The sequence below is a fragment of the Lactuca virosa genome, chromosome 7 (assembly GCF_052849685.1).
Source record: "Lactuca virosa cultivar CGN04683 chromosome 7, Lactuca_virosa_CGN04683_v6, whole genome shotgun sequence".
Lineage (NCBI taxonomy): Eukaryota > Viridiplantae > Streptophyta > Magnoliopsida > Asterales > Asteraceae > Lactuca > Lactuca virosa.
Window position 1 is genome coordinate 62,248,773 of NC_136432.1, and position 288,358 is coordinate 62,537,130.

The window sequence follows — 288,358 nt, forward strand, 5'->3', positions numbered from 1 at the left end:
ATGCCACGTTAGTTGGCAACCGAAGGATCAAGTAAGTGGTCAACGTTGAAATAAATTGGAAAATTTAATTTCATAATTACAACAAACAAAACACACAATAAAAAAAACATAACGACTTCTCACAATGAATAGTCACAAAATAATCCAAACTAATGGGAGAAACATGTTGTCAATGTTAATGAGGATGGAATGAGTGACAATGCAGATGTTGAGGATTTTGAAATTAATGAAGTTTTTCGTAACGTTCCAATTTTGTAGAATACATTTTTCATTTTTAAATTTGAATAAATACACATTTTCATAAAGATATGTTCAAGGAAAAACCCTTTGCTTGTAAATTTGAATAAATACATATTTTCATCGTGGAATCTCAAATCATTAAACTGATGATGAGTGTGTACAGTCACACTTTCTCCTTTGCACGAACTAATAAAGTACCTAAAACACATTTAACCCACAACTGTAAGAAAAAACTTAGTGAGTTCTCCAAAATACCCCACACAACAATACACATGCAATGCATGCCCATATGAGCCTTAAGTCTGACTGGACCGCCTTGTAAGGCCTACAATACACCTGAACCGCTCTCCTTGGGCCTACAGTCTAATTGGACTGCCTCACAATGCCTACAGTACACCTGGACCACCCAGGGAGCTTGGCGTATAACACAAAGCAGGACCACTTCAACCCAACCACAACATGTCGACATATGCAAACAAACAACAATAACCAGCAAAAACAGGTAATCATAACAAATCTACCAATCTAACAGACCACTACAACATATCAGCATCTTACACTCAAATGATACATACTGCAATACAAAGTATACTGAGAAAACTCACCTAAAGCAGCAAGACATATAATTAAACCACTGAAATGGCTCTCTACATACCTACATCATATTAATAATTCTTACATAGCTCATACTCAACTAGTACTTGGTTTATATACCCAAACCTTACTTAATATATTGTCTTTCCGTTCATCAAATCATCCCATGCGACCACATATTTAACTTAAAATACGTAGTCTAATTATCGTCGTTCTTCTGTTTATATTATTATTTGGTCAAATATTATTTATCTCCTAAAAATATACATTGCCCAATAAGCCTAAATTTTTTGTCTCAAGATACTACCAATATCATATACTAATTATCGAAAATCCATTAAATCACTACTATTAATAAAAGGAATTTTAATTAGTTAAATGGCCCAACAATTGTTATTTCACATAATTCAAGTTCAATAGTCCATTAATAATAGTTATGGCTAAGCTTTACTTGCACTTAAGGTCTATTGTAGTTTGGTCCATAAAAATCAACATCTTTAACACTACAATTGACCTAACATAATGAGCACAAACACTAGTTAAATCCATAAGTTTTAAGACTAAATGAAATACAAACCCACACTAATAATGAAGAGTCAACTAAGTCAAGGAGTACCTCACCCCTCCCCATTCGTACATCAGCTTCAACTTGGCCAACGACCCTTCATTTCCGACGCACTTTCTGACTCGGACGACGCCCAACTCCTGCGAGCTTTCTTCCTACCGATGCCCCCCCCCCCTTTGTCTTACAACTCCTTGTGGAGACACCGGAGGTTGAACGGGCTCTCCATTGCCACCAAAATCTCAATCTCGAATCTGAAAAATGGTGGTTGCATAACCTTTTGAACAAAGTTGAGTATATAAGGCACTCGAGTACGCTGGAAATGATGGCATCAACTCGAAACCACCACCTCAACTGAAGCTCTAGAAAAACATTCATAAAACCTCTAATCTAACATCTTAGATGTTATCTCTATCGATCTAGCCTCACATGAATATGTTGGAAAAATAATTGGTGAATTGAAACTAATCACCAAAGTTGAGGTTGAATGGTGTATAATCGAAAATTGAAGTTCAATTTTTGGTTACAACTCGTAATTAAGAACGATATTAAATATAATGTCGGTTACGAATTGTGTTTTAATGACAATTTAATTGTTTGTTGGTTATGGTTTGTAGTATAAATACAACCATTCCTCAACCATTTGAGAAACACCAAGAATGCAACCAAAATCTCTTCTTCTCCATTTTTTGTCTTATTCATTTTCTTGTTATATCGGAGGTAAAATCTAGGCCAACTGAGGGTTTGAGTGGTCTAGAAAAACAACTTCAAATTGTTGTATCCTGGGAAACAAACACCTGGTAGCGGGTGAATTTGTTTTAAGGACAATGTGTTAACCACATGCCTTAGTTTTTCTGTTTTCTTGTTTGTTTTCGTACATTATCATAATATTATTCCTACAATCTTAAAACAAATTCGTTTGTACGAAACGAACATGATTTATAGAATCTGATAACAATTTTTTTTTAAACAAACAGGAAAAATTTTGTATAACTTTATCTCCGTTTAAAAAAAATCTTGCTTCTATTATTGAAAAACAAATTTTATTTATTTTCTCCCTGTTGTTACGTATTTCTATAGTTAACACAAGGAAGAGAAAACTTTGTGTCACTGTGTTGATTAAATTAATGGGCCAATTTAAACCATTTCTTTGTAAAATATTTTATTGATTCACGATTTTTGTCACTGTGGTGATAAACAAAAGAATTCACATTTTGTGTGATGTTTTAACGAAAAAAAATTGTATCATTTATTTTAACAATTTCAAGTATTTTGAAATTTTCAGTTATAACAATGTTATAAAATGTACAACTATAACAGTTTTACATATTTTTGTTTTTATTTAACTGCAAGCTTAAGCGCTCTATTATAAACATCTTTTACTATCCAGAAAAAAACTTTGCATTTCTAAATAAACAATAATTTCCGTAGCTTTTGCCGAAAAGAAACAACAATTTTAGCAGTTTTGTTGATAACCATCTTTTTCTTGCTGAAAAGTATGAATTTAATCTGTTTTGTTGGGAAAACTGCTTCTATTTATCTGGAAAACAACATCAGTTTTGCTGAAAACAATAATTTTAGCAGTTTTGTTGAAAAACAATTTCTGGAACAATTTTCAGAATGTTAGTATCAGTTTTCGTGATGTTTTATAATTTGTTTTGTGAAAAGTTTGATTTATGTCCATGTAAAAGGCATATATAATTGTTTGGAAATTACAAATTTTAAACACTTAGATTTGTTGCAATTATAGAAATAACAACACCAAGTGTGACTATGATTTCCAAAAATCATATTGATAGATGCAAACTCCAATGAATGACAGAGTGATATGGGTGCTACACATCATGTCGGCTCAAAGACGAAGTTATGTTATCAACTAATTATCTTTTAAATTAGGTACCCCAAAAGAAACGAATACAACACCATCCAAGTTATGGTCGGGTATAAAATCATCTTACAAATATATTCAAATGTGGGGGTGTCTTGCAAAGGTTGTTATACCTAACCCCCAAGGTTGTTATACCTAACCCCCAAGGTTGTAAGGATTGGACATTAGATTGTTGGTTGCGTCTTTATTGGTTATATACAAAACAATAATGCTTATTATTTTCTTGTACACGAATCAAAATAAAGGCATAATAATGGAATAATAAATGCATCATACTTTGAAAATGTGTTTCCATGTATTGATAAATAAAAGACAAGTGCTGCAAAACAATGTGAAGATGATTTATGCATGTATATGGTTGAAAGAGAGCCTTAAACTTTAAAAAAAATGAAAAGAGACAATTAAAAGTGAACTGGATTCTATCTTGCCAAATCACACATGAGAGCTAGTGGGTATACCTCTAGTATGTAAACCACTAGAATATAAATGAATTTTCAAGATGAAAATGAAAGCAAATAGATCCAAAGAATACGAAAATCGGTTAGAACATAATGCTATATGATTTCAATAGAAATATGCGTCGATTTCTTGTTTGGAAATTTAAAATTAAATGATACTTTTATACTCCAAGAAGCTATTTCCATTAAATCCATTAATATTGGTCGGAATTTAAAGGTTTTGATTAATATTAAGATATTCAACATGAAGTTGAAAGTACTCTGAATGGAAATATGAGTATTCTAAATTTGGAATCATATGATCGTTTCTTAGAAGATCATATTGGATTAAGTTGTAAAAACTTATAATGGTTCTATTAAGTTGAGAAATCACCGTGGTTTAGTGGATTTCCAAATGAGAAGTAAGAGCTGATGGCATATTTAAAATATATGTTTGGATTACAAACATAAGAATGTCTTGATTAATTTCATTTGTATGCTCTTATAATTATATGTGGTTCTAACTTCTCAAAATTTGGAAGCATATCATTATGATATGAAACTAAAACTTCTAAACATAAATTAAGAAGTATAAATCTACATGGAACTGCCACACATTTATCTTACCTGATGGAAAGCAACAAAATGTGTGAGTAGTAAAGTCATTATATGATTTAAGCAAGCTTTGGAACAACGGGTATCAAAAGTTTGAATATGTTATTCAACATCAGTGGATGTGATGAAATAGATCCATATAAATGGCACTTTAAAGTGCTATTCTATTTTATGAGATAGTATGATCCTTGAGATAGGATGCCTAAAGAATTTAACATGTAGATGGTTAAAGCAAGAAATTGCATGGAAAAATACGATATTTGCAAGAAAACTCATGTATAACATATTCATAATTACATATGACCAATGTTATTGTGAATTCACATATACATGTAGTACATATGTTTATCGTATTATGTTGACACAATTATACATGTTCAATAGTGGTAACTATGGTGTAGTAATAACCATATTGATAATGGTCAACATTTGTTGGAAAATATAGGCGAACAAATTTCCAAGCTTATCCAAGGTTGGACAATGAACTAAAGGCCTTGTAAGTTCTTGGGAGACGTCCCACGATGAGCCAATAACCCCTATATATGTACATGATGATGTAAATAATGGTGAGTCTAGACATATTTGTCAAATACATAACACCATTCAACAACGACTCTCAAGATGAATTATCTTTAATGACTACATAAAGTCAAAAAAAGATTATGGATCCATTAACAAAATGCTTGGAATGAGAGGTCGTTATGAGGAATGAGACTAAAACCCATAAATCAATAAGTTATTGCGAAGGAAAACCCAACCTAGTTGAGTGGAGATCCCAAGATCTAAGTTCAATAGGACAACCTACCTGCATATAACATTTGTGAATCATTGTGGGGGTCAACCCCAACCCATTCCTAAAACAAACAGTGATGTAGGTTAAGCTTATAGTCATGGATGATAAATTGGAAATCATTACACATTATCTTTTAATGATTATTACAGAATCACCTATGTGAGAGAGAAGTAGGGTTGCTTCAAAAGGAATTGTATCGACACATTCCTAAGAGCTCTTATAGATTCAGGCAAGTGTCCATGACCATAACTGACACATCAATGAGAACCTAACTAGTTCAGGGAGAATCATGTGAGACACATAATGATTATTTACACAAACGGCAGAACAGTTCAAGGACATCGAGTTTACTGGTCAGCTAGTAAAATAAATATGTATTTTAAAGGAAGGTTCAAGGGTAACACATACATACCCTGTTCATGATTCAACTGCTGATTTTATCTAAGTAGCTTGAAAATGTTTGATCAAGTTCAATTCATGTGGGGGATTGCTGGAAAATCTAATTGGTGAATTGAAACTAATCACCAAAGTTGAGGGGTTGAATGGTGTATAATCAAAAATTGATGTTCAATTTTCGGTTACAACTCTTAATTAAGAACGATATTAAATATAATGTCGGTTACGAATTGTGTTTTAATGACAATTTAATTGTTTGTTGGTTATGGTTTGTAGTATAAATACAACCATTCCTCAACCATTTGAGACACACCAAGAATGCAACCAAAATCTCTTCTTCTCCATTTTTTGTCTTCTTCATTTTCTTGTTATATCGAAGGTAAAATCTAGGCCTATTGAGGGTTTGAGTGGTCTAGAAGAACCACTTCAAACTATTGTATCCTGGGAAACAAACATTTGATAGCGGGTGAATTTGTTTTAAGGAAAATGTGTTAAACACATGCCTCAGTTTTTCTGTTTTCTTATTTGTTTTCGTACATTACCATAATATTATTCCTACAGGATAAACATTGATGACATTCCTCACGCCCTCGGTCTCTCTTTCTTTCTCCAGTCGCACAAAATGTATATATATACTCCCAAAATTCTTTATGCTAGGGTTTGGTTCCTGTGACATCCTCTAATTTAAGAAACCAAAAACAACTTTTTCTTTACGCTTTAAAAATCATTTTATCATTTGCGGAAAATCCCAATATATAAAAATTTGTTGAGAACAAGATTGTCTCAAATAAAATCCTAAGTATGTTATAATCAATAGAGATACATAAGTTTCAGCGTAAAGACCTAATGGTCCTAAACAACATTGCAAGCTTTATCTTAATCACTCAGCATCCTAATCAAGTTCAAGTAGATTAAGTCTTAATACTTGTTATGCATACAAACTGAGTGGTTCAGGTTAGGAAAGCTGGTGAGATACATAGGGATTTCAATCCTACAATGTTGTAATATATATTTCTTAATCCTACAAAACCACCGTTACCAAAAAATATATAGATATATCTCTGACTTGGATATCTATAAAAACTCAAACCTATATTCACCCCAATCAATCCTCATAAATCCAAGACCATGATTATCAGGAAGGCAAAACGTTTCAAAGAAAGGTTTTGACTGCACATCTAGGGGCTTCCTTGGCTGGTGAATGTCATAAAGGCACTCAAGCCATCAGAGTACAAATGGTATCTCAGTTCATCTATGTCTGTGGGTTATGAACCTACACTAGCAACGTAATTCACAAGACCGTCTAGAATGATCAAATGTTGTCATCTTACTTTGGGAGATGACCAGACACACCATTACAGTTGCCTGATCTGGACCTCTGGTCATCCAAAAAGGAATACTATTTGTACTCTGGTACGTATTTGGTATCATCGACACCTGAAATTTTCACGGAATAGAACTCTACAATTCGTTCCTAACTTACACACATTATCCGGATAAGACTACCCGATGTCAAACTTAATTGACATAGGCATCCATAATGAGTCTTATCTCTTTAACGGGAAAAACTACTAGGCTTCCAATATCGACTCTATTTAGGCAACACTATCCTAATTCAGTGTATATATTTAATACATAGTATTTATATATTAATATATTTTTATCCTTTTTCTCTAGTAATACTTCTATTATTCTTATCATATATATATATATATATATATATATATATATATATATATATATATATATATATATATATATATATATATATAACCATATCTGGTTTGGATATCGTATAATATTAAATACATTTCTAACACATATTCCAGGTAATAAGCATATTGCTCACATATAAACTTTTTAACAGATATTTAATACTTGTAATAAAATCATGTTCATGAAATGGACTATGCACTCACTTGACTTAGGTGGATGACAGGTGATTTGGGCAGAGCTTTACCTAACACCTTAGCTTTTCTTTTGACGTGACGTAAGTATGGTTAATGCTGAGTCTTTGTCTAAGGATCCTGGTGACTAATGATAGTCTAGATTCCGTAATACCAATGTCTACGTCAAGGTCTATCAGGTAAGGAATAACCAAGTAGGATTATATTGGAGGTAGGGTCCGTTTGGTATACAAAGTATACTGTTTGGAAATCCCACTTTAAACACCTCACTAACTCCAGCCTAAACATCATTCTCGTAAGTTGATCAATCTGTATAATGACTTGGAATCACTGATAAATCTTATTTATAGGTTCATAATAATGACTATGAACATAAATATAAGTTACACTTGAAATAAAATAAGTGCAACTCAACTTATCGGAATTTTAGTGAAAACCGGGAAATTTCGTGGGCAGAACTCCGAAACCCAAAGCACTATTTCACTGGGCTCTCTAGCGCTCCTGAGCCTTGATAAAGTAGTCGGGAACTAGGAAGTATAGGGGCTAGGTGTGTAAAAATATTTACATAGGAATTGAGGAGGAATGAGTGAGGAATTAGGCTGGAAAACACAAATATATATACGAGTAGATAGGGGTGCGCCTCACCCTACACACAGGCACGTCACACCTGGTGCTGACGTGTCTAGTGTTGGTTGATGCCACGTGTCATCTCCGTCTTGGTCCATGTTGCCTTGTTGATGTCGCCTCCAGTAATGTCACGTGTCACATTTTCATGGAGCCATGTGTCATGCCCTCGTTGTGACATGTTGATTGGTCTCATGAAAGATTCGGGCTCCCAATATTGCCACGTGGCACCTTCAGGTGGTGCCACGTCATCACTCTACCAAGTATTTTTCGCAAACTTTGAAAAATCACAACTTTCACATACGAGCTCCGTTTTCGACGTTCTTTATATTCCCAAAATCCTCTCGAAGAGCTCTAGAACTTTCCTTTAGATTCCAAAAGCTAATTCTGAATCTATCAAAAATTCATATTTTTATAGAGGCTAGGTTGTTAAAATCGTTGCAAAAATCATAATTCCTTCGTACGGACTCCGTTCTCGACTGTCTTTATGTTGACGGGTTCATATTTACGCGATGTTATAATCTCGTTTACATTGTTTTGGCTAACATTCAACCTATTTGAATTTCGATTTCAGTGTCGTGCACTGTTGTATTGAAATTTCGAAAAATCAAACTTCCTCATATGAAGTCAGATTTGGACGTTCTCTATATGTACACTCTCGGTTTTACGATTATTATGACTTCCGTTTAGAATACTTAGGCTAATAAACAATTAATCTAAAATTTAGTTTTTACGATATGCATAACAATGTCGGTTTAATCACAAAACTTTGAAGAACATAACTTTTTCATACGAATTCGGATTTCATATATCTTTATATGTATGGAATCCTTGTCACATATACTATAACGTTGGTTAAGACTATTTATCTTAAATAACCTTCTATCTAAATGCCATTTTATTGCTTGTTATATCTTGATTGTCTAGCCCGAATCCGCGGGCGTTTGTAACACCTGTAAAATTCAAGCCAATTTAAAACTTTTTAAACAATTCAAAACCCATTAGTCATTACAAAATGTTTTCAAAATAGTTTAATATCAGAGTATCCCATAAACATAGTCATAAAAAGTGAGGAGCTGTACGATCATGCCTTCGCCTTGCCGCGATCCCCTGATGTACCTGAAACAATAAACTGAAACTGTAAGCCCGAAAGTTTAGTGAGTTACCTCCAAAATACCGATACACATACAGTCCAATAACATATGAACAAACTAACATATCATAACAAACTGAACAACATGTAATGGGTCCCCAGCTTTACAGACTGGATTACCCCCGAGCCCACATTATGAGTCTCCCTTTAGCCCGTAACTAGAATGCTCCCGAGCTGACAATACGAGTCTCCCTTTAGCCCGTAATCATAACCAATTGAACAACATGTAATGGGTCCCCAACTTTACAAACTGGATTATCCCCGAGCCCACAGTACGAGTCTCCCTTTAGCCCGTAACTGGAATGCTCCTAAGGTCTGTTGGCTACCGCACGGAGCAATACAACCTCAACCCATACCACGTAACATATAACATACAACATAACCACTGAGCATGCAATAAGCATATAACATCACAGGTAGTCCTACAGGTCTACCTAACTGGCATAACCACTAGCATGCAACACTAACCCATACTCAACATCTAACATTGCTACGATAACATATCCAATGGGCCGGCATTGGTGCCTTAGACCCCTTAGTATAGTGAGGATAACTCACCTGGCATTGCTGAAGTCCCGCAGATAAAACTCCAGCTGCTGGTTGACAGATTCCCGAACTGTCAACATCAAACAATACCCAATTAATAAGTGGGTTCCAAGCCCAAGGTCCAACTCACACTACAAAAGCCCAAAAGTCAAATCATGGGCCAAAGCCCAACATATGGCCCAACTTTCCAAATTGGGCCCAAGTCCTCACACGGGCGTTATCCTAAAGCCCATCTAATTACTTTGGTCCATTAACTTGTTCTTGGATGGTCCACCAATTGTCCAATCGCCAAAGCCCAATAGGAAGGCCCAATTCAAGGCCCGAGTGAGATTAGGGCTTTCACATGAAATGATGATTAGGGTTAAGTGTTTCTTACTTAACCCCTTAAGGACTTAATCCACTAAGTCCATTATTGCTAAGTTAGTTTGCCAATGATTATTAATTATTAATTTAGATTTAATAATTAATTCTCGTATGTGTCCCAAACAATTTCCACAATTAAGGTTTTATGCCCTTAGGGTTTTCCAAACCCTAATTAGGGTTTTACAACCCTATACTAGCCTATTAGTCCATTGGTTGGGCTTTTAGGTCACATTGGGCCTTATTAGCCCATTAGGGTTCCTTTGGGCCCACTAGGGCTTCTTTGGGCCCATTAGGGTTCCTTGATTCCACATTGTCCAAACATCCCCCAAACGAGGTCCATACGCAATCAAAGCACACCGCCACCCGACACGGCGGCCGGTGGCGGCAGGAGGCGGCAACCACCACCTCACGGTGGTGGTTTAGATTTTTCTTTCATTATTCCACTTTGGTTACAAATTACAATAATACCCTCTCAACACACACACCACCACTAATAACACATACTAAGTACACACACACAGCTGCACCGTGGCGGCAGGTGGTGGTAAATGGCGGCAGCCACCATGGCTGGCGGCCATGGTGGTTCCCATACAATTTCCGACCTATAGAAAAAACGCACACAAACACATTTACACGACTTGTGCTGTGAAATAACCCAAGCCACCCACCTGGCGGCGATGGTAGTACAAGAAGTCCGACAGCAGTGGCGGTTGATGGGTCCTAACAGCCGCAAAGAAGAAAGTGGACGGAGCCACATCAGCGGCGCAACGCCAAAACAGAGACGGAGAAGGGAAAGAAAAGCACGGCAGGGAGGTGGCGGTGGCGGAATGCTTGAACTTGTCCGGCAGCAAACATGGGGGGATTCTGGTGGTCGCTATCGCCGGTGGCCAACAGCTCTCGGGGATCAAAACGTCTAGCAGCCACGCTGTGGCGGTACCCGGTGGTTACGGTGGTCGAATGGCGATGGAACGGTGGTAGCACCCGACGGACGATCTTCCGGCTTCAATAGAGATGGCAGCGGTGTTATTTGGTCCGGCGACCCACGGAACCAACGTCACGGAAGGCTACTCGTCGTTGTCGTGGTTGCACCGTCGGTTGGCTTGGACGCGGCGGCCGGACATAGCAGCCATGGATGCGACGGCTGGAGAATGGAGGAAGGGAGAGGTGGCGGCTGGAGCTTAGAGCATCTAGGGTTAGGGTTTAGAGGGATAGACGGGTTATATACCTGGTTCCTTAGGCTTTATCCCATAATAGCAAAAATGGTCCTTCCTTGTATTATTCTTTTCAAAACAAATCCGTAATTTACCAATTAAACCCCACCTTTTGAAAACCTTTCCAAATCAAGTCCAAGATGTTACCAATCAGCCCCTCCTCTACAAAATCTTCTCATCTTAGGTCCAGAACTTACTCTTTAGTCCCTGCTTCCATAAATCCTTACAGATCAAATCCCAAAATTACACTTTAACCCTCGGAAATCAAAATTGTATCATTTGGCCCTCCGAAACCAACACCCCACTAATTATTATTTAAATTTTGAGCTCTAATAATATAAATAATAATAATACTTACTTCCCGGGGTTCCTGATTTATTATTAACTACTCTTTTTAAAAATGGGATGTTACAACTCTCCCCCACTTAAATTTGATTTCGTCCTCGAAATCGTTTCTTATCATCCTTTACACGCTAACAACTTGAATTACTTGGCCACAACCCCGCGCATAACCCTAGCCTTTCCAAGGCAACCGCAACCAACCCTTGCAGGGTTCTAAAACCTGAAAATGAACGAATCCCTTGCAATATAATCACATTTACTCAATCCGAATCTTTAGTCTCGAGGTGGTCCGTCTCCTTGACACATTGCCCACTCTGAATCATTGTCAATTTCACTGCACTTTACTCCTAATTGACTACTCAACTTCTGATAACCTGAGGTTCTCACCAGAAAGCATACCTATAATTCACACACTGCTTCCTATATCTCTCTTCTTGTCAAGAGATTAGGTACTCCTTCAAGAGAAACTCGCTTCGATAATCAATTCCCAGGGGTATAATGAACAACGGGATATAAACTGGAAGATGAACCCATTTTGGATCAACACGACAATGTTTCCTTTGGTTCCTGAACCACATATATATAATAACCGGCTCGTAAGCACGAACACTCATACCTGGTTTAATCAGCCTTGGGCTGGAATACCAGGCATGCCTACGACGGGTCCAGTCATCCTCGGGATGGAATACCCTCGTATCCTGCGCATGTTTGGCCCAATCAACCCTTGGGTTGGAATACCAACACGCCATGTCCAATAAATCATAGGGTCCGATCATCCTCGGGATGGAATACCCTAGATCTGAATACCACTATATACGAAACTCGGGTCTAACTCGCAACTTGAAGTTCAGGGACCTACCCTTGTATTTCGTACTAAATCTTTTGATTCCTCGCAGCCGATTACGGCTTGCTCGAACCTCAACAATGTGTCCATTCCAAAAGCGCTCCAACAGATGAATGAACTACTAAGATCACTAGGCCCACAGCCTATGACTGGAATACCCCCACGAGGTCCTCAGCATAGGTCTGGATTGCCTCTGAGCCCACAGCATGAGTCTGGTATGCCCCACCTAGCCCTCATCTCATGACTGGAATGCTCCTGATAAACGATCAACATTATCCAAAAGAAAAGGCCTAACCAACATCCTTTACAACACCAACCTACACCATAATGCTGAAATCCTACTATGCACGATCCACCTATAGAAAAAGTTGCTTACCCAAGCAAAACCCTGCAACCTTGGTTGCACACGACCCTAGAATAGCATGATAACCGAACTCTGAATCCAATTGCGAACTACATCCCAAACCTGATCAAGCACGAAAGTCGAACCAAATCTATTGTCACCTTGTATACCCGCCGTTACACATGAAGAATCACTACCATGTACATAATTGGGAATCCCTAACTCCACATTCACTCACCACAAAGCCCATATTGGATCGAGACTGACCCGATTCTACTAATACCAGAGCTAGTCCAAGAAAACTTCCACAATCATTCCCAAGGTTACCGGAAATCTGAGTCCGATAAGAATCAAAAGTCTATTCCACTACTGAGGGGAAACATACCCCAAAGACTTAGGAGATGCAAGCACACTGTATAAGTAAATTGTTGACGCGTTCCTAGCCTCTCAACTGTCGCCTCTTGAATTTCCTTCGGAGAATTTCCTGCTTTCTGGGAGGTTAACCGATTAACGCCTGTCCGACCCTTCTTGAAACCGCAATCTGAACAACAACAGACCAAACTTTCAATGGCTGACGCTCAACCTGAAAATTCCCAATTCTGCTATCAAGCACCGAGATGACACGATTCACATGCTGGGGAGTTTTACCAAACTCCCAACTCACACAAACCTCAAACCAATCAGCCACTTGGGTTGTCTTCCTTTCTGAAAACGATGCGAAACTTATCCCACTTTCAAAACCGGTCCTGCTTCTGCATTCCGGGATGATTCTCCCCCACTTAGATGCAACTAAGTCTTCACAGTACATGAAAATTTGAGAAGTTTCCAATCCCTCTCGCTTTCCAATGATCGATCTGATGACAACCAGACCCTTCCAACTAGTACTCCTTTACTAGCCAACCCCATATGATCGCACGCTTCTAATAACTAGATGAACACTTTCTGAATCCCAGGGACACCAACAGTCCCTAATGCTCTAATGATCCCACACTCAAATCTTGAAGTCCAAAAGACAAATACTCCAACTAATACTTCAGCAACGAGCTACTTCCTTTGGCGCTTTCATTCGCCGATCAATAACGGTTACTAAAACCACTTAATCCTGACAATGCTGAATAACCATCTTGGGGACCTTGTCCGCAGACATCCCATATAATACCCTTCTTCCCAAAGTGCTCCAACAGATCCCCCGCTCTCGACTCTAGAACTCATATCATTCAGGGCCTTGTACCCTAACTCACTCACCAGCTCAATCATCCACAGTGGAACTGCAGTAGCTGAAACAACCTTTGCCCTAAACCAGGCTACAACCACTCCCAAGACATAGTCTACCATCCCAAAAGTGCAATAGATGGTACAATCAATCCTTACCGCCCGATACAAGAGGACCAAGGTGAACTGGACCTCCAAAATACTTATGCCACATCGACCCACCCGCACTTACTGATGGGTTTTGAGCATTCTAACACTTCCTAAGTGTACATGCAACCCTAATAACCTTGGATCTATGTTTGTCTAATAATCATGCAAAGTTGAATTCCAAGGTTATATTCCTATCTAGCATACATGGGGAACATTTTTAACTTGAATGAAAGATAGAATAACTTACCTTGTTGTTGATTATGAATTCCAAGGTCATACCTACTTCCGACATATGACCGACTGTGGAGGTTCGAATAATAGGATATACCAAACATAATTATTCTGGAAGTCAAAACATGCAAAAGAAATATAGTAAACGATCGACAAGAGATAGCAACACTTTACTCATAAATAAAACACCTTTTATTCATCATCTAATGTCAATTACACTTTACAAATTTCAATGTTATCTAACTACTAAATCTAATATCATCCTTCAGCTCTATGCTCCGAGCATGCTGGAGATGCTTAACCCGAGTCAGTCCCTTCGTGAGGGGATCTGCTGGATTCTCATCTGATGATACCCTCTTTGCCACGAGGAGTCCTTCTTCTATTCGATGTCTGATGAAATGGTATTTTCTGTCGATGTGTCTGGATCTCCCGTGATCCCTTGGTTCCTTGGCTAAGGCAACTGCACTTTCACTATCACAGAAAATTTCCATTGGCTCTTTAATAGTTGGTACAACTCCAAGGTCTCCAATGAAGTTCTTCAGCCATATCGCCTCCTTTGCTGCCTCGCTAGCTGCTATATACTCTGATTCGCAAGTTGAATCAGCCACTGTCTCTTGCTTGGAACTCTTCCAAGAAATTGCTCCTCCATTTAAGGTAAAGACCCAGCCTGAGTGAGAGCGGAAATTATCCCTATCAGTCTGAAAGCTAGCATCACTATACCCTACAACTCTCAAGTCTTCACTCCCACCGAGGGTAAGGACCCAGTCCTTAGTCCTCCGTAGGTACTTGAGGATATTCTTTACCGCAGTCCAGTGTGCCTTGCCAGGGTTCCCCTGATACCTGCTAACCATGCTCAACGAAAAGGCTACATCAGGTCGAGTACACGTCATAGCATACATGATCGATCCTACAGCCGAAGCATAAGGTATTCGACTCATTTATGCTATCTCAGCCTCAGTACTAGGGCTTTGTGTCTTACTCAATCTGGCATTACTCTGGATGGGTAACTCTCCTTTCTTGGAGTCCTGCATGCCGAATCTCTTCAACACCTTATCCAAGTAGGTACTCTGACTAAGTCCAATTAGTCTTTTACTCCGGTCTCTCAAGATCCTTATCCCTAGAATATAGGCAGCTTCTCCTAGGTCCTTCATAGAGAAACACTTCCCAAGTCAGGACTTAACTTCCTGCAGAGTTGGGATGTCATTTCCTATGAGTAGTATGTCATCCACATACAATACCAAAAAACTAACTATACTCCCACTAGCCTTGACATATACACAAGATTTATCTTCACTCCTAGAAAAGCCAAATTCTTTGACTTTCTCATCAAAGCAAAGATTCCATCTGCGAGGTGCTTGCTTTAACCCATAAATGGATTTCTCAAGCTTACACACTCTATTAGGGTACTCTGTGTTGACAAAACCCTCTGGCTGACTCATGTAAACATCCTCAGCCAACTTTCCATTAAGGAAAGCGGTTTTGACATCCATTTGCCATATTTCATAGTCATGAAATGCGGCTATGGCTAACAGAACCCTAATAGACTTAATCTTGGCCATTGGAGAAAAGGTCTCATCATAATCAACTCCCGGAGTTTGTGAGAAACCCTTTGCAACCAGTCGTGCCTTATATACCATCCATGTCGTTCTTCTTCTTGAAGATCCATTTGCACCCTATAGTCTTACGACCTGGTACATTCTCAACCAAGTTCCAAACTTGATTGTCATACATGGACTGTATCTCGCTGTCCATTGCCTCTTTCCACTTGGCTGACTCAGGGCCTGCCATGGCTTCCGCGTAACTGTTAGGTTCATCCAGACCTATCAGCGTCTCATCACTGATAAGTGTATCACCTTCCGCAGTAATATGGAATCCATAGTAATGCTCAGGTGCATTCCTAACCCTTGTGGAACGCCTCAGAGGTACAGACTTGTCAATTGGCTCAACAGAAGTTTCCTCCTCAAGTTGAGTGCTAGGGTTTGAAGTTCCTTCTGATGGGTTTTGCGCATTCTAACACTCCTAAGTGTACATGCAACCCTAAATACCTTGGATCTATGTTTTCTCTATTATACATGCAATTATGAACTTTCCAAGGTATTACCCTATCTAGCATACAATACTTGATACTTGGGTAATCAAATGGATAGAATACATACCTTTGTTTGATGTAGCTTGTCTCCATGAAGCTTGAGTGCCTAGTGCCCCAAGTGTGACACCTCAAATGGTTAACACAACACCAAATGCACATGGAATGACTTGAGAGAAATGGAACACTCCTTGAAATCGTCTAGCCCTCATATTCACACATTAGTGCACGATTTCTTGAGCCATGGGATTCTTTTATATGGTGGCTATTAGGGTTACACCATGTAACTCATAACTTTACCCATTCCTTATGATCCATGGATTTTAACCTCCATGGAGTATCCATGGGTCACCCCATGGACTTAGTCCAACATAAGGAATCTTGGATCACAAGCCCACATATATAAGAATGAATGATTTACACAATCAACCCATATATTTAATTAGTCTCCTTTTGATCACTTAATTAATTGCAAATTAATTCTTGATCAATACTAATTAAATAACCTTATTAATATATTAGAACTTATAATATATTAACCAACCTTAAGTGTTATTTCTCTCATTATAGTCTATCCAAATGCATGATGCCATGCAACCCAAATGGACCATGCCGGGTCGGGTCAAGTCTTACCAATTATATTTATGGACTTAGACATTAATCCAACAGTCTCCCACTTGGATAAGTCTAAAACTATTATTGCGTATGACTTCAGGAACCGATCAGCAATCGTAGCTCTCAAAAGCTTCTGTCGAACTCTGACCTTGTCGATGAACTCCGACCTTTGTCAATGACTTGTCCATTAGATAAGGGATCATATATTCCTCCATTCTAGATATCATATGGACTGAGACATGGATTATCAATCATTCTCTCTGTCCATTTGTTGTTTCCTGATTTCCGATTCATGATGACTGACTGATTGAACAAATCAAATCAGTCCTGGCTTGGCCAAGCACTCACATGTATCATCTTTAAATCATCGAGGGGCCCACAGATATCGCTTTTATCCCGAAGGTAAAAAGAATGGATAAACTTCGACTCATATGGCTTGTTCTACTACTTGTTGAATCATACACAAAGGCACGTTTTATAACATCGAGTTACCAAATGCGTTTTCGTGCAATCAATGTATAACCAACTCATAGTAACAACTCATATCTCTAGGTTTGAAGAATATAAGATATTATCGTCTCATGATCACTCGTGATAAAATCCATGAAGTGATTCAAATGAGCGCGGGTTGAATCCAATACTCAGAACTTATGAGCACTCATGAGTGTTGTAGCACCACTTTATCCACCAACTTGGACCTCTACAAACCAACCCATGACTGTCTTGATTCATATCTACTTCCAACATATGACCGACTGTGGATGGTTTGAATAACTTAATCATTCAGGAAGAGCGACTTAGTTATCCTGGAAGTCAAAACATGTAAAGTGAAACACAAGAATAAATGAATCAAATATGGTATCAAACCCTATGAATATAAATAAACACTTTTATTTATCACCATACTGATTACTCATTATTCATTGTTTCGGTTTTATCAACTTTATACTTGAATTAAAAACACTAGTTGTCCCATGCTCCAAGCATGTACACTATGTTTTTCTTAAACAATAGCTTTGCCATACACCAAGTATGCACTCTATGTTTGTCTATGATCATTACTTTGTGAAATAAACCAATTGAACATAATTTCAATGATTCTAATTTCACACTCCCAAATCCTTATCGAAAAATGTGAGAATTTCAAATTCCTATCATTTATCGAAATCTGTTTAGATTTTAAACTTATATGCACTGACCCTCCTGTAATGAATATATACAAAGTCACAAAGACTTGTCAAAAGTCATTATAAGGTATTCCAATGGAGATCAACTCCATGGAAACTAAGTCTCATATTCAAAGTACATTGCTTTGGACATGCTTCTTGCATTAAGTTTTCTAATCTTACACAGATAACTTCCACCTATGGAGACAACTCCATATTCTCATTTTGACTATCACTTCTGAATAAGAGATGCCTCTTTTCAGAATATGTCAATATGGTCCTTCCAAAATTAGCACTATACTTCCAACTGTCCCTGAGCAACCAATCTTTGGTAAACCTCAGATTGTCCTCGACAATTGCTTAATCATTTTAGTCATATCCAATTATAGACCTTTTCCCTTCTTAATGCCTCTGGGCATTTGGAAAAATTTAGAAATGACAAATATTATAGCACATGCAATCGATCCTGTACCCAAAGCAAATGGTACACGATTCATGATGTCTCACATAAAGACATGATTCTAGACCAGTCTTTTGCTACAATATTTTTATTTGCCATGTTTTCAAAATTTGACTATGAAGAGGGATGCCGTAATCATAATCGAATTTTGAGAACGCAATATATAGAATTTCCTTAAGTTGAACCAATCCAACATGAAATTCATATATATATTCTTGACTAAAGATGATTAAGGTCTCAATCTAAGCCTTTAGAACTGAAATGAAGTATATCCTCTCCCTTAATTATAGCAAAACAACTTTTTCAATCCCTGCAGCCTCACGAATTGGAACTTTTGTTTTCTATAATTAACATTGCTAACTTGCAACACTAACAATAATTATCATGCTCCCACTAACATGATGATTATTAGCATAACACTTATGCTTCCACTAGCTTTGACATGTACTCAGAAATCAGCTGGACTTCTAGAAATCAATACTTTATTGACTTCCTTACCAAAGTTCAGATTTCTGATACGAGATGCTTTGATAAAACTTTATCAAAATCATACACCTTTCCTTAGATAGCATGCATGTGTGTCTAAACAATTTCAGAACTATGAAAAGGGATGCCGTAATCATAGTCTCAATTGTTTAGACCTTTTGCTATCTGCTTCAAATCTACTTGGTGGAAGTGTTTCCTCACCATCATTTTCATGAATCGGAGAGAAACCTTATGACCCTTAGATTTTGTGGTGTATGTGTTCTTATCCATGTGAATCGTCAAAACCATAGTCACAAGACAAGGATAATGACAAATCTAAACTCATATGGACTGAACTTATGCAATCTTAACTTCTTGCCACCTGGCAGTACAAGGCCTACCATTGCTTCCAAGTTGTTATGCAACCAATTGAGAACTTTCAGAACTCCTATGCAAAGCCAACTTTAACTGGAATGGGCACAGAATATGTCAACATGATAGGTTATAAACCTCAAGTCATGTGCTAGTGAAGAACCTCAGGTTTTATTCTTGATTAGTTCTTGAAATTCTTTTTAGGATCTTTAAGACGCCCACTGTCCTCTTGACATATAAGACTATCTTGCCAAATATTCAAGAGATAGTGCGGATTCTTTATCAAGACAAACACTTCACATAATTGGCCTTAGTTGGTCTTTGTTTAATCCAAAACATCACAACTTACCAACTTTAAATGTACAAGAGTAGGACACTTTTACTCTTACATTTGACAAGTGTTATAAACCTTTCTTTAAGATATGCCACTCAACTTATAGTCTTGGAGTATGACTCTAAGACTTGTTTTGAAACAAAGTATGACTCATCTCCTTGATTTAACCATTTCAACAATTCATGTCTCCTCTTCTTAGTCATATGAATGCACTAAGATGTCCTTAGAAGACCAATTGTGATGTGGTTCTTAAATCATTAATATGATCACAAAACATGATACTAAAGTACTCTCCCATCTTTCAGATTTGAGAAAACTTTTATCTTTCTGCCTAATTTGATTCTTCTCATTCGTTCGGCCATACATTGAGACTTTTCCAATGTTTCAGAATTATACTTAAACTTGTAAGTATAACCATATTTACTAAACTTTAGTAAATCAAATAGTCTTAACGAGCTTTGTGGTGGACATGACCAGTGCACAAGAATGTGTACTCGATCCCTTTAGTCCTTCACTTGACTCACACATCCATGTGAACAAGTAATTAGTCTTGATTTTCCAATGCTTGAAAGTTCTCATTCATCATACTATTCAACTTGCATGATTCCAAGTTTCGGTCCAATTGAAACTTGGGCGATGAGGAACTTTCCTGATTTGGTAAATTTAGACACTACCACAAATGAAAGAATCAAATCCATTTTCCAATATTGCTGTCAGTGGAATCATATAAGTAACAATTTTCCACAAATTCCATTGTAAGGATACTTCAAATAAATAAAATTAAACAATTTTCTTTTATTTTAAAACTTTGCGGAAAAACTTATCCTTACAATCCACATGGAAAATTGTTGTTATCTATTCCTTGCTCAAAATTCTGATGCGATCGAAATCCACCTTCGCGATCAGAATCAACATATACTTCCTTTAAGATTTCTCTCTGTTGTTTGATTCTTAAAACATCAACATGTGACCCAGTCACATCATGTAATGAGGATCTCAGAATAGAACTTAACAGAGTTAGATAATGGGCTCTACCTGATGTAGAGTCAAACTTATTGACTTTAACATCCTTAGGTAAATTTGGCAGCTTTGCAATCAACGCCCCTTCCTTTGGCAAAATAAACATATGGACCCTTTGGTAATGGGACTATCTCAGACTTAGCCTTTCTCTTTACCATTTGGACAACCGGGTTGACTATGGCCAATCCCTTTCCATTGGGAAGAGAATGCTTTTTCTGGATTTCCAGTGTCACCATTGTTACTGTCCATAAAGTTTTTGGGAAGTTGATCTTCTAATCAAATTTGCTTTACTATCGTTCCAAATCATTGCTGATTCAGCAGCACCAAGCAAATAGATATGATCATTAAGGTTCATGTCATAGTCTGTTTCATAGTAGTCCCAAAGGAACTCACTATGTGACTTAGAAAGTGATTGAACATCCAACTTTCTCAAGACTTTGACACCCAACTCTCCCGGCTTGTCAATATGTGACTTCATCTCTAAGATGTGATCACACATAGACCTTGCTTGCCATTAGGGCTTGAGTGACCTTGAACTTGTGGGTTAGGGAGAATAATTGGAGGAGGTGGAGGAAGTAAAGTTCCAAGAGATTTGGGAAGATCATAGATGTCTGAACTAGACATCTTTTGGGAGATATTCAAGATAGTTGATCTAAAGTCCTTAATATAACACTCAATATGAAATATTAAGGCTAGGATCCAACAACCTATTTATAACTGGAAGAGGGATGCCGTAATCCGAGTTATAAAATAGTTGAAGGTAGGTAAATGACGATTTACCAATTTCCACCATGAAAAACGAAATAATGTAATTAGGTTTTTAATTGGATTTGAAACTCCTAGATCTTTTGAGATTCATTGAACTTTTCAATGGCATGTTTCAATCTCGAGTGTGCCCTTCAGGTTTTGTGACTGGGATGCCGAGGATCACAAAACAAGGTGTGAAGTAACCATGCAAATATACTTGGTACCCTTAATATTTACCCCTCAATCGATGTGCCGGTTAACCACACGAGCTCCACCGATACTATGATAAATATTAAGTTACCCTTTGCCTACTTTGTTAAATCCAGGTTAGTGTGCCGGTTAACCACACACGCTCCACTAACGGTTTCAACAAAGTGCAAAGTGTAATTTCATGGATTAGCACCTTATTCACATTTTCCTAAGTAACTAAGATTGGGAATTTATAAAAAGTTTAGTTACTTAGTATTTATCATTATACTTATAATGAAGGGAGAATTATAGTCCTTGTCCTACCCGTTCGGCTAACGACCCTCCACCAGTCAAGGAAGCGGTGGGTGAGAGTGGACACCCATTAAACTGTCATTTTATAGGCAGTAACCTTATACCCCCCTTATAGACCGGCTTCGTGAATGAGGCCTACTAACGGTAAGACTGACTTGCTCTTATACATATATTTATTATTAACTTATAATACTATAAAGTATAAGGGTTGAATTTTAACTTTTAAAATTCTAAGGGCTAACTTGGAATTAAAGTATCCATGGGGAAAACTTTACAAATTCCAAAACTTGAGGGCAAGTTTTTGAAAATATTCAAAACTAATTAATTCCATAACTTATGTGTTTAAAGTAGTTTTAATTAAAAAAAAACTCTTCAAGTTCCATAACTTGAGGACAAGTTATGGAAGACTTTAAACTAATAAAAGAATGTAACTTTTCTTTATTTTTGTAACTTATGGAACTAATTAAGGTTACACATTTTATCATTTAATTAAGTGACTCTTGAACCTCCATAACTTGAGGACAAGTTATGGAGTCATAAAACCATTTAATGAGGACAAGACTCTTCATTTTTGTAACCATTGCCAACTTTTTATGAGTTTTATGAAACTTAAATGTGACCTTTCATATAACTTGAGGACAAGTTACAAAAACACATTTTAGAATCAACTCTTAGATTAAAATGGATTGAAAACACATAATCAATTAACTTTTCTATTAATCTAATAAACTCATATGAACAAAGATAATTCACATCAATTTTTTTTTCAAGTAATTAGCATAACTTTTAAACTAATACAATTCGATTTTTCAGCTAATTTTGCAAGTATAACAAGAAAACAAGCCTTGGCTCTGATACCACTGATGGGTTTTGCGCATTCTAACACTCCTAAGTGTACATGCAACCCTAAATACCTTGGATCTATGTTTTCTCTATTATACATGCAATTATGAACTTTCCAAGGTATTACCCTATCTAGCATACAATACTTGATACTTGGGTAATCAAATGGATAGAATACATACCTTTGTTTGATGTAGCTTGTCTGCATTAAGCTTGAGTGCCTAGTGCCCCAAGTGTGACACCTCAAATGGTTAACACAACACCAAATGCACATGGAATGACTTGAGAGAAATGGAACACTCCTTGAAATCGTCTAGCCCTCATATTCACACATTAGTGCACGATTTCTTGAGCCATGGGATTCTTTTATATGGTGGCTATTAGGGTTACACCATGTAACTCATAACTTTACCCATTCCTTATGATCCATGGATTTTAACCTCCATGGAGTATCCATGGGTCACCCCATGGACTTAGTCCAACATAAGGAATCTTGGATCACAAGCCCACATATATAAGAATGAATGATTTACACAATCAACCCATATATTTAATTAGTCTCCTTTTGATCACTTAATTAATTCCAAATTAATTCTTGATCAATACTAATTAAATAACCTTATTAATATATTAGAACTTATAATATATTAACCAACCTTAAGTGTTATTTCTCTCATTATAGTCTATCCAAATGCATGATGCCATGCAACCCAAATGGACCATGCCGGGTCGGGTCAAGTCTTACCAATTATAGTTATGGACTTAGACATTAATCCAACACCTTCACCACTTGACTCTTGAATTTCTTCAAGGTCAACTTGCCTCCCACTGTCTCCTTGGCTTATGAACTCTCTCTCTCGAAAGAAAGCCCTCCTAGCTACAAAGATCACATTCTCACTAGGTCTGTAGAAGAGGTAACCAAAGGATTTTTGTGGGTAACCGATGAAAATACACCTCTCACTTCGAGGTTCGAGCTTATCATGAGTCTCGCGTCTCACGAAAGCCTCGCAACCTTAAATCTTAATGTGGTCTAGTTTGGGTACTTTACCAGTCCACATCTGATGAGGAGTTTTGGCAACTTTCTTTGTGGGAACTAGATTAAGGATATGGGGGGCAGTCTCTAAGGAATACCCCCAAAATGAGATTGGTAGCGAAGCTCGACTCATCATGGAACGAACCATATCCAACAAGGTTCGATTACGCCTCTCAGCTACACCATTCAACTGCGGTGTCCTGGGAGGTGTCAATTGTGAGACAATCCCACATTCCCTAAGATAGTCGAGGAACTCTGAACTAAGATACTCACCACCTCGATCGGATCGAAGCATCTTAATGTTCCTGCCCAATTGATTCTCGACTTCCTGTTTAAACTCTTTAAACCTCTCAAAAGTCTCTGACTTATGCTTGATTAAGTAGACATATCCATATCTACTGTAATCATCAGTAAAAGTCAAATAATAACGATTAGCATCCCTTGTGGCATGTTTGAAGGGCCCACACACATCCGTGTGTATAAGATCCAACAAACCTTCACCCCTCTCACAAGAACCTGTGAAGGGTGACTTTGTTATTTTTCCAAGTAAGCATGATTCGCAACTATCATCTGACTTTAGGTCAAATGACTCCAATACTCCATCCTTTTGGAGTTGGCCTATGCGTTTCTTGCTTATATGTCCAAGACGACAATGCCATAATGATGCTTTATCCAAGTTATTATCATTAACAGAATCAATACACAATACATTATTTCCTAAGTTATCAACCACAGATACAGTTTCATACACACCATCACAAGGTAATGCTTTAAAATAAAGAACATTATTAAAGAAAGCATTTATCGAACCAACTTCATTATCAAATGAAAAGGTGAAACCTTGTTTATACAATGCATGAAAGGAAATAATATTTCTTGCCATTTCTGGCGAATAACAACATTTATTCAAATCTAAACTAAACCCACTACTTAGCGATAAAGTATAAACTCCAATCTTAGTGACAGGTAAAGCTTTCCTATTCCCCATGATTAAGTTTATTCTTCCATGCTCCACATTCTCACTTCTTCTTAGTCCCTGCAAATCAGAACAGATATGAATACCACAACCGGTATCAAGGACCCAAGAGTTAGAATGGGGTGAGTTATTAGATAAGATAGTGTAAATACCTACATGGTTGGGTTTAACTTTCCCATCCTTCACATCTTGCTGGTACTTTGGGCAGTTCCGCTTCCAATGTGACTTTTCATGGCAATAGAAGCATTCAGCCTCTTTAGGGTCAGAAGAAGGAGTGACAAAACCTTTCTTGGTTCCACTTGAAGAAGAGCCATCAAGGGTCCTAGCCTTGGTAACCTTCGAAGAGCTCTTCCTCTTCTTCCCTCTACCTTTCCCGATTGCCAAAACCGGGGCGGAGTTTGGAGTAGGAGTGTTAACAACCGACTTACCCTTAAGACCTGTTTCTGCGGTCTTGAGGAGTCCCTGAAGTTTGCTGAGTGTGACCTCTTCCTTATTCATGTGATATGTCATGCGGAATTGATCATAGCACGATGGTAAGGAGTGCAAAATGATATCTATTGCAAGCTCCTCAGGGAAGTTCACAATAAGCTTCAGCAACCGATCCACATACCTTTGCATTTTCTGCATGTGGCTCGTGACGGATTCCCCGTCCTTCATCATGGTTGTTATGATAGAGCATATGATTTCATACCTCTCTTGTCGTGCACTTTGATGGTATTTTTCCATCAGATCTTGGTGCATTTCAAAAGGGTAGAAGTCCTCATAGGACTTTTGGAGTTCCGCTGTCATGGTGGCCAACATGATGCATGCCACTTTTGTAGCATCCCTTTCATGTGCCCGGAAGTCAGCGATCTCCTGGGGATTTGCAGTGGTCTCATCAATCTCCTTAAGCTCCTTGTCAAGGACATATTCTTTGTCCTCGTAGCGGGTAATCATCCTGATGTTTCTGATCCATTCATTGAAGTTGGATCCACCAAAAGTGACTTTCCCACACAAGTTCATAAGGGTAAAGGAGCCATTAGGATTAGAGCCAGAAGCAGCATTGTTTGAAGACATCTGAAAGAAGAGAACAAGATTAGTTTAGATATTAAGAGAGTCCTTAATAAAACAGCCAAATGTAATATTAAGGCTAGGATCCAATCACAATATATTATAACTTAGAAGAGGTATGCCATAATCCAAGATATAACATATTTGAAAGGTAGGTGAATGACGATTCACCAATTTCCACCATGAAAAACGAAATATAAATATTAGGTTTTTAATTGGTTCTTAGAACTTCCTAGATTCTTTTGAGATTCAATGAACTTTTCAAAGGCATCTTTCAATCTCGAGTGTGCCCTCCAAGTTTTGTGACTGGGATACCGAGGATCACAAAACGAGGTGTGAAGTAACCATGCAAATCACTTGGTACCCTCAAGGTTTATCACTCAATCGATGTGCTGGTAAACCACACACGCTCCACCGATGCTATGGTAAACCTTAAGTCACCCTTTACCTACCTTGTTAAGTCCAAGTTAGTGTGCCGGTTAACCACACACGCTCCACCAACGACTTAAACAAAGTGTAAAGTGTAATTTCATGGATTAGCACCTTATTCACATTTTCCTAAAGTAACTAAGATTGGGAATTTAATAAAAGCATTTAGTTACTTTATAATATTCATCATACTTTTAATGAGAATTTATAAGTCCTTGTCCTACCCGTTCGGCTAACGACCCTCCACCGATCAAGGAAGCGGTGGGTGAGAGTGGACACCCATTAAGTTGCCATTTTATAGGCAACAACCTTATACCCCCCTTATAGACCGGCTTCGTGAATGAGGCGTACTAGCGGTAAGACGACTTGACGTTATACATACATATATATATATATATATATATATATATATATATATATATATATATATATATATATATATATATATATATATATTAGTAACTTATAATATTATAAAGTATAAGGGTTGAATTTTAACTTTTAAAATTCTAAGGGTTGGAACTAAAGTTTTAATCAAGACTTTACATGTTCCAAAACTTGAGGGCAAGTTTTGTAAACTTCCAAAACTTTTCATTTCTTATAACTTATGAATTAATTGAGTAATAAAAATGAAGACTCTTCATTTTTATAACTCTTGTGTTCTTTTAATGGCTTTAATAAAAGTGAGACTTTTGGTTTTCCATAACTTGAGGACAAGTTATGGACTCCATTAAAACACATTATGATCATGAATTAAACTACCATGAAGGTTACAAACAATTCCTAGGATCATCTAATCTTCATAAGTTCAAGAACATGAATATGAACATTTTCAAGAATCAAAAATTACACTTAAAAAAAAAACTTGTAATTTTAATAATTGCCATTGTAAATGGATTAGCATAAACATTACACCATCTAAAACAAGCTTTAAAACATCAAAACAGTTTAGGGTAATGTTTCTAGTCCATTTCCAGCAACAAATGTGCAAACTTTCATACGAGCAGAAAACAGAAAAACGATTTTTTTTTTCAAGCTGTTTGCACACAAAAAAAAAAACAACAAACAAACCTAGGCTCTGATACCACTGATGGGTTTTGAGCATTCTAACACTTCCTAAGTGTACATGCAACCCTAATAACCTTGGATCTATGTTTGTCTAATAATCATGCAAAGTTGAATTCCAAGGTTATATTCCTATCTAGCATACATGGGGAACATTTTTAACTTGAATGAAAGATAGAATAACTTACCTTGTTGTTGATTATGATCCTTGAAACCTTGTGAGCCTAGCACCCCAAGTGTGACGCCTCAAATGCTTCACACAACACCAAATGCAAAGGAGTAAACTTTGAGAGAATCTTACACTTGCAAAATCGGCTCTAGCCCTCTTGTTTCTTAGTGTAGCCTATTTTGGTGGAGAATGGGTTTCTTATATAGTGTTGACACATCTAGGGTTACACCATGTAAATCCTAATGTGTCATGACTCTTTATTTCCATGACCCATGGGTTTGTAACTCCCATGGAGCATCCATGGAGCATCCTATGGGTGCAACCCAACTTGATAATCCATGGAGCCTCTTAGCCCACTATATAAGATATGGAAGATTTACATAATCTACCCATATATTTAATTAGTTATCTTTTGATCACTTAATTAATTCTAAATTAATTCTTGATCAAACTAATTAAATAATATTATTAATATATTAGAACTTATAATATATTAATAAACCATAAGTGTTATTTCTCTCATTTTAGTTTATCCAATTGCATGGTGCCATGCAACCCAAATGGACCATGCCGGGTCGGGTCAAGTACATACCAGAAATAGTTATGGACTTAGACACCTTATCCAACACTTACCAGCGTTGAACTACTGTTGCCAAATTTCGGCGACCAACTGACCCCGAGCTAGAATACAACCTGATCCTGGGGTCACAAGCCTGCTCAATCCTTCGAGCTCGTAAACTGAAAGGGTACATTCCTTTCCCTAGAAAACAACATTCCAATCCTATCAATTAACCATTCTAATTCCAGCTGCATAACTCCAACTGAACATAATCATTACTCTTTTCTAGAGTCCCCGCGACTCACATTTCGTCCTCGAGCAAAACCCCTGAAGCCTCAATCTAGAACGCATGTGCTAGACTCTCCCGCTTAACCCGCAGAATGTAACAAGTATAGAACATCTCCCTGATCCCAGATAATTGCAGCCCTCTGCTCATCAGAATATGTCCCAGTAACAAGTCCCGGTACTGGAAAGCTCGACCAATTCCTACCCCTGTCGTCGTTACAGCTGTTAAAGCTGCTGCGGCAGCCGTCTCAGCAATGGCTGTGTAGCGCTCGTCGAAATACTCAACCATGGCGGTCTTAATAGACCCTAACATCTCTGGTAACTGTCCCCAAACAAACTCGATCACCTCCTCCTGGATGATCTCACTGACACGGTTCTTTGACAATGCTAACCTATCCTGGCTGCCAGCTCCCGATCCTAACCTGGATCCGGTCTCAAGCCGTCTCGTAACCACCATTCTGGTAAGACACCAGAAAGATCTTTGATAATCCATATAATGACAGGGGACCAACTCCCAACTACACCCCAGGGGTTGTGACTTCCTTGATACGTGTATGGGTCCTGTGCTTTCAGTAGTATTGGCCCCTACTACCTTCCACACCTACCCATATTTGTCTCAAGTATCACCACAACACCCTGACAATATACGTAAACATAGCGAGCGCTCAATCCTCACTCCTAGAGGAAGGCTAACTGTCTCACAACTGACCTACCGGTCTCACACAACCCACTCATCCATGAAACTTCCACCAACCCTGCAACACTAGTGTATGCTAGCCATACATAACGCTGGACCCTACAGACTTTCGAATATCCAATCCTACCCTAAGCTCCCAATCAAACAAGAACAGAACATAAGGCCAAATCAAACATTCTCAGGCTATAAGATCTTAATTATGTATAACCATGATGCATACACTAAGCAACTACAGTAATGATGTCAATCTCATAAAAGGAACCCTAGGCTAGCAAGCATCATGTAATCAGGCAATTCTATCATGCAATTCCTGAAGATACCTAGCCTAGTACTAACATGATGTTCTAACATCTCACATAATCAAATAACTTGTATGGTATTTTGGGGTCTACTTACTGGCTCCGGCTGATCGTACACCCTGCATCCTCCTTTACTTATTTTGAAAATCATTTTAAAACTATTTTGAAAATCCCTTCCTTAATTTGAGACTGTATTCACACGAGTGTTCCTCCAATTCACTCAAACCAAGGCTCTGATACCAACTTGTAACACCCGTAAAATTCAAGCCAATTTAAAACTTTTTAAACAATTCAAAACCCATTAGTCATTACAAAATGTTTTCAAAATAGTTTAATATCAGAGTATCCCAGAAACATAGTCATAAAAAGTGAGGAGCTGTACGATCATGCCTTCGCCTTGCCGCGATCCCCTGATGTACCTGAAACAATAAACTGAAACTGTAAGCCCGAAAGCTTAGTGAGTTACCCCCCAAAATACTGATAAACATACAGTCCAATAACATATGAACAAACTAACATATCATAACAAACTGAACAACATGTAATGGGTCCCCAGCTTTACAGACTGGATTACCCCCGAGCCCACAGTATGAGTCTCCCTTTAGCCCGTAACTGGAATGCTCCCGAGCTCACAATACGAGTCTCCCTTTAGCCCGTAATCATAACCAACTGAACAACATGTAATGGGTCCCCAGCTTTACAAACTAGATTACCCCCGATCCCACAATACGAGTCTCCCTTTAGCCCGTAACTGGAATGCTCCCGAGCCCACAGTACGAGTCTCCCTTTAGCCCGTAACTGGAATGCTCCCGAGCCCACAATACGAGTCTCCCTTTAGCCCGTAACTGGAATGCTCCTAAGGTCTGTTGGCTACCGCACGGAGCAGTACAACCTCAACCCATCCCACGTAACATATAACATACAACATAACCACTGAGCATACAATAAGCATATAACATCACAGGTAGTCCTACAGGTCTACCTAACTGGCATAACCACTAGCATGCAACACTAACTCATACTCAACATCTAACATTGCTAGGATAACATATCCAATGGGCCGGCCTTGGTACCTTAGACCCCTTAGTATAGTGAGGATAACTCACCTGGCATTGCTGAAGTCCCGCAGATAAAACTCCAGCTGCTGGTTGACAGATTCCCGAACTGTCAACATCAAACAATACCCAATTAATAATTGGGTTCCAAGCCCAAGGTCCAACTCACACTACAAAAGCCCGAAAGTCAAATCATGGGCCAAAGCCCAACATATGGCCCAACTTTCCAAATTGGGCCCAAGTCCTCACATGGGCCTTATCCTAAAGCCCATCTAATTACTTTGGTCTATTAACTTGTTCTTGGATTGCCCACCAATAGTCCAATCGCCAAAGCCCAATAAGAAGGCCCAATTCAAGGCCCGAGTGAGATTAGGGATTTCACATGAAATGATGATTAGGGTTAAGTGTTTCTTACTTAACCCCTTAAGGACTTAATCCATTAAGTCCATTATTGCTAAGTTAGTTTGCCAATGATTATTAATTATTATTTTAGATTTAATAATTAATTCTCGTATGTGTCCCAAACAATTTCCACAATTAAGGTTTTATGCCCTTAGGGTTTTCCAAACCCTAATTAGGGTTTTACAACCCTATACTAGCCCATTAGTCCATTGGTTGGGCTTTTAGGTCACATTGGGCCTTATTAGCCCATTAGGGTTCCTGTGGGCCCACTAGGGCTTCTTTGGGCCCATTAGGGTTCCTTGATTCCACATTGTCCAAACATCCCCCAAACGAGGTCTATACACAATCAAAGCACACCGCCACCCGACACGGCGGCGGGTGGCGGCAGGAGACGGCGGCCGGTGGCGGCAGGAGGCAGCAACCACCACCTCACGGTGGTGGTTTAGATTTTCTTTCATTATTCCACTTTGGTTACAAATTACAATAATACCCTCTCAACACACACACCACCACTAATAACACATACTTAGTACACACACAGCCACACCGTGGCGGCAGGTGGTGGTAAATGGCGGCAGCCACCATGGCTGGTGGCCATGGTGGTTCCCATACAATTTCCGACCTACAGAAAACACGCACACAAACACATTTACACGACTTCTGCTGTGAAATAACCCAAGACACCCACCTGGCGGCGATGGTAGCACAAGGAGTCCGGCAGCAGCGGCGGTTGATGGGTCCTAACAGCCGCAAAGAAGAAAGTGGACGGAGCCACAGCTGCGGCGCAACGCCGGAACAGAGACGGAGAAGGGAAAGAAAAGCACGGCAGGGAGGTGGTGGCGGCGGAATGCTTGAACTTGTCCGACAACAAACATGGGGGGATTCTGGTGGTCGCTATCGCCGGTGGCCAACAGCTCTCGGGGATCAAAACGTCTAGCAGCCACGCTGTGGCGGTACCCGATGGTTACGGTGGTCGAATGGCGATGGAACAGTGGTAGCACCCGACGGACGATCTTCCGGCTTCAATAGAGATGGCAGCGGTGTTATTTGGTCCGGCGACCCACGGAACCAACGTCACGGAAGGCTACTCGTCGCTGTCGTGGTTGCACCGTCGGTTGGCTTGGACGCGGCGGCCGGACATAGCAGCCATGGATGCGACGGCTGGAGAATGGAGGAAGGGAGAGGTGGCGGCTGGAGCTTAGAGCATCTAGGGTTAGGGTTTAGAGGGATAGACGGGTTATATACCTGGTTCCTTAGGCTTTATCCCATAATAGCAAAAATGGTCCTTCCTTGTATTATTCTTTTCAAAACAAATCCGTAATTTACCAATTAAACCCCACCTTTTGAAAACCTTTCCAAATCAAGTCCAAGATGTTACCAATCAGCCCCTCCTCTACAAAATCTTCTAATCTTAGGTCCAGAACTTACTCTTTAGTCCCTGCTTCCATAAATCCTTACAGATCAAATCCAAAAATTACACTTTAACCCTCGGAAATCAAAATTATATCATTTGGCCCTCCGAAACCAACACCCCACTAATTATTATTTAAAATTTCCCGGGGTTCCTGATTTATTATTAACTACTCTCTTTAAAAATGGGATCTTACAGTGTCAATTATCCCCCCTTAGGATGATGACGTCCCTGAATCATCAGCAAAACCGGGTTGGATGATGACTTGCAAGTCACTTTTCCATCCTGTGGTATAACCATAATTCATATGCCTTCCTCATCAGGTTCTTAGACTTCTTGACTACAGGCGGTGCTCAAACTTGCACTTACTCTTCATTCTCTTTTGGTCATAACCTTTATTGGAGACTCCTGCTCCTTCTAGAACAGACTTAACTCAAGGTAAGGTCTTCACTCCGACTATCATAACAAATCGAATGGTCATGCTCTAATGACCTTACATCGTATGATACAATGGCTATACTTAGGTCTCTATGAGTTAGTCTCTAGCACGGAAGATACCTTCCTTCATGTTCTATTGTGGTACAACCACATCATTGTAGGTAGTAATTCTAGCTACTGGCTACTTAGACTTAACGACGGCTGCAACACTTCTCTCGATCACTTCGATTATATTTTCCTTCAATCTTTTAACTAAAGTCAGACACTACATTGATCATGGTTCTTTAAAACCGAGTAACTTGCTTTGCAGATTTGTCCTCTTCGGACTCAATTTTGATATGACCACTAGGTTCAGAATAACATTTATCTTCATAGTCATCAACGAAACAAAGGTAATGACGGAACAAACAAAACGAACTCAATTAGTGCCTTAGTAACCTTATGCCTTTCCCCGGTCCAAGTGCGAGCCCTGTGCTTCTGGTAGTATAGGCCTTTATTACATTTCGCACCTACTCATTCTTACTCCAAGAATTATCTCGCAGTCCCCAAGTCACTACACAAGAAAAGTTACATAGCAAATTTCCACGGTGGGTAGTATAACATAATTAGGGATTTTAGAAGTTATGAAAATGATTACATTAATTTTCGAAGTTCACCATACTACCATGCCTCTTATATCATGCTACATAACCTAATACTATTTATATAGGATGACTGCTTCATATCTTGATTTTGGAGAAGCGACTTCATTCTCTTGTTTTACTCAGGCGTCATCTGCTTCATCGCTCTCTGCTTCCAGGATCATCTGGAATGCTCTCGCCTTTGGTTTTGGTTGCACGTTTTGTTGGATAAGGTGTCTAAGTCCATAACTATTTCTGGTATGTACTTGACCCGACCCGGCATGGTCCATTTGGGTTGCATGACATCATGCATTTGGATAGACTAAATGAGAGAAATAACACTTGTGATTTATTAATATATTATAAGTTCTAATATATTAATAGTATTATTTAATTAGTATTGATCAAGAATTAATCTAGAATTAATTAAGTGATCAAAAGGAGACTAATTAAATATATGGGTTGATTGTGTAAATCATCCATACGTGTATAGTGGGCTAGATGCTCCATGAATTATCTAGTTGGACTAAGGTCCATAGGATGCTCCATGAATGCTCCATGGGAGTTACCAACCCATGGGTCATGGAAATGAAGAGCCATTTTACATTAGGGTTTACATGGTGTAACCCTAATGCAACATACTATATAAGCATACTTAGAGCAACCAAAATCGGCTACACTATAGAGACAAGAGGGCAAGCCGAATTAGAAGTGTTCTACATTCTCTCAAAGTTTATTCCAAGAGCATTTGGTGTTGTGTGAAACATTTGAGGCATCACACTTGGGGTGCTAGGCTCTCAAGGTTTTCAAGGAATCAAATCAACTACAAGGTATGTAATTCTATCCATCTTTTATGTTTAAAGTTCCCCATGTATGCTAGATAGGATTATGAACCTTGGAAAAAGTATTTTGCATGTATTTTTAGACAAACATAGATCCAAGGTTTTCTAGGGTTGCATCTACACTTAGGAGTGTTAGAATGCTCAAAACCCATCAGTGGTATCAGAGCCTAGGCTTGTTTGTTTGATACTTGATGCAAAATTGTGAAAAAAAACTTGTTTTTATGCATTCTGCAGCATGAACTCGCCGAGTCCATGGGGGGACTCGACGAGTCCATGACCAAACTCATCCTACTCGTCGAGTAGGTTCTTGCACTCGACGAGTAGGAGCCCCTGAGTGCATTTTTTCGAGTTCTGCTGCTGGAAATGGACTAGAAACATTACCCTAAACTGTTTTGGTGTTTTAAAACTTGTTTTAGATTGTGTAATGGTTGTTCTAATCCATTTTCAATGGTTAATATCAAAATTAGATGATTATATGTGTTCATATGTTCTTGAAATTTTGATATGTTGATTCATGTTCTTATGAGTTCTTGATAGATCATAGGAATGACTTGTTTAATGCTTAATTCATGATCTTTATGTGTTTTAATGGAGTCCATAACTTGTCCTTACGTTATGGATAACCAAAAGTCACTTTGTATTAATTCCATTAAAAGAACACATAAGTTACAAAAATGAAGAGCCTTCATTTTAATAACTCATAAGTTATGAATTGAAAGGTTTTGTAAAGTTACAAAACTTGCCCTCAAGTTTTGAAACATGTAAAGTCATCCAATAAACTTTAGTTCCAACCCCTAGAATTTTAAAAGTTAAAATTCAACCCTTATACTCTATAATATTATAAGTTTAATAATATATATATATATATATATATATATATATATATATATGTATAAGATCAAGTCGTTTTACCATTACTAGGCCTCATTCACGAAGCCGGTCTATAAGGGGGGTATAAGGTTGTTTCCTATAAAATGGCAGCTTAATGGGTGTCCACTCTCACCCACCGCTTCCTTGACTGGTGGAGGGTCGTTAGCCGAACGGGTAGGACAATGACTTAAAATTCTCATTAAAAGTATAATGATTATTATAAAGTAACTAAATGTTTTATAAATTCCCAATCTTAGTTACTTTAGGAAAATGTGAATAAGGTGCTAACCCATGAAATTACACCTTGCACTTTGATTAAGTCGTTAGTGGAGCTGTGTGGTTAACCGGCACACTAACTTGGACTTAACAAGGTAGGCAAAGGGTGACTTAAGGTTTTTCATAGGTCGGTGGAGCACGTGTGGTTAACCGGCACATCGATTAAGTGAAAAACATTAAGGGTACCAAGTAATTTGTATGGTTACTTCACACATTGTTTTGTGATCCTCGGTATCCCAGTCACAAAACATGAAGGGCACACTCGAGATTGAAACATGCCATTGAAAAGTTCAATGAATCTCAAAAGAATCTAGGAGTTTCTAAGAACCAAATAAAACCTAATACTTATATATTTCATTTTTCATGGTGGAAATTGGTGAATCGTCATTCACCTACCTTTCAAATATGTTATAGCTTGGATTACGGCATCCCTCTTCTAAGTTATAATATATTGTGATTGGATCCTAGCCTTAATATTATATTTGAGTGTTTTATTAAGGACTATGTTTATATCTAAACTAAACTTGTATTTTCTTCTTTTCAGATGTCTTCCAACAATGCTGCTTCTGGCTCAAACCTTACCGGCTCCTTCTCTCTCATGAAACTTTATGGGAGAGTCATCTTTGATGGATCCAACTTTACAGATTGGATCAGGAACATCAGGATGGTCACTCGTTATGAGAACAAAGAATATGTTCTCGACAAGGAGCTTAAGGTACCCGAGCCGACTGCTACTCCTGAGGAGTTTACTGAATATGAGGCACATGAAAGAGATGCTACCAAAGTGGCATGCATCATGATGGCCAATATGACAGCTGAGCTCCAAAAGTCCTATGAGGACTACTATCCTTTTGAGATGCACCAGGATTTGATGGACCGCTACCATCAGAGTGCTCGTCAAGAGCGATATGAAATCATCTCCTCCATGATAACAACCCAAATGAAAGATGGTGAACCCATCACGAGCCACATGCAGAAAATGCAAAGGTATGTGGACCGTTTGATGAAGCTGAATGTGAACTTCCCAGAGGAGTTAGCAATAGATATCATTTTGCACTCCTTACCATCGTGTTATGATCAATTCCGCATGACATACCACATGAACAAGGAAGAAGTCACCCTCAGCAAACTTCAAGGACTCCTAAAGACCGCAGAATCAGGTCTTAAAGGTAAGTCGGTTGTTACCACTCCTACTCCTACTCCAAACTCCGCACCTGTCCTGGCAATCGGGAAAGGTAGAGGGAAGAAGAGGAAGAACCCTTCAAAGGGTACCAAGGGTAAGACCCTTGATGGCTCCTCTTCAAGCGGAACCAAGAAAGGTTTCGTCACTCCTTCTTCTGATCCAAAAGAGGCTGAATGCTTCTATTGCCATGAAAAGGCACACTGGAAGCGGAACTTCCCAAAGTACCAACAAGATTTGAAGGATGGGAAAGTGAAACCCAACCATGCGGGTATTTACACTATATCTAATAACTCACCCTATTCTAACTCTTGGGTCCTTGATACCGGCCATGGTATTCATATTTGTTCTGATTTGCAGGGACTAAGAAGAAGTGAGAATGTGGAGCATGGAAAGATAAACTTGATCATGGGGAATAGGAAAGTTTCACCTGTCACCAAGATTGGAGTTTATACTTTGTTGCTAAGTAGTGGGTTTACTTTAGATTTGAATAAATGTTGTTATTTGCCTGAAATGGCAAGAAATGTTATTTCCTTTCATGCTTTGTACAAACAAGGGTTTACCTTTTCTTTTGATATTGAAGTTGGTGGAATAAATGCTTTCTTTAATAATGTGTTTTTATTTTAAAGCATTACCTTGTGATGGTGTGTATGAAGCTGTGTCTGTTGTAGATAATTTAGGAAATAATGTGTTGTGTATTAATTCTACTAATGATAATAACTTGGATAAAGCATCATTATGGCATTGTCGTCTTGGACATGTAAGCAAGAAATGCATAGGCCAACTCCAAAAGGATGGAGTCTTGGAGTCATTTGACCTAAAGTCAGATGATAGTTGTGAATCATGCTTACTTAGAAAAATGACAAAGTCACCCTTCATAGGTTCCTGTGCTATGGGTGAAGGTTTGTTGGATCTAGTGCACACGGATGTGTGTGGACCCTTCAAAACTGCCACAAGGGATGCTAATCGTTATTGTGTGACTTTTACGGATGATTATAGTAGATATGGATATGTCTACTTAATCAAGCATAAGTCAGAGACTTTCGAAAGGTTTAAAGAGTTTAAACAGGAAGTCGAGAATCAATTGGGCAGGAACATTAAGATGCTTCGATCCGATCGTGGTGGTGAGTATCTTAGTGCAGAGTTCCTCGACTATCTTAGGGAATGTGGGATTGTCTCACAATTGACACCTCCCAGGACACCACAGTTGAATGGCGTAGCTGAGAGGCGTAATCGAACCTTGTTGGACATGGTTCGTTCCATGATGAGTCGAGCTTCGCTACCAATCTCATTCTGGGGGTATGCCTTAGAGACTGCAGCCTATATCCTTAATCTGGTCCCTACAAAGAAGGTTGCCAAAACACCTCACGAGATGTGGACTGGAAAAGTTCCTAATCTAGCCCACATCAAGATTTGGGGTTGCGAAGCTTTCGTGAGACGTGACACTCACGATAAGCTCAAACCTCGAAGCGAGAGGTGTATTTTCATCGGCTACCCACAGAAATCCTTTGGTTACCTCTTCTACAGACCTAGTGAGAATGTGGTCTTTGTAGCAAGGAGGGCTGTCTTTCGAGAGAGAGAGTTCATAAGCTAAGGAAACAGTGGGAGGCAAATTGACCTTGAAGAAATTGAAGAGTCAAGCGGTGAAGGAACCTCAAAACCTAGCAATCAACTTGAGGAGGAAACTCCTGTTGATCCAATTGACGAGTCTGTACCTCTGAGGCGTTCCACAAGGGTTATGAATGCACCTAAGCACTACTATGGTTTCCATATTACTGCGGAAGGTGAGACACTTATCAGTGATGAGACACTGGTAAGTCTGGATGAACCTAACAACTATGCGGAAGCAATGGCAGGCCCCGAGTCTGCTAAATGGAAAGAGGCAATGGACAGCGAGATACAGTCCATGTATGACAATCAGGTTTGGGACTTGGTTGACAATGTACCAGGTCGTAAGACAGTTAGGTGCAAATGGATCTTCAAGAAGAAGACTGACATGGATGGTAATGTACACACTTATAAGGCGCGACTGGTTGCAAAGGGCTTTTCTCAAACTCCGGGAGTTGATTATGATGAAACCTTTTCACCAGTAGCCAAGATTATGTCTATTAGGGTATTGTTAGCCATTGCTGCATTTCATGACTATGAAATATGGCAAATGGATGTCAAAACCGCTTTCCTTAATGGAAAGTTGGCTGAGGATGTTTACATGTGTCAGCCTGAGGGTTTTGTCAGTACAGAGAACCCTAATAGAGTGTGTAAGCTTGAGAAATCCATCTACGGATTGAAACAAGCACCTCATAGATGGAATCTTTGCTTCGATGAGAAAGTCAAAGAGTTTGGATTTTCGAGGAGTGAAGATGAATCTTGTGTATATGTCAAGGATAGTGGGAGTATAGTCAGCTTTTTGGTACTGTATGTGGATGACATACTACTCATAGGAAATGACATCCCAACCTTGCAGGAAGTGAAGTCCTGGCTTGGGAAGTGTTTTGCTATGAAGGACCTTGGAGAAGCTGCCTATATCCTAGGGATAAGGATTCTGAGAGACCGGAGTAAAAGACTAATTGGACTTAGTCAGAGTACATACTTGGATAAAGTGCTGAAGAGGTTCAGCATGCAAGATTACAAGAAAGGAGAGTTACCCATCCAAAGTAACGCTAGATTGAGTAAGACTCAGAGCCCGAGTACCGAGGTTGAGATAGCAAAAATGAGTCGAGTACCTTATGTTTCAGCTGTAGGCTCGATCATGTATGCTATGACGTGTACTCGTCCTGATGTAGCCTTTGCTTTGAGCATGGTTAGAAGGTATCAGGGGAACCCTGGTAAGGCTCACTGGACTGCGATAAAGAACATTCTCAAGTACCTGTGGAGGACTAAGGACTGGGTCCTTACCCTTGGTGGGAGTGATGACTTGAGAGTTGTAGGGTATAGTGATGCTAGCTTCCAGACTGATAGGGATAATTTCCGCTCTCAGTCGGGCTGGGTCTTTACCTTAAACGGAGGAGCAATTTCTTGGAAAAGTTCCAAGCAGGAGACAGTGGCTGATTCAACTTGCGAATCAGAGTATATAGCGGCAAGCGAGGCAGCAAAGGAGGCGATATGGCTAAAGAACTTCATTGGAGACCTTGGAGTTGTTCCAGCTATAAAGGAGTCCATAGAGGTTTTCTGTGATAGTGAAAGTGCAGTTGCCTTAGAGAAGGAACCAAGGGATCATGCGAGATCCAGACACATTGACAGAAAATACCATTTCATCAGACATCGAATAGAAGAAGGACTCCTCGTGGCAAAGAGGGTATCATCGGATGAGAACCCGGCAGATCCCCTCACGAAGGGATTGGGCAGGGTTAAGCATCTCCAGCATGCAAGGAGCATAGGGCTGAAGGATGATATTAGTTTTAGTAGTTAGGTATAATTTTTGAAATTTGTAAAGTGTAATTGACATTTGATGATGAATAAAAGTTGTGTTTATTTATGAGTAAAGTGTTGCTATCTTTTGTCAATCGCTTACTATTATTTCTTTTGCATGTTTTGACTTCCAGAATATTTATGTTGTGTTCTACATATTATTCAAATTATCCACAGTCGGTCATATGTTGGAAGTAGATATGAATTAAGACTGTCATGAGTTGGTTGTAGAGGTCTAAGATGTTGGACATGGCCTCAACACTCATGAGTGCTCATAAGTTCTGAGTATTGGATTCAACCCACGCTCGCTGGTATCACTTCATGGGATTTATCTCGAGTGATCGCGAGACGGTAATATCATATAAGTCTTAAAACCTAGAGATATGTCTTGTTGCCTATGAGTTGGTTATGCATTGATCGTACGAAACCGCATTGGTAACTCGATGTTATAAAACGTACCTTTGTGTGTGATTTAACAAGTAGTAGAACAAGCATATGAGTCGAAGTTTATCTGTTCCTTCTTGGATTAGAAGCGATATCTGGGCCCCTCGATGATCTTGTTTTGACCTATGTACCGGGCCCGGTCAGAACTAAATTGATGTGTTCAACTAAGTTCTATGTCAAAAAAATCGGAAATCGGGAAACAAACTGCTGGACAATAAGCAAGACATTGATCCATGCATTTGTCCGGCTGATATCTAGAACATAGGATTATATGATCACTTATCTTAAATGGTGTATCATCATCTTCTCAGTTCCGAGAGACCTTGAAAAGAGCTACGATTGTTGATCGGTTCCTGAAGTCACACTTGTAGTTATAGTTATTAGACTTATCCAAGTGGGAGACTATTGGATAAGGTGTCTAAGTCCATAACTATTTCTGGTATGTACTTGACCCGACCCGGCATGGTCCATTTGGGTTGCATGGCATCATGCATTTGAATAGACTAAATGAGAGAAATAACACTTGTGGTTTATTAATATATTATAAGTTCTAATATATTAATAGTATTATTTAATTAGTATTGATCAAGAATTAATCTAGAATTAATTAAGTGATCAAAAGGAGACTAATTAAATATATGGGTTGATTGTGTAAATCATCCATACTGTATAGTGGGCTAGATGCTCCATGGATTATCTAGTTGGACTAAGGTCCAGAGGATGCTCCATGGGAGTTACAAACCCATGGATCATGGAAATCAAGAGCCATTTTACATTAGGGTTTACATGGTGTAACCCTAATGCAAAATACTATATAAGCATACTTAGAGCAACCAAAATCGGCTACACTATAGAGACAAGAGGGAAAGCCGAATTAGAAGTGTTCTACATTCTCTCAAAGTTTATTCCAAGAGCATTTGGTGTTGTGAAACATTTGAGGCATCACACTTGGGGTGCTAGGCTCTCAAGGTTTTCAAGGAATCAAATCAACTACAAGGTATGTAATTCTAGCCATCTTTTATGTTTAAAGTTTCCCATGTATGCTAGATAGGATTATGAACCTTAGAAAAATTATTTTGCATGTATTTTTAGATAAACATAGATCCAAGGTTTTCTAGGGTTGCATGGACACTTAGGAGTGTTAGAATGCTCAAAACCCATCACGTTTGGCTTTGCATCTCCTTCCCCCTTTGGGTAGTCTTGTTTGAATATTCCTTTTTCACCACACTTAAAACAGACTTGTTTCTTGGTTGTGCATTCATTAGCATAGTGAACAGTCTTCCCACACTTGAAGCAGGTCACTCCTTCAATGTGTTTCCCAAAGTGTTTCCTTCTGCACTTGTCGCACCACTTTGCCTCGTTATCTCCCTCAGGATTCTTGTATTTAGGGTTAGACTTCGAGAATCTACCTTTCTTATTGGATTTCGAGAATCCTTCATTCTTCCTATTCCTTCCGATTTTAGCATGGTCGACGGCTTTCCCCTTGATTATATCTTCAAGATATTTGGAAACCCAGATGGTTGCTTCCAAAGTAGTTGCTAATTTCACCATTGGACCAAAATCCGCTGGTAATCCATTAGCAAATCTTTTTATATTGGAGTGTTCAGTAGGAACCAGGTAAGGAACTAATTCTATCTTCCCAGTAAAAGCTACAACGTACTCACTGAAACTCATCTCTCCTTTCTTTAGGATCTGGAATTCGTTACTTATCTCCAGAAGGTCTCTCTCCAAGCAGTATTCTCTTTTCAACTGCACAAGGCATTCCTCCCATGATGTTACACCCTCCCCAGTTGATGGAGGAACATGTCGAGTGGTGACAATACGTAGATTTACCAAATCACAGAGTGTCAATCATAACTTACCTTAACTAAACAAGAATCTACTAGTCTTCATGCCGACAATCCTTTCCTGACTTGATTTCTACTCCATCCTAGGAACACATGCGATTTTTCAAAACATCAACTTGATGTTGGTGAGTTCACATGTTTTGAGTTAAAAGTATAATAAACTCTTTTGAAAACATTTTAGAAATATTTACCTTTCTAGATTCCTAGTTTCCTATGTCTTATTATATCACCTCTTTATCTGCTAACCATATCTTATTGACTTTTAAGATGCCTTATTAATCCTAACTTACTATCTTTATAGGATATCTAACGATCCTATCTTATTTTCTTTTTGGATATTTTATTAATCCTCATTTACTATCTTTGTAGGATCACTAACAACCCTAACATATTTTATCTACCATTCTAAGGCGTCCCTAATGGTAGTCAGATCTCTAACGTTTTTGTAAAATGTATTACCATGAGCCCCCATAATCAGTGTTGTTTGACTAATAATTTGCCCCGCCACGACGCTTCATTGGACGTCGAATAGTGAATAATAAGAAAGTTATCCTGTCGGGACTGTAGCTAGCAATCACAGGTGGGGGTGTTAATCCCTGTACAGATCTATACATATCTTTCTAGCTCTCACAAGATTAACGATTATAGGTACGGGGAATGCCCAATTTAATCAAGGCATTTGGATGAATATTATCAACTCACTAATGCATTAACCTTAGGTATTCTTTTATCTTTTATCCTTCCTACGGATTTCCTATAACTATCACAATATAAATCATTTATCTTATATTTGACAATTATAACTTTTGATCTCATAATTATTTTGTATATATATATATATATATATATATATATATATATATATATATATATATATATATATATATATATATATCCTAATTATGGTTATTTGAAAACAGGATATTTGGGCAGATTAACAATTAGGTACGGTGCATATCCCTACATTTGACTAACATAACTTCTAGGTACTATGTTATCCTAGGGATTTGGATATTATAACATCTAGGTATTATCTCTTCCTAGACTATCGGGTATCATAACTCTTAGGCATAATATCATAACTACATTATCCTAATGCTTAAAGCTTTTTAAAATGATTTGATATTTATAGATATAAATATATTTTGATAAAACCATTTGATAAGCATGTATTCCCCCCCACCCCCGGTAAAACATTTCAAATAGTGAAATAGGGGTCGTGAACTCACTCTAGTATCGTATTCTGAAGCATCCAATCCATTGCACCCGAAGCTTCGTGCCATTTGGAGGACTTCCAAAACAGCTTGAGAGGTATAGAGAGGGTTTTAGGAGAGTGTTTGGGATGAGAAAATTAGAAAGTGAACACCTCTATTTATAGTGGTTGTGCGTGCGGTGTACTTCATGCGTGACGTGCACTCGCTTTGTTGCTACATCCAGAGCTTTCCACGTGTCTCACTTTTGATGGTCCACGTCTCCCTAATCTTCGAAAAATCTGGGTGTCAGGTGTGTGCGACGGGCAAGACACGCACTTGGCGTGCACCCTTAAATCTTTTATAAAATTCATATTTTCCTTATATGAATCTTGTTTCTTAGCCTCTTTATATATTTGTGTAGCTCTCTACTAGTACTACATCTTTCCTTAAGGTCGCGTTGCCAAATTTTGACTTTCATTTTTAACCCATATTTTATATTTTTCTAAAAATCGTATCTCCTTCATATGAACTCCATTTTTGACCTTTTTCCTTTCAAAGTCCTTATCTCCCAGAGTACTACAAATTTCCTTTTAGTGACGTTAGCCGAAACTCAACCGCTTTCTCTATGCTATTTTGACGTTAGTAGCGTTATTAACGCGGTTGGTTTTTATCTTTTATAAAATCATAACTCCTCCAATTGGGGTCAGATTTTTTGAACGCTTATATCCTTGGAATCACTTTATTGTGTACTTTCCAAATATACTAACCGTCATAAAAATGATATAATTTTTTGGTCGCTCAAATTTGACCCTATTATTATCATTTAACTGATCATATTTTCCTACAATATGAAAAGATCTATCCTTCTCATCGGTTGATGTTAATCTCTAGTGACAATTGGTGATGGGAAATTCCCAATTGTTACACATGACATCTTCCTTGCTTCTCCTTTTGGCATTGTATTAGCCAACTGTTTCGACCAGCTCAATACTCTGGTATTTATTTGTCTAGCTGCAAAGATTGTTTTTCATTTGTTGCTACAGTTGTAGCTTTCAAACACCACTTCCATTTCATAGATCCAATCCATAACTATTGCTGGAATTGGTTCTCCAAAAAGATTTGGTGGTTGGGATGCCATGTAGTCCTCATACTTGCATCCATTCTTGTGAACCTGCTATTCGATGTTGTTTCTACAAACCCTATGTGGTTCAGTTTTATTTATAACTTTACTATATCTTCCTTCTTCGGGATGAACTTCATTTCAACACTCGTTCAACAGTCGGTGTCGTGACTTTTTTCTTACCCCCTTGGAGCAGTTTTCTGGCTTTCTCCATATGCTCAGCTAGCATTGCTTACACTCCTACCATTGTGATAGGTTCGGGTGTAGGTGCGACGACCGGTACACGACCAATCACATGCTCAAGCTATTGGTTTTCGTTATTATTTATCCGCCTGCTACGAGTTCTTACCATGACGTTATGTACACCAGAACAATCGTTTAGGGTACCACAATCGCGAGTATATTATGATAGAGAAGGCTTTAGTTATGTTTAGACGCATAATCCTCCTTTTCACTCTGAAAACTTACATGTCAGTTCTAATACATTAATTTCTACGTTTAGAATCCTAGACACATAAGGTTTCCAGATCAAGGTTGGCAAAAAACCTTAGACCCTTTCTAATAGTGGCAATCTAGATAGGTAACCTATGACATGCTATAAACCATTTGGCATATATTATCAGATTAGGTATCTTTCCTAAAGTAAGCTAGTGCTTTACATAGAAAGTAAGGTATTTAATCTAAGTTATGCTATATGATAATTCTTATATAGCACATAATTTTATTTAAGGCTTGTACCTTAAAGTATTCTAGTGCTTGTGTCTTTATTATTAGTTTAGGTATACTAACTAAAATATTCTAGACACAACTCTCACCATCATCACTTAAGCTCTAAGTTCAAGTCTAGAAATCCTCACAATTCCTAGTTCTCTTAAACTAATGCTCTGATGCCAACTGTGATATCCTCTAATTTTCAGAACCAAAAAGAATTTTTTCTTAACTGTAAGTCCCAAATCTGCTTGTGTATCAATCAGATCCGCTTGATGGTGCGGAATCCCAATCAAGCAGATGATGCTAGATCAAAATGAAGAAGAAGGAGAAGAATAATAATATGAATCCCAATGTATTGATGAATAGAATGATGCTCCTTTACATGAGATTCACACACACTAACACACACTTAAGCTCCTTTCTCTCTCTCTCTCCTCTCTCTCTTAGCCGTGAACTCTCTCCCCTTATGACCTCACCACTAACACTTATATATATGGCACATGGGCCGTGAATGGGTGTTTACGGCCGTGAACCAGTTCACGGCCGTAAACACCCATCATGGCCGTAAACACAACTGCAAAAACATATTACATGAACAAAAACTATTAACGCCTAGAAAAGTAAAGTATAAACCATATTTTTGACCCAACAATCTCCCCCTTGGTTTATAGCTTTCTTTTCTAACTGACCCAACAAACTCCCCCTAAAAAGGTAGCTGGTTTTTCTTGTTAATCTTCATTGGGAGCTTGGCTTCAACATTAATCTTCAAATTCTTCACAACTTCAAGATGAACTTGATGAATCTTCAATGAATGACTTCATCTTGAGCAGTTGGGCTTTTCTTCAAAATTTGACTCTGAACGCACATTGGGTGAGGAGGCTTCTTGTAGAGATTCTTGAAAGATAGCGCTTTCAGCTTGAGAATCTTCAGAGAGAATATCAGAGAGATCTAATCTTCTGGATCACTTCAGCAGGTACATGAATAGCAGCAAATTGATTGAGGTGGCTTCAATGCAATCTGTCACATAATCTTCAAGAACAGCTTCACCTTGCTTCTGGGGTTGAAAGATCTGAATGTTGAAAGAATAGTCTTCATTTCTTGTTCCTTCGAATGGGAATTCTTCGATGATCACAGATGAAGCCTTGGCTCAGAAAATCTCGATACAGTCTCCATGAGTCTCATCTACATCTGAATTCACTTTTCAAGACAAAACAAAACTAAAAGAAAATGTAGCACACAATATTTTTGGATTTTTATATTTTCTGAAAAATAAAATAGAATCAAAAATATTTTTGGATATTTGATTTTTTTTAACAAGAAATAAAACAGAAATAACACTATTTTTGGATTTTTAGTTTTATGATTTTTGTTTGATTATTGATTTTTTTTAATTCTCCCCCTAAATTTGTGCATAGAGAAAAACTATGAACAAATTTAACAAAAACAAAAATATTTGGGATCAAAGTTGTGAGACAGTCTTAACTTTGTTTATCAGTACCTTCACCTTCATGAATAGATCTGGTCAATTGCCGGTATTGTGGTCCACTTAAACACAAATGATATCGACAATTTTTTTTCAAATATACCATTTAGCTGACGACGACCACGGGTATTTTTGTCCACTTAAATTAAGCAGCGAGATCTGCAGACAACCTCTAAATGGTTCAATTTTAGTTGCACTAGAACGTGTTCCCCACTTCCCGATATACCCTGATTATCAAGAACTTCCAAAGAACTCCTTACTTTAGGTGAATAGACAATTATTAAGGAGGAAGTCAGATTTAGAAATAGGTGCATATGTTGTGTCCCAGGTCGGATCTCTTTGAATCACGCAGAGGGGACACCATATGACTAACAGACATAGAGGGATTGAGAGGTAGAATGTTGCATATGCTGTGTCCCAGGTCGGATCTTCCGATCATGCATAGGGAACAACATATGACTAACAGATAGAAAGAATTTCATAGATAAGGAGGTGCGTAGAATTACAGTTGCATATGTTGCAATCCAGGTCGGATCTCTTCCAATAACGCAGAGGAAGCAACATATGACTGACAGATAGAAAGCAAGAAAATAATTTGCTACATACCTACTTTATCATAACCCCCCAGTTGCCCTATCAGAACCAGAATTAAGGACATAAGTCTGTACATCAAGGAAAAGTTGAACCACTGTTCTAGATGCGTATTAATTTAATGTATCCCGTGGGTTCCCGTGTTTATCTCACTGCTCAATCTACCCGAGTGTCGTATGGTTAGTCCAAACAATCCTATCTAAATCCACACTGTCAAATCCTTCGTGCCTACCAGCACATTGAACATAGAGTCTAGACAATTCAGATTCAGTACCTTACACTGGTTTAGACTGCCCGTTATCACTTTATAGATATCACTTCCCAAACAATACCTACAAACTATAAGAAAATACAAAATTGTCTTCAGAACGAATCAGTTTAAGATAAACTCAGGAGTATAGAGAAGAAAAATCAAACTGTAAGTCACCGATTGAATTTGCATCCAGAAGGTCTGAGAACAACATGCATAATCTCATAACAGATCCGAAAATTCTTCATATCGTTAAGCACAAACCCCATGTGTGATCCTTTCCTTTCTTCCCTTCCCGCAAAGGACACATACTCTCAAACAATGTTCTGAGTGTTGTACAGTTGATAGATGCCTCCTATCATGTGCCTGGAACAGCCACTATCAACAAACCGAAGTCTGATGATATGCCTCCATAGCTGCTCCGACACAGAGAGGGATCAGTTGGTCTTTGGAACCCAGTCCATTTTGAAACTGGGTTGACCTTTGTCATCTTTGCAAGGTACTCTCTCCCATGACATGTCCTGCTTATCACAAACAGAAGATGTAGAAATATTAGAATCATTAGAAGACTTGGGAGATTGAACCTTTGGTTCCCATCTATAATTGGGTTTAACCCATTTCTGGTTCGATCCGATGGGTGCCTTGTCACTTGCTTTTGAACTTGAGGTCTGCTGTCGAGATGACTTTGACGTAGCCGGTTTTGGTTTCGTTGGAGCATTTCTTGAAATTGGCTTCTTGGTCGGCATTCCCTTCTTGTTGTTGGGAGTTGATTTCTTGTCCTTGGGAGTTGAACTCTTGCCCTTCGTGGCATTCCAGTTGCCATTGTCTGAACGTGACCGTGAGGGGTTTCTTTTGGAAAATCTCCCTTTTGGCGCGTTCTGCCACCCTTGTGCATAGTAGGGAACGTATGCGTGATTTGGACAGTTTCGGGCAATGTGTCCAGGTGTTCCACAATGAAAACATGTCTTTTTCTTTACTGGGAAGTTATTTCTTCCTGCCCCTGGTGGCGTGTCCTTGCCTCGTTTCTTATTGTTTCCACAAGCACACTTGCAGCAAGTCGTCGGTTTCGCTTGTTTTGGTGGCTTGTATTTCTCAACAACAGGTTTGTTAGGAGTAACAGACTTAGAAGCAACAGATTCAGAGTTCAAGGAGACATTGGTTGGCCTGCACATGAAGTAGATGCATCAGTATTCTTCACCTCAACACCCTTAGTTGGCCCTGATTGTTCAGTCTTAACTGAAGCTGAAGCAGGGGGTTGGCCATACTGAAGGTGTGCTTTATTTGCTATTTCTTCTTGAGTCAAAGGGGTGAAAGTGTAAGTATGATTGAAAAGAGGAGGAACACTTTCATATCCCATACCCTTTTGTTGGTTATCTTTAAATTTTAAACAATTGTGAATCATGGACACAACTACCTCACTTGATACATCAAATTTCTTAAAGTTGAATTCAACATCATTATATTTTGCTTTAAATGCATCAAGTTCGGCAGTCACAGCATCAAAATCTTTCTTAAGATATCTATAATGGACACACTTGTCACTGTACTCTGCCTGTAATTTCCTAAAGTCCTTATTCTTGGCCTCTAGTTGTTCTTTCAATGGTTTCTGGCCATTCCTAAGTTGGTACCCCTCATATTTAAATTCCTCATTTTCTCTTTTTAATAAATCGATTTGTTCATGAAGAAACTTAATAGTAGTTTCACAAGATGGAGTACATGAATTGTCATTGACCGGGAGGGATGCGTAACTCATTTTTATCAAAAATGCCCTTTGACTAAAAACTCAAAAGTTAAATTTAAAAAATAAAACTTAAAAGTCAAACTGAAAAGCTAAATTTGAAATTTTGAAAGTTAAACGAGAAAGTCAAAGTTTAAAGTCAAAAGTCAAACTTGGAAGTCAAAGTCAAATTTTTTTAAGTCAAAAGTCACAAATAAAAGTCAAAAAATAAAAGTCAAAACTTTTGGTTGAAAATGAAATTTAAAAATAAAAGAAATTGATTTTTGGGCAAAAAGTGTTAAAAATGCGAAATTGGAATCGAAGATATTGTATTTGAATTAAATCCGGAAGAGGTGTAGCGTATGGCAAGCTGGTTCAACTGGTAAGGTGCTGGAACTGGAAACCAAGTGACCCGGGTTTGATCCTTGCAACCCTCAAATTTTTTTAATAGGATGCTGCTGCTTGCGAGGACGACGCGTGCGAGGACAGCCGAACACGTGCTTGAGCCGAGAACGCGAGTGCTGACCGGGAACACGAAGCTGCTGAGCCGTGAACGCGATGACCGTGATCGTGCGAGGCTGGCCGCACACCGAGGACCGTGAACCCACCGAGGACCGTGAAAGCTTTCTTCGGTTCGGGGCCGTGAACCCTTCTTCGGTCGGCCGAGAACCCTTTTTCGGTGGCCGAGAACACTTCAACAGATACGAAAAAAACGAAGTTTTTCACCCTTTTTGCTCCAAACCTCGATCAAAACTCGTTTTTATGAAGAAAAAAAACGAAGAACAAACCCCCTATTTTGCAAAGAAGTATCCAAAAATGCAAAAATCCTTCAAAAATAATATCAAAAACGCTCCAGATCTGGCCAAATTGATTGATACAATCCAAGCTCTGATACCACTTGTAAGTCCCAAATCTGCTTGTGTATCAATCAGATCCGCTTGATGGTGCGGAATCCCAATCAAGCGGATGATTCTAAATCAAAATGAAGAAGAAGGAGAAGAATAATAATATGAATCCCAATGTATTGATGAATAGAATGATGCTCCTTAAATGAGATTCACACACACACTAACACACACTTAAGCTCCTTTCTCTCTCTCTCTTCTCTCTCTTAGCCGTGAACTCTCTCCCCTTATGATCTCACCACTAACACTTATATATATGACACATGGGCCATGAATGGGTGTTCACAGCCGTGAACCAGTTCACGGCCGTAAATACCCATCATGGCCGTAAACACAACTACAAAAACATATTACATGACCAAAAACTATTAACTCCTAGAAAAGTAAAGTATAAACCATATTTTTGACCCAACATTAACGCTAATCATTTTATCTTTTGATGAAAATCCCAATATATAAAAATATGTTGAGAACATGATTTTCTCAAATAAAATCCTAAGGATGTCATAATCAATACAAATACATAACTTACAATGTAAAGACCTAATGGTTCTGAACACCATTGATGGCTTTCTCTTAATCACTCAACATCCTAATCAAGTTCCAGTAGCTTAAGTCTTTATACATGTGATGCATACAAACTGAGTGGGCTGGGTTGGGAAACCTGGTAAGATACATAAAGATTTCAATCCCACAATGTTATAATATATATTTCTTAATCCTGGAAAACCAACGGTTACCAAAAAAAATATATAGATATATCTCCGAATTGGATATCTAGAAAACCTCATACCTATACCCACCCCAATTGACCCCCGCAGATCCTAGTCTATGATTATCAGGAAGATAAACCGTTTCAAAGCAAGGGTTTGAATGCACATCTAGGGGCTTCCTTGGATGGTGAAAGTGATAAAGGCACTCGAGCCATCAGAGTGTTTTGATGAATATAGTATCCTATTTCATCTACGTTTGTGGGTTATGAACCCACACCAGCAACATAATTCACAAGACCATCTAGAATGATCAAGTGTTACTCTGCGAGATGACCAGCCATACCATTACAATTGCTTGATCTGGACCTACCATTTATGGTAATCCAAAAAGGAATACTATTTGTACTCCGGTATGTATTTCGTACCATCGACACCTGAAAGTGTCATGGAACAGAACTCTACTATCCATTCTTAACTTACACACATTCTCCGAATGAGACTACCCAACGTCAAACTTAATTGACCTAGGCATCCATAATGAGTCTTATCTCATTAACAGACAAGACTACTAGGCTTCCAATATTGACTCTTTTTAGGCAACATTATCCTAATTCAGTATATATATTTAATACAGAGTATTTAATATTAATATATTATTATCCCTTTTCTCTAATAATACTTCTATTATTTTTATCATGTAATAATATATATATATATATATATATATATATATATATATATATATATATATACACACACACACACACACATTTTGAACCATATTTGGTTCTCATATCGTATATCTTTAAATACATTTCTAACACATATTCTCGAAAATAAGAATATAGCTCACATATAAACTTTTTAACAAATATTTAATACTTGAATTAATACTTGTGTTAAAATCATGTTCGTGAAAAGGACTATGCACTCACTTGACTTAGGTGGATGACTGGTGATTTGGGCAGAGCTTCGCCTAACACCCTAGCTTTTCTATTGACGTGACCTAAGTATGATTAATACTGAGTCTTTGTCTAATGATCCTACTGACTAATGATAGTCTATATTCCTCACTAATCCCAATGTCTACATCAAGATCTATCAAGTATGGAACAACCATGAAGGATCATATCGGAGTTAGGTCCCAAACTATACTGTTTGGAAATCCCACTTTAAACACCTCACTAAATCCAATGTATACATCATTCCCTTAAGTAGATCAATCAGTATAATGACTTGGAATCACTGATAAATCCTATTTATAGGTTCATAATAACGTCTATGAACTTAAATATGAGTTACACTTAAAATAAAATAAGTGCAACTCAACTTACATGAATTATAGCGAAAACCGAGAAATTTCGCTGGCAGAACACCGAAATCGAAATCTCTACTTCACCGGGCTCTTTGGCGCTCTAGAGCCTCGCTAAAGTAGCCGGGAACTACGTAGTATAGGGGCGAGGGGCGGTGAAAGGTTTTGTAACGTCCCAAAAATAAGACCCAAAAATTTCATTTTTAAATTAATAAAACCAGTATCCAAAGACCATCATCATAAAAATCCAGATAAAACAAAGGTATCAATCAACATATCACATCAGAGTAAATCATGAAAATGCAGAACGAGGTGGTGTGTGCCCTGCAATCATCCCAAGCTCTTCCCTTCATAACTGGAAATATCTGAAACATAAACTGAAAACCGTAAGCACAAAGCTTAGTGAGTTCCCCAAGATACCACATACCATACAAAATAAACACATAATGGGCCCTGCCCGACATCGGTCCTCGCTCGGTATACATATCGGGCCCCGCCCAACATGCATATAAACATATAACATATAAACACATACACATGCAATAATCACATAGATACATAGCATACAAAATGGTCATCAGGCCCCGCCCGACAACGGGTCCCGCCCGGTAAACATAAGAGTACATAACACATGCAAGAGTCACATAGACATGTAGCATCCTAACATAACAAAATCATGGTCCGACATTGGTGCCTTCAACCCGCTAAACACATCGAGGAAACTCACCTCGAATTGCTGAATCACATTGATAAATCTCTGGCTGCTGGTCCGACATTTCCCCCAGGATATCAATACCAATAACATCCAATTAATCATTGGATTCCGATCCATAACCATCAGTCCAAAATTAGGGTAAAAAGACCATTTTACCCTTACCTAGTTTGGTCCAAGACTAAGGCCCAAACCTACAATCCAAAAGGCCCAATTACCAAAATAATCATCCAAGGCCCAATCATGGCCCAATTGTCCAAATTGGGCTTAAACCCTTTCATGGGACTTAATACAAGGTCCAAAAATATTGCTAGCCCAAAACACTTGAATTCAGATGGCCCAACAAAGCCCTAAACATCTAAGCCCAAAATATGGCCCAAACTGAAGAACCAAGATTCCGAGGCCCACCCCCGCGTACTCAGCTCGTACGCGCCGCGTACTACCCTTAGGGCTTGTACGCCCATCGTACTCCTTCATTCAGCCAACTTCCATTTCCAACTCTTAACTGATTAAGACATCACTCCACAACTTAGACCTGACTTCCTTGGGCTGGTTTATCACGTAAAGTTAGCAACTTTACGTACATGCATGGCTTAATGAAGCTCTTAAAGCTCAAAAGGACTTAACATATAACTTAATGCATGCATGAGGCCATAAACACCATAAAGTTTGCACCTTTAAGCTTAAGAAACTCATAATATGCCCAGATCTAAAAGAATATGCCCACAAACGACTTAACCCATTAAACTAACCCAAAAGGGACCAAAAGCATAAAAGCCATGACATGAAGAGATCTAAGCAAGGAGAAGACAAGGTATGAACTTTATACCTCAAAAGACATGCAAAATAAGTGATGATTCTGGATCTCTAAGCTTCACACTAAGCAATGCACCTTCAATCTTCTTCAATCCCTTCAAAATGAGCAAAATAAGCACCAACTTCTTCTCAACATCTCAAAGACACAACAATGGAGGCTAAGGGTCGAATTTTATGGTTTAGGAGGTATGGAGGCTGGTAAAGAGGCCAGCCCTAGGGACTTAAGGACCTTAAATAGGGTGAAACACCCCAAAATAGGGTTTTTTATCCTCCACGTACGCCAAGCGTAACCCTCGTATACCCAGCGTACGAGACTTCGACTCCGCGATCAGGTGCCCTCCTTAGTATGCTAAGCGTACCATGTGGTACGCCCCGCCTACTAGCTTCTCAGCTAGTACGCTAAGCGTACCTAATGGTACGCCGCACGTACTAACTCCAAAGACTAAATTGCAATAAATTAAATATAAAGGGCGAAAGGACACATACTCATAACAAGTGCTATAGGTTTCTAGAGGATTTGTGTAGGAGTTAGTGAGGAATTAGGCTCGAAAACACAATATATATAAAGGAGTAGAGAGGGGCATGCCACGACCTACACAAAGGCGCACCGCGCTTGGTGCTGATGTGTCCAGTGTTGGTTGATGCCATATGTCGCCTCCGTCTTCGTCCACGTCACCTTGTTGGCGCCGCCTCCATCCATGCCGCGTGTTGCATTTTCATGGAGCCACGTATCATGCCCTCGTTGTGTCATGTCGCTCTGTGTCACGAAAGATTCGGGCGCCCAACATTGCCACATGGCGCCTTCAGGTGGTGCCATGTCATCACTCTACCAGGTATTTTTCGCAAAATTCGAAAAGTCACAACTTTCGCATACGAGCTCCATTTTCGATGTTGTTTATATTTCCAGAATCCTCTTGATGAGATCTATAACTTTCCTTTAGATTTAAAAAGCTAGCTCTCACTCTATCAAAAATTCAAATTTTATAGAGGCTAGGTTGTTAAAATCATTGCGAAAATCATAATTCCTACATAGGGTCTCCGTTCCCGATTGTCTTTATATCGATGGGTTCATATTTACGAGATCTTTACCTCTCGTTTACATTGTTTTGGCTAACACTCAGCCGATTTAAATTTCGATTTCAGTGTCGCGCACTACTATACTGAAACTTCTAAAAATAATAACTTTCTTATATAAAGTCAAATTTGGACGTTCTCTATATTTTGCTCTCGGTTTTACGATTACTACGATTTTTCGGTTATATTACTTAGGCTAATAAGAAATCTATCTAAAATTCACTTTTTATGATACACATAGCTCTGTCAGTTTAATCACAAAACTTCGAAGAAGCATAACTTCTTCATACGAAGTCGGATTTTAAAGTTCTTTATATGTGCGGAATCCTTGTCACATCTACTATAACTTTGGTTAAGATTATTTATCCAAAATAACCTTCTATAGAAATGTCGTTTTATCGCTTGTTATATCTTAATTGTTTAGCCTGAATCTACGGGTGATGCAGGTTCAAGAAAAAAAAGGATGAAATATCCTTCATGATGTGTCAGGAAGAAAGGGGCATCATATGACCGAGATTTCTAAAATGCACCATTAATCCCTCCTACTTCTCTTTTCCTTCACTAAGGTCATTATAATTGTATAATAATTATTATTAAAAATTTCTTATTTATTTAATTAATCACTTTACCAAATAGATGACAACAATCATATAAATACCCTTTTTAAATTAATTAAAACCCTAGTGATTCCATATATATATATATATATATATATATATATATATATATATATATATATATATATATATATATATATAATCCTCTTTAAAATAATTGAACGAAAACAGGGTCACGACAAGACACATATCAGTACTCAATTTTTACAGTTTTGATACTTTTGAATTATGATAGTGAGTAGAGTGATGATATTTTGTATAATGATTTAATGTTGTTGAAGAAAACGTTTTAGAAGAAATGATAGTAAATATGATGGATTTTGATAGTTTGGCAAACAAGGATGTTGAAATGGTTGGGAACACAGGACATATAAAGGAAGGGGATGTTGAAATGGTTGGGAACACATGACATATAAAGGAAGGGGATGTGAGTAAAGAGTTACAAGTAAGATGAAATGGATGTGTTAGACAACACATGATGGACATGATATAAATAGGTTGTTGAATTCAAATTATATGAATTAACATGGTCATTGTTTTCATTAATATATCCAAATGTCGAGCATATCCTTTTGAACAATATATGTAAGGTTTTAAATCTAGGCTTTTAAACGGTATGGATAAGCCAATGATAATTGTATTGGAATATATTAAAGAGAATATCATGAAAAGTATATATAATGTTCAAAGGCTATCTAACGAACTATAAATTTGATAATCCATTTACTCTATGAAGGAGTAATAATAAGAAAAAAAATCACTTTGAGACGATTCCGTAAAAAAAAATCACTCTGAGACAATTCCGTAGATATGACCCCTTCATTTTGTCCAAAATGACGTAATTGACCCGACAAAAACGACTTCGTAAGGCATTTATGTCATTTTTCCTTTTGGTTATGTTTTTACAAAAGTTATTAAAAAAAAGGTTAGAAATGAAAACACATGTTTAACCGGTTTGTGGGTCGCCTTAATTGTTTTTATTGGTTACTTTCTATTTTTTAGGCTAAAATTGTTTATTTATAGTTAATATTTATTTTCATTTTGAAAATAAAATATATTAAGATCTATAAGTTTTATTGAAAGTAATGCTGATAATTTTTTCGTAGAATATGCATTTTTTTAGCATTTAGTTTGCTTTGTATATTTATAATGAACGATTTCATTTGTTTTGAAAGAAAAATACATTAGATATGTTTTTAAAATTTTAAATAAAATAAACCAATTTATAAATTATAAATTATAACTAATAAATAAATTGTTAAATTAGATTCGTTTGCTAATAAAATATGAAGATGTTTAAATTAGGTTAACAACAAAGATTGTGGATATGGATGAGAAAATTACATATTTTTTTAATAAAAAAAAATAGGTGGACTTTGGCTTGTGAATAAAAATTTGTGGTATATTACCCAAACTAGGTTACAACCCGTGGAAACCGGGTAAGAAAAAAAAAACAAATTTAATAATTACAAAGGGCAATGAAAAATCTAAGATTTATCTTTGATCCAACCTATAAAAAATCCCAATCAATCAATAAATTTAAAAAAATAAAAAACCAATCAACCAAAACAACCACAAACAAACAATTGGTCATTCATTGATACTTAATACCTTCTCTCCTTCGGAGATATTAGTTCTTTATCCGGACTCTGACGAGAAAGAATGGAGGATTTAGTATATACCTTTATTGTTATTATATATTGTGTTTCCCCGACTTAAACTCTAAATATCATAATGTTTTAAAATTTCAAATTTGCCCAAATCTATTTTTTCAAAAGTTTTTGTTACTTAAAAGCTTAGTAAAATCAATAAATTTTTTACAAAAATCGTGGACAAATGAAAAAATGTCATTAAATACAACATTTGAGCAATTAAAATAATATAGACAACCTCTAAACTGTTTAAAAAAACCCTACCAATATTTAAGCATTATGATATTAAAAGCTTTAACATTAATAAGTTTTACCAAACAACGTTTAGTTAAAAAACAAATTAAATTAACTGATTATTTGGAGCCAATTTGTAACTTATCGACTAGTTCTTTAAGATCAAATGCTTCACTTGTTGACAAAACTCTTTCGATATGAATAAATATTTCCATAACCAGCCCTATCAAATGACTTAAAATAAATTTACAGCTCTTCAACATCATAAGAAGAGAACCTGAAAAGGATTTGTGAATACTCCTACATGGTTAAAAATGAAAACATTGATCTTCTTAGTAAAATCAATAAAAATTTTATATAAATCGTGGCATCTACAAATAAAATACTAAAACAATAAACTAATGTGAACAAAAAGCCACACAAAATTGTTTCAATTACAAAAAAACAAACATATTTTTTAATCCAAATGTGAGACGATTTCAGTTCGGATTTTTGCATTCAAATAATTTTTAACATTTAAAGAAAAAAAACAAACATTATTTTTGTTATAAAATAAACATATTCTTCACTCCTAATTGATAAGAATGGTCAAAACTTGCCAACAAAGATAGTTGAGTTATGTATGTGGTAGTGACACCAACACATATCCATTTAAGAATTGTAAAACCTACATAAAAAAGAAACATATTCTTCAATCCTAATTGATAATTACTTATTTACCCCCCAACGAAACAAAATTAGATACTTTTTCCTACTTCTATGTCATTTCGTTTATTCCATCCTTTGAAAATAGGAACTTGAAGGCCTCAATACCATCAAAAGTTATTATTACTTCAAAAGGCAAAAGCAAACAAAGTGTAGCACATGAGGCTGTCATAGTAGTTAAAAGAAAGTAAGATGCCATTTTAAGATAGAGATACCATAACAAAATTCTTTCCATCATCATTTGCTGAAAATAGTCTATAGTCTATATTGTATTGTTTAACTGGTAGCTAAAAGGTTGAATTACTATGATTTAAAACATTTTCTTTCAACTTGTTAAACTTCCACAGAAACAGAGCACGATCCACATATCTGTCAAACACTGAAACATAATGTTATATTAATCATCACATGGTCACATGTTTGACTAGAATGTCAATATGATTTACTCAGTTGAGTGCCAGTCACGTTCCTAAATCCCAAAAATTTATATCTACATCTTATAAAAACTATAATTTAATATTTTTTCTTGATGACTAAAATATGCTTTTATAACAACACTCGACTATCGATAGTGTCCTTGAATGTGCTGATCCTTTACCGGACAGGTGGGATTACAACTACTTTGCTATCTCTTGCTTTCAACCCGAATTATAACATACATAAGATAGTTTTATAGGAGTTTGGATAAGAAAATCAAAAGAAGAAAAAAAAACTTTTGGATTTGTGATTACTTTAGGATAGACTTGTAGACTGTTCTTTGACAAAGACGTGGGTGGTAATTAGTGATTAAGTTAATTAGCCCTTTACATTGATTTTGAAAGGACATACAGGTCGATTGATAGTATGTTCCATTGTTGTGCAATTTACCATTTCTTTCAAGCCCAAAAGTAACTTAGCTACCTTAGATCAAACCAATCAATTAACTAAAAACCACAACAGAATAATTTTGTGGTTTGTGATGCCAAATCTACAAAAAAACACTGCGGAAAATTAATATATGGGACCAAATAATAGCTACCAAATTGATCTGTGATAGAAACTGATAAGTCTAATTCTATTTTGCAGGAATAGGAAAATTGGTGCCAAGAAGTCTGACATATATATATATATATATATATATATATATATATATATATATATATATATATATATATATATATATATATATATATATATATTGTAGAGTATAGACCTATCAAAATTTGATAATTTTAAAAACATATTGAATGAAATGAAATTATTATCGTATTGATGAAGGTAAAGTCATTCCTATGTTCTTCATAGATTAAAAATATGAATATAAAGGCTTAAAGCTTTATCACACAATACAACAAAATTACGAATAAATGTCCTAATTCATACAAAAAAAGCAAATAAATAAACGATTTTTTCATATTTGGATTAGGTAGTAGCACCTTATCAGAATTTCCATCATTCTCATGACGATTCTAGATGGCGGCTTTCTGATAAACCTCCTGGGAAGCGCTTTTCAAGGACACCGAGGATCTAAACGTTTCGAAAACCAAATAGCAACCTTGATGTTGAATACGACGAAATGCTAAACATTTTGCTAAAAAAATAACCCTGAACATTTAAAGCACCAAAAATGTTCTAAATAACACGATCTATTCAAAACTAAAACCCAGAGAGAGAACGTGGCGGAGATAGAAAGAGACAAAATCGAAACAAACCTGTTCTAGCAGTAAATACCTTAAGTCGTTCTTATTTTGCTTTGTGTTGGAGCTTCATTGAACAAAATTGATAAATGGTGGCATTAGGGTTTAGAGAATATAGGGAGAGAGATGGAAGAGAGTTTGAATTTAATATTTGAAATTCCAATTGGGTGGCATTTATTTGGAGAGACGTCACGGGTTCCTCCCAACACCGCTATTGATAGAATGGAAAAAAGAAGATTAGGGTTTAAAAGAGGAAATAGCGAAGAAAGATAAAGGATCAGCGAGATTTAAGGAATGATGATGACACCGGTATTCGTAGAGAGAAGAAGAACAGTAGCGGAGTAGGAGCGGTGGCGATAAGCGGATGTATTCATCTTTTAATTTCATGTTGACGAAATTGATTTGGTTTCAAATGGATGCAGAATCAGAGGAGTTCAAGAAGGAAAGATAAAAGAGGAAGCAAGGTCAATTTCGGAAAATCAATTAGATGATAGGAGCGGGAAAAATCGAGGGGAGGGGCCTAAGAGAATGCCACGTGGCAAAAATGCTACTATTTATTAGATTAGGGGATTAGGGATGAACATTTGAACCTGTGGACCGGACCGGATTGGTGAACCGGACCGGGCCGTTTTTTTGGACCACCGGGTCGGTTCTCGGTACTAAGATTTGAGCAAAATCTATCCGCTTTTTTTTACCGGTCCTGGCCCGTTCCTGGTAAAAACCGGTTTTGGACCGGCTTATTTTTTTTAAAAAAATTGTATTCTGTGAAATTTTTTAAACAAACATATCTCATTCGTTTTAAGTCGGATTGAGATGCGAATTTTTCCAACGTGTAATTTAGAGTATGTGGATAATTTTAGACTACAATTTTGTTGTTTTTGGTGTTATATTCGATGAGTTACAATCTTTTAAAGATGAGATATCAGAGCTAAAATAATTCAGTTTTTCAGCAAGAAATTTAAAATTTTGTATTCTGTGAAATTCTTTAAACAAGCATATATGGCATTCGTTTTTAGTCGGATTTTCATGTGTTTTTCTCTAACGTGTAATTTAAAGTTTGTAGATGATTTTAGATTATAATTTTGTTTTTTTGGTGTTATATTCGATGAGTTACAATCCTTCAAAGATAAGATATCAAAGCTGGAATATTTCAGCTTTTTAGCAAGAAATTTAAACTTTGTATTTAGTGAAATTCTTTCAACAAGCATATCTCATTCGTTTTAAGTAAGACTAACATGAGGTTTTTCCAATGTGTAATTTAGAGTTTATAGATGATTTTAGACTATAATTTTGTTGTTTTTGGTGTTATATTTGATGAGTTACAATCCTTCAAAGATGAGATATCAATGCTGAAATATTTCAACTCTTCAACAAAAAAAATAAACTTTTGTATTTTGTGAAATTCTTTAAACAAGCATATCTTAATTGTTTTAAGTCAAATTGAAATGCAGATTTTTCCAACATGTACTCTAGAGTTTGTAGATGGGTTTAGACTATAAATTTGTTGTTTTGGTGTTATATTCAATGAGTTACATTCCTTCAAACAAATGATATAAAGTATAAACAATCAAAGTTTGACCGGTCCAAAGGGCACAAGAAACGAAAACATCTTCATTTTTATGACTTGTACCGTATCAAATCCAAAAAAGTATTCATTCTAACGAGTTGTAACGTATCAAACCCAACACATATTCGTTTTAACGAGTTGTATCAAACCCAAAAATGCGTTTTAACAAGTTGTACCATATGCATGTAAAGTTGTACCGGTCCAAACGGGTCCAAGAACCAAAAAACCCGGACCTGGACCTGGACCCGTTAAGTCTCCTCCGATCCAATCCATTGTCCACAATATTCTCCGCAACCGGTCCGGTCCAAGGGTCGGTCCGGTCTGGTTCGGTCTGGTCCGTATGCTCACCCCTAACCCAAAGTTCTAAATAGTGTTTGTCGTAGTATGATGGTAAAGTCAAATCTCAAGTTTTTTACCGTTTTACGGGTCAACATGTTTTTTATTGTGTCATTTAATACGACAATTTTTCTTACATAAAAAATCGCATAATTATAGATGTATATAATATTTATAAGGGTTTCAGAGGAACTATATCAACACTTAATAACAAATATTAACAAATACTCAATGATTTCATTCTTGATCTGAAATTTTCAAAACAAAAAAGAAATAAAAACATGTCTTGAAAAAAAATATCGTGCCATAACGCGTCTTGTCATGCGCCACATCTAACATTGTCGTCATGAAGGTTTTTAAGACGGAGTAGCCACAACTTACCACATGACACGCCTTGACCAACTTGTTTGAGGATATTAAGTAGGGTGATGGCGGAGAACTGAATTTCTCTTGGATCGTGTAAGTTTACTTTCCGAACTGATATTTCCACTTTATGCCTGAGTTACAGGAAATCCAGTCTAGGATAATCCAAGAAGACACTTATGTATACAGGAACAGAAACACAAGCCAAATTGCCCAGGGCTCTGCCCCTTGGACCCCGCTAGAGGCGCTGCCCCTAGGACCCTACAAAGAAACACACCCCCTTGACCCCCACATTTCTATTGTACCGACTTATAATTCGATCTTATATATGCATGCACTCCGCATTCTCCAAATATATAATATAGAGTACAAATCATAATCCCCTTAGCTCACATGTATATGATATGATAATGATAGTTTAGTTTACGTATTTATCGTCTCCTATTGTTTAACTTAGTTTTTATGTCTCATTGTATTTATTCCCCTTTGTGTTTCATTTCCAAGAGTTTAGAGAAATAGATCAACAATAATTTCATTCCTGATACCATCAAATTTTATATGGTATCAGAGCAGGTTTCGAGATCCTAAATACAAGAACTCTTCGTGTTTCAATCTTAAAGGATGCCATGAGATGACCCCAAGAACAAACACAACACAGGTTAAAGTTCTAGGACTGCAATCGAACACAGTTCTCCCTATTACATTCACCCTCAGATTCACCCAAAACAGCTTCACGTAAATGACGTCCTTACCGACACTAATTACGTTGACTAGTCCCATGAGATGGAGAATTTCCTCTTCCCCAAAAATAAAATCGAGTTCGTTGACGATACTATCAAGAAAACAGAAAAGGGAACCACACTTTACATGGCTTGGATGCGACGTGATGCAATGATAAAAGGATGGCTTACGACTGTAATGGAGAAGAACATCCATAACAGTGTGAAGTATGCCACTACAGCTTCACAAATTTGGTCAGATCTTCTTGAACGATTTGGCAAAGAAAATTCACCTAAAGCTTATGAATTAAAACAAAGAATTGCATTTACATGAAAAGATGGAGCCTCCATTTCCACATTTCACTAGCCTTCGATCTCTTTGGGATGAGAATGCATCGATCCAAAAACTCCCACACTGCACTTGTGATAACTGTTCCTGTGATCTTGGGAAGAGGATGGACGAATTTCAAGAAAAGGACGCATGTACTAGTTTCTTATGGGGCTAGACGTTGAGTTTCATGTCATCAAAACACAAATCTTGGCAACCAAACCCATTCCAACTTTGGTCAATGCCTGTCATCTGGTGGCGGAAGATGAGAGACAAAGGTCGACATCGAATGACAAGAGAACTCAACCAGGGACTGCAACGTTCAAGGCATTCCAAAGAAGATATGGAAACTCTAACACATTCAAATAAAGAAACTTGAAAAAAACCACCACAGAAGGCAAAGAAAAATGATCACTACACATTCTGTGGTAAGAATGGACACAAGAAAGAAGGGTGTATCAAATTGGTGGGATACCCAGAATGGTGGCCAGGAAAGAAAGAAAAAGGGAAATCAAGAGCAGCCTACACTTAGCTGGAATCCAACCCCATATCAGAATTGACAAACGAGCAGTATCAACTTTTCGTGAAACATTTTTCTGAGACCAACAAGCAAGAAGCCGCTCCACGTGTTGCTAACATGATAGGTAAAGAAGAGAGTAAAGGTGAGTGGGTTGTTGATTCTGGCTGTACCGAACATATTACCTTTTTCCCCAATATACTCGAAAGCAAGAAGAAGATACCCTTTGAGTCACCAGTGGTTATACCCAATGGTGAATCAGTTCCCGTTGAGGGAACAAATGACTATATGCTCCTAGGGGGAGTGAAAGTGAATGAAGTTCTTTGTGTACAAAAATTTAAATGCAATTTGCTTTCAGTTAGTCGTTTGTGAAAGGACCTTCAATGTGCTGTGACATTCTTTCTTGATTTCTTTGTCATGCAGGGGTTACTTACTAGGAACTTGATTGGAGCGGGTAGATGTGATGGTGGCTTGTATCGAATGGGGATGACCAAGATCAGGAAGGCAATGACGACTGTTGAACACACATGACACACGAGACTTGGTCATGCTTCCAAAGATAAACTCTCTAGAATCATTTTAGCTAAGAGTAATACTCTCAATTTTAGTATTCAAATTTTTGATTCTTGTGCAAAGGCAAAACTTGATCGGACACCTTTTCCTATTAGTTCTGTCAAAACCAAAGAAATTTTCGATTTAATTCATTGTGACATTTGGGGTGCACTACAAGAAAAATGACTTAGAGTCACACCAAAAAAGTGTGACTATATGCATATAGTGACATTTTATTTTTTCACTGAAAGTGTGATGGAAGGTGACGATCGTATGGGTCTTATGGTCACTTTAAAATGTAGTGTCCGTATGATATGAAAACATGTGGCCGTATTATAAAATTGTGGCAAATGTGTACGGAAATTTTTTCCTTAAATATCCAATATTGTAGCGTTAAACCGTCAATAGATACATTTATTTAGTAACTGTGGTGACTGTATATATCACCAACTTGCGACATTCATGATGTTTTAGTGTAGTTGTTTTCTTTTATATTGTCACACAGTTTAAATTTTGTTAAGACTATTGTGTATCTTTTGTAAACATGTAATTACGGTGAGCATGACCATGTTTGCTAAATGGTCACATATAATTGATTCCATAAGTGGCGAATTGCTAATAATTAGTCACAAAAAACAATCAATTTTTGTGACTATAGCCTATCGTATAGAGACACACAATTAAGTGAAATACAATCATAAGTATATAAAGACACACATTTTGTTAAAATTAAGGACTATTTGGTATCGTAATAAGACTATTGGGTATATTTTAGATACATATAATTACGGTGAACATGACCATGTTCGGTAAATGGACACATATAATTAATTTTATAAGTGACGATTTGCTAGTATTTAGTCACAACAACAATCAATTATGGTATTTATTTGCCACATAAATTGTTTTTGATGTTGTTATTGTTTAACTTAGTCACAAAAACTTTAGAATAAACATCAATTTAAAACAACTGTAGACTCATAATTCTTGTATATTATGGCTATTGTTAACCATTTAGCCACACGTTAAAAAATGATGTAAAGTAACCATTGTATAATTTTAGAGACATTGAAAACCTATAAAACATGGCCAAATTTATATTAAAGCCAGTTTAATTTAATATTTATTGTTACTTTTTCTACAATCTTAGACACATCAAAATAATTTAAATTAAAGTAACCAAACCCAACAATATGAAACAAAAGCAAAATTCATAATATGATATTAGTAATAACTGAAATCCAAATCCATACATTAAATTCCTAATTAAAATACCAAAAAAAAATTGTTCTATTTCAAGAATTTAAATAATGGTAAAAAAATCAAACACATCATAAACCAAAACGTAAACATAACTAGGCATTCTTCTTATTTGTATTGCTCCTTGTCTTCTTGAGAAGGGCATCAAATGATATGTAAGTTGGTTTCCTTTTCTTTGAGTTTTCATGTTGATGTTCTTGATGTGATATAATTTCTGGTACCTATAACAACAACATTGAAACAAAAAAAATTGAGTTCATCAAAACCTTAGTATACTACTTTATGAAGAAAATAAAGTGTAATGCACAAAGTAGTGAACATAATTACACAAACCTTTGACTCGGTTTGCACAAGGTATTTTGGCCATGGAACAAAACTTTTATATGCATCCTCAACTAATGTGAATTCTCCAGTTTTATGGGGTAGAAATGCTTGTTTTATTACCACTTCATCAATGGAAACTTTATAGCAATCATCTTGTAGAGGAACTCCATGAATGAATTGTCTTTCTGATGATAAGTGAATGGTACCACGAGCAACGATGTTCCTTTTATACGGATGTGATAGAGTACACTTGATTGGCTACAATGATAAGTAATATTAGAATCAGAAAAAAAGACAGATTGATAGTGGCAGATTTCATGGAAATCAATTGTGTATCAACATGTAAAAAACACTTACCTGGTGAAGGGGTTTATTTGGTGAAACTGTTGGTATGTCAGGATTGATAGTGGCAGTCTTAGAGTCAACATTTTTTCTGGTGGGTTTTGTATTTGCCTAATATAAAGGTTTAAGACATATATGTAAAATTATATTTTAATATAAAAGATAAATTAAAAGTGTTGAAAACGGTAAAGTTAGTATATACTACTGTTGCAGATTTCATGGAAATCAATTGTGTATCGGGAGTTGCAGTTGCAGAGTTGGTTTGAACTTGTTTCTTGGTGGGTTTTGCAATAACCTAAATAAGTTAAAGTCCCAAGTGAAAAAACAGAAATTTGTACCAAAAAAAGTATATCAATGATGATCTTATAAGATGATAACATACTGGTGTTACAGGTTCTGATGGTTCCTTGGTTTTGAGACTAACAGGAGTTGTTTCACTACTTTCAAGAATATTGTCACTTGAAATACCCTAGCAAATATAAAGAAACATGGAAAATGTCTAAAAAAATGAAATTTACAAGTAACATTGAAAATACATGTTGTTAATAAGATTACTTACAACTGTATGAGATAGATTTGGAAAGTCAGCTCCTTTTGCATTAAGATGAGCCAAAACTAGCTTTAGTGTTTGATCTTGTTCATTAACCTTTGTAGACAAAGCCTTGAGTTCAACATCTTTTTTCTCAAGCTCAAGTTTTCCATTATGCAGTGCAACTTTAAGATCTTTAATTTCTTCCTTAGATGATCCTTTGCTGCGAGGAACATTGAAATATCTGTTGTAAGTGACTCCTGTGCCGACACCCTTTATAAATCCTCCCCTTTCCTTGCCAAAAACTAAGGTCATGGCATTCGTGCCTGGTTCAACATTTACTTGTCCTTCTTTTATCTGCTTTTCTTGTTCCATCCAGCACACAAAATATTAATAATTATTGTCCTAATAAAACTGATTAAAATCTTTACAGTACTAGTAATAAAAAAGTTTATTGAAGTTACTAGTTTATCCGCCATGAGTTTAACATTTTCATCCTTAAATTCTCCTTTTCTTTCACGTCCTTTACACCACATAATTGACCTTGGGGGCATTTCTTTCTTTGAAATCACTTTCTCTTCAATCTTGATAAAAAAAATTAAATTGTAAACAATATAAAGTAAAATTCTGTTAAGTACAATGCTATGAAGGTAATATAATGGATCATATAGCTAAAAACAAAGCTTACCAACTTCTGCCTAAGAGTAATATACCCCCCTCGTCCCATCCGATGAGCGTACTTTGACATCTTTCGCGCTTTGATAGTCTTTTGTGACACAACCTGCCAAAAAAAAAGATTTGTCAAGCACTTTTTGGTAATTTTATGATAAATAAATGAAGAAGTTTTGGGAAAAAGTTGTAGCATTAAACTCTTCAGATTGCGTATATGTCACGAATTTGTTCCAATCATCTTTTTCAGTAATTATTGCACGATATCGAACAGGGATTTCTCCAAGCTTTTTGGAATTCCCTAGATGTGGCTTGATGTAAGCTGCATACAATTTCCTTCTGAAGTTTCGTAGAAGGATACCAAGCCTATTCATCACAAATTGTTTTCCAGTTTCATCAACTTCAAAATAGCGTTAAAATGAAACAATAACGAATTTGTTAGTATTTAATACATGATTTGTAAATAAAATCTGAGATGCAGTTAAAAAAAAGTGAAAAAAATATTTACTGTAATCTTTTCCTAAAGTTTGTCCTTCACTTCCGGTTGTACTTTCTTCCAGCAAAGAGAACTTAATCCCACCTTCTCGCGGACAATATGTCCCAAATAACTAACAAACACTGCATTATTCTTCCCTGTAAACTTACCGAATTCATCAAACTTGACACGTTTTTTTCTACCACTAGAATTGACATACTCGGTCTTCAGCTTTGGCAATCGAGTCAGGCCTCTCTTCCTAGGTGACCTTGTAGGAACTGTGCTTTGCATTTCTTTTTCCGAATCTGAATGGCTATTGTAGTCAATGTCCTTATTTTCACCATCTTCTGTGTCCGATTCATAAACTTGGGTTCCATCATCTTGCTCATATTCCATATCATAGTCGGGCATATCCTCATGTTGTTCCTTGTTAACCTCCATGATTCTTCTGTTGACATGAAACATATGAAATAAGTTTGATTATTTATATGTTTAATAAAAAAGTATGAATAACTTATATTACATACAAAATTTCACATACAAAATCGTCATTCTTACATCTTCATTACCAACATACGATAGCTTCGATTATTTGCTCCTCTGTGAAAAAAACTCTGACGATCAATGGAAACAAAGATGAATGCTGATCCATAGGCAAATCCGAGGTTCCAACTCTGGAGTGTAAGCAGTGAACCACCAAAAAACACACCATTAGTAGAGTACGAGAAAGCAAACGATAAGAGATTCACCATTAGAGTTGTACAAGGCGGGTTTTTTTTACAGACTATCCAGGTAAGTCGTATCAAAAGACAAAAGTTAACTTTATTTCTTTTGTCAACATCGATTTGCTCAACATGGAGATGCTTGGTCGTTTTTCCAAAAGCTTGGGGTATACAACTATGGGTAACTGGTATCATATGCCAACCGAAGAAAACTTTGGGTTGTCAATGATTCCAATTCTGAATGATGATTGTTTGGGAACTTTCAAGATGATCGTTAGGGCACACCAATTCCGAGAGATTGAACATATGTATGTTGAACACTGGCCTGTATTTGTTCCAATCAATTTCCCCCACTTTTTGATGAACTCACCATCCAAAAGAGTTGAGAAGCTTATTCATCTGTTTGTAACAGAACACCCAATGACAACAGTTGATGATGGAATAGCATACATTAGGCATATGCTAAACATGACCATTCCAAGAGAAAAAATGGAAGATGCAATGGACATGGCCAAGGAGAATGTGATTGCATGGAAAAAAAATAGTGTAGGCGACCTATGTTGTACTCCATTTTGTGTTTAATACAGAGTACATATGAAACTCTTTTTTGTAAGCAATATGATGTTGTTTTGATTATAACTGTCTTAGGGGCAAAATGCGAAGTAATTATAATTATAATTTTATATTGTAATTTATATTGTGTTTCATACTTATAACTGAGTCAGTATTGTCCCTGTTTTGCTGCATTGTTTTGTAAAAAAAGCAATGTACTTTTCAACTTAGTTCCACTTTAGAGGTAAGTTATTGGTTAGATTAGTTAGTTTGTCCCATGTTTGTTTTCAACATATGGAGATTATGCTAAAGCGGGGGTATATCCGTCAATTATTTGTTATTATCATAAAACAAAGAAAATGTTATAATTTCCCATTGAAACTGTGTTTGAGATATAAGGGTATAATGGTCATTCAGTATATATAATGAAAAGAAAAAGGAAACATCACCTAAGGGTATGCATCATCATAGTATTTATAGAAAAAAATAAGTTAATCTTGGATACATATATGCATAACTACAATTAAACAAAAAGAGTGTGAGAAGAATCATGGGTATTTTTGTCATTTGTTTTTATTTCCAATTTTGAAGGCTAATTAAAAACAATGTGCAACCACAGTTACGTATATTGTATCAAATGAGGAAAGTATGATTGATGCTAACTGTGTTTGTCATAGATCAGTTCTAGAGGAAGCAGGGTATTTTTGTCATTTGTTTTTATTTCAAATTGTGAAGGCTAAATAAAAACAATGTGCAACCACAATTACATTTATTGTATCAAATGAGGAAATTATGATTGATGCTAAATGTGTTTGTCTTAGATCAGTTCTAGAGGAAGCAGGAAGATTTTCGTCAAATGTTTCTCTTTTAGTTTATTGTTTTGTTTTTTTCGTAAACTAATAACTTACAGACAACCAGTCACCTCAGTTGGTAAGTGTACATGTAGTTAAAGGTATATTTTGGAATACCATGGGTTCGAACCCCAGTAGGAACAATTTTTTTCTCTTTTTTCTCTTTTGTTTTTTCTCGATATATCCTTGATCATCCACACCTATTGCGTAAATATGAATTTTTAGACAATATGCATTCCCATCGAATCATTCTCTGCTTACTACAAACGCATTGCAACTACGTTTATACTTCAACCAGGAATTGATACTTCAACATGAAATTCATACAGGTACACATACTACATTAATTTATACAGGGACATAAAAAACAATTACCTTCATAATATGAATCTTTGCTATTTTGTTTGGTCATGTATCATTATATATTCTTGAATTAACAAGTATTTGGTTTCCAGTTATTGGATTTATTTGTAATGTGATCTTTTTCGTTTATGCACACCAATTGTTTGTTAAAATGCTTCAATGAACAAGAAACATATATTCCTTGTTGATGTTGTTATAAACTGAATATGGATAAGTCTTGGATGGGAGCCTACAGAACATCAAAAACGTATGTAAAGGGTGTTGCAGAATTTTTGAAATATGCACAATTACAAGATTTCTAAAAATATGGATCATGTAGATACCAAAAAAAAGATAAGAATTCCATGTCCATGTGTCAAGTGTGTAAACCACATATCTCATTCAGTGGATGTGGTAGATGATCACCTATTCAGGAATGGAATTGATCAAACATACACAAATTGGAATAAGCATGGAGAAACAGAGGAACCACCCAGAAATTATATATATGAACATAATTTTGACATGGACACGTCATACGTTGTTGATTCCACGAACATGAACACAGAAATGCCAGCAGATGCTGCAGAAACAGTAGAGATGGTTGAAGATATAGAAGAAAAATTTATTGGGAACCCTGAGAAGTTTAGAGAACTGATAGAAGATGTCGAAAAGCCCCTATATAAAGGGTGTCCTAATTTCACAAAATTATCTGCAATCATACAACTACTCAACTTGAAGAGTAAGTATGGAGTATCAGATAAGTGCTTTACAGAATTATTGGTTTTGATCAAAAATATGTTACGAGAAGGTAACGAAATGTACAGTAGTACATACGAGGCCAAAAAAGCATTCAAGGCAATGGGTTCAGGGTATACTAAGATATATGCATGTGTCAACAACTTTATACTTTACAGAAACGAATACACAGACGTGGAAGCAGGTCCTACTTGTGGTAAATCAAGATGGAAGGTTGATGAACAAAAAAATAAAATTTACAAGAATATTCCTGCAAAAGTTTTATGGTACTTTCCAATTATTCCTCGCTTGAAGCGACTTTTTCAGTCTAAGACTACTACAAAAGATTTAATATGGCACGCAACAGACAGAAAGGTGGATATTGGTGTTTTAAGTCACCGAGCTGATTCACCAGCATGGGCTGCCATTGATGACAAATATCCTGACTTTGCTAGCGAGCAAAGAAATTTGCGGCTAGGCATTTCGGCTGACGGGGTCGATGTGAATAGAGGAAATTGGGATCATAGTGTGTGGCCTATTTTAAATGCCATTTACAACCTTCTACCATGGTTGTGTATGAAGAGAAAATTCATCATGCTTTCGTTATTGATTTCGGGAACACCAGGAAACGATATTGATGTGTTCCTAGCACCTTTTATTGATGATCTGCAATTATTATTTGATATTGGAGTTGAAACATATGATGCATATCCACAAGAGCAGTTTAAACTACGTGCAGTAGTGTTATGGACTATTAATGATTATCCTGCTCTAGGTACATTAAGTGGTTGTCCATACAGCGGATTTCAGGGTTGTGTTGTGTGTGGCGAAGAAACACACTGCATTAGACTCCCTGAATCGAATAAGCAGAGTTATGCTGGTCATAGACGATTTCTACCGTATGATTACCCGTTCAGAAGACAAAAAAAAGACATTCAATGGACAACAAGAGTTCTCACCCTCTCCAGAACCTATGAATGGGGAGGAAGTATATAACAAGGTCAATTTTATAATTAATAAATGGGGAAAGGTGTCTAAGGGTAAGGAGGCAGAAATCCAACAATCTACAACTGGAAGAGGTGGGAAGATTAATAAAAAAAGAGAAAATCACGCCAAGTGGGTACTTCAGATGTGGGCCAGCAAAATAATACATACTGGAAGAAATTCAATATATGGTATAGACAGCTAAGGTATTGGCGCGACAATTTGATTCCACATTGTATAGATTTTATGCATGTCGAAATGAACGTGGGCGAGAGTTTAACCGAAACTGTGTTGAACGTTCCCGGGAAGACGAAAGATGGTTATAAAGCTCGATTTGATTTGGTTCATTATGGTTTAAAACCAGAGCTGCATCCTAAGATAGAAGGGAACAACACAACACTTCCCGTAGCAGGTTGTACATTGACAAAAGAGGAAAAAGACAAATTCTGTGAGACTTTATACAACTTAAGGGTTCCTCAAGGGTATTGTTCTAATTTTTCTAGTTTGGTGAGTCTGAAGGATAGGAAGTTGATCGGACTAAAATCACATGACTATCACACGCTCATGCAACAATTTTTGCCCATAGCAATTCGATCTATTATGTATCCACCCACCAGAGTTGCTATTACAAGGTTTTGTTTCTTTTTCAAATCAATATGTAGCAAAGAAATCAAACTGGATGAGCTCGATAAGTTGCAAGAGGAGTTATGTGTAACCTTATGCCTTCTTGAGAAACACTTTCCACCATCATTTTTTGATGTGATGATTCATTTAACCGTTCATCTAACTAGGGAAGTAAAATTATGCAGTCCAATATTCTTTAGATGGATGTACCCGTTCGAAAGGTTTATGAAGGTTATTAAGGGGCACGTGCGAAACAAAAATAGACCAGAAGGATGCATTGCAGAAGAGAATGTTGCAGAAGAGACGATTGAGTTTTTTAGTGAATTCCTCAAAAAGATGGATACTGTTGGTATTCCACCTGACAATCATAACACATGTGGAATTCAGATAGGTGTAGATAGTAGTTCTATTACGGACGATACTCCTCTATCAGCTGCTAAATCGGTAGAAGTTTCTGCAGAACTATTCAGCAAAGCACATTTCTTTGTATTACAAAATACATCTGAAGTACTCCCGTATATCAAGTAAGTTTTTTTTACATGTATGTTTTTTTTGTTATAATATTAACATTAACGTATTGACAGACGACACATGGATTTTTTTGCAACATCAACACCCTACTAAACGAAAGGCACAACTAGAACAAGAGCACAGTAATACATTTGGTCATTGGTTACGAAAGGAGGTATATTCATTTCATATATGTTGTGTTCTTTGTTATGTATTTCTTTATATCTTAAATTCAATATCTAATTACAATTCAGGTAAAGAGAGAGTTAGGGGGCTGTAGAGAAAGTATAACAGAGACAATGACATGGATTTCACATGGACCCAATAAGAACATTATTAAATATGATGTATATGCTATCAATGGATATACTTTTCATACAAAAGCTCGTGAAGTTAAAGTTTACCAAAACAAAGGGGTTAGTGTCGTTGCAACTGACACACACATCAGTAAAGAAGTTGTAACATACGCCAAAAACACTTATTATGGTGTTTTACAAGAGATATGGGTACCAGATTATCATTTTAAACGAATTCCAATTTTCATGTGTGACTGGGTTGACAATAGAAATGGGGTAAAAAGGGATAAATTGGGGTACATACTAGTTGAACTAAAAATATTAGGCCATAAAGGTGATCCCTTCATATTGGCCTCACAAGCACAACAAGTATTTTATGTGACAGACCCGCTCGATCAAAAAATGTCTATTGTGTTCAATACACCTCCCAAAAATTACAGAGATACATATGAAGATGTAGATGAAGAATTTAGTATTGTAGTTCCTCATAATGATAATATATTTCCACGTGTAGACACACTTGAGTTGCAGAAGGAAAATGATTACTTTCGTACTGATTGTCATGGTATTCTTATACGTACGGTATGTGTTTCTTAATGTTATGAATTACATTTGTAGCAATAATATTTTTCCTTCTTTTAACATTTAATGATCTTTATTTTTGTTTGTAGAAGGGAAATGCCAAACCTTGATCCTAACGTTACGTGCAGAATAAGAAAATGACAAAAAATGACGATGTACTTTCCTTAATATTTTTTATACCATATTATACCATCAAACTATTCTGGTGTAATATTGTTATAACTCAAAGTTATTTTTTTAGTTTTTTACTGTAATGGTGGATGACATGTTATAACATAAACTGCATGTTATAGTAATGTACTTTCGTTATGCAATGTTAGACAAAGTTGTATTATTTTCATTTATTTATCATACTATTCAGTTAAAATAAGTTGTATTCTTTTCATTTTTAATGGTGTTTGATCTAGTGCAATTAAAAAAATAGATGACAAAAAGGGCAATTTGGTCCTTTCTTATAGCTCTTATTCAATACAACTATATTGTTATTTGTTTTTGTTTTTATTATTTTTAGTTTTTTTTGGTTTTTTCAGAAATTGTTTCTAACTTTACAAAACTGCCATTCAATTTTTTTCATTAATTTATACAACCCTATAATTGCAAAAAAAAGCAATGTACTTTTGTAAAATGCCATGATTGAACTTTTTGTTCATTTTTTATTCTGTCAAATGATATCAAAGATAAATATGGTCAAATTTAAGAGTCTTCCAAATACAATAGTACAACCAGAATAAACATTACATATGTGTCTATATTTACATATAGACACATATAATAGCTGTAATCGTAACTAAATGCTACCTACACACACAATATTTGTTTATTCTTAAAGTCAATTCATAATATTTTGACACACATAATAAAAGGTACATGACCATAAGTAACCAATACTAACTTGTTTTATTTTCTTGCGTTAACTAAGTACAACTAGTATAGAACCGCCCTATGGACACACAAATATTTAGTGTGACCATATGTATCACCTTTTAGCTACTTTGTCTAATATGTGGCTAAAAAGGCACCATGTTATAAACACACATAGAACTAACTCATGTCACGATACGTTTATCTACTGTCTCTCATAAAAAAAAGTATGACAATCTTAATTGATACCTGTGGCTGATTGTGACCTATGGCCTCAGTGGTCGAGTGTGACTAATATTTGTCACATTTGGTATAATTAAGTGTGGTTAAAGTTTTGATTATCTATATAATGGCCACACAAACTAATTTAAATGTATCCAAAAATAGTCTCTAAATTTTTTTAGTGACCTTTGGCCACACTTTTAATAAAAATTGTCACAGCCCGTTTTTCGGAAAGTGTGACCGTAGGTCATTTTTGTACTAGTGGTGGATATCGAGTACCTTCCTATACAAAAGGAAACTACTTTCTTACTATTGTAGATGATTTTAGTAGGGTCGTTTGGGTTTTTCTTATCAAAAATAAAAGCGATGCTAATATATGCCTTGTTGACTTTCACAAATTGGTGATCGTTCCATTTGGAAAATACATCAAAACTGTTAGAAGTGACAATGGTGCTGAGTTTACTTCCAATCATATGCTTCAGTTCTACAATGAACATAGAATCTTGTTAGAAACGACTTGTCCTCATACACCGCAACAAAACAGTGTGGTTGAAACAAAGCATAAATTTTCTTGAGACGGCCCATGCCATTCGTTTTGAAGAAAATCTCCCAAAAAGATTTTGGGGAGAATGCATATTGACTCCAGCCTACATAATCAATAGGCTTCCATCTAAGGTAATTAAAAACAAAATCCCTTACGAAATTGTTTGGAACCAAAAGCTTCAATATGATCATATGAGGGTTTTTGGTTGCTTAGTCTACTACAAGAATACATATACAAAAGGAGACCAGTTTGAAAAAAGAGGAAAGCTCGGTGTGTTCTTAGGCATGTTTTATTTCATGAAACCAATCTTCCATTCAGGAATTAAAAATTTGATCATTATAATAAAGATGATGAACCGGCCAAACTTCGTAACGATACATGTTGTGAAGAATATCACGTCAACGAGACTTTGGATACCATTCCGATGAATGAATGAATCCACGACGATCATGTTGATTTCATTGTTCATGATCAAAATGACCATAATAATGAAATGTTCAATGGGGGGAGTCGAGTCACGATGAAATCAATACACAAGATGATACAACAGATCTTACGCAACAAGATTCACACGATGATGAATCTGAAGGAAAAAACTTAACGAGAAGCACAAGAACGAAATCATAGCCACTAAGATTCTAGGATTATGTTGTAAAACTATGTCATTCGATCAACCATCGACAACCCGATTCCAATGAAGAAGCCTCGACAATACACCCTCTTTCTAACTTTTTCTCTCATGAAAATTTTTCTGCAAATCATAAAGCTTACTTAACAGCCATCACTTAAAATGATGCGCCTCGATCCCTTAATCAAGCTTCGCATGATGAAAGGTGGCGACATACCATGCAACAAGAAATAGGAGCCTTAGAGAAAAAATGGAACTTGGACCCTCATTAATCTTCCAAAAAGGGAACGAGCTATTGATTCTAAGTGGGTTTATAAGATTAAATACAAGCCAAATGGCGAGGTGGAACGATACAAATCCAAACTAGTGGTGAAGGGGTTTACACATATGGAGGGAGTGGACTATCACGACACCTTTGCACCGGTGGCAAAGCTAGTCATTATGCATACTCTATTGTCGGTAGCTGCAAAGAAGAATTGGTTTGTTCATCAATTTGATGTCAACAACACTTTCTTACATGGAGACTTAGATGAAGAGGTGTATATGAAAGTTACTCAAGGATTCTCTAAAGTAGGTGATGCTCGTGTTTGTCTGTTGCACATGTCACTTTATCGGTTAAAACATGCCTCTCGCAACTGGTATCACAAGTTCACGAGGTTTCTTTTGCGGTCGCCAATCCAAACCATATAATTCTTTATTCTTACAATATCAAGAAGGGGTTCACACTATCATCTTAATTTATGTGGATGACGTCATCATAGCAGGGAATGATCTGGATCAGATTAAACAAACAAAAACACAGCTTGATGAAGTCTTTAGTATTAAAGATCTTTGGGCAACTAACGTACTTTCTTGGTATAGAAGTGGAAAAACTTTTGATGGCTTGGTGTTAAGTCAATGAAAGTATATTTTGGACATTCTCAAGGACAGTGGGATGTTGGGATGTAAACCGATCTCATTTCCTATTGAGCAGAACTTAAAGTTCGATTTAAGGGAAAAGGAAGATCGAGTTGATGCTGGTGTGTATAGAAGACTTGTTGGTCATCTCATCTATCTTCAAGCCACCCATACTAATGTCACTTATGTTGTCAATGTTTTGAGTCAATTTGTAAGTGAACCTCGAGTTAGTCACATGCAAGCTGTTACCAGGGTACTACATTTTTTAATAAGGACACCATGACAGGGCATTCTTTTTCCACATGTTGGAGAACCTGTTTTAACTGTCTTTTGTGATTCGGACTGGATAGGATGTCCATATACGAGACGATCAAGAACATGTTATCTTCTTATGCTTGTAGGTGCTCTAATCTCTTGGAAAACCAAGAAACAATAAGTTGTGTCTCATTCTTCCGCTGAAGCTAAATATCGAGCCATGACCTCAACTGTGAGTGAGATTTTGTGGGTTAGATGGCTTCTTAAGGACCTACAAGTTGTCATTGATTCTCCGACAGTTTTGTTTTGTGACAACCAGGCTGCTCGTCCCATTGCAAACAACCATGTCTTTCATGAACGAACAAAGCATGTTGAGATGGATTGCTTTTTTGTTCGTGAAAGAGTTGCTACTCAAGAAATTATCTTAATGAAGGTTGACAGCAAAATGCAGATTGCAAATCTGCTGACAAAAGGACTTGGGACAAATCAATTTCATTTTCTTCTTGGCAAGATGGGCATAAATAATCTTCATGCTTCATCTCGAGGGGGAGTATAGGATAAGATAATAATAGCTTAGTTTACGTATTTATCGTCTCCTATTGTTTAGCTTAGTTTGTTATGTCTCATTGTATTTATTCCGCTTTGTATTTCGTTTCCAAGAGTTAGAGAGAAATACATCAACAATAATTTTGTTCTTGATACCATTGAATTTTAGATCAGTTCCAATTACATAAAAATGTCTCGTGACACTAAAATCAACAACACAACCTTTTAAAACCATGATAAACTACACCATATTTTTGTCATTGTTCATCCACGTTTTAACACTCAACATACTATACACATAGTATAAAATACTCACATCCCGTAGTCATTGCAAATACATCTATCAAAACAAACCACATTAACTCGTATTAAAGATACATTGCCAATAATATAAAAATCATATTTAAAACGTAAGAGAAACAATACAATATATATTTGATTTAGAATTCAACTTGTGAACACATGTGAAAAGGCTCCACTTGCATTAAATTAACACTAAACTTAGTCCTAAATGTGTTGTCCTAGTAAACTTAATTTGCTTTAATTACAAAGAACAAATTAAAAATAGCAACTCTATAATTTGTGGCAAAATAAGAAGCGAACAAAACCAACTAAGAAATCAACCTTCTTCCTTAACTACTTTTACTTGTCCTATTGGACAAAGTTGTATATATATATATATATATATATATATATATATATATATATATATATATATATATATATATATATATATATATATATATATATATATATATATATATATATATATATATAGACTTAGGTTATTCTATTCAAAGTAATTATTGTGTTATTGTATGCATAAATGTGGGCCAATCATTTTACTTATTTTAAGAAAGTTATTAATACATATTATTAAATTAAAGATAATTGAAAATACCATCTAATTTCATTCTAAGGGTATTTTAGACAATTGAGATAAATTTAAAAAAGGAAAATTCCATATTTTTTGGGATAATTAACTCTCTTGATTTTAAAATTCTAATTTTTTTTAATTACTTTAATTTTAATTGTAACGTAATTTTTATAATTAAACACGATTTTATTCTGTTAGAATGACATTATGTTAGAATCATATTCTCTAGGAATTTCAGGATGAATATTTCTATTAGAATGATATTCTATGAGAACGCCAACACGGACTAATAACAAATTTTTGGATACAACTTCAAAATTTTCATTACATTCTTAAAAAAGTAAAAACTTTATATAATAGTCTATGACAATGAAATACTCACTAATAACAAACAAACCTTTGTATATTATTCGACCTGAATATTCTAGCATAATATATTATTACATATACTCCTATCATTCTATTGTAGATTATTCTATCAGAAAAATAGTTCTTTCCTTTGTGAAGACCAGTGACAATTGTTCAGCCATCATCTAATCTTCAAGCCCTTGATCATCAATGAAATTAGACATTTTACGAAAATAACTGCCATGAATCAAATCATGTAAGAATAATATTCTCTGAGAATGCTTTTACATAGCAAATAAATAACACAAAAATTTAGTAAATCTGACAGAATGAATACCACATGGTCTGGTCAGATTATTTTTTAGGAACTTCCACAAACACCTGTTATGCATCATAATAAGCTCTATCACAAATTTCACCAAAAGATTGTTAATTTGAGGTTGAAGGTGAATTTGCAGGGTGATTTTTGAAAAAAGGGGAGTCAACAACAGAATAGAAGCCTGTGATGATTTCAAAATATTTAAATTTGTCTAATTTCCTATGGTTATTAAAAAAGGGGGAGTGAAAAGAATGAACCTATAAATTTGATGGAAATTTTATAAATTTTAGTTCATACAAGCCCATAAAGTCCAACTAGCCATGCTGCAACAGCTGCACCTACTTCTTCACTTAAAGCATGACTTTCTTTCAAGTAATAACCTGATATGAGAAATATCCCACAAGTGCTAAATTTTGCTACATGATATTTGTGAGCAAGGCATCCAAGACTAGGGTTTATGAGGCCTAATGTTACTCCACTAATAAGAGTTGCATCATGTTAATTAAGAAACCAAGTATCAGTGGGCATTAATCATTCAGTGAAGTTGACAAAAGCTTGATTGAAGCTACATAAAAGCTTTAAGTTTGTCTTTTTTTTCAGACCCTCTCTTCTAGTATTTTGTAAAACACTGTCATAGATACAAAAATAATCCAGTTACACAAAAGCAGATTGCATTACCTAATGGAAGAAAATTGCTACCAACGAAATTCAACAATGGTTTTGCAGGAGCCAAAAAAGTCGATGCTTTTGTGTAGCTTTGTTCAGTCCTCGATGTATCTTTGTAAGCCTTTATAAGGAGCAAAAACCAGTCAATATATCATCATTGATCATTCAATCGATATCTCAGCTATTTTTGCTTTGTTAAAACTCCTTAAAATCACACTACTACTATTCCTCAAATCATACATATAACCCCTACCCGTTAGAATCCACAGTATGTAAAGCTTATAAAACGAAATATCAAAATGAATCAAATAGCATGAGAAAGCTAAAAACCTGAGCAAGATTCGTGTTGTTCCTGATTATGAGTGTTCTAGTAACTGAACGGAGTTCTCGAGGAAGCAACGAATTGCTTCTGGTGGCACCGAAAGAGCGATTCCCAGAAAACAAAAGATGTGGCGTCGTAAATGTGTGTTTCCTCGATCGGAACGGAGGTGCTACTTTAGATATAGTTTCCTTTAGATAGCTCTGATTCCTCATACGTTGATAGGTCTATTTTCCCCCTTCACACATCACCATCAGATCAGGAAGAGGGCTTCACGGATTCTTCCAACCTTCACTGCTTCGGCCTTGTCGATTCCGGAGACGACCTCCTCGCAAATCGATCGACCAAATGCGACCCTTTGCACCCCCTTATCGCGTTTGTGTTTCCCTCTCACTGTATTCCATTCGTCTGCATTCTTCCATCTGTGCCCGATCTGTTAGTCAGGTGATGAACACGAGGAAATAAAGCCCTTCTTTTTGTTTCAATTCATTTTTTTGATGAAAGACATCGATGAGGCTATATATAAGAAAAGAAATTAGGTTAAAATTAAATGCTAGCATGATTATAGGGATTATTTGTGGAAGCTATTTATCAAATTACTAAAATACCCTTGTTTATTTATTTAATTATTTAATTTTTTATTTAATTTTGATTGGCCCACATTTATGCATATAATAACATAATAATTACTTTAAACACCTGAACCTAGCTCTCTCTCTCTCTCTCTCTCTCTCTCTCTCTCTCTCTCTCTCTCTCTCTCTCTCTCTCTATATATATATATATATATATATATATATATATATATATATATATATATATATATATATATATATATATATATATATATATATATATATATATATATACATGCTTTATTCCACTTTTAGGGCTTAAACATGTGGGATGGTTTATTGTTAATATTGGAAAAACTTTCATGTATGTCTTAATAATTTCGAAACTATGTTCATATCGTGTTCATTATAGCTTTCTCGATTAAAACCTTTTGTTACTTAAACTACCATTTTTCATCTACTGCACAAACTCATCAGATGTTATAAAAAGTCATAAATAAATAAACATTGGGTTCATGAAAGTGACATTTCAGCCACATTTGCACTGTTGCGATGTTTTTTTGAACGATAATAATTTTATAATAAAATACAAAATAGAAAGGTTTGTAACCAATCGACTCATTTCACATTAAATTCGGGTGTTCTATATACTATACAAACCTTTATTTAGCCATGTTGGAGTGTTCCTTGTCGATTTCCCCCTAATGTATGCTTTGATTAACAAACCATACACTTTCTATTTTTTTTACATATCAAATTGAATTCATGTTTCTATTATTTGTTTCTAAATGTTGTTGTTATATGTCTCAATCTCAAGAAGTCAGATGAAGAAATAATCGAGTTAGTGGACAAAGGATATTAAAGGCAAAAAAGATGGTGAGAAGATGAGAAACAAGTGAAATGTAAAGCATCTCATAGAAGACCAATGGTTTCATATCATTTTGATCTTTTAGTCACATAAAAAGACTAGCACGAGATATTATGAAAAAAAAAATGTTTTTTTTTCTACTAGAATTGGTCGAATTAAAGCAATCTTCTATATATTTATAACGAGTTAGTGTTACAAAATAGTAATAAACTATCATACAATATTTTTTGTATGTATTAATGTTAGCAATTTAAGCAGTGTGATCAGATAAATTTATAACATTGTTAATATAACGTCTATGTGGTAGTATTTGGATTTCGTTTAAAACATAAAATATTTTACTATATAAACAATATATATATATATATATATATATATATATATATATATATATATATATATATATATATATATTCTTAAAACTTATTATTATTTCGAAGAAATCACGATGATTGTATGAAAATTTGACCAATAGTAATTTCTCATATTTAAAATAATTTTCATTATTATCATCATCATAAAAGATTTGTTGCATTTCAAAAGTTCATTACAAATTTAGTAATATTGAAAAAAAAAAAGATTTTCCACTATGAAATTTGGGGCGTGTTTGGCAAAAGTAGCTGTTAGTTGGAAAGCGGGTAGCGGTTCGTTGGTAGCGGATAGCTGGTAGCATGTAGCGTGTAGCGGGTAGCGGGAAGCTGTAACTTTTATTTGTTATATGAATGTTTGGCAAAAATAGTTGGAAACTTTTTAAATATATAAAATTACATAAAAGGACAATTAATTAACAATAAATAAATATATAAATATATTTTTAAAGGTAATTATGAAAATTGATTTCAAAAGCTCAGTAGCGTTTTGTTAAACGCTACATGAAGTAGCTTTTAAAACTGGAGCGTTTTGTTTAAACTAAAAGTTAAACGTTCGTACTGTCAAACAAAGTTTTTTTTGTTTAAATTAGTGTGTTTTGTCAAAATCAAAAAACTAGAAGCTCTCAAACACTTCCAAAAGCTCCGTGTTAAACACGCGATCACGTGAATAGTATTGTATGCAAAGAACACAATAGAACTCTACTTGGTTTTAATTTTAACCATAAAAACGTTGATGGTTACCATCTTTTTTTTTTTTAATTATGAACGTTTTTTGAAGTTAAATTTTAGAATTTGTTTAGTCAATTATAACAAATATATTTAAAATGAAAACCATTTTCATAAAACATTCAAACTTTAAGATATTCATCCATATGAAATAGATCAAAATTTTTATTATAACGGCGGTATTAACATCAAAAACTAGCAAAAGCTAGGACATTATGTAACAAGAGTTTCAAAAATAAGGACATGAAATCCCTTCTAACCAAGTAACACAAAACTTAGGATTTTTATCCAAAATCCAAAAGAACGATTCAAACCGAATAGAATCCCAAAGCAAGGTCTTGACAGGTTTACGATTGCTAAACAACAATCTGTTTCAAAAAGACCAAATCAACCGAAACATAGTCAAACAAACAGCATCAAAACATCTCTTATCATTATTATTATCATGCAGACGTACATGATCAATACAATCCAACCAATCCAAAATAGAAGAAAAAACTGACATATCCAACTCCCTGTCCAAATTCACTATAGCAGGAATTATATTCACATCAAGATCACAAAATAGGGCACTTGACTGGAATATCCAACCGAAACATAACTTCAAAGCCATGCCACAAGAAAAGAAAATATGATTGACTGTCTTCACATCAAGATCACAAATAGGGCACTTGACTGAGCCAATGTCAATACTTCTCCTGTCCAAATTCACTATAATAGGAATTTTATTCAGATTCAACTGCCAAAAGAACACATTAACCTTGGAAGGAAGAAAACGATTCCACCTAGTAGTAACATTTGCAACCTCCAAGGTTTTGGAATCAATAAGAGATCTAACGGAAGCCATAGAGAAGCCTGAAGAAGCATCAATGAACCAAATCCAAGTATCATGCTGAGAACCAAGCATAACCTGATCAGTAGCGTCCCTTAAAGTTGAGAATCGTAGAGTCTCCACACCTCTTCTCGGAGGTCTTCTAAAAGTCGACAACCAATCCAAACAACGCAATCGGTTGGAGACTAGACACTACTTAACCTGATCTAGAGCATAAATCCAAGGAAACTACAATTTTAGACAATGAGCCACACACCAGATATCATCCCAAAAGAACATATTAGCATAATCACCCACCTTTCGAATACATAGAGAAAGTAAATCAATACCTTTGTCCGAGAGATTTTTGGAAGAGTTAGGAATCATAATCTACGGGCTCAACGTAGATTTAGGCACCACCATTTTCCGGACACAATCATAAATCCCATAAATATTAGAGATAACATTAACCCAAAGAAATTTTGGCTGCAATCAAAACCTACAAATCCATTTGAATAAAAGAGATATGTTCAACGCAAATATACTCCCAATATCCAAACCTCCAAGCTCTCTACTTGCCAAACATTTTCTCCACACCACCCAAGTCATCTTTCTATCATCAAAATCTCCACGAATGAAAAATTGTTCCTCAAAGACTCCAACAATCTCTCAACAGTCTTAGGCATTTTATATAACGACATATAATAACTTAGAACATTCCCAAGCACTGACTTAATTAGATTCAATCTACCGCCAACAGAGAGACAATTGGCTTTCCAACTTAATAGCCTATATTGAAATTTATTTACAATACCTTTCCAATTAGCAATACGTGACATATTACATCCCACTGGAACACTAAGATAAGAAAAGGGTAAAGAAGAAAACCCATAACCAAGAACGTGCGCCATCTGAGCCACATCCCTATCAGAAACCCCAATACCAAACAACTTACTATTTTGGACATTAATTTTAAGACTACAAGAGAGAAAAAACATCTCAACAAACATATCAAATTGTTGGCGTTATGAAAGGACCATTCTCCTAAGAATATGTTATCTTCAGCATACATTAAATACAAAAATACCAATATGTAAGGCTCTATGAATAACAACATGAAAACCTTCCATAAATAGGATGAAAAGAAAGGGCGACATAGGATCACCTTGGCGAAGACACCCATAAATATCGAATTCATTAGTTGGAGAGCCATTAATCAAATAGAAGCCCGAACATTCATAAGACAACCATCAATCCATCTTCTCCATTTGAACCCAAACCCCAATCCAACCATAATGAGATCCAAATAGTCCCATCTAAGAGAATCATAAGCCTTTTCGAAGTCAACTTTGAAAATAAGTAGATGATGATTGCTCGTACGATACCACTCCATCGTTTCATTGAGCATTAGAGGGCCATCCAAAATATTTACGCCTTTAATAAACACAGACTGCTCATTGGTAACACACCTACCAATAACCTTACTTAAGCTATTAGCTAACAGCTTACTAATAATTTTATATTGGCAAACAATTAAGCTAATAGACCTAAAATCAGACACAAACTTGGCATTAGCAATTTTCAGAATGAACACTATAAAATAAGAGTTGCACCCTTGAGGAAACGAAGAATAGGATGAGAAATCCTCCATAAAACGAACCACATCATCTTCCAAAATCTCCCAAAAAGTTTTAAAAAAATCAAATTAAGATCGTTGGGACCTCGAGCTCGATCACTGCCATAATCCCACACAGTACGCTTGATTTCTTCATAGTAAAAAGGAATTTACAAACTAGAGGAATGAGCTGAAGAAAGCTGATTAGGCATATCAGCGCCACACTAAAACTGAGAACTAGACCCAGGTGCAAAACGCTTCCTAAAATGATCAACGAACTCGTATTTAACTAGACCCGGATCATCAATCTAATTTCCATCTTTCAAAACACCTGTAATAGCCATCTATCTATGCTTGTTTTTAAGAATGCCATGAAAAAACTTAGAATTTTCATAAACTTCAACCGTCCATCTAACCTTAGCATTTTACGCCACATCTAAAGCCTCAAGTTTATTAATTTCATCCAACCTGTTAAACGAGTCAATTGTACTTGCCACTTTTTATTTTGAAGAAATCCCCTGATTAATGAGAATTTTGATGGAAGCTAAGTGATTACTATGATGCTCCTTATCAACACGAAACCTAACACAATTAGAAGAATTCCAATTCCTAATAACCTTCTTCAAGTGTTGGAATTTATTTTTAAAAGCAACCATACCATTAGGTTCGAGGATACCATCATGTTGCCAATAGTTTACCACCGGTTGACGAAAATATCCATATCTAACCAGGAATTAAAGAAACGAAAAGGTATAGGACCATAATCAACACTCTTATCAAAAAAGATAATAGATCTATGGTTTGAGAGTTATTTTTCCAAAATCACGTATTGAGTACTAGGGAAAGAATCAAGAAAAGAATCTGTAATCAGAAAACTGTCGAGTTTACTCTTTTTTGGATTCTATTTATCTGACCACATGAAGGAGAAACCTCGAAGATAAATATCAACCAAATCAACTTCCCTAATACAATCATTTAAAAAATTTGCATGTCTTTTATTAAAAACTGAACCAAAACATTATGAAGCTTCCCTGACCTTATTAAAGTTTCCTATTACTATTGTTATAACATTCCACTTCCTCATAACTATCAAGAAGTTAGACTATGACAATCTCTTTTTCGACAATGATTGAGGAGCATACACCAAAATAAACATCAAAGGTAAATTAAAAGTCTTCAACACCCCTTCAATAACAACAAAGAAATCAAAGCATAAAACTTTTAGATTTTTGGAATAAGCGGTTATTCCATATGCGAAAAATAGCCCTGGTGTAACACCCTATTTTCACCTTTTAGTAGGATTCAATATAAATCGTTGTTTTTAAAATTCGAAGTAGAGATAAAACAATCTTTAGACCAATTAATCATCTTAAACATGTAGGAAACATCAATGCGATTTCTGTAGATATATAGAACGCTTAAATCTGACTTTGTATGAAGAAGTTATGCTTTTTCGAACTTTCCCAATTAAACCGACACGGCTCAACGTATCGTAAAAAGTGAAGTTTAGATAGATTGATTATTAGCCTAAGCAATCTAAACGAAATCTGTAGTTATCCTAAAACTGCGAGTGTGCATATAGAGAACGTTCAAATCTGACTTCATATGAGGAAGCTATGATTTTTCCAAGTTTCAGCGTAGTAGTGCGGGCACAGAAATCAAAATTCAAATCGGCTGATTGTTAGGAAAAATAATATAAACGAGAGTTAAAGATATCGTCCATTCCTATACGTCAATATAAATACAGTAGAAAATGAATATTGTATGTGAGAGTTATGATTTTTATACGACCTTTAACAGTTTAAGCCTATTAAAAGTATAGCTTTAAAAATAAAATGAGAATTAACCGACAGAGTCAAATGGAGTCTGTTTTACCTAAACATGGTAATCTCGAAAAATAATTACCAATATACAGTAGTTTGTAAAGTATTTACCAAAATATGGTATAACAATTATCGACCTTATATTTTAAATTTCTATATTCAAAAAATAACTAAAAAACCATCTTCACTCCTCCGATAATCTCCTCATCGTTTAAAGCTGAAGAGCATCTAATATTTTTCCATTAAATTAGTGGAAGGATCCTTCCACCCAGTACCAGAAAGTCCCTATTCCTACAAGTGATGAACCTCACCTCCCATTACATAGTGCTAGAGACCACCCACCCACAACACCGATGAATTTCGGCTTCTCATGCGCCAACGAAACCGTCTTCCCAACACAATACCACAGATGATAACAATGCCTCCAACAAGATCATTAGTGATCCGTGGAATACCAATAACTACTGTCTCACACTCCCCCATCTCTTTCTCGCTCTTCCTCTCTCTTTTTTCTCTCTTTCTCTCTCTCTATATGTGTGTGTGTATGTGTATGTGTGTTTGTGTTTGTGTTTATATAAGCCATTATGGTTTCCATTGGTGTTTTCCAATGAACTTGTTGTATCAACGACCATGGAGCCATTGGTTTTTCCCAACGATCTTCTTCATTGAAAAACCATGGTGGATTACTATACCCACAAAACACATTTGCCTACAATTGTTGTAATCCCCATATTTCTACATTTGAAAAAAACAATTTAGGTCTCGTTCAGGGGGTGTGGATGTGAAACAGATGTATGGTAATGCAAAAAGATAATGGTTTTGTGGTGTTCACGTCTCTAAACTAGTAAAGCTCTGAGGATGCTGGTTCTGTTCATGGAACAAATGTTTTTCCAAGATTTTGGTTAATGCTACTGGTAAAAGGTGTCGATGAATTATATTATTGCAAACCAAGGGTGGGGATGTTGCTCTCGAACCAATACTCTTTCTCATCCTCAAAGATTGAATCATATTTTTCAACTTGATGTCCTTGCTCTGAAACCTAATAAGTCTGTCCTTAGTATTTCATATTTAGGTTTTATGGCTGCAAATAAAAAACGATGGTTGGAAAAAGATTGTCGTAGTTGAGAAAATCGGTAGTGATTGTGGAAACAATGGATATAGGTGGTGATAAATGTTAAAAATTTAATTAAAATTAGAAAAAAAAGATAATAAATCGATAGAAAAAGAATTTATTATGTTTTGGTAATAATTTTTCTAACTACTATGAATCAGTAAATATTTTTTAGAAACACTATCATATTAGAGAGTTATGATTTTTATACGTGCTTTAATAGTCTAAGTCTGCTAAAAATATAGATTTAAAAATAAGGTGAGAATTAGCCAAATGAGTCTAAAAGAAAGTTGTAGATCTCGTCAATAGATACGTGTGGATATAAAATACGTCGAAAACAGAGCTCGTACGAAAAAAATATGATTTTTTTAAAGAATTTTTAAGTCTTTGCACGTCGCCACGCGCCCAGACAATAGGAGCGACATGCCCTAATGCTCCAACATAATTTCGCTATATATAACCATCTAGGAACTGCCACGTCACCCTACCCGACACTGTGCGCGGTGCGCCATCAGTTTTTGGCTATAAATACCTACGAGTTTCAGCTTATTTCTCACACACTTTAAACACATTCTCTCTCAAACTTTTTATAGCCCTTACTCCCTTTACTCCCGAGTTCCCGAATACTATAGAGAGGCCATGCGGTGTCAAATAGCTGGAAATTAGAAGCTCTTGGATCAAAGTTATGCCCACGTAATTCCTGGTTTTCGCTAAGAACTCTCTATAAGTGTAACACCCCAAAATTTTCAAACTTTAAAACTTTTCAAATGCTATGGTTTTATAAAAATCATTTCAGGGGTTATAACCCATATTTAACGAAAACCGGTCCCACAGAATTCATTTCTGATTAAACATTGGGTGTTACCATTAAGCATCATACAAACCATAGCAAGCAAATAAGAATTATATAAATACAATAAATAAGGAAATTAAGAAGTTCCACTACGTGTTCTATTTCTTGACTTCTAACTTTCATCTATCATCCTCTCTCCTTAACTACAAACTGAGATACATGACATTAAAAGAGATACGTAAGACAATAATGTCTTATGAGCTACATGGGTTTGTGTCCCAAAACATTTATCACATTTTCATCAAAAACATTTCATCTTTACAAAACACAGTTTTAGACCATAAAAGATTTTCAAGCATTTTCAAGGAAAACTCTTTTCATACACATCATAAATATCATTTCATTTCATTTCATTTCAAAAGACATCTTTCTACATTTCTTTCTCTTTTATCAAGGGATAATTCCGGTATTAAACCATTTCCAGTTTTTATACTTAGGGTACCCCCAAGTCTAGATCAAGGTGGAAAGAACAATCCACCAAGGCATCATGCTAACTAGGATATCTACTTCGCGAAGGGGAGGAACCACCCTAGTAGATTCCTCTAGATCTCGTTACGGGGACATCATGGCTCGAGCAATATACTCTTTCCATTACCTTCCAATTTTTTTCATTACTTTCCATTTTTTCATTACTTTTCCATTTCTTGTCATTACTTTTCATGCGTTACACATTTCATACATAAGTATCGAAATAATCATTTCTAGGATTACAACATCTATATTTCAAAACATTTCAAACACGTTATTAAAACATCCGTTCTTCCAAAACGTTCTTTGCTTTCAAAAACATTATTGCCTTCAAGGCATTGTTTCAAAACATTCTTTCTAAAAACATTTAACATTTTATTTTCAAAACATTTCATATATCAAAGCATTTCATTTCATTATCATAAAATCATTTTTCCGTATACCCCAAATTAGGAAAAATGACAACACGTACTCACCTCAATCACACGTAGGTTGGCTAGTCCTCTTCTAGTTCCTTTCCTTAGATAAACACTCTTAAAAAACTCACACATAACATGTACATAAGTCATTAAAATGACCAAAATACCCCTCAAAGGGTCCATTACTAAATTTTATTGTTTCAACTCATTCCTTATGTAAAAATATGAATGTAGGCGAAAACCGCGCGTAAATCTGAGTCCGTATGCAAAAGTTATGAAAAAATTTCATGACATTGATCAGGGCATTCCACGCCCGTGGAATGATCCGCCTTGCCATTCCACAGTCGTGTAATGAGGTCTGCACACACAAAACTCTTGAACTTTCTCCATATAACACTCTACATTGTGCCATTTTTATAGGTTCTCACACATGATTAGAAGGTGTTTTATCATCTTAAAACACTATACTTAACTCGTTAAGTGCTCATTGAAACCTTTAAGATCATATAAATCCTCAAATTCCATAAGAAAGACTAACTTGTTCATTATTCACTTGAGCATTCCAAAGTTTACAAAGCTTGTTCCCAACTTATTGAACACTCATATAAATATGGTCAAGCATATAAAACTATACTAAATCCCATTAAGTGTTTAATTTAACCATGGAATCCTCAATTCCATCATTACACGCCAATGCTTATAAACACTCCATTGAAAGGGTTAAGAGTTTAAATTGCTCAATAACATTCTTCAACCTATATGACTTATTCCCAAATCATTTATTGCATTCATTTGGTGTTGTCTAATGCATAAAACATGTTATAACACAATCTAATCCCATACTAAGCTCTTAACAACAAAGGGTTTGTTCAATTCCATAGCAAATTCCCAAAATGTCCTTATGGACAAATACTCCATGTAACATCCCAAAAATCACAAGGTAAAAATTTCATTTTTAATTCAACCACAAATACCATTTAATCATTTAATTTGTTCAAAAGTACATTAGAGTAAGGATAGTTATCAGAGAACGATCCCAAAATCATAAAGTGCGAAAACATGGGTGGATGCAGTGTAGTCACGTCGGGCCCTTCCCTTTTGTACTGGAAGTACCTGAAACCATAAACAATAAGCCGTAAGAACAATGATTAGTGAATTCTCCAAAATACCACATACCATACATACAATAGAGATTGCTATGTGCCGACCATAGTCTTCCGAAATGCCACGAGCCGTATCATGGTCTTTCCTTGCCACGTCGGGGCCAAAACCCTGGGTCTTACAGACAAGTGCCAAGATCCACCTCCTGGTCTTCCATGCAAGTATCACAAAGAAAACTAGCATACTATATATATATATATATATATATATATATATATATATATATATATATATATATATATATATATATATATATATATATGGGAAAAGTGAATATACCTAACAACCCTATATAAGCTTATATACCTAACCTTTAAACTACAATGTGATTATTTGCTTATTTACGCTTAATATATCCACATAAATCGCCTCCGAACAAAATCAAATATTAAATCAATAAAACTAATGCATACAAGTTGATTAATTATTCAATTGATTAGCAATTAGCACCATTAATGCATAGTTTGATTCCTCACGTGAGGAGTAAAGATAAAGAAATAGAAAATTAATGGAACGAATGATTACACAAATGATCAAACATGAATTCCAAAATCACCATTAATGTATGATTAATGTGTATAGATGCCTAACTGTAAAATCGCATAAGTTTTAAATTTTAATTCCCACTTACGTTCGTGATAAAAGAAAATCAAAGAAGTATGGTATCTTAATTCTCACTTACAGCAAGCAGCAACATTCAATTGAGCTATCGATTAATTCGATTGCGAATAATCAGTCAAATTTTCAAGATATAATTACGCTTCTTTGATATAATTAAGGAAGTTATTATTTTAATTAAAATTTAGAATAATCAGATTTGTGGAAATCAACCAAAACGATGTAGTATAAAGGTTAGATATATAAGCTTATATAGGGTTGTTAGGTATATTCACTTTTCCCTATATATATATATATATATATATATATATATATATATATATATATATATATATATATATATATATATATAGGTTTAGGTTCTATGGAAAACAAAAAACCCTAAAAATCATAAAAATGCATAAAAAAAAATACTTAGAGATCACAAAACTTTTTTTTTTAATTATTTTTATAAAAATCGCGGCTTTTTGTTAAAATTCGCTGAAAAAAAATAAAAAATCAATTTTTTTTTATAAAATTTTTTTTTCGAATTTTTTTAGCGAATCTCTTTATAAACCTGTGATTTTTTCATAAAAAATGACAAAAAAAAGTTTTGTGATCTGTAGGTTTTTTTTTATGCATTTTTGATTTTTAGGGTTTTTTTTATGGTTTTTTTGTTTTCCAAATAACCTTTCCCTATATATATATATATATATATATATATATATATATATATATATATATATATATATATATATATATATATATATATATATATATATATATATACCCATCTGCCGGGGTTCGATCCATGGTCTTGCATACAATTTGCCAGGAGCCACCTTCGGGTCTTTCATACAAATGCCAAGGGACATCCTCTGGTCTTCCTATATAACATAAGCCAATGGGCCGACATTGGTGCCTTCGACCCATAGTACAGTGAGGAGACTCACCTGAATCACAAAGCCGACCTCAACTAACTGCTCTCCTCCCAAAAGACGGGTGATCAACACCTCCTATCAATCCACATAAGGTAAACCCTAAGTCTACCTTCTAAAAGTGAAATTTAGACCAAAAGTCAAACCAAGTCAAAAAGTCAATGGTAAAAGTCAAATTTAACAACCCAAAGTCAACTTGTCCATCTCCATATCGTGACCAGTCCTTGGCCACATCGTGAGAGCTCACTCAGTCTGATTCCAACTCATTCCAACTCACCCTTGCCAACTCAGTCATAAAAAGTCAATGGACCTGACCTCACGTTGTGAGAATCCTCCTCTCACGTCGTGAGATCAGTCTGAAGCAAAAGTCCATCTTTTAAGTCCTTAATGCATTAAGCCTTGCACTCCAGCTTTCTAGAAGGTCTTATAACTTCTTAATACACTATAACACGATGATTCTAAGACATATATGTCCAATGCATGTCTAGATATCATTTAGGCCTAAAATTGAAGAAAAGACATCAAATCTTTCATGAAAGGTTCCAAATATCAACCATTCTCTAGATCTGAACTCCAAGACACTCCTAAGGCCCTCATAACCCATAAAGTTGCCAAATTTATGGTTTCCATTCATTCAACATGCTTAAACAAGGATAATAGTGGGACAAAACTTAGATCTAGCCTTATATAACCATAAAGATAGGAGCTTTAACACTTACAATGGTCCAAAAACAATGTAAGGTGATGATGATGATGATTCCTTGCAAGCCTCAACACAATACCTTCTTCTTCTCCTTCTTCTTTTCTTCTTCTTCCACACCAAAAAAGGCTCTAAAACCACCTTCTTCTTTTCTTTTTATGAAGTGAAAGTGGGTTTGGGGCTGATAAGAAACCCTAAAATGAGGTAAAGATGCTAATATACGAATGAAACCCTAAAAGATCATGGACTTGGGCTGCATTAGCTCTCACGTCATGAACACTCTATGTCTCGCGTCGTCAGACCAGTCCCGTACATATGCTTCTTGAAACCCCTCTCACATCGTGAGCCTCTATGTCTCATGTTGTGAGGCTCATTTTCTAAAAAATCCAACCTTTTGACTCCTTGAAACCCTAATTCGATTTGTCCAGGAAAATGGGTTTTACACTCCATAAATTTAACTAGATATCATTCAAGTCTTCATGTATTTACATTCAAATTATGTTATCATTATCAACTCATGTTTATGAGTATCATATACTCATCAAATGCTCATATTTAAAGGATTCCATTGTTTCATCACAATTTCCCTAAAACCATCTAAATTCCATATTTATACAACATTCTACCATCATAGATGTGTTTGAGCAAGCAATTGGATTTATTGCTTCTAAACATCATCTAGGTCATTGAACATCTCTTAATCCTAACATCAAAACATGAAATCTCCAAGTTGGATTTCTAGGGTTCATGAGGATTTTCGCTCAAATCCTCAAATCCACTGTGGAATGATTGTAGTGAGGTTCAGATCATCAAAACTACCCAAGAGAGGTTAGAAACCAATTCCCCCAATCATTATATCCTTTAAATTTTGACATTGGGTTTTACCCACTTCACCAAAAACGATTTCCAGGCTAAATGGGGAGAAGATTTTTACCTTGCACGCCTTGATTCCTTCTTTCCTTTGATTGATTGCTTAATTCTTCACTTAGATCGAATCCCTAGATGCAAGAAGATGAAGAATCGAAATTTGAGCTCTATTGGATTGCAAAACACGACTGGAAGATAACATGAAGGGGGTTTTCCTCTTATTCCCCAAAATGTTCACAATTGGTCCCTCTACTTTGCATCTTTTGACAAAAACCCACCAAACCTTAATATTTATGATTTTAACTTAAGTTTTTGACATAATAAGTCCTCCCCCATCCATTATATAACCTTTCTAATCCATCCCATTAACTGAGTCAACATTATGGTCAAATCACTTTGCTAAAAAATCCAACCTTTTGACTCCTTGAAACCCTAATTCGATTTGTCCAGGAAAATGGGTGTTACACTCCATAAATTTAACTAGATATCATTCAAGTCTTCATGTATTTACATTCAAATTACGTTATCATTATCAACTCATGTTTATGAGTATCATATACTCATCAAATGCTTATATTCAAAGGATTCCATTGTTTCATCACAATTTCCCTAAAACCATCTAAATTCCATATTTATACAACATTCTACCATCATAGATGTGTTTGAGCAAGCAATTGGATTTATTGCTTCTAAACATCATCTAGGTCATTGAACATCTCTTAATCCTAACATAAAAACATGAAATCTCCAAGTTAGATTTCTAGGGTTCATGAGGATTTTCGCTCAAATCCTCAAATCCACTGTGGAATGATTGTAGTGAGGTTAAGATCATCAAAACTACCCAAGAGAGGTTAGAAACCAATTCCCCCAATCATTATATCCTTTAAATTTTGACATTGGGTTTTACCCACTTCACCAAAAACGATTTCCAGGCTAAATGGGTGTAATGATTGGGGGAATTGGTTAGGACCAGAGTGTCCACAGAGTTAGGACCAGAGTGTCCACAGAGTTAGGACCAGTGGGCGCACAGAGTTATAGCCTCGAGTGGCTAATATGTGTTATATGTGGTATTTTGGGGAACTCACTAAGCATTTATGCTTATAGTTGTTATGATATGTGTTTCAGGTACTAGCGAGGACCGTGGGAAGGCGCCGGCATGATCCGTACACACTTATGGAGTTTATGTTATTGAGATTCTGGGACATGTTTTTGTTATGACACAGTGACACATTATGTTTTGTGATTATCATGTGAATGAAAGTATGATTTAAAAATGAAAAATTGTTTCGAAAAATCAGTGAAAATCATTCAGCCAAGTGTTTACGGCCGTAAACCCTTGGGCCGTAAACTCGTTTAAGGCCGTAAACCCACCTCCGACCGTAAACCCAACCGGTATATATATTTTTCCCGGAGAGATTCCTTATTTTTCATCTTTTTCACCCAAAAACTCTCTCAGATCTCTCCCAAGAACCTCCCAAGAACATTCATATCATCAAGATCGAATCTCCAAATCTTCAAGTTTTTCACCAAGAACACTAAGAACACCAAGAACGGCCTTCAAATCTTCAAAGGATGCAGACCTGTCACGGCTGCAAACCATTCACGGCCGCAAACCCGTTTACGACCGCAAACAATCTTGAGCTGTGAACTTTGGCTGTAGACCTTCTTTATCACACTATAATTAATGGTTTATACAATTAGGTGTTTAAATATTATTAGGATACCGTTAGTCCCGTGTACGCCAACTCGAGGGTCATCTTTCCAGTCAAGCTGTCCAGCACGTTCACATAAACCACGGTGAGTTCATACCCCCATATTTTCCAAGCTTTTTCAATGTTTTTAGGGGGGAGAATACAAGTAAAACACAAGTAATCTTGTGTTTAAAAATATAATTTTGTTTATTATATTATCTTACCGTTCACATGCATTTGAACATGAAACTTACTAAACACGGCAAACATGGTGACTACTAGACTTACGAACAAATTACAAAAACACGTTAAGACTTAACTATTTACAAGCATAGATTTTAACATGGAAACGAACTCATAAACTAGTTTAAGTATAGTTTATGGAATGAACAAACTATTTTTACAAAGTTACATGTCATTAACAAAAAGGGTTTTCATGGTATTATTCGTGAATTCGTTGAGAGAACCAAATCGTGAGACACGTCTTCTGGGAAGTCTACTCCTTAGTAACCAAAGTCTCTTGGAGGGAGAGCGTGAGTTTGTGTATAGATCTATACAGGACTGACAATCCCGCACCTTGACTATTAGCTACAGTCAACCGGGGGTGACAAATGTCATTTAACATTTACGGCGTCCGAAGTACGTCGTAGTGTTTATCGTCCATCAGCATGGTTAAAAGAACTCACACGGAAAAGAACGACTCATTCACGTAATAATATGCTTAACAAACAGTCATCAGGGTTAGTAAATATGTGATTACTTAGTATGTACATTAGAGTGATATGAAATTAACATCCGACATGCATTGGGATGTGTGACTTCCACCTCATTTCTTGTTCCTTGTTTGGTTGTGGGCTTAGGGCAGAATCACCCAATCGTCTGTCTGTTCGATCTAGATTTCTATAACTCGTATGTACTAAGTGATCACAGGAGCGTATTAGCAACACTTCCAGTTTACAGAACAATACATTTTCGACTAGTTTTATTTTAATAAAACTACTATACATTACTGGTGGTAGACAGGGTTTTCAAACAGAACAATGCCTTAATAACATAAGCATGGAAAATACTTGTACTTTTCAGTTTTGGAACAATTAAGACAACAACTCACATTCATGGAAAATATAGGATTTTCCAGTAGAAACATCAGTATTTTACAAACAATCGATTTATCATTCAACTAACGAACATTCATTGTTAATTCTATAATTCCTTAGTTTATGCATCCAGGTTATGTATGAAGAATATCCGATAGACAGTGGAATGTGTGGCATCCGCCTCATTTCATGTTCCTTGTGTTGGTTGTGGGCTTAGAGCAGATCCACACAATCAACTGTTTGTTCGATATTGGTTTATACATAGCTAGTATGAACTAAGTGATCATAGAAGGAACTGGTAATATCATACTCTTACTAAGAAAATATCAGATTTTCTTGAAGAACACTTTCAACAGATTTCAAAGGAGTAATACAGTTAACACCGTAAGTACTTAGTGAATACGACAGGGTTATATACATGAGGATCCGAAAACCAGTGGGATGTGTGGCCTCCGCCTCATTTCCTGTTCCTTGTTTGGTTGTGGGCTTGGGGTAGAACCACACACTCGATTGTTTGTTCGATCTGGATTGTATATGACTTGTATACACTAAGTACTCAACAGAGGAACTGGTACAAATCATTTTAGTTATCATTCATCACATCAAAAAATAGGGTTTTTCTGTAGAAACACATCACGCTTTTCAAAGAACAAAGAACCTGTTTTCTAAAAAAAACACTTATGAACTCACCAGCTTAAATGTTGATACTCTTTCAAAACTACTTGTATTCTCAGGACACTAGTAGACAGGTACTCGCACCGGTTTCTAGAAGATGGAGCATAGTAGCTTTGAGTCTTTACTTGTTACTTACTTTTGGAGTCAGTTATGTATGAATCGAATACAATGTAAACATTATACTATTAATACCATGGTTGTTTTTGCTTTGATTACTATTTTACAAGTGTTGTGATATTGTACATGACGTCCTCCGCCCTCGAACGTTTCCGCCGTTCCGGTTTGGGGGTGTGACAGATTGGTATCAGAGCATTGTTTATAGTGAACTTAGTATATCAACCTATAAAAGATATACAACTATAAATACAATGGGGCCGAAGTGCTCTGACTAAATGTATACTTTTAGAATATAAGTATTTTACGAGAAGTATACGAACAAGCATACATACTAAAAACAAGTATCACAAGAAGAACACAACAAAAGTATTTAGATATTGGAAACTACAGTCAAACCTAGGCAGTTATGTAATCATATATGGGATAAATATAGCCTGATCAACTATATTTATTTGAGATACGACCAACATGTGTTTGGGAGTGATAGTGGTGCCATGACGAGTCTAAAACTTACCAACCCCATATACAAAGAAATGCTAGAACAAAACGTAAAATTAAAATACTATAGGAGTATTTTATGGTACTATGAGATAACAACAAATATGAAAACATACCAAGTCTATATACCAAGAAACTTTAGAAACGATCATACAATTAAAATACTATAGGAGTATTTTAGGCACCATAACTAACCTATGTGAAAAATTTAAAATACCCTTGCTAGCAGGTCTATAATTGCGAAGTGTATGCTTCCAGGGTTATATATAATTGGGATCTTATAGACTTAGAATTTGTGATCTTCGCTCTATTACCTGTTCCTTGTTTGGTTGTGGTATTAGAGTAGGGTCACTTATTCGAAGGTCTATTTGATCTTGGTTATATACAATTTGCATGCACTGCGTGGTTATAGGAGGACCCAGTTTGGATCACCAAAAACTTCAAAAGAAATGTTCTACTTAATCTCATAAGATTCTTTAGACATTCCCATTCTCTCACGAACAACCTAGATAGATACAGCCACTCCAGTACAACAACTAACCGAGGAGTCAAAGGAGAACAAGAGAAACCACTGAGGACCTTTACCCGATCCTGAACAGGCATGAGAGGCTCGCTCAAACGTTCGGAGTCATACCTTCCATCATGAAGTGATGGAGATTAGGGATAGAACCTGAGGCATGAACTAATTAGAGCAAGAAAACCATAGGAAGGTCCAGAGACAACCAATCCCTACAACTGAATCTAAGATAATCATGTCAGGAACATAGAACAGAGGGAACCCCACTATACATGCGAAGGGACTGAGCATTATATACGTCACATTAATAATGAACACACTAATATAATCTAGTGAGTTAGTGATTACACTGCTCACACTATGTGTTAGGCTTATCGCCTTATCATAACAACTAGTAACAGTAAACCAGATCATAGATTTCACTTAAAAGGTGCTTACTATAAAAAATTAATAAGTCTATTATGCATAGACCTCTATTATGAATTGTTTTCAAAAGCTAGAACATGATACACTCAGAACTAAGACAACTCCGATTCAAATAACACTCGACATGTAACCACCACTAAAGACTTACCCTCGTTTTATTTTTTAAACCTTATGGCAGAAAGATGCCACCGAAGAAGTCGAACAAAAACAAAAACAATGCGCCACCGCCACCACCTCCACAGTATGATCCAGTTGTCTTTCAAGCGGCAGTAACAACCGCAGTAACAACTATCATGACTCAAATCCACGCAAGTGGTACTAGTGGATCAGGTAGTGGTACTAACAACTCTACCCATGGAGAGAGCCACGGACACACAAGGGAGTGCTTGTACAAGGACTTCATGACTTGTGGACCGAAATACTTCGATGGAAGTGGGGGAGTCATCGCCCTAATACGATGGTTCGAGAAGACAGAGTCAATTTTTGAGTTATGCGTGTGCCTAAAAGGGAGCAAAGTGAAATTTGTTCCCTGCACCTTCTCTGACAGAGCCCTTACATGGTGGAATAGCCATGTCAAGTCACTGACCCTACCAGTGGAAACGCGGTGGGCTGGGAAAATCTAAAAGAGATAATGCTGGAAGAGTACTGCCCGAGGTGCGAGATACAAAAACTAGCAAGAGTTGTGGAACCTTACCATGACAGGCTCGGACATAGTAGCCTACACCGATAAATTCAGCGATTTAGCTGCACTTTGCCCTGGGATGGTTACCCCGGAAAGAAGGAAGGTAGTGAGATACATTTGGGGACTAACTTCTCCAATCCAAGGGAACGTGATAGCTCCGAAATCCCTTACGTTCAACAATGCCAAATGTATGGCTCGAACACTGGTGGACCATGGGGTCCGCCAAGGCATAATGACCCCCGTTTCGGAGTCATGCAAAGGGAGTGATGATAAGAAAAAATCTGGGAGCAATAAGAAAAGACAGTTAACACAAGAGCCCTTAAATGGAGAACCGACGATTGCGTTTCATACTGCCACGACACCAACCACTCCAACACCCGACAGTCGATATGTTGGAAACCTCCCTAAATGTAATAAGTGCAACCTCCATCATAACGGAAAGTGCCGGAAGATGTATTGCAAGAACTTCCTTGGGAGGGGACATACCATCCGTTTTTGTAGGGCACCGGCACGAGCAATCTCTCAGGTCCCATATGAGGGTGTAAGTCAGACCTTCTAAGAATGTGGCGAATTGGGAAACTACAAGAGAGATTGTCCATTGACCAGAGACCCCGGTGAAGAGGGAAGAGTGCTGATGATCACCGCAGGAGAGTCTACCCCTAGAACCACCTGAGAACTGCGGTATGTTTCCTAAATCGAGACATTTCTAAAACTTACATTTCCACGAAAATCGTTACCAACTAGATCTTAACTATAAATTACTTCCTCGTCCAAATGAAGCACAAAGTCAATATAGAAACTAAATACCCTTATAGGTAAACTATAATGGTTTGGGGTAAACATTAGGGCCATATATAATTAAGAACCTATAGACATAGAGTGCATGATTCCGCCTTATTTCCTGTTCCTTGTCTGGTTGTGGATTTAGGGCAGAGTCACTCAGTCTACTGTCTTCTCGGCCTTAATTATATATGACTTGTAGACAACAAGCGATTATAGATGTACCTAGTGGGGATCATAACATTAAGTATCCATGTCATCCATCGGAACAATCCTACGATCAGTACTCGCTTAATATAGTACATACATTCGCAGTAGTAATAACAAGGTTAAAACAGAAAGCACTAGAAACGTACGCACAGATGCACTATCGTTCTAACAAACACTCCTTCCGAACTAACTTAACACGTGTTCCGACAACGTCATCCGACCTATATTGGCTTGTCTGTCACTATACCAATCACATGTGTTACCGAAGAGACCCTTCATCTTAACTGACCGACTAAGGAAACTCTCGTCACTCTTAACGACAAACCCAACACCGAACCTCAGAATCGTCTCTCATTTCAAACCTCCGAAGTACTCATACGAGGGGTATTATATCCTTCTGTAACATTCCCGAAGTATCCCCAGTAGACTCTTCAGGAATACCACGTGTGCAGCAAGTCAAGTTCAAGCACTGAGGCTAGGGACAAATATAGTTAGCCTATCACTATTAAGGGTATACGCGAGGGTGGTATATAATTAAGATTCTACGGACTTAGGATGTGTGTTTCCGCCCTATCTCCTGTTCCTTGTCTGGTTGTGGACCTGGGGCAGAGTCGCACATCCGACCGTCTTATCAACCTTAATTATATACGACTTGTGTACACGAGACAATGATGAGCGGTCCAGGTATGAGTCCTATAATGAACTTTCGGACGAAAGCTACCCAGAACTACGAGTGGACATCCTACCAGTTGGATGAACATAGACAAGTAAGCCAAACCCACACACTCTCCACCGATCAGAACAACAAGTCCATTAGTGAAGATCCGCTGGAACACCGAGCGAGGATCTGAATTCACTAAATAACGCAAGGATTAAATAAAACCAAAGTACTCACCTCTTTCCCTTATCCATAACTGACTACTCAGAGTTCGAATTTTGGGACAAAATTCTCTCTAACGGGGGGATGATGTGACAACCCGATACTTTTCCAGTCAACAAAAATCAATTCCATTAAATAAAATTTCGAATTTTATTTATTCCGTTAATCTCATAAGGGTTTGAAAACCATCTAAATTATATAAATAAAATTTATATAAGTCTCGGAACCAAAAACACTCGAAAGATCCCGTTTTCCTTCGAAAAATCAGCGAAAATCGTTCAGCCAAGTGTTTACGGCCGTAAACCCTTGGGCCGTAAACTCGTTTACGGCCGTAAACCCACCTCTGACCGTAAACCCAAACGGTATATATATTTTTCCCAGAGAGATTCCTCAATTTTCAACTTTTTCACCCAAAAACTCTCTCAAATCTCTCCCAAGAACCTCCCAAGAACATTCATATCATCAAGATTGGATCTTCAAATCTTCTAGTTTTTCACCAAGAACACCAAGAACAGCCTTCAAATCTTCAAAGGCTGCAAACCGTTCACGGCTGCAAACCGTTCACAGCCGCAAACCCGTTCACGGCCGCAAACAGTCTTGAGCCGTGAACTTTGGCTGTAGACCTTCTTATTCCACTTCAAACAAGTCTCGATAACATTCCTAACCCAAAAGCAAGTGTTTTCTAACACTTTAATTAATGGTTTCGATAATTTAAATACAATTAAGTGTTTAAATATGATTAGGATACCGTTAGTCCCGTGTACACCAACTCGAGGGTCATCTTTCCAGGATCGCTGTCCAGCACGTACACATAAACCACGGTGAGTTCATACCCCCATATTTTCCAATCTTTTTCAATGTTTTTAGGGGGGAGAATACAAGTAAAACACAAGTAATCTTGTGTTTAAAAATATAATTTTGTTTATTATATTATCTTACCTTTCACATGCATTTGAACATGAAACTTACTAAACACGGCAAACATGGTGACTACTAAACTTACGAACAAATTATAAAAACACGTTAAGACTTAACTATTTACAAGCATAGATTTTAACACGGAAACGAACTCATAAACTAGTTTAAGTATAGTTTATGGAATGAACGAACTATTTTTACAAAGTTACATGTCATTAACAAAAAGGTTTTTCATGGTATTATTCGTGAATTCGTTGAGAGAACCAAATCGTGAGACACGTCTTCTGGGAAGTCTACTCCTTAGTAACCAGAGTCTCTTGGAGGGAGAGCGTGAGTTTGTGTATAGATCTATACAGGACTGACAATCCCGCACCCTAACTATTAGCTACAGTCAACCGGGGGTGACAAATGTCATTTAACATTTACGGCATCCGAAGTACGTCGTAGTGTTTATCGTCCATCAGCATGGTTATAAGAACTCACATGGAAAAGAACGACTCATTCACGTAATAATATACTTAACAAACAGTCATCAGGGTTAGTAACTATGTGATTACTTAGTATGTACATTAGAGTGATATGAAATTAACATCCGACATGCATTGGGATGTGTGACTTCCACCTCATTTCTTGTTCCTTGTTTGGTTGTGGGCTTAGGGCAGAATCACCCAATCGACTGTCTGTTCGATCTAGATTTCTATAACTCGTATGTACTAAGTGATCACAGGAGCGTATTAGCAACACTTCCAGTTTACAGAACAATACATTTTCGACTAGTTTTATTTTAATAAAACTACTATACATTACTGGTGGTAGCCAGGGTTTTCAAACAGAACAATGCCTTAATAACATAAGTATGGAAAATACTTGTACTTTTCAGTTTTGGAACAATTAAGACAACAACTCACATTCATGGAAAATATAGGATTTTCCAGTACAAACATCAGTATTTTACAAACAATCGATTTATCATTCAACTAACGAACATTCATTGTTAATTCTATAATTCGTTAGTTTATGCATCTAGGTTATGTATGAAGAATATCTGATAGACTGTGGAATGTGTGGCTTCCGCCTCATTTCCTGTTCCTTGTTTGGTTGTGGGCTTAGGGCAGATCCACACAATCAACTGTCTATTCGATATTGGTTTATACATAGCTAGTATGAACTAAGTGATCATAGAAGGAACTGGTAATATCATACTCTTACTAAGAAAATATCGGATTTTCTTGAAGAACACTTTCAACAGATTTCAAAGGACTAATACGGTTAACACAGTAAGTACTTAGTGAATACGACAGGGTTATATACATGAGGATGCGACAACCAGTGGGATGTGTGGCCTCCGCCTCCTTTCCCGTTCCTTGTTTGGTTGTGGGCTTGGGGCAGAACCACACAATCAATTGTTTGTTCGATCTGGATTGTATATGACTTGTATACACTAAGTACTCAACGGAGGAACTGGTACGAATCATTTTTACTTATCATTCATCACATCATAAAATAGGGGTTTTCTGGAGAAACACATCACGCTTTTCGAAGAACAAAGAACCTGTTTTCTAAAACAAAACGCTTATGAACTCACCAGCTTAAATGTTGATACTCTTTCAAAACTACTTGTATTCTCAGGACACTAGTAGACAGGTACTCGCACCGGTTTCTAGAAGATGGAGCATAGTAGCTTCGAGTCTTTACTTTTTATTTACTTTTGGAGTCAGTTATGTATGAATCGAATACAATGTAAACATTATACTATTAATACCATGGTTGTTGTTGCTTTGATTACTATTTTACAAGTCTTGTGATACTGTACATGACGTCCTCCGCCCCCGAAGGTTTCCGTCGTTCCGGTTTGGGGGTGTGACATTTAACTTTCTATAAATCATATCAATTAATGATATGATTAACCTATAAAGATTGAATTATATAAATAATCTTTCATTTATTTACTTTATTAATTTAAGAACCTAGTCTTAAATTTTAGGATGTTACAGTAAGTCAGACTACACTTAGTATGTTATAAGTGTAACTTGTATTTATTTTCATAGTCGTTGTTATGAATATGTAAATAAGATTTATCAGTAAATGCAATCATAATACTGATTGATCTACTTATGGGAGAGGTTCATAGAATGGTCATGTTGTCTTAGCTATTGGATTTCAGAAAAGCTATATGCCGAAATAATCTTGCTTCCTAACTCTCTGGTGTGGTTGATCCTTATTTGATAGAACTATCTGTATATATTGGGATTAGTGAAAGATCTAGCCCTTCATTAACAGATTCCCATAGAGACTAATAAGTAATAATATCATAGGTTAATACTCGTTAGGCGCATTGCCCGCCAGTAGGATCACCAGAAAGCTGTTAATCTTTTGAGAAACTATCCATGTGAGTTATCTCACTATGCGATATGTTACAATATAAATCCATTTATGTTAGGAAATAGGAGCTAGTATAGTAGAACTGGTAGAATAAGCTTCTATGTGTCTGTGTTAGTATAACTTAAGGTGTAGTCTCTATATATGATTATGTATGTCAGACAGGGCCCGCCATATAGTTTGGGCAAGGCCCGTTATGTATGTTGGGCGGGCCCATTAAGTAGTTTAGGTGGGGCCTATTATGTAGTTTAGGCGGGACCCGTTTGGATGCATATATATGTATTATGGTATATGGTATTTTGGGGCACTCACTAAGCTTCGTGAATATAAATGTTTTTCAGGTACTCATGTGAAGGTTCAACAGTACACACGTGCATTCGCAATATGTTTCCACATAATGTAATCAAACTCTGATATATTTTAATAAATAAAAATGAAAAATTTGGGTAAAAAATTTAGGAAGTTACAAGTTGGTATCAGAGCCCTAGTTTGAGTGAACTGGATGAACACTCGTGTAACTCCACACTTAAACTAAGGATCTGTGTAAATGATAAATCTTTTCAAAAAAAAATATATACAAAAAGGAAAGAATGGGATGCGTACAGTCAGCTAAAGGTCAGAAAGGAAAGGGATTCCCAAAATATCCATATTTTTTATGTTTACTGATATATGAAATGTTAGAAATGCATGCTAGTATGTAGGCTAGGGATCTTTTCAAGAATTGCCGATTGGCTTATATCGTAGGAAATTTGCTTGTTATTTGCTGATGAGAACCTATATTAATATTAATTAGTTATTCAACAAGTACATTTGGTTGCATGATTTCAAAATTAAATAGTTTTAGATTTTCTGATTTGGCGCTATTTCGCAGCTCTCGTTTGAGTCTAACCGTCGTAGTTTCAGATCTTTCAGTCGATAGACTGTTTGATTTTAAAGGCATGTAATCGTGTTCGCAAAATAATTACTTAATATTGGTAGAAGTTCTTCCTCATCCAATATTAGAGAGGAGTGGAAGGAATCATAGAAGGATAGTATGGGAAGTTAAATATATGCTTGATATGGCATATATTCGTAAGGTAGGGCATCGGTAGAGACACAAGAACCTAGTAAAGTCTAGGAAAGAAATAATTAGGTCCTTGAAACACTATATGTGTGAAAACCATACCATATAGTAGAGTTTTGTGACTTGGAAACCTTGGAGCAATTCTTGGATCTAGTATGGATAAGTGTGGAAGGTAGTATGGGCCCATACTACCGAAAGCACAAGATTCATACAAGAATCAAGAAAAGTTACAAAGTTACTAAGGAACTGGAAAAGATTGAATGTTATTCCATGATAACACAAAAAGATTCGTATTAATCTTGTCCCATTTACACCTTCAACATGGTAACGATCACAAGAGCAACCGGGCCGGGTTCTGGATCTGAAGGGCCAGGACCAAGTGAGAGTGAGATATGTGATTGGATAGAGGAGACAATATTAGCAACTATAAGAAAGTGTTGCGTTTTTATTCGAGACTAGTTTCAAAAACAGGAGATTTAGCAACAGAAGACTTGATATATTTGAATAACATAAAAAAACGTTTATAACCCACCAAGGATCTTCTTGCAAGGTTTGGAAAGAAAACAAACATAACCAAAGAAGAATAAGAACAAATCACAACCTTTGTAGTTATTTGGATCCTCTTGGGAGGCTTGGAAGTTGATGAAGAATGATGAACGTTAGAGACACCAACAAGTTGTCAACTTGATTTAAGATGCTAGTCTTGTAAGAAAACTCTTAACTCTTAAGCTTGAAGTTCATAACCAAAGTATGAACTTCAAGAGAGTATAAAATCAAGTAATATCTTCAAGAGGATGAACAAAATAGGGATAATATGCATACTCTCTCCAACTCACGGTTTGTGTCCAAAAGAAGAGCAAGAATGAAAGTCTCATGAAGCTAGTATTTATAGCATGAAGAAAAAGTCCATAAGTCCTTAAGCATTTAGCACTTTAGAAAAACATGTCTCCCATGCTTGTAAGACTAGCTATTCTTTCATTTATTTTTATTAAACAATCATGAAAGCCATGCTTTTATTTAAATAATCAAAAGGCATGTCTTCTTTTTGTAATACTTTAATCCCATACTTATAAAGTAGGTTACCTAGATTTTGAAACTAAGAAGTCAAAAGAGGACAAAAACTTTACATTTTATAAACCAAGATTATAAAATATAAACTTTAACTTTTTGGTAAAAGACAAAAGAATTCATCTAGTCCAAAATGTTGTCCATGACTTATTAATTCATACGATATGAATTATGTAATGTTACTTGCTAATGAAAATTATTATTTCCTAGAAATCCTAATTTCCAATTTAATTATAAGAGTTTATTGAATATTTATTAAAATCAATTTCTAATAAATACACAATTATATCAAGTTGTTGTTAGTGTGACCCATTCGTATCATATGTTAATTAGAAATATCACTTTAATATGATTCTTGATCATAGTAGATATTTCAGAGAGATAATTCTAGAAATGTTCGGAACTATTAAGACTGAACTGATAGCCCAGTTTGATGAATGGTATGCGTCCGTTACTAGTACAGTTGCCGTCATAGCCACTGCTGTTGTCGCTGTTGTAGCTTCACCTGGAGATAAAGAAATGCCTTATCGAGATTTCAAAAACACCAAACCTCCTAAGTTTGATGGTGTCAGGGATCCAATTGTTTCCATGAGGTGGATCTCGGATGTAGAAGGATGCGTCTACACTTGTGCTTGTCCTGCAACCCTGAAGTTCAGATATGCGCATAATCTTCAACGTCTAGGAGAAAAATATGGGTGGAACTTTGTCACCAAGAACTATTCACCTTCCGAGAAGAGCGCGGTGACTTGGGAACAATTTGTTGAGAAGTTTAAGGCAGAGTACGTCCCATTAGTAGATAGGGAGTGACTCGCTCAGAAATATCTGTCACTCAAACATACCACTGAATCGGTGACTGAGATCACCAAGATGTTCACCAAAAGAGCCTTGTTTTGTCAAGAATATGCATCATCAGAGCAAGTATAAATGTCTCGATACTTGGGTATGCTCAAGATTGATATCAGGGAGTTCGTATCGTTGAATCAATATAAGACCTTAGCAGAAATGCAAGAACATGCTAAGAGAAGAAAACTTGAGTTGGAGACTCAACGAAAGAAAAATGGGAAGATTCTAGATCCATCTCAGCCAACAACTAAGAAATTCAATCCTGATGAATTGAGGTTTTAAGGATAGAGAGGTCCATAGTGTAACATGTGTGGTACTGTGCTTTCATATGCTTCAAGTACGACAAGGAAGGAAGTTACAGTCGGGATTGTAAGCAGGAAGCACATGAGTGCGTATTTGTTTCCACTGCAACCAGACAGGTCACATCAAGGCCAACTATCCTATTTTAAATCCACCAGGCACAATACAAGCTCTAACACCTGCGACTTTAAGGATAAGTGATGGACATCAGGGAAAATTTGAATCCCCAAGGGCCAAAGGTGAGCCTATCAACTCGTGGAAGAGGAAGCAAGGGAAGCACCAGAGTTCGTAACTGGTTCTTCTTCTGATCGAGGAAAAACTCCAGTATGAACGTGATCACCACCAGATAGATAAATAGTGCTTTTAAGACTTTATCTAGAACCCTAGTACATTTTGTGCTTGTCACGATCTTATCCTGTATTGGTCGTGCTATGAGAAGATCACTTGTATTGGGCACAAGTAATAGTAATACAATATGAACATTGAAGGTTATTGGATATGACAAAAATGAGTTTCTTCAAAGTCAAAGGAAGCTACAGATTGCCTAGATGAAGCCGGCTTGGGCTTTGATCATTGACAAGTAGCAACAAATAATGGGTCGAACCCAAGCAAGGGAGAACCAACTCATAAGACGAAAGTGTGAATAGAAGTTTGACTTTTGTTCTCTACGTCGAGGATCAGTAGGGTACAACATAACTAGATAGAAGTTGTTTGTTTAGGATTAGTTATTCAAGGTAAAAAAGGAAGGATGTATTATGCTAAGATTACCCATATGCTGAGTTTCTTGCCTCTAAATGAAAGGCTGGTCTTTCCTCCTAGGCGTCTGATAGGATTTTATTGAATTCTCGGGTACAACTCAGATAGCCAAGAAAACCCGATAGGTTCATACACCTAAGGACATGGGATTATCTTGGCAGCATAGGAGCTTCTAGACAATAAATCCAGTAGGTTGCTTAGTTCGCCGATAGAAAGTGTTAAAGATTCAGCTGTGGAGGTACCTCATCGGTTTAAAGGATGTAAAAATTCGTTATGATCAAGGAAGGATGATGACAAGAGAGATCAAGCATCAAAAACCCAGTAGTCGGTTAATATTACGACGAGTCATGAGTAGGTATAAAAATAAATTACGCGAGCAATAGTCATACCTTGATATAGGTAAAGTAGTTAGAGCTCTGCAAGAAGACTATTGGCGACCTAGTGTTCATTATGATCTAGTAAGTGAAACGGGAGTAATCCTTATAGTATGTCAACAATATTGGAGTATTGGTTCTAGTGTTTTCAAGCCAATAAATCCCTTATAATAGTCTTGATTAAGTTTCAGGATGTTGGAACATCTTAACTAGGTAAAGAAACCAAGTACAATCTTACTTTATGTATGTTTTAAGGATATTCCATAAGCCTTTTAAAGGCACGTTCCAAAAGAGTAGAGTCCATTAGAATTTCGTAGATGAAATCTTCTAGTAAAATCGCTTCATTACGAGTCGACTGTATCGAAATTCCATGTATGAAGGTGATTATGCGTTGTAGAACATAAGATTCTGGATGTCCAAACCGACAAATTCCCAGTTTAGAATACTTTGCGAGGATTTCTGGAGTACATTTAAGGTAGAAAATGATCTTCTATGAGAAATGTAGATGTGACAGCGTGAAGTAGATCACGAGTTGATCTCAATAACTCTGATAAGATATCGTATAGGTGCACTAGGAGGAGGATTTTGGGGATGAAATCTTTGTTAGTGGGGGAGATTTATAACACCCCGTTTTCACCTTTAAGTAGAAATCAATATAAATCGTTGTTTATAAAATTCAATGTAGTGATATAACACTCTTTAGAACAATTAATCATAATAAACATGTAGGAAACACTGATATGATTTTCGTTGAAATATAGAACGCTTAAATCCAACTTCGTATGAAGAACTTATGCTTCTTCGAAGTTTCGCAATTAAACCGACACACTCAGCGTATCGTAAAAAGTGAATTTTAGATAGATTGCCTATTATCCTAAGAAATCTAAACGAAATTCGTAGTAATTGTAAGACTGAGAGTGTGCATATAGAGAACGTCCAAACCTGACTTCATAGGAGGAAGTTATAATTTTCTAAGTTTCAACGTAGTAGTGCGGGCCCATAAATCGAAATTCAAATCGGAAGATTGTTAGGAAAAACAATCTAAATGAGATTTGAAAATCTCTTCCACGCCTATCCGTCAATATAAAGACAGTAGAAAAAATGGATATTGTATGAGAGAGTTATGATTTTTATATGGTCTTTAATAGTCTAAGCATGTTAAAAATAAATTGAGAAGTAGCCGGCAGAGTCTAAATGAAAGTTGTAGATCTCGTCAATAGCTACGAGTGGATATAAAATACGTCGAAAACGGAACTTGTACAGAAAAGATATGATTTTTTTAAAGAAATCAGAAATTTTCGCGCACAACCACGCGCACAGACAATAGGTGTGGCGCGCCCTGATGCTCTAGTAGAATTTTTCCATGTGTCACCATCCAGGAACTACCACATCACTCTCCCCGACACTATGCATGGTTCACCCTCAGTTTTTGGCTATAAATACCTGTGAGTTTCAGCCTATTTCTCACACACTTCCAACACATTCTCTCTCGAACTTTTTATAGCCCTTACTCCATTTACTCCTGAGTTCCGACTACTATAGCGAGGCCCTGCGTTGTCAAATAGCTGTCAATTAGAAGATCACGGGTCAAATTTTGTCCCACATAATTCCCACTTTTCTCTAAGAACTCTCTGTAACTCAAACTACACTTAGTATGCTTTTAGTGTAACTTGTATTTATATTCATAGTCGTTGTTATGAATATGTAAATAAGATTTATCAGTAATACGAGTCATAATACTGATTGCTCTACTTACGTGAGAGGTGCCTAGAATGGTCACGTTGGCTTGGTTTTTAGATTTCAGAAAAGCTATATGCCGAAATGATCCTGCCTCCCAACTGTCCTACCTAGCCGATCCTTATTTGATAGAACTACCGGTATTCATTGGGATTAGTGAAAGATCTATCCCTCCATTAATAGATTCCCATAGTGACTAATAAGTAATAATATTATAAGTTGATACTCGTTAGGTGTGTTGCCCGCCAGTGGGATCGCCAGAAAGCTGTTAATATTAAGAGAAACTGTCCAGGTGAGTTATCTCACTATACGATATGTTACAATATTAATCCATATATGTTAGGACATATGAGCTAGTAGAGTAGAGTTGGTAGTATAAGGTTCTATGTGCCTGTGTCAGTAGAATTTAAGGTGTAGTATTTATTTATGGTTATGTATATCAGACGGGGCCGGTTATGTATGTTAGGCGGGGCCCATTAAGTAGTTTGGGTGGGGCCTATTATGAATTTTAGGCGGGGCCCATTTGTATATATATATATATATATATATATATATATATATATATATATATATATATATATATATATATATATATATATATATATATATATTATGATATATGGTATTTTGGGGAACTCACTAAGCTTCATGTTTACCCAGTTGAATATAAATGTTTTTCAGGTACTCATGTGAAGGGCAATGTATGACTATACACACAAGCATTCGCATCATGTTTCCGCAAAATGTAATCATACTCTGATATATTTTAATAAATAAAAATGAAAAACTTTGGTTGAAAATTTGGGACTTTCATCCAGAACAACCTCTAGCTAAGCTACAAGCAAAGTCATAAGACATATTTCTCCACACTTGGCGAATTACCCATAAATCCAAATGAACCAACTAGTCTCTTGAATTGCAAGAAAATTAACTTTGTGCAATAAACACAATTTATTTAACCATCTACGCTTTTCAAGATCCCTGAGCCCTTGATCATTGATGGATAGTGCATCCATTGATAACTAAACAGTTCTCCATTTCCAACAATAACGCCCTCAACAGATTTTTCACAACCTATCATATCCCACCCAAAAGCATTCCCCACAACAATAGTGGATTCCAAATGTTCAATAAAAGAGAAACCTGCTTTAATTTTATTATCATTAAGGTTAGATTGCCCCTCCTTAAAATTTACGACTTCTAAACTCTTATTGATGCCCGAATCATGACACCTTCAAACAGAAACATGAGTGCAACATTCATTACCTATCACAGCCAAGACATGATCATCACCACCTTGTTGATTCACGAAAACAGGTGGGCATTCACCGAACAGCTAAATCTGATGGGGTAAAACCAGGGGGAAACATTGGATCCGAAGGGTGATCAATGGGCAAATGAATATCAACCTTATTCAGAGGGAAAGCATTAAAAACATGAGCAACAATCGGATTACAAGATCTGGTAATAGGAGGGTTTTGATCGATCAAAGAAGCTAAACTAAACGGATCATCAACATCACACTCCGTTTTCTTGAAATAGGACACAATAGGTTTCACATTTATAAAAGTAATAGTTCTTTTTGAAACGAAATTAACCAAGAGCTAAGAGATACAAGAAGGAAACCAAATAAAAACAAAAGAGCAATATTAAAAAATTATGGTTACATTCAATTACGGGGTTGCAACACCAAGCTTCCCAATTTAAAGCAACACCTCTTTTTTCCTCGAGCTAATCCAAATGATTGATAACATTTGTATCTCACAATGCAACATTGTGTAGGATTTACTAATAAATGAGTGAAACTTATGATTGCAGTAATTCCACATCACCCAAAGGAAAACCATCAATATTGCCTCATGAATGTCTTCTAATTTTTTTATGAATAGTCAGAAACTTATTTGCATCCGAGGAGTTGTGACACCGAGTTTATCTGCATCTCTAATAATCGCCACCAACCACCTAATTGACGTCAGACGACCTTTGTACGTAGTTGAACATTATGCAGAAACACTATCTTCATTTTCATCCGTCGCAAAACACATTTTGAAAGTGATAGAGTTTGTAATACCAAACCTGGGAAGATTTTTCAAGGTGGCTAACCCCCCTGTGACAAAATATCCAAACAATAACATTTAATTTTCTAGGAACAATTTTGTTCCAAGACTACCAGTTAGTTGATTGGGGAAAGGAGGCGGTAACAATGCATTTACGGAGAAAGGGTACTATAAAAATACATGATGGTTCCAAATACCAGTGCCACTTTATCATTCAGTCTGTACCGGTTGAAGGTTGTAAATGATTCTAAAATGTGAAGTTTTCATTGTCCAAAATATTAGGAATATTTGCAATTGATCCGCAACAACCGCTCTTCCTTTTTGAAACTAATGTGCGTAAGAACCCACCATCTCTACCATATATAGATTTAATCAACACAACCTAGATATTGTTTGTATTATTTTGAACCACAATCACTATTTTCCTAACAGAGCAACGATTTGCACTTTGAGGCTTCCAATACCAAGACCTACTCGTTCTTTAGAAGCTATAATTTTATCCCATGCGATCCTTGCCATTTTAAAGTCTCCACCCCAAAATAACCTCATACGTATTTTTTCAAGACATTTCATGACTTTTGACGAAGCTTTGTATAAAGAAAAATGAAATGTACCAAGACTCCCTAATATGGTCTTGCATAGAGTTAATCGACCTCCAAAAGACAGAGTATAAGATTTTCACTTTGATAGTTTGAAATGGAATTTATTGATTAACGAATTCAAGTGTACTACCCGATCCATAAAAGCCCCAACAGGAAGACCCGAGTATGTGAAAGGAGGAGACCCAACTGAGCAGTTTGTACTACGTGACACCAAATTAATTTCACAACTTTTCACATCATACCTAAACAACTTTCTTTTATTCATATTAAATTTTAACCCTAAAGAAAACTCAAATCATCTTAGAATCATTGTCAATTTTTTTTGCATTCTTAACCAAACATGAGCCAACAAATATTGCATCATCAACATATTATATATGAGATACAATCAATCCATTATGAGAGAGTTGAATACCTTTGAAAATATTCTTTTCTTTTGCTTCTTCCATAGCAACATGGATCCCCTTAGCAACTATATGCAAGATAAGAATAGGTATATGGGATTACCTTGTCAAACACCCTTCTCCATTAGATATTAGGGAACCACTGATAAGAATAGAATATCAAGTCGAGGAAAGACAACCAAAGATCCAAGAGCGCCATTTACGTCCAAACTCCATTTGTATTGAGATAGAGTCAAGGTATACCCAACTCATCCAGTCAAACGCCTTTTCAAAGTCATCTTTAAATGAGAAAGCCATTTTCTTATTTTTTTTAATCCATGCCAACAGTTCATTAAGAATGATAAGTCCACCCAATATATTTTTTCTTTTATAAATGTTGTCTATAAGGGACTTACCACCTACATTATCATTGTTTTTAGTTTTTATTCTAGTATATTGGAGATGGTATCATCCAGATACCTGATGAAGCAGATAAGCCTGAAATCACTTAGAGTGATTAGATCTTTGATCTTAGGGACAAGAGTGATAAATGAAGAGTTACAACCTTTGTCAATTATACCGATAGATTCGAAATGTTTAAATGTAAGGTGTAAGTCTGAGGCTATTGTGTCCTAATGTTTCTTAATAAGGGAAAAAACCATCTCATCAGGACTATGCGCATGGTCCAAACCACAATGCCATATGACATATGTTATTTTAAAAAAACAATGACTGGTTCTTCCAAAAAGGCACTGAGGTGGGAGGGTAGTTTTTTACAATTCAAACTAATTACTTTATGCTGACGCTAATTTGGCTCTGTGAATCTACCAGGAAAACTATCCACAACAACTTGTTTAATTTATTTAGGACCCAAAACCCAAAATCTATTGCTTTTTAGTCTGTTTACTCTCTGAGATCGAATGTGTTTATTTACTTACTCAGGGGAAACCTTGAGTTTTCATCCCCTTATACCGTTAATCTAGTTCATGATTTTTTTAGGTCTACAGTTCGAAGAGATTCAATTTCCATAACCCGTTATTTAGCATTCATGCGACATTATAGGGTTGCAATATCGATTGGGCAGTTTTCAGCCTGTATGTCTATGGAGTGTTATGGTAAGCTGGTCAATCTCCTTCCTACTATCTTTTAAGACTATATGTATCCAAGATTTAATGTGATCCTTAAGAATTTTCAACTTTCTTACAAAATGAAATAAAGGAGAGATAGTTGATTTGTCCTCGGGTCTAGTTTTGATACACTATCCTTCTGTGAATATTCCATTAAACCCAATATTTGTGAGCCACCGATTAAAAAGATGGAAAGGATGACCCAAAATCAAGATGAGATGAGGTGTGGATAATAAAGCAGTGATGAAAAAATGTAGATGCGCTAAGGCAATAACAGACAACGATGGTTAGACAACTAAAGTATTTGATGAAATGAGATATCTGTCAAGCTTATTATGTTTGTCACCAACATAAGTAATATATGTGAACCTACACCCATCCATTTTGATTTCCATTAGACATGCAACATGTATGAACTTATTTAAGTGTTGGGCATTATTCTGGTAGAAAGTAGAACCAAGTCATTCAACACCTGATCATTCAACATTGAAGTCTCTAAAGATGAACTAATGCTTCTTAGGATCCAAATGAATGATATTTTGAAGGGATTTCCATAATATATTTTTCCTAAACGGCTCCTAGGGTGTATATACATTAACAAACTGACATGGTTTATTTAAAGGGTGAACATACATTAATCAACACTCTTCACTAAGTCAAACACTGTAAAGAGAGACTAATACCAAATAGAAGTTGTTCCTCTGAAGACCACCATGTTGAAGAACATCACATTAAAGTTTGAAGTACCCCAAATACTCTTATCAAGCAAACTAGTTACCACCAGATATTTTGTCTCATGCACCCCAACAAAAAAGAATGATTTTGATCCCTAACTTCTTTTATCCAGATCCTTTTAACTTCACACCCAATTCTACATATATTGATTGAAAATGTATTTATTTATCAATTATAGTAACTCCACGTCTCTTGACTACTGATATGATTTTCTTTCATCTATCACTGATTTTGAACCCTATTTTTCTCCTACTAAGCCCGTATTTTTGACTTCCAACGATGTGGAATAAGAGTCCATAATGTGGTTTGAACAAAAATGAGAGATATTGGAACTCAACATATCTTGATGCGAATGTTGGGAACTCATTGGGGATTAGTGAGATGGATTATTAGCAAAAATGGGGAAAAGAAAAGAGATAATAGGTACCTGACTAAGATCTAGGGAGATATTGAGTATGGTGGGTAAGTTAGCTTAATTAACACTGCTTAGGTCCAACATGTTAGTGAAGTTATTCATATTTTATGCAACTCTAGAATGCTACAACTCTATGATTTCCACCCGACTGCCCAACTTTTGTATCGCATTTGGAACATCCTTATATCCAAAAAAAGAATTTCTAATGTGTGGCTCTTCCTCTACCCAATGCTTATTCTGGTGAGGTTTCCCCAGATTTGATTCCGACGAGAACTGTGCCCCACCCACTTGATTTCCTCATGCATGTATGACTCATCTCACCGTGAAAACTTATTTTATGGTCAATTTCATTTGAAGCAATTACGAGAATGAGTATGAGGGATTCAAACATATCATCCATGTTGTTAAGAAGATGTGGAAGATCATCTACCACGACTATGATTGAGGAGTTTATAAGCCCATGATGAGATGTAAGTATCCCAACATGACCAAATGTCTAATTTGGAGAATTAATACAACATTCATTAGGAGTTACATAATTCCCCAAGATTTGGCAACGACAAAAAAACCTCTTCACACCAAACATGCAATTGCATTCCTTTAATGATCAACAAAGCAATTCTCTCGCTAAGTTATGCTCCTTAGCCTAATACATAAGTTTTTTGAACGATGTCCTCCATATTACCTCACCTTTAGTTAGAAGGCCATCCATATCCTTAACATTATCAAATTCAATTGACTTTTTTAAACCCCCAAGGTATCTCATTTGAATTGTTGGGCATCCCTATGATGGGTTTTCTAGATTACTTATATGTACGGAATTTCACATAACAATTATGGACACATGCAACCTAAAAATTCTATGGATTTTCTCATAATAGCTACATACTTTAAAACTTCTAAATAAACTAGATAAAATCAAAAATCACAAAGGTTTAATAACATACCTCATTGCTATTATCAAAAATAGCAATGTAGTTTGAAGAACCCTTCTTGGAATGCTAGCCCCAATAGTGTGGAAGCCTCTAATAAATCACACCCAAACCCTAGGATCGAAAATAAAGAGAGAGAGAGAGGGATTTTGAAAATTCCTTATGCTTGTTCAGGGTTCTTAATTTGAAAATTCCTTATGCTTGTTCAGGGTTCCCAAACCCTAGGATCGAAAACACCCGTAGATCCGGGCTAGTCAATTTAGAGATAATAGGGGTCGAAAACGACTTTTTGACAAAAGATTATTTAGAATAAATAATCTTAACCAAGTTGTAGAATACGTCTCAAGGGTTCCGTACATATAAAGAACGTTGAAATCCGAGTTATAACGAAGAAGTTATGGTTCGTCGAAGTTTTACGGCAAAACCGGCACGACACCGGGAGACGTAAATAGTGAATTTACGATGGAGGACTTTTTAGCCTTAGAAATCTAAACAAAAGTTGTAGTATACGTTAAACCGAGAACATACAAAAAAAGAACGCCCAAATCTGACTTCGTATGAGGAAGTTATGAATTTTCTAAGATTTGGCTTAGCAGTGCACAGCCCGAAACTCGAATTTTAGATCGAGCGGTTTTTGGCCTATGCGACCTAAATGAGAATTGAAGATCTCATTAATAGGAACTCAACGGTAAAAAGACAGACGAAAACAGAGTCTGTATGTAGAAGTTATGAATTTTACGCGGACATTTAACAGTATAATCTCCTCGTTCTATTAAATTTAAGATCGGTCGAGAATTAGCCGATGGAGTCAAAATGAAAGTTGTAGATCTTATTTATACCTACATGTGGATATAAAGAACGTCAAAAACGGAGCTCGTATGTGAAAGTTACGGATTTTAGAAGTCGGAAGTGTGCTGTGCGAAAATGGGTGATGTGGCACAATCTTGGCCATTGCTTTCTCCCCAAGTCTTGCCACTAGATGGTGACATGTGGCACCAAGTTCAGCCATTTTTCACCCTATAAATAGAACCTCTCCCACCCTCATTTTCTTCACACATTTCCCATTCTTTCTTCTCTTTACTCTCTCTCTAGAACCTCTCTCTAGCCCCGAAACCCCCCAAAAAGCCTAGGGAACCTCCCTAGCACGAGGCGGAAGCCCCGGAGTGCTCGACGGCTCCGAGAAGAAGAGCTTTTCGGCTCGGGAACGCTGCTCCAAGCAAAGCCTGGTTTTCTATAAAACCCGATTTAAGTGAGCTACGCCTACGCTATTTTTAATATAGTTTTTATTTAATTATAGTAACGTTATTAGGAACTTATAATAAGTACTTGGGCTATTATTATGGGTTATATAAGTATTTTTTAACGCTTATGTAATAGTAATAATAGCTAGACTATTAATTAGTCTCGGCGAATAATATACTAAACTCTAGTGGTAATAATACTAGGTTTCGTCGAAGGAAATTATTTTTAAGAAGCGAAGCTCTGTCTGAGTTCGGAATCACCACCTTTTCAAGTGAGTGCATGGTCCCTTTCATCTTACACATAGATATGATGTATTTAAATAAATTACGTGCTATGTGTACATATTGTCTGAATACTTGCTGTCTATGCTGGGTGAAATATTTTTATACACGTTTTAAATGATTTAAATTGTATATGTATTTTACATCTACAAAACGTGTTGGGTAAAACATGGGTAGATGTAATAGTTGCTGTGTGACCAAATAAAATAATGAGAGGCCTCGATATAGATGTTATTGATGATCCAGTCGTCTAGCGGAGTATAGATGGCGACCACGGACTATTCTAGACAGTCCAGTGGAACGCTAGCAGGCTCGCAACCTGTAGGTGTTTATTTGAACTGTGTGCTCACCAGCAGTACTCCATCCCCCACCTGGTTGCCTTATTTGACACGAATTGCTGAGGAACCCCCGAAGCATGTGTTGTCACCCCGATGAAAGTCCCTTAGACTAGGTCCCTTGTGTTAGATGTTTTAGGGACGTAAAGTGAGGATAACGGGAACGGGTAATCGGGTTTGTTTGGTTTGATAAAGTTAATAAACTTATTTATTGTGGGTTGAAAATCCTATGTACTCACCAGGTTTCCCAACCTGACACACTCAGTTTATTTATATCACAGGTGTTGATATGAAGTCACATTACACTGAGAGATTAAGGAGATATAAATCACTAGTGATAATGAATGTAAGTTCTGTTTATGCTTATGTTTCTGTATTGACGATCACATCCCAAATGTTTTAAAATGAATAAAAATACTTTTCTTCGGAAATGCTTTGATAACGTATCTATCATGTTTTACTGGGAACAAAGTCCGCAACATTTTTATTAAAAGAGGTACTCTGATTTTTATAAAGCATAAACAAAATCGGTCTTTTCTGGTTGTGAAAATGGGGATGTCACAGTTGGTATCAGAGCATTAGTTTAAGCGAACTAGGAATATGGATTTATTTCTAGACTTAAACTTAGAATGACAAGCAAGGATTGTGAGGAGTGTGTCTAATAAAATTTAGGAAAAGCACCTGAATAGACACAAGCACTAGCTAATTTAGGGAAAATGCCTAACATGCTTTTATGTGCTAAATGATTCATGATATGCATTGTATGATCGGATCTATGGTCTGTTGCCGACCGAATCTAGAAACTTTTTGTGTTCAGATTTCTAAACGTTTAATTACCGTATTAGAACTGACATATAACTTTTCGGAGAAATAGGAAGAATTATACGTCGATCGTAAATAAAATCTTTCCTATCTTAATTCTCGTCATTGCACACCGAACGTCTGATTTGGTATATAGATCGAAATGGCAAGAACCCGTAGTGGAGCCGGGAATGCAAATGGGAACAGGAATCAACCACCGGTGATTGAACAAATACCTGTTGTAGCAGATGCTCCTGAGCCAATTACAATGGCCGGACTACAAGCCATGATACGGGCTATGTTGGCTGAACAATGGGAAGAGATGAGGCAAATGTTGCATGAAAATAGGGACGAACCTACAATGCCAGTTGAACAGCCCGTATTGAACGATGGGTAGTCAGAAGGAGGGAACTACAGTTGGACCGTTGGTCAAGCCAACCCACCAATAGTTCGACAAAACAACCAATATGACGGATTCGAGAGGAATGGATGCAAGTACAAGGATTTTCTGACTTGCAAGCCATCGACTTTCACTGGAAAGGAAGATCCGATCGGAGTCATGGATTGGATCTCGGAGATGGAGTTAGCTTTCATGACTTGTGGTTGCAGAGGCAAGTTACAGACCACGTTTGTAGTACGTCAATTCCGAGGAGGTGTTGTGCGCTGGTGGAATACCCTAGGGAAGACTCTGAGCCCCAATGATCCCATGCAACTGACATGGGCAGAGTTTTTGGTGCAGTTCAAATGCAAGTACTGCTCAGCCCAAAACCTGCTCGAGCTAGAGAACCAGTTCCTGACCTTGAAGAAAGGAAGCATGTCAATTGATGAATACACCAACAACTTCACAGAGAAGATGGAGTTCGCCTTGCGTCTTGTTCCGGATGAGCTGACGAAAATCGACAAGTACGCAAAGGGACTTCCATGGGAGTACGCGGTTCCAGTGCGTCAGGCACCTACTCTGGAGGCAACTATCTGGGCTGCCAAGTCTGTGGAGGATATGATTAAGGGAAGAGCTGCCAACAAGATTGAGGTTGGCGAAAAGAGGAAGTTTGAGGGGTCTACGAGGCCCAATAAGAAGATCAAGTCTGGTTTAAAGGAGTTTAGCGGAGGAGGAAACAAAGTGAAATGGTGCGAGAAGTGCAAGAAGAAGCACTTTGGGAAATGTAACGATGAAGTGACTTGCTACAAGTGTGGGAAGACCGGACATTACACCAACGAGTGCACCGCCAGCAAAAGGGTGTGTTATGAATGCCGTGAAGAAGGGCACGTTGCTAAGGATTGCCCGAAGAAGAAAGAGGCGGCAATACCAAACATTCCACCGAAACCGAAGGCAAGAGCGTTCCATATGATCCTTGACGAAGAAGATGGAAATGAAAGGGATCAGGACTGAGGATCTATGAAGTAGTCGTGTAAATAGTACCACATGGTGTAGCCAATTAAAGGCATAGTATAGGTTGAACTTGAACACCTATGTAATCGTTTCAAGGAATAATATAAAACCTTCGTTTTGTTATCTAATGTGTCAAGTTGTTATGTGATTTTCTTGTATGGTGACTTGGGTGAACTGCGAGACAATACTTGGGAGGATTTTGAGTAGGTGTGAAAGGTAGTAGAGGCCTATACTACCGGAAGCACAGGACTCACGCTTGGATCAGGGAAAGTCACAAGGTTACCAAGAAGCTAGTAATTGATACCGTTTTATTCAAATATGTCGTTACCATCGTTTCGGTAGTTGTAACGCCCGTGTTTCTAGGCTAGGCATTAATATTGACATAATGGTCTAGGTTAACCTTTGTAACTCATTTAGAAGAAATGAAAATGAATTATGTGAATATTATGTGAATTATGTGTTTTATGCATAATTATTAGGGTTTAATTAATTAAGAATAAAAATGAGCGTAAAAAAATTAAATTTTAGATAAAGCCGATATCTATTAAGAAACTTGTAGTGGGCGTGACAAGGATTACGGATATATAAAGAATGCCGAAATCCGAGTTATAACGAAGAAGTTATGACCTGTCGAAGTTTCGCGACAAACCGGCACGGTGTCGAATGTCGTAAAAAGTGAGTTTTTGATAAACTACTTTTTAGCCTTAGTAATCTAAACGAAACCCGTAGTATTCGTTAAACCGAGAAGTTCGATAAAAAGAACGCCCAAATCTGACTTCGTATGAGGAAGTTATGATTTTTCGAAGTTTCAGCTTAACAGTAGACAGCTAAAAACTCGAATTTTAGATCGAGTGATTTTTAGCCAACACGACCTAAACGAGAATCGAAGGTCTCATCATTAGTAGCACATAGGTAAAAAGTCTGACGAAAACGGACGTCGGATGAAGAAGTTATGAATTTTTAACGGATTTCCTGTCCCGGTCTGTTAAAAATAATAATATAAAAATTAAAGTCAAAATTAGCCGACGAAGTCTAAACGAAAGTTGTAGAGCGTAATTTTACCTACGCGTGCATATAAAGAACGTCAAAAACAGAGCTCGTATGCGAAAGTTATGGATTTTAGAAGTTTTGGCGCGAAAACCGAGAAATTTCGCATAGGTGGCTTCGGCCACGTCACCTTCGCTTGTAGTGTGCCACGTGTCCGAAATTGCTGAGTCATCCGACCAGCTGGCGAGGCGTGTCGCTTCCGGATTCGACCGAAGTCTCGGCCCTCGCACATCTGACGCGTGTGCAACCCCGTGTCCGAAGCAGCTTAGTCACCCGGTGACGAGGCTCGTCCGAAGCGCTGGCACCTCGCATGCGCGCCACCTGCCCTCGCGAAGACCGAGCCGCGTGTCCTCGCTGCTGACTCGCCTTCTCGACTGACCACCGAACCTCGCCCTATAAATAGAAGGCCTGCGAGCCTTCTCGGGTAATTTTGAGAAATTGCCATTTTCACCCCCTTTTTCAATATTCTCACCATTTTGATATTCCCCGAAGCCCCGGTATCGATTCTAACACCCGGAATACGCCCCGAAGTGCCCGAAGACCCGGAAAATTTATCTTTTCGGTTTTGAAGCCCGACCTTTCGCAGAGCCCGGTTTCTCAATAAAACTCCCGGTTTTATTTGAAACGATCGTTTTAGGAAACGAATTGCTGCCCGATTTTCATTAAATCAGGTGAGTGTGTAGTTACTTTCACCTTACACATAGATATGAAGTATTTTACATAAAATACGTGCTGTGTGAATATTTATTGTTTGTTTATTTGAGTTGGATGTTGAAGGTGTGATTTATACATGTTTTTAAATAATTTAAACTGTATATGTATTTTTATCTACAAAAATGTTGGGTAAAACATGGGTACAAGAAATAGTGGGTGTGATGAAAGGTGAGTTGGATAAAGGAGATGATCAGTAATATTGATCATGAGTTGAGGGTGAGTGGTGAAATTTGAGAGAATCACTTACCCAAAATGTTGGCCCCCGTCATTCAGCAAAGTAGGGATGACAACCATGGACTATTCTAGATGGTCTGTGGAACACTAGCAGGCTTGCAACCTGTAGGTGTAATGACCTATATGTTCATTTGATGTACTCTAAAAACCCATTGACATGTATTGCAGGGGGGAATACCTGTAAATAATACTGTCGATAAATGAGAGCTATGGATTTAGCACATGTTGAATAAACCTTGGCAGCTATGGACTTAGTGCCTGTTGTATAAACCCTGGTGATGGTGTGACCTTGTGCCTATTCCTTAGGATGAATCCTTAGGAAGGAGTGATAGTTGATTCTTAGGTTAAACCCTTAAGAAATAAATAAGATAATGGGGTTGGGGTAACTTGGTTGATTGTTTGATGTTTAAGTACAATAAATTTATTTATTGTGGGTTGAAAACCCTATATGCTCACCAGGCTTCCAAGCCTGACCCACTCAGCTTTTTATGATTACAGGTAGTGGACCCCGAGCATAGTCGGATGATGATGATGAGTGATTTATGGATTATAGGCCAGTAGTTATAAATAACTGTTGCAAGGCTTATAATGTCTTGTTTATGCTTTTGATCTGTATCGGAACATGACATCCTGAGGTTTTAATATAAAAAGGAAATTATATATTTCTTAAAGAAAGTTTTTGATAAACTTTTATCATATGTTGTTTTGGGGACCAATTCCGCAACATCTTTTAAAAAGATTCTCTGATTTTATTTTAAAAAGCACAAATTAAATCGGTCTTTTCTGGCCGAGAAATTAGGGGATGTCACAGTAATGACTAAGAGGATGATTGTTATTCCAACCCTAGTGTTCATATCGAATTGAGTCCGACTACGATAAGTATGTTACGTGGTTCAGAGAACCAAGTTTGATGTAGCATCTGACTTAAGTCGGAAGATTGAAATAAAAGCTAATCAAAGCGATCGGTAGAGGTATCGCGATAGTTGCTTGTGTCTAGAAATGCTACCTTTTAAGATGTGATTAGAACATGAAGAAATGTATAGTCTGTTCTGGAAGACTCTAAGAGACCTGAGTCTAAGCGTGGGAACATACGATGATAAGTCATTAGAATATGACACATCGGTCCATTTTAGTAATAAAATAACTTATGTTAAGTTTGTTAAGAAGAAGAAGAAGCAATCTCCCGTAAGGATCGAGATTGTGACTTGAAGGTCATAATTTGAAGTCTAACGTAAGATAGGGAGCAAGTGCAAGATCGAGCACCGCCTGCAATCAGGAAGTCTTAGAGTTAGATATTCGTTCGAAGAAACATCAAAGTTACGTTTATTACATAGGATGAAGATATAACGTATGGAGTCATCATGTGAGCCCTGTTTCGTTGATGATTCCGGGACGTAATCATCCTAAGGGGGAAATAATTGTAACACCCGTAGATCCGGACTAGTCAATTTAGAGATAATAGGGGTCGAAAACGACTTTTTGACAAAATATTATTTAGAATAAATAATCTTAACCAAGTTGTAGAATACGTCTCAAGGGTTCTGTACATATAAAGAACGTTGAAATCCGAGTTATAACGAAGAAATTATGGTCCATCGAAGTTTTACGACAAAACCGGCACGACACCGGGAGACGTAAATACTGAATTTACGATGGAGGACTTTTTAGCCTTAGAAATCTAAACAAAAGTTGTAGTATACGTTAAACCGAGAACATACAAAAAAAGAACGCCCAAATCTGACTTCGTATGACGAAGTTATTAATTTTCTAAGATTTGGCTTAGCAGTGCACAGCCCGAAACTCGAATTTTAGATCGAGCGGTTTTTGGCCTACGCGACCTAAATGAGAATTGAAGATCTCATTAATAGGAACTCAACGGTAAAAAGACAGACGAAAACAGAGTCCGTATGTAGAAGTTATGAATTTTACGCGGACATTTAACAGTATAATCTTCTTGTACTGTTAAATTTAAGATCGGTCGAGAATTAGCCGATGGAGTCAAAATGAAAGGTGTAGATCTTATTTTTACCTACGCGTGGATATAAAGAACATCAAAAACGGAGCTCGTATGTGAAAGTTACGGATTTTAGAAGTCGGAAGTGTGCTGTGCGAAAATTGGTGATGTGGCACAATCTTGGCCATCGCTTTCTCCCCAAGTCTTGCCACTAGATGGTGACATGTGGCACCAAGTTCAGCCATTTTTCACCCTATAAATAGAACCTCTCTCACCCTCATTTTCTTCACACCTTTCCCATTATTTCTTCTCTTTACTCTCTCTCTAGAACCTCTCTCTAGCCCCGAAACCCCCCGAAAAGCCTAGGGAACCTCCCTAGCACGAGGTGGAAGCCCCGGAGTGCTCGACGGCTCCGAGAAGAAGAGCTTTTCAGCTCGGGAACGCTGCTCCAAGCAAAGCCCGGTTTTCTATAAAACCCGCTGTAAGTGAGCTACGCCTACGCTATTTTTAATATAGCTTTTATTTAATTATAGTAACGTTATTAGGAACTTATAATAAGTACTTGGGCTATTATTATGGGTTATATAAGTATTTTTTAACGCTTATGTAATAGTAATAATAGCTAGACTATTAATTAGTCTCGGCGAATAATATACTAAACTCTAGTGGTAATAATACTAGGTTTCGTCGAAGGAAATTATTTTTAAGAAGCGAAGCGCTGTCTGAGTTCGAAATCACCACCTTTTCAAGTGAGTGCATGGTCCCTTTCATCTTACACATAGATATGAAGTATTTAATATAAATTACGTGCTATGTGTACATATTGTCTGAATACTTGCTGTCTATGCTGGGTGAAATATTTTTATACACGTTTTAAATGATTTAAATTGTATATGTATTTTACATCTACAAAACGTGTTGGGTAAAACATGGGTAGATGTAATAGTTGCTGTGTGACCAAATAAAATGATGAGAGGCCTCGATATAGATGTTATTGATGATCTAGTCATCTAGCGGAGTATAGATGGCGACCACAGACTATTCTAGACAGTCCAGTGGAACGCTAGCAGGCTCGCAACCTGTAGGTGTTTATTTGAACTGTGTGCTCACCAGCAGTACTCCATCCCCCACATGGTTGCCTTATTTGACACGAATTGCTGAGGAACCCCCGAAGCATGTGTTGTCACCCCGATGAAAGTCCCTTAGACTAGGTCCCTTGTGTTAGATGTTTTAGGGACGTAAAGTGAGGATAACGGGAACGGGTAATCGGGTTTGTTTGGTTTGATAAAGTTAATAAACTTACTTATTGTGGGTTGAAAACCCTATGTACTCACCAGGTTTCCCAACCTGACCCACTCAGCTTATTTATATCACAGGTGTTGATATGAAGTCACATTACACTGAGAGATTAAGGAGATATAAATCACTAGTGATAATGAATGTAAGTTCTGTTTATGCTTATGTTTCTGTATTGACGATGACATCCCAAATGTTTTAAAATGAATAAAAATACTTTTCTTCGGAAATGCTTTGATAACGTATCTATCATGTTTTACTGGGAACAAATTCCGCAACATTTTTATTAAAAGAGGTACTCTGATTTTTATAAAGCATAAACAAAATCGGTTTTTTCTGGCTGTGAAAATGGGGATGTCACAAAAATTCACTATCCTTATCAACCAATAAGGCTTCCATAAGCCCTAGAGAGAGCCTCTAGAACCGTCCCCTCCTAAGGAGGTTCTAGAATGCTTCATTGTTCAACTTTTAAGAAATTGCATTCTAATCGTTAGACCCTTTAATTAATTCTAATTAATCCAAAACAATTAATTAAATTAACTCTGATTAATTCTTATTTAATTATTTCAATCTCTAATTAATATAGTGATCCTATAATCAGTGTTGTAAAAATCGCCGAGTTGGCCGATTACTCATCTGAGTACTCACTACTCATCCCCTTACCGAGGAGATTTACGGAATCCGAGTACTTTCCGATCGGCTCCTTATTCAAGCGAACAGTCTTGTAAAACTCGACCAAATCAGTGATTATTATGTATAGTATACTTAATGATTTATTATTTAACACACACACAGGTGATTATTACTACATATATATCTTAAATTTTTAATAATTATTCACGAAGTGAGATCATTGTATGTTTTTCAGTTTTTGTGTATTCACATGTATCTAATTTTGTTATATATTTCAATCAGTTTATGGTTTTAACTTATGATTTTGACATATATAATTTCCCTAAAAACATTTCTACATGAATTACCGAATCTGAGTACTCCCCGAGTACTCCCGAGTACTCGCTACTCGGTAGTCGGCCGAACAAGTACCGAGTAACGAGTTCTAGAACCATGCCTATAATATATTAATAAATTATATTTTTATCTCAGTATCAATCCAAGCCATTTCTTGGTTATGAGAGCAACCCAAAAAGGAATTTACTATTATTCATTCAATATTCCAATTTAGTAAGACCTTAGGCACTCTAATCCAATAATCCCCCACTTGGATAAGTCGTCAACTACAATTGCAAGTATAACTTTATGAATAACTAGTAAAGAGTGCATTCCAAGCCACTGCCAAACTCTAATTAAATTAGACGTCAGCCCTAAGATAAGTGATCAGCTATCCCTTTGTTCTCATGATATCGTATGGACACGAGAAATGGATTAGAATCAATCTCATGGTCCAAGATTCTGTTTCTCGATTTCCAGATTTGTGATGATTTCATCAGACTATGAATTAAACACATCAATTTAGTCCTGGTTGGGCTCAACACTATAATGTCAACATCAAATCACCGAAGGGGCCAAAGATATCGCTTTTCCTAAATAGGAAAAAGGAACGAATAAACTTTGAGTATATGATCATATATTTTACTTATCATGTCATGCATGGAAATATACTTTATGACATCCACTTACAGATGCGTTGATGCAAATAATTGCACAATAGATTCATAAATTATGACTTATATATCTCCGTTTTAAGAATAAAAGATATTATCGTCTTAGAATTACTCGTGATTGAATCCATGAAGTAATCTCTAAGCGCGGGTTTAACCAATACTTAAAATTCCCATTTTCTAAGTTCTCATGAATATAATATCAATACCTATGGACAATCTACAAAAAATTCATGACAGTCTTAAATCAATACCAACTCCCCAGAAGTATGATTGACTGTGGCATTTCGAATAAATTAATATTCACGAAGTAAAACATGCAAAGTGAAACACAAGAATAAATTAATTGACAATTAGTATCACACACTTTGAACATAAATAAATATCAATTAATTAATCACCATTCAGTTACAATTATTATTTTTACATTGTTTCAAAACTATCAACTACCCACTAAAATCTAGAATCTAACATCATCTCTTACCCTAATGCTCCTAGCATGATCGAAGTGTTTAACCTTGTTTAATACCTTTGTGAGAGGATTAACCGGATTATCCTCTGAAGATACTCAATTCATCGTAATTTTTCCTTCTTTTACTCGATGTCGGATGTAATGGTATTTTCTGTCGATGTGCCTTGATCTACCATAATCCTTTTGGTTCTTTGGTTAAAGTAAACGCACCTTTTTTGTCGCATAAAATATCCAATGGTTCTTGGATTGATGGAACAACCCCAAGATCTCCAATACAGTTTTTCAACCAAGTCGCTTCCTTCGATGCCTCACTTTCTATGATGTACTCTAACTTACAAGTAAAATCAGCCAACATCTGTTGGTTGGAACTCTTCCAAGTTACTACTCCACCATTCAATAGAAATACCCTGTCGGATTGCAAATAACTATTATCCCAGTCCTTTTGAAAGTTGGTGTCACTATAAACACTCACTTTAAGTTCATTTTTTCCACCAAAGACTAAGATCATATCTTTCATCTTTCTCAAATACTTAAATATGTTATTCACTTTTATCCAATGAACCATGCTAGGATTCCCTTGATATCTGCTAACCATTCTCAAAGCAAAGGCAAAATCATGTTGAGTACATTTCATAGCATACATGATCACTCCTATAGTCGAAGCATATGGGAATCGACTCATCACATCTCTTTCCTTATCACTACTAGGACATTGAGTCTTGCTCAAATTTATAGTATTATGTATGGGAAGATCCCATTTCTTGGAATTCTCCATATTGACTCATTTTAATATTTTATCCAAGTATGTACTCTGGCTAAGCCCAAGAAAATGTCTCTTTCTGTCTCTATAAATCCTTATTGCAAGTATCTATGTGGTCTCTCTTAGATCCTTCATAGCGGAACGCTTTCCAAGCCAAGACTTCACCTCTTGCAATTTTGAAACGTCGTTTCCTATAAGGAGTACGTCATCAACATACAAAACTATAAAGGTCACTACACTACCACTAGCTTTGACATATACGCATGACTCATCCTCACTTCTAGAAAATCCAAACTCCTTGACCTTTTAATGGAAGTAAAGATTCCAGTTGCAAGATTCTTGTTTTAGTCCATAGATGGATTTCTCATCATTGCACACCATATTAGGGAATTTGGCATATTCAAAACCTTTTGGTTGAGCCATGTAAACATCCTCAATCAGTTTCCTATTAAGGAAAGCAGTTTTAACATCCATTTGCCACACTTCATAATCATGATATGCAACTATGGCAAGTATTACCCTAATTGACTTAATCTTGGAAAATTGTGAAAAGGTCTCATCATAGTCAATCCCTTGGGTTTGAGTAAAACCATTTGTAACCAACCTTTCCATGAAGGTTTGTACATTACCATCCATTTCGGTCTTCTTCTTGAAGATCTATTTGCACCATATCGTCTTTCAACTAGGTGTTTGATCAACCAAACTCCACACTTGGTTATCGTACATGGATTGGATCTTGCTATCAATTACCTCTTTACATTTTTCAGCTTCAGGTCCTAGCATCGCTTCCTTGTAGTTATCTGGCTCATCCAAATTTACTAGTGTACTATCACTGATAAATGTGTCCTCATATGTTGTTATACGGAAACCATAAAATGAAGGTGGCATGCTAACTCTACTGGACTAAAGAAGAAGTAATAAATCGTCAATAGGCTCAACAGGTTCATCCTCAGGTTGAGAGCTAGTTTCATCAAATATTTCTTCATTGGGTGACTCTTCAATCTCTTCAATAGCAATTATACTCCCACTGTCCTCTTTAGATATGAGTTCTCTCTCACAAACGACTCCTCTTCGAGCTACGAATATCACGTTTTCACTTGGTATGTAAAATAAGTATCCAAATGACTTATCTGGGTAACAGATGAAAATACACTTCTTAGCTCTTAGTTCCATTTTGTCTTGAGTTTCATGCCTAACAAAAACTTTACAACTCCAGACCGAGATATATACGAGCGAGAGGGGTTTCCTTGTCCACATCTCATGAGGTGTTTTGGCAACCTTCTGGGTAGGAACTGTTGGATTAGGTGTCTAAGCCCATAACTATAATTAGTATATGTTTGAATTGATAGTAGCACAGTCCTTTTGGGTTGCCCGCAAAACTAGCATCTAAACAGGATGACTTTTGGAGAGAGAAGTTTAATTTATTATTTGATTAGTAAATTGAGATAATTGATTTATTAATGTATCATGAAAATAATATATTAATTAGAAATCATATTATTTAATTAATAGTTAATCAGAAATTAATTGGAACTATTTTTGGGATTAATTGAATTATTTAAAAGTGCAGAGGCTGTTTGGTAATTTATTGAAAGTTGAGGAAAGGAGCCCACGGAACTCATTGGGTGAGGTGAAAAAAATCACTTGGACAAGCCCAAGGAATTTCTTCCAAGCCCTTGTATAAGGAAGCAAATGGGATGCTTGGTCACCAAGCAAAGGGATTAGGGTTTCCTCATTAAACCCTAGCTTTGGCACCAAACTACCCCAGCTATATAAAGGCCTCCCTAGCACATAATTTCGTCCATGCCTTCCCTCTAAGAGCTTTAAACGAAATCTTGGTCCCCCCCTCTCTCTATATATATAGTTTTCCTATTGCTAGTGTTGGGTGTGAATCATTAGAGACACGACATTTGTGGTGCTTGCTCTCTAAGCTTCAACAACATTAAGGATTTGCATTGTTTTTACTATATAACAATCAAGGTATGTTTTTATTAACCCTATTTTAGTGATTTCGAAAATATCTAGTAGTATTAGGGTTTCCCAATTGATGTTCAAATGTTGCATGTTCAATTAGAGAAAACATAGATCGGGAAATTTAGGGTTACATGCACACATAGGTTTTTGTTTCTTATGATCAAAACCCATCAGTGGTATCAGAGCCTTGGCTTGTTTTCTATTGAATTGAATGAAATTTTCGAATTCGATCAATTAGGGTTTATGGTAAATAACCCATTGGACTTAGGGTTTTCGTAATTAGGGTTTCTTAACCCTAGATTTCGAAAATTTGGAAAAGGATTTTAACCCTTTCCCTTGTCCTACAAGTTTCGAAAATTAGGGTTCCTTAACCCTCACGATTTTCGAAATATGGCAAGGATTGAAATCCTTGTCCTCCTCCCCAAGATTTTCCTTTTTCGAAAATTAGGGTTTTTGGTAAGGATCTTCTTATTTTTGGTAATTATCTCATTATTTGATTAACTAGATAATTATAAGATTTTGTGTATCCCTCCCATGATTTTTGAAATTTAGTGGGAGAGGATTAGGTTAAACTATATTGATTAATTTAATGGATAATCCTAAATTTGATTTAAATAAATTAATTAAATGTTTAATTAATAGATAAATCATTTGGTTTAATTTTAAATTTAAATTAAATTGTTTTCATTTTTGAAAATTAGTAATTAAAACCTAGTATTTTGAAAGAGTTTAAAATACATCCTTATGGATATTATTATTAATTTAATTAAATAATTAATTAAAAGATAATCAATGAATCCACATGGTTTAAATTTAATTAAATTAAAAGTTTAATTTATTAAACGATTAAACCCTTGGAATTTTAAAAAATGTTTTAAAATACACCTTATACCATATGTAAAATTAAATGTTTAAGTTTTACTATATGTATAAGACTAAGTCAGTCGAACTGCTAGTACGCCTCATTCACAAGCCAATCTATAAGTGGAGTTTAAGGAAGCGGCCTATAAAATGACCGCCATTGGGTATCCACTCTTATCCACCGCTCCCTTGATTGGTGGAGGTTCGTTAGCCGAACGGGTTTGATAGAACATAACCTCATTAAAATTATAATGATAAAAAGTAACTAAACTATTTCCTAAAATCCCACTCTTAGTTACTTTAGGAAAAATGTGAATTTGATGCTAATCCATGAAATTGCACACTGGACATTATATAAGTCGTTAGTGAAGCGGGTGTGGTTAACCGGCACACTAATATGGACTAATAAAGGGTGGCAGTGGGTTTCTCGTAAATTATCATTGATTAATGGAGCGTGTGTGGCTAACCGGCACATTGATTAGATGATAAATGACATCGAGAGTGCCAAACTAATTTGCATGGTTATTCACATCTCGTTTGTGATCCTCGACATCCCAGTCACAAAGCGAGAGCATAATCGAGATTAAACATGCCGTTGAATAATTCAATGAATCTCAAAAAGATCTAGGAGTTTCATAAGATTGAAATTGGTAAATGTTTTACCTACCTAAAATAGATTCGATTTTGATTACGGCATCCCTCTTCAAACTTCGAATAAAAAATATAGATCCTAGCCTTAATTTAAATTTATGGGTTAATAATTAAGGATTAAAATCAACTAACTTGAATTCTCTTTTCTCCTATTATAAATGTCAAATTCAGACAACAATGGTCTTCCTCGTTCTTTGGGAAGTGTTTTTCCTCTACCTTCTGAAGATGATCTTCCACATTTTGATCAAGGTGAACGTATGTTCTCTTCTTAGAGAAATGGTGGAAATGGAGGTCATGCTTCAATTCTTCCTCCTCCTCCTCATGTGACTCTCCCTAAGTCACGTTTCCTTTAAGATGAAAAATACGAAGTTACTCAAGCCCTGTTGGTATGTAAACATCAAGATGGAAAGTCTGTGTGTGCACATGTTCTAAATATGAAATTGTACATTGACATATTGGGAATGTTGGGTGTCATTTTCCCAAGGGAGCTGGCCATTGGATTGGTTCTACTTTCACTTCCTAAGTCATATAGTCAGTTCGTTAAAGATTACTATATGACTGACCACGACGTGACCCTAATTGATATGACATATATGTTGATTGTTGCTAAATCAGAAATGCTTAAGAGCACAAATGAAGCAAAAGTTTTTAAATCATATGTCTCCCAAATTTCCATGGACATTAATGATGGTAGTACAGAAAGGTTTCTCTTCCCAATGAAAGGGGATCGGCCAAGGTCAAATCGTTTGATCATATGGCTAAGAGAAAGGCTAATTCTGAGATAGTTCCATGTGCTAATCCTGAAAGGTCCATATGTTTCTATTGCCAATTGGAGGGACATTGGTTGCGAAGCTGCCCAGACTACTTGAAAGATCTTAGAGATGGTAAATTCAAGTCATCTGACTCTACTTCAGGTACATCCATTATCTAACTCCATTATTTTAATAAGTTCCTATTCGTAGATTCTTAATACATGATGTGATGATCATATTTTGATGTTTTGCAGGATCTAAGAAGAAAGCTTAAGAAGAGTGGGCTAAATCTGATCATGAGAAATTGACTTTGGTCGCATGGTTCGATGATCAGATTTTGGAAGCTACTCTCAAGAATTATGATAATTTAATAGATTGCTTCGGAAATTTCTAGAAACATTGTTTTCATATTTTTGCATTGTAAGGACAAATTTTTTCCACTTATTATCAATAAATTTTAATTTTTGATTTATCTAGTTTACTTTATATTTCCTTGCAATGACATTTATGAAAGTTGGTGGTTACATTTCTATTATTAACAATGTTAAATGTAGATTTGATTCTTAATTGTATCGTTTGTGGTAGTGTCATGATTAACCAAGTGAAAAGGAATTCTCATCACCCAAGTTTCAATTAGATAGAAACTTGGAGTCATGAAATTGAATAGTGTGATGTATGAGAATCTTGATCATTAGAATATTATGACTTATTCGTTGATCACATGTTTATTTGAGTCAAGTGAAGGGATAAAGGATCTAGTACACATTGATGTGGACTATCCAGATCCGCCACAAACGATGATAACCTTATTCGTCATGATTTACTGATGCTTCAGTAACATGGTTGTGCTTATAAGATTAAGCATGAGTCTGATATTTTGAAAAGATTCAAAGAATAGAAGAACGAAGAATTTGTTAGGCAGAAACATGAAGGTTTCTTCAATCTGAAAAGAAAGGAGAGTACTTTAGTACCATGTTTTATGGTCGTCTTAATGATTATGGTACCATGTCACAAATTGATCCTTGGAGAACAACTTAGTGCAATTGTTTTGACTAAGAAGAGGAATCGAATATTGTTGAAATGGTTCAATTATGAGATGAGTCATACCTCGTATCTAATTAAAAATTTTGAGTCATACTCTAGTAACTACAAATCGTATCTTAAAGCTTGTTTCGTACTAATTAGGTTTATAACACCTCATGAAATGTGGAGTAATTATGTTTCCTTACTCTACCACATTGGAATTGGAAGTTCTGATGTTTTGGTTAAGACAAAGGATGAACTAAGACAAATTCCATGAAGTGTTTTCTTGTCGAGAATCCATACTAACTGTTGAATATATGTGTTTGCTTGTCAAGGATTGTTCCTTGAGAGAAAAACTTATATGTCAAGAAGTCAGTGGGAGTCTTGTTGATCTTGAAGAGTTTCAGGAGTCAATCAAGAATAAACCTTTTAGTTATCACCAGCACAAGACCTGAGGTTGATAACCTATCATGTTAAGTTGACACATTCTTGTTTCTGGTTCTATGGTTATGAGTTGGCAATGCTTATGAGTTCTATGGTTCTCATTTGACTGCAAAAGGCAGAGCACATTGGTCAGTGAAAATACATTGATCAATATGGGTGAGCTGCTTAAGCAACATGGAAGCACTAGTAGGCCCTTGTCCTACGAGAAGGCAAGAAATTAAGAACAAGTAAAGTTCAGTCCATGAAAAATAAATTTGAGTTTGTCATAAACCTTGTCTTATGGTTGTAGGCTGAAAGTGATACATTCACATGGATGGGAACACATACACCATAAAATATAAGTGGCTAAAGGTTTCGCTCTAATTCATGAAAATGATTATGTGGAAACACTTTTGCTAATAGATTTGATCAATATCATTATGGTTAGTGGTTGTGATAATTGCATTCTCAAATTCACAATATGATTACCACATCCCTTTTCATAGTTTGAATTGTGAGAAATGGCAAGGAACAGTTTGAACGTTTAGGACTTATAGCTATAAGTTCTAAAAGGGTTTAAACACACATATATTCTATCTAATAAAGGTGTATAAGCTTGAGAAGTCTGACTAAAGACTTATCGAAGCGTCACGTACCAGAAATCTGTACTTTAGTAAGAAAGTCAAAAAAGTATTGATTTTCTGAAGTCCAATTGATTTCTGGGTACATGTCAAAGCTAGTGGGAGCATAATTGTTATGCAAGGGAAGCTTATTTTTTATGCTAGTAGAAGCATAGTTGTTATGCTAAGTGTCACAAGTTGGTAATATTAATTGTAGGAAAAAAAGATTTCAAATTTGCAGATTGCAATGTTTTGGAATTGTTTCGCTACAGAAATATTTAAGGGAGAGGGCATTCATACTTCATTTCAAATCTAAAAGTTTAGATTGAAGGTTTAAAAGAACTTAGTCTTGGATATATATGAATATCGTGTTGAAATGGTTCAACATAGGAAATTTGATATATGGAAATGTTATAGGAGGTGACTGATCAGATAGCAGGTCTTTAGGTAAGACATTATGAATCAAGTCCCATATGCTTCGGATTTAGGATTGATTACATATGCTATAATATTCACTTGTTCTGAGTTTTCCAAATGCCATGGGCATTGAGAGGGAAAAAGGACTAGAACTTTGTGTGACTAAAGTTGAACAACTGTCAACAACAATACGGGGTTATACCAAAGGATTGGTTACTTGTGAATAGTTGGAAGTATAGTATTGGTTGGAAGGACCATATTGACATGTTTCAGATTGGGATGATTCTTGATCAAAATTGATGGTCATAGCGAATATGGAAATGTTTCCATGATGGGATTTGATTGTTAAAATCTACTTGTGAGTTCGAAACTTTAATGGAAGGAAGGTTTTCAAGGATTATGACTTGAATTTGAAATTTCAGTACTTTGGAATTGTTTTTGGTAACAAAGCTCCAGTGGAACTTTTTGTAATATCGTTGGCAAAGTCTCTGTGACTTTGAAGCCTCGACATCACAGAAGGACAATGCATTTAAGGCTGAATTCTAACACATTCTAGTAGTGACAAGAATTTGGAATTGTGAAATAAGCATCATTGGAATAGTGTCCAATCGATCTGTTCACAAAGGAATGACCATAGAGAGATATAGTATGTATGTTTATAACATGGCATGAGTGATGTTTAATTCAAGTGTTTAGTTGATTACTCGAAACATTATACAATGAATAAAGCCTAATTAATCTGGTGATTAAATAATAAGAGTTTTATTTATATTCAATAGTTTGAGACCATAATTAATTAGGTTATTATTGTGTTTCGCTTCGCATGTTTTACTTCCCAAATACTTGCATAATTCAAACATCCACAGTCACTCGTGCTTTTGGAAGTAAGTAGCGAATTAAGACTGTCATGAACTGGATTGTAGACTGTCTGAAGAGTTTTAAACATAGCAATGGTTTTGCTACAATGTTCATGAGTACTTGGAAATGGGGATTTTGAGTATTGGATAAACCCATGCTCAGAGAATTACTTCATTGATTTTATCATGAGTAATTTTGAGACGATAATATCTTATATTCTAGGAACGAAGATATATTAGTTTTTGTTTACAAGTCAGTTATGCATTGATAATACGTAAACGCATCAGTAACTTGATGTTATAAAACGTATTGGTGTGTGTGATTTGATGAGTGAATAGTACTAGCATATAAGTCGAAGTTTATATGTTCCTTTTTCACTAACGGGAAAAGTGATATATGTGGTCCCCTCGATAATTTTATGTCGACATCTAAAGCGCTTGGCGAAGCCTGGACTAAGTTGATGTGTTCAATTGATAGTCTGATTTCGGTCGTCATAAATCAGAAATTGGGAAACAAAACTTGGACAGTGAGATTGATTTTAATCAATATCTCATGTATGTATGATATCTTGTAGAACGGAGGAAAATTTGATCACTTAACTTAGGACACGTAACTGACTAGGTCAGAGTTCGACAGCGGCTTCGAGAGCTACAATTTGCTAATCAGTTTTTGAAGTTATACTGGAAACTATAGTTTTTAGACATATCCAAGTGGGAGAATGTTGGATTAGGTGTCTAAGCCCATAACTATAATTGGTATATACTTCATTTGATAGTAGCACAATTCTTTTGAGTTGCCCTCAAAACTAGCATCTGGACAGGATGACTTTTGGAGAGAGAAGTTTAATTTATTATTTTATTAATAAATTGAGATAATTGATTTATTAATGTATTATGAAAATAATATATTAATTAGAAATCATATTATTTAATTAATAGTAAATCAGAAATTAATTGGAATTAATTTTGGGATTAACTGAATTAATTAAAAGTGCAGGGGTTGTTTGTGAATTTATTGAAAGTTGAGGAAAGGAGCCCATAGACCTCATTGGATGAGGTGGACGAAAATCACTTGGACAAACGCATGGAATTTCGTCCAAGCCCTTGTATAAGGAAGGGAATGGGCTCCTTGGTCACCAAGCAAAGGGATTAGGGTTTCCTCCTTAAACCCTAGCTTTGGTACCAAGCTACCCTAGCTATATAAAGGCCTCCCTAGCACATAATTTCGTCCATGCCTTCCCTCTAAGGGCTTTGGACGAAATCTTGGTCCCCTCTCTCTCTCTCTCCATATAGTTTTCCTATTACTAGTGTTGGGTGTGAACCATTAGAGGCACGACGTTTGTGGTGCTTGCTCTCTAAGCATCAACAACACTAAGGATTTGCATTGTTTTTTCTATATAATAATCAAGGTATGTTTTTATTAACCCTATTTTAGTGATTTTGAAAATATCTAGTAGTCTTAGGGTTTCCCAATTGATGTTCAAATGTTGTATGTTCAATTAGAGAAAACATAGATAGGGAAATTTAGGGTTGCATGCACACATAGGTTTTTGTTTGTTATGCTCAAAACCCATCAGGAACAAGATTGAGGATATGGGCGACTGTCTCTAAGGCATACCCCAAGACTGATACAGGAAGTGAAGCTTGACTCATCATGGAATGGACCTTGTCTAAAACAATTAAATTTCGCCTCTCAGCTACGACATTAAGTTGTAGTGTTCTTGGAGGTGACAGTTATGAAACAGTTCCACATTCCTTGTAACATCCGAAAAATAATGACCAAAATTTTCTTTTTAAATCATTAAATAAAACAATAGTTATCAAAACATAAGTCAACTTATCTCAAACATTATTATTAGAGTTTTCAATTCAAAACATCGGAGTACACTTCCCAGGCTAAATCATCATGGTATGTGCGATGTAGTCATCCCGAGCTCCTCTCTTTGCAAATGGAAGTACCTGAAACCAAAACTGAAAACTATAAGCATGAAGCTTAGTGAGTTCCCCAAACTACCATATACCATACACATAATCGCATATACTGGGCCCCCGCCCTACATCGGGCACCGCCCAGCATCAGACAGTGTCCGACATTAGGCCCCGCCTGGCATCGAGCCCCGCTCGGTATACAGATCTGTTTCTTCCAGGCCTCTCCTTTCTATGGTTCTCACCCGCTATACTCATACAAACTATATCATATAATCATACTAGCACATAAAGAATCATACACAATACTATATGCTCTAGTCCTAAGGCCTCGCCTACCTTGGGCCCCGCCCCTACTCTAATAATGATGAGATATGGAACCCCGTCCATACTCAGCTCGTGATGAGATACGGGACCTCGCCCACACTCAACTTCTTACCAAGCACATACAAGTATCACAAAGACAACAAGTATAACTAAACATGCATACATTCATCGGGTACCACCCAGTCCTAAGGCCTCGCCTATCATGGGCCCCGCCCCTACTCTGCTAATGATGAGATATGGAACCCCATCCATACTCAGTTAGTAATGAGATACGGGCCCCCGCCCACACTCACCTCCCTACCCGGCTCATACAAGTATCACACAGACAACAAGTATACTAGACATGTACAAAGTCATCGGGTACTACCCGACATCAAACCGTAGTCCAGAACATACAATCATACATACATACATATACGGGCCGACATTGGTGCCTTAGACCCGTTCACAAAAACGGAAACTGACCTCGATGTTGAAATCCCGCAGATAATCCTCTGGCTGCTAGCTGACAAATCCGCGAACTGTTGATCCTTCGACTTCCCGAGCTACTAGTCATCATATAAACTAATTAAGTTGGGATTCTCATAACTTACCCATAAGTCCTCAGTGGGGTAAAATATCATTCTACCCCTCATATACACTTGTCCAAATATGGACTCTACTCAACCCTGTTGAACCCATTCCATACCTGACAACCCTCGAGGGTCAACCATGGTCAAAGTCCAAGTCAAGGTCAAAGTCAACATACAAGTCAAAGTCAAAGTCAAAGCTCCCAGTTGACTCAACTCGTCGAGTTTTCCCTTCAACTGTGAATCGTGATCAAACTCGTCGAGTTCTTCCATGAACTCGTCGAGTTCTTCCCTTTAATAGAATCGGGATTCCTCGACCCAACTCGTCGAGTTCCTCTATGAACTCGTCGAGTTCTTTAGTCTGTTAGCCTTTCTTAATGCATTAAGCCCTTATCCTTTAGATGTACACCCTATACTCTTAATCTAAACTGAAAATACTTCTGGAAGGGTAAAGTTTCCAACTTTACCCATTAATATCTTTCCTAAATGGATTAAGCTTAAACCCTAACCCAAAAAGGCCAAGGTCTTAATCCAAACATCACCAAAACAGCAAGATAACCCATAGGGTCATAGATCTCGATCTAGGGGCAAGAAGATCTCGTAAAGCTTCAAGCTTTATCCACATGCATGGCCCTTTGGAGCTAGAAAGGCCAAAATAAAGGCTTAGAGGTTGCATGGGACTTCCATGGCCATAAAGTTGGCACCTTTATGCCAAGAGAGTTCCTCTAGACACTAAATCTGAAGTGTTCTTCACTTGGGACATCTAAATCCCAAGAGTCATATCATTTGGACCAAAAACCACATAAAGATGCTAAGATGGAGATCTATTCAACTACTAGTCAAGTTTGAGACTTGATTGCCAAAAAATGACGAAAACGGAGTGAGGTTTCTTGATCTAGCAACTCTTACTTGTTCCTTCAAGCTTTCCTTCCTTCCAAGTTCTTCAAGCACTCACAAGAACACTTAAAATGGCTCACAATAGCATTAGGGTTTCGAGATCTAGGGTTTGGACAATGGAGGCTAGAAATGAGGCCAAACCCTAGGCCATAAAGTGTTTAAATAGGGTGCAAAATCCCGGATCTAGGGTTTCCCTAACCCCGTCCAACTCATCGAGTTGGTCCCCTCCAACTCGTCGAGTTGGTCTTCCAAAAACATGCGTGACAACATTCCTACTCGTTGAGTTCTCACCCTTGAACTCGACGAGTTGCCTTCATGATTGGAGGTTTTCTTTCCTTAATTGGCCTTCTGGTTTCCGGGTGTTACAACTCTCCCCCACTTAAACTAGACTTTGTCCTCGAAGTCCGCTACAGTCACTTACACCGCAAACATCTCACGCTCCATGCCCGCAGCTCTCCTCCTACCTGCCCTGAAACAACTGATGTTTCCCAAGGGCACTGACACCCGCCATCCTGGGAGTACAACCATCATTTCGCGCAATCAATGGCCTTCCCAAGGCAACTGAACCCAACTATCAAGACCTTCCAAACCCAATGAAGGATAATCCTTACTATCATATAGAGAACTACTTCTATCTTTCTGAGATCTGAAATTTATAATGGTCTGTCTCCCTAAAGGACCGCCTATGCTCCAAAAACTACCATGCTAAAACCTCATCGAATAACTATTCAACCATAAAACTTCCCACCCCGATTATCTCGATTCTACCATCATAAACAAAATCCATGTCCATAACCAGCTGTAGAATAATTACACTTGACAGAAGGCTCAGCTAATTCTTCGAGTAGAAGATTCATCCCTGAAACAGTTAGACTCGAACGAGAGCTGCGCAACAGGGTCAAATCAATTACTCTGAGATTACTTAATCCAACTGTAAGTGACTTAGCGCCTTTGATCAGCAAACTACGCCCCACACAAGAATCCTCACATCACTACTTCTTCCCGAACATCATGCTGCCTCTTGTCCACTTTCCAAATGAACCGAGACCACCCTTGTCCCAACTTATCTGTCACTATCTAGAACACCGGATTCCCACCCGGTTGCTGAGCCCAATAACACCCTCTCAGTCGCTTCCAGCGACTTCCGAAGAACACTTCAGCTATTAAAACTACTCTATCCACATTGCCACTCTTGGCTCTATAACTAGAAGATACGAGCCTCACCCACACTCTGCTAATCCAGGAGATACGGGCCCCCGCCCACACTCTACTAACTAGGAGATACGGGCCCCTGCCCACACTACGCTAACTAGGAGATATCGGCCCCCGCTCACACCCCACTAACTAGGGCTACACAGGAACAGCTCCACCTCGAATCCCATCGACCTAACCTTTCCTGATTCCGATCACACTACGACCTTTCCATGATCCTACGAACTGACCCACCCGGACCTAAATTATCTGAATGAACCTGTGAATGCTACAGCTCTTTCTGTAGTCTAACAACACTTCCTCACACTATCTGTCCACATGAAGAATGCTACGACTACCCCGCAGTCGTACCATACGTTCCCCTGCTGTCTGCCCGCTAGTGTATGCTACGGCTATCCCGCAGTCTTACAACATCTTCCATGTTGTCTCAACCGCTGATCGCCAGCTTGAACACATCTGTCGTTGAGCATGCACGCGCCCTAACATCCTTCCTGAACTCGCGTCCTGACGGGAATTCCCCAACCTGGTTTCCCAAAACCAGCAATCAAACACCAAAATACGTGAACCATACGTTGGGAAGTTTCCCAAACTCCCAACCTACATACTCCTCAACCTAAACAGACACTTGGGCCACCTTCCTCCCCGATGGGAATGCGAACTCATCCTAGTTCCGCACTCACTTCTGTTCCTGGATCCCCGAATGATTCTCCCCCACTTTGATTCAACTAACATCTTACATCGTACAAGACTGGAAGAATTCCCAATCCTTCTTGCCATTCAATGATCAATCTACTGGCACCCAATGCTTACCACTGTTAGTGTTCCAAACTAACCAATAATAAAACAGTACAACTCTCGAAGTCTAGCGGAACACTTCTCGAGTTCCAATCACACCTGCTACAGCTACCGCATCCTGGGAACCTACTATATGAAGAGACAACCTCGAACTGCTACTCTAAGATTCGTGGTATGCAGATGGAATATAACCCGAACATAAGTAGAAAATATAACTCCAAGATACACTTACACATATCGATAAAAGAAAATAGCAAAAAAATCATAAATAAAAACTGATATGAAGCTAAAGATTCGCACCTGCAACATCGGAAGCTGCTTGTGACTCGTATGTGGTCATCTGAAAAGCCCTGCTCCTCACCGCAGGCGCCTCTACCCAGCCCTGACGGCCGTCGGTGATCCTCAATGTCGCAGGGGCATGTGCTATCACCCGACCCACTGCTGCCAAACTCGGACATTGGGCCTTCTTGTGGCCCCACTGACTGCAATGAAAGCATATCAGCTTTGATCCCTGGGTGGTGGTAGCAGTACAATCCCTTGTATAATGACCGATCCCGCCGCACTTGAAGCAACCAGAATCACCACCACTACCACTCCTACACGCACCCTCATGTCCCCTGTCGCACTTGCCACAGCGGCTACGGTCCTGATGACTTCTTCGTCTAGAGTCTGATGTCTTGGGCCTCTTGCCCAATCTCGCGGATGTCTGAACCTCGTCTGGCTTCCTCTTCCTACCCGCCTCTAATTCAATCTCCATCTCCCTGGACCGAGCGATCATATCCTCCAGCGTCTTGCAGCTGGACCGGCTCACAAACTGCCTGATATCGCTCCTCATCATCTCGTGATATCGGCCCTTCTTCATCTCCCTGTCCGCTACATACTGCGGCACAAGAAGAGCCCTCTCCCTAAACTATGCGGTGATCTCAGCCAACGTCTATGTAGTCTGTTGGAGGTCCTGGAACTCCCGTGCTAACTGTTGCATCTCAATCACTGGTGCAAACTCGGCCCTGAACCGAGCCGAGAAGTCAATCCATGTCATCACGTCCAAAGCGGCATCATCTCCAATAGCATGTCCAACCTCCTCCCACCAGTCACGTGCTTTGTCCTTCAGAAGACAGGAGGCGAGTCGGACCTTGTCCCCCTCGGCACCGGCTAGAACGGAAGGCGTTGGCGACATCTGCCAACCACCGGCTGCTAGCAATGGGATCCTTAGCCCCATGATAATCTGGAGCTCCACAAGATTGGAACTCCCTGAATGTTAATGTGCGTGCCCCCATCATGGCCGCCATCTCGGTGCGGAATGCACCCAACCTCTCATCAAGTATATCCAGTATGCCCTCCTTGACCGTACCGAAGATCACAGGAGTCTGGTCTAAAATACTGTGTGTGACCTCAGATGAAAAGAACTCTCTCATTCACTCATCAAGCTGCCTGACTCCAGAGCCCGAGCCTGATCCCTCACCGGCTCCCGAAGTGCCAACTGGTCTAGTGCGTAGCGTCACCATTCTGAAAATACACCGTAACAAACATCATAATACTCATCATAACTCAAGGGATCAAACATACTACAAGTTCCCTGGATTCATCTCAACCTTCCTTGATTCGAGTACGGATCCTCTGTTTCCAGTAGTACGGGCCCATACTAAGTTCCACATCTATCCGTACTTTCCTCAAGAATTGCCTCGACTCCACCAAGTCCCCTTCACTACTACTATTGCTCCCAGCACTAATCTCATCCTAGGCTTGCCCTAGGGTAACCTCCGACCCACTCTCCGCCATCAGCTGCATAAGAAGTCCCTGCTATCTCTCCCTAACTAGCTCGCGAATACCATTACATATCACTAAGACCAGATAAATCTTCGAATGAGAGGTCCTACCCTACAACCGTTAGACTCAAACGAGAGCTGCGAAATAGGGCTAAACCTAACCTTCTGAAATTATTTAGTCCTCGTAATACCTAACTTAACATATTTGTTTACAAGTTAGTTAAAGATAACTAGAACTCCTAAAAGCCCAAAGCAAGCAGCATTCGAGCATTGAGTAAGCCAAACCAAACATATTCCAATCAGGCTATCATATTACTGACTAATCGGTACTAGCATATAGTTCAATAAGCTCATACAGCAGGCATACAAGGCATCCTTCCTAGATCCTTAGCCGTAATCAAGCATCCACTTCTCATACACATATAATAGGCATACAAGGCATCCTTCCTAGATCCTTAGCCCTAATATAGCATGCAGTTCTCATAATCATATCATAACCTAACAAACTTGTATGGGTAATTTGGGAGAACTTACTTGAGCTCGGATAATTGCGTGCACCACACCGTTTTCTCTTTTCAAAATCCTTTTCATAAAAATGGTTTTCTTTTCTTTTGAAATTTTTCATACCAAGTCCTCAGTTTGATTTCATGTTGGATTAGGTGTCTAACCCCATAACTATAATTGGTATGTACTTGACCCGAGAGTAGCATGGTCCATTTGGGTTGCCTTCACCAGAACAATCTGATAGGATGGATATTTGAGAAAGAGGTTATTTATGATTTATTAATATATTACAAGTATAATATATTAATTGAGAAATCATAATATTTAATTAGTATTGATCAATAATTAATTTGGAATTAATTTAGTGATCAAAAGAGACTAATTAAATTAACAGGGACTGATTATGTAAATCAGTGATATATATAGTGTTTGGGCTATTGATCCATGTTGGGCTAAGTTTTATGTAAGTATCCATGAAGAGTTAGCCCACATGAGATATGGATCAGAACCTAAGTGTATGGATTAGGGTTTACCCATGACTCTTGGAATCCTACACTATATATGTGTTATCCCTTAGCGAAAATCGGTTACCCAAGCACCCTAAGAGTTCTAAGAGAACCCTAGCCGATTTTGGTGGTGCTTAACCTCTCTCTCAAAGTCCTGCTTTGTTCATGGTGTTTGTGAACCATTTGAGGCATCACACTTGAGGTGCTAAGCTCTTTAAAGGACAAGAACTACAAACTACATCAAGAGGTATTCATCAAACTTGATTTTATATGGTATATACTCTATTGTATGCTAGTTAGGATGTATGCTTTGGAAAATTCAAATTGCATTTATAATTAGAGAAAACATAGATCCAAAGCTATTAGGGTTGCATGTGCACCATAGGAGTGTTATAGTGCTTAAAACCCAACAGTTCAGACACACCCGAGAGTGCGCCCGAATCCCTCAAACCAAGGCTATGATACCAACTTGTAAAATCCCTAAAATCATGACCAAAAGTTTCGTTTTAAATCATTAAATAAAACCATAGTTATCAAAACATAAGTCAAGTTACCTCAAACATTATTATCAGAGTTTCCAATTCAAAACATCAGAGTACATTTCCCAGGCTAAATCATCATGGTGTGTACGATGTACTCATCCCGAGCTCCTCTCTTTCCAACTGGAAGTACCTGAAACCAAAACTGAAAACCGTAAGCACGAAGCTTAGTGATGTCCCCAACCCACCACATATCATACACATAATCGCATATACTGGGCCCCTGCCCCTACATCGGACTCCGCCCGGCATCGGACAGTGTCCGACATCAAGCCCCAACTGGCATCGAGCACCGCTCGGTATACATATCTATTTCTTCCAGGCCAAGCCTGTCTCTGGGCCTGGCCCGCTATACTCATACAAACTATATCATATAATAATACTAGCACATAAAGAATCATACACAATACTATATGCTCCAGTCCTAAGGCCTCACCTATCTTGGGCCCCGCCCCTGCTCTACTAATGATGAGATATGGAACCCCGTCCATACTCAGCTCGTGATGAGATACGGGACCTCACCCACACTCAACTTCCTACCAAGCACATACAAGTATCACAAAGACAACAAGTATAACTAAACATGCATACATTCATCGGGTACCACCCAGTCGTAAGGCCTCGCCTATCATGGGCCCCGCCCCTACTCCGATAATGATGATATATGGAACCTCGTCCACACTCAGCTGGTGATGAGATACGGGCCCCCGCCCGCACTCACCTCCCTACCAGGCTCATAAAAGTATCACACAGACAACAAGTATACTAGACATGCACATAGTCATCGGGTACCGCCCGCCATCGAACCGTAGTCCAGAACATACAATCATACATACATACATATACGGGCCGACATTGGTGCCTTAGACCCGTTCACACAAAGGGAAACTCAGCTGGATGCTGAAATCCCACAGATAATCCTCTGGCTACTAGCTAACAAATCCGCGAAATGCTGATCCTTTGGCTCTCCGAGCTACTAGTCATCATATAAACTAATTAAGTTGGGATTCTCATAACATACCCATAAGTCCTCAGTGGGGTAAAAGACCATTCTACCCCTCATATACACTTGTCCAAATATGGACTCTACTCAACCCTTTTGAACCCATTCCATACCTCACAACCCTCGAGGGTCAACCTTGGTCAAAGTCCAAGTCAAGATCAAAGTCAACATCCAAGTCAAAGTCAAGGTCAACGCTCCCATTTGACTCAACTCGTCGAGTTTGCCCTTCAACTCATCAAGTTCCCATGAATCACAAAACTGTGAATCGTGATCCAACTCGTCGAGTTCTTCCATGAAATCGTAGAGTTCTTCCTTTTAACAGAATCGGGATTCCTCAACCCAACTCGTCGAGTTCCTCTATGAACTCGTCGATTCCTTCAGTCTGTTAGCCTTTCTTAATGCATTAAGCCCTTATCCTTTAGATCTACACTCTATACTCTGAATCAAAACTGAAAATGCTTCTGGAAGGGTAAAGTTTCCAACTTTACCCATTAATATCTTTCCTAAATGGATTAAGCTTAAACCCTAACCCAAAAAGGCCAAGGTCTTAATCCAAACATCACCAAAGCAACAAGATAACCCATGGGGTCATAGATCTGGATCTAGGGGCAAGAAGATCTCGTAAAGCTTCAAGCTTTATCCACATGCATGACCCTTTGGAGCTAGAAAGGCCAAAATAGAGGCTTAGAGGTTGCATGGGACTTCCATGGCCATAAAGTTGGCACCTTTATGCCATGACAGTCCCTCTAGACACTAGATCTGAAGTGTTCTTCACTTGGGATGTCCAAATCCCAAGAGTCATATCATTTGTACCAAAAACCACATAAGGATGCTAAGATGGAGATCTAATCAACTACTAGTCAAGTTTGAGATTTGATTGCCAAAAAATGACGAAAATGGAGTGAGGTTTCTGGATCTAGCAACTCTTACTTATTCCTTCAAGCTTTCCTTCCTTCCAAGCTCTTCAAGCACTCACAAGAACACTCAAAATGGCTCACAATAGCATTAGGGTTTCGAGATCTAGGGTTTGGACAATGGAGGCTGGAAATGAGGCCAAACCCTAGGTCATAAAGTGTTTAAATAGGGTGCAAAATCTCAGATCTAGGGTTTCCCAAAATCTATCCAACTCGTCGAGTTGGTCCCCTCCAACTCATCGAGTTGGTCTTCCAAAAACATGCGTGACAACATTCCTACTTGTCGAGTTCTCACCCTTGAACTCGACGAGTTGCCTTCATGATTGGAGGTTTTCTTTACTTAATTGGCCTTCTGGTTTCCGGGTGTTACATTCCTTAAGATAGGTGTTAAACTCGATACTAAGATATTCTCCACCTCTATCAGATCTGAGCCTCTTTATCTTCCTGCCTAACTGATTCTCTACTTTATGCTTAAACTCTTTGAACTTTTCAGAGGTTTTTGATTTATACTTGACTAGATTGATATAGCCATATATATTATAATCATCAGTAAACGTCACATAGTAGTGATTGGCATATCTTATGGCAGTTCTGAAAGGCCAACATACATCTATATGTATTAGGTCTAACAATTATTCACCTTTTTTACAAGTACCAATGAAGGGTAACTTAGTCATCTTGCCTAATAGACAAGACTCGCATTGATCGTTCGACTTTAAGTCAAACGATTCCAGCACTCCATCCTTTTGGATTTGGGCAATGTGTTTATTGTTTATGTGTCCAAGACAACAATGCCATAAGCATGCCTTATCTAAAATCTTACAAAAAACAATATTATAAACATAATTTTCGAGTTCATTCATAGACACAATAGTTTCATACACACCATTACAAGGAAAAGATTTGAAAATAAATGCATCATTTTTTAAACTAAAATTGCACGATTGTCATTATCAAAACCATAGCGATAACCTTGTCTAAATAAAACATGAAATGAAATTATGTTCTTGTCATTTCTGATGGATAACAACAATTTTTTAAATCAACCCAAACACTATTATTAAACATTAGCTCATAAGTCCTAATCCTGGTAACAGTTGAATTTCGCCTATTTCTCATGATCAGCTTCAGCTTTCCATGCTTGACTTCTTCACTTTCCCTTAGTTCCTGCATATCAGAATAAATGTGGAAACCATATCCTGTATCAAGGATCCAAGAGTTAGAAACATAAGTTTTATTTATTTCAATAGAGTATATACTATATAAAGAGCAAGACACCTTCCCTTAGCCTTTTTCACTTTTTGCAGATACTTTGGGCAGCTTCTATTTTAATTTCCCTTCAGGACACAGTGAAAACACATGACTTCTTTCGGATCACCTACAGGAGGAGCATCGAAGTTGACTTTTCCCTTTGACCTATTGGACTCTCGTGTATGGGCTTTCTCTTTCCACTTAGGTTGGGAATAGACCTTTCACTTCTTTCCCTTTCCTTGATGAATAGTTATGACTGGGGCACTTCAAGAACTGTCAAAATGAGACATATTCATTCCAACTTCAGTAATTTGCAATAGGTTATGAAGCTCAATCAACATCGTATCAATATTGTTCAAATGATAAGTCAAAATGAACCGATCATAACTACTGGGAAAGGAGTTGAGGACCATGTTTATGGAAAGCTCCTTGTTAAATTTCACATTGAGCTTCTCTAAATCTTTTGCACATAAGCACACACATATTCCAATTCTTTCAACTTGCATGCCATAAAGGCCTTCATGAATTCATAACGCTCTTGTCTTGCTTTCTTGTGGAACATTTAATCAAGAGCCAAGTTCATATCGTAAGGCCAGTATTCCTCATAGGACTTTTAAAGGTCAAGTACCAAGCGACATTGGTAGCATCATCAACGTGTTGATTATAATCATTGAGTTCCTCAAGAGTAGCAGTTTCTTTCTCTATTTTTGGGACTGGATTCTCGAGAACATACTCCTAATTTGTTCTTATATCTCAAAGGCATCTTCAAATTTTGCTCCATTCCATGTAATTTGTGATGGGTTTTATGGATAACAAAAATCATATTTTTGGCAGAAAAATAAAACCCTAAATTCGCATACACCCTAAAGATCTAGGTTTTCACTATTGAATGCAATAATCAATTTGAATATCAAGATCCCTACAAGAACCCTATGATATTTGAAAATAGTAAAAGGGTTTATGAAACATACCTTTTGATTATGCTAGTAGATAATCAAATCAAAATCCTTCTTGAAATTGCTTGGAAGCTAGCACCAGAAATCTCGTGCCTCTGATGGTTCACACCCAACCCTAGTATCAAGGAGGCTTAAAGAGAGAGGAGAGGGGAGCTCAAAATTTCGGCCTATTGCTTATGAGAAGGGATGGACGAAATTGTGAAGGCCAGGGAGGTCTTTTATATAGTTGAAGGAAACTTGGGGCCAAAGCTAGGGTTTTAAGGATAAGGCCTAGATAAATTAATATAATAATCAAGCTGCCTTATCTCTTCGTCCCTTACCCCATGGAAACAAAACTATAGGATTACCCTAGCCAATTTTCTTCCACCTCATTCCATGAGGTTCTAGATCCTTCCTGCTTCAACTTTCAGTAAATAACCAAACAGTCCATGTATTTTTAATTAATCCAATTAATCACAAAATTAATTCTATTTAATTTATGATTAATTATTAATTAAATAATATGATTTATAATTAATATATTATTTTTATAACATATTAATCAATTCATTTATCTTCATTTCTAATTAATTTATTAAGCACATAATAAATTAATAAATTAGTCTCTCTCTCTCTCTCTCTCTCTCTCTCTCTCTCTCTCAAATTCATCATTTTTTCAATTACTAGGTTTGAGGGCAATCCAAAAGGACTTTTCTAATAGTTCAATATTATGATAATTTAGTTATTGGCTTAGACACCTAATCCAACAGTCTCCCACTTGGATAAGTCTAAAACTAAATTACTGGTATAACTTCTAAATTAAACAGCAAAGAGTGCTTCCTTAGCAACTGCCGAACTCTGAAATAAACAGACACTGGTCCTAATATAAGTGATCAAATATTCTTCCATTCAACTTCATATAATACAGACATGAGACATGGATTAGAATCAATCTCCAAAATTTTGTTTCCCGATTTCGTGATTGGTGATGACGACATAAGACTTCAAATTCAAAAGATCAATTGAGTCATGGATGGGCCCAGCACTACAATTCAACACCAAATCACTGAGGGGCCCAAAGATATCGCTTTTCCCGTAAGGGAAAAAGGAACAAATAAACTTTGACTTATATGCTTGTATCCTTTATTCACCAAATCATACATGACACTGCGTTTTATAACATCATGTTACTGATGCGTTTTCGCAACACCAATGCACAACCGAATTGTAAATTACAACTCATATATATCTACTTCAAGAATATAAGATATTATTGTCTCAGAATTACTCGTGACATAATCCATGAAGTAATTCTCTGAGCATGGGTTTATCCAATACTTAAATCTCCATTTCTAAGTACTCATGAGTGTTGTAGAAATACAATTGCTATTTCTAATTCCCTTAGACAATCTATAATCTAATTCATGAAATTCTTAATTCACTACTTACTTCCCAAAGTATGGGCGACTGTGGAATTTGAATAATTAAATTATTCAGGAAGTAAAACATGCAAAACGAAACACAAGAATAAATAATTGACAAAGGCAGTGAACAAACTCATAAATAATCTCTATTATTTAATCACCAAAAGTCAATTAAATTTATTTTGTTACAAGTTTCAAACTAATCATCCAACTACTAAAACTAAATTCATTTCTTAATCCAATGCTCCTAGCATGCTGTCTATGATTAATCCTACTCAGAGCCTTTATGAGAGGATCTGCAGGATTATCTTCTGATGAGACTCTTTTCACTATGAGATGACATTCTTCAACTCTATGTCTGATATAATGGTACATTGTGTCGATATGTCTTGATTTACGATGATCTCTCGGTTCTTTGGTCAAAGCAACCGCTCCTTCATTATCGCAGAAAAGTAGGATTGGTTCTTAAATGGTTGTAACTCCAAGATCTCCGACTTCAACCATGCTGCTTCCTTTGATGCTTCACTTGCTGCTATGTACTCTGATTCACAGGTAGAACCATCCACTATGTATTGCTTAGAACTTTTCCAAGTAACTGCTCCTCCATTTAAAGTAAATACCCAACCAGATTGAGAACGAAAGTTATCTCTATCTGTTTGAAAACTGATGTCCCTATACCCAATCACTGTCAATGTATCACTGCCACCAAGGACTAGAACAATGTCATTTGTCCTTCAAAAATACTTGAAAATGTTTTTAACGGTTGTCCAATGAGCTCTGCCAAGATTTCCCTGATAGCGGCTGACCATGCTCAAAGCAAAGGACACATGAGGTCGAGTACATGTCATAGCGTACATGATCGATCTTAAAGCCGAAACATAAGGGACTCAACTCATATCATCTATCTTTTCATTCGTACTTTGGCTTTTGAATCTTACTCAATTTGACATTGCTATAAATAGGCGGCTCTCCTTTCTTGTAATTTTCCATACTAAACTGTTTTAGTACCTTGTCCAAGTATTTACTTTGACTAAGTCCAATCATTCTGTTCTTTCAATCTCTCAAAATTCTTATCCCGAGAATATAGGAAGCCTGTCCTAGATACTTCATAGTGAAACACTTTACAAGCCAAGATTTCACTTCCTGCAAGGTTGGAATGTCGTTTCCCATGAGTAGTATGTCATCAACATACAATACTAGAAAAGTTACTATACTCCCACTCAGGACTCAACCTCACTCCTAGAAAAAACAAATTCTTTGACTTTTTCATGGAAGAAAAGATTCCAGTTGCGAGATGCTTGTTTCAATCCATAGATGGATTTCTCAAGCTTGCACACTCTATTGGGAAGCTTTGCATCAACAAAACCCTCTGGCTGACTCATGTAAACATCTTTAACCAACTTCCCATTAACGAAAGTGGTTTTGACAGCCAATTTTCATAATCATGAAAGGAAGCTATGGCGAAAATTATCCTAATAGATTTAATCTTAGCCACTGGTGAGAAGGTCTCATCATGGTCAACCTCTTGGCTTTGAGTAAAGCCCTTTGCAACTAGTCGTGCCTTGAAGGTGTGCACATTTCCATCCATGTCGATCTTCTTCTTAAAGATCCATTTGCACCCAACTGTCTTTCGACCAGGTTGTTGATCAACCAAATTCCAAACTTGGTTGTCATACATGGACTTGATCTCGCTATCCATTTCCTCTTTGCATTTTGCTGCCTCAGTTCTTACCATTGCTTCCTTGTAGTTAGCTGGCTCATCCAAATATATCAGTGTTTGATCACTGATAAACGTATTACGATGAAGAGGTAATGAAGTGTCAACTGGTTCAACTGGAGTCTCATCCTCTGGTTGACCGCTAGTATCATCTAAGGTTCCTTCATTGGTTGGGTCTTGAATTTCTTCAAGGTCAATTGTACTCCTATAGTCCTCTTTTCATATGAGTTCTCTCTCGTGAAAGACTCCTCTTTGATACTAATATACTCTCCTCCTCTATCAGATCAGAGCATCTTTATCTTCCTGCCTAATTGATTCTCGACTTCATGCTTAAACTCTTTGAACTTTTCAAAGGTTTCTGATTTATGTTTGATCAAGTAGATATAACCATATCTGCTATAATCATCCGTAAACGTTACATAAAACCAATTAGCATCTCTTGTGGTGGATCTGAAGGCTCCACACACAACTGTGTGTATGAGATCCATCAAACCTTCATCTCTTACACAAGATCCAGTGAAATGTGATTTTGTCATCTTGCCCAAATTACAATATTCGCATTCATCATTTTCACTTAGGTCAAATGGGTCCAAGACTCACCCCTTTTGGAGTTAGGCGATGCGTTTCTTGTTAATGTGCCCAAGACAATGCCACAAGCATGCCTTATCTAAACCATTAGACGAACAAATGTGAAATACACTATTGCCTAAGTTATCAACATAAGTCACAGTTTCATACACACTATTACAAGGTAAAGCTTCAAATATAAAAACACCATTTTTATAAACAAGAATTGAACCATTCAAATCATTAAAAGAGTAGCAAAAACCTTGTCTAAACAATGCATGAAATGAAATAATGTTTCGTGTCATTTCTGATGAATAGAAACAATTAATCAAATCTAAACTAACTTCACTACTAAGCATAAGTTGATGGCCAAAGAAGAAAATCGTCTATTGTCGATGATCAGATTCATCTTCCCATGCTCCACCTCTTCACTTTCTCTTAGACCCTGAAATTCAAAACAAATATGAAAGCCACATCCTGTATCAAGGACACAAGAACGAGTATATCGTGAGTTATTATTTTGAATAGTGTATATACCTGTTGACGATGGCTTCACCATGCTATCCTTGATGTCTTGTAAGTATTTGGGGGCAACCCCTCTTCCAATGGCCCTTGTCATTGCAATAGTAACAAGTTTCCTCTTTGGGGTCACTAACAACTGGAATATCTAAGTTGGGCCTCACTTTTGGCCCATCGCTTGATGACCCAGCATGGGCCTTGTTCTTCCAATTATCTTTGGGAGCAACCTTCCTTTTATTCCCTTTGCCCCTTTTCAATGACGAGAACAGGAGCATTAATTGAAGGGGCTGAAATCTTTCCCTTCAATCTCGACTCAGCAGTCTGTAGCAAGTTGTGGAGTTGGGCCAATGTGGTTTTTGTGTTGTTCAAATGATAAGCTAATATAAACTGATCATAACAACTTAGCAAGGAGTTTAAGAACATATCAATGGTCAAATCCTCGTCAAAATGCACATTGAGCTTAACAAGGCACTCCACGTACGTTTGCATTCTCTGCACGTGGTTGCAGACAGACTCTCCCTCTTTCATATTGCAATCCATGTGGGACTTGACCACTTCAAATTTCTCTTGACGATCTCTCTTGTGGTACTTTTCCACAAGGTCATTGTTCATCTCAAATGAACAGTAGTCCTCATAGAACCTTTGCAATTCAGGAGTCATTATGGCGTCCATGATGCAAGAAACTTTTTTTGCATCATCGTAGTGTTTTGTGTAGGAGGCTAGTAGTTTAGGGGTAGCAGTGGCTTCATCGAATTCAATGAGTTTTTCTTTAATGACATATTCTTTGCCATCAAATCGAAGAGCCATTCTGATGTTGCGCATCCAATCATTGTAGTTGGAGCCATCAAAGGTCACTTTGGACACAATGGAGAGTAGGGAGAAACCCGAGTGGTGGGTAGACGACGATTGAACAGAAGCATCAACATGAGTTGACATATATAGAGAAAAAGAATAATTTTAGTTAGATGAAAATTATCCTTAATATTTTTACCCATAATAAATGATTAAGGCAATGATCTAAAATAACACTTCACAACTATGAAGAGGGGATATCATAAACTTATTGCGAATTTATGAAGGTAGGTAAAATCAATTTACCAATTTCGAACTATGAAATTCCTAGATCTTTTGAGATTCATTGCATCTATCAATGACATGTTTAATCTCAGATTATGCTCTTCTATTTGTGACTAGGATACCAAGGATCACAAACAAGATGTGAATAACCATACAAATATGCTTGGCACTCTCGATGTCATTTATCATCTCATATTAATGTGTCGGTTAATCACACGTGCTCCATTAATCAATGATAATTTTCAAGATGCCTATTATTACTCTTTATAGTCACTATTAGTGTGTCGGTTAACCACACACGCTCCACTAACGACTATAAAGTATAATGTGTAATTTTATGGATTAACATACTTTTCACATTTTCCTAAAGTAACTAAGAGTGAGATTTTTTTATAAAAGGTTTAGTTACTTTTTAAAGCATTATACTTATTAATGAGGTTATGCTCTATCAAATCTGTTCGGCTAACGACCCTCCACCATACAAGAGAGCAGTGGGTAAGAATGGATATCTTATGACGGTCATTTTATAGGTTGATTCCTTAAACTCCCCATATAGTATGGCTTCGTGAATGAGGCGTACTAGCGATGTGACTGACTTTGTCTTATACATATAGTATATATTAAACTTTTGATTATATGTGTGTGTGTGTGTATATATATATATATATATATATATATATATATATATATATATATATATATATATATATATATATACTATAAGGTGTATTTTAAAACTTTTTCAAAATACTAGGTTTAAATTAAATTTTCGAAATTAAGATTTATTTTAATTTTGGAAATTAAAAAAAAATAATTTAATTTAAAATAAACCAATAGTATTTGGTCTTTATATTTTAATTAAAAACTAATTAAATTAATTTAAATCTTATAAGGATTAAATAATTATTTACTATTAACAATTAACTAAATAATTTAAGTTTAATCCTAATCCCTTCCCAACTAGATTTTCGAAAATTCAAGGGGATAAGGGTTATCCAATCTTATTTAATTATCTTATTTTAAACGATTTAAAACAATAATTATCAAATAAGGAAACCCTAGGAAACACTAGGAATTTCGAAAATTAGGGTGTAGGCTAGGGTTTTTAGAACCCTAGCCCAAATCGAAAACTCAGTCCCTTAGGGTTTAGTTTCTATAAACTCTAATCTTGATTTATTCAACTATTATGTAACGCCCGTGTTTCTAGGCTAGGCATTAATATTGACGTAATAGTCTAGGTTAACCTTTGTAACTCATTTTGAAGAAATGAAGAGGAATTATGTGATGATTATGTGAATTATGTGTTTTATGCTTAATTATTAGGATTTAATTAATTAAGAATAAAAATGAGCGTCGACCATAAATATTAGATAAATCCGATATCTATTAAGAAAGTTGTAGTGGTCGTGACAAGGATTCCGGATATATAAAGAATACCGAAATCCGAGTTATAACGAAGAAGTTATGACCTGTCGAAGTTTCGCGACAAAACCGGCACGGCGCCGAATGACGTAAAAAGTAATTTTTTGATAAACTACTTTTTAGCCTTAGTGATCTAAATGAAAGTCGTAGTGTTCGTTAAACCGAGAGTATGTATAAAAAGAACGTCCAAATCTGACTTCGTATGAGGAAGTTATGATTTTTCTAAGTTTCAGCTTAGCAGTAGACAGCTAAAAAACTCGAATTTTAGATCGAGTGATTTTTAGCCGACACAACCTAAACGAGAATCGAAGGTCTCGTCAATAGTAGTACAACGGTAAAAAGACAGACGAAAACGGACGTCGGATGAAGAAGTTATGAATTTTTAACGGATTTCCTGTCCCGGTCTGTTAAAAATAATAATATAAAAATTAAAGTCAAAATTAGCCGACGAAGTCTAAACGAAAGTTGTAGATCGTAAGTTTACCTATGCGTGCATATAAAGAATGTCAAAACGGAGCCCGTATGCGAAAGTTATGGATTTTAAAAGTTTGGGACACAAAAATCGAGAAAATCCCAAAATCCGAGAAATTTCGCATGGTCATGCTTCCGCCACGTCACCGTCGCTCGTAGCACGCCACGTGTCCGATTTGCTGAGTCATCCGAGGCCACCTGGCGAGGCGTGTCGCGTTCTTCTCGAGTCCGAGGTTCGGTCCAATCAGAGGTTGACGCGTGTGGCTTCGGTGGCGAGCCCTCACATCCGAAGTGTGGCCCAATCCGAGACCGATGCGTGTCTCTGTCCAAAGCACAGGTCCAATCCGAAGTCTACACATGTCTTCACGTGTCCGAGCCTCGCACGAGCCACCTGGAGCCACCTGCCCTTCGCTGCTGCTGCCACCTGCTCCCTCGGTCCGAAGCCTCCCCCTATAAATAGAAGGCTGCGAGCCTTCCCGAGTAATTTTGGAAAATTGCCAATGTTGACCCCTAAACCCATTTTTAAGCTATTTCAACTTCCCCTCGAAGCCCCTGGATTAATTCCAACGCCCGAAACACGCCCCGAAGTTCCCGAGAAGCCCGAAAAATTTATCTTTTCGGTTTTGAAGCCCAACCCTCGCAGATCCCGGTTTCTCAATAAAACTCCCGGTTTTATTAGGAACGATTGTTTTAGGAAACGAAGTGCTGCCCGATTATCGTTAAATCAAGTGAGTGTATATTCACTTTCATCTTACACATAGATATGAAGTATTTTATATAAAATACGTGCTATGTGTATATATGTTGTTTGTTTATTTGAGATGGATGTCGAATGAATGTTTTATACATGTTTAAAATGATTTAAAATGTATATATATTTTATCTTCAAATATGTTGGGTAAAACATGGGTAGATAAAGAATGAGGGATAAAAGTACGGTATAGATGTACGTTAGTAGCTATGAATTTAGTACAGTATAGATGTACGTTGGTAGCTATGGATTTAGTACGTTGGCAGCTATGAACTTAGTGCCTTTTGTATAAACCTTGGCGACGATGTGACTTCGTGCCTATTTGACATAAATTGTTGAGGGAAAGCAATGTTGTCACCCCGATGTTTGCCTTATTTGACATAAATTGCGGAGGAAAGCAATGTTGTCACCACATTGGTTGTCTTGTTTGACATAAATTGTTGAGGAAAGCAATGTTGTCACCCTATTGGTTGTCTTGTTTGACATAAATTGCTGAGGAAAGCAATGTTGTCACCCCATTGGTTGTCTTATTTGACATAAATTGGTGAGGAAACCAGTGTTGTCATCCCGATGGTTGCCTTATTTGACATAAATTGCTGAGGAACCCCCGAAGCAATGTTGTCCCCCTAATGAAAATCCTTTGGCTAGGTCCCTTGTGATAGTTGTTTTAGGGACGTAAAGTGAGGATAACGGGAATGGGTAATTAGGGTTATTTTTGGTTGATGAAATTAATAAATTTATTGTTGATTGATGAACTTAATAAGTTTATTGTTTGTTGTGTGTTGAAAACCCTATATGCTCACCAGGCTCCCAAGCCTGACCTACTCAGCTTTTTATATTATAGGTAGTGGACCCCGAGCATAGTCGGATGATGATGAGAGAATTTTTGGATTATAGACCAGTAGTTGTAAATAACTGTTGTAAGGCTTATAATGTATTATTTATGCTTTTGATATGTATCGCAACATGACATCCCGAGGTTTTGATATAAAATGAAAATATATATTTCTTAAAGAAAGGTTTTGATAAACTTTTATCATCTTTTGTTTTGAGAGCAAATTCCGCAACATCTTTTAAAAGGATTACTCTGATTTTATTTTAAAAAGCATAAACGAAATCAGTCTTTTCTGGCCGAGAAATTAGGGATGTCACATATTATGCAATTCAATTAAAAAACATATGCTCTGATACCAATGATAGGTTAAATGGATAACAAAAATCATATTTTTGGCTGAAAAAAACCTAAATTCGCATAAAGGATCTAGGTTTTCACTATTGTATGCAATAATCAATTTGAATATCAAGAACCCTACAAGAACTCTATGATTTTCGAAAATAGTAAAAGGGTTTAGGAAACATACCTTTTGATTATTCTAGTAGATAATCAAATCAAAATCCATCTTGAAATTTCTTGGAAGCTAGCACCAGAAATCTAATGCCTATGATGGTTTACACCCAACCCTAGTATCAATGAGGCTTAAAGAGAGAGGGGAGCGGAGCTCAAAATTTCGGCCTATTGCTTATGAAAAGGGATGGATGAAATTATGAATGTCAGGGAGGTCTTTATATAGCCGAAGGAAACTTGGGGCCAAAGCTAGGGTTTTTAGGATAATGCCTAGATAAATTAATATAATAATCAAGCTGCCTTATCTCCTCGTCCCTTACCCCATGGAGAAAAATTATAGGATTACCCTAGCCAGTTTTCTAACACCTCATTCCATGAGGTTCTAGAGCCTTTCTGCTTCAACTTTCAGTAAATAACCAAACAGTCCTTGTGCTTTTAATTAATTATAATTAATTTCTGATTAATTATTAATTCAATAATATGATTTATAACTAATATATTATTTTCAGGACATATTAATAAATTCATTTATATTGATTTCTATGTAATCTATTAACCACATAATAAATTAATAAAACAGTCTCTCTCTCTCTCTCTCTCTCTCTCTCTCTCCAAAAGTAATCTTTTTTTCAATTACTAGGTTTGACGGCAACCCAAAAGGACTTTGCTAATAAATCAAGATTATACTAATTTAGTTATTGTCTTAGACACCTAATCCAACAATTTGGACCAGTAATCTTTTCTTTTGAGATGATCGACAAGATATGGAAGTTTGAGTGAGCGGGGGGAGGAAGATAGGAGGAAGATCACCATTTCTGGACATCTAAAATAAGAGATAAGATTTTAGTTAGTTGATTATCCCTAAATATTTTAGCCAAATTAATATTCAAGGCTAGGATCCAAAAATACAATTCGAAATTAAGAAGAGGGATGTCGTAGTCTAATTGCAAATTTATTTAAGGTAAGTAAGTCACTTTACCAATTTCAATATATTATGAAATTCCTAGATATTTCGAGATTCATTAAACTTTTCAAAGGCATGTTTAATCTCAGATTAAGCTCTTCGATTTGTGATTGGGATGCTGATGATCACAAACAAGATGTGAATAACCATGAAACCACCGTGACAAACTCGTTCCCATTTATGATCTCACATTGACGTACCGGTTAATCACACACGCTCCATCAACAACCATAAACTCGATTTGTGACATTGTTCATCTTTGTAGTACCCAATTGGTGTGCTAGTTAACCACACACGCTCCACTAACAACTCACAAAGAGCCAATGTGTATTTTCATAGATTAGCATACAATTTCACATTTGTTCTGTCACACCCCCAAACCAAAACGGCAGAAACGTCTGGGGGTGGATGACTTCATGTACAGTATCATAACAAAATCAATAATAGTGATCCAAGCTATACAACCATAATATTGAATATTTAATAAGTTTACATTATTCTCAAAACATTGTTTACTTAATGTCAAATACGTATGGAAAAAATAAATAACGTGACGGGGCGACGCCCGATCCTCCAAAAACTCTTTTGATTACCTGTTTACTGGTTTCCTGAGAATACAAGTGATTTTGAAAAGTGTCAACAATTAAGTTGGTCAGTTCATAAGCGTTTTGTATGAGAAGGATTTGTAACTTTTCCTTGTAAAAATGATAGAGTGTACTTTCAGAAAATCCAATATTTTCCTTAAAAATGAGTTGTAAGTCTTAAATCCAAAGACTAAAAATGCAAGTAGTGTTGTACTGGAAAATAGTATTATGAATTTTTAACTTTATATAAAACTACTGGAATGTATGTTAACCCCGTAAACCAAATGTATTTTTAATACCCCATGTGAGTTATCATAACCATGCTAGCGACTAGTGGCCTGCTACAACGTTCTTCAGGTGTCAGAATGTTAGACATTTGTCACCCTAGACCTGCCGGTCTAACTATAGCTAACAGCTTGGGTGCGGGGTTGTGAGTCCCGTATAGATCTATACACAAGTGTCACGCTCTCCCTACAAGATACTCAGTTTATAATTGAGGACTTTAGTGTGTACTCTGGTAGGTACGGTGAAGCCAAATGTCTCATAAAATTGTATCAACAGGTTTACGTCTAGTGTAATGAAACCCTCAGTGAAAGTATTACCCTTCCATAGGGGCTATGTAGTGTAAAGTAATTATACCTTTACATAATTATAAGATTTGTCCAAAATGATAGTGTAGTATCTATGATTCTTAAAACTATACCAATTATAGTTTATTATAAACGTTTTGCTAAGTCCAGTTATATATATATATATATATATATATATATATATATATATATATATATATATATATATATATATATATATATATATATATATATATATATATAATACGTATAATTTAACATGTCTAGATTTTTTAAAAGATTATATCATATAAACTTACATCTAACACAAGTATGAGAACGTTTGGTACGATAAAATCGTTTTCTAGTTTTTTCCCCTTTTTAACGATATTTACCGGTCACTCGAAAAATATAACTTTGTAAAAACTTATTCTTACCTTTTTGGGGTATTTAACCCAAGTTAACTTTATAAGTTTAAAAGCCATATATTTTTAGTCAAAACCCACAAAAATAGTGCCATAAACTAGTTAGGACCATATTTGCTAGAAAGACTCATTTTTACATAAAATGATAGATTTTTGAGTTTTCTTTTTGTAAAACTAAATCTTTGATATTTTTGACTATTTTCAAGACATATGTCCCAAATAACATATTTTGATTTGTTTCACACAAAAATAATGTAATAGCTTGGTTAAAATCATTTTTGCTAGAAAATTCATATTATGTTCAAAGAAAATCTTAGTCTTTGTAGTTTGTAAGTATAACTTTTTATTTTGAATATATGACATAGTTTATGTTTTGTTTTTCTTAGTTTTATATCTCAAAACTAACGTACCACAAAAAAATGTTCCAAAAACTAGTGATAACCATATTTCAAGCAAATAATGCTTTATATCCAACATAGAAATGAAACATGCAAGTATTTGTGTTATAAACCAAATTTTACTTGTATCCCCCCCCCATAAAACATGAAAAACTCTAAAATATGGGGGTATGAACTCACCTTGAGTGTGTTTGTGGTTGGTTAAAGAGATTATGGTGAAGATCGTCAAGCGTAGAACACTTGAAAGTGGTTGAAGAACTCTTTGAATATGGTATTATCCTATGAGTTTCAACACATAATAATGTGTGTAAATGAGATAAACCTAACATGAAAGTGTGTAGAAACACTAGATTAACAAGAACTACTTACCAAAAATTCTAAGAATCAACTTGTTTCTTGAGAGGAAATGAAGAACTTTGAAGATGGTGGGGGGGGGGGGTTGAGGAGTTCTCGGTCGAAGATAAAGAGGGAGGGGTGAGGTCATGTTTGCATTGTTGTTTGTTGGACAATAGCCTTGATAAATGTTGGGTAATATTTTATGTTGGAAAGGATGAAACCTCATGTCACGAAGTCAACTCTTTTCTTCTTTTCTTTCCCACCGAAAACCTCATAAAGTCACAGAAATCACATGAGGATTTTGGTCTAGGTACCACCGAGATCATCTGGTGATTTCGGTCTAGGTATCACCGAGTTCAAAAGGTGATTTCAGTCCATGCACCAACCTAAATCACAATGTTTTGAGTCTTAAGCCGAGAACCCTAAAAGCAAGGTATAAATCACGATTTATGTCCTAACCCGTTGACTTTCGTTGACTTGTTTAACTTTTGCTGACCCAGGACTGCCAGTTGTCACATTGTCTTAAGTAGAAGGTTCTAGTACTCATATATTATACTTTTAATATGATTATGTCCTATCAAACCCGTTCGACTAACGACCCTCCACCACACAAAGAAGCAGTGGATGAAAATGACATTCATTCAACGGTCATTTTATAGGTCGTTTCCTTATACATCTCTTATAGTGTGGCTTCATGAATGAGGCCTACTATTGATTCAACTGGATTTAAGTTATATATATAGTATTAATATTCTCATACATATGTATAGGGTGTATTTTAAAACTTTTAAAAATACAAGGTTTAAATTTAATTATCTTGATTAACAATTAATAAATTAATCTTTTAAACCATCTTTGATTTAATGTTTATCTTTTAATTAAACAATTAATTAAATCATTTAGGAATTTAATAATTATTTTTAATTAGACTAGTATTTAATTAATCTATTTAATCCTAATTCTTCATTATTTTCGAAAATTAGGGTTTAGGTTATCTATTTTTACTTGTTCAAATTTTAAGGAAATTAAAATAAGAAATAAGGAAACTAGGAAACCCTAGCATTTTTGGAAAAAGGCAAGGAGGCAAGTGTAACGTCCCAAACATATGATCCAAAAATTTCATTTTTAATTTAATAAAATAGTGTTCCAAAACATACTCCATACAAATCAAAAGAGAATAAGTGTACCAAACATCATATCAAATCAGAGTAATATCTCTAAAGCGGAAACCATGTGGTGTGTGCGATGCAGTCATCCCGGGCTCTTCCCCTTGGAACCAAGAGTACCTGAAACATAAACTAAAAACCGTAAGCACAAAGCTTAGTAAGTTTCCCAAGATACCGTATACCATATATAAACAAATAACGGGCCCCGCCCAAATAATATAACGGGCCCCTTCCTAACTCGCATAAAGGGCCCCGCCCATTGAGTATAGCGGGCCCCACCCTAACTCTCTTAACGGCCCCCCGCCCAATGAGTATATCGGCCCCACCCTAACTCGCATAACACTCATAACAAATAATAGCATACAGGATAATTATTGGGCCCCGCCCAGAAAGCATTCATACACATACACATACTAGTGTCACACAGACAATGAGTATTCTAACTTATCAATTCCTGGGTCAGCATTGGTGCCTTTGATCCGCTACACATGGGGAGGAAACTCACCTCCAAATCTGAACAATAGCTTAATAGGCCCCGACTCCGAGTATCAGCTCTACCTGACACCTAAACAGTAACAATTCCTTATATACAACTCAAAATACCTCCACACCCCCCCCTAGGTCAAACTTGGTCAAAGACAAAAGTCAAAGGTCAAGTTCAACAGCCGATATTGACCCAGCACGTCGTGTTTCCCTTTGACCACGGCGTGTTTCCCCTTTATCGACACAGGTGGGAAAATCGCAGCCAACACGCCGTGTTTCCTTTAAAACACGTCGTGTTTCCTCGAGTTCCAACAACTTAATACATTAAGTTGTTTTCTTCGACTCCAAAAGCTCCCAAGATCAGATCTAAACCCAATTGAAACTTAGAAGGGTGAAGTTTCCAACTTTACCCACAGGGACTACAAAAAAGGGTCCAAAACCCAACGATAAGACTTGATAGAGCAAAGGATTAACCAATAAACACTTAGACCATGAAGACAAACCCCTAGAACCTTGATCTGAATTCCTTGAGCTGGAAAACCACGTAAAGTTGCCAACTTTATGTTTATGCATGCCTAAATGAAGCTCTTAAGTTTAAAAAGGGACTTAATGCCTGCATGGGACCAATTCTTCTCATAAAGCTTGCACCTTTATGCTTAAGGAGATCAAAACAAGCTCAAATTCGAAATGACAAGTCCATAAAACAACCTTACTCCTTCATCAACCTAAAGAGGACCAAAAGCATGAAATAAGGAGATCTAAACATCTATCAGCCAAGGTTCAAACTTGATACCTTATAAAGCTTGCACAAAGGAGGATAATTCTGGATCTAAATCCCTTCCACCAAGCAAGACAACTTCAATTCCTCTCCTTCATTCACAAATGCACAAGAATGGCACCAAAGACTTCTTAAAACTCAAGAACACCACCAAGGGACCAAGGGATCATTTTAGGGTTTTGTGGAAATGGAGGTTGGTAAGGAGACCAACCCTTGGGGACTTAAGGAGATTATATAAGGTGCAACACCCTAAAAATTAGGGTTTCCTTCCCAGACGCCAACACGGCGTGTTGGTCCCTTAAACTCCATGGGCCTAAATCATATCGACACGCCATGTTGAGGCTTTAACATGCCGTGTTCAAAGATAATTCATGAAAAAATTGGAAATAATTTCATACATGGAATCGAGCGTTACAATTCTCCCCCACTTGAATCATATTTCGTCCTCGAAGTCCGCCGACTCAAATAACTCCGGGTAATGCTCCCTCATCTCATCCTCCGGCTCCCAAGTCCACTATGATCCCTTCCGGTGCTACCGCTGCACCTTCACCAGCTCAACTACCTTGTTCCTCAAGGTTTTCATCTTCTGATCCAAAATTGCCACCGATTTCTCAATATAATTGAGGCGGTCATCCACATGAATATCCTCCAATGGAACCACTGTGCAATCATCCACTAAACACTTCCGCAGCTGAGATACTAACGTAAATTATTAGCATTGATTTGGCATGTAGAATTAAAGAACACGGTGATTTGGGTGTTTAAGAGATGCATTCGATTATGAAAGGTGTTACAAAAAATGATCTTGATCTAAATCTACATAATTAACACACACTAACACTCTCAATGTTACATCTCTCAAGCCCTCCTCTATAAGTAGTATGAACCCACCTTATATAGAGGTGTTTACATGACTCTCTCTCTCTCTCTCTCTCTCTCTCTCTCTCTATCTCTCATGTCACAAGCATACTTTACCACATGCAAGTGGGTCTACAAAAGTCAAACCATTTACAAAGTCATACATGGATAAATTTGTACCCAACATTCTTCCCCTAAAAGTTAGGAATAGATGACCCGCTTCAAATCTTCCAAAATCGAATAACTTCACGAACCGAGCCTCAAGCGTGACACATGTAGAATTGAACTTCAAATCTTCAATTCTTCAATGATTTTTCAATCCGGGTTCTAAAATGTGAGACCATACAAACCGAGCATCAATGGATAATTAGGAGTATCCAAATCTCCAAAAGATTACCCAAAAGTTGAGCATAAAATCACACCCCAAAACTCTTCAATAAGTCCAAACCCATCAAGAACCGAAATCACTTCTGAATCTCCAATCGAATCATTTCATAAACTTCAAATACTCGAGGTCACTTCAGTCTTCAAGTCCGCGTAATATGAAAAATTCAACTTTCGAATTTTCATATCTAAATATGTCCCCCTTTTTATAATGGAAAAATGATTATAAAACCAAAAAGGGAATGAGAAAGCGCTCAATTCAGAATTTTTCTATCCGAAACTCCCCCTTAACACATGGCATAAACATTTTTCTTAAATCCGGAAAACCCAAAAGATCTTCAATTTTCGAATTCATTCACGGACCGCCTTTGACAAAATTTTACAAATTTGGGTAGAAATTGTCAATTTCCAAATTCTACAGTGACCCGGTGGGCCCAAAACAGCCTAATATGCGAAACTCTACCCCATTTGCGAAACTGTGCATAAAGTGTAAATTCGCACAAACTGCAGGGACTGGACATGAAACTACGTCATATTCCTTCAAAATGTCGAAATTATACCCCAATGTCGAATATGGGTATAAACTAAAACAATTCTGAAACTTCAGGGACTCATAGCGAAAATTATGTTCCTTTTCTTCCAAAATGTCAAAAATCAGTCCTAATTTCGAGATGGGTTTAAACTGCCATGTCTTCGAAATTTTAAGGACCAACTTCGAAATTTTTATATCTTCTTCCCAATCTATTGTTCCAGTCGTAAATATTATTTCGTTGCCAAGTAGCGACCTTCGGAACTTCAATCTCCAAATGCAACCTTCAAAATTGGGTAATGAACCCTCGACATTGATACCATATACGGACCCTCGATCACGATCCCACAAATCTCGTTGACTGATGTCGAGTGTCGAGTGTCCACTTATCTCGACCTTCGTTATCAAAACCTTCGATATCACGAACCAGTTCCAAAACAAAATCATTAACTATCCAAACAACAAATACAAACTCCAAGCCTTCGAAATTAAGTACTCAAGCAATAGCCAAACCCATCCGATTTCAAAACCTTCGTTTTTCAGTCGATCACCATCAACATCTATTCCAACTGTGAAGCCTTCAAAATCAAGACACCAAAATTCGATTATCGACTTTAAGTATTCAACTTTTATACCATTCATTATCATCCCTATATAACCATCATAGTCGACTTCAAAATCTTCGATCCTTGATATTGACTCCAATCATTCAAATCTTCGACATCAGGATAACAAACAATACAACACTGTTCGTTTTCAACCATTTGACTATGGTTTTCAATAAACCCAAATACCGTCAAACTCAATATCGACTTCCCAATCGAATTTTCAAAAAGCTTCGTTATCAACAATCGAATTTTCAATATCGATCATCAACCTGTAACGAATCGTCCTTAGCTTTCATTCCAGTCGATATCAAAATTAATTGACTCCAATAAATGAATTCCAAACTTTCGATTCAACATCAAGTGACATCGAGTGTCGACTCCAAAACCCAATTCCATATCAACAATCAAAAATTGACATATCTGACTTCGCTATTACATATGTACCTTAATCGATTTTGACTTTTTCAACCCATATTTGACTTTTCGAATTCGTCAGTTAACAAACACAAATCAAAAACTTTTCAGAGCAAGTTCAGATCAAACACACTGTTCAAACTGTTCTTCATCGTTGTTCATAATGTTCTTGACTTTCGCTTGAGATTTCATCACCAAATTCAAATCGACTCAAGAACACATATTAATCGATATGAAATCGTATCCCAGATTTAAATTATCGATCAACTACAAATGATTAGTAGAAACGAATAGATGAAATCGGAACTCAAGAATACAAGATTAAAGAACAATCGATGAAAGTTCAATCGATGAAAGAACTGAAATAAACTTGGAACAAATTGTACATCTCGGTAATGCAAGCGTACAAACATATCAACAATTATATGATATCGATTAATATGAGATACGAATTGGCTTGAGGTATTATGATTACAATCAACATTGGATTGCAAATTGGGCTTAAAATGATTTGTGAACAGTAGATTTTGAAAAATTGATCACAAAATAACTTTTGGGCTAAATCAAGAAAATGATTGAATCACAATGAATGTGGGCTTAAAACTCGATTCAAATGAACAATTGCAATTTAAGAATCATATCGAACAACAATTGTGATTTGATTGGGCTTGATCAATAGAAAAAATTATTGGATCATAACAAGTGGGTTTTTCAAAAAAAAATTGATCCAATGAGTCAAAATGATCAAAAATTCAAGAACGTAAGCACGAATCAAAGAGATTTAGAGAGATCATCGAGAGACTCACCATAAACGTTCCAATTGTGATGATTTTTGCCAAACCCGGAACCGTTTCTTCAAAAATTACTTCAATCTTCGAAGACCCGCTCTGATACCAATTGGTGTGAATTATGAGCATTGATTTGGCATGTGGAATTAAAGAACACGGTGACTTGGGTGTTTAAGAGATGCATTTGATTATGAAAGGTGTTACAAAAAAGGATCTAGATCTAAATCTACATAATTAACACACACTAACACTCTCAATGTTACATCTCTCAAGCACACCTCTATAACTGGTATGAACCCACCTTATATAGAGGTGTTTACATGACTCTCTCTCTCTCTCTCTCTCTCTCTCTCTCTCTATCTCTCATGTCATAAGGCTACTTTACCACATGCAAGTGGGTCTACAAAAGTCAAACCATTTACAAAGTCATACATGGATAACTCTGTACCCAACAGAGACATGAAACGTGCTATGAATCTGATTGAGCTCATCTGGAAGATCCAAGCGATAAGCAACCCGGCTCACCCGAACCATAACCCTGAAAGGACCAACATACCTGGGGCCCAGCTTGCCCCGCCTCCAGAACCGCATGACAGCTTCCAAGGTGACACTTTGAAAAGAACCATATCTCCCACCTGGGACTCTAAGTCTGACCGACGCCTGTCGACATAACTCTTTTGCTGACTCTGAGCTGTCTGGAGCCTGCTCCGAACCTGCTGAATCAGCTCAGTGGTCTTGAGTACCACCTCAATACTCCCCATAACCCGTTGACCGACCTCGCCCTAAAAAATCAGAGTCCTACATTTCCTACCGTAGAGCATCTCGAGTAGAGGTCGATCAATACTCGCGTGATAACTGTTGTTATACGAAAATTCCGCCAAACGGAAGATACGTATCCCAACTCCCACCAAAATCCAACACGCATGCACGCGGCATATCCTCAGAAGTCTCAATAGTCCGCTCACTTTGACCATCAGTCTGCGGATGAAATGTTGTACTGAAATGAAGATGAGTGCCCAACTCATCATGAAATCTCTTCCAAAATTTGGAAGTAAAACAGACATCCCTATCAGAAACCACTGATACCGCCACCCCATGACGTTCCACAATCTCCCGAATATAAATCTCAGCTAACCTCTCTGCAGAAATACTCTCCTGAATCGGAATGAAATGCGCTCTCTTGGTCAATGGATCCATGATGACCCAAATTGAATCCACTTCGCGCGCAGTCCTGGGAAGCTTTGTGATGAAATCCATAGTGATGTCTTGCCATTTCCATACGGGAATCTCCAACGGATGCATCTTTCTTTGAGGTCACTGATGCCCGGCCTTGAATTTCCTACAAGTCAAGCACCACTCCACGTATCAGGCCACATCCCGCTTTATGCAGGGCCACCAATTATCCAGGCGAAGATCCCTATACATCTTCATTACCCCGGGATGGATGGAGAACCTAGACTTGTGGGCCTCCTCCATCAGAATCTGGCGTACACCGCCCCAATACAGAACCCATACCCAACGATGCTGATTCAACAATCCACAGCTACCATAATCGATGGAAGACACCCGACCCACAATACGCTCGCTTTTCCGGTGCTCTTGCTTCATAGCCTCAACCTGTGCCTCTCGAATCCACTCCAATAATGGAGTAATCACAGTCATCCTCAGGCATATATCCTTGATCAGATTCGCGACCGCCTTGCGGATAAGAGCATCGGCCACCACATTGGCCTTCCCCGGGTGATAAAGGATTTCACAATCATAATCCTTTACCACATCTAACCATCGGCGCTGCCTCATATTCAGATTCGGTTGGTCCATCAAGTACCTCGGGATCTTGTGGTCCGTATAAATGGTACAACGAACCCCATAGAGGTAATTCCGCCAAATATTGAGGGTGAAAACCACGGCCCCCAACTCTAAATCATGCGTCGGATAATTCGCCTCATGAGGCTTCAGCTTCCTCGAAGCATAAGCGATCATGCGAACCCGCTGCAACAACACTTCCCCCAAACCTGTGATCGAAGCATCACAACAAACCAAGAAATCATCAACACCCTCTGGCAGGGTCAGAATCAACGCCTCACACAACTGCTGTCTAAGAGTCTCAAAATTTTCCTACTGCTCAGGCCCCCAGCGAAATGTCACCGACTTCTTGGTCAGTCGGATCATAGGAACAGTGATCTTGGTGAAATCATGGATGAACCTCTAGTAATAACCATCCAAACCAAGAAAACTCCAAATCTCAGATGGAGACCTCGGAACCTCCCACTGCATCACGGCCTCGACCTTGGTCGGATCGTCCACAGTACTCTTCTGCTTGACAAGGTCCTCAGAAACTGCACCTCGCGCAACCAGAACTCACATTTGGAGAACTTTGCGAAAAGTATCTCCCTCCTCAGTGTCTCCAGCACTTCCCTCAAGTGCTCCTCATGATGCTCCTGAGTCTTGGAATAAACCAAGATATCATCAATGAATACTATCACAGACCGATCCAACATCGGTCTGTACATGCGGTTTGTGAGATCCATGAACGTGGATGGAGCATTGGTGAGCCCAAAAGGCATCACCACAAACTCGTAATGACAATAACGAGTTCGGAAGGCTGTCTTCTGCACATCCTCATCCCTTACCCGCATCTGGTGATACCCTGATCGCAAATCAATCTTGGAGAACTAAGACGCACCCTAAAGCTGGTCAAAAAGATCATCAATCCTCGAGATTGGATAACAGTTCTTCACTGTTACCTTATTCAACTCCCGGTAATCGATACACATGCGATGAGACTCATCCTTCTTCTTCACAAACAGAATCGATGCTCCTCAAGGCGAACTGCTTGGTCGAATAAATCCATTGTCTAACAGCTCCTATAGCTGTGTAGACAACTCCTGCATCTTGGGAGGAGCCAACCGATACGGTGCTTTGGATATCGGAGTCGCACCTGGAACCAGATCAATCCTGTACTCAACTTGCCTCTCCGGAGACACCCCAGGCAAATCCTCCGGGAACACATCCGGGAAATCCTTCACAATCGGCACATCATCCACTGTCACCTTACCCTTATCCCGGGTATCCATGAAATAGGAAACAAAACCTGAGCAACCCTGATGAAGATAGCGTCTGGCCCTCGCTGCAGAACTCAAACTTATCCCACTTTGCGGTCTCTCCCCATGAATCACTAACTCTCCCCCACTGGGAGTCCGAACCAGAACTAACGATTTCTTAAAGTCGATCACTGCCCCATTAGGGCTCAACCAATCCATGCCCACGATAACCTTGTCCCCCCCCCCCCCACAGGAATGGGAACAAATCAACCGGATATTGTTCGCTGAATAACTGAAGGGTACAACCCCGATGAACCCTAGCAACCTGAACCGTCCTATCATCGGCAATCTCAACATCAAGAGGACAATCCAGCTCCCTTGGAGCTCAAGCAAATCCCTTGCTAAGCGCAAGCGATACAAAGGATCGGGTAGCCCCCAAATCGAACAGCACTAAAGACGAAATACCATTCACGAAGAATGATCCTAAAATAAAGAATATAAACATAAGAAAGCAATTCAATATAAATAAAGAGATAATGAGAAGATACATACTCGTCACCACTTCAGGAGCTGCACGATCATCCTCTGTCGTCAGCTGGAAAGCTCTGCTCTTCGCCGCAGGGGCTGTCAGTAATCTGAATAGTTGCAGGAGCGGGTGCTGACACGGGTCCTGCTGCAGCTAAACTCGGACAATGGGCCTTCTTGTGGCCCCTCTTATTGTAATGAAAGCAAATCAAATCAGATATAGGGATGATGGTGGTGGTAGCAGTACAATCTCTGCTAATATGACCAGTTCGGCCGCACTTGAAGTAGCCAGAACCACCCACTCTGCACGTCCCCTCGTACGACTTGCCGCAACGGCATCGGCCCTGCTGGTCGTTCCTTCTCGAATCAGCAACCTTAGGCCTTTTGCCTGAACCCTTAGCGCTCAATACAAAATTCGACTTCCTCTTCTTCTCCATCTCCAAATCAATCACCCTCTCCCTAGCTCGAGCTATAATATCCTCCAGCGTCTTTCAGCTGGATCAGCTCACAAACTGACGAATGTCACTCCTCAACATCTCATGATATCGGGCCTTCTTCATCTCCTCATCTGCCACATACTACAGAACCAGAAGCGCCCTCTCCGTGAACATAGCGGTGATTTCAGCCACCGTCTCTGTAGTCTGGTGGAGATCCTAAAACTCTCGCGCCAACTAATGCACCTCCATCACTGGTGCAAACTCGACTCGAAACCTGGTCGAAAAATCATCCCAACTCCTCACATCCACAGCATCATCACCCACCGCACGACGTACCTCCTCCCACCAGTCCCGTGCTCTGTCCCTCAAAAGGCAGGAAGCTAGTCCCTTGTCCCCCATGGGACAACGGCTGGTACAGAAAGCGTTAGTAACATCTGATAACCACCTCCTGCTCGTAATCGGGTCCCTCGCCACGTGATAATCCGGAGCTCCACATGCCCTGAACTCCCGGAAGGTCAAAGAACGCGTACCAACCAGAGCCGCCATCGCTGCACGAAAGGCGCTCAACCGCTCATCAAGAATCTCCAGAATACCCTCATTGGCTGTGCCAAAGATCACAGGAGTCTGCTCAAGGATATTGCACGTAATCTCAGATGAGATGTGTGACATCCCGAAATTTAGGTCAAAGACTATAACGGTCAAGTTCACAGTAAGTCTCTTGATAAATTGACTCATCGAGTTTTAGTGCATCTAATGTAAAATAAATGAGTTATTTTGACTATAGATGGTATCTTACTTCCAAATATGTAATCTGGCAAACAAACCAAACGGCTTAAACTGCAACCTTAGGAATGCGTTTGAAAAACTGAAATTTCGCATTAAGTAATTGTGAGTGATACAAACACTCTAGTCTTGTAGTACATGTTTCCTTGATTCCGAAAATATAAAGAACGTCCAAAACGAAGTTCGTATGCAAAAGATACAACCGTTTTAAGAATCCAAAACCAGTATAATACTCATTTTCTTAAAATCGCTAAAAACTGTTTCTATGAGTTGAGGGACGTGCACACCTCAAATGGAAATTCCGAAAGCATTTTTGGACTCAAGTTATAGCCTTGATATTTAATTTTATATTTGTAATATTTTTAGTAAAAAAATATTTATAAAAGTTAAAAGAAAATCAGACATTTTCAAATTATTAATCGTGAAAATCAGGCATTTGTAATATACATTATATACGTGTGTATTTTTAATTTAACAAACCAAGGTTTAACAAATTAACAAATGTTACATTCCTAATATAGGAGTTCAAATTCATATTATATATATATATATATATATATATATATATATATATATATATATATATATATATATATATATGTATTATACAATTTATATAACAAATTCATGACAAATGGAAATAGATTATAATTGCTAAGAAATTGTTTGTAAACGTTTTAAGTATACATACATGTGTATGCAAGAGGAAAACACCAATAATACATACCAAATCAAACAAATACACACAAATACATACCCAATTAAAACATACCTCAATACATACTCTGTAATGAAACAAATACATAATACAAAATACAGAAAAATGAAACTTATGCAATACAACTTATGCCAGTTATTGTACAACCTGTCACTGATTACTTCCAAGCTTCATCCTAAACAAAACCACACGCAAAGTTTCTGTTGTCCTTCCATTGAAGCCATTTCCATCTACTGAACATTCAAGGAGGAAAGGAAGAATTAACACTAAAACTCAACTTAAAATCAAATCAAATCTAAGGATCAGATTTTTTTAATACAATCACAAGTTAAAATGTTAAATAAAAGAACAACCTTCACCTGTTCGTAGCTTTCACTGCCTTCAATCATCCCCATCGATTTCTGTCAAACAAGCAAACCGAAAAACCCATCTCAACCTCCTTCTTTCCTGTCAAGAGCATCACTAAACACCCTAATATTGCTGCTAAACTCTCATTTGTCTATTAATTTACCAGAAAAATTCAAGGAGGAAAGAAAAGGATGCTGCCCACCTGATTCTAGTCTCATTCACAGCCCCGTCCTCCCTTTCTCTCAAGCACAGGCACGACTCAAATAACCCTGATTGGAGCTAATCGATGTTGCTCTTCCCGTCGTTCTAACTGTCTCGTTGAGGGCTCCTTTTGACGAAGAAGTTGTCGGGGAAACAAGAAGCTGCCACTGCCACTCCTGAACACATCTTCGGTCACGGAACAAATCCACGAGCCTCCCCACCTGCACCGATGTTTCATTGGTCCTTCCCTTCTCGTGATTTCTCCCACCTTCCCTTTTCCCCCAGCCACCTGCGAGCTTCCTCCACCTTCGGTCTCACCGAATCCAAAGATGTCTCCTCATCCAGCATCGATCAGTACCCTTCGAGCCATTCAGTCGCCTTCATGCCTCCTTCCCTCTGATTGAAACTCTCGTACCTTCCGCTTCCCCTTTCGTCGAGCAAAACCTTCGGAAACCTCATCTGGTTCGAAGTTATCGCTGCTGTTGACGCTTGGAACTCGCTCCTCGCCGCCAGACATGAAGAGGGAAGCTTAGTTGCTTCGACCTCGCCGACCCCGGAGACGACGGCCTCCGATCGCCATCTGATCGGCGAATGTCGCCTGCTAAGCCTTCGTGTTTTCCCTCTCGACATCGCTCAGTCATATCTCCTTTGCTTCAGATGCCCGATAAGAACAAAAGAAATGGGGTAAAGCCCTAATTTCCTTTTTAGTGGACCATTAAACACGGGACTTAAAACCCCAAGGCATTTTTAATTACGAAATGACTATAATGCCCCCACTGTTAGATTCTTTATTCAAAATTGGTCCCAATCCCCAAAAAGTGATTCCATTTATCTACAAACAGCCCCAAATTTGGTTATTTTTAACCAAATAAATCTCAATCTTCAAACTTTGAATAAAAATAACCATTTTAGCCCTTCCACAGAAAACCTAACAAATTAAGTCCTGAAACCCCAAATCAGTTTCAAATGTACATGTTTAACCCCTGTCTTGAGAATAGTTCGCAATATCAGTCCCCGAAGTATGATTATGGCAAAATCAAACCCTAGAGTTTATTTATTTTAATAAGGACCACCATATACTTAATAATTACTACCAAAGCTACCCTTTGGTTTATTAGGAAATATAAATATACTCGATGGCTCGTTTTAATAACGAGGAACGTCACGTAACAAATCTCACGACAAGATTCACACCTCGAGCCTCATTCACGCTACGAAGGTGAGTGCTTAAGGCCCCTTTTAACATTTTAATTATTTCTAGGGGGAGGATACATGTGCCTAAATATTTTGTTTATACAAATCAATTTCCTTTTTATGCGAAAATACAATGAATCTAGTTTATAAAAATATTATTATTTAATAATTTAGCATATTGTTACGAATAAACTAGTATAATCTTTTCGTATACGTATTATGGTTAGTTTATCGTAAAATAACCAGTTCACAGAACAAATACTATATGATACAAAATTATATGATTTTTATGTGATATTGCATATCATGACAAGCACGTTATAACACTTTGTAGTATTTCAAGGATTCAAGCTATTCCTATTTATGTATATTTATATCTTTAAATGCATAAAGTTTATACATGTACATATGTTCATTACTTTGAAACATACATCTTTATAAAAGAAAGACATTACACTTTTACATACATGTCAAACATACTAGGCTTTTATAAACATTATACAATGATATTCATTATGCCTAGTGACTTAATCACAATTAAGTTAGGGTTGAGAGTTATTCACAAGCTTTTTAGTTTAGGGCTTTCTAGTGAGACGCTACGTTATACATTAGCTAAGTCTAACCACTTAGCATACCCACACTACTATAACCGTTAATCTTCAGAGCGAGATACATGTAACACCCGGAATCTAGAAGGTTAATTGTGGAATTATGCCAATCTCAAGTTGAACTCTGCGAGTTAGAGGAGCCAACTCGGCGAGTTGAAGATGAAGAATCGTGGGGATTTAATGGGTCTACTCGACGAGTTGAGAAGCCTTAACTCACCGAGTAGAATTTGTTTTGGTCACGAGGTTTAATGAGACAACTCGGCGAGTTGGACCCATGCTGAAGGCCCGGTGAGGCCGAAGGCCCGAAGAACGGTCCAGACAGGCTGAAGGCCCGGTGAGGTGGTCCAGACATGATGAAGGTTCTGTGAGCGGTCCAGACATGTTGAAGGCTCTGTATGCATTGTTATTTGTATATGCCATCTGTTTGGGTGTTGGTATTTTAGGGGAAACTCACTAAGCTTCGTTCTTACATTTTTGGTTTATGGTTTCGGGTACTTCAGTGGATCGTGTCAAGGTGAAGGAGTGACCTTACACATCCTCATATTTTGGACTTATGATTTCTGTGAAACTCTGATAATGTGAATGTTTTGAAAACTAGGTTGAAAGAGATTCTGATTTTTAAATAATGTTTTGGGAATAATGGTTATTGTAAACATTTCTGTAGAAAAAGGGTTGTTTTGAAAAGTTTGAATTTATTGAAAATTTTGGGATGTTACAAGTTGGTATCAGAGCCTTGGTTTGAGTGAATTGGAGGAACACTCGTGTGAATCCAGTCTCAAACTAAGGAAAAGATTGTCAAAATGAATTTTTTAAATGGTTTTCAAAATACTTAAGGAGGATGCGATGTGTACGATCAGTCGGAGCCAGTAAGTAAACCCCAAAATACCATATTGTTATTTGATATTGTGATATGTTAAAACAGCATGCTAGTAATAGGTTAAGGATCCTTAAGAATTACATGATAGAATTGTGTGATTATATGATGCATGATAGCCTAGGATTCTTCTTTATATGAAATTGACATCATTACTGTAGTTGCCTAGTGTATGCATCATAGTTGTACATAACTAAGATTCTGTACCCTGAGAATATTTGGTTTGGCTTTATTTCCTGTTCCTTGTCTGGTTGTGGGCTTAGAGTAGGACCGAGTATTCGACGGTCTATAGGATCCAGTGTTATGTATAGCTAGCATACACGAGTGTTGCAGGGTTGGTGGAAGTTTCATGAGCGGGTGCATTGTATAACAGGTCAGCGTGGGGAATGATTAGCCACTTTGGGGAGAGTGTGGGCACGACGAAGGTGCACCTGTGGTGCTGGGAGTTGAATATCGAGGATTTCATCGAGGATGTGTCTGATTTTATTGCATGTGAGTGCTAGTCGGCTTCTCTGCTCGAATGTTGCTTGCTTTGTGCTTTGTGGGACCCATGTTTATGGGAGCTAACCATCAATTGGATAAAATATATTATATGCTATGAGGGTTAAATAATCTTAGGATAAAGGACTTGGACCTATTGCGCAGCTCTTGTCTGAGTCCAACCGTTATAGGGATGAGTCCTTTAGCCAAAGGATTATTTAAGCCTAATGTCATATAATTGTATTCGTGAAGTCGTTAGTTGACGCTGGTAGGGGTTCTTCAACAGCTGATGGCAGAGGGGTGTGGGTGAATCCTAGGATAGCCTAGGGGGGATGATTAGTGCGGTTGTTGCGTTATAGAGCAGATTTCAGGAGTATTTTATGATTAGGTCTTAGAAGACCCGAGAGGATTCTTGAGGAGAGTATGGATAGGTGTGGAAGGTAGTATTCGGCCCGTACTACTGGAAGCACAGGATCCATACTCAAATCAAGGGGAATTTCGTAGATTCTAAGGATTGGCCAGGGTAGATAGCATGCTTGGATACCATGGTTTGAGACAGTGGTTTCATATCTTTTGATCTTTTAGCTTGGGCCGCTAAGGCGAGGATGGGTTTTGTGTTGTTCAGGCCCCTGTGGCGATATTGATGTGGGTTGAGTGGTTCAAACCTAGATAAGTATGCCGGTTGGAAGTCTCGAGGGTTTTGTTAGAGGTCGTGCCTCGAGCCTTGAGACACGGGGAGGAAGCGGTTGGCATGATCGGTTGGAATTGCATCTGGGATTTAAGTGGCGGATTTTCGGATTGGGTTGTCGTTATCTGTGGCAGGGAAATTTTTTTCCCTTCATTTTTTCCGAGTTAAAAGGAGTGGGCAGGATTTTGACCTCCCGAGTTAGGTTTGATTCTCAGCTTGAGGTTCGTTGGTCGTGGTGGTTGTCTAAAGCATGTCAGCGCTGGTGTGCGTAAGTGGTTTGATGTGGCACAAGTACCTTAGCGATGTGAGCAAGGTCTGTATCCTTGGGAGTTGGGAAAGCCAGGTGTCAGATTGTCGTGTGGGTTGCATGAAGGGGTGTATGTTTGGATCGTAAATCAGTAGTTTCCTATGTTTTGTAAGTGGTTATTATAGGAAGTTATGAGGTCTCCAACTATATTTCAGGTTTTTCGTGGGATTCGTTTGATCTGTATCTGGAGGACCATTCTGCGGATGGTATTCACTTCATGGTCAGGTATGGTTGTGCTTGGTTGAGCTGCTTGGGTTATGTTTTGGTTCACCACCAGTGGGCGGTGGTTCGAGTTCTAAGTGGGGGAGAATTTGGATTCTCTGGTTGAACGTCAGTCATTGAGGGTTCTTTAAGAATGCTGTTTGGTTTGCTGCTTCCAGATATGTTGGGTAGATGTTGGTCGGTGAACCCTTTTCAGGAGCAAGTATGTCCAGCTCCTGGTGGGTTGTGGCTTCACTGGTTTGGGTGTCATGGTATTCGAGACCATTGTTCATTGAGTTCGTTATTCAGCGGGAATTATCCTAAGGATTTAAGTGGTGCCAGTTAAGGTCAAGGAATGCGTCAGCTACCCTCCTGTTCAGTATATTCTTTGTTCCTTCGATCTTCAGGTGTGTTTACCCTCAATGGTGGAGTGGGAGCTTGGTTCATAGTAGACTCAGGTTTTGGTAACCTACAGGATCATCGTGGGGGTCTCTTCGAGGTAGTAGTGTCGTGATGGAATCCGTTTAGTCTCAATCAAGCATGGGATTTTTTGTTGTCCGGTCATGGGGATGATTCCTGTTTTGATTACGGTGACATTCTGATTATCTCTTTGGTGTTTCTTTTCTCTGTTGGGTTTTGAGCATTCTAACACTCCTAAGGTGTTCATGCAACCCTAAATACCTTGGATCTATGTTTTCACTAATTATACATACAAATGGTTTCCAAGGTATTAAACCTACAACTACCATGCATTTGATATAAACCATATAATATACTAGTTAGGATAACATACCTTTTGATGGAGCTTGAAGTCTTGATGTATCTAGCCTTAAGAGCTTAGCCCCAATAGTGTGGAAGCCTCAAGTGGAATCACAACACATCATGAACAAAGGATGAACTTGAGAGAGAATCTCCATGCACCCAAAACCACCATGAACTCCAAGAATACACTTCTAGCGATTTTGGGCAATGAAGTATGTATTTATATGTGGGATTTATAGGGTCATGGATATAACCCAAATCCATACCCATGGGTCTTATGATCCATGGTTCATGTGGCCCAACTCTTTATGTATCCATACATAAACTTGGTCCAACATGGATCATAAGCCCAACATATATAAATATAACTAATTGTCATAATTATTCCCCATAGATTTAATTAGTCTCTTTTGATCACTAAATTAATTCCAAATTAATTCTTGATCAATACTAATTAAAACATATGATTTCATATTAATATATTATAACTTATAATATATTAATAAACCATAAATTACCTTCTCTCAAAAGTCCATCCTAAGAAATTGTCCTGATGATATGCAACCCAAATGGACCATGCTACACTCGGGTCGAGTACATACCAATAATAGTTATGGACTTAGACATCTAATCCAACAATATCCCACTTGGATAAGTATAAAGCTATTATTGCAAGTACGACTTCATAACCCGACTAGCAATCGTAGCTCTTAAAGCCGCTGTCGAACTCTGAACAAATCAATGACACGTCCATTAGATAAGGGATCATATATTCCTCCATTCTAGATATCAAATGGACTGAGACATGGATTATAATCATTCTCTCTGTCCATTTGTTGTTTCCCGATTTTTGATATATGACGACTGACTAATTGAACAAATCAAATCAGTCCAGGCTTGGCCAAGCACTTCGAGGTGTCATCACTAAATCATTGAGGGGCCCACATATATCGCTTTTATCCCTTTAAGGGTAAAAGGAATGGATAAACTTTGACTCATATGCTTGTACTAACTACTTGTTGAACCATACACAAAGGCACGTTTTATAACATCGAGTTACCAATGCGTTTTCGTGCAATCAATGTATAATCAACTCATAGTCAACAACTCATATCTCTAGGTTTGAAGAATATAATATATTATCGTCTCATGATTCACTTGTGATAAAATCCATGAAGTGATTCAAATGAGCGTGGGTTTAATCCAATACTCAGAACTTATGAGCACTCATGAATGTTGCAGCAACTCTTGCTATGTCCACTACCTTGGACATCTACAAACCAGCTTCATGACAGTCTTGATTCATATCTACTTCCAACATATGACCGACTGTGGATGGTTTGAATAACTTAGTCATTCGGGAAGAATGACCTAGTTATTCTGGAAGTCAAAACATGCAAAGTGAAACACAAGAATAATACTAATCCTATATGGCCCCACCACTTTGAGTGTAAATAAAACACCTTTTATCTAAGCACCATATTGATTACTCATTATTCAATGTTTCGATTTTATCAACTTTATACTTGAATTTAAAAAACACTAGTTGTCCCATGCTCCAAGCATGTACACTATGTTTTTCTAAACACCATTTATGCCATACTCTAAGTATGCACATTATGTTTGTCTATGATCCTTACTTTGTGAAACAGATCAATTGACAATATTTCAATGATGCTCATTTCACAATCCTAATCTTTATTGTAAATGTAAGGATACCAAACTCTTGCCATTTACTGTCATATATTAGATTCTAAACTTATATGCAATGATCCCCTTGCAATGAATATGCACACAAGTCACCAAGACTTGGCAACAGACATTACAAAGTATTCCAATGGAGAGCAGTTCCATGGAAACGAAGTCTCACATTCAAAGTACATTCCTTTGAACGCCCTTCTTGCATTAAGTTCTCTAATCTTACACAGATTCAAAGAATAACTTCCCCCTATGGATTCCACCTATGGAGACAATTCCATATTCCTATTTTGACAATCACTTCTGAACAAGTGTTGCCTCCTTTCACAATATGTCAATATGGTCCTATCTCTATACTTCCAATTGTCCATGAGCAACCAATCTTTGGAAAACCTTAGATTGTCCTCGACAATTGCTTAATTATTTTAGTCAAATCCAGTTCTATTCCTTTTTCCCTCTTAACGCCCTAGGCATTTGGAAAATTTAGAATGGATAAATATTATAGCACATGTAATCAGTCCTATACCCGAAGCATATGGGACCCGATTCATGCTATAATTTTTTTTTATTTGCCATGTTCTCAAAATTCGAACTATGAAGATGGATGTCGTAATCATAATCGAATTTTAAGAATGCAACATATATAGAATTTCCTTATGTTGAACCATTCCAACATAACATTCATATATATCCTTGACTAAAGTTGATTAAAATCTCAATCTAAGCTTTTAGAATTGGAATGAAGTATAAATCCTCTCCCTTAATTATACCAAAACAACTTTTCAAAGCGAAGTGAACCTTTTTGTTTTCTATAATTAACATTGGTAACTTGCAACACTAACCATAATAATCATGCTCCCACTAGCACAATGATTATTATCTTACTAGCACAACACTTATGCTCCCACTAGCTTTGACATGTACTCAGAAATCAACTGGACTTCTAGAAATCAATACTTTATTGACTTTCTTGCCAATGTTCAGATTTCTGATACAAGATTGCTTTGATAAGACTTTATCAAAATCATACACCTTTCCTTAGATAGCTCACATGTTTGTCTAGAACTTTTTCCATTCTCACTAGTTAGTATGCCAGTTAACCACACACGCTCCACTAACGACATGAGAATGCAAATATCACAATTGCTATCTACTTAAAATCTACTTAGTGAAAGCGTTTCCTCACCATCATTTTTTCATGAATCGGAGAGAAACCTTATGACACTTAGATTTTTATGGTATATGTATTCCTATCCATGTGAATTTGGCAAAAACATAATCACAAGACAGGGTTAGTGACAAACCCAAACTCGTATGAACTGAACTTGTTCAATCTTAATTTCTTGCCACTTGGCAGCTCAAGGGCCTACCATTGCTTCCACATTGTTATGCAAACAATTGAGAACTCATAGAACTCACAAGCATAGTCAACTTTAACTAGAATAGGCACATAAATAAGAATATGTCAACACGATAGGTTACAAACCTCAAGTCGTGGGCTAGTGATTAAGAATACTCTTGATTAGTTCTTGAAACTACCTCAAGATCATTTAAGACTCCCACTGACAAAACAAATATTCAAGAATTAGTGCGGATTCTTATCAAGGAAAACACTTCACACAATTGGTCTTAGTTTTTTGTTTTATCCAAAACATCACAACTTACCAATTTCAAATGTACAAGAATAGGAAACATCTTACTCTACATTTGACAAGTGTTATAAACTTTCTAAAGATTATGTCACTCAAGTTACAATATTAGAGTATGACTCTAAGATTTGATTTTGGAACAAAGTATGATTTATCTTTTGATTTAACCATTTCAATAATTCACGATTCCTCTCCTTAGCCAAACAAATGCACTAAGGTGTCCTTAGAGGATCAATTATGATATGGTTTCATAATCACTAAGATAATCATAAAACAAGATACTCAAGTACTCTCCCATCTCTTCATATTGGAGACATTTTTATCTTTCTGCCTTATTTGATTCTTCTCATCCATTCTGCCATACATTGAAACTTTTCCAATGTTTCAGAATTACACTTAAGCTTGTAAGTATAACCAAATTTACTAATCTTTAGTAAATCATGACGAATAATCTTATCATTCCTTATGGTCGACTTGACCAGCGCACAACAAAGTATACTCAATCCTTTATTCCTTCACTTGACTCACATATACATGTGAACAAAGAATTAGTCTTAATTTCCCAAAAATGAAAATTCTCACTCATCATACAATACAACTTGCATGATTCCAAGTTTCTATCCAACTGAAACTTGGGTGATGAGAATCTTTCCTTATTTGGTAAATTATGACACTACCACAAATGAAATAATCAAATCAATTTTCCAATAATACTTATCAATGGAAACATATAAACAACAATTTTTCACAAATGCCATTGTAAGGATACTTAAAATAAATAAATCAAAATTTTCTTTTATTTTTAAACTTTGCGAAAAAATCTTATCCTTGCAATGCAAATACATATGAAAAACATGTTGTTATCTATTCCTAAGCAACATATCATAACTCTTAAGCAGCAGCTCAAAATTCTGATCATCGAACCATGCGATCGAAATCCATCTTCGCGATCATAATCAGCACACTCTTTCTTTAAGCTTCCTTTGATTCTTCCAAAACATCAAAATGTAATTACATTACATCATGTATTAAGAATCTCCAAAAGAGACTTCATAGAGTTAGATAATGGACTTTAACCTGAAGCAAAGTCAAACCTTTTTTACTTTTACCATCCTTATGAACTTTCAGGTAAATTCGGCAGATTCGCAACCAATGCCCCTTCTTTTGGCAAAAGAAACATATGGACTCTTTGGAATGGTACACTTGATTGTCTCAGACTTGCCCTTTCTTTTTACCATTGGTCAAATGACTTGACCATGGCCAATCCCTTTCTATTAGGAAGAGAAAGCTTTTCTGGACTTCCAATGTCACCATTGTCAATGTCCAAATAGGTTTGGGAAGTAGATCTTCCAATCTAATTTGCTTTACCAATGCTACAAATCATTGTTGATTTAGCAGCATCAAGCAAATAGGTAAGATCACTAAGGATCATGTCGTGATCTGTCATCAGGAAGTGACTGAAGAACCAAGTCAACAGCTAGCTACCTCGAGACTTCGACACCCGACTCTCCCGACTTGCCAATATGTGACTTAACCTCCAAGATGTAAGCACATATAGTATTTGCTTGCCAATAGGGATAGAGTGATTTAGAACTTTTCAAGTCCTAAAACTTGTGGGATAGGGAGAAGTATTGGAGGAGGTGGAGGAAGTGATGCATGATTTCCAGTCCCATTAATGCACAACAAAGGGATTAATCTTTCACCTTGATTGCCATGTGGGATATCATCTTCAATAGGAAAGCTTGTTCCTAAAGATTTGGGAAGACCATAGTTGTCTTAACTAGACATCTATAATGGGAGAAATTCAAGTTTAGTTGATTTAAAGTCCTTAATATAACACCCAGTCTAAAATATTAAGGCTAGGATCCAACAACCTATTTATAACCGGAAGAGGGATGCCGTAATCCAAGTTATAAAATAGTTGAAGGTAGGTAAATGACGATTTACCAATTTCCACCATGAAACGAAATATAATTAAGTTTTAATTGGATTTGAAACTCCTAGATCTTTTGAGATACATTGAACTTTCAATGGCATGTTTGAATCTCGATTGTGCCCTCTCAAATTTGTGACTGGGATGCCGAGGATCACAAACAAGGTGTGAATAACCATGCAAATTGACTTGGTACCCTCAACTTTATCACCTAATTGATGTGCCGGTTAACCACACACGCTCCACCAATCTATGATAAACTTAAGTTACCCTTCGCCACACATTGTCAGTCCCATGTTAGTGTGCCGGTTAACCACACACGCTCCACTAACGACTTAAAAAAGGTGCAAAGTGTAATTTCATGGGTTAGCACCATTTCACATTTTCCTAAGTAACTAAGATTGAGAATTTATAAGAGTTTAGTTACTTAGTATTTATCATTATACTTTTAATGAAAGGAGAATTAGAGTCCTATCCTACCTGTTCGGCTAACGACCCTCCACCAGTCAAGGAAGCGGTGGGTGAGAGTGGACACCAACTAAACTACCATTTATAGGCAGTAATCTTATACCCCCCTTATAGACCGGCTTCGTGAATGAGGCCTACTAACGGTAAGACTGACTTTATCTTATACATATCTATATAATTAAAATTATAATAATAGTATAAGGGTTAAATTTTAAACTTTTAAAATTCTAGGGTTTGATTTGGAATTAAAGTATACATGGGGAGGTAACTTTGCAAATTCCAAAACTTGAGGGCAAGTATTGAAACTTTTCAAAACTCTTGGATTTTCATAACTTATGAGTTTAATTAAAGTTTTAAGACTTTAATGAAAAGACTCTTGAACATCCATAACTTGAGGACAAGTTATGAAGTCATAAAACAATTTATGAGAAAAAGACTCTTCATTTTGTAACCTATGACACTTTTATGCGTTTTAAGATTCATAAATGTGACTTTTCATATAACTTGAGGACAAGTTACAAAAACACATTTTATGAACTACTCTTAGATCAATTTGGATTGAAAACAACTAACACATAATTTTTCATTAATCTAAATTAACTCATAAAACAAGGGGACACAAAAACTTTAGGTAATCCATAACTTGAGGACAAGTTATGAAGTCCATACAATTTCATCACGATCAAGAATTACACTAACAAACAATTTGCATATAATTCCTATGATCTACCAAAACTCATAAGCATGAACAATCCACATCAACAATTTTCAAGAATCATATTAACATATACAAAACTTGAAACTTTGATAATAACTTTGAAATTGGTTTACCATAATCATTACCACATCAAAAACAGGTTTTATAAGTCCAAAACAGTTTATGGTAATGATTCTAGACCAATTCCATCCTTAAAAGTCGAAAAAAGATGTCAGGGTCTTCTACTCGTCGAGTGTATGAACCTACTCGACGAGTAGGATGAATTTCTTCATGGACTCAGCGAGTCCATCAGTGGCCTCGGCGAGTCCAGTGCCCAGGAAGCCATAATTTTCGATTTTTAAGCTATTTCAGCATGTATAACTTGAAAACAAGCTTAGGCTCTGATACCACTTTTGGGTTTTAAGCATTCTAACACTCCTAAGGTGTTCATGCAACCCTAAATACCTTGGATCTATGTTTTCACTAATTATACATACAAATGGTTTCCAAGGTATTAAACCTACAACTACCATGTATTTGATATAAACCATATAATATACTAGTTAGGATAACATACCTTTTGATGGAGCTTGAAGTCTTGATGTATCTAGCCTTAAGAGCTTAGCCCCAATAGTGTGGAAGCCTCAAGTGGAATCACAACACATCATGAACAAAGGATGAACTTGAGAGAGAATCTCCATGCACCCAAAACCACCATGAACTCCAAGAATACACTTCTAGCGATTTTGGGCAATGAAGTATGTATTTATATGTGGGATTTATAGGGTCATGGATATAACGCAAATCCATACCCATGGGTCTTATGATCCATGGTTCATGTGGCCCAACTCTTTATGTATCCATACATAAACTTGGTCCAACATGGATCATAAGCCCAACATATATAAATATAACTAATTGTCATAATTATTCCCCATAGATTTAATTAGTCTCTTTTGATCACTAAATTAATTCCAAGTTAATTCTTGATCAATACTAATTAAAACATATGATTTCATATTAATATATTATAACTTATAATATATTAATAAACCATAAATTACCTTCTACCAAAAGTCCATCCTAACAAATTGTCCTGATGATATGCAACCCAAATGGACCATGCTACACTCAGGTCGAGTACATACCAATAATAGTTATGGACTTAGACATCTAATCCAACATTCTCTTCGTACGAGATTATGGATTTCTCAAGTATGTGTGCGGGGGTGTTCCGTGTGAGCTGGTCAAGATGGCTTTGGGGCTCTTAGTTCAAATTATGTGCATGATTCTTTCGGGTTTTAGTTTTTGATTTGGACCAAGAGTGCAATCGTTTCCTTATCTGCGGGTCGTGTGCGACTTTGTTTTTGTAAATATTGCTTTGATAGCAGCTATGTGGTGCTCATGGGCACTGTGAGAGTGTCGTCAAGGTTTGTGTGTTATCGGAAGCATTTCAGTCATAGGCGGTGGGCCTTGTGATCATGATGGTTCATTTCTTCTGCTTGTAGTGCTTTTGGAGTTTTCATGCCGATGGCATTTAGATGAGCCACAAATTTGTTGGTTAGATAAAGGGAGAGGTAAGGGTTGTGTGGAGTATCAGTCAAGTATCAGAAAGTCTATGAGGGGTGTGTGCGTTATAAATCTAGTTGTTAGCAAGTTGTTGTTGGATTTGTGATTCTCAAGTGGGAAATTGATTATGCAGTCGTAAGTCATAAGTTCTTGGTGATCGTATCAAGTGGATGCCCAGGTGCGGGTGCATCGGGGTCGGTAAGGATTGGATGCATCGCAGAAATTCATGGTTTGATCGTCGTTGCTCGTCAAAGCAGTAGTTGGCGTTGGCATAGCTAAGAGTCAAGGGTTGTTAAGAATTTGGTTCATCATATGGTTTGGTTTTGGGATAAGTTTGCGGTCGGTGTTTTGAGGATCATTCTTCATGCATATGGTAGTGCCCCAGTCGGGGACGGGGGGTAGAATCAATGGATATCCATCAATTTTAGGGAAGGTTCCGTGAGCAGATATCATGGGTAGCCATTTTCGAGCAGGTTTTTGGTGGAAACTCGTTTTGGGATTCGCGAGTGGGTCCGTTCCAGGTCTGTATTCAGATCGATGTGAATTTATAAATCTGTATGTCTAAGACATCAGCTGGAGGGTTCGGGATTTAGCTTATGTGTCTGTACTCTAGGATGGTTCTACCATTGTGAAGGATTGGGCAAGTGAGGAGGTTTCAGGCTCCTAGTATCAGTGTTTCGGGCAGTATTAGTTATGTGGGATTCCACATATGTGTGGAGTATCTGGGTGATTGGGAAATGATAAGTCACTCGCAGCGGGATTAAATAATCTCAGAGTAATTAGTTTGACCCTGTTGTGCAACTCATGTCTGAGTCTAACCGATGCAGGGATGAATCTTCTACTCGAAGGATTATCCAAGCCTTCTGTCGAGTATAAGTGTGCTGTCGTTATATATGGTCAGTGACTTTGTTTCCCTTTGAAGCAGCAATGTGATCAGGGGTTGGAAGCATTTTGTTTGGTTCGAGACTCTATGAGGTTGGCTTGGTGACAGTTCGGTGGGGGAGGTCTGACAGGGAGTCAGACCATTGAGACTTTAGGTTTTGAATCTCAAAGGAGGTAAGATTGGTTTGTATTCAAAATATTAAGGATTCTTTCTTCATCAGGCTTGAAGAACTAGTCTAGGGATGGTTTCAGTAGATATGGAAAGACCGTTGTATGATCAGAGTTGGAAGTGGTATGTTTGGTCTGTTATTCGTTGAGAGTTGGGCATGGAGTTGTTTCAGTGTGGGCGGTCTGGTGGGGAGTCAGACCATTATAGATTTCAGGTCTCAGAAGGGTAGAAGTGGTTTGCATGGGCTGAAGTTTTGATTGTTGTCTTCGGGATGGAAGTTTCGGTTCAGATTTCGGTTGCCATGGGAAGATTGTCTTAGGTGTAGAATTTCTGATTGTGTTCATCAGGTTGGTCGTTTTGATATGAGTATTAATAAGGAGCGATTTCGAGGACGAAATCTAATTTAAGTGGGGGAGAGTTGTAACACCCGAAGTCTAGAAGGTTAATTGTGGAATTATGCCAATTTCAAGTTGAACTCGGCGAGTTGGAGAAGAGAACTCGGCGAGTTGAAGATGAAGAATCGTGGGGATTTAATGGGTCTACTCGGCGAGTTGAGAAGCCTCAACTCGGCGAGTAGAAGTTTTTTTGGTCGCGAGGTTTAATGAGACAACTTGGCGAGTTGGAGGACCCAACTCGGCGAGTTTGGTGCTGTTTAGGAAACCCTGATTTTGGGGTTTTGCACCCTATTTAAACACCTTAAGTCCCAGGTGTTGGCCTCATTCCCAGCCTCCATAGCCCCTAACCCTAATCTCGATAATCTTGATACCCTAGAGCCTCCTTGAGTGTTTTGAGCTCATTGTGGGTGTATTTTGGTGTGTTTGAAACTCTTTGAAGGAAGAGAACCTTGGTGCAAGGTGGTAGTTCAAGTAGGAGCTTTTAGATCTTGATTCTCTGCTCCATTTCCAACACATTTCGGGTATAAAGTTCTAACCTTGCTTAATCTTGGCTTAGATCTCCTTATTTTGGGTTTTTGTTGTGTTTTAGCCTCTTTTGGGGATAATGATGGAGTAATGTTATTTTAGGGGTTGTTCTTTCAGATCTGGATTGGTTTTGGTACCCTTGAGCTTAAAGGTGCAAACTTTAGGAGGATTTTGGTGTCATGCATGCAATAAGTCAACCATTAAGTACATTCCAAGCTTAAGATCTTCATTTAGACATACATGAGCGTAAAGCTGGCAACTTTACGTGATTTTCCAGCTCAAGGAAGTAAGATCTATGTTTTGGAGTCTTGACCTCATTATTAAGTGCTTAATGTGTTAAGTGGTGGGTTTCTGGCGAACTTGGCGAGTTTGTTGGATAAACTCGGCGAGTTGGCTCGGTTTTCCCTGATATTTTCATATTGATAGAGGAACTCGGCGAGTTGGTGGGTCAACTCGGCGAGTTGACTTGGTTTTTCCCGATCTGTGCAAATTGATGGGGAAACTCGACTAGTTGAAGGACAACTCGGCGAGTTGGGTCAACTTGGATCGCTTACTTTGACTTTTGATTTATGTCTTTGAACAAGTTGTCCCAAGGGGTGTTTGTGGTAACCTGATTTGTATATGGGATTAGGATAAGACCCATATGGGGTTGGGCCCAATTCGGAAAATTGGGCCATTAGTGGGCCTTTGTGGATCTTTTGGTTTTGGGCCTCAGTTTTGGTTCATGTTGGGTCAAGGGTAAAATGGTCATTTTACCCCAAGTAAGCATTATGGATTATAACGTGGAACCCAATTGCTAATTGGGTGTGTTGTTGGTTTTGATAGTTCGGAAGCCGGCAGGGCGGCAACTAGGGTTTTCTTTCGGGGAGTTTCTTCATTCGAGGTGAGTTTTCCTCACTGTACTTGTGGGTCGAAGGCACCAATACCGGCCCTTTTGGATTGTTATCCTGGTTTATCGTATGCTTGCTATGCTGTAGTGATTTATTAGATCGGTATCCTGGTAGATAGGATGTTGCTATGCTGTAGTGATCTGTTAGATCGGTATCCTAATAGATAGGATGTTGTTATGCTGTAGTGATCTGTTATATCAGTATCCTGGTAGATAGGATGATGCTATGCTTAGTGATCAGTTAGATCTGCCTATTATCTATTTTGGCTATATGTTTTCCAGTAGCATTTGTTGATGTAGTGTGGTTGGGTTGAGACTGTACTGTTTCGTGCTGCCAGTCAACAAACCCGGTAATGTTTATATCGGTATGTTATATGCCTGCTTATCTGTTATGTGTATGTCGACATGGTTGTGTGCGTGTTTGGGTTGAGGCAGACCTGCTTAGTATTGAAGGCCAACAGATCCAGGGTGTCCCGGATAGACTGAAGGCCAGTCGGGCGTACCAGTCAGGCCGAAGGCCCGGAGAACGGTCCAGACAGGATGAATTGTTTATTGTTGTACTTGTGCTATCTGTTAAGGCAATTCATGTATTATTATTATTTGTAAAAAATTTGTATTCAAACATTAGGATGGAACACAAATTCTATATTATTTATTTTTGTACTTGTGCTATATATTCAGTTTACCTATGATCCATGAACTTAGTCGCACAGCCCGGCGTGTTCCGCCGCCTCGGTTGGGGGTGTGACAGATTGGTATCAGAGCTAAATTGGCTATAGAGAAATCGTATCCTCGAAAGAGGAATACAACTATAGCAACTAGCTTCTAATAAAATTATTATTATTATTAATTACACTACTTCTTGGCTACTTACGGTACGGGGAATCTCGTTTGAAGGGCCGCATAGGGTTGTTGGATTTTAGAACGACTTAATTGCTAAAATGGTCCTACCCTCCGGTGTTTCATGTCTGGCCCTCGTCTGTACTTGGTAGTCTTGGAGTAGAAAAAAAATTAATAATACTACAAACCTCACCAACAATAATATATAAGAGTTATATATATATATATATATATATATATATATATATATATATATATATATATATATACTCTGACCCACGATGAGAACACTTAATAAAACTCTAACATACCTCCAACTAAAACTACCAAATCAACCCTTTAGGTAAAACACCTCAACTAAGGTTAGTACCGTACATAAGCCATACCATAAATAAACCTGGAACGTACGCCTATGTTATTTATGGTCAGGCCGATGAACAACCAACCTTTAGCAAGGAGTTTGACACACTACAATGGTTGAAAGTTTTAGAGATTGAAGGATGTTCTCAAGATTCGCTGCAGAAACCTAGTACTTTAGAAGCCTTAAATCAACCCCAGAACAACATATACATTTTAAATACTTAAAAATCTGGGATAACGTTCATATTTTCCTAGTTTGTCTAAAACCAAAGAAGAACAAAGAAACAATCGCTTCGCTACCGTTGTAGCATGGAAACCCATAGTTCCCAATCGATCATTCAGTAGTCTCCAAACTTCTTTCTCTATTATTTGAAATCAGTAGGATTTCATTTCTCTCTCTATAATTTGAAAATATATAGGATTTCTGGAATCGCTCACTGTCTATATCAGGAAATCTGTATGATTTCTGGAATCGATCACTCTATAATTTGGAACCTTACCATGAAAGGATCGAATGTGACTGCTTACACCTCCCGATTTAACGAACTCACAAACCTTTGCCCGAGAGTGGGGAACCCGAAATACAAAGAGACCGAAAGGTACATATGGGGATTACCTTCACCAGTTCAAGGTCTAGTTACTTCATCCAGACCCACTACCTTTGATAGTGCCAAGTAATTAGCCTACCAATTGAAATGGCAGTGTATCCGTCAGGGTACCATGACCCCACAAACCAAAAAGAACCAGGCTGGGAGTACAAAAAGGAAGTTCCATGGAAAGTCAAAAGGGAACTTCAAGCATCGCAAATGTAATTCAAAACCTATGATTGTGTAAGCCGCAATCACAAACACTCCCGTCCCATCGAAACCCTACAATAGAAATTTACCCCCACTATACCAAGTGCAATTTTCACCATGTCGGAAGTTGCATGGTCTACAACATCTGTAACTTAAGAGGTCAAACCTCTACGTTTTGTAAGAAGGCCCCGAACGACACAACCTCAACCACTGCTACAAGAGGAAGCAGAAGTTGCTTCGAATGTAATCAACTAGCACATTTCAAGAAGGACTCCCCGAAACTAAAGAATCAGGGTGGCAAAGGAAGAGCATTTGTGATAGGTGTTGGAGATGCTCGTCTGGAACCAAGTGTGGTTACTAGTACGTTTCCTATCAACAACAATTATGCTTCAACATTATTTTGATAATGATGCCGATAGAAGCTTTATATTTCCTATAAGTTTAGAAGCATGATTAACCATAAATCATGCAAACTTAACAAAGCTTACACGGTAGAAGTAGCAAACGACCAATTAGAAAGCACCTTATAAATACTCACTAGTTTCCTTCTCACCGTGAATAACCACGTCTTTCATGTCAACCTAATACCTATGACCATTGGAAGTTTCGATGTGATCATCGGAATGGATTGGTTACCACTTCATCGAGCAGAGATTTACGTTACGAAAAAGTCGTCCGACTACCTTTACCCAACAATGAAGCTCTCATGATTTAAGGGGATAGATTGGGAAAAAATCTAGGAATCATCTCTTGCATGAAGTCAATAAGGTGTTTATAGAAGAGATGTTTCGCTTTCTTGGCCCAAGTGGTGGATATGTAAGACAAGGGTAAGGAAATCAAGGACATTCTACAAGTGTGCGGTTACCTAGACGTATTTCTAGAGGATCTGGAATACCGCCAGTCAAACAGGTCGAATTTCGAATCGACCTAATCCCGGGTGCAGCACCAGTGGCAAGATCTCCTTACCGTCTGGCTCCATCGGAAATGCAAGAACTTTCCAATCAACTCTAAGAACTTCTAGACAAAGACTTTATCTGGCCAAGCTTATCTCCATGAGGAGCTCTGATATTGTTTGTCAAAAAGAAGGATGGATCGTTCAAGATATGTATCGACTATTGCGGGTTGAACAAACTCGCCATCAAGAACCGATATCCACTCCCGAGGATTGATGACCTGTTCGACCAACTACAAGGATCTCGTTACTACTCAAATATCGATCTAAGATCCGACTACCACCAAATATGAGAGCAAGAAGCAGATATTCCAAAGACAACATTCAGGACTCGGTACAGTCACTATGAGCTTCTGGTTATGCCATGCAGACATACCAACGACGCCAAACGAAGTATGCCGATCCTTAGGGCTTGCAAACTATTACCGGAGATTCATCAAGAATTTCTCCAAAATAGCCGAGCCTCTCACCACTCTAACCTAGAAAGACAAAAAGTTTCATTAGGAAGACAAACAAGAGTCTACCTTCCAAAAATTGAAATAGTTATTGTGCAGTGCACCAATTTTGTCTCTCCTAGAAGGAACAAAAGACTTTGTGGTATTCTGCGATGCCTATCACCAAGAGTTAGGATGCGTGCTGATGCAAATGAATAAAAGTCATTTCATATGTATCCACACGACTCAAGCAAAACGAGACCAACTACACTACCCACGACATAGAGTTAGGAGCTATAGTGTTTGCCTTAAAATTTTGGAGACACTACCTCTACGGAACAAAGTGTGTCGTGTTCACCGACCACAAAAGACTTCAACACATTTTCAACCAGAAGGAGCTTAACACGAGACACAAACCCATAAAATTCAAAGTAAGAGACTGTGTCCTACTATAGTAAATTCCCGATGGAACTCTCGTAGAGAGCCGAAGTTTACTTGGAAACGTGAGGATCAAATGAAACAAAAGTATCCGCAATTTTTCAGCGATGCTCCATCCACTACTGGATTGAAATACTAGAAAAAACAAAATGATAGTGGAACAAAATATTCTAGAACATAATAATTTCGGGACGAAATTCCCTTAACGGGAAGGTAATGTGACATCCCAAAATTTAGGTCAAAGATTGTGAACGGTCAAGTTCATAGTAAGTCTCTTGGTAAATTGACTCATTGAGTTTTAGTGTATCTAATGTAAAATAAATGAGTTATTTCGACTATTATAAGATACCATATGGTATCTTACTTCCGAATATGTAATCTGACTAACAAACCAAACGGCTCAAACTGCAGCCTTAGGAATGCGTCTGAAAAACTAAAATTCCGCATTAAGTAATTGTGAGATATACAAACACTCTAGTCTCGTAGTATGTGTTTCCCTGATTCCGAAAATATAAAGAACTTCCAAAACGGAGTTCGTATGCAAAAGATACGACCGTTTTAAAAATCCAAAACCAGTATAATACTCATTTTCTTAAAATCGCTAAAAATTGTTTCTATCCGTTGAGGGACTTGCACACCTCAAATGGAAATTCCAAAAGCATTTTTGGACTAAAGTTATAGCCTGATATTTAATTTTATATTTGTAATATTTTTAGTAAAAATATATTTATAAAAGTTAAAAGAAAATCAGACATTTTCAAATTATTAATTGTGAAACCTTAAACTATTGATTTCGACATAATTTCTATTATTGGTAATGTATTCCGGAAAAATATAGGAATCCAAACCGGTTGTGGTGGATTTTAACAATAGAATAGACTAACACTCAATAATTTCGTGAACAACTATATATATATATATATATATATATATATATATGTATGTATGTATATACGGGTATGGACACGTGTTATAATCAATTACATGTGGTTGGTTAAATTGTCATAAATATACATTATATATGTGTGTATTTTTTATTTAACAAACCAAGGTTTAACAAATTAATAAATGTTACATTCCTAATAAATGAGTTCAAATATATATATATATATATATATATATATATATATATATATATATATATATATATATATATATATATATATTAGATTATAATAGTTAAGAAATTGTTTGTAAAAGTTTTAAGTATACATACATGTGTATGCAAGAGGAAAACACCAATAATACATACCAAATCAAACAAATACACATAAATACATACCCAATTAAAACATACCTCAATACATACACATTACATAATGAAACAAATACATAATACAAAATACAGAAAAATGAAACTTATACAATACAACTTGTGCCAATTATTGTACAACCTCTTACTGATTACTTCCAAGCTTCATCCTAAAGAAAACCACATGCAAAATTTATGTTGTCCTTCCATTAAAGCCATTTCCATCTACTGAACATTCAAGGAGGAAAGGAAGAATTAACACTCAAACTCAACTTAAAATCAAATCAAATCTAAGGATCATAATTTTTTTATACAATCACAAGTTAAAATATGAAATAAAAGAACAACCTTCACCTGTTCGTAGCTTTCACTGCCTTCAATCCTCCCCATCGAATTCTGTCAAACAAGCAAACCTAAAAACCCATCTCAACCTCCTTCTTTCCTGTCAAGAGCATCACTAAACACCCTAATATTGCTACTAATCTCTCAGTTATCTATTAGTTCGCCAAAAAAGTTAAGGAGGAAAGAAAGGGATGTTGCCCACCTAATTCTAGTCTCATTCACAGCCCCGTCCTCCCGTTCTCTCGAGCACAGGAACGACTCAAACGCCCCTGATTGGAGGTAATCGATGCTACTCTTCCCGTCATGGACACATCTACGGTTACAGAACAAACCCACGAGCCTCCCCACCTGCACCGATGTTTCATTATTCCTTCCCTCCTAGCGATTTCGCCCACCTTCCCTTTTCCCCCAGCCGCCTGCGAGCTTCCTCCACCTTCAGTCTCTTCGATTCCAAAGATGCCTCCTCAGCCAGCATCGATCGGTACCCTTCGAACCATTCAGCAGCCTGCATGCCTTCTTCCCACTGATTGAAACTCTCGTACCTTCCTCTTCCCCTTTCGTCGATAAAAACCTCCGGAATCCTCATCTGGTTCGAAGTTATCGTTGTTGGTGACGCCTGGAACTCGCTCCTCGCCACCGGACATGAAGAGGGAAGCTTCGTTGCTTCGACCTCGCCGACCCCGGAGACGACGACCTCCGATCGCCATCCGATCGGCGAATGTCGCCTGCGAAGCCTTCGTGTTTTCCCTCTCGCCATCGCTCAATCGTATCTCCTTTGCTTCAGATGCCCGGTTAGAATAAAAGAAATGGGGTAAAGCCCTAATTTCATTTTAAGTAGACCATTAAACACGAGACTTAAAACCCTAAGGCATTTTTAATTACGAAATGACTAAAATGTCCCCATTGTTAAATTATTTATTCAAAATAGGTCCCAATCCCCAAAAAGTGATTCCATTTATCTACAAACAGCCCCTCATTTGCTTATTTTTAACAGAATAAATCTCAATCTTCAAACTTTGAATAAAAATAACCATTTTAGCCCCTCCATAGAAAACCTAACAAATTAAGTCCTAAAACCCCAAATCAATTTCAAATGTACATGTTTAACCCCTGTCGTGAGAATAATTCACAATATTAGTCCCTGAAGTATGATTTTGGCAAAATCAAACCCTAGAGTTTATTTATCTTAATAAAGACCACCATATACTTAATAATTAATACCAAAGCTACCCTTTGGTTTATTAGGAAATATAAATATACTCGATGGCTCGTTTTAATAACGAGGAACGTCACGTAACAAATCTCACGACAAGATTCACAGCTCGAGCCTCATTCACGCTACGAAAGTGAGTGCTTAAGGCCCCTTTTTAATAATTTAATTATTTCGGGGGGGAATACATGTGCCTAAATATTTTGTTTATACAAATCAATTTCTTTTTTATGCGAAAATACAATAAATCTAGTTTATAAAAATATTATTATTAAATAATTTACCATATTGTTACGAATAAACTAGTATAAACTTTTCGTATACGTATTATGGTTATTTTATCGTAAAATAACCAGTTCATACAATAAATACTATATGAAACAAAATTATATGGTTTTTATGTGATATTTCATATTATGACAAGCACGTTATAACACTTTGTAGTATTTCAATGATTCTAGCTATTACTATTCATGTATATTTATATGTTTAAATGCATAAAGTTTATACATGTACATATGTTCATTACTTTGAAACATACATCTTTATAAAAGAAAGACATTACACTTTTACATACATGTCAAACATTATCGGCTTTTATAAACTTTATACAACGATATTCATTATGCCTAGTGACTTAATCACAATTAAGTTAGGGTTGAGGGTTATTCACAAACTTTTTAGTTAAGGGATTTTTAGTGAGACGCTACGTTATTCATTAGCTAAGTCTAACCACTTAGCATACCCACACTACTATAACTGTTAATCTTCGGAGCGAGATACATATGTATAGATCTATACGGGGTTGACATCCCCACCTGCGGTTGCTAGCTACAACCTCGACTGATCAATCTAAGTGGGTGATAGGTGTCTACATTTTTTACTACAACGTCCAATGAAGCGTTGTAGTCGGTTACACTCATGTCACATAGCTCGGTTATAGGACTCACTATAAAGATTAACTAGAATGTATCTCTCTCCCTTACTAAAACTTATAAACTTGATTCTTTCAAAACCATTTCGAGCATTGATTTACTTATACAAAAGATACATTTTGGCTTTCAAAGATTCGTTACAAACACAGTTTTAAGTATGAATTTACTCATCCAAAAAAACATTGTGGCTTTTAAAGACTCATTGGAAACACTGTTTTAACTATTGTTATACGTACAAATAAAATACTTTTTAGACTTTTAAAAGTATTATTGTTGTTAGCAGAACACCTATAACACACATCAACCTTGTGTTGACTCTAGTTTACTTGTTGTTGTATTATATGCCTATCTGTTAAGGCAATTCATGTATTATTATTATTTGTAAAAGCCTTGTCTTCAAACATCAAGATGGAACACGAATGTTATATTGTTTATTGTTTTACTTGTGTTATATATTCAGCTTACATGTAATCCATGAACTTAGTCGCACAGCCCGACGTGTTCCGCCACCTCGGCCGGGGGTGTGACAAGATGAACTCCCTTGTCTGGTCTTCAAGCTGCCTGACTCCAGAACCTGAGCCAGAACCCTCATTGACACCAGAACTGCCAACAGGTCTTCCTCTCAATGTCACCGTACTGAAAATAGACCATACAAACCATCATAATACGCATCAAAAAATATATATATCGAGGGAATCACAAACTCCACAAGATCCCTGGTTTCATCGCAACCCTCCTTGGTTCGAGTATGAATCCTCTGCTTTCAGTAGTACGGGCCCATACTACCTTCCACATCTATCCATATTTTCCTCAAGGATTGCCTTGACTCCACCAAGTCACTCTATATCTATACAGTCATCCCTCTTAGAGAAGACTCCGATCACTAGATCTCATCCTAGATTTTCCAAGGGCAAACTCCATGCCACTCCTTGCCATCAGCTACATAAGGGACTCCCGCTAACTTTCCTTAAATAGCTCATGAATATAATTACATATTAAAAAAACCAAATAATTCTTCGAATGAGAGGTATCACACTACAACGGTTAGACTCAGACAAGAGCTGTGTAATAGAGTTAAAACCTAGCCTTCTCAAATTATTTAGTTCTCATAATATATAACTTAGCATATTTGCTTAATAGTTAGCTAAAGCTAGTTAGAACTCCTATAGAGCATAAAGCAAGCAGCATTCGGGCATCAAGTAACCAGGTTCAAACATCACCTAATCAGACCACCCTATCACTGACTCATTAGTACTAGCAAAAATTTCTACAAGCTCATACAATAGGCATACAAAGGCATATCTCATAGCATTCTATCATGCAAAAACTGAGCAGATCCTTAGCCCTAACTAGCATGCGATTCACAGATCAAAGCATAACAGAGAACATGTATGGGTATTTAGGGAAAACTTACTTGAGCTTGACTGATTGCATGCACCACACCCTTTCTTATTTCAGAAAACCCTTTTCTTTTAAAAACATTTCTTTTTGAGAAAAAACTTTACCAAATCCTCATTTTGAGTTCAGACACACCCGAGAGTGTGCCCGAATCCCTCAAACCAAGGCTCTAATACCAACTTGTAACGTCCAAAACATATGATCCAAAATTTTCATTTTTAATTTAATAAAACAGTGTTCCAAAACATACTTCATACAACTCAAAAGAGAATAAGTGTATCAAACATCATATCAAATCAGAGTAATATCTCTAAAGCGGAAACCATGTGGTGTGTGCAATGCAGTCATCCCGAGCTCTTCCCCTTGGAACCGGAAGTACCTAAAACATAAACTGAAAACCTTAAGCACAAAGTTTAGTGAGTTCCCCAAGATACCGCACACCATACATAAACACCTAACAGGCCCCGCCCAAAGAGTATAACGGGCCCCGCCCTAAGTCGCATAACTGTCCCCGCCCAATGAGTATAACCGGCCCCTCCCTAACTCACATAACGGGCCCTACCACATACAATGCATATCTTATAACAAATAATAGCATACATGATAATTATCGGGCCTCGCCCAGAAAGCATTCAAACATATACACATACTAGTGTCATACAGACAATGAGTATTCTAACATATCAATTCTTGGATTGGCATTGGTGCCTTCGACCCGCTAAACATGGCGAGGAAACTCACCTCCAAATCTGAGCGATAGTTGAATAGGTACCGGCTCCGAATATCAGCTCTACCCGACACCTAAACAGTAACAATTCCTTAGATACAACTCAAAATACCTCCAACGCCCTCTTAGGTCAAACATGGACAAAGACAAAATTCAAAGGTTGAGGTATATAGCCCATGTTGACCCAACACGTCGTGTTTCCCTTTGACCACTCTGTGTTTCCCCTTTATCGACACAGGCGGGAAAATCCCAGCCAACACGTCGTGTTTCCTCGAGTTCCAACAACTTAATACATTAAGTTGTTTTCTTCGACTCCAAAAGCTACCAATCTTAGATCTAAACCCAATTGAGACTTAGAAGGGTAAAGTTTCCAACTTTGACCATAGGGACTACCAAAAAGGGTCCAAAACCCAACCATAAGATTTGATAGAGCAAAGGCTTAACCAATAAGCACTTAGACCATAAAGAAAAAGCCCCAGAACCTAGATCTGACTTCCTTGAGCTGGAAAACCATGTAAAGTTGCCAACTTTACGTTTATGCATGCCTAAATGAAGCTCTTAAGCTTAAAAGGAGACTCAATGCATGCATGGGACCAATTCTTCTCATAAATCTTTCACCTTTATGCTCAAGGAGGTCAAAACAAGCTCAAATCTGAAATGACAAGTCCATAAAACGACCTTACTCCTTCATCAACCCAAAGAGGACCAAAAGCATGAAATAAGGAGATCTAAACATCTACAAGCCAAGGTTCAAACTTGATACCTTAAGAAGCTTGCATAAAGGAGGATAATTCTGGATTTAAGGCCCTTCCACCAAGCAAGACCACTTCAATTCCTCTCCTTCCTTCACAAATACACAAGAATGGCACCAAAGACTTCTTAAAAATCAAGAACATCGCCAAGGGACCAAGGGATCGATTTAGGTTTTTTGTGGCAATAGAGGCTGGTAAGGAGACCATCCCTTGGGGACTTAAGGAGGTTATATAGGGTGCAACAACCTAAAATTTAGGGTTTCCTTCCCAGACGTCAACACGCCGTGTTGAGATACCACAACACGCCATGTTGAGACACCACAACACGCCGTGTTGTTCCATTAAACGTTATGGGCATAAATCATGTCGCCACGCCGTGTTGAGTCTTCAACATGTCGTGTTCAAAGATAATTCATGAACAACTTGAAAATAATTTCATACCTGGAATCAAGCGTTACAACAAGGCAATTTTTGATAACCCTAAAGGGCTAAGGATTTTCGATTTGCATGTTTCTTTTTAGGGTTTCACAAAATTGCAAATTATAGAACAAGCCTAAGGCTTTGATACCACTGATGGGTTTTTTAGATTACTTGTACGTACTTACGGAATTTCCCATAACAATTATGAGCACATGTAACCTAGAAATTCTATGGCTTTTCTCATAATAACAACATATTTTAAAACTTCTAAATAACCTAGATAAAACCGAAAATTACAAAAGGTTTCATAAACATACCTTATTTCTATTATTGAAAATAATAGTGTACTTTGAAGAACCCTTATTGGAATGTTAGCCCCAATAGTGTGGAAGCCTCTAATGAATCACACCCAAACCCTAGGATCGAAAATAGAGAGGGGGACAAGGATTTCAAAGTTCTTATGGTTGTGTAGGGTTCTTAAGCCTACTAGAGGTTTCTATTTATAGTAATGGGAAATCCTAATTTGAATTCAAGATATTAGTATTATATTACAATTCAAATTCACTTTCCTTATCAACCAAGGAGGCTTCCAAAAGCCCTAAGGAGAGCCTTCAGAACCGTCCCCTCATAGCGAGGTTCTAGAATGCTTCCTTGTTCATCTTTTGAGCAATTGCATTCTAACCCTTAGACCCTTTAATTAATTCTAATTAATCCATAACAATTAATTAAATTAAATCTGATTAATTCTTAAGTAATTATTTCTATTTAAATTAATATAGTAATCCTTAAATATTATTTTCCATAGTATTTTCTTTAGTAAAATAAAATTATGGATTGGGAGTTGCCCTTTGTACCTTGCTACGGGCGCAACCCCCTTGACCCTCATCATATGGCCAAACGAAGATAAAAGCCGTTTTATACAAATATGCATTTCGCGCCTCCTACTTGTATGAAATCAAGACTTGAACTTTATTAGTAATATATAAATTCCATTACATTAGAATGATCAGGTAACACCAAAATCACCAACACTTTGTAAGGCCTTCGGTTCTCTAATTATCATCTTTTACTGCATGAAATCCGAATCACTGGGGTGGGAAATCATTATTATACGCGGTCTTCTTGTAAACTTATTTTATATAAAAAAATTATTATTATGTTTGAAATTTGTTAACATAATTGCTATGATGTTAAATACATAAAAACATGCTTTAAAGCTTGATAACCTTTACCGATCAAACCAATCAACCCGGTTACTAGAATAGAGAAAATTCATCAAATGACCAAATGAAGGGGCGTGTATGAAGCAAATGACCATGGAAAACTAAAATTTATTAAATGACCATGACTTCCACAGAGAGGGGCTCTGCGGAAGGCCTGAAGCTCTAAGGAATCGGACATGTGGGGGGGAAGACAAAAAAATAGTTGTTTTACATAGTTTCATAGAAGATGTCTCTGCTGAACTCTTGTACACCTCTTAGGAAATGGTAGCTAAAAGCATTAAAAATGCCAATTCCGTAAAGGGCTCTATGGTTCTGCAGAAAGGTCCTCAACGGATCTATTCTTCATCCAAACAGCTCTGAGGAACTGTTCTGCACCTCACCATCTTCGTTCCTGTTTCTTCGATCGATTTATTCTCCCTTTATTTTCATGTCTTCGTTCCGCATCATACCTCCCCCAAACCCATTCCTTCTTCTGCAGCCTACACTACAAACCGGTTTTTTTTGGTGATTTTACAAAAATACCACTACCACCACATTTCCTCAACGCTATTCAGATTCCTCATAGCTTCAGGCCTTCCGTAGATCCCCTCTCTATGGAAGTCATGGTTATTTAATAAAATTGAGTTTTTCATGGTCATTTGTTTCATACACACCCATCATTTGGTCATTTGATGTATTTTAATAAAACCAAGCTCTTTTGTCCCTCATGTGATGGTAGGAAGCTACGTGAGGGGCTATTCCCAGTTGGCATCAGAAGGCCACCATTGGGGTCAAACTTCCCGGGGGAGCTGTTTGTAGAGATGCTACTTTCATTAGCAGGTTAGCCATAAAGAGAGTTGAAAACGCTGTGAATTTGATGTGCCTTCTTCCATAATTGTCTGACCCGCAGAGTGAGCTCCTTCTACTTCGGTCTTGTATGGGTATTGCTAAATTTTTCTTTGTGGTGAGGATGTGCCAACCCGTTTACATGGAGGAGGCGGCGTTGTTCTTCGATAATGGGTTGCGCGAGGCGATTAGGGACATTATTGTTTGTGGTGGACCTTTCTTTGGCGACATACAGTGGCGACTGTCACAACTGACATTTTTGCCAGGAAATTCTATGATCATGTATAAGTCATCTATGATAATACTTGTAACATTAACTTGATATCATACACTATGTTCATTCTATGACCACAAACTTAATCAAGATTCACAAGTAAAGTTCAAAACTCTACACAAAGTATCCAAATTGTCAATTGGGGAGTTGAAAACCCTAGAGACCCTGGTTCAAGTTCATTATGGACCAGGATTTCCTTATTGGGCCTAATGGACCAATAAGCACTCAATTCAACTACATTGGGCTTGGAAACCCTATTTGGATTCTAAATGGACCCAATTCATAAATCTATAACATTTTGGACCATTTGGGCCTAGAATGATTCAATGTAACCCTAATGGGCCTTATTGGGCCATAAATGAATTAATTTTCCCTAATGGGCCATAAACTCCCTTTCTTCTTTCAAATGGGCCGTGGACCATCTAATGAGCCCAATGGGTCGAAAAGTAATTATTGGGCCTCATAATTTCGAACCAAGGCTAGAAATGGGCCAAACTAATCCACCTCCTTTCTCTTTAGCCTATTCTCGGCCCAACGAGTAAAAGAAAAGAAAAATAAAAAGAAATTAGAGGATTAATGAGAGTTAGCCACCTCTTTATTGTATGGTGGATCTCCATGCACATCACCTCACTCCCTCTCTCCTCTCTCTTCTTCTTCTCGGCCGAACCTCACCCTCACCACCTCATTTTCTTTCAAAAATATTTCAAGAACACTCTCTCTAGAAAACCTCCTCTCTTCTCCAAATTTTCGAAGATCTAGGGTTGTTCAAGGAGATTTCCACCAAAAAACATCTTTCTTTGGTAAGTCCCTACATATCCAAGTTATATAACTTCATTCTTATGTTAAGAACACTTCTCCTAAACATTTTTGGTGATCACACTCTCAGAAAACCCCATAAGCTCGAGATCTATCCAAGGAAGGCTTGCTAGAGCCGAGACCTCTTCCATTTCTTCTTCAAATCGAGATAAAACAAGCAAGGTGAGTTCATATCCCCTTGTTTTCGGTTTTCACTTGTTTTTGGGGAGAATATAAGTATTTATGTGTAGATCTATGTATTTATGCCTGTTATGTGTGATTTTCTTGGCTTTTTTTTGTGTTTTTGTGTTAAACTCGATGGATCAATAAAAATCTAACAAAAATAAGTGAGAATCACAAACAAAAACACTCTAGACACTATACTACAAAGTTAAAAGTGTTATAAATGCCTAAGTTGTGAAAAATTAAACAAAATCTTGTATAAGGATCATTTTTGGCAAATAAACAAAGGTTTGGGGTCAAGTGTGACACCTACGGTTTTATAGGGGCAAAAGGGTATTATTAGCTTAAAAATGAGTTTTTATAACAACCATATTTTTCTAAGGGTCAAAAGTGTAAAATTTGGTATTTTGGGCCTTAATGTGGGCCTCACGGCCTATTGGGCCCAAATTGTAAAAATATCAATTTTTGGGGATTAAAATGTTATTTAATCAAAACTCGAGCCAAAAATGAGAATAAACGAGATTAGGGGCTGAAAATGACACTATCTCAAGATTTGGACCAAAAATGTTAATTTTATAAAAATTGGGCCGAAAATGTTATTTTATGCAGATAAGGGCTGAAATTGTAAATTTTTTGCAAAAGTGGACTGAAAATGTCATTATATGTATTTTTGGGCCAAACCCGTCAATCACTAAACATTTGGGGCGAAAATATAGATTTTTGTAAATTTATGGACTAAAATGTTATTTTTAATTTAAAATAGACCAAAATGACATTTTATGTAAAATAAGCCCTTAAATGTTCAAATTAGTTTTCAAGGGACCTAAAGTGTAATTTTTAATAAATACGGGTTCGAATTATAGAATTTTGATGTATCAAACTGAAAATATCATTATAACAAAACATTAGACTTTTTACAACGCTACAAATAAATAATTCGATTAAACGAAACACAACAATGGTGCGATTATTGGACCTAGTATTTGCTATACATGTTTAATGGGCCTTCGTGATCCAATTACATGTTTATTGGGCCCAATGTATTCATCACATGTCTGTTGGGCCTTAGTGACCCAACTACATGCTAAATGGGCCTAATTTAGCATTTACATGTTATTGGGCCTTAGTGGTCCATTTGCATGCTAATTTAGCCTGGAAATAACTTACACGTCTAATGGGCCATAGTTGCCTTTTCTTCATGTTTTTTGGGCCTTATCTTGTCATTTCGTACATTATCTAGTTATCAAACTTCTAAATACATATAACATTATACAAATTCATGTGGAGACAAATGGGATCTAGTGAGATGTGTCGGTTGACACCACTGAGTGTATGGCCGTAGCTTGTAGTTATAATCAGAGTCTTCTGGAGGGAGAGCGAGAGTTTGTGTATAGATCTATACGGGGGTGACTCCCCTACACCTGAGTTGTTCGCTACAGTTAGACTAGGCCGGTCTAGGGTGACAAAACCTTGATCGAAAATCCAGCGTTTGGAAAAATGCCAAGACAGACAAATCAGTCACTATCATGTATGGTTATAACGACTCATATAGAGATCCATACCCATTAAAACATTGCGGAAAATTAATAACTCGTAAGTCATAATGATACAAAACATTTCTATAGTGCATAGACCGTGACATTTTTATAAATCTGAAAATATCGGATTTCCTGGGGAAATACTATTATTCAAATACCACTTACTTACAACAGAAAGAATACAAAGAAATTTGAGTTGCATTCCTATATGTTACTACTATGAAATTCACACATGCATTTATACTCGATTTTCACATCATTTTTCAGACTTTTTACAGAAAATATCGGATTTTCTGGGTTTTACAAACCATACAAAAACGTTTATTCAAACATGCTTATGAACTCACCAACATTATATATGTTGAGCGTTTTCAAAATAACTTGTATTCTCATGTAATAGATAAGCAGGAGGATTTTCAAGTGTGTATAGATTTATTTTATGTAATGCCACTCACTGTGCTATTAATACTTTGGATTTATGTAATCTATGACAATGTACATGATGTGAACAATACCTGTTGTACTATGTAATGTTTGGTGATGAATGTGTTATGTTTCATGTATATTCATTGTGATGATATTTCAATTGATAGTCACACGAGCCCTCGGACGTTTCCGCTGTCTGGTTCGGGGGTGTGACAGGTTGGTATCAGAGCATTGTTTATAGTGAACTAGCATATCTAACCATACATGATATGTAACTATAAATACAATGGGACTAAAACAATCTAAATAAAGGGCATACATTAAAACTATAATATTAAAAGTCTCTAGAGGAAATGGAATGCTGTGATTAAACCCGGGCCGTTATGTGGTTATATTGGTGGTAAATATAGCCTGATCAACTATATTTATTCAAAATATGACCAACATGTGTTTGGGGGTAATTATGGCAGGAAATTGACCAAGAAACTCACCTCATGTCCAAACCTTCCCAGGAATTCAAACATAAATAAAATATTATAGGAGTATTTTGGAAACACTATATGCATACGTGATTAAAATTTTTACGACGTCTTACACCCCTTTTCACCCTTCTCACTCCCAACTTCTCGCACAGCTGCCATGGATGCAGCGCATCAGGACATTCAATCCTACCAGAATCTGGTGGCTCAGGGAGAAATTGAAGAAGACCCCGTGGTAGGACCCAAGGCAGCCTCTGACCATGAGGAAGAGGAGTATACAGACATGGACTACGAGTTTGATGAGACCGAGGATGACGAAGAGAATGATAAGGACACCGATGAAGTGCTCGACGAGCCCCCTACCACAGAAGTGCATCAGGACCACCCTATGCCGCCAAGGCCCTCCATTAATGAAACCCGCTCTTCGGAAGAAGAAATCGCCGTATTTCGACAGCAGCTACTGGCAATGGAGACGCGAGCTATGCAAGCGGAATAGGAAAGAGATGAGGTCATTAGAGAAATGACCGAGATGGCTACCTTAGTAGCACATCATTTTGGAATATGATATCGCTATTGCTGTTAGACGCATCTCGTCATGATTAGGATTCACTCCCTCACTTACTAGTATCATTATGTTTCCCCTATATGCATGCCACTTTATGTACTAATGTACTATCGACCTTATGTTTAAGTGATCACACTACTCATAGGGTCGTCATGCTGCCATATTTTATATTTCCCCATGTAATGTATGCCTTTTGGTAATTTTCATGTATTAAAACAATTAGTATTAATGAAAATGCTTTATGTTTCTATCATGATGTTGTTATATGTTATGTGTTTTATTTCCTTGTTTTATGTTAATGCATGGAATTACTTAAATACACACTCGATACGCCAAGTCTATGGAATTCTAAACTCGCAATATAATATGCACTCAACATCTTTCCGTTCTTTGACAGAAAGATGCCTCAAAGACCCAACTGCGGAAACAACGCAACAACAACCCCGCCGGAAATAAACTCGGTTGCATTCAAAGCAGCAGTGTCTGTTGCGGTCACCGTGACACTTGCGCAGATTCGCAATGGAAACAACGAAGAAGGCAACGGGCAGGGAGTCGGGAGCACGAATCAAGGAACAAACCACGGAACCACACGAACCTGCACCTACAAGGATTTCACCAACGCCAAACCTCGAACCTTTAATGGAACAGGAGGCGTGATAGCCCTGAAGCGATGGATTGAGAAAGGAATCCGATTTTGAAATGTGCGGGTGCCCAGATGGATGCAAGGTCAAGTTTGCGGCCTGCACATTCACGTATCAAGCTCTCTCCTGGTGGAATGGCCACATAGAGGCCATGACACTCCCGGTGGCGAACGCGTTGCCATGGGAAGAGCTCAAAGAAATGATGTTGGCTGAATATTGTCCAAGAGGTGAAATCCAGAAGATGGAACAAGAACTGTGGAACCTCACAGTTCAAAACTCCGATATCGACGCATACATATCCAGGTTTAGTGAACTATCTCTCTTGTGTCCCAGAATGATCACCACAGAAGGGAAAAAGATTGAGAGATTTATCTGGGGATTGACTGCACCTATCCAAGGAAATGTCATTGCGGAAAACCCTGAGACGTTCGACAGCGCCAAGAGGTTGGCTAAGAAATTGTATGATCATGGCAACAAAAAGGGTGCCAAAACAATAGAAGCGGAGGTTAAGAAATAAGGTGAGAACAAGAAAGGGAAAAACAACAAGCGAAAGGGGAAACAAAACTCGGAATCATCTAAGAAACAACGAACGGTGACTGTTCATGCTGCAACTCAAGCTACCACCACACCACATGCTCCAACCTCATCCACGCCTAATGCCCCAAAGGAGTACTCAGGAAATATCCCCAATGTAACAAATGTAACTTCCACCATCAAGGGGAATGCAGAGAGATGATTTCCACAAGGTGCAACCGGAAAGGCCATACAGCAAAGTATTGTAGGGCTCAGCTTCAACAAAACCAGATGCCAAACAACAACAACAACAACAAAAACAACAACAACAACAACAACAACAATTACAACAGCAACAACAACAACAACAATAGCAACCACAACAACAATAACAACAACACCAATGCTGGGGCCAGTCATACCTGTTACGGATGTGGGAGAACCGGGCATTTTAGGCGAAATTTCCCCAACGCAAACAATCAAGGGGCAGGAGCAGCAGGGAGAGTGTTGACAATGGGTCAGGGTAAAACAGTGCAGGACCCAGTCGTTTTCACCGGTACGTTCCTACTTAACAACACATATGCATGCATCTTATTCGATGGTGGGGCGGAGCGAAGTTTTGTTAGTAATAAATTCAAATACTTGCTAAATCAACAACCCCAGAAGCTCAACGAAGCCTTCACGGTGGAAATGGCTAATGGGAAAACTGAAACAACTAAAGATATCTATATAGGATGTACGTTAACACTAAACAACCACTCCTTCCAAATAAATTTGATAATTGTAAATATTAGGAGTTTTGATGTGATAATTGGCATGGATTGGTTAAGCCCCCATCATGCCGATATTATGTGTCATGAGAAAGCCGTTCGCCTTCATCTTCCTAAACACAAAACCCTAATAATCTACGGAGATAAACCCGGCACAAACCTTCGCCTTATCTCGAGTATAAAGGCACAAAAGTGTCTACATCAAAAGAACTACGCATTCCTTGCTCATGTGGTGGATAAAACCAAAGAGGAAGTGAACACTCAAAACATTCCAGTGGTATGTGACTTCCCGAATGTGTTTCCAGAAGATCTTCCGGGAATACCCCCAGAAAGACATGTCGAATTCCGAATCGACCTAGTGCCTGGAGCCACTCCGATCGCCAAATCACCCTGTAAGTTGGCTCCTGCCGAAATGCAAGAATTATCAAGCCAACTAAGTAAACTCTTGGATAAAGGATTCATAAGACCAAGCTTCTCTCCATGGGGAGCTCCGGTTCTTTTCGTTAAAAAGAAAGACGGATCCATGAGAATAGACAAGACCAAGCTTCTCTCCATGAGAATAAACAAGATTAGGGGCTGAAAATGACGCTATCTCAAGATTTGGACCAAAAATGTTAATTTTATAAAAAATTGGCCGAAAATGTTATTTTATGCAAGTAAGGGCTGAAATTGTAAATTTTCTGCAAAAATGGACTGAAAATGTCATTATATGTATTTTTGGGCCAAACCCGTCAATCACTAAACATTTGGGGCGAAAATATATATTTTATAAATTTATGGACTAAAATGTTATTTTAATTTAAAATAGACCAAAATGACATTTTATGTAAAATAAGCCCTTAAATGTTCAAATTAGTTTTCAAGGGACCTAAAGTGTAATTTTTAATAAATACGTGTTCGAATTATAAAATTTTGATGTATCAAACTGAAAATATCATTATAACAAAACATTGGACTTTTTACAACGCTACGGATAAATAATTCGATTAAACGAAACACAACAATGATGCGATTATTGGGCCTAGTATTTGCTATACATGTTTATTGGGCCTTCGTGAGCCAATTACATGTTTATTGTGCCCAATGTATTCATCACATGTCTGTTGGGCCTCAGTGACCCAATTACATGCTAAATGGGCATAATTTAGCATTTACATGTTATTGGGCCTTAGTGGTCCATTTACATGCTAATTTAGCCTGGAAATAACTTACACGTCTAATGGGCCATAGTTGCCTTTTCTTCATGTTTGTTGGGCCTTATCTTGTCATTTTGTACATTATCTAGTTTCGAATTTCTAAATACATATAACATTATACAAATTCATGTGGAGACAAATGGGATCTAGTGAGATGTGTCGGTTGACACCACTAAGTGTATGGCCGTAGCTTGTAGTTATAATCAGAGTCTTCTGGAGGGAGAGCGAGAGTTTGTGTATAGATCTATACGGGGGTGACTCCCCTACACCTGAGTTGTTCGCTACAGTTAGACTAGGCCGGTCTAGGGTGACAAAACCTTGATCGAAAATCCAGCGTTTGGAAAAATGCCAAGACAGACAAATCAGTCACTATCATGTATGGTTATAACGACTCATATAGAGATCCATACCCATTAAGACATTACGGAAAATTAATAACTCGTAAGTCATAATGATACAAAACATTTCTACAGTGCATAGACCGTGACATTTTTATAAATCTGAAAATATCGGATTTCCTGGGGAAATACTATTATTCAAATACCACTTACTTACAACAGAAAGAATACAAAGAAATTTGAGTTGCATTCCTATATGTTACTACTATGAAATTCACACATGCATTTATACTCGATTTTCACATCATTTTTCACACTTTTTACAGAAAATATCAGATTTTCTGGGTTTTACAAACCATACAAAAACTTTTATTCAAACATGCTTATGAACTCACCAACATTATATATGTTGACCGTTTTCAAAATAACTTGTATTCTCAGGTAATCGATAAACAGGAGGATTTTCAAGTGTGTATGGATTTATTTTATGTAATGCCACTCATCGTGCTATTAATACTTTGGATTTATGTAATCTATGACAATGTACTTGATGTGAACAATAGCAGTTGTACTATGTAATGTTTGGTGATGAATGTGTTATGTTTCATGTATATTCATTGTGATGATATTTCAATTGATAGTCACACGAGCCCTCAGACGTTTCCGCCGTCTGGTTCGGGGGTGTGACAGCGACTTGCTTCCCTACCCATTTGATTTGGTGGTTTGGGTTTATACTCGGCAGTAGAGGCTACATCATATGCTTTTGTTGCCTTTAGGGCCCAATCTTGGGTAGACCACATCTTACGGGATAACGTCATTTATGGTATGGATTTTGATTATGCTTGTGCCTTAGCTTCTCTTTGTAACAAGCTTCAGGAATTTGGCCTTAGCAGTTTTACTACTAAGGACATCGCCCCCCTAAATCCCAGAATACACTGGCGAGTGCCCTTTTTAGTAAAATTGTCCAAGATATGGAAGTGCATTTCAACATGACGGCTCGGCAGAAAGCAGTTTTCCAGTGTTTACGTGCACCATATGCTCAAGATTTTCTTTTAGCTATCTCTATAGACGGGCTTGGCCAACATATGTGATGCAGCGAACAAATGACCAAAGATCAAAACTGTTGATTCTAGAAGAATACCCAGGATAATCTTGCCCAAACCACGTTGATTCTATGAATACCGTGGGATTAGCTTCAAAATTCGGTAAACACACACGAAATTTTGAGAGAAAAATGAAAGTTCTTTAAACTGATCAATGACCATCCAGATTACATCAGAAAGACTTAAATAAGAAGCAGAATTTTAAAAGAAACCCTAAAGAGACATGGGCCAAACACAAACCCAAAAACAAAGTCCAAAAATTATGAAAAAAACACAAAAAATGTCCATAAGTCCAATTTAGAAAGCGATTTATGGACTAAAAAATGGGACGTGCTCCATGCTTCAAGCTTCGATTTGACTGGTCGTAGGCCCAAAACGGATATCCGTAGCCAAAGTTATGGTCGTTAGGGCCCGCATCAATGTGTTTCCTGTGGCGTATTGTACCATCCTCAAATATCAACTCATGATTCCAATATTCCCAACCGATGAGATATGTCCGGTGTGCCGCAAAACATGTTAGGACTCTTTTGGAGAGCATGCAGTTCATTGCAAAGAACTCACGGGGTTCAAATACAGGTACGATATGGTTAGTGATGTTTTGATCGGCATATTAAGCGTTTCGGGGTTTCCGCCAAGAAGGAGGCTCCGTTGAATTTCCTGACTGACCGACAGATGGAAGGTCAACCCTTAGACCAGCTGATGTTTTGATTTTTGGATGGGTTAGAGGGAAACACACATGTGTGGACCTTACAGGGGTATCCCCTATCGTAGGCTTGAGTGTCGGAGGTTTCACGGCGGGACAAGCTTCATTAAAATTTGCTACATGCAATGTTATCAAACATGAGAAATCGTGCGTGGAAAATCAACACGTGTTCACACCTTTTGCATTTGATACGTTTGGTTTTCCTTGTGCCGGATGCGGTGAAGTTTCATAGTATAGTACAACGGATCGTGCATAGCAATGTTATATCTCCTAAATCTATGGATGTAGTCTTTAAAAAAATTGGGTTTACCATACAATAAGGTTTAGCGGCGCAACTTGTTGTCCGTTAGTTTTTTTTTCATTGTACGATGATAACAAAGATGTTTTAATCATGTAGATTATTATTTTGGTGTACAAAAAAGTTCAAAAATAAAATGTAGATTAAATTATATATAACTTGTGAATAAAATAAAAACAAAAGACAAATAAAACATAACACAAAAACAGTTGATAAAGTACAAATGAGTTTAGCATAAAAGGGACCTCTTTATTTTTTAATGCGTTTGAATTGTGACGGCGGTTCTTGAAAGCTTGAAAAAAAAAAAAAGGAAGCCCCTGATTTGCTTTCCATATAACCAAAAAACCGCCCAGTAGAAGACCATGAATTTAAGACGACCGGTCAAAACAAAACTAAATAGATAAGGACAACGACACAACTTTTAATAATATCTATTTTTATTTTGCCTTCTTAAATTCATACGTTATTATATATTTTTAAGAAGTTTTCGTATTTTTAATATTTTAATTAAATAATATATTTATACAATAATTTTTATTTATATAAAACTATTCAGAAAAAGTAGTTAGCTATTAAATATGTAAAATTCGATAGAATTTAAAAGCTAATCTCGAAAGGTATTTAAAATAACTTTTATATTATAAGTTTTGTGTTTAAAATAAAAAGTAGAAGCTTCAAAAACTCCATACTAACATGCCCAAAAACAATTACTTTTTTTCTTTAGAACTACAATTGTCATTTATAATGTTTTTTAGAAAAATCATAATAAAACTATTAAATTGCAAACCTTTTTTTTTTCAACACACCGCTAAGTTTTGTGTTCTAAGTGATATTTGATTAAAGACTAAATTTCAAGTTTGGTCCTCGTGGTATGTCAAAAATTGGATGTTTGGTCCAAAAAGTTTTGGAGTTGCACCGGTGGTCCAAAATGTTTGATTTGTTGTGGAATTGATCCAAAGGCTTAACAGCCGTTTGTGCCCTCCGTTTGTGTGATGGTATTTATGTCCAAAAGGATTGATCTTGTAAAGTAAGGGTAACTTTTAAATAAGGGTAACTTTTGAATAAATTAAATTCAAGTTTGATTCCAATTTGACTTTTATTCCAATTTGACTTTTGACTGGTCAAAATAGGAACCCGATTAGAAAGGGGTCAAAGGATTTTTTTTGTTCGTCATTTGATCGATCGTCAAGGGGAACGAAAATGAAACGAATACAAAACACGAAGGGAAGAACGAAGGCATAATCGATTGGGAGGAAGAGGAGATTGGAACGGGAATGAACCGAAGGCAGTCAAGAAGAAGGCACACGAAGTCAGCGAAGGTTCGATCGTTTGGCTGAAGGAAGGGGGTCCGATCGCTTTTGATTTTTCGTCGATTGATTCGCGATCGGTGATGGCCTTCGGGATTCGACTTAGGCCAAAGAAGAGGAAGGGAAATGAGGAGGCAGCGAGGGGTGTTAGGAGGTGGTAGTCGACGACTCATTCTTCTTCTACTCCAGTCATGAGGTGCGATGGGGAAAAACGAAGGGTACGGTAGTAGCGACTGGTGCCAGTGGAGGCTGTGTTTGGTGGTCAGGCAGCCACGAGGAGGGGAGGTGGAGGCGATCGGTCCTTGGCTGGGAGAAGCACCTTCGGTGCTTCACTATTTCGCAGAGGAGAAGACGAAAGCAGCAATGACGGCTTAAGGGCGCCTCTTCTGTCTCGACTGGAAGGTACAATGGTGAGGGATCAAAAGGGGGCTTGTCGCCTCCTGTGTTTGCTCCGGGGAACTACACAGGGGATTTGTCGGTAGGTATCAATTAATTAGGAGGATGAGGTTTAATTTAATAAGATATTAAAAGAAGGGGTGTGAGTTGACAGAAATACCCTCACACAAACGGAGGGCACAAACGGCTGTTAAGCCTTTGGACCAATTCCACAACAAATCAAACCTTTTGGACCACCGGTGCAACCTCAAAACTTTTTGGACCAAACATCCAATTTTTAACATACCACAGATACCAAACTTACAATTTTGTCTTGATTAAACTAACCTTATAAACGAAATGTTTAACGAAAATAAAATAATTTTTTAGGTTTGCAAAATAACCACTTTTCTTCAATATCGTATTTCAGAGAAGCATTCCGGAGTCTCCATTTAGATAATTTTATTTGTTACACACTAATTGTTGTAATGGAATTATATATCAGTTTTTTTTTCAACTTTTAGAACTTATTTACTAAAAATACAGAAATTCATAATTTTTTTTATCATTTTTCCAGTGATATCAAATTCGATAAAAAATAAAAATTTTCGTCATATTCACAATGTGAATCTTTGAATATTCACAATGTGAATCTAAATTCACACGGTGAATCCGAAAAATATATTTAACATTCACAATGTTAAGTTATGAATTTAGAAATTTTTAGTTTTTTTTTTCGATAAAGAATAAGCTCTAGAACTTGAAAAAAAAATTGGTTCCTTTGAGAACCAATAATTATGGTTCTGTATTGAACCTTTATATATATATATATATATATATATATATATATAGGGATGACATCGGTTGAGAACTTATAGTTCCCGAGAACACGTGAACTAAAAGTGGAGCGTTAGATTAAGGGCATGATCGTAATCTTACCAATCTCGTTTAATGTTTAATTTTTCGTGTTATTGGAAATATTAATAGAAATGTCTAAAAAATTACATAATAAATCAAAATTTCAGATTTTTTAAAAAATAGTATTTTTCAATTTTTTTTTAAAAAAGTGCAAATTTTTTAGTTTTTTTTAGAAAACATGAAGTTTTGAAAAAAAATATTGAAAAAAATATTTTTTTAACAAAGCTGCAACTTTTTTAAAAGAATTTAAAAATCAATAAAATAAAATAAAAACCAGAATATTTAAAAAATACTATAATTTTTTAACCAAAAAAATCAACATTTTAGGTACATATATGCATATTTTTACAAATACATATATGCATATTTCATATATTATAATATTTATAAGGAAATCATAAGAAAAACTCATTTTATTTACTAATCTATAAACTAAAATAGAATAATTATTTTATTTGATACATAATAAAATATAAAAAACAAAAAATGCTACAAAATTTCAAGTCTTCGTGTTAATATTTCCATATTTTCTTCAATTTATCAATTTTCACATCTTCAATATTCACCACAATTTCTTCCAAATCTACATAAAATTAAAAAAAATGATTGATGCAAAAACACTCACAAAAATACTTATGTGATTAAATGTGAATCACATGTAATTCATAATTACATGTGATTTACATGTGAATCACATATAATTCATATGTGAATTACATATGAATCACATGTAATTCTTTTGTGATTTACATGTGAATCACATGTGATTTACATGTGAAGCACATGTAATTCATATGTGAATTACATGTGATTTACATGTAATTCATATGTGAATTACATGTGATTCATATGTGAATTACATGTGAATCATATGTAATTCATATGTGAAATACATGTGATTTACATGTGAATCACATGTAATTCATATGTGATTTACATGTGAATCACATTTAACTCATATGTGAATTACATGTGATTTACATTTGAATATGTAATTCATATGTGAATTACATGTGAATCACATGTAATTCATATGTGATTTACATGTGAATCACATGTAATTATAACGTTGAACTTTTTATAAATTTAGCTAACTAAAAAAGAAACAACCATAGTTGTCCAGTTTTAAGTGTTGAACTCATTAAGCTCATTAAGTAAAAAGAAAACTTCCCATGAGTTGTATTAAGAAAGAAAATAGAGATCAAAGATTCAAATCTACTTCCAAAGTTATAAACCAATTTTAAATAAGATATTAGAAGCCAAGAAAATACAACATGACTCACCATAAGTTGACTTTTAGTAGAAAGTCGTCCACTGCAACTCTCTTCTAACAAAAATACCTTGTATAGTGCTCTAGGATCCTGCATAATTTTCAACCAAACCAACAATTGACTAGCAAATTGGATTAAATATATAAATAACAAGAAATGACAATGCAATGCTTTAATTATGTAAGACTTTAAATGTATAATAATACCTTAATAAAAGAAAATGAAATTACAATGCTTTGATAAAAAGAATGAAAGCAATGTAAACGATTTGACAAATACAAATCCTGGTGGAGTTGGCATCACATCCATTTTCCTTTTCATCATTACTGTGTTAAAGCAGACAAACATGAGATAAATAATTTTGATGAATATGCTATGAAGAATCATCATGAATCATCAACACAATTGAAAGAACATGGAAATCAACTGACTAGGATAGATAACAATAACATGTCACAGTTAGGGTCCAATTTCTCAAATACCAGATCCAACGGGTGTTAAATTGAGGCTAATTCTTTATTGACGCTAAAAGTTAGCCATCTAGAAAATAGAAACATGAAGAAATAAGGGCCTTGTGCTAGGAGTTTTCTCAAAAATAAAAGAGTTGAAGCAATTTGATGAGAATTAAAAAGAAATAAGGAGCTTCTGTTCATGTTGTAAGCAGATGGATGAGCGTAGGGTGTGAATGATCCTCATGTAAATGAAAGCTAATATGAGCTATAAAAACCACCGACTTAAGAGCTAACCGACTCCTGACTTAAACGAGAATATCACATTTCCATATTTTCTCTTCCAAATCATGTACAGTGTACAGTGTGTCAACACTCTGACTTTAATTCATATTTTGGGGTCAAACATAAGAGGTTTCAAAGTATATTATGAAGAAATGGGAAAGGAGAAATGAGAAGAATCTGATAATGTATGTAAACAAGAAAATGTGAATAGAAAAAAAGATTTAGAAGAAATATGGAATTAAACCTGATCGGAGGATTCATGTTATCCAAGGAACAAGAGGATTTCAGTAAGTCTTTTCACAAACACATGGTAGGCATTTGGTGATGCTTATTAGAGAATGTTTGCTTGTTTAATACTCAACAGATAAAACTAACATTATGTAATAGAAAGGCAAGTCGGCATTTTCTAAAACACATAAAAAGAACGAAGTAAGTATAAGAATGGAGTAATGTCGTGTCCTCATACATGTCTTATTGGGTTTTTATGTACTATAACACTCCTATGGTGCACATACAACCCTAATGCTTTGGATATAAGTTTTCTCTAGTTATACATGCAATAAAATTATCCAAAGCATGAAGCCTATAACTAGCATACATTTGATATTTGAATCATAAAACTAGTTAGAATATTACCTCTTATTGTAGCTTGTTGAATTTGGCCTTTCAAGAGCTTAGCACCTCAAGTGTGATGCCTCAAACGGTTCACAAGACACCATGCACAACTGGATGAATGTGAGAGAGAGGTTTTAAGACACAAAATCGGCTAGGTCTTCCTTTGAACTCCTTAGCCCCGATTTTAGGCTTAGGGAAATACATATATAATGTAGAATTCCAAGAGTCATATGCAAACCCTAATTCTTACAGTTAGGCTTATGATCCATAACTCATATGGACTAACTCTTCATGGAAACTTACATAAACTTAGTCCATCATGGATCAATAGCCCAAACCATATGTATCACTGATTTACATAATCAGTCCCCGTTAATTTAATTAGTCTCTTTTGATCACTAAATTAATTCCAAATTAATTCTTGATCAATAGTAATTAAATAATATGATTTCTCAATTTAATATATTATACTTATAATACATTAATAAATCATAAATAACCTCTTTCTCAAATATTCATCCTATCAATTTGCCCTGTTGAATGCAACCCGAAATGGACCATGCTACTCTCGGGTCAAGTACATACCAATTATAGTTATGGTCTTAGACACCTAATCCAACAGTCTCCCACTTGAATAAGTCTAATAACTATAACTGCAAGTACAACTTCAAACCGACTAGCAATCGTAGCTCTTAAAAGCCGATGTCGAACTCTGACGCGTCCATTAGACAAGGGATCATATATTCCTCTATTCTAGATATCGTATGGACTGAGACATGGATTATAATCATTCTCTCTGTCCATATGCTTCTTCCCGATTTCCGATTTATGACGACCGATTAATTGAATAAATCAAATCAGTCCAGGCTTGGCCAAGCGCTTAGGGTTGTCATCACTAAATCATCGAGGGGCCCACATATATCGCTTGTATCCCTCTTAGGGTAAAAGGAACGGATAAACTTTGACTCATATGCCTGCTCTATTTACTTATCAAATCACACACAACAACATATTTTATAACACCAAGTTACTGGTGCGTTTACATATCATCAATGTGCAACCCGACTTGTAAACTGCAACTATATGTCTCCGTTTCAAGAATATAAGATATTATCGTCTCAAAATCACTCGTGATGAAATCCATGAAGTGATTCAGATGAGCGTGGGTTTAATCCAATATTCAAATCTTATTACAGGAGTACTCATGAACACTGCAGCAAACTGTGCTATGTCTAAAACACTTAGACAATCTACAGTCAGATTCATGATAGTCTTACCTCATTACCTACTTCCAAAGTATGATTGACTGTAGATGTTTGAATAATCTTATTATTCGGGAAGTCAAAACATGCAAAGTGAAACACAAGAATAATCGAATCTAATATGGTCTCAAAACTTTTGAATATAAATAAAACACCTTTTACTTAATCACCATATTGATTACACATTATTCGTTGTATAATGTTTCGATTAATCAACTTAATACTTGAACTAAAACAATAGTTATCTCATGCTCCAAGCATGCACACTATGTTTACCTATGGTCCTTTCTTTATGAAATAGATCAATAGAAGACATTTCCAATGAAACTCATTTCACAATTCCAAATCTTTATCACAAGTGTTAGATTCTAAACTATCATGCAATGTATCTTTTGTAATGTCGAGGTACCAAAGTCACAGAGACTTTGCCAACGATATTACAAAACTTTCCACTGGAGATTGATAACAAAACAATTCCAAGGAAGCAAAGTGTCAAATTCAAAGTACATTCCTTTGAACATCCTTCTTGCATAAAGGTTTCTAACATACACATAGATTCTTAATACCCAACTCCCATTATGAAAACATTTCCATATTTTCCATATGACAATGCATTATTAATAGAATTCTGTCTATTCATAATAATGTCAATATGGTCCATCCATTACTATACTTCCAACTGTCCTTAAACAACCAATCCTTAGCGAACCTTTGATTGTCCTTGACAGTTGTTTAACCACTTTAGTCATATCCGATTCTAGTCCTTTTTCCCTCTTAATGCCCTATGCATTTGGAAAATTAGAACACATGAATTTTATAGCATATGCAATCGATCCTATATCCGAAGCATATGAGACACGATTCGTAATGTCTTACATAAAGACATGATACTTGACCAATCTTTTGCTATAATATTTCCATATATAGAATTTCCAATGTTGAAATATTTCAACATGGTATTCATATATATCCACGACTAAGTTTGATTAATACTTCAATCTAAACTTTTAGATTCGAAATAAAGTATAAGTATCCTCTCCCTTACTATAGCGAAACAACTTTTCAACCTTTTCAACTTTGCAAATTAGAACTTGTTTCCTATAAATAGTATTGCTAACTCGCAACACTTACCATAATAATTATGCTCCCACTAGCATAACAATTATTTTGTTACTAGCATAACTTTTATGCTCCCACTAGCTTTGACATGTATCCAAAATTAGTTGGACTTCTAGAAATCAATACTTTATTGACTTTTTACCAAAGTTCAGATTTCTGATACAAGATGCTTCGATAAGCCTTTATCTAAGCTCATGCACCTTTTATTAGAAAGCCCATATGCGTGTCTAAACTATTTCAGAACTTACAACAATAAGTTCCGAATGTTCAAACTATTTGCCATTTCTCACAATTCCAATTATGAAGAGGGATTTCGTAATCATAATCGAATTTGAGAATGCAAATATCACAATTGCTAACTCTTTAAAATCTACTTAGTGAAAGTGTTTCCTCACAATCATTTTCATGAATTGGAGAGAAACCTTACCACTTAGATTTAATGGTGTATGTGTTCCTATCCATGTGAATCTGTCATTTCCAACCATTATCATAAGACAAGGTCTATAACAAATTCAAACTCATATGGACTGAACTTGTTCAATATTAATTTCTTGCCACTTGGAAACGCAAGGGCCTACCATGTTTTCCAAGTTGCTTAGCAGCTCACCCTTACTGATCAATGAACTTTCACTGATCAAGGTGCATTGCCTTATGCAAACAACTGAGAACTAATAGAACTAACATGCATAGTCAACTTCAACTGGAATGGGCACAGAAACAAGAATATGTCAATACGATAGGTTACAAACCTCAAGTCGTGTGCTAGTGATAAACATTGGTTTATTCTTGATTAGTCTTGAAACATTTCAAGTTCTTTAAGACTCCCACTGACCTCTTGACATATAGGATTCTCTTGTCAAGAAACATTCCTTGACAAACAAATATTTAAGGGTTAGTGCGGATTCTTATCAAGAATGACACTTCATATAATTGGTCTTAGTTGGTCTTTGTCTTATCCATGGCATCACAAATACCAATTACAAATGTGTTATAAACCTACTTAAGATATGTCACTCAAGTCACAATCATGGAGTACGACTCTAAGACTTGATTTTGGAATGAAGTATGATTCACCTTTTGATTTAACCATTTCAACAATTCCTGATTCCTCTTCTTAGCCATAGAAGTGCACTAAGGTGTCCTTAGAGGATCAATTGTGACATGGTTTCATAATCATTAAGATAATCATAAAATACGATACTAAAGTACTCTCCATTACTTTCAGATTGGAGAAACTTTTATCTTTCTGCCTAATTTGATTCTTCTTATTCGTTCCGCAATACATTGAAACTTTTTCAATGATTCAGAATTACACTTAATCTTGTAAGCATAACCATATTTACTAATCTTTTAGTAAATCATGAAGAATAGTCTTATCGTTCTTTGTGGTGGACCTGACCAGTGCACAACCAAGTGTACCTGATCCCATAGTCCTTCACTTGACTCACATATACATGTGAACAAGGAATTAGTCTTAATTTCCCAAAGCCGAAGGTTCTCATTCATCATACAATGCAAGTTGCATGATTCCAAGTTTCTATCCAATTGAAACTTGGGTGATGAGAATCTTTCCTTATTTGGTAAATTATGACATTACCACAAACTAAGAATCAAATTCATTCACAACGTTGCTAATATATATATATATATATATATATATATATATATATATATATATATATATATATATATATAAACATCAATTTTCACTAATGCCATTGTAAGGAAATATAAAATAAGATAAAAACAAAATTTTTCTTTATTTATAAAAAATTGCAGAAAAACTTGTCCTTACAATGCAATTACAAATGAAAACTATGTTACTACATATTTCTAAGCAATCTATCATAACTCTTAAGTAGCAGCTCAAAAATATGATCATCGAACCATGCGATGGAAATCCATCTCTTCGTGATCAGACTCAGCTCACTCTTCCTTTAAGCTTCCTTCGATTCTACAAAACATCAAAATGTAATCTTATCACATCATGTATTAAGAATCTACAAATAGGAACTTAATAGAGTTAGATAGTGGACTTACCTGAAGTAGAATCATACAATTTGATTTTACCTTCTCTTAGATCTTTCAGGTAGTGAGGGCAGCTTCGCTTCCAATGTCCCTTCAAATGGAAAATGATACAAGTGGACTCTTTGGCATTTGCACATGGAACTATCTCAGAACTGGCTTTTCTCTTATCGTCAAATCTTTCGACCATATCCAATTCCCTTCCCACAGGATAAGGGATTTTTTCTGGACTATCTATGTCATTGCCTATGTCCATGGCAGCTTGGGAAGTAGATCTTCCAATCAAATTTGCTTGACCAATGCACCAAATCATTGTTGATTCAGCAGCAGTTAGAAAATAGGTAAGATCGATAAGAGTCACATCGTGATCTGTCATATAGTAGTCTTTAACAAACTGACTATACGACTCAGGAAGTGACTGAAGAACCCAATCAACAACCAACTTCCTTGGGAAAACGACACCCAACATTCCCAGCCTATCAATGTATGACTTCATATCCAAGACATGTGCACACACAGACCTTCCATCTTGGTGTTTGCTAGCCAATAGGGTTTGAGTGACCTTGAACTTTTCAAGTCGACGAACATGTGGGTTAGGGAGAATAATTGGAGGAGGTGGAGGAAGTGAAGTATGATATTGAGGAATATCATCTTCGTGTGGAAAGCTTTTTCCAAAAGATTCGGGAAGACCATAGTTGTCAGAACTAGACATCTACAAGGGAGAAATTCAAGTTAGTTGATTTAATTCCTTAATATAACACCCAAAATGAAATATTAAGGCTACGACCCAACACAATATTCTACAATTCGGAAGAGGAATGCCGTAATCCAATTGTAAAATATTTGAAGGTAGGTAAATGACGATTTACCAATTTCCACCATGAAAAACGAAAAAGAATTTTAGGTTTTAAATGAATTGAAATTCCTAGATTCTTTGAGATTCATTGAACTTTTCAATGGCATGTTTAATCACGATTATGCACTTCAAGTTTGTGACTGGGATACCGAGGATCACAAACAAGGTGTGAATAACCATGCAAATTAGCTTGGTACTCTCGATGTCATAAATCACCTAATCAATGTGCCGGTTAACCACACACGCTCCATTGATCTATGACAAACATCGAGCTACCCTTTGCCACCCTTACTAGTTCAAGTTAGTGTGCCGGTTAAACACACACGCTCCACTAACGACTTGGCAAGGTGCAAAGTGCAATATTATGGATTAGCATCAAATTCACATTTTCCTAAAGTAACTAAGACTGGGAATTTGTAAAGTGTTTAGTTACTTTGTATTTCATTATACTTTTAATGAGGATTTAAGTGTCCTATCAAACCCGTTTGGCTAACGAACCTCCACTGGTCAAGAGTGCGGTGGGTAAGAGTGGATACCCAATGACAGTCATTTTACAGGCCGCTTCCTTAAACACCTCTTATAGATCAGCTTCGTGAATGAGGCCTACTAACGGTAAGACTCACTTTTTACTTATACATATATAATATATTAAACTTTTTTCATATAGTATAAGGGTGTCTTTTAAACTTTTAAAATACTTTGTTGTTGAATCTATTAATTAAACTATACTCTTAATTTAATTAAACTTGAACCATGTGATTGTGGATTTATTAATCTCTTTTAATTAAACGCTTTAATTAGTTAAATGAAATCCATAAAGGTGTATTTTGAACTATTCAAAGCATCAAGGTTCTAAATAAAAAAACCAAAATTAAAACTATTTAATTAACTTTTAAGTTATCAACGTAAGAGTTGCATCTTTTGAAACCTTTCATTACAAGAGTTAATGTTTTCATGAATGAGACTCCTCATATTCCATAACTTGAGGGCAAGTTATGAAACTCTTGAAAACTTCTGAATTCCATAACTTATGGACTTAATTTTGTAACTCCTTAAAAACTTTTGAGTTCCAAAACTTGATGACAAGTTTTTGTAACTCTTCAAAACATTTAGATCAAATTTAAAACTAATAAAAGTAATCATATATTCTTTATCTTTTACCAATTTGACCTAATGCAAATCTTATAGCAATATAGTTTCAAACTAACAATTATCTTACAAATTTTACAACTATCTTTTAATTGGATGAGGATAGCTATTACCATATCAGAAAAAACACATTTTATACAAAACAGTTTAAGGTAATGATCCAAATCCAATTCTGGCCAAACACACCGAAAAACTGTAAACAGGCTATCCGACTCGCCGAGTCAGATTATGGACTCGTCAAGTTTACCATGAACTCATCGAGTTCATGTATGGACTCGTCGAGTCCCTCTTTCAGAGTGTAGTTTTTCGACTTTTTCCAGCTTTGAACAATTAAGCAATGCATCTATATAACAGAAAACACCCATGTCTCTGATACCACTGTTGGGTTTTTATGTACTATAACACTCCTATGGTGCATATACAACCCTAATGCTTTGGATCTAAGTTTTCTCTAGTTATACATGCAATAAAATTATCCAAAACATGAAGCCTATAACTAGCATACATTTGATATTTGAATCATAAAACTAGTTATAATATTACATCTTATTGTAGCTTGTTGAATTTGGCCTTTCAAGAGCTTAGCACCTCAAGTGTGATGCCTCAAACGGTTCACAAGACACCATGAACAATTGGATGAATGTGAGAGAAAGGTTTTAAGACACAAAATCGGCTAGGTCTTCCTTTGAACTCCTTAGCCCCGATTTTAGGCTTAGGGAAATACATATATAGTGTAGAATTCCAAGAGTCATATGCAAACACTAATTCTTAGAGTTAGGCTTATGATCCATAACTCATATGGACTAACTTGAAAGAACCCCTTTCTAAACTTTCGTATTTATGAAAGACCCAAACTTTCATACTTCACAATATCGTTACTCCAAAACATGCTACATGCATATTCAAAAATAATATTTTACATTGATAATTTGATTACAAAAGATTGGATACAAACCAACTAAGTCTCAGTATATTACATAACTACCCAGGATATTAAAACTTTTATACAAACGTAAACCCAAGTACAAAAGTAATAGTATAAACTATTCTAAATCTTCCAACAGTATATGACTCAAGTGGATGCTTATTACCTGCAATTGTTAAACACTGAGAGGGGTAAGCGGTGACGCTTAGTGAGTTCAATAATAGATACAATATAATGCTATGCCATATACATATCAATATGACAGAAGCAAAGAGGTACAAAGAGCAACAAAGGCAGATGAGTATCATATGACATGCTTTCCATATCAACGAATAATCTAATTCAAAGATATACAATCAATGACACATAACAATTTAAATAATTGATATACATCAATAAGACTTTTGCCCATATGACATGGAAAAATAACCAAATTCTGAATAAACATTTTGGCTAGCAAATTATAGGCTTTCAGCCCTGCCTAGCCTTCTGCCAATGCCATAATGGTAGAAGCCAATGCCATACCTGTACCCAAGTGATTCTTATGTCATACACTTCGTGGTATAAGGTATAACTCATTATCATAATAACATGGGAAAGCACATTGAACATATAACAGATAACATACAATTGTTCCTATATATTGAATTCACCGTGAAATAATCGAAGGGAAAAAATGATAATTTGGGTAGCACTTCGGCTCTAAATATGACTTTCTGTGACAAACCGGGGGATTTTAGTTGAAAACCGGCCTTACTTGGGCAGAGTTTCGACTTGAAAAATATGATTTTCTTGGGAACTTCGGAGCATCGGGACTTGTTTCGGTTGTCGGGGATGATACCGAGACTCCAGGGGGTGTTAGGGTAAATTTAGAAAGAGTATAAGGTGGGAAAGAGTGGAATTTGTAAACAAAATATGACTGCCTTCGCATCCCTTTTATAGGGTCCGAAGTTGCTGAATACACTGGGGGTAAGTCCTCGGTAAGCTGGGCGTACTTCGAGGCGGTCCTCTACGCGGGGCGTACTCCTCGTACGCGGGGCGTACCTGTGAGGTGTCGCCTGATCGGAACCCGGGCCTCGGACGTGGCTTGTTGCGTGTCACCTGAACAAAGAGAGGGTAACGTGGCCGATCTTTGACCTTGCTTCCGAGTACGTTGGGCGTACACCTTCGGATCGGCTTCGTAAATTTTGCCATAAACTTCAAAAATTCGTATCTTTTGCATACGAACTCCGTTTTTGACGTTCTTTATATCCACGCGTAGGTGAAATTATGCTCTACAACTTTCGTTTAGACTCCATTGGCTAATTTTGATTTATTTTTAAATTTATATTTTTAACGGGCCGGGACATGAAAAGTCTGTTAAAATTACATAACTTCTACATCCGAAGTCCGTTTTCGTCTGTCTTTTTTTTCCGTTGTACTACTATTGTCGAGACCTTCGATTCTCGTTTAGGTTGCGTCGGCTAAAAATCACTCGATCTTTATTTCGAGTTTTTAGTTGTCTACTTCTATTCCGAAACTTAGAAAAATCATAACTTCCTCATGAGAAGTCAGATTTGGACGTTATTTTTATGAAAATTCTCGGTTTAACGAATACTACGACTTTCATTTAGATCACTAAAGCTAAAAAGTAGTTTATCGAAAACTCACTTTTTACGCTAAATAGTGTTTGCCGGTTTTGTGGCGGATCTTCGATTGGTCATAACTTCTTCGTTATAACATGGATTTCGATGAGGTTTTCGCCTAAATGTTTCTAACGAGATTCTTTACAACTTTCAATATTATAATTTTACTTATTTTCAACTTTATATTTTCGTTAAATTTCAATATTTGACATTAGATTGGAATCTCATAAGACTTCTAATATTTTCCGAGTGATTCTAAATATAGTTTTACTTCATTTCTAGTAAAAAACTATCTGTTAAAACTCAACGCTCAAATTCATATAACATTTCATTATATTATTCACTTTTTAAAATTACATAACACGATAACTGAACGTGTGTGTTACACATAACTCATCATGGAAACTTACATAAACTTAGTCCATCATGGATCAATAGCCCAAACTATATGTATCACTGATTTACATAATCAGTCCCCGTTAATTTAATTAGTCTCTTTTGATCACTAAATTAATTCCAAATTAATTCTTGATCAATACTAATTAAATAATATGATTTCTCAATTTAATATATTATACTTATAATACATTAATAAATCACAAATAACCTCTTTCTCAAATATCCATCGTATCAAATTGTCCTGGTGAATGCAACCCGAAATGGACCATGCTACCCTCGGGTCAAGTACATACCAATTATAGTTATGGGCTTAGATACCTAATCGAACAGGTCTCCTCCACTTACAATGATTGTTGTTGAAATTGACGATCATTATGGTTGATTGTCAATCTCTACTGTGTGTGAATGGTGGATTAGGGCAGATTATGGGATCGAGATTGATAGATCGAGAGATCAATTGAGATATGAATAGATCATCAGAGATAAGGTTGAGATGCAAATCGGTAATCGAAAAATGAGGCGGAGATCGATCGTCGGTTTATCGTCTTATCCCGGGCGGAGGTAGCGTCATCTTGAAGGCGGAGTGCGGTGAAGACCTGTGTGTGTGAAAGAGTGAGAGAGGGGGGAGAGAGACGATGAAGAATTATGATAGAAAGGGTTTTATTAAATTAATTAAGTTAATTGTTAAGGAATAATATTGTTAATGCCTAATATGCCCTTGTGATTATTTTTAAAAAGTCTAAAATAGATTTGAAGTTGTTCTTATTTACAAATTATGCCACTAATCATCTGAGTCATACAAATAAATGATCCAACACTCCAGTTTTAGTTCTCGGGTTTTCGGAAAACTTTGAGTTCTCAAATGATCATTCATCTCTCTCTCTCTCTATATATATATATATATATATATATATATATATATATATATATATATATGTTATTAACGATTAAAGATTTTTTAAATATAATAAAGAGAATCTAAAACCATATTGATGATAATTATTGCTATAAATAAGTTTTATTAACTATGAACATTTTTTTTTAATATAGTTAGTAAAGAAACTATAGCTATATAAAAAAAAGTTCAAACTTCAAAATCAAATTCGTATTGTTTTTCCTATGATATACCCGATTTTCTAGAACAATAGAAACTTAAACATTTCAATATTTACATGCAAGAATAAAGACTCGACCTTACAATTTAGTCCACGTTCAAACTCTATATACAATAACTTCAATAAAGTAAAAGAACTTTAAAATAAATTCATTTAAGGCAGAAAAACATAATTACATACCCATCTTTACACGTAAAGTTATTAAAATCCTTTGCGAATAATTCATTTTAATATCTAAGGTCCAAGGAAATGATAACAACCTTAGAATATTGTCACCTATGATTTTTTATGATTTTTTAGTTTAATAAAGTGATAGAATTAACATCTCTAGCACAAAAAAAAAGATTAGTAGGTGTAATTTTAGGGAAAAAATTAAAAAAGAAAATAAAAAAAAAGTTAATCACAGTCCACCTTCCAACCTTCTCTCTCCTCTCTCCTCTCGCTACCTACTTGGCGAGACTATGTTGGTGATCCCCTTGCCGCAAGCCTGGGGTAGTGTTTGGCGAGGCTAGCGCATGCTAGCGATGGTTTTGGCGAGCACCCCTCCGTCAAGTTTAAGGCTAGAGAGAGTGGTGCCAACTTTGTCACATTTAAATTGTTGCCACATAGGCGCCAAATTGGATTTGTCACACTACTTTAAAAGTTTGTCATTTAGAGAGCACGAATTGCCAATTTTGTCATGCTGATTTTTTTTTCTAAAATTAATTTATATAAATAATAATCAAATTAAAAAAATTATTTTTATGTAAACTAAAATTTCATTAAACTTGAAAGGAAATTACAACACACCAAAAGAACAACATAAAATTTAAAAGGGATAATGACTTAAAAGGGTAATATATTTTTTGATTTGTACATATTTGGTCACTGTGTTTTTTTTCGTCCACATTTACCCCTTCAACTTGTTAAACTGTACACATTCAGTCATTATGACCGGTTAATCCAGGTTAGCCGGGAAAAATGACTTAATAGGGTAATATATTTTTCATTTTGTACACATTTAGTCATTATTACTTTTGTACACATTTAGTCCTTAATATTTTTTTTGTTTCAAAATACGTTTTTTTTTTGTTTTTGTACTCATTCAGTACTTATGACTGATTTTTTTTAGGTTTTTCTCCCGACATCTTATGTGAGACAATCATTGATGAGGTGTTTGGGGTTGTTGATGCTTATCTCCATCACGATCTCGACTGCTTGGTTGCATAGGTCTTGTGTTCCGATCGTCGTAACTTCTTCATACGATATCAGATTTTAATGATTTTTATATCTACTTAATCGTTTTTTGAGTTTACAACAACTTTTGCTAAGATTACTCCCATTAAAATGTAATATATTTTTACTTATGATTTTATAAAAAAACATCCATATATGCATTCATACAAAAACGTATGGGTATAAAGATCGTTAGTAAAAATATATTACTTTTTAACGGGAGTAATCTAAACGAAAGTTGTAGTAGACTAAAATACGAACGCATGGATATAAAAGATCGTTAAAATCTGAGATCGAATGAAGAAGTTATGACGTTCAGAACACATGACCTACACAACCAAGTAGTCGAGATCACAATGGACATAAACATCAAAAGCCTCATACACCTCATTAATGATTGTATCACGTAAGATGTCGTGAGAAAAACCTTAAGAAATCATTCATAAGTACTGAATTAGTACAAAAACAAAAATGACTTATTTTGCAAAAAATATATATTAAGGACTAAATGTGTACAAATTGAGAAATACCCTATTAAGTCATTTTTACCGGATAACCTGGAGTAGCCGGTCATAAGGACTGAATGTGTACAGTTTAACAAGTTGAAGGGGTAAATATGGACGAAAATAAAACTCAGTGACCAAATGTGTACAAATCAAAAAATATATTACCCTTTTAAGTCATTATCCCAATTTAAAAATACAAAACATAGAAATTAAAATTACGAAACCTAGAAATTAAAATACAAAATATAGATAGACGTAAATATTATATTTTTTTGCAATCTTCTCTTTTGCCTTTAATGCCAATTCTCTTTTGCGTCCGATAAGGTTACTAGTATTTCTCGTTAAGGTCGCCATGTCACGATATTTTTCCTTCTCTTTCACGACCCTCAAGTATTGCTCCAAAGTAACCTTCAAGTTATCTATTTTGCTTGTCATGTGCTCGATGTCACTCGAACTAGTTGCGGCCCCTTTACCCTTCCGCTTAGTTTCGTCTCTTCTCATAGGATGACTAGCTCTTGGAACCTCAATAGGCTCATCGTCGTTAAGGTCAACCCCAACATGCGCATCCGACGATTGGCTATGAGTGGTTTCTGAGGTTTTGGTTCTTTTAGAAGAACCACCCGTGAATGATTTCGAAGCTTGAATATCTTGCCACTTTTTCGACACCTTCACAACATTCCAAACATGAAGAAATTTGAAAGAGTTCCCCTTATCACTCCGACAAAGTGCGAACGTGTTACACCTGTTTCCCGAAATTGATCAAACGAGGACTCGAGGAGTTTAAAGATAAGGTTTTGGGGAAAAATCATATGACACGGCGTGGTGAGGAGGTCACCACGATGTGGCCACATCATTTAATGAAGATTGCTTGTGGCTTGGTTGTCACGACGTGGCAACTGTGGCAGCCTAAGCCGAATATTTTTAGCATTTCCCCCATATTTAAAGGCTCTAACCCATGGTCTAGGTCGTTCTCTTCAGCCTTCACCCCCTAACTGAACACCCCAATACCTACTTGAGTTTTCTTGATGTGTGTGTGGTGTTCTTGAACTTCTAAGCTTTCAAATACATCTTGGGAAGAAGAAAGTGGTGTGCTTGTTGGCTGAGAGGTTGTATCTACTTTAGATTTGCATCTCCTACATCATGGGGAGCTTTGGAAGGTATAAAGCTTCCACCTTCATCATTCTTGTTCTCATTTTATGCTTTGGGTCCTTTGTAATCCTTGGAAAAGGATGTTCTTGGAGTCTTGAGCAACTCCATAACCTTAGACTTGCGTGGTGACCATCTATTGGCCTTATTTGATGGAAACGTGTTAGTTCATGGTTCCCTTTGAACCATGCACATGTTTTGGTAATATTAAGTGCTTAATTGACTTAGGATTGTATATCTTTTATTGTGGTGAGGTCCTAATGGATAAAGTTGGAAACTTTATCCATTAAGTCATTAAGAAGAATCTGATCTGGAAGTATGAACCTTGATCTGTAAGGATTAAGCTGTTAATGAGAAAATGGCTTACTGGCAGTAACCACGACGTAGCCAAGAAGGGCCCACGACGTTGTGGAGCTTTGCATCACGACTGTGTTTGTCTTGTCATGTCCACGACATGGTCAAATGGTCTCCACATCATGGTGACCGTTGATCGATGACTTTAGACTAGTTTGACCTTGGGTCTGAGTTGAGGGATTTGGGTTGTTGTCTGAGATTTGATCTTTTTTTGGTGTTAGTCGATTCGCGGTGTTGATACGTGCAAGGAGTTGAGTGTGTTGTTGTGCTTCTCCGGTTCTTCGATTAAGGTGAGTTTCTCACTATGCCATGTATCCCATTTTTTATCCTTTGCATGGTAGTATATATGTAATGTTAGAGTACAGTATGCCGATTGACTAGGATAACCCCTTATCATGCATGTGCAGTTTAGGACACTTGGTGTCACGGTATGCTAGACTGGTAGGGACTTGCCTATTGATTGTATATTACTGTTGGTTTGATAATGTAGGACATTTAGTGTCATGGTATGCTAGAGTGGTAGGGTCTTGCAAGTAGACTATATTTTATTGTTAGGTTTCATGGTTAGTTAAGGTAACACTTGTAATGGTTGTACTTGGTTAAGTTGGATAACTTGAGAACTCTTGGTCTAAAGCATGATTGGATGGTTCTATTTGATTTATTGTTTTCAGGCAGACCATCTGTTCGACTGTCTATCTGATTTCAGACAACATATAACTTTAATTTATTGTATGAAAGACCAGGATCTGGCCCCTACAGACTGTTATGCACGTTAGGCTGGGCTCGTTATGAGTTACAGGTGGGCCCATTAAACTATTTGGGTGGGGCCTGTTATATATGTGGACGGGACCCGTTATGTATGTTGGGTGGGTCCCGTTGTGAGTTAGGGATGAGCCCGTTATATATAGTTGGGTTGGGCCCGTTATATATGATTGATTCTTGTCATTAGGAGAGCATGTAGCTCAACGTTAGAGCAGAGGACTTTGTGTGGATGCATTGTATATATGATGAAATGTGTGATATACATGAGAACTCACTAAGCTTTATGCTTACAGTTGTGGGTAAAGTGTTTTGTAGGTCGTTTGTGTGAAGAGCTCGACGGACTGTACACATGCATCGAAGATAAATATTTCCCATATTTTGTTAATTGAATCTGATAACATTATGGTTTCAAACAAATGAATGTCACTTATTTTTTTTAAGTTAAAGGTTTTACTCGGTTAATCTATTTCCAAGTGAAAAATCTCTTTGTAATATTTGGGACGTTATAAGTTGGTATCAAAGCCTTGGTTTGAGGGATTCAGGCACACTTTATAGCATGTCTGAACTAAAACTAAGGTTTGATAAAATCTTTTACAAGAAAATGATTATCTAAAAATGTTTTATAATAAATGGAAGATGTGGTAAGTACAGTCATTCAGATATTAGGAAGTGAGTGATTCCCAATATACCCATATGATTATGTATTTGTGCTATGGACTGTTATGCATGCTAGATTTTAGGCTAAGGATATGTTCAAGAATTGCATGCTAGAATTGACTGATATGCATAAATGCCTCGTATGCATTATATGTTTTAATTGCAGTATGTATTCTGGAATCCTTTCCTGGTGTTAGTGGAGGCTTGTGTGGCTTGCAGGTTTATGGGAAGGGAAGAATCCTAGTGGAGTATAGGAAGTGTAGTATTATGCATATGGTTAGATGTATGCATGCATTTGAGGAGTTTAGTAGAGTGATGGGAAGTGACTTTGGAGTCTTGGAACAATCTTTGGAATAAGTATGGATAGTTGTGGAAGGTAGTATTGGTCTCGTACTACTGAAAGAACAATATCCTTACTTGGGTCAAAGAGATGTTATAGGAATACTAAGGAACTTGTAGGTGGGTATGCATGGTGTGGGTTTACACCGTGCATTTATTCTGATGTGTTCCCGTTATCTTTCAGATTGAGGATGGTGACTTTTCATGCTGGAGATTCAAGTTTGAGTGAGAGGGATGTCCGTGACATCATCACTACAAAAATTTAAAGGTTTATGAAAGAGGATTGGCTTGGTATGATGAACAATGTCATGGATGAGTTGATTTCAGTGTCGGAAGAGCACCTTAGGATTCTACGGGCCAAGTTGGAGGTATGTCGGCCGTCGGACCGCGAAGTTACCTTTAAGTAGTTAGATGCTTGTGGAGCTCCTTGTTTCTTGGGGAGGAGGGACTCTATCAACATTATGCATTGGATCCCCAATGTGGAGAGTGCCTTTCTCGCTAGTTTTTTCTCGGCGGGGGCCAAGGTGTAACGCCCGCGTTTTCCTTCTAGGCCTTTATAATATGATGTAATAGTTAGGGTCAAAAATTGTAAACTTTATAGGAAATAAATAAAGAAAATTATTTGAGTATTATGTGAAATTATTTGTAGTATACATGCTTCTAGCAATATAATAAATAGGAATAAAATACACATCTAAAATAGAATAATAATTAGACCAAATATCCTTAATGAAAGATGAAGTAGTCGTGACAAGGATTCCATAGATATAAGGAATGCTTAAATCAGACTTAGAACGAAGAAGTTATGCTCCGTTGAAGTTTCGCGATTCAAGCCGATACGGCAACGCGCGTCGTAAAAAGTAAATTTTTGTTAGGTTAATTTTTAGCCTAAGAGATCTAAACGAAGTTTTTAGTAGTTGTTAAACAGAGAGTGTGCATATAGAGAACGTCCAAATCTGACTTTGTGAGAGGGAGTTATGATTTTTCGAAGTTTCAGCGCAGCGGTGCGGTCACAAAAATAGAATTTTAGATCGGTCGATTTTTTAGCCGAAATGATCTAGATGAGAGTTTATGATCTCGTTGATAGGATTCCAATGATATGAAGAAAATAAAAATGGAGCTCGTAGGAAGAAGTTATGAATTTTAGACGGTCATTAGCAGTGTAATCTTCTTAGAATGTTAAATTTAAGATCCCTCAAGAATTAGCCACCGGAATCAAAATGAAATTTATAGTAATTGGAAATACCTACGTGTGGATATAAAGTACGTCAAAAACAGAGTTCATATGGCCGAGATATGAATTTTTGAAGATAGAGCTCGTACCTGTGATTTCTGCCACGTAGCCCCACTGATTTTCCGATATGTGTTCGTCGCAAAGAGGAGGAGTACTGCCCCACTGATTTTATGATATGTGTTCGTCGTAAAGAGGCAAGAGTAGTGCGCACACCTGCCATGTGCACGACTTTCATGATGTATTTCCCTCCTATAAATAGCAGCCAATTTTCAGCTTATTCTCCTCACCCCTACAAGTGATGGGAAATAGAGGTTACAACTACAATGCCTTAAGCGGAAAAACAATCAAACAATTCAATTGATTAGGGCACATGTAACCTACTTTGATCTATGTCTTTCACATATTAGCAACATACTATGAACACTAACCTACAAAACTTTCTATGAACAAACTAATTTATAAGACAAGAAAACTAACCTTTAAGATTGTTATTGTAAACAATCTTGAATTCCTTCTTGAAAAACACTTGGAAGCAAGCACCACAAGTTTTGTGCCTCTAATGGTTCACACCCAAACCCGAGCAACCAAGGAACTTGAAGAGAGATGAGAGAGGTGGAAATTTCGGCCAGATCTTTTTAAGAGAAGAAGTCTCGAAATTCATAGTGCAATCAGGAAACCCTTGATAAGCCCAAACTCAATATAATAATATTATCTTGAACCGAGTAATTATCCCGCTTCCTAATTATCCACCAAGGATAATTCTAGAAACCCTAAGGGTCCTTAAAACCGTCCATAGCCACATGGATGGTTCTAGAATGCCTCTTGTTCAACTATTGAACAATTACACTTTAACCCGTGCACTTTTAATTAATCCAATTAATCCCAAAATTAAATCCAATTAATTTCTAATTAGTTATTAATTAAGTAATACTATTTCTAATTAATATATTATTCTCATAATATATTAAAAAATCATTTATTTATAATTCTAATTAATTTATTAACCATATAACAAACTAATAAATCAGCCTATCTCTCCAAAAGTTATCCTATTTAATTGCTAGGTTTGAGGGCAACCCAAAAGGACTGTACTACCATCAATTCAAGTTTATACCACTTATAGTTATGGGCTTAGATACCTAATCCAATGGTCTCCCACTTGGATAAGTCTAATAGCTAAATTCCCTTATAACTTCCAAACTAATCAGCAAATTGTAGCTTCCAAAAGTCGTTGTCGAACTCTGACCTAGTCAGTTATGTGTCCTAATATAAGTGATCAAATATTCCTTGTAACGCCCGCAGATTTAGGCTAGTCAATTTAGAGACAATGAACATTAAAAACGACTTTTTGATAGAAGACTATTTAGAGTAAATAATCTTAACCAAGTTATAGTATATGTCACAAGGGTTCTGTACATATAAAGAACGCCTAAATCCGAGTTATAACGAAGAGGTTATGGTCCGTCGAAGTTTTACGGCAAAACCAGCACGGCACCGCGTAACGTAAAAAGTGAATTTTTGATAAAATACTTTTTAGCATTAGCGATCTAAACAAAAGTCGTAGTATACGTTAAACCGAGAGCGTGCGTAAAAAGAACGTTCAAATCTGACTTCGTAAGAGGAAGTTACGATTTTTCTAAGATTTAGCATAGCAGTGCACAACCCGAAATTCGAATTTTAGATCGGTCGATTTTTAGCCAAAATAATCTGAAGGAGAAATGAAGATATCGTTAATAGGAGTTCAGCGATAAAAAAACAGTTGAAAACGGAGCTCGTATGCGAAAGATATGGATGAAACTTAGTCCCTACTCTTCGAGCGCGGCGAATGCGATACATATTTGTAAATCTGAGATAGAAATGAGAATTAACCGACGGGGTCTAAATGAAAGTTGTAGTACTGGTAAATACCAATGCGTGGATATAAATAACATCGATAATAGAACTCGTATGTTAATGATATGGACGAAACTTAGTCCCTACTCTTCGAGCGCGATAAATTCGATACAGTTTTGTAAATCGGAGATAGAATGAGAATTAGCCGACGGGGTCTAAATGAAAGTTGTAGTACTCGTAAAAACCAACGCGTGGATATAAAGAACGTAGAAAATGGATCTCGTATGCGGAAGATACATACGAAACTTAGGGCATACTCTATGATCAAACCCCTATATAAATAAAGGATGAATTCTTCATATTTTCTTCACACCATAAGCCTTTCTTTCTCTCTATAACTTCTCTATAGATTCCCAAAACCACTCTAAATCCCTAGTAACCTGAAGGTGCTAGAGGAAAGCCCCGGAGCGCCCGAAGGCTCCGAGAAAAAGAGCTTTTCGGCTCAGAAGCTTTGCTCTAGCGGAGCCCGGTTTTTTAGCAAAGCCCAATGTAAGTGAGATACGCCTACCCTACTTTAAATATAGCTTATATTTAAATATAATATCGTTATTATGAACCTATAAATAAGATTTATCAGTGATTCAAAGTCGTTATACTGATTGAACTACTTTCAGGAGAGGTGTCTAGAATGGTCACGTTGGATTTGGTTGTTGGATTTCAAAAAAGCTATATGCCGAAATGGTCCTGCCTCCCAACTGTCCTGCCTGGCTGCTCCTTACTTGATAGATCATGAAGTAGACTCTGAGTTAATGATGAATCTAGACTAATAATTAGTCGCAATGAATATTAGACTAAAATTTAGCGATAATAATGCTAGGTTTCGTCGAAGGAAAATAGAATCGTTAGAAGCGAAGTGCTATCCGAGTTTGGAATGATCACTTTAACATGTGAGTGCATAGTCGCTTTCATGAACATGATTTTAATACAAGTATTGAATAATGTATTAAATGTTTGTTGGTGTGTGAAATATTTGATATTGCCTGAAATATGTGTTAAGAGCATATCTGATAATATATGATTATTTAGGATACAGAGTACACCTAAATTAATTAAGAGGAATATTGGGTAGTATCTCTTTATGAGAACGAGTGAGATATACACAGAGAGTCGAACTTTAAATTTGTCATTGATCGGAGAGCATGGATTAGACATAGTCAATTGTAAGGAGGTTAATTTCAGATCCGGGAGTATGGACTAGGTAAGGAGGTTTATTTCAGATCCGGGAGTATGGATCAGGTAAAAAGTTTAATTTTAGATCCGGGAGTATGGATCAGGTAAAGAGGTTAATTTTAGATCCGGGAGTATGGATCAGGTAAAGATGTTAATTTTAGATCAAGGAGTATGGATTAGGTAAAGAGGCTAATTTCAGATCCAGGAGTATGAATTAGGAAATACGGTAATATTTAGATCCGATAGTATAGATCGTGTCGTTGTGAGGATCGTCGGGGTGGGCTGAAATTGCTTATATGATATGAAATTGTATATATCGTGAGTTCTAAATTATATATATATATATATATATATATATATATGGTATAACATTTTGGGATTAAAATCCCTATGTACTAACCAGGTTTTCCAACCCGACCCACTCAGTTTATTTGTATCACAGGTGTTGTCACAACTAGCATTTTAGCTAGGAAATTCTATTCCCGTGTAACCATTCAACTATTGTAAATCATATACTCTAAGTTAATCTTACTCAATGCTCATTTAGATTCATCAATTATGTTCATCAAAGAGTCTGAACCCTAAGAACCATGGTTTGAGTCCATATTGGACTAGGATTTCCTTATTGGGCCTAATGGACCAATAAGCATCCGATTCAACCATTTTGGGCTTGGAAACCCTATTTGGGGTCTAATTGGACCCACTTCCACAAAACTTAGCATTTTGGGCCATTTTGGGTCCAAAATAAATTAGTTTACCCTTAATGGGCCTGTTTGGGCCATTAATGAATTAATTTGCCCTAATGGGCCATAAACTCCCTTTTTCTTTCAAAATGGGCCGTGAGCTATCTAATGAGCCCAATGGGCCGAAAATTTCATGTTTAGGTTCCAAAAATCCTAACTAAATATTAATGGGCTCAAACTAATCCATTCCCACTCTTTGGCCCAAAGATCTCGGTCCAACATCAATTAAACAAAAAAAAGGAAATGTAATAAGAGTTGACTTAGGAGGTGCCACCTCCATATTGTTCAACATATATCAATGCAAGGACTCTCATACTGCCATACAAGTCACTTCACCAAATCTCTCCCCTCTCTTCTTCTACTTTCAGCCGAGAGTCAAAAACAAACACACACACACTCTTTCAAACACTTCCTCAATCACTCTCAAGCATTCTTCTTCTTCTTTCTCCAAAATCTCGAAATTTTACTTGTGTTCAAGAGCATTCTCACAAGAATAACATCATTTCTTGGTAAGTTTTTACATATCCAAGCTATATAACTCCTTTCTCATGTTAGATCACTTCTCCTAAACATTTTTGGTGATCATACTCTTAGAAAACCTCCATAAGCTCGAGATCTACAACAAAGGTGTGTTAGGACCAAAAATCTCTTCCACTTCTTCTTCAAAAACCGAAACATTAAGCAAAGGTGAGTTCATACCCCCATTGTTTTTGGTTTTTATATGATTTTTGGGGGAGAATGCAAGTAAAATGTGTAGATCTATATGTTATATGCATGTTTTGTGTGAGTTCTTAGTTTATTGGTAAAAATGTGTTAGATCTTAGCAAATCTCGAAAGTTTAAGTAATATTGAACAAAGATCTATGAACTATGACATTATATACATCACATCATCAAGCCAAAAGTGATTACATGTTTAAGATACAAAAGATTTCAACAAAAACCTTGTTAAAGGTCAAAAATTGTCAAGAAAACAAAAGATAAGGGCAAAAAGTGACATTTATGTTTTTATAGGGACCAAACAGGTCCTACTTGTATAAAAAGGGATTTTTATGATAAACATGCTTTCAAAAGGGCCAAAAATGCAATTTCTAACTTAACGGGCCAAATATTTGGGCCTCATGGTTTTGGGCCCAATATTGCGAAAAAATGGAAGTTTTTGGATTAAAAATGTTATTTGACCAAAGTTTGAGTCATAAATGTAAATAAACCAAATTTAGGGGTGAAAATAACATTCATTTTTAAATCGGACCAAAAATGTAACTTTTATAAAAATTGGGCCGAAAGTGTCAATTTGACAAACAAAGGGCTGAAAATGCACTTTTCTTCAAAAATGGACCTTAAATGTCAAAATATATATTTTTGGACTAAAACCGTGAATTTTAGACATTGGGGCAAAATTACAAATTTTTAGAAATTATGGGCTAAAATGTCATTTTTACAAACTTTGGGCCTTAATTGAAAATTTTGGAACTTATCTACCAAGAACATCGTTTTCACAAAAGATGACTTTCTTTTTATATTCAATTCAGTAAATCTCGAACTAAAACAAATATCGAAATGATAATAAATGGACGTAATACAACGATAACAAATTTATTGAGCCTAATATTCACGTTACGTGACCAATGGGCTTTAAGAGCCCATTCAAGTGTATATTGAGCCCAATATTTTCGGTGACATGTTTATTGGGCCTTGCGACCCATTTACATGTTATTTTGGGCATGAGTTAGGGGCCACATGTTTGTTGGGCCTTTTTGGTCCATTTACATGCCTATTAGGCCCAAATTACCCACTTACATGTTATTGGGCCTTTGTGACCCATTTACATGTTAATTGAGCTTCGACTGAAACTTACATGTTTAGTAGATTGAAATTATACCTTTACATAACTATTTAACTTTGTATACTTATATATGTACCGTTGGATTTGATAACACACAACATACAAGTAAACATTAAACATAGTACGAAAGGTTGAGAATCTAGTGAGGCGTGTCGGTTAGCACCATTGAGTGTACAATCGTAGCTTGTAGTTATAATCAGAGTCTCCTGGAGGGAGAGCGAGAGTTTGTGTATAGATCTATACGGGGTGACCCCCCATGCCTTAGATGCTCGCTACAGCTAGACTAGACCAGTCTAGGGCGACAAAACCTTGAGCAGATACCAACATTTGGAAAATGTTAAGACAAGCAACCTAGTCATTATCATGTATGATTATAACGGCTCATATAGAGATTCTAATACCAATTAAACAATTCGAAGATTAACCCTTCGATTGTGTCAATACAAAATAACTTATTTAATGATACAAGAACCTCGACATTACTATAAATCAGAAAATATCAGATTTTCTGGGGAAATATTCATATACAATTATCACTTCCTTACAATACAAGAAATCTAAACTACATCCATATATGTTACAACTAATAAATTCACACATGCATTTATACTTGATTTTCACATCATTTTCAGACATTTTACAGAAAATATCGGATTTTCTGGGTTTTTACAAAGGATTCAAAGACTTTTATTCAAACATACTTATGTACTCACCGACATTATATATGTTCACCGTTTTCAAAATAACTTGTATTCTCAGGTAATCGTTAAGCAGGAAGATTTTCAAGTGTGGATGGTTTCATTTATGTAACATCACTCATCGTACTTTTAACATTTTGGAACTTATGTATTTATAACAATGTACTTGATGTGAACAATGCTGGTTGTTATATTTAATGTTGGTGGTGAATGTGTTATGTTTCATGTATATTCATTGTGATGATAATTCTATTGTTAGTCACACGAGCCCCCGGACGTTTCCGCCGTCTGGTTCGGGGGTGTGACAGGTTGGTATCAGATCAATGTTTATAGTGAACTAGCATATCGAGCCATACATGATATGCAACTATAAACACAATGGGACTAAATAACTCTGAACAAAATAAAAATTTCAGACTTATGTGCGCATATTAGGATGATAACCTAACAATATTTAATAAAATATTTTGGAGGAAATTGAACACTATGATTAAACCTGGGTAGTTATGTAGTCATATTAGGGATAAATATAGCCTGATCAACTATATTTATTCAGAATATGATCAATATGTGTTTGGGAGTAATCATAGCGGGAAATGAACCCAAAAGCCTACCTTACTCTCCAAAAACTCTAGGGAACTCAAATCTAAATAATTAAAATATACTATAGGAATAATCAAAACATGATTTGCTCCCGCGCTCCCATGCAGTCATCATGGATGATGAGCAGCAAGGAGTACATTTCTATCAAGCGCTAGTGGCTCAAGGGATGCTTGAGGAGGATCCCAAAGAAGAACAAGGAGGAGCCCATGACGTTGGGCCCAACGAGTACACTGATACCGACTATGAGTTTGACGGGACTGACGAGGACATGGAGGAAGATAGGGACACGAATGAGGCCCCTGTCGAACCGCCTACCGATGAGGCACACCAGGACCACCCTACTCCGCCAGTGGATCCCGTTGGTGAGGACTGTTTTCTGGAGGAAGAGGTCGCCACACTTCGGCAGCAGCTGTTTTCTATGGAGGCACGAGCCGTGCAAGCTGAGCAAGAAAAGGGATGAGGTCATCGGAGAAATGACCGAGATGGCTCAGTTGTTGGCGCAACATTTTGGGATATGATTTCGCTACCACTTTTAGACATTTCTCAGTATGATCAGGATTAGTAGTGTATCTTATTAGTATTAGGTTTCTCTTAGGCGTACTATGCTATGTACTATCGACCCTATGTTTAAGTGATCACACTACTCATAGAGTCGTTATGCTGTCGGATTTTATATTTTCCCCGTGTACTGTATGCCTTCTGGCAAATTTTCATGTATCAAAACTATTAGTATTAATGAAAATGCTTAATGTTTTATCATGACGTTGTCATATGCTATGTGTTTTATTTTCCTTGTTTTATGTTAATGCATGAAATTACTTAAATACACACACTATATGCCTAGTCTATGGGATTCCAAACTGTCACACCCCAAAATCGGAACGACGGAATCGTTCGGGGGTGGAGGACGTCATGTACAGTATCACAACAATGCAAAGTAGTAAACAAGCAACAACATCATCCATTGCATTAATAATATAATTTTAATACAAGTGTGTTCTGTCAAGTTAAATAGACACCATAATATGAATCAAAATAAAAGATGAGTCTTGAACGAGCTCCATCTTCTCAAAACCTGGCATCGGTACCTGTCTACTGGCGACCTGAGGATACAAGTTATTTTGAAAGAGAGTATCAGCTTTAAAGCTGGTGAGATCATAAGTATATTAGTGTCTGTATTTGTATGAAAGTGTTTGTAAGATGTTTTGTAAGATGTTTTGAACTCTCCTAGAAAACCCTATGTTTCCTACTAAAAGTAGCCTTCTACCAAGACATCTAGTGGTCGTGTGTGTGTCTCTTGTAAGAGTATGTATTTTCCCAAATCTGACTATCATTATCCAAAAATATAGTTTTTACATTACTGTATATTGTGAGAAGATCACAAAGTGAATGCAATGGGAAAATGAAATAGTACTGTAGTGTTGTATTAAGTAACTACTGCTGTACTAACTACCTTAAACCAATTGTTATTTAAAGTACCATGTGATCGGCCTGTACCCTGCTACCGACTATAGAACGCGACAATGTAAGATGTCGGAAGAAATGACGTTTGGCACCCGTAGACTTGCAAGTCCCACTGTAGCGAGCAGCAAGGTGTAGGATAGTCAATCCAGTATAGATCTATACACAAACTCAACGCTCTCCATTTAAGGAGATTCTGGATACAAAACGGGCCATGACAGGTGATGCCATGCCCCGTTACGTGGCTCACATAACTGTAATAGTATTCTTGTATATGTATTGAATGTACTAGCTGTATTGTGTGTTCTCTCTCTGTCTAGTATGTATGTATGTTGTCTCTGTGTGGTATTGTTTGTTCTCTCTCTGTCTAGCATGTATGTTTTCTTGTAAAATGTATAGTATGTACTAGCTGTATTGACTCATGTATGAACTGACTCATTGTATGTTTCAGTGTTCTAGTAATAGTATTAGTAACTTGCTAAACTATACCTATTATAGCTTACTAGTAATAGGATTTGGATGTATGAACATGTTTGTATACCTTTGCTACCCAAAGGTATTGAATCGAAAGAAGGAACTTTTATATCTATATACATATACATAATATATAACTAGGATTCAAACGACCTTCGGACAAATAACCGATACCCTAAGTCCACAACCAAACGAGGAACAGGAGGTAAGGTGAGTTATCAGTCCTAAGTCCTTTCAATCCTACATATATAACTATATCTATAAAGATATACATTTAACAGAATATAAGTGTAAAAGAGTTTAAATAAAAGTAATTGACATGTAAAAGAGTTTACTAAAAGTAATTGACATGTAAAAGAGTTTGATATGTAAAAGAGCTTGTAAAACAGTTTGAAAAGTAGTTTGTTTGATAACACGGTTTGAAAAGTAAGAAATCCACTTGTTTGGTAGTTATTAATAACATGATTAATATAATAAATATAATAGATCAACTTGTATTCCCCCCATAAAAGTATTTAAAATCATTTAAAAGGTTGATTAAGGGGGTATGAACTCACCTGTAGTGAGTGGTTTGGATGAACGGATGGTATAGGATGCTAAGTGTCAAATGAAGACTTGAACACACACAAGGATCCTAGTTAACATATAATAACACATATATGTATCCAATTAGTCATTTAACAACTAATTAATCAAGTAAAGACACTCTACGACATGAAAAACACCTTGATTCAAGTGTTATAAGTACTAAGGATTGCATCTAAGGGTTGTAGGGCCTTGCATTTGAGTTTAGGGTCTAAGGGTAAACTCTTCTGGAGTTTACGGTTTCGTGACCAACTCCTTTGGAGTTTACGGTCATAAACCCATGAGTTTACGGCCGTAAACTCATGGTACTTTTACCATTTTGTGTTTTGAAGCTTTAAAAGTCATAAGAAGCATTCCTACTTCAAGTCTAAGCCTTTGGAAGTGATTAGGGCAACATTTCACCCCTTTATGGAGTTTACGGCCCATGGACCATTTCTCCATGTGTTTACGGCCGTAAACCCATATGGTTTATGGTCTTTTTGATGTTTAAGGTCCTAAGCACATCAAGGATGGATCTAGGCTAGTATCCAAGGCTTGGTAAGGTACTAGGGCACACTTTGGCCCCTTCATTAGGGTTTACGGTCCAAGAACATCTTGGACCGTAAACACCTTTGATCTTGTGTTTCCTTGTGTTTTCTAGAAGATTTAGAAGTGTAACAAGTCTTATAACACACTAGGGTAAGAGTACTTACTATGTAGAAGCTTGAAAAGGTGTTAGAAGTCCAAGAACACTAGTGTGTGTTCTTGGTGAAACTAAGAATACTTGAAGATCTACACAAATGGAATGATTTCACGGATGGAATCATGTAAGATCACTAGATTAAGTAAGATATCAACTAATTAGGGCAAGAAACACTTACAAAGTTGAAGATCAAGAAGGAAAATCGGATGATACTTGAGAGGATTTGAGTTCTAGTTCTTGAAAGTGGTGAAAAAGTGTTAAAAATGACTAAGTGTCACTTTTATACCCCTTGGGGTTTACGGCCGTAAACACCATGTTTAGGCCGTAAACTCCAAACTCTTGGAGTTTTGAGACTTTATTGTTGCACAATAAACCCTAGGGCATCCTCTCTCATGTTATCTCTTGAAGTAGTAACTTTAAAACACTCAAACTGACTTCAAAAAGCTTGAAAGTTAGCAGAAACATTTCTGACTTCTATTGAAGTGAATGGTTGTACAGAATTGAAATTTCGGGTTGTCACACAAACTCGCAAAACAATAGGCACTCAACATCTTTCCGTTCCATGACAGAAAGATGCCTCAAAGACCCAACCATGGAAACAACGCAACACCGACCCCACCTGAGATAAACTCGGTTGCATTCCAGGCAGCAGTGTCCGCTGCGGTCACTGCAGCACTTGCGCAGATTCGCAATGGAAACAACGAAGAAGGCAACGGGCAAGGAGCCGGAAGCATAAATCAAGGGACGAACCACGGAGCTGCTCGAACATGCACCTACAAGGACTTCACCAACGCAAAACCTCAGACCTTTAATGGGATAGGAGGCGTAATAGCCCTGAAGCGATGGATCGAGAAAGTAGAATCGGTCTTCGAAATCTGCGGGTGTCCGGATGAGTGTAAGGTCAAGTTTGTAGCCTGCACGTTCATTGACCAAGCCTTCTCCTGGTGGTATGGCCACGTAGAGGCCATGACACTCCCGGTGGCGAACGCGATGCCCTAGGAAGAGCTGAAGGAGATGATGTTAGCAGAATACTGTCCTAGAGGTGAGATTCAGAAGATGGAACAAGAGTTGTGGAACTTCACGGTTTAAAACTCCAATATCGACACATACATATCCCAGTTTAGTGAGCTATCTCTTATGTGTACCAGAATGATCACCTCAGAAGGAAAAAAGATTGAGAGGTTTATCTGGGGACTGACTGCACCTATCCAAGGGAATGTCATTGCGGCAAACCCCGAGACGTTTGAAAGCGCCAAGAGACTGGCCAAGAAACTGTATGATCATGGCAATAAGAAGGGTGCCAAAACAGTGGAAGCGGAGGTTAAGAAGGAAGAAGAGAATAAGAAGGGGAAAAACACCAAGTGAAAGGGAAAGCAAAACTCAGAATCGTCTAAGAAGCAACAAACAGTGTCTGTCCATGCTGCCAGACAAGCTAACACCACACCACATGCTCCAGCCTCATCCACGCCAAATGCTTCCAAGTAGTACTCGGGAAATCTCCCCAAGTGTGGCAAATGAAACTTCCACCATCACGGGGAGTGCAGAGAGATGAGTTGCACAAGGTGCAACCGGAAGGGCCACACAACGAAGTATTGTAGGACTCATCTTCAACAGAACCAGATGACAAACAACAACAACCACAACAACAACAACAATAACAACAACCACAACAACACCAACGCTGGAGCCAGCTATACCTGTTACGGATGTGGGAAAACCGTGCATTTCAGGCGAAACTGCCCCTACACGAACAATCAAGGGGCAGGAGCAGCAGGAAGAATGCTGATAATCGGTTAGGGAGAAGCAGTGCAGGACCCAGCCGTTGTCACCGGTACGTTCCTACTTAATGACTCGTATGCATGCTTCTTATTTGATAGCGGAGCGGAGCGAAGTTTTGTGAGTAATAAGTTCAAACACTTACTAAAACAACAACCCCAAAAGCTTAATGAAGCCTTCACGGTGGAAATGGCTAATGGGAAGACTGAATCAACTAAGGATATCTATGTAGGGTGTACACTAACTCTAAACAATCACACCTTCCAAATAAACTTAATGCATGTAAATATTAGGAGTTTTGATGCGATCATCGGCATGGATTGATTAAGCCCCCATCATGCTGATATTATGTGTCACGAGAAGGCCGTTTGCCTTCATCTTCCTAATCGCGAAACTCTAATAATCTACGCAGATAAACCCGACGCAAACCTATGCCTTATCTCGAGTATCAAGGCGCAAATGTGTCTACAAAGGAAGAACTACGCATTCCTTGCTCACGTGGTGGATACAACCAAAGAGGAAGTTAGCATTCACAACATCCCAGTGGCGTGTGATTTCCCGGATGTGTTTCCAGAAGATCTTCCGGGAATACCCACAGAACGACAAATCGAATTCCGAATCGATCTTGTGCCTGGAGCCACTCCAATCGCCAAATCACCCTATAGGTTGGCCCCTGCTGAAATGCAAGAATTATCAAGCCAACTAAGTGAACTCCTGAATAAAGGATTCATCAGACCCAGCTTCTCGCCATGGGGAGCCCCGGTTCTTTTCGTTAAAAAGAAAGACGGATCCTTCAGGATGTGCATCGACTATAGGGAATTAAACAAGCTCACCATTAAAAACCGGTATCCACTTCCACGAATCGATGATCTGTTTGACCAGCTTCAAGGAGCTAGTTACTTTTCAAAGATAGATCTGAGATTCGGTTATCACCAACTCAAAGTCTGAGATGAGGACATTCCTAAGACTGCTTTCCGAACTCGTTATGGTCATTACGAATTCGTCGTAATGCCCTTCGGTCTAACAAATGCCCCCGCTGCATTTATAGACCTCATGAATCGAGTCTGTCACGCATTCCTTGATAAATTCGTAATCGTCTTCATCGATGATATTCTCGTGTACTCTCGAAGTGAAGAAGATCATAGCCAACACCTCCGACAGACTTTAGAAACCCTGAGGGCTGAAAAGTTGTATGCGAAACTCTCCAAGTGCGAATTCTGGCCTCGTAGTGTAAAATTTCTGGGCCATGTAGTCCGCCAGGAAGGAATACATGTGGACCCCTCCAAGATCAAAGCAATCGAAAACTGGGCAATTCCGACAACGCCAACAGAAATTTGCCAATTCTTGGGTCTCGCAGGCTACTACCGTAGATTCATTCAGAACTTCTCCAAGATAGCCAAACCCCTCACCACATTGACTCAGAAGGGCGTACCTTTCAACTGGACCGAGAAGCAAGAAGTTGCCTTCCAATCCTTGAAGCAAGCCCTCTGTAGTGCTCCAGTGCTATCCTTACCGGAGGGAACCGAAGACTTCATAGTTTACTGTGATGCTTCGAATCAAGGATTAGGTTGTGTCCTCATGCAACGAGAGAAGGTAATTGCTTACACATCTAGACAACTGAAAACTCATGAAGTGAATTATACCACGCATGATCTCGAACTGGGGGCGGTGGTCTTCGCCTTGAAAATTTGGAGGCACTACCTATATGGTACCAAGTGCACCATCTTTACAGACCACAAGAGCCTCCAGCACATTCTAAATCAAAAGGAACTAAACATGAGGCAACGGAGATGGGTTGAACTGTTAAACGATTATGAGTGTGAGATCAAATACCATCCAGGCAAGGCTAACATAGTAGCCGATTCCCTGAGCCGAAAGGAGTATTCAAGTCGTCGTGTGAAGACCCTGTCAATCACCATCCAATCTCATCTAGCCTCACAGATCAAGGAAGCCCAATTGGACGCATTGAAGCCAGAGAATGTCGCTAGTGAATTGCTACGAGGAATGGAGAAGGAGCTCGAAGTTAAAGACGACGGAGCCCACTACTTCATGAATAGAATCTGGGTTCCCAAAATTGGGGGATTCAGAGAGATAGTCATGCATGAACCCCATAAGACACGATATTCTATTCATCTGGGGTCAGAAAAAATGTATTTGGATATCAAGCAACAATATTGGTGGCCTAATATGAAGGCAGAGAGAGCCACTTTCGTGGGCAAGTGTCTTACTTGCGCCAAGGTGAAAGTGGAATACCAAAAGCCCTCGGGACTGCTGCAGCAACTAGTGATACCCGAGTGGAAATGGGAAAGGATTACTATGGACTTCGTGACCAAATTGCCAAAGACAGCAGATGGACTAGATACTATCTGGGTAATTGTCGATAGATTAACAAAATCCCCTCATTTCCTGCCAATAAAAGAGTCCTACAAGATGGAAAAGCTGACCCGAATCTACCTCAAGGAGGTTGTGAGACTCCATGGAGTGCTAGTATCTATTATCTCGGATCGAGATAGCAGATTCACTTTAAGATTCTGGCAATCTCTTCAGAAGGCAATGGGAACACAGCTAGATATGAGCACTGCCTACCACCCACAGACGGATGGTCAGAGTGAGCGTACCATTCAGAAAGTCGAGGATATGCTCTGAGTTGCGTGATTGACTTCGACAAGTCATGGGATACCCACTTGCCTCTGATCGAATTCTCCTATAACAACAGTTATCACACGAGCATCAAGGTTGCTCCCTTCGAGGCTCTTTATGGTGGTAAGTGCAGATCGCCCCTATGCTGGGTTGAGGTGGGTGACTCTCAACTAGCAAAAGGGAAATCGCCGGCCAGTGCTCTTACAGGACCCGAAGTCATCTGTGAGACGACCGAAAAGATAGTCCAAATCAAAGCTCTACTTCAAGCATCACGATACCGACAGAAGAGCTATGCTGACAAGCGGCGAAAGCCATTAGAGTTTTAAGTCGGGGATCGCGTGTTATTAAAAGTCTCTCCTTGGAAGGGAATGATTCGCTTTGGGAAACAAGGAAAACTGAACCCGCGATACATTGGACCGTTCGAGATTCTTGCCCGAATTGGTCAAGTGGCTTATAAGCTGCAACTACCTGTTGAGCTCAACAACGTACACCCAGTGTTTCACGTCTCGAATCTGAAAAAGTGTCTATCAGATGAAACCCTTGTCGTTCCTTTGGAAGAGATTGAAATAAACGAGAATCTCATTTTTTTCGAAGAACCAATCGAGATTATGGATAGGGAGATGAAACGTACAAAGCAAAGTCGCATCCCGATTGTAAAGGTTTGATGGAACACAAAACGTGGACCGGAATTCACGTGGGAACGTGAAGACCAGATGAAGCAGAAGTACTTTCACTTATTCTTCCCTTCACAAATCTAGTTTTCAAAAGAATTTCAGGACGAAATTCCCTCTAAGGGGGGATGATGTCACAACTAGCATTTTAGCTAGGGAATTCTATTCCTGTGTAACCATTCAACTATTGTAAATCATATACTCTAAGTAAATCTTACTCAATGCTCATTTAGATTCATCAATTATGTTCATCAAAGAGTCTGAAGCCCTAAGAACCATGGTTTGAGTCCATATTGGACTAGGATTTCCTTATTGGGCCTAATGGACCAATAAGCATCCAATTCAACCATTTTGGGTTTGGAAACCCTATTTGGGGTCTAATTGGACCCACTTCCATAAAACTTAGCATTTTAGGCCATTTTGGGTCCAAAATAAATTAGTTTACCCTTAATGGGCCTGTTTGGGCCATTAATGAATTAATTTGCCCTAATGGGCCATAAACTCCCTTTTTCTTTCAAAATGGGCCGTGAGCTATCTAATGAGCCCAATGGGCCGGAAATTTCATGTTTAGGTTCCAAAAATCCTAACTAAATATTAATGGGCTCAAAATATTCCATTCCCACTCTTTGGCCCAAAGATCTCAGCCCAACATCAATTAAACAAAAAAAGGAAATGTAATAAGAGTTAACTTAGGAGGTGACACCTCCATATTGTTCAACATATATCAATGCAAGGACTCTCATACTTTCATGCAAGTCACTTCACCAACTCTCTCCCCTCTCTTCTTCTACTTTCGGCTGACAGCCAAAAACACACACACACACACACACACTTTCAAACACTTCCTCAATCACTCTCAAGCATTCTTCTTCTTCTTCCTCCAAAATCTCGAAATTTTACTTGTGTTCAAGAGGATTCTCACAAGAATAACATCATTTCTTGGTAAGTTTTTACATATCCAAGCTATATAACTCCGTTCTCATGTTAGATCACTTCTCCTAAACATTTTTGGTGATCATACTCTTTGAAAACCTCCATAAGCTCGAGATCTACAACAAAGGTGTGTTAGGACCAAAAATCTCTTCCACTTCTTCTTTAAAAACCGAAACATCAAGCAAAGGTGAGTTCATACCCCCCTTGTTTTCGGTTTTATATGATTTTTGGGGGAGAATGCAAGTAAAATGTGTAGATCTATGTGTTATATGCATGTTTTGTGTGAATTCTTAGTTTTTTGGTAAAAATGTGTTAGATCTTAGTAAATCTCGAAAGTTTAAGTAATATTGAACAAAGATCTATGAACTATGACATTATAAATACATCACATCATCAAGCTAAAAGTGATTACATGTTTAAGATACAAAAGATTTCAACAAAAACCTTGTTAAAGGTCAAAAATTGTCAAGAAAACAAAAGATAAGGGCAAAAAGTGACATTTATGTTTTTATAGGGATCAAACAGGTTCTACTTGGATAAAAGGGATTTTTATGATAAACATGCTTTCAAAAGGGCCAAAAGTGCAATTTCTAACTTAATGGGCCAAATATTTGGGCCTCATGGTTTTGGGCCCAATATTGCGAAAAAATGGAAGTATTTGGATTAAAAATGTTATTTGAACAAAGTTTGAGTCATAAATGTAAATAAACCAAATTTAGGGGTGAAAATAACATTCATTTTTAAATCGGACCAAAAATGTAACTTTTATAAAAATTGGGCCGAAAGTGTCAATTTGACAAACAAAGGGCTGAAAATGTTTTTTTCTGCAAAACTGGACCTTAAATGTCAAAATAGATATTTTTGGACTAAAACCGTGAATTTCTAGACATTTGGGGCAAAATTACAAATTTTTACAAATTATGGGCTAAAATGTCATTTTTACAAACTTTGGGCCTTAATTGAAAATTTTGGAACTTATCTACCAAGAACATCGTTTTCACAAAAGAGGACTTTCTTTTTATATTCAATTCAATAAATCTCGAACTAAAACAAATATCGAAATGATAATAAATGGACGTAATACAACGATAACAAATTTATTGAGCCTAATGTTCACGTTACGTGGCCAATGGGCTTTAAGGGCCCATTCAAGTGTATATTGAGCCTAATATTTTCGGTGACATGTTTATTGGGCCTTGCGACCCATTTACATGTTATTTTGGGCCTGAGTTAGGGGCCACATGTTTGTTGGGCGTTTTTGGTCCATTTACATGCCTATTAGGCCCAAATTACCCACTTACATGTTATTGGGCCTTTGTGACCCATTTACATGTTAATTGGGCTTGGATTGAAACTTACATGTTTAGTAGATTAAAATTATACCTTTACATAACTATTGAACTTCGTATACTTATATATGTACCTTTGGATTTGATAACATACAACATACAAGTAAACATTAAACATAATACGAAAGGTTGAGAATCTAGTGAGACGTGTCGGTTGGCACCATTAAGTGTATAATCGTAGCTTTTAGTTATAATCAGAGTCTCCTGGAGGGAGAGCGAGAGTTTGTGTATAGATCTATACGGGGTGACCCCCCATGCCTTAGATGCTCGCTACAGCTAGACTAGGCCAGTCTAGGGCGACAAAACCTTGAGCAGATACCAGCATTTGGAAAATGTTAAGACAAGCAACCTAGTCATTATCATGTATGATTATAACGGCTCATATAGAGATTCTAATACCAATTAAACAATTCGAAGATTAACCCTTCGATTGTGTCAATACAAAATAACTTATTTAATGATACAAGAACCTCGACATTACTATAAATCAGAAAATATCGGATTTTCTGGGGAAATATTCATATACAATTATCACTTCCTTACAATACAAGAAATCTAAACTACATCCATATATGTTACAACTAATAAATTCACACATGCATTTATACTTGATTTTCACATCATTTTCAGACATTTTACAGAAAATATCGGATTTTCTGGGTTTTTACAAAGGATTCAAAGACTTTTATTCAAACATACTTATGTACTCACCGACATTATATATGTTCACCGTTTTCAAAATAACTTGTATTCTCAGGTAATCGTTAAGCAGGAAGATTTTCAAGTGTGTATGGTTTCATTTATGTAACATCACTCATCGTACTTTTAACATTTTGGAACTTATGTATTTATAACAATGTACTTGATGTGAACAATGTTGGTTGTTATATGTAATGTTGGTGGTGAATGTGTTATATTTCATGTATATTCATTGTGATGATAATTCAATTTTTAGTCGCACGAGCCCCCGGACGTTTCCGCCGTCTGGTTCGGGGGTGTGACAGGTGTCGATACGAAGCTACATTACACTGAAAGATTAAAAGAGATGTAGATCACTAGAGTAAATGAATGTAAGGTCTGTTTATGCTTATGTTTCTGTATTGACGATGACATCCCAAAGTTTTAATAAAAACAAAATACATTTCTTTGGAAATGCTTTGATAATATATTTATCATGTTTTTCTAGGAACAAATTTCGCAATATTATTCTTTTAAAAAGGATACTCTGATTTTCAAATAAGCATAAATAAAATTTTTAAAATGACCGTGAATTTGGGGATGTCATAGTTGGTATCAGAGCATTAGTTTAAGCGAACTAGGAATAAGGATTTATTTCTAGACTTAAACTTAGAATGCTAAGCGATGATCATGAGGAGTGTGTCTATTATATTTTAGGTAGTACACCTGAATTGACACAAGCACTATCTTACTTTAGGATTTGATGCCTAAATTGCTTTTATGTGCTAAATGATTTATGTTATAGCCTTATATGCTTTATGATGCTATTATTTTGACAGGATCTATGGTCTATTGCCGATCGGATCTGAAAATCATATGTGTTCAGATTTCTAAACATTTAATTACGATATTAGAACTGTCATGTAACTTTTCAGAGTGATAAGGAGGATTACACATCTAAACCTTATCTATCTATATTATCGTCCCGATACACTGAACGCATGCTTCCGTGAACATAAAGTCATGGTGAAGACTCATAGTGAACTGAGTAAATGGTGGAAATGAGAACGCTTACGATAGTGAATGATACCTATCAGAAGATATTGTAAGAGTGGTATCTTGCTTTTAGAATACGTCTGATAAAATAACAGTACGTATAAAAGAGTACGGTACAGATAAATGTACACATTTGATTGCCGGGATGATAGAACGATTGGTTTAATTCCCGAAGTTGTCCCATCGTCTGGCGTTTCCACCACCAACTGAGTTGAAGAAGATTTGATGATTGACGATACGCATGGAAGAAGTCATAGTAGAGTCTAAGGAAAATTTTATGATTCTTTGGACACATTTGTATGTGTTAAATTTTTTTTGTTATAAGGACTTGAATAACTGAGAGAAAATACTTGGGACGAGTATGAGTAGGTGTGAAAGGTAGTAGAGGCCTATACTACCGGAAGCACAAGACTCGCACTTGGATCAGATAAAGTCACAAGGTTACCAAGGCACTAGTAATTGATTCCGTTTTAGTCATGTGTGTCGTTACCATCGTTTCGGTAAATGCCTAAGGGGATGATTGTGATTCCGACCCTGGTGGTCATATCAAATTGATTCCGACTAAGACGAGTATGTTACGTGGTTCAGAGAACGAAGATCGATGTAACATCCGACTTAAGCCAGAAGATTGAAGTGAAAGATAATCGAAGCGATCAATAGAAGTATTGCAATCACCGTAAAAGTAAGAAGCTTGTAACTAGAAGTGATACATGCTAGAATGTGATTATATCACACTAGAACATGAAGGAAGGTATATTCCATTCTGGAATTTGACTCTAATAGACCTGAGTCTAGGTGTTGCATTATACGATGAGAGGTCATTAGATCATGATCCATCGGTCTATTATGGTAGTCGAAGTAAAGAACTTATCCTAAGTTAAGTATATTAAGAAGAAGAAGGAGTCTCCAATAAGGATTTATTTTGTAACTCGAAGGTTACGATTGAAATTCCAACGCGACATAGAAGGCGGGTGCAAGATTGAGCACCACCTACAGTCAAGAAGTCCAAGAGTTAGATACTCGTTCGAAGGAACATAGAAGTTACGTTTATTACCTAGGATGAAAAGATAACGCATGGAGTAAATATACAAGCCCTGTTTTGTTGATGATTCCGGGACGTAATCATCCTAAGGGGGAGGTAACTGTAACGCCCGAAGATTCGGGCTAGTCAATTTAGAGACAATGAGTGTCAAAAACGAATTTTTGATAGAAGACTATTTAGAGTAAATAATCTTAACCAAGTTATAGTATATGTCACAAGGCTTCCGTACATATAAAGAACGCCGAAATTCGAGTTATATCGAAGAAGTTATGGTCCGTCGAAGTTTTACGGCAAACCGGTACGACACCGCGTAACGTAAAAAGTGAATTTTTGATAAAATACTTTTTATCCTTAGAGATCTAAACAAAAGTCGTAGTATACATTAAACCGAGAGCGTGCGTAAAAAGAACATCCAAATCTGACTTCGTATGAGAAAGTTACGATTTTTCTAAGATTTAGCATAATAGTGCACAACCCGAAATTCGAATTCTAGATCGGTCGATTTTTAGCCAAAATAATATAAATGAGAAATGAATATATCATTAATAGGAGTTCAACGATAAAAAGACAGTCGAAAACGGAGCTCGTATGCGAAAGATATGGACGAAACTTAGTCCCAACTCTTCGAGTGCGACGAATTCGATACAGTTTTGTAAATCTGAGATAGAATGAGAATTAGCCGACGGGGTTTAAATGAAAGTTGTAGTACTCGTAAATACCAACGCATGGATATAAAGAAAGTCAATAATAGAACTTGTATTTTAAAGATATGGACGAAACTTAGTCCCTACTCTTCGAGCGCAATAAATTCGATACAGTTTTGTAAATCGAAGATAGAATGAGAATTAGCCGACGGGGTCTAAATGAAAGTTGTAGTACTCGTAAATACTAATGCGTGGATATAAAGAATGTAGAAACGGATCTCGTACGCGGAAGATACGGACGACACTTAGGCCTACTCTATGATCAAACCCCTATAAATAAAGGATGAATTCTTCATATTTTCTTCACACCATAAGCCTTTATTTCTCTCTCTAACTTCTCTCTAGACTCCCAAAACCCTTCTAAAGCCCTAGTAACCTCAAGGTGCTAGAGGAAATCCCCGGAGTTCCCGAAGGCTCCGAGAAAAAGAGCTTTTCGGCTCAGAAGCTTTGATCCACCGGAGCCCGGTTTTTTTAGCAAAATCCGCTGTAAGTGAGATACGCCTACCCTACTTTAAATATAGCTTATATTTAAATATAATATCGTTATTATGAACCTATAAATAAGATTTATCAGTGATTCAAAGTCGCTATACTGATTGAACTACTTATATGAGAGGTGTCTCGTAATGGTCACGTTGGGTTTGGTTGTTAGATTTCATAAAAGCTATATGCCGAAATGGTCCTGCCTCCTAACTGTCCTGCCTGGCTGATCCTTACTTGATAGATCATGAAGTAGACTCTGAGTTAATGATGAATTTAGACTAATAATTAGTCGCAATGAATATTAGACTAAAATTTAGTGATAATAATGTTAGGTTTCGTCGAAGGAAAATAAAATCGTTAGAAGCGAAACGTTAGCCGAGTTTGGAATGATCAGTTTAACATGTGAGTGCATAGTCGCTTTCATGAACATGCTTTTAATACAAGTATTGAATAATGTATTAAATGTTTGTTGGTGTGTGAAATGTTTGATATTGCCTGAAATACGTGTTAAGAGCATATCTGATAATATGCAATAATTTAGGATACATAGTAAACCTAAAGTAATTAAGAGGAATATTGGGTAGTATCTCTTTATGAGAACAAATGAGATATACACAGAGAGTCGAACATTAAATTTGTCATTGATCCGACAGCATGGATTAGACATAGTCAATTGTCCCTAGTCCGAGAGTATGGAATGGGCATAATTATTGATATGGGAGTATGGATCAGACATACCCGATCCAGGAGTATGGACTAGGTAAGGAGGTTATTTTCAGATCTGGGAGTATGGATCAGGTAAAAAGTTTAATTTTAGATCCGGGAGTATGGATCAGGTAAAGAGTTTAATTTTAGATCCGAGAGTACGGATCAGGTAAAGAGGTTAATTTTAGATCCAGGAGTATGGATTAGCTAAAGAGGTTAATTTCAGATCCAGGAGTATGAATTAAGAAATAAGGTAATTTTTAGATCCGAGAGTAGAGATCGTGTCGTTGTGAGGATCGTCGGGGTTGGATGAAATTACTTATATGATGTAAAATTGTATATATCGTGAGTTCTAAATTATATATATATATATATATATATATATATATATATATATATATATATATATATATATATATATATATATGGTATAACATTGTGGGATTGAAATCTCTATGTACTCACCAGGTTTCCCAACCTGACCCACTCAGTTTATTTGTATCACAGGTGTCGATACGAAACTACATTACACTGAGAGATTAAAAGATATGTAGATCACTAGAGTAAATGAATGTAAGGTCTGTTTATGCTTATGTTTCTGTATTGACGATGACATCTCAAAGTTTTAATAAAAACAAAATACATTTCTTCGGAAATGCTTTGATAATATATTTATCATGTTTTTCTGGAAACAAATTCCGCAATATTATTCTTTAAAAATGATACTATAATTTTCAAATAAGCATATATAAAATTTCTAAAATGACCGTGAATTTGGGGATGTCACATTCCTCCATTCTACAAGATATCGTACGAACATGAGACATGGATTATAATCAATCTCATTGTCCAAAATTTTGTTTTCCGATTTCTGATTTATGACAACTGTATTCAGACTGCTAACTGAACATATCAATTTAGTCCAGGCTTGGCCAAGCACTTTAGATGTCGACATCAAATCATCGAGGGGCCCAAATATATCGCTTTTTCCCGTTAGGGAAAAAGGATCGAATAAACTTTGACTTATATGCTTGCACTATTTACTCATCAAATTGTGCACAACAATACGTTTTATAACATCAAGTTACTGATGTGTTTACGTATTATCAATGCACAATTGACTTGTAAACAACAACTAACATATCTCTGTTTCAATAATATATGATATTATTGTCTAAGAATTACTCGTGATTAAATCCATGAAGTAATTATCTGAGCGTGGGTTTATTCAAATACTCAAAATCCCCATTTTCTAAGTACTCATGAACATTGCAGCAAAACTATTGCTACGTCTAATCTCCATAGACAATCTACAATTCAATTCATGACAATCTTAATTCAATACTTACTTCCAAAAAGTACGAGCGACTATGGAACTTCTCATAATCAAATTATTCAGGAAGTAAAACATTGAAAGTGAAACACAATAATAACCTAATTAACTATGGTCTCAAAACTATTGAATCTAAACAAAACTCTTATTATTTAATCACCATATTAATTAAGACTTTATTCAATGTATAATGTTTCGAGTAATCAACTAACCACTTGAATTAAACATCAGTCATGCCATGTTATGAACATGCATACTATGTTTCTCTATGGCCCTTCCTTTGTGAACAGATTGACTGGATACTATTCCAATGATCCTCAATCCACAATTCAAAATTCTTGTTACTACAAAATGTGTTATAATTCCAACCTTACATGCATTGTCCTTTTGTAACATCGATGCTCCAAAGTCACAGAGACTAAGCCAATGATATTACAGAATGTTCCATTAGAAGTTTGTTACTAAAAACAATTCCAAAGTAATGAAGTCTCAAATTCAAGATACATTCCTTGAACACATTCCTTGCATTAAAGTTTCCAACTCACATGTAGATTTAATAATTAACTCGCACTATGGAAACATTTCCTTATTCCCATATGACCATCAATTCCGATCGAGAATCATCTCAATCTAAAACATGTCACCGTGGTCCTTCCAAAACAATACCATACTTCTTGACAGTTGTTTAACAACTTTAGTCATACAACGTTCTAGTCTTTTCCTTCTCAATGCCCAAGGCATTTGGAAAAATCAGAACAAGTGAGTATTATAGCATATGAAAACGATCATATATCCGAAGCATATGGGACACGATTCATTATGTCTTACATAAGGACCTGAAATGTGCTCAGTCTCTTGCTATAATATATCCATATATCGAATTTCCTATGTTGAATCATTTCAACATCATATTCATATATGTCCAAGACTAAGATCTATTAAACCCTTCAATCTAAACTTTTAGATTTGAAAAGAAGTATGAGTGCCCTCTCCCATAAGTCCATCATAGAGAAACAATTCCCAAACTTTGCAACTTGAAAATTTGTAAACTTTGTTTCCTATAAATAGTATTTCCAATTTGCAACAATTAGCATAACAATTATGCTCCCACTAGCATAACAATTATGCTCCCACTGGCTTTGACATGTACCTAGAAATCAAATGGACTTCCAGAAATCAATACTCTTGACTTTCTTACTAAGCTGCAGATTTCTGATACGTGATGCTTCGATAAGTTTTCAACTAGACTTCTTAAGCTTATATAACTTCATTGGATAGCATATGAGTGTATGTTTAAACCCTTTCAAAACTTATAACAATATGTCCTGAAGGTTCAAACAATTCCTTGCAATTTCTCACAATTCGAACTATGAAAAGGGATGTCGTAATCATATTGTGAATTTGAGAATGCAATTATCACTACTAACCATAATGATATTTATCAAAATTTTAAAATCTAGTAGCGAAAGTGTTTCCTCATAATCATTCTTATGAATTAGAGAGAAACCTTTTGCCAACTAGATTTTATGGTGTACATGTTCCCATCCATGTGAATCTATCATTTCCAACCTACAATCATAAGATAAGCTTTAGGACAAAACCAAAATCAAATTCAGCTTTCCTTCATGGACTGTACTTCGCTTGCTCTTAATTTCTTGCCCTATGGTAGCACAAGGGTGCAACGCTCAGTCCATGTATTACTTATATTTTGGTCCCTTATATGTTGAATTATTACTTGTGGACCTTATGTTTTCAAGGTTGAGGGAAGGAGCGACCGTTTCTGCCAATTTTATATTTTTTGTGGTGGAGCCGGAACGCGGGGCATTCCCCTAGGGAACGCACTGCGTTCATGTGCAAAGTGTAAACCCTAAAATTTACGGTTAACCCCTATATAAAGAACATTATGCCCTAAAGTCCAACCACCCTCTCACCGTTAAGCTGCTCCCACGAAACCCTAATCCATATTTTGTGTGTTCTTGTTCTTAGAAGGCCTCTTGAGAGCATTTTGGATCCATTCTCCAAGGAAGTAAAGGTCAAAGCAAGGTGGTGGTGCAAAGGAGAAGTTGTAGATCTGGGATTCATTTCAAACGTTTTCAAGGTATAAAGTCTTGAACTTGATCCATGAGTGCTTAGATCTCTTATTTTGAATTTATGGACCTTTTTGGCCCCAAGAATGAAGCTTTATTGTTCCAAATCCGTTCCTAGGCTTAGGGTTGCCACCCTTGGTGCTATTTGAGTCCCTAAGACAGAAAGTTTCCACCTTTAAGGTCTTGATGTGGTCATGCATGAGTATTAGTCATTTTCATGGAAGTAGAATGCCATTTTTGGAGTTTGGAGCTTTTGGGGGCATGCAAAGTCACCAAGTCTATGACTTTATAGTTTTAGAGGTCTTAAATGGCCATGATCTACGTTTTGGGCGGAATGGATTAAGCATTAAGTGCTTAATGATGTTTTTGAACTCCGGCCGCGAACGCGCTGCGTAAGGTCTGGGAACGCCCCGCGTTCCGGAATGGACCCACGATCTGAATTAATGAGGAACGCCCAGTGTTCCACAAGGGAACGCCCTGCGTTCGATCCGGTAGTGGGCTTCATTGGGCCATTTTCTTGGACCTTGCTACTATGGGCCTTAGTGGATCATCTTTTTGGGCTTTATTGGACTATATTTTATTTTGGGTCTAGGTTAAGGCCCATTAGAGGGGTTAGGTCCAATTTAGAAAATTGGGCCATTGGTGGGCCATGAGTGGGCTTAGGAAGTCTACCTAGTATTGGGCCTTTCATGTTATGGTTTTAGGCCTTAGGCATGAACCAAATTAGATCAGGGGTAAAATGGTCATTTTACCCTAAGAAGGATTGCTGGTTTTTTTTACTAAGTGTTATTTTGGTAATGATAGCTCGGGGAGTCGGCGGAGCAACCGTTAAAGATTCCTTACCGTGAGATTCTTCATTAAGCTTTGCGAGGTGAGTTTTCCTCCTTTAGGAACGGGTCGAAGGCACCAATGCCGACCTGTATGTATGATTGTATGTTACCAGACTACGGTCCGATGTCGGGTGGTGCCCGATGAATGTTTATATGCTTTCCGGACTATGGTCCGATGTCGGGCAATGCCCGAGGAATGTTTGTATGCTTGATGTCTTCGTGATTCTTACATGTGTCTGTATTTATAAGTTTTCCGGACTAAGGTCCGATGCCGGGAGGTGCCCGATGAATGTTTATATGCTTTTCGGATTTCGGTCCGATGTCGGGCGGTGCCTGATGAATATCCGTATGTTATGTTAGGTGATTATCATATGTGTATTGTTGATATGTTTATATGCATACCCAGCTCAGCTTGATGTCAGGCGGAGCCCGATGCTGGACATTGTCCGATGCCGGGTCGGGCCCGATGTCGGACATAGTCCGATGCCGGGTGGAGCCAACGATATTTTTATATGTGTTTACGTGATTATGTGTATGGTATGTGGTAGCTTGGATAAACTCACTAAGATTCATGCTTACGGTTTTCAGTTTTGGTTTCAGGTACTTCTGGTAGAAAAGGGAAGAGCTCGGGATGACTGCATTGCACACACCATGATGTTTAGCCTGAGATGTTTACTCTGATGTTTTTGATTTGGAAACTCTGATGATAATGTTTTGAGATACTTTGACATATGCTTTGATATAATGTTTTGATAACTATGGTTTTATTTAATAAGTAAAAATGAAAATTTTGGTCATGAATTTTGGGATGTTTCAAAGGGCCTACTAGTGCTTCCATGTTGTTAAGCAGCTCACCCATATTGATCAACGTACTTTCACTGACCAACATGCTCTGCCTTTTACAGTCAAATGAGAACCATAGAACTCATAAGTATTTCCAAATCAACTGGAATCTGCACATAAACAATAATGTCTCAGCTTAACATGATAGGTTATCAACCTCAGGTCGTGTGCTAGTGATAACTAAAAGATTTATTATTGACTGACTCCTGAAACTCTCAAGATCAACAAGACTCCAAATGACTTCTTGACATATGAGTTTCTCTTTCTCAAGGAACATTCCTTGATGAGCTAAAACAAATATTTAAAAGTTAGTGTGGATTCCCGACAAGAAAAACTTCATGGAATTTGTCTTATTTTTCTTTTGTTTTAAATAAAACATCACAACTTCCAATTCCAAATGTGCTAGAGTAAGAAAACATTATTACTCCACATTTCATGAGGTGTTATAAACCTAATACGTTTCAGGATACGATGTGTAGTAACTAGATCATGGCTCTAAGACCCGATTAGAAACGAAATATGACTCATTTCTCGATCGAACCATTTCAACAATATCCGATTCCTCTTCTTAGTCAAAAAATTGCACTACGATGTTCTTCGAGAATCAATTATGATATAGTTCCACAATCATTAAGATGGTCACAAAACATGATACTAAAGTACTCTCCTTTCCTTTCAGATTGGATAAAGTTTATATTTCTTCCTAATAGATTCTTCTTATTCGTTCTGCTACTCTTTGAATCTTTTTCAAAATATTAGAATCATACTTATTCTTATAAACACAACCACACTTACTGAAAATCAGTAAATTATGACGAATAGAATTATCGAACATTGTGGCGGATCTGAAGAGTCCATAACAATATGTACTAGATCCATTAGTCTTTCACTTTGACTCACAAAACATGCGATCAATGAATTTGTCACAATTTTCCAATCACACAATTCAAAATTCATGACTCCAAGTTTCTGTCCAATTGAAACTTGGGTGATGAGAATTCTTTATCACTTAGTCAATTATGACATTATCACAAGTGAGATAACAATAATCAAATCCATGATTAACATTGACAATAATAGAAATGTAACCAACACTTTCATAAATTCCATTGCAAGTACAAAGTAAACCAACTAGATAAACAAAAATTTCACTTTTACTGACAATGAACAAAAAATTGGAACTTGTCCTTACAATGCATAAAAATAAAAAACTATGTTTCTAGACATTTCCTAAGCAATCTATTAGATTATCCTAACTCCTAAGCAGTAGCTTCCATATTCTGATCATCGAACCATGTGACAAAAATCCATCTTTCAGGTAGTCTGGGTAGCTTCGCAACCAATGTCCCTTCAATTGGCAATAGAAACATATGGACTCTTCGGGGTTAACACATGTAACTATCTCAAAATTAGCATTTCTCTTTACCATACGATCAAGCGGTTTGACCTTGGCCGATCCCTTTCCATTGGCAAGAGAAATATTTTCTGGACCACCATTGTTACCATCGTCAATATGCATGGAAACTTTGGAATTAGATCCTTCAAACAGTTTTGCTTCACTTGTGTTCTTAAGCATTTCTGCTTCAGCAACAATCAACATTTGGGTCAGATCAATAAGGTTCATGTTGATGTTTCTTATACGAAAGTTCTCAATGAACTGACTATACGACTTAGAAGCGAAAGTAGAACCAAATCAATGGTCTGCTCCCTTGGGAAAACGACACCTATTCTATCCAATTTTTCAATGTGCGATTTCATTTCCAGCACATGCACACACACATATTTTCCATCTTGATGTGTACTTGCCAATAGGGATTGAGTAGTTTTGTATCTTTCAACTTGTGACATGGGGAGAGTCACTGGAGGAGGAGGAGGAAGAGTTGGAGAAGCACGATGTCCAGTTCCACCATTTCCTGAAGAAGAGAAAACATTTTCACCTTGATCTGAAAGTGGAAGATCATCTTCTAGAAGAAGAGGAAAATCATTGTTGTCTTGACTCGACATCTATAATGGGAGAAAAGAGAATTCAATTTAGTTGATTTTAATCCTTAATTATTAACCCATAAATTTTAAATGAAGGCTAGGATCCATATTTTTTATTCGAACTTTGAAGAGGGATGCCGTAATCAAATTTGAATCTATTTTAGGTGGGTAAGACTTTTACCAATTTCAGTCTTATGAAACTCCTAAATCTTTTGAGATTCATTGAATTTGATCAATGGCATGTTTAATCTCAGATTATGCTCTCACTTTGTGACTGGGATGCTGAGGATTACCAACGAGATGTGAATAACCATGTAAATTAGCTTGGCACTCTCGATGTCATTTATCATCTCGTTTCAATGTGCTGGTTAGTCACACGTGGTTCATTAATCAACGTTAATTTTCGAGACACCCATTACCACTCTTTATTAGTCCCACATTAGTGTGTCAGTTAACCACACACGCTCCACTAACGACTTATAAAGTGTAATGTGCAATTTGATGGATTAGCATACAAATTCACATTTTCCTAAAGTAACTAAGAGTGGGATTTAGAAAATAGTTTAGTTACTTTATATCTATCTACTTTTAGTGAGATTATGTCCTATCAAATCCGTTCGGCTAACGACCCTCCACCATACAAGAGAGCGTTGGGTAAGAGTGTATACCCAATGGCGGTCATTTTATAGGCCGCTTCCTTAAATTCCCCTTATAGCATGCCTTCGTGAATGAGGCATACTAGCGTTTTGATTGACTATTCTTATACATATAGTATATAATAAAATTTTAATTATATATATATATATATATATATATATATATATATATATATATATATATATATATATATATATAGTATAAGGTGTATTTTAAAACATTTTAAAATTCCAAGGGTTTAATCTTTTAATAAATTAAACTTTTAATTTAACTACATTTAAACCATTTTATTGATTTATTAGTTGTATTTTAATTAATTACTTAATTAAATTAATAATAAGATCTATAAGGGTGTATTTTAAACTTTTCAAAATACTAGGGTTTTAATAAATTTCAAAATTAAAATAATTTAAATTTAAGATAAACCATATATTATTTGACATCAATTATTAAGTTCCATTAATATCCAAATTAATTACTTAAACATTTAAAAATCAATCATATTAATCACAAAACAATTAATCAAGTCAAATACTAATCTCCTAACTTCTACGCTTTTATCTTATCATCATAGATACACCAAAATCGGATTTGGAGATAAAATATAGCAAGTATTTATCACATAAAAGTTGTTAAGGCAGATTAGCACTAGATTTTCGGATCTGGACTGAGCTCACGTTGTGAGATGTGACAAAACAAAAACAGGTTTCTTTTATGATTCACCAATGTGCAAATACATGAAAAAAATCCCTAGGCTCTGATACCACTGATGGGAAATAGAGGTTACAATTACAATGCCTTAAGCGGAAAAACAATCAAACAATTCAATTGCTTATGGCACATGCAACCTAGTTTGATCTGTGTATTTCACATATTAGAAACATACTATAAACACTAACCTAGAAAACTTTCCTATGAAAAAACTAATTCATAAGACAAGAAAACTAACCTTTAAGATTGTTACTGTAAAGAATCTTGAATTCCTTTTTGAAAAACACTTGGAAGCAAGAACCATAAGTGTCGTGCCTCTAATGGTCAACACCCAAACCCTAGCAACCAAGGAACGTGAAGAGATAGAAGAGAGGTGAAATTTCAGTAAGATCTTCTTAGGAGAAGGAGTCACGAAATTCATAGCCCTAGGGGCCCTTTTATAGTGCAGTTAGGACAACCTAGATAAGCTCAAACCCAAAATATTAATATTATCTTGAACCGGGTAATTATCCAGTTTCCTAATTATCCACAAAGGATAATTCTAGGAACCCTAAGGCTCCTTAAAACCATCCATAGCCACATGGATGGTTCTAGAATGCCTCTTGTTCAACTATTGAACAATTTCACTTTAACCCCTGCACTTTTAATTAATCCTATTAATCCCAAAATTAAATCCAATTTATTTCTAATTAATTATTAATTAAATAATACTATTTCTAATTAATATATTATTCTTATAATATATTAACAAATCATTTATTTATGATTTTTAATTAATTTATTAACCATATAATAAATTAATAAATCAATCCCTCTCTCTGAAAGCTATCCTACTCAATTGCTAGGTTTGAGGGCAACCCAAAAGGACTGTGCTACCATCAATTCAGGTTTATACCAATTATAGTTATGGGCTTAGACACCCAATCCAACAACAAGTTTCTCTCTCGAATTCTCTCAACATTGATCCAAAGTTTCCTTAGTATTTAGGGTATTTTGGTTAGTTCAAAGATCTGTAGGAGCTCGACATCTAGTACATATAAGCCCGAAGTTCCGCTAGTGCAATTTCTAAACTTTTACCAAGGGAATCCCTGTAAGTTACATTACACTATATTTTATTTTAGTTTAATTTATATTTAAATTCATAGTCGCTTTTATGAATTTGTAAATAAGAACTATCAGTAATTCCAAGTTATAATACTAATTGATCTACTTACGGTAAACATGACTTGTAACTCCCTGTTCCGAATTGTTTCCCATTTGGGTGTGGGTGATGTAATTTAGATGATCCAAGTGTTCGGTTTGTGTTTCGGCTCCAAGGGGTATTTCGGTAAAGTGTTAGCTCGGGCTTTTATGTAAATTGGATTCTTATTCGGGAAATTTTATGGCAGGATGAATTGATTAAAGCATAGAGCTTCTCGTTACCTTATCATGGATATATGGATCGTCAAAATCGGGTTTATAATGAATAATTTATGGCCTTCAGACGAATTTAGGGTTTAAGGAAAAACCCTAGTATGCAGGGCGTACATAGGCAGTACACGGGGCGTATTAGTGTGAAGCCATTACGCGAGGCGTATAATGATGTAAGCTTAGCATACTGCGAAGGGTGGATCAAGAGTACGAGGCCTCGTACGCTAGGCATATGAGTATTACACGGGACGTACGAAGGGATTAAGAAACCCTAATTTTAGGGTGTTGCACCCTATATAAAGACCTTAAGTCTTTAGGGCTGGCCTCTTTACCAGCCCCTATGTAACACCCCATTTGAATAGAATAATAAAAATGATAAACTCGGAACCCTGAGAAGTAATTTTATTATTATTTTATATATATATTATTATAGTCCAAAAATTAAATAATAATTAGCGGGGTGTTGGTTTCGGGAAGCCAAATGACGATATTTGAATCTCTGGGGGTTAAAGTATAATTTCGGGATTTATTTTGAAAAGGATTTCAGAAGTCGGGGTGTGTTTGGTATCTTTCGGACTTATATTGAATAGAATGTTGGGGGTGGGGGATGAAAGGTAAATTTTGGACCTAAATTGAAAAGGGTTTTGTATAGAAAGGGCTGTTTGGTAACAATTGGATTAAATTTGAAAGAAAATAAGAGGGAGGGACTGATATTGATATTATGGCATAATGTCTTGAGGGACCGGGTATTTAGTCGTTACCCATCCGGTAACCCTAACCATAGTCACAATTATTGTAGCCGCCACCCCACTTCTTCTTCACCCTCCAACCGCCACTTCCACTCCTACTGTTTCCGGCCACCGTCTTCTAACCACCGGTGTCACCAAGCGAAGCCTCATCGACGCCAGCCATTGACAATGACGAGAAGTTGCACACGACGTCGAATCAGTGAGTCGTTGACTACTTCACCGCTGCTGTCGTGCGTTTTCCTTCCTCCGAGTCTTATTCTTCCCTTCTCTCTTGTCCGCTCGACTGCCTCACGCCACCGCAGGGGGTGGCTGGGATGGGATGTTGTATCAGTTAAGAACTCACTGTGGGATGCGGGTGTCGGTGTTCGTTGGCCAGAAAAAAAACCCAAGAAAACCACCATGGCTGTCGGCCATGGTGGCTGTTGCAGATGACATTGTTGTTGCCGCCACTCCGAGTCACTGCCGCTGCCGCCATGTGCTTCAAGCGACTAGTGAGGCTGTGAAACGCAAAGATCAACCGCCGGAGGCCACCATTTTGGGTGGCGGTGTTCGCATCTAGCAAGCTGGGTGTGGGTTGCCGTCGTTTGCGACCTTGTTTCCGTCGTCACCACCCACCATGGAAGGTGGTTGTGTGTGTGTGTGTGATCTCGGTATACATTAGGTGGGTGTAATGTAGTGTGTATTGCTGCTGTGAGAAGGTGTTGTGTGTTGGTTGTTTGGCCGGAAATCACAAGAAAGGCCACCATCACCACCGTGAGGTGGTGGCTGCCGTCACGTGCCACTGCCGGCCACCACAAGGGTGGTTGCGTGTGTGTGTTTATTTTAGTGTAGTGTGTGTGTTTATTTTTGGTGTTCATTGTAAAAATTGTAAAAGCCAAAAGAATAATGAAAGGAACTCAAAACCACCACCGTGAGGTGGTGGCTGCTGCCTCCTGCCGCCACTGGCCGCCGTGTTGTGTGGCGGTGTGCTTGCCTTGTTGTGTTTGACTCGTTTGGGGGATGCTTGGAAAAAGTGGGCCCAATGAAGCCCTAATGGGCCCTAGTAAACCCTAATTGACATAATATAACCCTAGAGGCCCAAAGTGACCTAAAAGCCCAACCAATTGATTAATGGGCTAGTATTGGGTAGGAAACCCTAATGGCTTAAAACCCTAATTTTGGAATTTATGGGCTTGGACTTATCGGGACTCACATTTGGTCCATTGGAATAGAATCATGTATTAAGCCCAATCACACCATATGACTTATTTAGTAAAGTGAGGGACTTAATGGATTAAGTCCTTAATGGGTTAAGTGAGAAACACTTAACCCTAGTTGTCATTTTATGTAAAACCCTAATTTCACTTGGGCTTTGTGTTGGGACTTCCTATTGGGCTTTGGCAATTGGACTATTGATGGGCTATCCAAGAACAAGATAATGGACCAAAATAATTAGATGGGCTTTAGGATAAGGCCCATGTGAGGACTTGGGCCCAATATGGAAAATTGGGCCATAAATAGGCCATGGGAATTGGATTGGAATATATGGATGGGCCTTAAGGAAAGACCATGTAGAGGTCTGGGCCCAATTTGGAAAATTAGGCTATATGTTGGGGCTTAGCCCATTGGTTGACTATTGGGCCTTTGGAGTGTGAGTTGGACCTTGGGCTTGGAACCCAACTATTAATTGGGTGTTGTTTGATGTTGACAGCTTGGGATTCTGTCAACCAGCAGCTGGAGTTTTTGTCTGCGGGACTTCAGCAGTAGCAAGTGAGTTATCCTCACTATACTCAAGGGTCTAAGGCACCAAGGCCGACCCTTTGGATTGTTATCTGGTTATGTTATGCTAGTATGATATGTTAGATCGGTATCCTAGAGGGTAGGATGATATTATGTGATGTGTGGTATAACCTGTTAGTTCGGTATCCTAGAGGGTAGGATAACATTATATGTTATATGGTACGATCCGGTAGATCAGTTTGTTGTCTATAGACTGTTATGTGATTATCTGTTATATGTGCACATGTTTGTTTGGCGGTTGAGGCTTATCTGCTTTGTGCGAAGGCCAATAGACCTGGGCATTCCAACCTGTTGGTTGTGGGTCGTGAGTATTCCATCCCGAGGATGATTGGACTCATAGTATGTGGGCATTCCAACCTGTTGGTTGTGGAACTGGGGTATTCCAACCTGATGGTTGATTGGACCCATAGTGTGTTGGCATTCCAACCCGTTGGTTGAGGGCCTGGGGTATTCCAACCTGATGGTTGATTGGACCCATAGTGTGTTGGCATTCCAACCTGTTGGTTGAGGGCCTCTAGTATTCCAACCCGATGGTTGATTGGACCCATAGTATGCTGTTATGATTATATGTGAATTGTTGTGGGTATGGGTATTTTGGGGGAACTCACTAAGCTTTGTGCTTACGGTTTCAGTTTATTGTTTCAGGTGTTCAGATGTCTTGGCAAGGAGAAAGCGTGACCGTACACATCCTCGTGTTTTGGACTTATGGTTTCTGAGATACTCTGATGTTAAACTATTTTGAAAACATTTTTGTAATAACTAATGACTTTTGGATGTTTGAAAAAGTTTTAAATTCGCTTGATTTTTATGGGTATTACACCCTAAGCCTCCAAAACCCTAGAAATCGTTCCTAAGCCTCTATTGTTGTGTTTTTGAGGTCATTGTGTGCATCTTGGTGTGTTTTGGTTCATATTCAAGAAGAAGGAGTTTGGTGTAAGGTTGTGGATCCTGATTCTCTACTTCATGTCCAACTTATTTGAGGTAAAAAGCTATAAACTTGCTCATTAGAAGTTAGATCTAGTTTATATGGGTTTTAGACCCTTTTTGGCCCCATGAATAAGATGTAGTGGTTAATACCACTCCAGAAGCTATCAGTTGCCACTCTTGGTGTTTCTGATGTTCATGGTCCATAAAGTTGGCACCTTTAGGGTTTAGAATCACCCATGCATGAGATTATGTCCATTTATTGAAAGTAGAGTGCTATAGCTTGAAGTTGGGTCCTTAAGGTGTATGCAAAGTCACCAAGTGATGCGGGCCCTAGTGTGGAGGATTGGGCACTTGCGTTCCTAGAGGCCCACAATCGTGTGACTAAAGAGGCTTCACGGAAACGGCCATAACTTTGGCTACGAATCTCCGTTTTGGGCCTACGACCAGTCAAATCGAAGCTTGAAGCAAGGAGCACGTCTACGTAAGTCCCCGTTACCCATTTTTGAGTCCATAAATCGCTTTCTAAATTGGACTTATGGATATTTTTGTGTTTTTTTCATAATTTTTGGACTTTGTTTTTGGGTTTGTGTTTGGCCCATGTCTCTTTAGGGTTTCTTTTAAAATTCTGCTTCTTATTTAAGTCTTTCTGATGTAATCTGGATGGTCATTGATCAGTTTAAAGAACTTTCATTTTTCTCTCAAAATTTCGTGTGTGTTTACCGAATTTTGAAGCCAATCCCACGGTATTCATAGAATCAACGTGGTTTCGGCAAGATTATCCTGGTATTCTTCTAGAATCAAGAGTTTTGATCTTTGGTCATTTGTTCGCTGCATCAGTTGGTATTAGAGCCGAATTCCTGGTTCAAAATGCCTCCAAGGAGAAACAGACTACCCGGTGATGTTCATGAACAGGAACTAGAACAACATTTTATGGCACGGATAGAGGAGAGGATGGATCAAATGGTTGACCAATTGACTAGTCGAATGGTCGAATTGATGAATCGAGGAGGAAACAGGTCTCAAACTCACTCACAAGTGGAAGATGAAGAGTTTGGGAATCCGTTTGGTGATGGTGGCAGTTCGTCTTCCGATGAGAACCCGGTGAGGCAGACAAGGCATAATCGTGGGGCTGATAATAGGCATTGGGAGGCCGGATTGAGAATTGATATACCAGAATTTGATGGGGTTAGTTTGAATCCGGAGGGGTTCATCGACTGGTTGGCAACAGTTGAAGAAGTGTTTGAGTTCAAAGAAGTTCCTGAAAACAAGAGAGTTCCATTGATCGCTACCAGGCTACGTGGCAGGGCATCCGCATGGTGGCAACAGTTGAAAATGACTCGAGATAGACTCGGAAAATCAAAGGTTGTGACTTGGAGAAAGATGAAGAAGTGTTTGCGGTACAACTTGTGGCTCGATATGTTGGAGGTTTACGGGTTCAGATCATGGACTCTGTGAATATGTTTGACCCGATATCCATTTCTGAAGCACACCAACGATCATTGGTTTTTGAGAAACAAAATCGTCGGGTGGGCGGTTCATCTTTTTCTGCCATTGTTGGAGGAAGTCCCGGGACGGGTGGTATAGCACCCCGTGTTGTGCCTAATCAGTAGAGGCCAATAGGTACCAGTGTTGGACCAATCCCTAGGGGGCCTGGTAGTAGTGGCTTAAAGTGTTTTAATTATGGAGAGACGAGTCACCGACAATCAGAGTGCAAGAAGGCTGGTACACGACACTTGTTTGGTGAGCCCGAAGATTGGCAAAATGATGATGTTGGTGAAAATTACAAAGATGCCCCGGTGTACGATGACGAGCCTCAATTCGACGAAGAAGTTGTAACTGGAGATGTAGGAGTTAATTTGGTGGTGAGACGCTCTTGTTATATACCGAAAGTTATTAGTGATGACTGGCTCAAACATAACATCTTCCAGTCAATATGTACTATTTTGGGTAAGGTTTGTTCCTTCGTTATTGATTCAGGAAGTTGTGATAACCTGGTATCTGAAGAGGCGGTTCAAAAGTTGGCGTTGAAAACTGAAAATAGATCCAAGCCTTACAAGCTACAATGGCTTAAGAAGGGTGGTGAGATAACTGTATCGAAACGAGATCTTGTTCCATTTTCTGTTGGTACTACATATAAATATGATGTTTGGTGTGATGTGGTTGTGATGGATGCTTGTCACTTATTGTTGGGTAGACCTTGGGAGTATGATCGTAATATAGATCATAACGGGAGATCCAATACTTATAGTTTCATGTTTGGTGGTGTGAAGATAACTTTGGTTCCCAGTAAGCCAAAGGAGCCTGTTGCAAGACCTTTGGTTCCCAGTAAGCCAAAGGCGCCTGTGAAGATAACTTTGTCTACACAGGAGGGGATGATGCGGGCCCTAGTGTGGAGGATCGGGCACTTGCGTTCCTAGAGGCCCACGATCGTGTGACTAAAGGGGCTTCACGGAAACGGCCATAACTTTGGCTATGGATCTCCGTTTTGGGCCCACGACCAGTCAAATCGAAGCTTGAAGCAAGGAGCACGTCTAGGTAAGTCCCCAAACATTTTTGAGTCCAAAAATCGCTTTCTAAATTGGATTTATGGACATTTTTGTGTTTTTTTCATAATTTTTGGACTTTGTTTTTGGGTTTGTGTTTGGCCCATGTCTCTTTAGGGTTTCTTTTAAAATTTCTGCTTCTTATTTAAGTCTTTCTGATGTAATCTGGATGGTCATTGATCAGTTTAAAGAACTTTCATTTTTCTCTCAAAATTTCGTGTGTGTTTACCGAATTTTGAAGCCAATCCCACGGTATTCATAGAATCAACGTGGTTTCGGCAAGATTATCCTGGTATTCTTCTAGAATCAAGAGTTTTGATCTTTGGTCATTTGTTCGCTGCATCAGTTGGTATTAGAGCCGAATTCCTGGTTCAAAATGCCTCCAAGGAGAAACAGACTACCCGGTGATGTTCATGAACAGGAACTAGAACAACATTTTATGGCACGGATAGAGGAGAGGATGGATCAAATGGTTGACCAATTGACTAGTCGAATGGTCGAATTGATGAATCGAGGAGGAAACAGGTCTCAAACTCACTCACAAGTGGAAGATGAAGAGTTTGGGAATCCGTTTGGTGATGGTGGCAGTTCGTCTTCCGATGAGAACCCGGTGAGGCAGACAAGGCATAATCGTGGGGCTGATAATAGGCATTGGGAGGCCGGATTGAGAATTGATATACCAGAATTTGATGGGGTTAGTTTGAATCCGGAGGGGTTCATCGACTGGTTGGCAACAGTTGAAGAAGTGTTTGAGTTCAAAGAAGTTCCTGAAAACAAGAGAGTTCCATTGATCGCTACCAGGCTACGTGGCAGGGCATCTGCATGGTGGCAACAGTTGAAACTGACTCGAGATAGACTCGGAAAATCAAAGGTTGTGACTTGGAGAAAGATGAAGAAGTGTTTGCGGTACAACTTGTGGCTCGATATGTTGGAGGTTTACGGGTTCAGATCATGGACTCTGTGAATATGTTTGACCCGATATCCATTTCTGAAGCACACCAACGATCATTGGTTTTTGAGAAACAAAATCGTCGGGTGGGCGGTTCATCTTTTTCTGCCATTGTTGGAGGAAGTCCCGGGACGGGTGGTATAGCACCCCGTGTTGTGCCTAATCAGTAGAGGCCAATAGGTACCAGTGTTGGACCAATCCCTAGGGGGCCTGGTAGTAGTGGCTTAAAGTGTTTTAATTATGGAGAGACGAGTCACCGACAATCAGAGTGCAAGAAGGCTGGTACACGACACTTGTTTGGTGAGCCCGAAGATTGGCAAAATGATGATGTTGGTGAAAATTACAAAGATGCCCCGGTGTACGATGACGAGCCTCAATTCGACGAAGAAGTTGTAACTGGAGATGTAGGAGTTAATTTGGTGGTGAGACGCTCTTGTTATATACCGAAAGTTATTAGTGATGACTGGCTCAAACATAACATCTTCCAGTCAATATGTACTATTTTGGGTAAGGTTTGTTCCTTCGTTATTAATTCAGGAAGTTGTGATAACCTGGTATCTGAAGAGGCGGTTCAAAAGTTGGCGTTGAAAACTGAAAATAGATCCAAGCCTTACAAGCTACAATGGCTTAAGAAGGGTGGTGAGATAACTGTATCGAAACGAGATCTTGTTCCATTTTCTGTTGGTACTACATATAAAGATGATGTTTGGTGTGATGTGGTTGTGATGGATGCTTGTCACTTATTGTTGGGTAGACCTTGGGAGTATGATCGTAATATAGATCATAACGGGAGATCCAATACTTATAGTTTCATGTTTGGTGGTGTGAAGATAACTTTGGTTCCCAGTAAGCCAAAGGAGCCTGTTGCAAGACCTTTGGTTCCCAGTAAGCCAAAGGCGCCTGTGAAGATAACTTTGTCTACACATGAGGGGATGATGCGGGCCCTAGTGTGGAGGATCGGGCACTTGCGTTCCTAGAGGCCCACGATCATGTGACTAAAGGGGCTTCACGGAAACGGCCATAACTTTGGCTATGGATCTCCGTTTTGGGCCCACGACCAGTCAAATCGAAGCTTGAAGCAAGGAGCACGTCTAGGTAAGTCCCCAAACATTTTTGAGTCCAAAAATCGCTTTCTAAATTGGATTTATGGACATTTTTGTGTTTTTTTCATAATTTTTGGACTTTGTTTTTGGGTTTGTGTTTGGCCCATGTCTCTTTAGGGTTACTTTTAAAATTTCTGCTTCTTATTTAAGTCTTTCTGATGTAATCTGGATGGTCATTGATCAGTTTAAAGAACTTTCATTTTTCTCTCAAAATTTCGTGTGTGTTTACCGAATTTTGAAGCCAATCCCACGGTATTCATAGAATCAACGTGGTTTCGGCAAGATTATCCTGGTATTCTTCTAGAATCAAGAGTTTTGATCTTTGGTCATTTGTTCGCTGCATCAGTTGGTATTAGAGCCGAATTCCTGGTTCAAAATGCCTCCAAGGAGAAACAGACTACCCGGTGATGTTCATGAACAGGAACTAGAACAACATTTTATGGCACGGATAGAGGAGAGGATGGATCAAATGGTTGACCAATTGACTAGTCGAATGGTCGAATTAATGAATCGAGGAGGAAACAGGTCTCAAACTCACTCACAAGTGGAAGATGAAGAGTTTGGGAATCCGTTTGGTGATGGTGGCAGTTCGTCTTCCGATGAGAACCCGGTGAGGCAGACAAGGCATAATCGTGGGGCTGATAATAGGCGTTGGGAGGCCGGATTGAGAATTGATATACCAGAATTTGATGGGGTTAGTTTGAATCCGGAGGGGTTCATCGACTGGTTGGCAACAGTTGAAGAAGTGTTTGAGTTCAAAGAAGTTCCTGAAAACAAGAGAGTTCCATAGATCGCTACCAGGCTACGTGGCAGGGCATCTGCATGGTGGCAACAGTTGAAACTGACTCGAGATAGACTCGGAAAATCAAAGGTTGTGACTTGGAGAAAGATGAAGAAGTGTTTGCGGTCCAACTTTCTGCCCCATAATTTTCAACGATTGATGTACCAACGCCTACAGAATCTGAAGCAGGGTCCGAACTCGGTTGATGATTATACAACTGAGTTCTACCAATTAATCGCTCGAAATGATATTCAGGAGACAGAGGAACAACTTGTGGCTCGATATGTTGGAGGTTTACGGGTTCAGATCATGGACTCTGTGAATATGTTTGACCCGGTATCCATTTCTGAAGCACACCAACGATCATTGGTTTTTGAGAAACAAAATCGTCGGGTAGGCGGTTCATCTTTTTCTGCCATTGTTGGAGGAAGTCCCGGGACGGGTGGTATAGCACCCCGTGTTGTGCCTAATCAGTAGAGGCCAACAGGTACCAGTGTTGGACCAATCCCTAGGGGGCCTGGTAGTAGTGGCTTAAAGTGTTTTAATTATGGAGAAACGAGTCACCGACAATCAGAGTGCAAGAAGGCTGGTACACGACACTTGTTTGGTGAGCCCGAAGATTGGCAAAATGATGATGTTGGTGAAAATTACAAAGATGCCCCGGTGTATGATGACGAGCCTCAATTCGACGAAGAAGTTGTAACTGGAGATGTAGGAGTTAATTTGGTGGTGAGACGCTCTTGTTATACACCGAAAGTTATTGGTGATGACTGGCTCAAACATAACATCTTCCAGTCAACATGTACTATTTTGGGTAAGGTTTGTTCCTTCGTTATTGATTCAGGAAGTTGTGATAACCTGGTATATGAAGAGGCAGTTCAAAAGTTGGCGTTGAAAACTGAAAATAGATCCAAGCCTTACAAGCTACAATGGCTTAAGAAGGATGGCGAGGTAACTGTATCTAAACGAGCTCTTGTTCCATTTTCTGTTGGTACTACATATAAAGATGATGTTTGGTGTGATGTGGTTGTGATGGATGCTTGTCACTTATTGTTGGGTAGACAATGGGTGTATGATCGTAATATAGATCATAACGGCAGATCTAATACTTATAGTTTCATGTTTGGTGGTGTGAAGATAACTTTAGTTCCCAGTAAGCCAAAGGAGCCTGTTGCAAGACATTTGGTTCCCAGTAAGCCAAAGGAGCCTGTTGCAAGACCTTTGGTTCCCAGTAAGCCAAAGGAGCCTGTGAAGATAACTTTGTCTACACAGGAGGGGATGATACGGGCCCTAGTGTGGAGGATCGGGCACTTGCGTTCCTAGAGGCCCACGATCGTGTGACTAAAGGGGCTTCACGGAAACGGCCATAACTTTGGCTACATATCTCCGTTTTGGGCCTACGACCAGTCAAATCGAAGCTTGAAGCAATGAGCACGTTTAGATAAGTCCCCATAGGGGACTTACCCATTTTTGAGTCCAGAAATCGCTTTCTAAATTGGACTTATGGACATTTTTGTGTTTTTTTCATAATTTTTGGACTTTGTTTTTGGGTTTGTGTTTGGCCCATGTCTCTTTAGGGTTTCTTTTAAAATTCTGCTTCTTATTTAAGTCTTTCTGATGTAATCTAGATGGTCATTGATCAGTTTAAAGAACTTTCATTTTTCTCTCAAAATTTCGTGTGTGTTTACCGAATTTTGAAGCCAAGCCCACGGTATTCATAGAATCAACGTGGTTTGGGCAAGATTATCCTGGTATTCTTCTAGAATCAAGAGTTTTGATCTTTGGTCATTTGTTCGCTGCATCAGTTGGTATCAGAGCCGAATTCCTGGTTCAAAATGCCTCCAAGGAGAAACAGACCACCCGGTGATGTTCATGAACAGGAACTAGAACAATGTTTTATTGCACGGATAGAGGAGATGATGGATCAAATGGTTGACCAATTGACTAGTCGAATGGTCGAATTGATGAATCGTGGAGGAAACAGGTCTCAAACTCACTCACAAGTGGAAGATGAAGAGTTTGGGAATCCGTTTGGTGATGGTGGCAGTTCGTCTTCCGATGAGAACCCGGTGAGGCAGACAAGGCATAATCGTGGGGCTGATAATAGGCGTTGGGAGGCTGGATTGAGAATTGATATACCAGAATTTGATGGGGTTAGTTTGAATCCGGAGGGGTTCATCGACTGGTTGGCAACAGTTGAAGAAGTGTTTGAGTTCAAAGAAGTTCCTGAAAACAAAAGAGTTCCATTGATCGCTACCAGGCTACGTGGCAGGGCATCCGCATGGTGGCAACAGTTGAAACTGACTCGAGATAGACTCGGAAAATCAAAGGTTGTGACTCGGAGAAAGATAAAGAAGTGTTTGCGGTCCAACTTTCTGCCCCATAATTTTCAACGATTGATGTACCAATGCCTACAGAATCTGAAGCAGGGTCCGAACTCGGTTGATGATTATACAACTGAGTTCTACCAATTAATCGCTCGAAATGATATTCAGGAGACAGAGGAACAACTTGTGGCTCGATATGTTGGAGGTTTACGGGTTCAGATCATGGACTCTGTGAATATGTTTGACCCGGTATCCATTTCTGAAGCACACCAACGATCCTTGGTTTTTGAGAAACAAAATCGTCGGGTGGGCGGTTCATCTTTTTCTGCCATTGTTGGAGGAAGTCCCGGGACGGGTGGTATAGCACCCCGTGTTGTGCCTAATCAGTAGAGGCCAACAGGTACCAGTGTTGGACCAATCCCTAGGGGGCCTGGTAGTAGTGGCTTAAAGTGTTTTAATTATGGAGAGACGAGTCACCGACAATCAGAGTGCAAGAAGGCTGGTACACGACACTTGTTTGGTGAGCCCGAAGATTGGCAAAATGATGATGTTGGTGAAAATTACAAAGATGCCCTGGTGTATGATGACGAGCCTCAATTCGACGAAGAAGTTGTAACTGGAGATGTAGGAGTTAATTTGGTGGTGAGACGCTCTTGTTATACACCGAAAGTTATTGGTGATGACTGGCTCAAACATAACATCTTCCAGTCAATATGTACTATTTTGGGTAAGGTTTGTTCCTTCGTTATTGATTCAGGAAGTTGTGATAACCTGGTATCTGAAGAGGCGGTTCAAAAGTTGGCGTTGAAAACTGAAAATAGATCCAAGCCTTACAAGCTACAATGGCTTAAGAAGGGTGGTGAGATAACTGTATCTAAACGAGATCTTGTTCCATATTCTGTTGGTACTATATATAAAGATGATGTTTGGTGTGATGTGGTTGTGATGGATGCTTGTCACTTATTGTTGGGTAGACCTTGGGAGTATGACCGTAATATAGATCATAACGGGAGATCCAATACTTATAGTTTCATGTTTGGTGGTGTGAAGATAACTTTGGTTCCCAGTAAGCCAAAGGAGCCTGTTGCAAGACCTTTGGTTCCCAGTAAGCCAAAGGAGCTTGTGAAGATAACTTTGTCTACACAGGAGGGGATGATGCGGAACCTAGTGTGGAGGATCGGGCACTTGTGTTCCTAGAGGCCCACGATCGTGTGACTAAAGGGGCTTCACGGAAACGGCCATAACTTTGGCTACGAATCTCTGTTTTGGGCCTACGACCAGTCAAATCGAAGCTTGAAGCAAGGAGCACGTCCAGATAAGTCCCCAAAGGGGACTTACCCATTTTGAGTCCAAAAATCGCTTTCTAAATTGGACTTATGGACATTTTTGTGTTTTTTTCATAATTTTTGGACTATGTTTTTGGGTTTGTGTTTGGCCCATGTCTCTTTAGAATTTATTTTAAAATTCTGCTTCTTATTTAAGTCTTTCTGATGTAATCTGGATGGTCATTGATCAGTTTAAAGAACTTTCATTTTTCTCTCAAAATTTCGTGTGTGTTTACCGAATTTTGAAGCCAATCCCACGGTATTCATAGAATCAACGTGGTTTGGGCAAGATTATCCTGGGTATTCTTCTAGAATCAACAGTTTTTATCTTTGGTTGTTTGTTCGTTGCATCAGTTGGTATCAGAGCCGAACTCCTGGTTCAAAATGCCTCCAAGGAGAAACAGACCACCCGGTGATGTTCATGAACAGGAACTAGAACAACGTTTCATGGAACGGATGGAGGAGATGATGGATCAAATGGTTGACCAATTGACTAGTCGAATGGTCGAATTGATGAATCGAGGAGGATACAGGTCTCAAACTCACTCACAAGTGGAAGATGAAGAGTTTGGGAATCCGTTTGGTGATGGTGGCGGTGCGTCTTCCGATGAGAACCCGGTGAGGCAGACAAGGCATAATCGTGGGGCTGATAATAGGCGTTGGGAGGCCGTATTGAGAATTGATATACCAGAATTTGATGGGGTTAGTTTGAATCCGGAGGGGTTCATCGACTGGTTGGCAACAGTTAAAGAAGTGTTTGAGTTCAAAGAAGTTCTTGAAAACAAGAGAGTTCCATTGATCGCTACCAGGCTTCGTGGCAGGGCATCCGCATGGTGGCAACAGTTGAAACTGACTCGAGATAGACTCGGAAAATCAAAGGTTGTGACTTGGAGAAAGATGAAGAAGTGTTTGCGGTCCAACTTTCTGCCCCATAATTTCCAACGATTGATGTACCAACGCGGATTGTGGGACAGGTTTCCTCTTTTGACTATGATAGCCGAGGGTTATTGACTCTTCACCGTAGGGTGTGGGTCCCTTATCATGGAGGCGTGCGCTAGGTCCTGATGGAGGAGGCGCACACATCCCGTTTCTCCATTCATCCCGGGGCGACGAAGATGTATAGGGATCTTCGTCTGGACTATTGGTGGCCCTGCATGAAGCGGGATGTAGCATGGTACGTGGAGCGGTGCTTGACCTGCAGGAAGGTCAAGGCCGAGCATCAGAGACCACACGGGAAGATGCAGCCGTTGGATATTCCGCTGTGGAAATGGGAAGACATCACGATGGATTTTATCACCAAGCTTCCCAGGACCGCGCGGGGAATGGATTCAATCTGGGTCATTGTCGACCGATTGACCAAGAGCGCCCACTTTATCCCGATTCAGGAGAGCATCTCGGCCGAGAAATTGGCCGATATGTATATTAGGGAGGTGGTGGCGCGGCACGGAGTGCCAGTTTCGGTGATTTTAGACAGAGATGTGCGGTTTACTTCTAGGTTTTGGAAGAAGTTTCATGACGAGCTGGGTACTCGTCTGCATTTTAGCACCGCTTTTCACCCGCAGACGGATGGCCAGAGCGAGCGGACCATCCAGACTCTGGAGGATATGCTGCGGGCATGTGTTTTAGATTTCGGAGGTAGTTGGGATACCTACCTCCCGTTGGCGGAGTTCTCGTATAATAATAGTTATCATGCGAGCATTGACCGTCCTCCCTTCGAGATGTTATACGGGAGGAGGTGCAGGACCCCGATATGTTGGGGTGAGGTTGGCCAGAGAGTCATGGGGAGCACCGAAGTAGTGCTCAAGACGACAGAGAAGATTCAGCAGGTCCGGAGCAGGCTTCAGACTACTCAGAGTCGGCAGAAAAGTTATGCCGATAAGCGTCGGTCAGACCTGGAATTCCAGGTCGGGGATATGGTCCTCCTGAAGGTGTCGCCATGGAAGGGCGTCATCCGATTCAGGAAGCGAGGCAAGTTGGGCCCCAGATACATTGGACCCTTCAGGGTGGTAGCCCGGGTGGGCAAGGTGGCGTACCGGTTGGATCTGCCAGCCGAGCTCAGTCAGATCCACAACACTTTCCACGTCTCCCAGCTGCGGAAGTGCCTGGTGGACGACTCAGCAGTGGTACCCTTGGAGGACATTCAGGTTGATGACAGCCTAAATTACATCGAGCGGCCTGTGGCGATCCTCGACCGTAAGTCGAAGGATCTGAGGAACAAGAGGGTTGAGCTGGTAAAGGTGCAATGGCAGCACCGGAAGGGCTCGGAATGGACATGGGAGCCGATGGATGAGATGATGGAGCATTACCCCGAGCTGTTTCAGGAGCAAGCAACAGACTTCGAGGACGAAGTCTAAAATAAGTGGGGGAGATTTGTAGCACCTGGTTCTTGGTACGTATTCTTTTATTTAAATCTTTGAGTATTTTGCATTCTGGCCTTGGACTCGGCGAGTCAAAGGCTCGACTCGCCGAGTAGAAGCGGGAAGGGGCACGGCGTTTAAGTTGTGGACTCGCCGAGTCGGGTCCCGGACTCGGAGAATAGCCGCTGTCTGGACAAAAACCCTAATCCAGGGGCTTGCACCTTATTTAAACACTCTAACTCGGCCTCCCTTGTCCCTAACACTTCCAGAAGAGCTGTAGAGCGAAACCCTAGCCCCCATATTGTTCTTGTGAGTGATTTTGGCATTGTGAAGGAAGTTTGGAGCTTAGAAGAAGAAGGAGAAGGTTGAAGAGTGCAAGGAGGGGAAGTAGATCCGAAATCTACACTGTGGGAAGCTTCCATTCAGGTAGAAAAGTTCCTACCTTGATCATTAGTTCATTAGATTCCCTTTTTGTCCCAAATTTGTGGTTTTCAAGCCCTAAAACCTCAAACTCCATGTGTTTATGCTCCATGTTCTGAAAGGACTTTAGATCTGGACCTTATGGACATCTTAGAAGTGTAAAGTCTCTGTGGTTGAAGTGATTGAGGTCCCTATTGAGTGTTTGACCTCATAAAGAGCTTGGATTTGCCTTTTGGAGTTCATAGGGCCATGCATGCACGTAAAGTTTGCAACTTTACGTGATAAGCATGCCCTAGGAGCTTAGATCTATGGTTTGGAACCGTTGCATGCCTAAGAATTGGTCTGTTTGGAAGGAGGGTTGAAGGGACTCGGCGAGTGCCAAAGTGCACTCGGCGAGTTCTATGAAGATGGTCTTAGACTCGACGAGTTGGATGAACCACTCGGCGAGTCCTTTGAAGATTGCTTGGACTCGACGAGTTGTTCTTCCAACTCGGCGAGTCATATGAACAGTTACTGAGTTAAGAGGGGTTTAAGTGTAGAAGGTCCAACCCTTCGTAACTGCTCGCGGAATTAGCAATTTATCAAGTAGCAAAAGTCCCAGAAACCCAAATCCTCAAGATGGATGCTCTGGTGAGGATTTGGAAGCGAGTAGGAGATCTGCTCGTAGGGACTCGGCGAGTTGTTCTCGGACTCAGCGAGTCGGATCGCGAGCCGGTCTAATCGTCCCAAGTAGTGAGTTAGGGTGACTCAGTGAGTAGGAAAAAGGGACTTGATGAGTTAGTACGGGAATAGTGGGAGAGGGACTCGGCGAGTCTGTGCCAGGACTCGGCGAGTCCAGTCAACTGGAAGTTGACTTTGACCAAGGAGTTGACCTTGGAACACGGGCAGGTCAGTCATTTGACCTAAGGGTATTTATGAGTGACTAATCGATGTTTATGGATTTATAGCCGGAGGATTACCGGTGCAGCAGTCAGACGTCTAGCGAGCAGACTTCCAGCAGCTACTTTTCGAGGTGAGTTACCTTCCAGTAGCGGTGGGTCTACGGCCACAATGCCGGCCCACCAGTAGGAGTTGTATGTTGGATGATTGTCTTTGTGATATAATATAGGTTTGCTACTACCTGATATGTTATATGCTAGTATGATATGATGTTATATGCTAGTAGCAGTAGGGGAGATAGTCCCCAGGATTTCCGGTCGATAGGGCCGAAAGGGGTAGTCATACCCAGTCATGTTAGACAGATTATGGTTATGTGATATATGTTATGTGGTAGTAGTAGAGGGGTGAAATAGTCCCCAGTATCCGGTCGAAAGGACCGAAGGGGAGGCCAGCACCCAGATATGCTAGGCAGTATCCGGCCGAAAGGACCGAAGGGGAGGCCAGCACCCAGATATGCTGGGCAGTATCCGGTCGAAAGGACCGAAGGGGTAGGTCGGGCACCCAGATATGCCTGACAGTATCTGTATGTTATGTGATTGTATGGTATGTGGTACGATGGGGGAACTCACTAAGCTTCGTGCTTACAGTTTACAGTTTTGTTTCAGGTACCTCTTCAGCGAAGGGGAAGGAGCTGGCGCGGTAGCGGCACATCATACACACACATTGGTTTTCCGCACTATGAGATGTTCTGGGATTGTACTCTGACATTATTATTATTATTTTATGATTTGGTTTCAGACATAAGATATATTTTATGAGATGATATGATCGGATGATGTTTTACTACAAATGTTTTGCAAACCATTTATTTTAAACGAAATTTTTGGGCGTAAAAATTGGGTCGTTACTGTTTGCGGTCCCACTATCTGCCCCATAATTTTCAACGATTGATGTACCAACGCCTACAGAATCTGAAGTAGGGTCCGAAGTCGGTTGATGATTATACAACTGAGTTCTACCAATTAATCGCTCGAAATGATATTCAGGAGACAGAGGAACAACTTGTGGCTCGATATGTTGGAGGTTTACGGGTTCAGATCATAGACTCTGTGAATATGTTTGACCCAGTATCCATTTTTGAAGCACACCAACGAGCATTGGTTTTTGAGAAACAAAATCGTCGGGTGGGCGGTTCATCTTCGTCTGCCATTGTTGGGGGAAGTCCCAAGACGGGTGGTCTAGTACCCCGTGTTGTGCCTAATCAGCAGAGGCCAATAGGTACCAGTGTTGGACCAATCCCTAGGGGCCTGGTAGTAGTGGCTTAAAGTGTTTTAATTGTGGAGAGACGAGTCACCGACAGTCAGAGTGCAAAAAGGCTGGTAAACGACACTTGTTTGCTGAGCCCGAAGATTGGCAAAATGATGATGTTGGTGAAAATTACAAAGATGCCCCGGTGTATGATGACGAGCCTCAATTCGAAGAAGAAGTTGTAACAGGAGATGTAGGAGTTAATTTGGTGGTGAGAAGCTCTTGTTATACACCGAAAATGATTGGTGATGACTGGCTCAAACATAACATCTTCCAGTCAATATGTACTATTTTGGGTAAGGTTTGTTCCTTCGTTATTGATTCAGGAAGTTGTGATAACCTGGTATCTGAAGAGGCGGTTCAAAAGTTGGCGTTGAAAACTGAAAATAGATCCAAGCCTTACAAGCTACAATGGCTTAAGAAGGGTGGTGAGATAACTGTATCTAAACGAGATCTTGTTCCATTTTCTGTTGGTACTACATATAAAGATGATGTTTGGTGTGATGTGGTTGTGATGGATGCTTGTCACTTATTGTTGGGTAGACCTTGGGAGTATGATCGTAATATAGATCATAACGGGAGATCCAATACTTATAGTTTCATGTTTGGTGGTGTGAAGATAACTTTGGTTCCCACTAAGCCAAAGGAGCATGTTGCAAGACCTTTGGTTCCCAGTAAGCCAAAGGAGCCTGTGAAGATAACTTTTTCTACACAGGAGGGGATGATGCGGGCCCTAGTGTGGAGGATCAGGCACTTGCGTTCCTAGAGGCCCACGATCGTGTGACTAAAGGGGCTTCACGGAAACGACCATAACTTTCGCTACGGATCTCCGTTTTGGGCCTACGACTAGCCAAATCGAAGCTTGAAGCAAGGAGCACGTCTTTATAAGTCCCCAAAGGGGACTTACCCATTTTTGAGTCCAAAAATCGCTTTCTAAATTGGACATATGGACATTTTTGTGTTTTTTTCATAATTTTTGGACTTTGTTTTTGGGTTTGTGTTTGGCCCATGTCTCTTTAGGGTTTCTTTTAGAATTCTTCTTCTTATTTAAGTCTTTCTGATGTAATCTGGATGGTCATTGATCAGTTTAAAGAAATTTCATTTTTCTCTCAAAATTTCGTGTGTGTTTACCGAATTTTGAAGCCAATCCCACGGTATTCATAGAATCAACGTGGTTTGGGCAAGATTATCCTGGGTATTGTTCTAGAATCAACAGTTTTGATCTTTGGTCATTTGTTCGCTGCATCAGTTGGTATCAGAGCCGAATTCCTGGTTCAAAATGCCTCCAAGGAGAAACAGATCACCCGGTGATGTTCATGAACAGGAACTAGAACAACGTTTTATGGCACGGATGGAGGAGAGGATGGATCAAATGGTTGACCAATTGACTAGTCGAATGGTCGAATTGATGAATCGAGGAGGAAACAGGTCTCAAACTCACTCACAAGTGGAAGATGAAGAGTTTGGGAATCCGTTTGGTGATGGTGGCGGTTCGTCTTCCGATGAGAACCCGGTGAGGCAGACAAGGCATAATCGTGGGGATGATCATAGGCGTTGGGAGCCCGGATTGAGAATTGATATACCAGAATTTGACGGGGTTAGTTTGAATCCGGAGGGGTTCATCGACTGGTTGGTAACAGTTGAAGAAGTGTTTGAGTTCAAAGAAGTTCCTAAAAACAAGAGAGTTCCATTGATCGCTACCAGGCTACGTGGCGGGGCATCCGCATGGTGGCAACAATTGAAACTGACTCGAGATAGACTCGGAAAATCAAAGGATGTGACTTGGAGAAAGATGAAGAAGTGTTTGCGGTCCAACTTTCTGCCCCATAATTTTCAACGATTGATGTACCAACGCCTACAGAATCTGAAGCAGGGTCCGAAGTCGGTTGATGATTATACAACTGAGTTCTACCAATTAATCGCTCGAAATGATATTCAGGAGACAGAGGAACAACTTGTGGCTCGATATGTTGGAGGTTTACGGGTTCAGATCATAGACTCTGTGAATATGTTTGACCCAGTATCCATTTCTGAAGCACACCAACGAGCATTGGTTTTTGAGAAACAAAATCGTCGGGTGGGCGGTTCATATTCGTCTGCAATTGTTGGAGGAAGTCCCGGGACGGGTGGTATAGTACCCCGTGTTGTGCCTAATCAGCAGAGGCCAACAGGTACCAGTGTTGGACCAATCCCTAGGGGCCTGGTAGTAGTGGCTTAAAGTGTTTTAATTGTGGAGATATGGGTCACCGACAATCAGATTGCAAGAAGGCTGGTAAACGACACTTGTTTGCTTAGCCCGAAGATTGGCAAAATGATGATGTTGGTGAAAATTACAAAGATGCCCGGTGTATGATGACGAGCCTCAATTCGAAGAAGAAGTTGTAACTGGAGATGTAGGAGTTAATTTGGTGGTGAGACGCTCTTGTTATACACCGAAAATTATTGGTGATGATTGGCTCAAACATAACATCTTCCAGTCAACATGTACTATTTTGGGTAAGGTTTGTTCCTACGTTATTGATTCAGGAAGTTGTGATAACCTGGTATCTAAAGAGGCGGTTCAAAAGTTGGCGTTGAAAACTGAAAATAGATCCAAGCCTTACAAGCTACAATGGCTTAAGAAGGGTGGTGAGGTAACTGTATCTAAAGGAGCTCTTGTTCCATTTTCTGTTGGTACTAAATATAAAGATGATGTGTGGTGTGATGTGGTTTTGATGGATACTTGTCACTTATTGTTGGGTAGACCTTGGAAGTATGATCGTAATATAGATCATAACGGGAGATCCAATACTTATAGTTTCATGTTTGGTGGTGTGAAGATAACTTTGGTTCCCAGTAAGCCAAAGGAGCCTGTTTCAAGACCTTTGGTTCCCAGTAAGCCAAAGGAGCCTGTGAAGATAACTTTGTCTACACAGGAGGGGATGATGCGGGCCCTAGTGTGGAGGATCGGGCACTTGCGTTCCTAGAGGCCCACGATCGTGTGACTAAAGGGGCTTCACGGAAACAGCCATAACTTTGGCT

At 37.4% G+C, this 288,358-nt stretch overlaps 2 protein-coding genes and 1 long non-coding RNA gene across 3 annotated transcripts; 2 read left to right on the forward strand and 1 right to left on the reverse strand.

Moving 5' to 3' along the window:
* Nucleotides 1-70,671: 70,671 nt before the first annotated feature.
* LOC145126710 (uncharacterized) lies at nt 70,672-72,078 on the forward strand. Its single transcript, XM_079062020.1, has one exon. The coding sequence runs from the start codon at nt 70,672-70,674 to the stop codon at nt 72,076-72,078; it is 1,407 nt and encodes a 468-aa protein (XP_078918146.1).
* A 4,642-nt stretch (nt 72,079-76,720) lies between these two features.
* LOC145126711 (uncharacterized) lies at nt 76,721-78,041 on the forward strand. Its single transcript, XM_079062021.1, has 3 exons — nt 76,721-76,918; nt 77,307-77,483; nt 77,805-78,041. The coding sequence occupies exons 1-3, from the start codon at nt 76,721-76,723 to the stop codon at nt 78,039-78,041; spliced, it is 612 nt and encodes a 203-aa protein (XP_078918147.1).
* A 96,576-nt stretch (nt 78,042-174,617) lies between these two features.
* Nucleotides 174,618-175,924, reverse strand: LOC145123617 (uncharacterized). The gene is made up of 2 exons (XR_013715213.1): nt 175,027-175,924; nt 174,618-174,906 (listed from the first exon to the last, which is right to left on the reverse strand). It is a non-coding gene; the product is annotated as an uncharacterized LOC145123617 (long non-coding RNA).
* Between the last annotated feature and the right edge of the window lie 112,434 nt (nt 175,925-288,358).

Bases quoted from the DNA above. Each gene is read 5' to 3' on its own strand.
- LOC145126711 (XM_079062021.1), top strand. From the start codon at position 76,721: ATGGAGGGAGTGGACTATCACGACACCTTTGCACCGGTGGCAAAGCTA. The intron at 76,919-77,306 runs GTTTGTCTGTTG...CCTATTGAGCAG, and splicing joins CTAAAGTAGGTGATGCTCGT to AACTTAAAGTTCGATTTAAG. The intron at 77,484-77,804 runs GTACTACATTTT...TGTGACAACCAG, and splicing joins ACATGCAAGCTGTTACCAGG to GCTGCTCGTCCCATTGCAAA.
- LOC145126710 (XM_079062020.1), top strand. From the start codon at position 70,672: ATGGATCATGTAGATACCAAAAAAAAGATAAGAATTCCATGTCCATGT.